This window comes from Necator americanus, chromosome II (assembly GCF_031761385.1).
Source record: "Necator americanus strain Aroian chromosome II, whole genome shotgun sequence".
NCBI classification, from domain to species: domain Eukaryota; kingdom Metazoa; phylum Nematoda; class Chromadorea; order Rhabditida; family Ancylostomatidae; genus Necator; species Necator americanus.
In genome coordinates, this window is record NC_087372.1 from 31,879,052 (window position 1) to 32,094,332 (window position 215,281).

The window sequence follows — 215,281 nt, forward strand, 5'->3', positions numbered from 1 at the left end:
CGCTCCACAGTGTTCACTCGACTTTTTATTATTATTTTTTTCCCTAGTTTCACCTCATTCTACTTATTTTTAATAATATTTCGATTTTCCAAAGAATGAACTGCCGTTACGTTAGAATAACCCAAAAAAGAAAAAGAAAGAACGAGGAAGATGAGAGATTTTTTTTGAAGAAGAAAGCTTAGCAACATTTAGTACTGTTTTAACGCACTATGACATTCACCTTATTTCTAAATAATAACAAAATAATATGAATAATATGATGAGTTATAATATAATATGATAACACTTGCAAAGTTTCATCCAATCCATCTAAGCTGTAATATAAACGTCGAGGAGTGACCGCAAAATACTGAAAATAAGATTTGAGAGAAGAATATTTTTTTTTATTTTTCCTGGTGAATTTCTTTCCACAACTTTCTGGAATGTTTTAAAAGTCCATTCTGGATGTGTTAAAAATAGTAGATATGAGCATGCATCACTAAACAGTTTTTTCGCTGCGTGCATAAGTTTTAGTTCCTTTACTAAAAGGCACGCTAAGGAAAGGAAAGATGGAATTGGAAGCAAAAAAGGAACTAATCGAACGTTTCGATTAGTTCCTTTTTTGTATAGATTTTTGATAGAATTCTATTACGTTGATGGAGGACGGAATGAAGAAAAGATTTTCAGTTCACAGATCGAGATCCCGCTGCCCTTGGTCTTCTTTGGACCGTATCATTTCAATGTTTCAGGAAATTAAATGATAGCGGAAAAATTTAGCTCCTAATATTTCAATGAAAAAGAAGAAGCAGGTCAAATTCCACTTGAAAACATTTTCATGGCTTACGTGGAGAAAATAATAATTAGGCGAAATCTAAACAAGCACGAGGATGAATTCACACAGTTACGAGCCTAAATTCAACCAATTTTCTCTCCCATGCGGAAAAACGCCATTATGGATAACGGTTTTCTTCTTTGATTTTTCATTCGTTACTATTCTTCTGTTCTAATTTTTGAGCGATTTTAAGTTTTTCTTTAGAACCTCCGGAAATTGTGCCTAGATCCTTCTCACGGGTGTCAAGTTTAAATTAGATTCACCATATTTTCTGGTTTTTTTTTTTCTTCTCATGAAATTTTCTGTGTTACAGGAGAATACAGAGGAATATTTCTCATAAATACGTAATTGTCCTCTACTCGTATGCCAAAGCGAAAGATAGCATGCGAGTACTGTGGCCACGACCTGCGTTCAGCTTGGTAGGACCGCGACGCAATCGAAGGAATCCGCGATGCTCGACATACCGTAGCCGCTGCTTTGCTGCGATCCGACTACGTGTGGCAGTCGTTCCAGTGAACAAAAATGCCGTCGACTATACATTTCTACATTTCTCAAATATAACTAGAAATATACTACACATTTAGATGAAAAAGAAAAAAATTTGAAAGAAATAGACTATACATTTAGATTTAAAAACTTATCCTCGTTATTTTAGTTTGCTTCAATCAGTCCTGCTATTTTATCCCGAATGATAATGCTTAAATCGTTGAGCAAAAATTTGCTCAACGATTTAAGCATTATCGTTTGGGATAAAATTATCTCATGTGGCAATAAAAATTCTAATATGAAACCATTTATAGGGAAATTCTTTTAGAATAATGTTTACATCGGTTAATTCCTCTTTCACGCGATAATCTCTATTATACATAATTTATTCTTTTTATTATATGTCAATTTAATTGTTATTGTTATTATATATTTCATGTATTTCGTCGTGTATTCCATTATATAGTTCATGTAATTATTCGAAAATAGAGTAAATTCGGCTTGATTGTGCGATGATATACTACTGTATATGAAAATGTAGGCAAGGAAAATCCTTCCCCACGAAAAAATTATCCAAAACATTTATTTGAGAAGAACCAGTCGGGGAAAAAATTTCAAGGAATTCGCAACAGAAAATTGGTGGCAAAATTGGCAGACGTCCTTGAAGTAACGTGGAAAACAGGGCCAATTTGAATGATTCTGACTCTTACAAGTTAGTATCCTTTGAAAAAAAAATGGATCAGTTTGCATATTTACGAAGAAAAAAGAGAACATAAGATAGAAATATCGTCATTAGAAAAAAAAAAGATTCTTTTGAAGAAAAAACAGTCTAATAAAATAAAATCAATGAAATGAGGAATAAATGTAGAAGAATGAGGAATTTCTACGGTCGGTTTCCAGCAATTCATCAATGTTTCTTATGAATTCATATGAGAAGTTAAAGTGACAGGAACGATAAGACGCACACACACACGGCAGCGAATGCAACCGAGCAGACACATGGCAGACGCAGACCAGATGCCGCCGCCGTCCGACGAATGAAAATGTTCGCAGAAATGCATTTTTGAACGGGGAAAAACGGAAAGGAACCGGGAATGTGATCTGATTGAGTGCGATTCACCTCGAATTTTTAACAAGCACTAACATTATATTTCTAACGATAATATATTATATTAAAATATTTAGAAAATCATGTATTGCCCATAAATATAATTTGAAATGCTTGACTTTATCAGCGAAGTTATGCGATCGTTCGGAGCCCAAAAATTGGCATACTGTTGAAATACTCATCATTTTCTACTCTATTTTCATTTAATAATAATCAATAGCTAGTTAAAATAAAAACAAAAATGATCCTAATAGAATAAACAATGAAAGATAATTAATTTAACAGATAAATCAATTTAACTTAATAGATCTTTCTTTTTAATTCACCAAAATTGGTATCGTAGAAGAGATTAAACACCAAACTAGAACAAACCAGACTTTTGGAAAATATCACTACTTTTATTTGGTGGGTCAACGAAAAAAAGTGCAACCTAAGCATCCTAGATCATTTGGTGAGCAAGTACAAGGAATTTTTCGATTTTCTTTCGGTTCCATGCGGTTCCTTTCACGTTCCGAAAAAGTTAAGGATCTTCAAATAGACCCGAAAGAGGGAGATATCTGGATAATTTTACGTTTATTTTTTTTCAAATTGCAAAAGTTTCAGTCTAGGACTCCTCATGCGTTAGCATCGCATCATTTGTCGACAAGGCTGGAGACAAAAAGAGCGGCAAGAGAACCCTGCAAATTTAAATCTATTTCACTTTATAACTATCATCTACAGTTTCTTATGGCCATTTCCACTCCTCCATTTTGCTACCCACTAAAGAAACTATCACTAATCTCCTTGCTTTAATCATTTAAGCACAACACTGAACTTATGTAACCTACAGTACTTTCTGATAATCTCTAAACTCCCTAAAGTCCACTTTTGCTATTTATTCCAAGCACTGAAGCCAAACAAGCGGATATCCGAATCTAATGAGAATCCGTGAACAATCCTTGGTCAGCGGAAAAAAAGAAATTCACGTATCGGTACACATCGTAAAGATAAAAGTACAATATCGTAGGACGATTTCTTCTCGATCGATCACCCAATTCCAGAATTTATAAATTCTCTCTCATAATGACGCTACTTTTTCATAAAATGGCATCGAACGGAAATATTAGTGGCTCCCTCTCAAGCTGATCGAAGATCAACAGGAAGGAAAGAACATTTTGAATAGTATGACAAAAAAAAAGTGAAAGGGATGAAAAAGTCTGCAGACAAAATTCTGATAAGGGATGCTGGCCGATTTAAGATTACCGCTTTTCGCTGTGCAACCGAAGTCAACACATTCACAGGAACAGGATTTCACGGAAGGTGACATACCAGTTTTATTACAGAATATTTCAGCAAAAGACAGGAACACGAAGGAAAGAGGAAATGATCAAGGTGGGTTTAATCCTTGAATCCTCTATAGCTTACTGTAGGTAAGAACTATCCAGAAGGATTTAAAAAAAAACAATCATTCAGTCCTCCTTGCTTTTCTCTCCTCTGTTTTCTTCACTTTTCCATCCTTTTCATTCGAGAATGTTTTTATCTTCACCCTATTCTGCTGGTGATAATTTCGTCGATTTCCCATAGATTTCCCATAGTCGATTGACTATAGGTTAGAATAATTCAGAGGAGGAAAAGGAAAGATGAGGAAATTAAGAAAGAATTTCTAGTAGAAATATTAGGAAAATGTAGCACTGCTTCTAAAATACTTTAATATACCTCTGGACTTTAATATACCTATGGATAAATAATATGAAAACACTTACGGAGCTCTATCCAACACATCCAGGCGCTATAGTATAGTCGGCTAAGAACGGGTGTGAATTCTTCCTCAATCAGTCATTTTTCTTCTTTTTTTGTTTCTATTTTAAATACGTCATAGTGGAAATGACGGAAATAATACAAAACCAAGCAAATGTTAGCAGTAACATATCAAAAAGTTGAAATAGAATCCACCTAAAAGACGTCAAACGTTGTAAAGTTAAATACGACCGTAACAACAACGTCACGATAGGGGCGCGTGCGTGCGCGCGTAGAGGAGACCCGTTCATAGCTAGTAACGATGAATGAATGCTGTAAACATGTGCAGGTAACCACATTCAGGCGCAAGCACAAGCGTAAATTCAATCCCCAGCAAAAACGCTGCGAATCTTTCGATCCACAGAAGAGAAAACGTGAAAAAATAGGGAAAAATATAGAAAGAAAAAAGCCACCGGAATGAGACAGAATCTCTAAATCCAAAGTCTAAATCCAGAACAAAAATATGCAGTCAAATTTATCTTGAATGTATTATTGCCGCATCGAAACGAAACACATCCTGTTCTTATCGTTACAAAATCTTTACACTAAGGAAAGGGAACAGATGTGAAATAAAACTTACAGTAGTCATGCATGCGATTCGAAAATGTGACGACTCTTGTTACAGTAAATATGTGTCGTCCTTTAAATTTGAGCACAAGAGATATGTCATATGAATTGGTAGGTGCTTGACATGAATAGGTATTTCTACGTGCTCTAAATGTATTCCTGGATTGAATAAGTTGGTGAAGGGGATTTGAAGCGGAGAGCACTTTGGAGAATAGGCAATGAAGGATTTACGCGACGTAAAATAGTCGCCGCTCCTTATTTCTTATTTTCCTCTTTCCGATACAAAGTGGCGGAGAATTCCCTCAAATCGGCAGCAGCGCAGCGCTACGATCGATCGAAGCAGAGCGGAGAGAGAAGACGACGTTGCGCAAGCAGAGAGCAGAGGAGCGCGCGTTGCGGCAGACGCGATGCGGTCACTCAGAAAAACAACTTCGTAGCCGACTGTACTAATCTCTTTTTTTGTGGTGAAGAGCAAAAGTCATGGGTGAAATAATTAAATCGACGGTTGGTAAACAAGGTATGGAAACTGTCAACGAGAATATGTTCCACAAAACTGGAGGCGGAGAAGTTTTGACGTATCGTACAGGTAATTTTCTTGATAATTTCGAAAATTGAAAGGCTCTGATGTCTGATTTTTTAGTTATCTTACAACAAAAGTGTCATTGAATCACATTTTTGTTATTTCCAATGACAATTTGGATCCAAACAGTCCCAAGGATAACTACAAGAAGGGAAAAATATTGTTTATTTTCCGCGATATTTAGTCTGCGTCTAACGTACGCCCTTTCCTAACCGCTACGAACGCGCCGCGAACAGAAAACATTAAAAGATCGAAGCAAGGCGAAAGGTAAATGACTGTGGCTGTTGTTGAACATCTGCTTGCTTATGTTTGCACATTAGGATGAGGTCGAGCACTAAAAAAGCAAACATTCCATGTCAACAACAATTTTACTGTGTGATACGATTGGAAATGGCGTAGGTGGCAAGGTGCATGCAGTAAAAGTTACGGCTGAAATTAGACGAACATTCATACGCCAAATATAAATAACCAGTCTGAACGTCCGGCTAAAGCCGGACTTCAGACTTTCTGTGGAGTTTGCTTCGCTCGCCTTCACTGATGAACGAAAATTAATATTAGTGCCGTTTTCTACGAAATTGGACTTGTGCATCTCCAACAATCTTTCTTCCTTTTTTATATTATAACTAAGGGCGAAACATTTCATAGACATCTTCCTAAACGCGTCAGTTCTACATTTTGAGAACATTCGAACTTCAGCTTCAAACACTCCTTATCAATATATTATAGACAAAATTTAAAAGTATCACGCGAAATATGGGTTTTCCTCCTCTGTTCTATAAACAGTTATCAAAGAATGACGTTTCGGGATAAAATTACGTGAAAGACATCATCCTACTGATAAAGATAACGTTCCACGTCAGATCACATAAACATCTTGCCACTATTTAAGCACCCGTTTGCATGCGGGTTTCCACTTTCTGAGAGCGGCATGCTACCAACTTGAGGCGAACGAAGAAGGAGATGGACACGCGGAGGAGTCATATAGGGTGTAAAGCAAAGCGATACAGTGGCCACGGCTATGAAATGGCTGCAACCATCTATATTTTGCGTCATGCACACGAAGTTATTGCGCACTATTTCGACGCCAGGTGGACCTGTCGCACCCCCTTCTATAGGGATCTGACACCTGTGGACCCGTCGCACCCCCTTCTATAGGAATCTGTCGCCGGTGGACCCGTCGCACCCCCTTCTATTGGTATCTGGCGCCGGTGGACCCGTCGCACCTGCTTCTATAGGTATCTGTCGCCGGTGGACCCGTCGCACCCCCTTCTATAGGAATCTGTCGCCGCTGGACCCGTCGCACCCCCTTCTATTGGTATCTGGCGCCGGTGGACCCGTCGCACCTGCTTCTATAGGTATCTGTCGCCGGTGGACCCGTCGCACCTGCTTCTATAGGTATCTGTCGCCGGTGGACCCGTCGCACTCCTTTTTCTGGACATCTGGCGCCGGCGCAGCAATCTGACGCCGGTGGACCCGTCGCACCTGCTTCTATAGGTATCTGTCGCCGGTGGACCCGTCGCACCCCCTTCTATAGGAATCTGTCGCCGGTGGACCCGTCGTACCCCCTTCTATTGGTATCTGGCGCCGGTGGACCCGTCGCACCTGCTTCTATAGGTATCTGTCGCCGGTGGACCCGTCGCACCCCCTTCTATAGGAATCTGACGCCGGTGGACCCGTCGCACTCCTTTTTCTGGACATCTGGCGCCGGTGGACCCGTTGCACCTGCTTCTATAGGTATCTGTCGCCGGTGGACCCGTCGCACCCCCTTCTATTGGTATCTGACGCCGGTGGACCCGTCGCACTCCTTTTTCTGGACATCTGACGCCGGCGCAGCAATCTGACGCCGGTGGACCCGTCGCACCCCCTTCTATAGGTATCTGACACCTGTGGACCCGTCGCACCCCCTTCTATAGGTATCTGACGCCGGTGGACCCGTCGCACTCCTTTTTCTGGACATCTGGCGCCGGCGCAGCAATCTGACGCCGGTGGACCCGTCGTACCCCCTTCTATTGGTATCTGGCGCCGGTGGACCCGTTGCACCTGCTTCTATAGGTATCTGTCGCCGGTGGACCCGTCGCACCCCCTTCTATTGGTATCTGACGCCGGTGGACCCGTCGCACTCCTTTTTCTGGACATCTGACGCCGGCGCAGCAATCTGACGCCGGTGGACCCGTCGCACCCCCTTCTATAGGTATCTGACACCTGTGGACCCGTCGCACCCCTTCTATAGGTATCTGACGCCGGTGGACCCGTCGCACCCCCTTCTATAGGTATCCGACGTCTTGGACCCGTCGCAGTCCTTTTTCTGGACATCTGGCGCCGGCGCAGCAATCTGACGCCGGTGGACCCGTCGCACCCCCTTCTATAGGTATCTGACGCCGGTGGACCCGTCGCACCCCCTTCTATAGGTATCCGACGTCTTGGACCCGTCGCACTCCTTTTTCTGGACATCTGGCACCGGCGCAGCAATCTGACGCCGGTGGACCCGTCGCACCCCCTTCTATAGGTATCCGACGTCGTGGGACCCGTCGCACCCCCTTCTATAGGTATCCGACGCCGGTGGACCCCTTCACACCTCATTTTATAGCTTCCTAGCTTCGAAGCACTAACTCGACGCCGGTGGACCCGTCGCACCCCTCATTTTGAATTTCGTGACTGACACACACACACACACACACACACACACACACACACACACACACACACACACACACACACACACACACACACACACACACACACACACACACACACACACACACACACACACACACACACACACACACACACACACACACACACACACAGACACACGTGACAGAATAAGCCCGTTATTATATAGTAGATAGTCAAAGAAGAAGAAAATCGCTTTCTCCCTCCAACCAGCGCCGTAATTCTTAAAGCTGTTTTTGAAAAAGGGCACGGATAAAAGAAACTAAATTGTACGTCTGAGCTCAGCTGAATTGTCCAGTTATTATCAAAAAAGTGAAATTCTAGGAAGGAAACGAAAATTAAGCGTAAGCCGAATTCAGGTCCCTTAAGCAGCGTTCTCCTAGTTTTTCACGATAGCAAATTCACAACGAAGTATTTAGATCTGATCTAGAAAACACAAATGTCAGGAGTTAAAATAAGACTCGGAACTTCGAAAAGAAAATCATTTCAAATATCATCGTGCAAGAAACTTCATGCATACATGGATTAAAAACCGTTTTTCCATTTTTTTGAGTAGGTTGAAGGGAGTATCAAAGCATTTCTTCTGAAAGCATATCCGATGTTTGAAGTAGTCCGAAAACAATTATTTTCAACTTGAAGAAAAATTTCTACGGCATAATTTCCTATCCTATTTTAGTATAGCATGACGACTGGAAGGATAAGATTTTAATGCCCAAAATACTGGAAAACTAGGGAAAACCTCACAGATCTTCTGGACTACAGAAAGTGTGTAGCACAAAATAAATATAATCAAGGAGAAATGAAGTCACAATAAAAAGAAATAAATGATGAAACCATAGAGCACAAAAGAAAATCTCAAACACAAATGAATTATGAACAAAAAAAACATTTCAGATAGTGTGAGCACTTATGAGGTAAACATCGACTCGAATCTCGAACTCTTTTACAGTACATCGGCGAGAGAAGTTAATTGGCGAGAAACGTAGAAGTTTCTGGTTTTCAACGTTCATTTTCGAACATTTCATGACTACCGGTGCAACTCAGCGCAAATCAGTACTGAGAAAATTCTAAAACCTTCTAGTCCACATATAAATAAAATATATCTGGATGATTATTATTGAGCATGAGATTGAAATTGAAATTGAATTTTATGATAAAATTGGGATAACGGAATGGAGAAATTCTTTCTGATTTCGCTAACTTTATCCCATTTCTGTATAGAAAACACTATCACTAGTTGTCAAGTAATTCGTAATTGTATTATTATTATTCTAAATTCAAAAAGTAACTATATTATTTATTATAAAATAGTAATGTCAACAATTAAATTCATACAGGATAAATCTGGTGTTTGCGGCTACGTTTTACGCGTCGTGGAGCGTGGGAGCAGAGCTTCTCAGCGTACCACAAACGTAGTCATTACCCAATTTTTATTAATGGGAAAAAAATCGTCTTTTGGAACTTTTTTCTCCAGAAATGATTTCTGATAACCCCATTTTACCATGGTTTGTGCGGTCTTTTTGAAGGTAATTTAACTCTGAGATGAACAATTTAACTCTCTAAGTAAGCGATAAGACCACATTTCTGTAAAAGCGTTTTTTTAGGAAAAATTTGCGGGTAATTCCCTTAAGAGAGGCTAAACTTCGTTTATTTATTTTATTCTATTTATTTTTCTGAAGGTTATTTTAATTCCTATTTGTTTACTTTTTTGTTCCCATACACGAATTATGCATCAAACAAGAAAACCATAGATTTTTCGAGTCAAAACAAAACGGAGAAGTAAAAAAAAAAGAATTCCGCACTTAATTTTTTGATGAACAGTATTTTAATTATTTTTAACGAAATATACATAATCTAATTAAAGCCCTACTTAAGAACATAAGTACTGTAAATTAAAAAAAAGCTATAAAAGTGGAACGAAACATATGGTACAAAAGGAGCACGGGCCATCCGTGCGATGCGATACACGGTCCCATACGTTGCTGCAAGCGTGTCCCATCGTAGCAGGTTACGCTTTCGTCATTGGATTTATATGAAATACGGCTAAAAATTTGTTCGTTTAGTTTTCATCTGATTTTTCCTAAAGAGTAAGTGCAACTGCAGAGAGTAAAAAATTCAGGGTTCTTTAGAATTTCAATCAATTTCATACAACCATCCCAAGTCGATACAATATATCATATGATTCTCCGAAATATCAGCTGTAATTTTCGAAGACCAGGATTTTGTACAAGGGAAGAAATCAATAGCAAGGAATAGGAAGGATAATGTGCCGAAAAGGAGCATCGATCGTCAACGAGTATTTGACAATCGGGCGAAAAAAAGGAACGACCGAGTCGTGCTAAATCGCAGCTGCGCAGAATTTGCGGATGATTCATCCGTCTTTATAGGGGTGCACAGTAGACGATGTAAACAAGCCAGCTATATACAGAGGAACAGAACGGATCTGTGCGTGGTTGGTTGGTCTCAAAACGAAATGTTTGAGGAACGAATTAAAGGATTAGCTGTGAGTGTGAGTTCGATTTATCGAAATCCATCGAGAACTACGTGTTAAAACCGAGAGAATGGCATGTGTGTATAGAGCGGGTGATCGCTTCGAGACAATTATGGATAGCGACATCGATGCCGACCACAGATAACTCCATACAGTCAACACACGTACACACATTTAGGGAAAGAGACGCTCAGTTATGGCGCAGATCAATTAATCGATTTCCCCAAGGATTCACTGGATAATTGATCGTCTTAGCACTTTTCATAGAAGTGCCGAAAGCCCGAATGAAAGATGTAACTGAAGAAGACTCGAAGTGGGAGAAAAAATCCATAAATCCGCGGGAAAAAATAACCTCTAAGTATGTGGGTGCGTGTGTCGCCGCAATAAGTGTGTTCAATGCGTATTGCCTGACGTTACACAGCAAACGTACAATGTAAAACGGAGAAGAGAGAATCAATAATTGAAAGGAATTGGAATTCATTCATTTAAGGAGTATTCGTTCCGTATTTGCACCATTTGCATTATTCGCAAATCGTTACGAATGGATAGGATCGTTTCAGGTAGGAAAATGAATCGAACCCAAAGAAATAATTTAAAATTGTCGACTATATTCGACGTTATATTAATAGAAAACAAAAACAAACATTAGGGATTAGGGAATACTCCTATCACTATTAGGAGAATATTATTAGGGATTAAGAGAACAATTCCAAGCAATAATTAATTTTTTCTTCAATTTCAGCAATTCATTTTGTTTATGCCCTATTACGTTCACTGTACGAGGACGTAATCGAAATTTTCGAACACAGAAAAAAAATACGACCCAAATTTTTTACCTTATCCAAAATCGTAATAAAATGTTAAATTTCCCGGTTTTCAAGATGAATAGGAATGAAACGAATTTGTTAACATATTCATAAATTCTGCGGGAATTGTACTTAGAAAATCATTACGGATGGAGAGGATCGTTTCAGGAAGGAAAACAAATTGAATACTATACTTACAAATACGATCGTTCCATGAGTACATTTGTAATTCGTCGTGGTTGATTGTTTATGCGAATTTATATACTTGATTATTGATTTATTTATACTTCTTTTTCGCTGGAAGTTTACCAATTTAGACTTCAGTGCCGGAAAAAAGTGTCATATTATTCTTCTATGTCAAATTCATTAATTCAAAACATTTAAGGAAAAAACCTCATACTCCTTAATGTATAAAGTGCACGAAAACACCTTGAAAAGACCTTTTTATTGCTGATGTTGAGAAAAATCTCTCTCCGATAATTAATTTAAGTTCCCCTGACGGCAAAAGAACAGATAATTGAAAATAAATGCTTAATTAATGCCTAATGTCTAACTGATCCTTAATGCCAAAAAAAACGAAAAAAATAAAATCGAAAATAAAGTGAAAAAAAATAAAATAAAAAATAATGAGCAGTCGTTCCTAAGAATTTGTTCGTCACACAGGGTTGTTCACGGCTGTGGAAGCGCACCATTGAAAAAAATGGATTCCAGCAGGGAATACGTTAACACTTTAACACGTTTGCAACAACGTAGTCTTCATGTGGACTACAGTTGTATTTTTTTTTTGTTTTTTTTAAAATTTTATTTAGCTATCCCACTTTTTTGCGACTTTTTCTTCTCTATGTATAAATAAATCAAATCTAAGTGAAGCTAGATACTGTGTGGTATCGGAGAATCTTTTGTTTTTTCTTTGAATTTTAATGAAAATAAATAATAACATGTGGGTTGCAGTCGTCGGCAGAAAAAAGGGCCCGCTGCCTCACGGCTAATTGTTCCCAAAAAAAGCCATTGTAGTCAACGTGTTAACTTGTCTAAAAGCATAAATTCCCAGCAAGTTGTTAGAGAGCGAAACAATATACGGCAGAAAGAAATGACTTCTCTAGTGGATTCTATGCTTTTTGTCAAGTATAAACACACTCGCACACCAGGCACAGGTTATATGCGGTGAATGTTGAGACGATTTACATCGTACCGTTGATTTTTGTGCATTTACATCATTAGATCAGGTGCAAATTACAACCTGTTTACAGAACTTCAAAACTTACCGACTTTTGTTTTGGCCACACCCTAAAAATATGCAGTATAGCTGGAGAAATAAACGGAAAAACCGGTTTTCAAGTAGTTAGGATTTTTCGCGCCGACTGTTCCACTATTGGTCACTAGCAGAAGAAAGGATGTGGACCGAGTCATCATCGTCATCGAAAGGATGTACATCCGTAAAGAAGCAATGTTTACACTGTCATCGAAATGTGCATCAGTTCGGAAAAAAAATCTCTACACCACACGAAATTCTGAAGTATTTCAACGTTCGCGTTAGACTCACAGAGGGAGGAGATCACCTTCGCCACAGTACAACGGTTAAGAGACAGATCCGAATTGAACGCGAAAAAAGGAGGGACGTTTCATTTCGACGACTAGATGCTGAGCTCAAAACACCTGCAAATACTTAAAGCGATCGTCTTAAGGATCTGTCGATTGTCCCAGTTTAGAGCTAAGCAACTTTTTTTGAGTTAGGAGACAAAAATTGAGCTGAGCTGCTTGCTACCCAAATTCCTGACAAGTGTGAATGCTTGGTTGGTAGATCTGCGATAATAGAGCACCTATGTTTTCTCAGAAAGCGGCGACGCGAACCCCCCTCCACCCCCTGATCCTCCCTTCGTTCGCCCCCTCCTTTCCCTGATTATCAATCAAACGAGCGTTGCCTCAATTAAGGCAAACATAAGTATCGGCGTACAAGTAGCGGCTGCACCAGAGAGAAATTCCTCTTGAAGTGGCGCTCGAAAAGACCGTTGCAAAAAAAATCCGAGAATCCATGGCTAAGGGCGAGGAGAAATTTAGAAGGTTTAATTTGAAATTTTTAATTTAAAAAAGTCTACAGCATACTAGTCCGCTTGGGATGCGCCAACGTGTCCTTGCGTAGTTCGGTTCGTAGGCGATTTTATTAACCCGTTTTGGCCTATACAAAAACTTCCGGGTGCAAGCCAATGTACAAGTCAGTATTTTTATCTTCGCGGACAAATATGGAACCAATCTGTCGACACCGAAGAGACGAAAAGCTTGGTTGGCACTAGTGCGGTCTCGAACCATCGATCGATCGTACAGTCACACTCGGACCTCTTACCTACTGCGCTACACCTATTCCAGAATAAATTCCCACAAAAATAAATCCATAAGGACATCCGAATAGAAAATATTATAAAATAGATGATAGAAACCAAAGCAAACACTCAAACGCAAATGGACTACCGCGACAGATCTTCTCCGGCATATCCGTTGCAGAATGACGGCGCAAGGGCGTTCAAAATCTGCAAGGAATCTCTTTCTCGTTTTCCTCCCTGAGAAAGTGCATGCAGTAGGTCTCTATACGATTACGTGACATTAGCAACGCAAGCTGCTCTGCAGTATAGGCAATTAAGAATGGAAAAAGCAGGAAAGCTAGCGAATCCATTAAAAAAAGAGACGTATGCCGAGGGATAGCGGGAAAGAAGTTGTCTGGAACGAAATCAGGGAGGCGATGGACAGAATCCAAAATCATGGCATGAATGATCGCACCTAATGTATGGGTTTTTCAACACTCCTCTCATCTTTCCCCGATGATTGCAGCCTGAGAACATTGATCAATCTATCAATATAAAATAGTATAATATATCAATACTATATATAATAGATCATCAATCAGTGAATAAAGATCACCGCATTAAAATACATCACATTTATATCCCTCAATAAATGTTAAAATAACAATTGTATGTGCGAACTAAGGATATGAAAAGAATGAAGACAAAAAAAGAAAAAGAAAAGAGAGAAAAATTAGAATTTCAAGCCGTTCAAGCTGCACAACGCAAATCGCGGAAGAGAATGATCCAGGACATCAGGTTTTCCAGAAACGGTACTACTTTACCGTCTACGAGTTGACTATGAAATTGCATAAGGCTCCTATGTGAGGAGAACAGAAAAGGATTCTTTACTGAGCAAAGCATAACTTTTCCACAACCCCTAAGGGGTAATGATTACGATACTGTAACCATCATAATATTTCCAATTAGGCAATTACTATTTGATCACTAGAAACAAATAAAGTGAGGGGTGTTTCTTTTTGAAAAGCTGGATGTGCATCCTCCATCAGCTGATGGATAACATTCTGGGCTCCATTTCTGAGATTAATGGATATATTACAATATTACAGCTGTATCTATAATATATTAAGGTTATCAGCTAAAGTGGTTCTCGGCTTCGGGCCGCCGCTTCGGCAAAATTATAATCAACGCTAAAATTATGAAGAGAACTAGAGTGAGGTGAAAGATCAACACAATTTCCGTTCCGCTAATCGCCTCAGATGTTTACTGCTGTTCACCTCATTTCCCATGTAATGAATGCTTTGTGTAGGCCTCACACGAATCCGAATAACTTTTCACTGGCACACAATTAAGGCGAGATGATTTATGAATGCGCGAAAAAAGGGTAGATTTAGAAAAAGATAAGATAAGAGTGCGAGATGCGAGAGAACGTCAATTTCCGTTGCATTTCGTGGAAATTTTCCTGGAAGACGTTCTGCATTTGTTGTCGGTAATGTGTACCCGTCTCTGCGTAGTAAAGACAGGATCGATATGCTAATTGCGTGGTGACCCTCGATGGAGCGTGCCCACAGCTGCAAAAGGCCGACGGACGACCTCTGTACGTCTGTTAGGCGCTGGCCCGACGGACGAGCACCCACTCCCACCGCTAGCCTCTCTAGTACCTCACTTGTTCGTCGCATCTCTCCAGCCATGGTTCCCAAAATTGCTGGGGTCTTTCCAGAATATTATTTTAAGCACTACAGTTTGCACTTTTTATTTCTTCACGTGAAAAAGAAGGAGAGATGGCAAGAATTAATAGAATAAATTATTAAATTCAAAAAAAAGCCTTGAAAAAATCAAGTCGTGAGGGCACCCTCTAAAATTTCTAGACGGGACATTTCAGCCGTTTCTGTTCCCTCAAGAAAGTATAAAGCAAAAAATAGCAGAGCGCTTATTTATCCTACTACATTCGCCCATCTTGACCAGAACCAACTTAAAGGACGTGGGAAAAAAAATAAACCGCAGCAAGGAAATAACACGTGGGAGAGGATTATAACTAACTAAGTACTAGGCTCATTTCAAAAATGTGAGAAAAAATCCTAGTTTCTAACGAAAAGCAGAAAAATTAGGGAAAAGCTCCAAATAGGCCTCGAGCGGTGAGTTATATGCCTCATAACTGTGTTTACGTTAACTCCATATAGAGAAGCTGGCCGTGACTGGCCGTTAATTTGGCCATTCTTGTTTTCAGGATAGGGTGAGCGTAGTGCAGTTGTTAAGAGGTGTGACAGTACCCTCGTCGAAATCTTTAAATTTTCCTTCGAATTTGAAAAAAAAAAACCAGCATTTTTCATTAGAAACAGCAGATATGAAGTGTTTCTAGGAGAATCAGCGTGATCAAACTATGAAATATAATACTGTATAATATTGCACAATCGAAGGAAGAGTTTAGTCCAGTTTGTAAGAGGTTTGACTATGAATGTGCACGATTAACGGTTCACAACCGCTCTGGAACCACCTGCGTCTTTCATACTTCCGGGACCAGAATAAATTGGTGGAAAAAGGTGGTAAAACAATAATAATATAATATAATATAATAATATATAATAATAAAATAAAAAGTGGTAAAATAAAACTTTCGGATAAAATTCAAGCGCGTCTGTACATCCCAAGCGGAATGTTACACCAGACACTTCCTCCTTATCGCTTTTACTCTTCAGAATTTTTTCCCCTTTCTTTTTTTCACGAGGAGAAGTTAGTGGGAGGACGCTGAGGACCACCCACTCTCAACAGATTTAGAATTCTTGGTACAAATACCGAAAAATAATCGATCTACACATTTTCGGAATGCTGAGAATTTGTAGATCGATTACTTTTTGCAAATTCTATCATGAATTCGTGGGCGTCTAAATCTATGTATGAACCATGAAAAAATTCTTGCATAATGATTGATTAGTTTTTTAAATGATTATATTTTATACCTTTTATTTTGTTTCATTTTTCTATTTCTTCATTTTTGTTTTTGTTTTGTTTTCATTTCGTTTTTATTTTGTTCTTCTGATAATGATATCTTTAAAATTTTTAAAACTGACTACAGATTTTTTGGAAAAAAGGAGATGTTATGAGGTTTGCGGGAAATTTGGAAAAAGAGAAATCAAAACCAGAGACAGCAATGAACGGAAAACATCAGAATAATGAATCGAATCAAACCCGAACACATGTTGCACGAAAGCTTCAGCGCTTTATTGGAACAGGCCGGTCTAAATCGATCGCAATTTGAATTTTCTGCATTTCTCCGGAGATAATCAACGAGCTATGTAGAGATGTCCGCCTCAAAATGTGCATATAATGGGCAAAAAAATATTGGAAAAAAATAGGCGAAGTGTAATAGAACTTTTTAAAATAATTTCTACTTCAACTATTGACTACATGGTCTCTTTCATATTAATTATTATTATATTTATTGCCATTATTTATTTACATTATTATTTTTCTTATTATTATAGATTATTCTATTCTTATTATATTATTATTCTATTATTATTATTATTATTATTATTATTATTATTATTATTATTATTATTATTATTATTATTACTATTATTATTATTATTATTATTATGGTAAGGTAGAGTACATTCAGAAAATTGAAATCTGTACATTATTATAAATAGTTCTCAAAAAAAGGTCCCATATGGCCAAAAACACAACCTATGGGGTTATCGTATCTACATATATTATTAAATTCTGATAGCAGTAACTTTTGTTTCTAATTATATAGACCACGGATGCAGGTGTGTTTTAAAAAATGCGGCACGAAAGAATAAAGCGAAATGTTTTGAGTGAGGAAAAAAAGAACTCATTTAGTGTTGACGGTTATACTTGGAACAGTTGTGAAGTGCAAACACAAAAGAAGAAAAACAAAGAAAAAATAATTGGTGGCCATTAGAAGTGAAGAATGCTCTTTCTTCCCTCAACAATCCTATTTTTCTTGATTGAATGAAATTAGGAGGAAAGAGATGAAAGGTAAATATACATAGAGGTTGAAATATCGTTGTAAGAAGAGATGGAAATGGTGAAATTGGATGATCATGAGGATTGTATGGCGATTCCCACTCTATTCTATACTTCTTTTATTCTTCGCCTGCATCCGGTTCAATCACACATATCGGATATCAGAGTAATGTTTACCTTTAAGGAGCCAGAAAGCAGCTATTGATTATATTTGGCCACGTACTAACGCCATAAATAAATAAACAAATGTGTATACATACATAGGAGCTCCATTGCTTTCTTCTTCTAAGCACTCGATTTTTGTCGAGACAGAAAAAAAAATTGCAGAAAATCAAGTCATCAATTCTATATATTTAAAATTCGGCTTTATCCTCTCCCTTGCAATTTCTGGATAGAACATGCCTTTTCCAAACATTAATTAACTAATTTAACGATGATTTTCAGTTATCACAAAAAAAAACAACAAAAAATATAGAACTTTTGCTCACTTCCTAATTTTTACTATTTCTTACTAAGTACAATAGCTTGTTAGTTAGATCTGTTGCCAACCGTAAAGCCAAAAATAAAAACAAAAAAAAAATTGGAATTTCTGAGAATTAGAAGTTTGTGGTCATAGACAGGCAATTGTTTTCCACGAAAGCTTCAATGGATTTTAAAACACTATTGATTCGAATAGTGAGAAAGCCATTTTCAGAATTTAAAATTTAAAATTTCTACATACTTGCTCTCCTCAAGATATCCCATATTCCGCTCTTTTAACGCTGAAGGCTGTATTTTACTAATGTCCATGTAATACATCCGTGTTTTTTTAAGACAAAAAAAAAGTCCGCTTTCAAAATTTTGTGAAAAGAAATTATTAGAAAGGTCGAAAAGGTCGTTATGACTTCTTCGCCCGAGTTGCTGCATGCGGGCAATTAAATCGAAGCAAATCCAGAAATCTAGACGAGGCTTCACAAACCACTTTTCTTTTTTTCTGATTTTCAAGATTTCATGCTTTCGTCTGAGAACTGTTTGGACAATCCTAAAAAGCCAAAAAAGCGAAAAGACGTGAAGTTCGATTTTGATAAAAGAACGAATTTATAATTATTAATTTACAAAGCAGGCCCTAATCATTCATTCCTTTTAAATATCATTTTTGTTGTGGATCCAAAAAAAGTTCATAGCAAGTGGTTACAAAGCGGATGGATACAGTGTTTGTGAATCTTTGGGGAAATCATTGGAGCGAAAGAAGATTGGAAAGGAGTTTTTTTTCGTCGCTGATGGGAGAGGTCCCATAAAAACTTGGAGAAAAAAGAGATAAGAAGGATTCCGTTGTGAAATATTGCTAAAGATTGGAAAGGAGCGTCTTTGCACAGACTGACACGAATCGAAAGAAATGGCGAGGCAGGGAGGGAGAAGCGAGGGGAAACGGATGTTTTAGAGGGATCTATTTACAAAATTTTTCCTATTTTTTCCCAGCTTTCACAAATCCTACTCAAATATCCATATGATCAAGTGTGATACTGATAAAATATACAAAAACAATGTAACAATGTAATAATGTTAATAATCGTAATTACTATGAATAAAACCAGTAAATATTAAAATAAAAACGATAAAAAATCAATCATTTACCTTTCAGATGGAACACGTTATACGAAAAAAAAACAAGTAAAATAAATAAAGTTAATAATAAAAATAATTAGAAATAAAGTCAGAAGTGCAGGGTTTTTACCAGTAATGAGATATAAAATTTTAACTGCATAGTCCTTAACAGTCCAAAAAAAGGAAGAAACCGGAAATTGTTCAAGTGGTGCACGTGTTTGTGCAACAATCCTTGTTCGGCTCATTTTCGGACGTTTCAGCGTTTGTGCAGTTAGAGGAAATCGATTCGCGCTCAACACCCAAGGAGTCGTAGTGATTCTCGCCTGGAACATGCTGTACTTTTAGAGGACAAGGAGTCATATATGCATTCGTTGCACGCATACGATGACAAAGGGCAGAGCAGCTTATTTGGCGACGCTTGCAATGAGGGAGAGGAAATTATTGGTGGCGAGGAGGGTTGAGCAAGAAAGTCCAGCAAATGCACGACTGGGAAAGAAACAGTTGGAAAAGAGCAGCTCTGGAGTTTTTGCATGAAAGGAGAAGATATAAGCTCCCAACTATAGAAAACAAATGCATTTAAATGTCTAAGCATTTCCCAAATAACTAACGATGTAACTAATAAACTAATATAATAAAAGTAAATATGCTCCTCATGTTTCGAAGGGCCATGGCTTTGAAGGTCTTGTTGTGTAAAATTCTGTTCCATCCTGTTTTTTTTTGTTTTATGGCACACTTGCGGGTATTTTCAATAAATAAATAAATAAATATAATGATGTAATAAATTAATAACGAACTTTTTATTGATTTCCCTGAGCTGTGGCCAGGACTGGTATTGATGTTAACAAGTTCATCGCGAGAAAAGAAAAAAAGCAATCAGTTGGAATATCCGAAAAAAAAACACAAAGTAATCACATTACAAATATAATCAACAAATACATTTTGTGAGATGAAAAAAAAAATCTGTGGAAATTTATTGAGTCTTGCACCGTAAATATTTGTTGACTACATTAGTAATAGCCATTTATAAAACGCGTCCGATTGCAGCAAGGGGAAGCGGGGGCGTATTGTACAGTGAAAGTTCGTGAGTTCTTCGAAAATTTCTGCATATTATGTGCGAGGAATTTAACAGCGAAAAGGATGGATCTGGTTTGATTTGAGTGCAAGGAAGAAACATTCCTTCCCCCCCCCCCCCCCCCCCCCCCCCCCCAAAAAAAACTTTATTATTAATAAATAAAAGTGAAGTGAAAGTGCTTGTAACTATTCTCATCATACAATATTCTATACCAGAGCTACTCACGATTACGTTAAAGGTATCACCCCACGAATCTGAGGTGGTGCAGATTTTAGGTGAAGTATTCGTATACGGGATGGGAGACTACGGAGAGGGAGGTGATTCCGTCCATTTCTTCCTAATTGGCGTAAAAAAGGGAGATACGGCGCTCGCACAAGGCTGGCGTGCTCCAATCGAACTCGTTGTAGAAAATAATGCGCCAGAACGCCCGAAGCTGTATCTTTCGGGCCGTTTTTTTTTACGAGAATTAGGAAGAAATGGGCGGAATCACCCCTCTTTCCATAATCTACGACCCCGTATACGAATACTCCACCGGATATCAGTACCACCTCAGATTCGTGGGGTGATGCCTTTAAATCACCTCCTCTCCAAATCTCAGGAGGTTAGTACAGCTGTAAGAGACGTAGAAAAAATCTTGTACATGCAGAAGAATATGGTATATGGTGAAGATTTTGTACATGGTGGAGAATATTTTTCACTACTCAGTCTTTTTACATTTCTGCAATTATTATTTTTAAAATAATAGGTGCTTGGTGAAACTAGAAATTTTGAGTCTTTGGATTTTTGTGGAAATGTAACTAACAAAATGCCAAAAGTGAACAGCGAGTGTCATCCGCTATATCCCAGAACAACTTCATTCGCCTCTTAGACATTGGAATTTTAGGATTGATGAGGCGAAAAACGCCCGAAAAATTTTTGTATTCTTTCCAGAAATAACGTAGCAGTAAGTGCTCAACTGTATGTATGCACAAATAGTGGGAACCATTGCATTAAAGAATACAAAGAAAATTTCTGTAAATGATTAACAGGTATAGTAGCTATACAGTAGCTGAACAGTAAGAATTCCAACAAAGGATCTAGAAAAGTGGTACAATAGTTTAGATCACGAGTAATCCCTCAAATTCCACCGTAGCACTAATAAGGAAGGAGTGAAATGACATGCTGTCTCATGAAATTAGGACTAATAAGAAAATCTATGGAAAAAGCTGAAAATCTCTAAAGCGCTCGCAAAATAGAGTTACTATGTACTACCAACAGTGAACGAAAGAACAAATAAAAAGAAAAGGAAAAAAGAAACAGGTGAAAGAGACTTCTATAGACGTTCGTGGATGAAAAATGTCATCTTGTTTACAACGCGAAAAGGAGGAAGAAAAAGAAAAAGAAATTGAATAGAAGAACAGTTGGATGCGATATTCGAAAAGGGTTCACGTGCTTAGCACGCGCGTACGTACGACGTAACAGAAACCGAATTTCACATTCGCCGTGTTTCACGATGATTTCTGCGGTTCCATTACGTCGAAATACGATTTAATCCGGAAGATTGGAGTGTACGAAAGAAATGGAACAACTTATGAACGAAACTACAGGATGGAAATTCGTTATGATCCCTTCGCTGCCAGCGTAACCGCCATGAATAAGGAGAACGAAGGAGAAAATTCTGGATTAGATTTGCCTAATCTCATGTTTGAAATGAAGTTGTCCTCGTATTCTTTGCCAAAGTTGCGTCTAATGTTCTTTAGGGATACAGAGGGCTTCGTCGAATACTCACTCGAACATTCAACCATCAATATTTGCGAGTAATCACATTGCACTTCAAACTCACAACAAACAACAAAATCACACTTCAAAATTAGTTTTTCTTATCTTTTTCTTTTCATAGATAAGGCGCAGATGCTATCGTGGATTTTTTTCCTCGTAAGAAATTCCTAGTGTCGCGCTAAGTAATTTCAGAAAAAAAAATAAAACCAAGGAAAAAAAAACAAACCCTATTATTCAAATCAGCTTTCTTATGCTTAATGAGAACACAATGCTTTATTGTGCCATCGCGTCAATAAATAGATGAATAAATAAATAAATGCATAATAAACAAACAACAAAGTTTCACCCAATCACTCCATAGCAACAAAAATGCATTTCCAAGAAAAAATTCCTCTAGAATAGAATCTTGACTTCATTAACTTATTACTGTTCAACAATCTGCTTCAGAGTGTTTCCAACCAGTCTCCGGCGCTAACTCTACGCTATGCTGGCTCAAAGAAAAAATTCTAGACTTTTTCTTTTACGAATTCCAGGTATTCACAAGAATTTTTTTTTGCCCAGACAACAACCACTCTGTCTGTTCGGAAGTTCTTCAAATGCACGGAGTTTTTGAGATGATGACGCACACATTAAGACTGCCTACTGGCCCCGGTGTAGTTCAAAGCCAGCAAATCCTGAGATTGGCGATGTTGGGATCTCTCCGGGAAAAGATAGGTTTCCAGGTGTAAATTACGAATAAGAGCTTGATGACGCTCAGTTTAAGCTAGCCTCCATGAAAAACGACGTGGGAGACGGCCTTATTGACCTTTTTCCCTACGAAGCACGTTAGAACGTGCCACTCGTGTACACGCATCCGCAAGCGAGCGGACGACAATCACTGAGGTTTCTACGGCCTCTTCAACTAAAAACAACAGATAGAAAGCAACACCTGCAGGTGTTTGAATAAATAAATAAATAAGATAGGCAGCTGAGGAAACCAGCACACGTACAGAGGTTGCGGGTTATAGGATGCCTCGTAGGACTTGGAGAGATGGGCGGGGGAAGTTGAGCGTGGTGTCAGTCACATATCTCGCCTGCCTCGCCGAAAAAATATCCTTGTGCGTGAAAAAAAGGCTGGTGAAAAAAAAAAAGATAAACGGCGAGACAAGTACATTTTTTGCTCAACTTAGCAACGTTCAGGAACGCGGCTTTTCCATATTTTATGCACTACATATATAAGAAACCGAAAATAGGGGTATAATTCTCACAATTACCGACTTAATTTATTGTAAAAAATCAGATAATTACATAATTTCAGCAATCCTTTTTAAAAAAAAAAACAGTAGCCGAACTGTGCGAAATATGTCTCATTTGTTTTTTTTGGTGCACCATTGGTGAATGAATAAATTAACAAATAAATAAATGATTAGTGATAAGAAATTTATTCCATTACAATAGTAATATTTAAGTATATATCTTGTATTCGCAAAGAAGAGCGGAAAAAAATGAATGGAAAAAATAGGTCAAGTGTAGTTTTTGAAACGGGTAGGATGAGAATGCCAAGAAGGATAAAAAGTGCTTTAAATATTTAAGGGCATCACCCCACGAATCTGAGGTGGTGCAGATTTCAGGTGGAGTATTCGTATATGGGATGGGAGACTACGGAGAGGGGGGGGGGGGGGGTGATTCCGTCCATTTCTTCCTAATTGGCGTAAAAAACGGCCCGGAAGATGTGGCGCCGCACAAGTCTGGCTCCCGAACTCGTTGTAGAAAATAATGCGCCAGAACGCCCGAAGCTGTATCTTTCGGGCCGTTTTTTTTTTACGAGAATTAGGAAGAAATGGGCGGAATCACCCCTCTCTCCATAATCTACGATCCGGTATACGAATACTACACCTGAAATCCGTACCACCTCAGATTCCTGGAGTGATGCCTTTAAGTGAGAACGTAAGAGTACAGAACGACCTACATACAGTAACGGCTAGTTCTGTTTTCCGCGGATGATTGTGGTGTGCATACTTTCGATTGAGAAAGGAAAGAAAGGAAAAGAGGTGAGAGAAAGAGGAGAGAAGGAGAAGAGAAAGAGACGAATACTTCACCAAAAAGAAGTAAGTGGATTTTTGACGATGCGTTGTGGTCCCCTGAGGAAACACCAACAGCGGTGACCATTCATGTTCAGTAATTTTTGCGGAAAAAATTGCAGATTAAAAGAAAAGGGACCAAAGGAGAACACAGAAAAAACCAACTTATAAAAGATAAAGGTACGTCATGAATCGATTCATCGATTCTAGGTTTATGGAAATCACTTTATCGAATCACTTCCAGAGTCAAGCCTACGCTTTTAAAAATACCAGGAGCTCTCAAACTTGTATATTTTTCGTGTGGAACTAGTCATGCTCCTTTTTTTTCTCGTTTGTTCAACTGAAGACAAATGAGCTAATCTGTACGAGTTTAATGCTTCCTTCAAGGCAGGGCAATAACAAATCATGGATGTATAAATGAAAGAAACAAGGAACAGGTTTTTCGTCATACGAGGAGACTGCAACCATAAGAGAAAGGTCCCATCTTTATTGGTGCATGTGTGAAATGAATCGACAACCGGAAGGAAAGTCGGTCTATAGATGAGAACTACAAGATCCTACCCCATAATTATTTTACAATGATTTTTGTACTATCGTGAAGAGGGAACATCACATGGCAGTAGTGTCAAAAATTATAAAAATTAGCGCTATAAAATAATTATAAGCTTGAGATACCTATGAAGATTTGGTAAGTAAAAAAATTCTGAACAAATTGGAGCAATGGAAAACTGCAGTTTTCTCCATTATGACTCTTACTGAGCTAGAAAATATATAAAATTGGTTGTATTCTGTAAAAAAGGACAAACTACCAAATATTTCTGGAGTTAAGCGAATCTCATATGATTTAACTCTGACCGCCGATGAAATACTCTCCAGGAAAAGTGCAGCCGGGACGAAGATGTACTGGCGCTGACATCTAGGAATCCAAACGAGCACGGCTTATCTCCGGAACGCATCGGTCGACGGTTACATAGCCAAACATTTAAGCCCTCACTGACTGGCGAACTCGATGGCACATGCTGACACCGACTTGTGGCTCTTTACACTGATCACAGATGCAGAAAAGAAGAACGAGGACAACAAAGGACGCGTTGTTGTAGCAGGATGATTCTGACACGAAATATATATCCAGAAAAAAAAAACATGAAACATTTTCAAGTGATTTATGGGTTGCGGTTCGAATACTAGGAATCAACTAACGAAATTAATCAGTGGAAAGATACGGAACTTCTGTGGCTTCCACCCTGACCGGTAAGTAGGAATTTGAAATGTTTGATAAAATGAACTTATGAAAGAAAAAGGCAATTTAAGTAGAGGTGGAGGATCTACGTCACGGGTCCGGGAGAAATGCGATTATCGCCTAATACCAGTTTGCTCCAGAGAGCTTGACTCTCTGTTTAAGCAGCATCTACGGTATGCGCTCAAGAAAGTAGTATTATTTTAGGAACTTTCAAGTTCCTGAAATTTGCTAGGTGAAAAAATCAAATTAACCAAATAAGTCATCAATGAAATGTGTCACGACCACTTCTTCCAACCGTGCGTTCCATGAATACAAAAACTACTCCATGACAAGCAAAAAAAAAGACTTTTAAAAAAATTCTCATATTCACTGGAAGTACTTGATCGAAGGTTTATTAAAAAAGGATTTTTTTTTCATTGCAGCAAATCAAGAACGAGAACGGGGTGAGCATCAGCTGCGTACAGTGATTGTTGTCAACTTGGGTTATTATTATTCGATCAGTCAAATGAGCTAATTGATTTTGAAAAAATCGAACGGTCGAAAAGTCCAACGTTTTTCTTCAATTTCTAAATGGCAAGTATGGTGGAGCTGCGCCAACTTCTTGGCGTTGGTTTCTTGCTGGATTTACTGCCTACGCATGTGTATGCGAGAAAAATGTGGATCTATTGCAGGACAGTATGCTGCTGCAAAAATTAATTGACATACTACAGTACTGATGAAATTAGAGGAACTATCATTCCTGGCATTTGAATTTTACCTCAGAGGGTAATCCTATATTTACACGGTCTTTTTACAGTATCCTACTTTTAAACCACAAGCGTACTTCATTTTAAAAAAAACCAAGAAAATATGTCTGGAAAAATCTTCTGTAAAAAAAATCCACCAGCAAAATGGTCCCACTAGCAAGATAAGTATCGATTTGGGTAAAAGAAACACTTGCATTGGAAATTTTCCTCGTCCGAAGCAGAAACGGTGATTTTTGAGGTGGTAGGAGGTGATGCGTTCGCTCAGCGGATCAAAGCCTACCGGAAATGCTTGGCGGACTCGGACGCCTCACATTCGGACGAAGACACGGGTTCAGGGCAGTAGATGGAGGTTACGTCTCGTCGAAACACGCATCGCAATGTCTCTATTATTCTCACCAGGAAAAGAATGACAGGATTAAGTCAGTCAATAAATCAATAACATAGAATGCGCATGGAGTTTCAGTGGTATAACCGGCTGCATGGTGCGCAGGCGGTGAGTCGGCGGCCGGCGGCGGGGGCACGTCGTCGCAGTGGACTTCCGGTGGCGTGCGCGCTGTAAAGTCAGCCGGTAACACCACACGATCACAAAATCATCATCCAACGCATCATCTTAAATGCCACAATAGTGTACAGTACACCATCGAGTAGAACAACAAAAATACCGGCATCGATTCTCTATCAGCTATTGATCGATGAGAGAAATCGATAGATTGGAGGCGAAGTTTCTGTCCGTTCAGCCACGATGATTTATTGCGATCGGAAACGCGAACGAGCTATTCGGTTGCGCATCGATTTGCACGTTTCTTGCTACAGTCGAATGTGTTTTGGATAAAATTGAGTATTCGAAGAAATTCTCAGCAAAATATTGCTCTAAAATAATATTAAAATAGATATATTACAAGCTCCGCTCCTAACTTCTTCCCCTAAATCCTTCTCGGGCAGATTAATTCATCGATAATAGTCAGAATCATTGGGAATGAGCTAATAAAATTTCAAAAAAAAACCGAATAATGACGTGAAAGCCATAATAAAACTGAAAATCATTGTCATTTTGATCATTACTCTGATTATTTATTTATTTATTTACTTTCTCCAAAATGTTTAATCGTGTCTCAAAAAAACAGCGTCATTTTAACCATCACTTCATTTCATTTATTTATCTGCTTATTTATTTTGAAAAGCTGTGCGTCAAATTAAGAAGAAACATCTACCAAATAAGCAAAAGTAGGAGTGTAGTACTGAAACCGCGGTACATTTTTTTCGGTTTTTTTCCAGGATGTTCTCTTCTTCCATACATTCTACATTCCATTCTTTCTTCTCTCCTAATTTCTTCTCGAGATCCTTTCCTGACAAATAAATCCATCGGAGGCTGTTAGAATCGTTGGAAGCTAGCAAATGAGTTGTTGGAAATACCAAAATAAAAGAATAAAAGAATAAAATTGCAAAAAAAAAACAGAAAAAAAATGTCAGTACTTCAATGAATCTGAAGTAAACGTCAATATATGATATAGTCACAGAGAAATCTATTAATATTGTGATGACAAATTTCAAAAAATATATAGCTACGGCTGCAGAAACAGAAAAAAAATCCAGTCGGTTTTGTTGCTGCTTTTTTTTGATAGGAGAGAAAGAGTGACCATAATCAAGAGATTTAGATACTTCCAGTGTATTGATTACACTTATTATTGTACTTTACTATGTGAGCAATTAATAAGGCAAAAAAAGGTTGCCGAGTGCAGAAAGGCGTCACATGGGGCAGCTGCAAGTTATTGGAATTAATCAAATTTAGCTATTATCCAAGGGCTTAATTGATTGCGGCTTTTTTTCGCAACTTCCTTCTCTTCAGAAATTGATGCCTGCTTCAGCTTTTGAATAAGAATAATCTTTTCTTTTGAGTTAATGAAAATACATCACTGTTTTGATGTTCTTCTGAATTTCTCCGTTCGCCTCTCACTTTCGCACCTCTTTAGAAAATTCTTTGTCAGATTTTCCACCATGACCTTAGTTTTATTTACTTCTAATTTTTATCAGGTTTGAATTGTTTTACACTTTAAAAGTGTCAAGTAATTATTGGTTGGGGGCATAATTATTGTGGCTTTCACTCGGGATTTTTTCTTTGAAAATTGACGTTCTGCTTATCTTTTTGTATGGAAAAAAATCTCCCTTTTCAGTTAATGAAAATGCATATTGAAAATTGCATCCACATTTGTCATCTAGTTCTCTACCGCTTCAAGAAATGTTGGAACGTAGCATAGTCAGTTCCCGATCTCAATGACGATTCCCTAGAAGATGGATGTTTTCTTTTTCTTTTTCTTTCTTTTTTTCTTTTTCACCACATATTGCCTTCATACAGTACGCTGTCGGTATTCTTTTGCGTGAAACACCTGGCCAAATGCAAACCTTCTTTGTTTGACATTTATGAAAGTGAAACCAGGTTTCATTCCGAACGACGAGATTCTTCAGGAACAGAGTTTGCTCGTTTCTGCCAGCAAATCGGTGAAAATTCCGTTCCTAAACTCTAGTTGTCGCTGAGTTCGTGGGGGACACTTCCACCCAATTTCCATATTTTCACGAGTTTTTTTTTTGAAGCGACTAATGATGGTCGAATGCTCTCCTTTGAAGTCTTCGGCCTACATTCTGGTTGTCAAGCTTTCGTCCTCCTTCACTGCTCCCAATGGGCATGGTCGGTTTGTCTCGTAACGCCCGAATGAAATTTTTTGAAACATCTTTCAACTTGGCTTTTGTTGTGAAATTCGGATGTTGATGGCTTCACCAAAATATTCCTTGAGAAAGCGAAATGATTGTGCTGCATTCCAATATTTCTTGAAGCGGTAGATGACACTACGACAGGTGTGAATGCGATTTCTAATACGCATTTCATTAACTTAAAGAGGAGATTATTTTCATACAAAAAAAAAAAGAAGCAAAACGGCAATTTTCAAAGGAGAAGACGCGAAAAGGGCGTAATATTCGTGCACCGACCGAATAATTACATCACATTTTTCTGTAAAAAAGTATTGGAAACCTAACAAAAATGGAATAAAAAACTGAGATTGTGGCGAAAAAAAAATGTGAAAAAAGAATCTGTTAAAAAGATACAAGAGTGAAAGTCAAATAAACAAATTCAGAAGAACATCAGAATGCTGATGTACTTTTCTCTTAATCCGACAAAATAAAGAAAAATTTGAAATAGGTTAAAGGCATCACCCCACGAATCTGAGGTGGTGCAGATTTAAGGTGGAGTATTCGTATACGGGATGAGAGACTACGAAGAGGGTGGTGATTCCGTCCATTTCTTGTTAATTGCTGTAAAAAAACGGCCCGGAAGATGCGGTGCCGCACAAGACTAGCGCGCTCCAATCGAACCTCTTGTACAAAATGGTGCGCCAAAACGAATGAAGCCGTATCTTCCAGGCCGTTTTTTACGGGAATTAAGGAGAAATGGACGGAATCACCCCCTCTCCGTAGTCTCCCATCCTGTATACGAATATTCCACCTGAAATCTGCACCCCCTCAGATTCGTGGGGTGATGTCTTTAACTCATACACCATCGATTGCCACTGGAACGTCAGCATGGATGATCGGTCAAAAATTATCCGCCGATAAGGGAAAAATGACCTCACGGTCATAAATCTTCGAGCCACTACGGAACGCTCACTTGCGGATTCTTTCGTTCATTTTTTAAAATAATTCTTTAAAACATGATTTTTCTTCTGCAACAATGCAGGAAGTCGGCAAAGTCGGCAAAGGTTCGTTTTTTTCGTTTTGTTGTTATGTTTTAGTGATCTACCTTCCAAGTAAGATTATCCCTAGCCAACTATGCGGATCTAATGGAGGCTTGATCCTTCATTCCAGAAGACGTAGCCTGAACGACTTAAACGTAGTTGAATGCCTACGGCTAGTCACTTCGTTTCAGAGGTGAATTTGGAGTAACTGGAGGATTTGGACCTGTGCAATTTCACCATAATTATTTTGCTCATGCATCACCTTTGAATGTCCAATCGAGAAATTTTCTCTTCTACGGCTTTCGGATGCAACAAAAATCCAAGCGGCCATAAGTAGGTATAAGTGAGGATGTAAGCAGCTATAAGTAGCAATCCGAGATACATTTTGTTGTGACAGCTACGAAATGTTGAAGTAGAAGCTTAAAAACAATCATTAACCATAAGGTAGTTTCCAGGGAGTTTTTTTATATTAAAAGAATGAAGTCACTAGCGTGTCAATCCACTTGGACACGTTTTACTGCAATTCGTAACTGTTGAGAATTTGTAACGCGTGTAGGCCTATACAGTGTCTTGGAGGGATAAGCCAATGATTAAGACAGCGTTTTTATCCTCCCATACAAGTCTGGTGCCAATTTATCCACCCCGGACAGATGAAAATCTTGGTCTGGATTCTTAATTCGAACCTCCGATCAGTCGTGCAGACTGCGGAACCTCTTATCTTGTGGTGACAGTTAGCAAATGCTGTAGTAGTTGAAGCTTTAAAAGAATCACCAACCATAAGGTAGCTTCCAGGGAGTTTCTCCAAAATTCATTTGAAAAATTTCAAGGAACCTCATCACTGAGAGGTCTTTAAACGACAAAAAAAAAATCCCAGGTGCTGGTCTTCCTGATGCGAAGAAATATTCTCCAGTACTGAGAAAGAGATCATCGATCGAAGAAGCGCTACATACTGTCTAATGGCTGAAATTCGATAAAATGAGAGCGAAATGAGCAAAGCAGAAATTTGTCCATTCTACTCCTTGAATCAGGTAAGTGCAGGAGTGCAAACGATGAGAAAACTGGTTCAGCGGAATTTTTGCAATACTACACTCGTACACGTGGAAAAGAGAGTGTGTTGTGACCTGAGGACATGAGATTTTGATTCATAGCGAGAAGCTAGTCTGATTTTCGGTAGAAAATGGAAATATCTCAAAATATAGGGGAAGAACATATTTCAAGTGTAGAAATATGGAAAAAGAAACCTGTTTTTATCTAGTGTAGTAAATTTCAGCAAAGAAAAACTGAATTGTGAAAAACTTTACCCAATAATTCATCTTCTACTTCACTACTACACTTAATTTGTGATCTTGCTACTATCAAGCATTCCAACCTTCACTGTGATTTGCGAAACTTTTCAGATGGTTCAGTTAATGTAACCACAGTTTCACAGGTTTTAAAGTCACAACGAAACTAAAATAGGGTACTATAATTTTCATAGCGTTCCTAATAACTGTACCAGAAAATTTTCAAAGTAAGTGCTTGTTTTGCACAAATTGCTTCTCTTGCTAATGGAATCATTTTGCTGGTAGATTTTTAAAATTTTCTCTAGGCATATTGTTTATTTGTTTATGAAATACATTTGTGGTGCTTCTATTAAATTCTTTCTAGTAATTGGAAAGTTTCACAAACCACAAGAAAAAAAAATAAACATGTTCTAATAATAGTAAAACGACGAATAAACTTTCAAATAAATGTGGGAAAAGGGTGGATTCCTGGTTAAACACAGGTTTGTCACAAGTTTTCAGTGTTTACTGTTTTTCTTTGCTGGTAATTTACTAAACTAGTCGAACAATAGGTCTCTTTTTCCATCATTCTACAAATAAAATGTATTTCTATTCTTCTATATTTCGAGCTACTTCCATTTTCTCCCGAGAATATGATTAGCTTCGAGCTGAGGGTGAAAATCTCTTAAGTCAAGTTCCTCGTAGTTCAGGGTTTTTTCTTCTTGCACAAAGAATCAATAAAAATCAAGAAATCAGATCAAACAAACAATCAGCAAACAAATCAAGGAAGGATCAAGAAAAGATCATTTCGACTGGCCGAAAAAGATTTTGTTAACATCTTGGTGGAGTGAGGACCACCCAGGAGGACGGAGCCCAACGAAAAAAGTGGAACAACACATCAATATCCACTAAGATTTTCCATGGCTTTTTGAAGTAGATCCCACCGATTTACCGTTTGAAGACTTTTTTCTCCGAAGTTGAGTCGATTTCAGTCTTTGTTTGTTGAAAAAACGCCAAATTCGATAGTTCAAGAGTTTTACTTTGAGGTTCAGCCGAAAGTACACATTCGTACTTTGATACTTACTGACAAAAATAAAATCATAAAGTTTTTTTTGCAACTTATGGCAGATCTGGTATGAATAAAAATTCTAGAAAACCTAATTTTCCCGTACATGCTATCAACTGTAGAACTATTGAAAATCACATTTGGGCAACGATGATTCATTTGACGTCATCTCGAATATCGAATCATCGTCGAATATAATCAGGAATTTGAGTGCGTTTCAATAGCAACTGGACAACTGTCGCTGATATCTATCGATTCCACTCCATGCTTCACTCATTGCTACTGCCAGTATCTCAACTGCTCGTCCTCACTAACGCTTATAATCTTGTTATTGATGTAAGTGATCTTACAGAAAAACTTTACAAAGGAGTTATTGATTGGCTCAATTTCACGAATTTACGCTCTAAAATTTCTACCGTATTAAGATGTTTGCACAAATTTTTTGGACGTTGTATTCGTGATCAATATCTCATATAACTATGACTAACCGGGCTAAATTCAATCATTAACACATATTCGTATTGTAAATCCAATACGGATACAATTTTCATAATCTACAGCTCGAATGACTTCATTATTAATAACAATTAATTAATTATTAATAACTCTGTTAACAACAAACAATCAATGACATTTTTGAGATCTTAGAGTGCAAATTGTGAGATGCCGACCTTTGTTCATATCATAGAAATATATATTATATTATATTATATTATATTATATTATATTATATTATATTATATATTTAGAAATATTTCCAGACACAAACCAAGGGAATCAATTCATACCTACAAAACTTCCGGATCGAATATGAAAAAGAGTTGGAAAATCGTGAAATACCAACGATCACTAAGAAACGATGTCTTGGAACGGTAGAGCTGAAGGAGGTCACTGTGACTAATGTTACAGTGATGAAAACAGCGTCTGTAGTGGCCGACATGGATCACTATTTAAGGGTAACCATTATTAATATTATTAATTATTATTGTTTATTATTATTACTTATAGTTATTTATTATCAATTATTATTGCGACTTATTATTATTATTATCATTATTATTATTGTTATTATCATCACTGTTATTATTATTACTATCATTACTATTATTGATACTTCAAATTTCTTGAGTAAGGAAGGACATTACAACGTTGCTCTTTCTAATTCAATTCCTGTTATCTGTCCATTAATTCCAATAATACAAAGAACTAATGACTCATATACATCAGTTCCCTTTTTTTATTTTGTTTCTCCATATCGAAAAGATGTGTAAACAATGAGAACAGCAAACCGGAAGAACTTTAAAAACACTGGAACGTTGCCACTTACACTTGAAGCGGCGGAACGCAATTAAAAATACGTGATCATTTGACAATACAACTTTTTTCAATTATTCTCTATTCTATCAATTTTGTTCGCACGATCCATATCAACTTCCTAAGCTACCGGATCAGTCGCTGAAAACTTTACTCACGGATTGAATAGATTTTGTATCGGTTTTCGGTGATTTTATTCAATTTTTGATTTTATTTTGTTTATTTTTACGCTGCCAGAATGACGTCTCAACTACGTTGCCGTTTTCAGAGTCGCGAAAATGTTTTATGAAATTTCATTTGCGTTTTAAACTGGCAAGCGTCATCAAAATTCTACTGACTCGGTCAAAAAACTCTAGAGCTCGGTGCATTTGCTAAGGCGGCTGCACTCGAAGCGGCACGGTGGTGGAGCTCGAAGTTGGGAACGAGGTGGGAGGATCGAGATCGGACTGCAGCGATGAGTGGGGCTGACGAGGGTCCCACTTCGACTCCAACCGCTACGCTACGCCACACCGCTTCGAACGCAGCCGCTCACGCAGCTGCACCAGGCTTCTTATCGTTTTGAGCCGATTGTATTTTCTCTGATCTTTCACAGGTAGGGCGGCGAAAACGACAGGGGTGAAGGCGCGATGTGTTCGCCGTTTAATTATATTACACATGAATTCATTTAAAGCACTTCATTTTATTTCTCACAGTGATCAATGTATTTTCTTTTTATTTTATCCAAAGAAGGAAATTCCTTCTCGATATTTCCGCCAAAATGAATAATTTTATTCAATTATGATTCTCATTAATAAAACTGCTATGCTTCAGATTGAACACCTTCATGCTCGTCTTCATGGCCTCTACAAACATAATGTGCTATTTATTCATAACACAGGCGATTTTGAAGTGAACATTGAAGACCTCAATGCCACTCTTGGACCTCTTGTACCTATCAATATTGGAGGAATACCCTACCTGAATCAGGAGATATCATGGTTAGCGGTAAAGAAAAGTATTCAACAAGCTAATCGATTGCTAGATATTAGAAAAGATTTTGATTTTTGTTGAAATACGGTGATACCAGTCGTTTGTGCATTTATTGGTTACATATAACTTATTGCCTCTATTTTTTAGCAGTATTTCTCATAAGGAAGATAAAATCTCAGTACGAGGTGGAATTCTACGATGGCTAGCGAAAAAAAGATTAAGGGACACAATGAAGTTAGTGACTAGAAGGAACGGATAAGTTCCTGCATCTATTTTGTGATATTTATTTTTTAAAAAATATTTATAGAAGATCTTGTCCACCTCTTCAAAAAATAAATCGTTAAGGTGGTTTGAAAGCGTGCGTAGTCTGCGCAGCGCATGTTCAACTTGACCAACGCGACGCGTCTGCAGCAAAGGCGCCCATAACAGTTCTGCTTCTCTAACGCATCCATCGACCAATAGCACATTTTCGCTGCGTTGATGAGTTCCTCAAAAAATCTTTGCTCGCACTCATCGCGAACGCGTTGGTCATCTGGTTATCGAACAGCTTCGGGGTCGACTATAGTTGAAAACAGCGTGTAACGAAATTTACGATATTGGGACCTTTCATGGACAAGAATTCGAGGTATAGATTACGAACATGAGCATGTTCACGTTCACTTTTACTAAATCGACCTAAAAAGCGACGTGAGGAATGCAATTTCCTGTACGATTTTTCCTACGGAGCACTTACTAACGCCACCTTTGTACACGCGCCTGTTTCTTCAGCAGCGCATCCGCTGGTTTCACTTGAATTTGCCGCAAGGGAAACCCCGATTGATTATCGCTCGTAAGCTGCGTGTGCATGGGTGGCGCGTCATAAGGTGCTTCGTGGGAAAATCGTACAGGAAAGACATTTCTCGTAGGAAAAGGCATGGAAAACGACTTGCAGACGCGTTGAGTGCACGAAAGTGTCCCAAGTGTCCCGTCATTAGGTATTGTAGAAGTTTCTCACGCCCTTTTCCATGACCACCAAGGGAATTTGAGGGTGAATAAGCTCATATTCGTAATCTACACCTCAAACCCTATATTGTCCAAAAGGAACCCCAAAAACGTCAATTTCCTGATACGCTGCCTTGAAAGAATGCAGGAAGATCACACTTTAATTGTTCAGATCAGACTTGGAAGGAATTCTCTGTGATTCTTTAGTGAATATTCTGGATGGTAAAATACGAAAGTCTCTCGCCAACCTCAATCTGTTATTGCCAATCAATGAAGGTAATTAAATGAAGCTTTTTCAGAGATATTGGTGACTTTTCGTCGTCGGATTTCTGGATAATTGCGCACTAAACTTTCATCAAATGACCAATTTAGGATTAACAGTTAGCTATCTCCTAACTGATCAACCGCTTACACTACCTCACGGGGCTATTCGTACCTACCATCTTGGAGTGACATCTAACAATCATACTGGAGCAAAATACACTCCCACAACGATGGAATCGGATCATGACGTCATCTACCATATTCATGACGCGTTAATGTCGGAAGTGGTGCATTCAGCCTGCAGAGAAGGGTATATGGACGGGTGAGCTGAAGCGTTTTAAAACTGAATTTAGCACTTTTAAGTGACTTTTATTACTATGAATTATGAATTTTGTACTTTTTAATAAGAATGAAACTTTTCTAATGAGCGCTGCACATAAAACACATAACTAGTTATCGAAAACAATAACATAACAACCAGGCTATTTTAGAAATTTTAAACAATAATCGCAATAGACATAATAGAAACACTAGTAGCGGCAGGTCTTTTTCTACTTTCATAAAAATAATACTTTTTAACATGTTCACAAAAAAAAAAAGATATTTTCTGCACTTTCAGAAACTTCACAAATGACGGCAAAGATGTCAATATAGTATGCCAGAGCGCCTCAATATCTGTGAAGAATATGCAAGGTAAGTTAAACGAGTTTGTTATGGAGTTAGGGAGTAAGTAATGATAAAAAAAAGTCGATAAGCTGTGCTCTCGAACGTTTATGGCGCTCCAAATTGACAATTTTTAAAGTGCATAGTCCACGATTTTCGTCCAACTTGTTGTAGAATTAAAGACAGCATACCACAAAGTTGAAGAGATTGGAATCTCTCTAGGAAAAGATGGAGTTAGTGGTGTAAATTACGTGTTCACGCTCAACTCCTAATTGTTTTGAAAGTAGGAAACGGCCTACCGGTACGAATTTTCGTACAAGTCACCTTATAACGCCACCCTTGTAGACATGTCGACTTCTCTCAACAACCTTTCCATTGGTTTTACTTGAATAGGCTGCCGGAGAAACCTTATTGAGTACTGCCAACTCGCTACCCGGCGCGGTGCGTGTGCAAAAGTGGCGCGTTCTAACGTGCGTCGCAGGAAGAAACGGTTTGTAATGCCGTTTCCAACGCCGTTATTCAGGACGACTACGGAGAATTGAGCGTAATCACGTCCATACTCGTAATCTCCATTCCCTACACTTATATATCCTGGGGAGATCCTAACATGGTCAATTTCTTGGTATGCTGCCTTTAAGATCCTTTCGTGGTCGTATTGCATCCTCATGTAATTGTTGTAATATATCAGCCGCAAAACAAAAACTGTGGCAGAAGCTACACATATATCCATAGCATGCACAATAAACTACAAAATTTTTTCTAATCTATAGCTTTAACCGACTTTTAAAGGCATCACCTCACGAATCTGAGGTGGTACGGATTTCAGGTGGAGTATTCGTATACGGGATGGGAGACTATGGATAGGGGGTGATTCCGTCCATTTCTCACTAATTGCCGTAAAAAACGGCCCGGAAGATACGGCTTCAGGCGTTTTGGCGCACTATTTTGTACAGGGAGTTCGACTGGAGCGCGCCAGCCTTGTGCGGCGCCGCATCTTCCTTGCGGTTTTTTTACGGCAATTAGGAAGAATGGAACGGAACCCCCCTCTTCATAGTCTCCCATCCCGTATACGAATACGCCACCTGGAATCCGTACCACCTCAGATTAGTGGGGTGATGCCTTTAAAACTACCCTCGATGTTATATACTCGGGTAATTGCTCGTCGCTGCAGTTCGCTTTGATCCCAGCTGGCAGCTCAACCGCGCCGTTTCGAGCGTAGATGCTTACGCAACTACACCGAGCTTCAGGTTGCTTTGACCAGCACGAAACTGTTTGGGTGGGTGTAGCGCAGTTAGTTAGCAAGAGGTTCTGTTGCGACTGCACGATCGATTGATTGTTCGAAACCGCACTAATGCCAACCAAGCCTTTCATCCCTTCGTGGTCCAAAAATTGGTACCAGACTCGTATGGGAGGATAAAAACACTGATTTGACACATCGGCTGGCCCCCGCACGTCATTTTATAGGGTAGACATGAGTTCATAAGCCTCAAATCGATTCTGAATTGAACGCGGTGGCACATTCCAGTTGATTAACGCCGATACAAGTTGATTAACGCCCGACACTTTATTCTTTATCCTTGATTAGTGCTTACTTCAGCCACAAAAACAGCAACCGTTCTGCTCACACTTCAGTTGAGGTTTCAAGATGGTGAAGATACTCTGGTCAGGAAGAAGTACACAGTTACTGTTCTGCACAAGTAAGTTCTTCCACGAAAAATCCTACGAATTCTACGACAGATGATATAATTTCCAATTGAAAAAAAACTGTCTGTGATCTAAAAATAACTAAGAAAATGAATATTTGAAGCAACCGACTTACAATTTTGTTCCGATTGAAGTCAGAAGTGATCGACTCGAATGATCCTTCACTTCAGCACAGCGATCAGGTAACAGTACAAATTCGTTAGCGTACTTTTGAAGCGTAGATTCAAATAAGTATTGTTTCAGATCTTTTCGATGCTGTCTGAGGTGATGCGCTCTTACGTCCATCTACCTCTACCCGTGCCAGCCGAAGCGCAAACTGATCGATCAATGATCAAACTTCAATCAGATAGAGTTATTTTTGCTACTGATTTTGTGTTTACAAAACGATAAACTTTCCGAGATTAGTAACCGCAAAAACAATGTGGAACACTAAAGACAACAAACAGATTCTAAAAGACTTTGTTTGTTTTAGCTCAATACGAATAAAATCAAAACTAAAAAGAAAATAAAACAATAGAAAATAGGAATAAGAATAAAAAATAACAAATAGTAAGCGGTACTTATCTTTATCCATGCAACCACGACACGGTGCTACAATGCCTGCGCATTGTTTACGTGCACATACTCCTTCCCATACTCTCACGTTGTTCCAATCCACGCACATACGTACGGGCGTACGTGTAAACTTAGGTATCGACGTCTAAATTTACGGGGAAATACACCATACTGATTGAGATTAGCAACTTAGTTGGGACAAGAGTAACTATGGTCAGGTCAAAACGACCTGAAGCTTGGTGCAGTTGCGTAAGCAGCTGCGTTCAAAGCGGTGCGGTGGAGCGTGGCGGTTAGGATCGAGGTGGGACCATCAGGAACTCCGGTGTTGAGTGAGTGAGCTGTTAACAAGGATGCGGTGAAGAGTGCCGGCAAGGATCCAGGTGGGACCATCACGAACTGCAGTGTTGGGTGAGTGTTGCTAGCAAAGGTCTCTCCTCAATCATAACCGCTACTCTCTACCGCACAGCTAAGGCTGTAACCGCATTCGCAATTGTGCCGATCTTCAGGTCGTTTTGACCTATCTGCGTCAAAAATTCAAAAAGACACAAAAACAGTAGACTACGCATGAAACACTGTGCTTCCCGCTACTGAGAAAGAATAACAAAACATTCAGAAAATAGAATAATAATTGATGAGTATTGAAAACAGTACTGTCTACCTACCATATCACCACACGTACACGAAATATTTAGATCCTATTAAAAGTGTGATGCAGATTGAACTTAAATTAAAGGGTAAGGTTGAACTAACTAAAATGTAATTGACAGGACTAAACGGATCCTTGGCATAACCATAGTAGCTCAAAGAATAGCGCGTACAATCGATTTGACCATTGTTCCCATATTTTCATACAGGTCACGCTCACAAGAATAGCGAGTGATTTCATGTGACTTTTTTCTTCCGCAAATAAGTTGTTTTTTCCTTTTCTTCTTTTGAAAAGTGTAATTCATAGTTACATGTGCGCATGAGACATATATTCCTTGTACTTCATAGCAGTAATAAGAAAACTTTCTGATGTCGGTCCATTTCTATGCGCTAATTTTTCTTGTATGTATACTCAAATGACTGACACTTGCTTCTTTGTTGGAGAATGTTATACTGAGAAGATTCCACACATTTCTTTCTTTTTTGGTGCAGTAAGACGTAGTGTGACTCTCTACTAGGAAATTTCCTCTAGTAGACTAAGAGAACTAACATCTTGAAGCAAAAAAAAATCAAAATCAGAAACTCACATTGAATATCATAGAAGTGACGTTTGTATAAGTAGTGGGAAATCATCATTCAACTATGTAGCCACTTATTGTCCGTCTCTCTCCAGCCTCTTCTTTCAAAAGATAAGAAAAGAAGTCATGGTAAGATTAAAACGACATCGAAACACACTGCAATTACATAAGCGGCTGCGCTCGAAGCGGCGCGGTTGAGGTAGCGGTTAGAATAGAGGCGGGACCATCGCGATGTACGGTGAGGAATGGCGTCAACAAGGATCCCACATGCGCGTATCCGATACGCTACGCTGCATCACTTCACTACACCTTACTTCATTTGACGTTCATTTTCACTCGAGTATAGGATTTCCAGAACATTTTCGAAAGGCTAAAATTTAGATGAGGTTATCCCCACACAGTAGACATACCAGAATGTCTAGTCGGATGAAAAACATCTGAAATCTACTCCTGTTGCGTAAGCGTAAGCGGTAGGGTGGGACCTTGATTTGCTGCAATCACGATCAATTGTAGAGATGAGACATCTGCTCTGCGCCACTTCGGGCGTAGCAGCTTAGCCGCAATTGCGCCAAGCTTCAGGTCGTCTCGACACGCTAGCATTCGTCTTTCGTTCCGGTCCTGCGAAGAAGTACCGTACAGGTGCGCGTACGTTATGCGACAACATCGACTGACTCAACGCGTATTTGACACTACGACATCATCGCCGGCGATGTCCACTATCCCTACGTCTCTATCGCTTTGCACTGCAGGTAAGCGGTAAAATTGTTAGTCTTGAAACATGTGGGACCATTCGTATTTGCACTATGGGTCTACGTGTACGATAGCAAAGCGAACTGCTTTTTCTAATGTTGAAGATATTAGTACCTTTAGTGCTCGTGCCGTATATATTCGTTATGGAGTGCATTTTTTTTCACAAGCATACAAGGGCGCGCCACTTAGGAGCTTGAGGCATCTTTGAAAATATTAAGGAGGACAAAAATAGAAGAAAGGGAAAAAAACGGTACGAACAAGTCCAACATGTTGCTACATGTTAGAGCAAAAACGTGGCTGTTTACATGACGTCATCTGCCACGTCATCGAATCAGAAAAGATTTTAAGATGTGCTGAGCGTTAAATAGAAAGCACACTTTTGCGCTGCTGTAAATATCCCACAGTTTCATTCCAGTATCGAATTAATTCCGTCCTCGTTATGTCGCACAATTATAGTACGCTCAAAATGACCTGAAACACCGTGCCATTGCGTAAACGGTTGCGCTCGAAGCGATGCGGCAATGCGTAGCGGTTAGGATCTATTCAGGACCCCTATTGATACCATTCTTAGGTGTAATCCGCGATGGTCCCAACTCGTTTCTAACAGCTACGCCCCGCCGCACTGCTTCGAGCGCAACCGCTTACGCAGTTGCACCATGTTTCATGTTGTTTTGACCCGACTGTACCTCTGTCGTAAAATTTCAACCTAAAAATGCACTCAAATTTTAATCATTTTGTGTGCTTTGTGGGACATCGAGTCAACCGCAAAGATGAATTTAAAGGCAGCCTAGCACGAAGATTTCGATTTTGAGTCTCTCGTGCGCAAGAAAGCATACGAGATGTAGATTATGGGCATGAGCGCGGCAAATTCATAAATTTCCTCTCATCGTCCTGAAAAATGGCGTGGAAAACGTTTTTGGTCCGTGCAAGGCTCGTAGGAACGCACCAATGTTGTTCACCTGCCGAGGGGAGGGCGTTTCTCACGCCGTTTTCAGGACGATTAGGAGGAGCTATTTCAACTTCAACTAGGAGTTCGATGCGTATATTACGAGTATGAGCGGGCTCATACTCGTAATACACGCACCGAACTCTATGTTGTCCACAAGAGACCCAAGCACTGAAAATTTCATGATACTCTGAATTCGGGCGACAGCTTACAGTAAAAGGGTGTACGTTGTATCCATCTTGTAAAAACACAGATTGACGGCAGGCAATGCGGAAGTAGCAAGTCTAGTAGCGGTCGTATGCATCTTAGTCTGAATAATATGAACTAATCTGCGTCTGGAAAGATAGGTTTGACAACTTTTCCCAGTCTTGGTTTTTTGGTCTTTTCCAAAGTTTGTTTTCCATCAGTTATTCCAAGAGATATTTATTTTATTTATTATCTTACAGTTTTTTTTGACATACTTGAGAACAGCTGCCAACTTAAAATAGCCTCAAATAACCTTGTAATACACGTTTCAGAGCAGTCCATATCATACTCGGAGCAACTTCCCAGGAGTACTGTCCTGGTTCGACCACCCGTCGTGCGGGCGTACCGCTTCAAGTGAGTTACGCATTGAAATCTTACGATTGTATAACGTCTAATGTGAACGACCATAAATATCGATGTCGTTCAACTCTAAGCGCAGAGGCATAGGTGGTATCTCTCTCCACTTCACTATCATTATTGTAGCTTGGAGAGCAACATAAAATTGTTGTTTCCGTAATTTTCATTACGCCAGCAGGATTTCAGAAGAGAGGCGTCCATTTGTGGTCTTACATGTTCTTGCTGTATCCATACAATTTTGGGATCAGTAACAAGGAAGAAAAAGAGTGGTGAAGAGGTGATGACTCAAAAAGAAGAGAAGCCAGAGACACTCGTTTCGAGCGAAGGCAATGAGGTCTCGACACAAAACGACAGCGGAAATGAATGCGCGACTAATGGTTTTGACCCAACCCATTCGAGTATGTTATCCGAGAATAACGATCTTCAAGAATATGAAAATCCTACGAAATGCTCTGATGCGAATTTGGTTTTGAAAAGTGCGCAGGATGAAGAAGTTCATGTGGAGCTCCCATCTACTGCCACAGTTCCAAGGACGGAAATAGTCACAGTTAGTCGCAGTTGCCACTACTTTTTCATATTTTTTGTTCTCTCTTCTTATTGTTCTAGATTGTTTTTTTAGAAGCAAAAAGATGGAGAAAAGGTTCATGTTGCAGCAAAGGCGCCTCGTAAAAGATCTTTGTGTACTTCAACTGTGGAAACTAATATTATTTTCCCTGACAGGTAGAACAGCAGTTTTGTAATTCAAAATTCGGCAATTGCAAAGAAGTTATTACAGTATCCCTGGCGAAGTTTCTGCTACCGTTAAAAGAAGCGAAGGTTCAAATGTGTTCCAGAGAATCACTAGGTGGGCGATGAAACACATATATTGAAACAGATAAGACTTCCAGATTGTATACAGTTGCATTATAAGTTAGATTTAACGTAAGGTCGAACAATAGCGCTGAATCTGTTCTTATTTGATTCCATGTACGAAATAAAATGGTTAAAATTAATTCTATTCAGGAGTTAAAAGGATATAATGATAGAATGGGTTGCAGCTGCAGGAAATTCTGAAGTCAATATGTTTTCAGATTTCACTGTGATTCCACAATACTAACACGACGAAGTAAAAACAAATTTTTCTAGACGGAAATATATTTTGTTAATCTATGTTGTTCTAATGAAGCCAGTTTGAATAGTTCTTTTCAGAAGCATGACCTCTGCTTCTACTCCCAAGAAAGAACAAAATAGCTGCTTCGCATATGAAACACGGTGACGTTTCATTTATAGAGATGTTATGTTACGCTAGCTATTAAAATAAAATGTAATAATATGCTAGCAAGAGATCAATTTGAAAAAAATAGCTAGTAAAATGCTAGTTAGCAGGATTTCCTAGCGAGATCTTTATGCTTGTGTTGTCTTCTCTTAAACTGCTGCATTTCTCTTTTCAATCCAACAGAGCACGCTTGAATTTCATTATTCTGTCATCGTTGGTTCGTAGGAAATCTACTTCATGAGCTTCTTAAGTACTAGCACTCCGTTTTTTTTTCTAAGAAATACCAGTGAAAGTCGTATATTCACTTCATCTATATCTTTTCTTTTTTAGAAACCGCTCCGTTAACAAAACGTGTACAGAAATTGCATCAACACCGAGACCACGTCGACGTGTGCTACGTTGCAGAAATCTGAACACAGCTGAACTCAACTTGGAGATGTGCATTTCTTTTTATATGAAAGATACTGTTTTTGGACTAACGGTTCCCCAGAATTTTTACCTTTTTTTAAGGAAATCCACGCGAAGCGGGACTCCTTTGGAGTATGATCAGAATCAGTCAGAACAAGATGATGGTAAAAGGTTGGTCCGTAAAGAGCAATATTAAGAATTTATCTTTTAAGGAATTGTTCAGTAACGTTTTTTCTTTGTTAGATTGATCTACGATATTCTGTGTTTTGTGTATTTGACTTCCTCAGTGATTAACTGTTTACAAACCCACTGTTGCATATTAGGAATGTCAGGTAGTCCCTATCAAATTTGAATTAACTGATTCTAAAGTTCATTTTGAAGAAAATAATGGAAACAATTGTTGCTCAATGGAACGCTGCGGATTTTATTTCAGCACACCAATTTCACTTCAAGAGTATCCTTCTGCGGTCGTGGATGATGAAGTTGATTCGAGTGCAAAAGAGTACAATAGGATCAGCAAGATTAAACAACGTGTCAGCTATTTCTTGTTTTATTGTACCAGCTCGTAAAGAGATGAACATGATCGCAGATGTAAAGATATGATCTGGGTTAAATATGAGAGGAAGTCACCTTTTTAGGTCCCACCCTCATCGCGTCGTCGAAGAAGGAAAATTATTACAATGAAGAAGAATAGAAGAAAGGTTAATATCATCTCAACTATGCTTTTTTTATAACAATTCAGTTTGGATTAACTTGAGATTGAATGAGTGCAAATAGGAGGTCAAAGAAAAACAGTGCTTGTTTATTGGTCACTGCGATTGTTTTCTCACAGCTGCCAGTAGATGGTCTGTTTGGAAGTCCGCTTCGTCAAAAAATTAACGTCGACGATTGGATCCGTGAGGGAGGAGGGAATTACACTAGAGAATCTGTTTTATTGTTTGAAAAAGTCCAGTCTGAAGCCGAGGTAAGAAAATAATCACTCTTTGTTTTCTACAGAATTTGTCACTTTTTTGAGAGACTCCGTCAGCAGAAACTTTCCACGAGTGGTGGTATTGAGATGGTAGACCTGGGTGGCAGGTATGAAATTAGTGCGTCTTATTGGTAAGTTTGCAGTCGTTTTTTTCCTTTACGATGCCTTCGACTCTTGCAGTTTTAAAGGCAGCATAACACAGATCTGACGTGGTGAAGGAATCTATGGGAAAAGTTAGAGATGTGGCTGTGTGGATGGCGTGATCTTGGTGGTTTTCCTCATCTCTCCCTAATCTTCATTTTAAAAAAAACCACGGGGAAGAATCTGTTTTGTTTTAGAACGATTTCAGTTGCAATGCGCCACAACTGTGCACGCATCCACATTCGAGCGGTCGAGGATTAATGAGGTCTCCTCAACAGCCTATTCAAGTAAAACCAATGAATATTCTGTTGACAGGACTGGAACTTGTGCCTAGAGGAACTTTCTAACGTGTCTCGTAGGAATTAAAGCGGTTTTCATCGTTTTTTACGACGATCACGGAGGGTTGAGCGGAACCACCGCGGATCCCGCAACCTACAATACCATCTCTTGCTCTAGCTTTTTCCTCGTATTCCCTCACCAAGTCAGCTTTGTGGTATGCCGCCTGTAAGTGAGTGGATATGTGCTATCAATGTAAAAGTTTTAGTGGCAACTATCCCGCTGAGTATTCCACATTGAAAACTCTCTATGTTTGTGACAGCTGTTTCGCATATTTTAGCCATCAACAGTCTCAGCTACATCATATGGTAGGTAATAACCTATGTTATTGATTACATGGAAAGAATTGAAATAGCACAAGTGCAAGTTCGATTCATTCAAGTGGTAGAGCACTAGAACAACTCATAACGTTTCTAATTCTCTTTACCTGATGAAGTCCCTTTACGTCATACATATAATTCACTGAATGAGAAAATCGCTCTCACCATTGGTACACACGCTGGTCAATAATCGTCAACTGGAAGTTGGTATGTGTGCGGTTCACTCGTGCTTGTGTTTTGTACATAAACCAGAAAGACAAATATCTTTTCTGTTCATCCTTCCAGATAAAATGTTCATACCGTTGGGCTCCACCTGGGAATGAAATATATCGTGATAGAGAACGGGGAATCTCGGTTTTCGAAGTACGAGGCAAAAACGACATTGTAAGCTTGCTTTGTATCCGATAACAGGTTCCAGTCCTACTTTTTCGTCATTTTTCTCTATCACACTATCTTTTCAGATGTACTGTTCCAACCTTTGTCGTTTGACCATGCTTTGGTTGGAGAACAAGGTTTGTTTTTACACCATTTATTTGTAAGTTTGAACAGAATATTTTTAAGGTCATTTTTATGGATGTGGAGCCTTTCGATTTCTATGTTCTTACTATCTTCGATGGCGAAGGATTTCGCGTTCTTGGTTACTTTAGCAAGGTTAATGTCGTCCAAACTTTGTGTTTTTCTTTCTTTTCAGTTTTATTCTATTTGAAATGGTGTTTGCAATGTTCTTGCAGACTATGATTTTTTAAACGTGATGCTCAGAAACAACTCCTATAGTGACTTAGGTGCATCTGCTCAAATATCTTTCTCGTTTTACAGCAATGCACGTACTTAAAACATAATTTATCGTGTTTCTGTGTATTTCCCTGTTACCAAGGAAATGGATATGGTACCTTTCTCGTTGACTTCAGTGAGTTTTCTGTTTCTTTTTTTGCGTAGTCTTTTTCCTCATATTTTGCTACTCTAATCACATTATAAGCAGCTTTTTTTTGGGTCGGTGGGAGTTGTTAGATATTAATAAGGGTGAGCACTAGGTGCAGAGAAGTGGATGTCGTCAAATTGCTCTACGCCAAATTCAGATGAGATTAAAAAGCACACCACTAACATGAACAAGTAGTCTTATAAGTCTCAGCAGAAGTCAAGATTTTCGACTTGGAATTACTTTTGGGTTATGTACACCTTCTTGTGATGTTTGCTTCAATTTTGATTGGTTTTCAAAGGCTCATTCTAAAACCTCTCAATTTTATGTTATCTGCTGTCTCGCATTGACGGAGAACCTAGTGGTCCTGAGCGGCCATTCTCGGCCACTGGATTGTTGGTGTATAGAAAGTACTGGTGCAACGCATTGATTCACTATATCTACAAGCGAGTGTTGGACGTTGGCTGGGAAAATCTCCACTTGAGCCTTGAAGGTTAACAAAAATTAGCTCTTTTGCTACATCCCTCAGTCGAACTTTTCAGAAGTAGCAAATGACACCGGAATTGAGGTACAAGAAATTGTACAAACTTTGGCAAGCTTATGTGAGTGTGAATGGACGAGGTAGTGCCAGTTATTTTGATTTAAGAATATTAGTAGTTTTCATAACAATGAAAGGTTTGGTTGAAGGAACAACAGATCTATTATTGTGAAGATCACTGAACATGCTGTAATGGAAATTGGAGGACGAATCGATGAACAGAATGCAACGAAGCTTTTAGCTAAAGTAGAGCACTTGACACCATTATTTGAGGTATCTCTTGAGTTACTTTATTAACGTGAATACCAAAATACGCTTCTAAATGACCTTTATTTTGAAAATTTCAGCAAAACGTTCGTTGTAACGAGGAGGACGAATATGGATAAAAATGGCACTGGTTCTTTTTAATCTTATAGAGGTGAAATAAGCTCGGTTTGAAAATTACGCTACTCTGATATGGGTAGTCTTCATTTGAACGTGCAGTGCAAGTAGGGTCACCGACTAGCCTATACATCTACCTGATGATTAAGTTAATTCACCGTTATTTTCTTTTCTTCTGTACTTCAAAAGTTCTGAGTTTTTGTTTATCTATCGGTACTTTGAAGCCGTTTAGAAGCGGCTGTTTCACTAAGATTTGCTATATATACATATTTTATATAAGGATATAGATATACATGTCAAATTTGCTGTTGTTCTCGTGAACTTCAAGAGTATAGGCTTATAGTTAAAGCAATTTCAACAATCTTGTGCAATTGTATTAAAATAAATGTGCTAATGATATGTCGAGAACTTGTACAAAAAAAGGCTCTCTTTATTATCATTGTATGGTGTTAAATTCTAAAACAACTGAGTTGCTCTGTAGTTATTGTTCATGAAATACGTCTTAAATTAGGATTGTGAATAGAATGTTGAGAAACAATTATTTGTTCTATTCTCTGTATAGCGACTAATTGATAAGATTCAAACCCCCCTGTATGTAGTGCGATCAAAATGACCTGAAGCCTGGTAGGGTTTTGTAAGCGCCTATGTTCGAAGCGGAGCAGTGGAGTTGCAATCGAAGTGGTATCGCTCATCTTTACAGTCTGAACCCAGCTATCAGTGATCGACTGTAACCGTTGGCTCCGGCCTGCCGCTTCGTGCGCAGCAGTTTACGGAACTGTACAAAGCTTCAAGTTATTCTGATGATTCTGATGCGACCACAGCTGAACCAGTTAGTATCATGTATCACATTAAGCCTGAAACGTTTCTGAAAATTGACCGTTCGGTCCTATAACTCTGTCAAATACGCTATTCACGGAGTGCTGCTACTGTTTTTTGTGTTGTTAATTGAACTCCCTTACCAGCCTTCTAGTATCTCCTTAACTGCTCAATTCATCGGATTTCTTAACAACCCAGTAATGTCTGCTGCACCTTTGCCGCTTGTAAACATCTAGTATTCTTTAAGCCTCTAGATACAGTGCTAAGTGCATCTAGGGTTGAAGAAATGGTTATCGTTTTGGTTTCGAATTGCAACCAGGTAGCTGTCAATCGGTTTGCGTTTTCAACTGGGTCACTACCCAAGACGGTGCGAAGGGAGTGGGCACTCAACCCTGCTCCAGTAAACCGCACTTTTCAGCGCACAACGTCCGTAGGGCACAAAAACAATTCTTAAATAACAAGTGTCTTTCGAACGTCATCTTGGAACCGAAGTCGGGGCCTCGAACCTAAGTATTACTCCGCCTTAAGCGTTGCAACATTAGTATCTCCAGCTCTATCTTCATTTTATTTATCTTAGTAACTCTAGCTTATATGTCATGGATCCCCTACGATTAATGTTTGGGTTTTAGGGCCCAAATGATTCATCTATTCACTTCCAGTAAGGGCTAGTCAATATGTGAACTATAGGCTTTTCAAATTTTTTTCGAATGAGAAAGTCATTTGTAAATTAAAAACGATTGTTGTGCTCCTTGGACGTTTTGTGCTTAAAAGGACAGCTCAGTTAGAGCAATGCGCCTCCCAACTACCTTTGCAGCCCGAAGTCTGTGAGTGATTCTAACCCTGTCATTGTGAAGGCTTCTGATGCTGCGTTGCAATGTTGAACAGTGCTGACAATGTGAGCTATTCGGCTGTATTACTCTGTGCAGCATCATTCTTTCACTTTATTCGTGTTTGAGGGAAAATGAGGACGATTTATATAAGACAAGGTATCCAGACGTTCTTTTCTTCCTTTCTTTCTTAGGGATCGCAAACTGTTTTCGATCTTATCTTTTTGAGTTATAGTAGAGTCAAAAAGACGTGAAGCGCGCTGGAGTCGCGTAAGCGGTTGCGCTCGAAGCAGTACGGTGGAGTGCAGCGGATCGAGTGAGGAGTCCTGTTACCACCGTTCATTGCTGCAGTTCGCGACGATCGCACCTCGATTTCAACCGTTATCTTCACTTGCCGCTTCGAACGCAATCAAAACGCACGGTGCAACAGCTTACGCAACTGCACCGTGCGTTTTGACCCACTATGCATACGTATCATTGCACGTCACTTTGGCATGATGTCAACGGCAAAGCCGTCGCAGAGACACCGAACTTCCAACCGGATGGCAATTTGGTATGGGACATATTCCATATGCTATTCATTCCATGAAAGTCCTAGAATTTCATGGAATTAATAGTATGAAATATGTTTGAGTAAAATGATGGGATTTTAGCAGAGATAAGATCCGACTACTTGACAACGGCTTTTGTTTTCCAGGATTCATCGTAAAGAATTCTTCACACTCAATCTTGGCGTTCTAAATCGACTCTTCCATTTGCTTAGCTGCCAATTTCAATTTGCCTGCCTACGACGCGATCGTCTGCCGTCAGCAATTTGCAGTGGGATCGCGGCCGGTTCCTGCACTTTTTGAGATTCTTTTTTAAATCTTCATGCTATTGCCGCAAAGGTGTTCAATAATGCTGAGATATACAATGGTTTTTGCTAAATTATCAAGTATTAACTGCTTGTAGTAAGTGCATGTGTTATTATTTTTCTTATTTTTTCGTAGGACGAGTTAACTGCAAGGCTGCTCCGGACATGGGTGGCCTCCTAGACCGCCTCCGGGGTCGTCCGCGTATTCAACCGAGTAGAATTCGAACAGTATTTAACTCGCATATCGGATGTCATCAAGACTATTTCTACAAGGTATCTCGACTTTAAGAAGAAAATTCAGAAACTATCACCGAGGGTATTCCTTAAATAGCTTTGGAATAATGTACGTCTTTAACAATTCTCCAATTATGACGATTTTCCCCGAAGTCTCGCCTAGATTTCAATTTACGCAGGAAATGTAGGGACTACAACATCAAAAAGAAATATAAAGCGGATTTCTCGAGTGAAATGAAGGAATTAAGCGCCGAGTATTGATGTAATTTGTCGTCATTTGCCAGGATGTGTAGTCAAGTAATAAACAATAGTGAATATAGTGATTGTCATCTATTATTACCCGGTTAATTGCGGCTCTGTGGCGTCTCGCGCACTTTCTGTGCGTGCAACACACTCGTTCTGTTCTCCTTCTTTCAACTATGGGATCGAAATGACCGCTGTAGCACGGATAAACATAGGTGGTGGTGCTCATGGGTGGTATAGTAGGCTCGAAATACCATGAAGCATGTTGCGCAAGCGGCTGCTCTCGAAGCGACACGATGAAGCTAGCGGTTAGAATCTAGGTGAGACCCTTGCTAACATCAATCTGTAGTTCGCGATGGTCCCAACTCGATTCCAACCGACCGTAGCTTCACCTTCCTTTTTAGAACTAGAATCTCGATGCTAAATTGACCGTGTTAGGCGCGGTGCGTCAATTACTGGATCCGCTTAATAAATGCAGAACGGCTGACTTTAAAGAATAATCGGTAGATTTTTGACAAATTAATTTTGAATTCTTCATTTAGGTCATCGTCAATGTTATGCATCGCGATGACGGGATGGGTGAGATTCTAATGCCAAAACAGCACGCAGAGAACGATGCCGAGAAAGAATTCGTGCTAAGACTACTTGCCGATCGCATCGGTGCATTCTTCCACTCCATTTTAATGGTGGGCATCTTCTTTGTTATAACTGAGGTTTGTCTATGTATGGCCAAGAAAGTGAGTAACCTGGATATTGAAGGAATGTGGACCTTCTTTCTTCGTGGTCTTTCTTATAGATTCTTCAGAAATTCAAAACTTTGGTCTTTTGCCTTCGAAATAGTCAATCACAAATATGTACTTCTTTGCTGCACGACACGCGTCTCAAAAGTACTGACTAAATAAATAAATACTGTGTAAAGTAAAGTCGGTGAATAATCAGATAATCCTCAGATCTTGTTGGATGCACTCATTCCGATTATAGTTCTCTTCTAATTGTAATTCATTTGAACTCTGAACTCGTACGTTTTAGGAAGAAACGCTGGCGAACCCGCACGAAATGAAGAAGTTGTGTTATAACCTCGGTCAACAGCATTCGGCTTACAGTCGGGAAACATTCAAAGTGAGTTGCTGCGTCCTTTCCCGATTTTTAGGAATCATTGTTTATATTTTCTAGGTTTTCATTTACGGTTATCGTTTCCGAATAACGTTCCCTGTCGAACTGTAGATGACTCTCTGTGCAACACCCTTTTTGGCACTGTCGTCGTTTCCGTTACTTAGTCATATGTTTACGTTTGTTTCCTTGCTTCCGCTTTAACCGGAGTAGTGATACCGCCACCCACACGCCTTAAATGACATATTTTCCTATCATATGTTGTATTTTCATTGTAAACAATACCAAAAACTTCTTTAGATGCTTGCAGTACTTTTGAATTCATATTAAGACTGGTTTTTCTTAGTTGCATTCTTATAATCGGTCCATTTTGTCGATAGATAGTGATTAAGATATCTTTCGAAGGTCGCGATCGCCTCTGCAGCAAAGGCGCAAATGTTGTGACGTCGTAAAACCATAGCGACCAACTGTTTCGCGGCGGACTTCCTGATCTGTACGGTTCACGTGAACGGCATCCTTTGTCGGATTGAAGCGAAGAGAAAGACAACTTTTCTGAACATTCACGTGTTTTTTATTTCGTGGTCATCATTTAATGTGAGGAGAAAACTTACCTTCGGCGAAATGCAGTCAACAAAGTAGTTAATACTAGCGGAAGTTCCCTTTGATTTGATTTTAAAAACATGCACTTGGTAGCATCTTTTAGGAACCATTTGTAGCTGTGATCTAAGCTGTAACTGTCCCACTTATTCACATGTCTCCGAATTAATGATCCGCTATACACATTTTATGCTTAACTGTAGTACTAGATGACCTAGATGTTTCCGTTCTTTTTTAAGTCTTTGCTCACTTTTTTAGCAGCTCCTTGGGTCCGCGCTGGTCAGCGTTCAAAGTCTGCCATATAAGTCGTTTGTTTCCCGACGATTGATGGTGTTCGAGTAGATCTAAGGCATCATTCGTGTATGCGCACATTTCGTTGAAATTGGTCAAGATTCCCTTTCGACCAGTTGAAAAAGAAGAGCTCGAGTAGTTCAAATATGTATATAAAATTCTTCATACCCTTCTCGTAGTAGTTTCATTGTGCTGGCTCAACTGAAATTCTTCTTTAATGTTGTAACGGAATGCTTAGCGGTAACATTTTTGATTCGTTATCTTAAAGATTTCGGGAGAAGTCCCATCATTATATAAAACTTTTGGTGAAGTAGTAAGCTGAGAGTCGATATATATATTTTCAGTTAACCTACTGGGATTCTTTCACTCTGGCCTTACTCGAGGAACTGGAAAATCGTGGCGGGATCCCCAGAGAAGATCTACGAGCGTGGCAAGCTCTCCTTCATATCATTAGCGAGAATATGTTGGCCGGATATCTAGACGCTAGAAGCGCAATGAGGCAGTGAACCTTGGTGTCGGATAAGTTTCTTGAGAATACAACAAAAACCTTTAGTTTCGAGTTATACTTTTCTCTGCTCAAGGAAGTGTATTTTAAAGTTTCTTTTCATTTTTCTGTCATTCTGAGAATACTGAGCTATTTCTTCCACTTTTACAAAGTTTTACCTTTTTACCAACTTTTACAAGGTATAAGTACAACAAAACAAATTGGGGCAAGATTACATCTTGGTATTTACTTTAAATAACGACCTCGTTCTCTTCAACGAAGCCCTTCTGTTCTACAATGTTAGAATTTCACCTTTTCTGAAATTTGGCATAAGAAGATGTTCCACCATTTGGAAACAGTCTGCGAAATTTCTGGTAAAAATCCAGCTCAGTGCTTGATCATTCTACATGGTAAACAGATGAGTAGTTCATTGCACGTACTGCTCTGCGACATTGAACCGTGTGAAAATCAATACTGTTCCACACCTTTTCGTTCTTGGTGAGATTACCTACGTTATTGTACGTTCACACGTTCAAATCATGACCCTCCTCCTTAATCGTGCTTTCTTTCCTTATTAGACTTGTATATGCAATGTGCGTGTCTCTTATTTCCGAACTTTGATATGATTTTACCTTGTGAGCATATGTCTCCGAAGGACCATTACAAAAGGGTTTTCCCACATTTTCTAATATTTCTTGTTCAGATCGGTGGATAGTTTATGACTTCCCTTCACAAATCCCTTCAAAATGCACAATCTGCCATAGAACTCTTTAATGTTGTAATGAATCATTGTCAAATTTTTATATCCTTGATTCTGAAGAAATTGTTCGTGTTAGACCAATGCTCTCTGTAAGCTGACATTTTTGGGAGCGAAAGAGCATTTCTTTCAATTGTGATTAACGAATATAGAATTTCATTGTTATCACTGCCGCATATTGCATCTGTTCTTTGTTTTTGTCGTAACAATAGCAGCATCAGGCAGTGTCTGTCGCAAGCTGTTCTCAAGAAATTCTCAAAACTGCTCAACGCGGCGAAAATCGATGAAGAACTGATGAATCAGGAAGTAGCTCTTCTTATACTGCTGCTAATATAAAATAATGACTGATCTTTGACTTTGAATGAATAAAGAAACATATAGTTGTTGCACATGTAGATATTTAGTCAAAATAAAACATCACAATATTGTCTGTTCGATTTAACACTTGATGGTTCCACTTGCAAACCGCTGCAAACTTTTCATTTGGGCTCAGTTATCATTTTCTTCTGCATCACGAAGTCCGATGAACGATTCGCGCGTTTTTTTCTTCGTTTCAGAACACCTACGAATCTGTGGAAGTTAAATGAAAACTTAAACAGATTTATTTCTGTCTTCCATTTTTAGTGGCGTCTACTTCATTCTCTTTGCGGATCACAACATATACGAACAGCACTTCCGCAAACACATACCTAAATAATTTGAGATCATGAGATCGTTACCACTACTTACCTGTGACCAGTTTCCGATGTTCGTAGGTCAGTGAAGCTCTTCATCAACCCGTCCATCAGTGGCATCCTTCAAACCATGCTAATAATACAACAATTTATGGTCCACAGCATTAAACAACATCGACTTTATTAAACATATTCATATCACGTAACGAGACCAGCTCATCATGACATTCTTTAACAATAATAATACAATATAAATGCCGTTTCACATTTTATTTTCGAGCTCCATCGTTTGAATTTACATTTGAAACATCCATGGTGTCAGCAAAACCTATGTAGCAGCAAGGGAATCTGGTCGTTCAGAACGTATATGCGTATATTCGGGAGGAATTTCCCTAAGACGTCGAAAATACTGCGTTGGAGATCCCACACCGGTTACACACTCCATTAAAGGCATCACCCCACGAATCTGGAGTGGTACGGGTTTGCGGTGGAGTATACGTATACGGGATCGTAGATTATGGAGAGAAGGGTGATTCCGTCCATTTCTTCCTAACTAAATCCTTTCTTCCTTCCTAATTGCCATAAGAAACGGCCCGGAAGATACGGCTTCGGACGTTTCGGCGCGCTATTTTCTACAAGGAGTTCGATTGAAGCGCACCAGCCTTGTGCAGGCGCCGAATCTTCCGGGCCGTTTTTTTAGATTAGGCAACTAGGAAGAAATGGACGGAACCACCCCCCTCTCCATAATCTACTATGCCGTATACGAGTACTCCACCTGAAATTCCTACTACCCCAGACTCGTGGGGTGATGCCTTTAATCCTTCGTCATTGGATTCGATTCCTCCTTCCCACGTTCCAAAGTGTTTTGAAGCATTCATATATTGTTATGTATTTATATGAGCATACTTTATCCTAAAGTTATTGCACAGGCCAACACGCATTCCAAAACCTCAACGATTACGAATTCCAGTAAAACGAGTTGGTGCATCCCAGGTGGATTGACACGCGAGTGACTTTATCCCTTTTATCCTTTTATGAGGATACTTTGAAGTGTGTCATTTGCTTTGTGTTAACTTGTCTTAACATGTCTTGTCTTGTCCTGTTGGCTTCACCCAATTAGCTCGTGTGTAGCGCAGTCGATTAGAGGTTCCGCCACTTGCACGATCGATAGGAGGTTCGAATCCTCTCTAGACCAAGCACTTCATCCGTACGGGGTCGATAAATTGGTACTGTCTGGGAGGATAAAAACACTGATTTGGCACATTGGTCAGCCCCCGCAAGTCATTGTGTGGCCAGTTACACGTTCGTAACGTAAACGTAACGTTCAAACGATTCTGGATTGAAGTGAACGTGGTGGCGCATCTCAAGTGGATTGATTAAAGACGGACATTTCCGTTAAAGGCATCACCCCACGAATCTGAGTTGGTACGGATTTCAGGTGGAGTATTAGTATACGGCATAGTAGATTATGGAGAGGGGGTGATTCCGTCCATTTCCTCCCAATTGCCGTAAAAAACGACCCGGAAGATGCGGCTCGTGCACAACGCTGGCGCGCACCAATCGAACTCGTTGTGGAAAGTAGCGCGCCGAAACACTCGAAGCCCCCCTCCCCTCTTAATCTACCATCCCGTATACGAAATCCGTACCAACTCAGACTCATGGATGTCTTTAACGCCAGACACTTTATCCTTTACCTCCTGAGCGTCCCCCCTCCAATTTGATGATCAACAGCACACATAACCAGAAGTTGCAAATGCAGAGCGGCGGTCCACTGCGACCTTAAGCATGAAAATGCGTATTGGTGTCAACGTAATAACGATAAGGAGGAAGGTCACATAAAGGACGAACACAAAGAAAAAAGCTCGGGGACAATGGCAGTGTTTGCGAAAACAAGCTAACTAAATCTTCCTGCTCTTTCTCATTTAGATGATTCGCCGATAATTGACCATCGGCGAATCATCTAAATGAGAAAGACTAGGAATTCGATCATTGAATAATATGCGGCCTTTAATCGAAAGGTCACCCAGCACTGGCCCGTGCAACCTTCAAAGACATAAGTCGAAAGGTCGACCAAAGCTAGCGACTGGTACAGTCGAATAAGTCCATGTGTAGGAAAAAGACCTTTTTGCTCGTTTTCTGAAGAGAACGGGGGAATCTTCTAGAGATGAGAAATTTCTGATCCGAATATAATCACGGTTTTATTATTTCATCCTAATTTAATAATAGAAACCGTACAACCATTCATATATGTTGCAACAAAGAGACAACTATGCGTTGTAGAAACAAAATATAGCGGTTTTAAGGTAAAAGTCGGTAAAGGTGAGCCGTCCTGTCGATTCCAAATGATTATTCTTAAAAGTAAATTGTATGAAGTAGAATTAGTATTCTCATTCAGATAGCTATTTTATCATCTCCAGTGACAATGGTGTCCAGCCAGTCGAATCTGCGACTTCCGGAGAGCAGCTGAGTGCAGATGTCCAGGCGTCTTTGGCGGTTGCCGTCGCTCAATGCATGTGGGAGCCACTGACCGAGCTTTTTCACCATTCCGAGAGGTCGCAGTCCATTGTTCACGGTGGACAGCGAACAGCCAAGACTGGCAGCAAAATACCGCACATCTTCATATGGATGCTGCTCCGCCAGATTCTTCAGTTCGTCGAACGACATTGCAGTCGGTCGACCAGAGCGAGGCTCATCTTCGAGTTTCTTGTTTCCGGTTTTGTAGCGTTGGAACCAGGCGCGCACAGACAGCTCAAAAGGGACTTCAGTGCCGAATACTTGACTTAAGTTTTGATGGGCTTCAGCAGCATGGCCAGATTGGAACTCGTAAAGGAGTACGTGTCGAATATGGGTAGAATGTTCGCCCATTATAAGATGAAATAGGCAAGGAAGAGGGAGCCAGATATGTTATGTGTATACAAGCGGTAGTGTCCTTATATAATATATTTAAAACGGGAATTTCCAGAACATATCAAAAGATCTGCGCTACTGCGAAATTTTCGGCAGATACTTTCCGAACACCCTAATAGTTCTAGTTGCTTAGTAAGGAAAAAAAAACTCTAGTCACCGAGAACAGGTCATCCTATCAACGCTGATTTGAAGGAATTGCAATAAAAAACCAAGTTAGCCTGTCCTCACTTTTTTGCCGTGGACGGTTTCCAAAGGATAGGCTTCTCTTGTTCAACGACAGATGCACGTGATGCAGATACCACAGAAAAAAAACGCAGTTCGATTGGGATAACTGCGTCTGTTTTCTGCTGAACGTGATAAAAAAAACCTAGAAAGACGAAAAGGTAAAAATAGTTGAATAAGCGTAATACAACAATCAGTATCCGAAAGTAACATCACCGAAGATTTACCGATCAATTTCGGAGCATTACGGGAGCCAATAAATGTGAAAGCCAGATAGTGCGCCTATACTTTCCATACTGCAGCTGAACTTACGGTCCAGTGGAGCACAAAGGAATGACACATCTGAAATTTCCGTTCAGTGGCGTCAACCATCGAAAATTGTTGCTAGGGCACCAATGAACAGCGAGAACTTCCTGTGCACCATACGAAGCTTGGGAGGATTCCAGCAGTTTAAAAGCGGAAACAGTTCCATAGTGATAGTTTACGTAGTAACCACCAAAACAGCTTTAGTAGGATTATAGGAAGAAAGATGTCGACTAATGTATTGCTAGGAGGAATCAACTTCGCTACATCGCTGTCCCCGGACCTCCTGGCGAAGATCATCTTCGAATTATGTTATCGATTTCGATCCTCCTGCTTTCAGAACTCTCTTTCTTTTCTAGTCCTTTTCTGGGCAATTTTTGAAGTTTTTGGATTTCCTTATCTTAAATATAGTTCGCACAGGATAAATAATCGAAAAAGGAAAAAAAAAACAGGTAAAAAAAAGATATGAGAATGATTTTTTACCTAAAACTTGCTCGCGATTCCGAGATTTCCTTAGAACTATCGAATTGCTTAAAAATCGGTCGCCGCCACGAAATTTGACATGTTGGCGGGTTATTGTTGATAATCTACCGATGAACCACGGTCTAAAACGTAATTTTTCAAAATACATGCGAAATTTAAAATAATGACGCGAACAACAGCAACGGGTAATACGCATAAGCAAGAAAATATAACTGTTGTTTATTTATAATTGCGTAGGGGGAACAAACAACACACATAAACAAGAACATAAAAGTATGCTGATTCGGCGAGAGTGACCTCAAAAGCGAAAGTCTGCGTTGTTGTCCAAGTGTCGAAGCGGCGTTCGCTTATCACAGTCACAAACGAAAATATTAGTTATAAAAAAATCATTCTTTTTACAAGCTCATATGATTTCTCATCCTTACTGGAGTCACCCCAAAAATGAGTTCATTGCACCTAAAAGATTGACGTGGTTATTTGTCCATTTTTTAAGGCGAATAGTGTAATGTCTGGTACTGATCAGTTAATGACTTTAAAATGTAAAAAAGAATAAGATTAGATCAAAGTTCTGTAAAGTCGTTTCTAAAAATAGTTGTCTGGTCGGCGTTTTTTTCTCGGACTGCCGCAGCTATTAATCTTCCGGCAGGAAATGTGTTTTTTTAGAGTACAGTCACAGAACGATCAACACTCAGTTCATCATGATACTAAAATGATACGGAAACATGACAGTGCAACTTTTTCTTGCCAGAAATGAAAGAAAAATGTAAGAATTTCGCAACGCGCTGTCCTTCAGCGCACGCACGTTCCCGTCAACATAGCGTAGCGTAGCGTTCCAGAGTTGAAAAGAAGTTGTTGAAATGGTGATTGATGACTCCTCTCATTAACTACTCAAAGCAGTTTGTACGACTTCCGTTTTTGAAAGTATCGCTTATGAAGAGAAAAAAAACAGAAGAAAAAAGAAAAAGGAAAGCAAGTTTTATGGAATGAAACCCCCATGGTACATATATAAGTGATGATCACAACATATAGTTACGTAGTAGTATAGCAAAGAGTGGAGAAAAAATAAATGTAATCATTCTATCTTAATAAAAAAAAAGGAAAGCGAAAGAAACAATTTTGAAAACTACAATAACAACAATAACAATGAAAGTTTTTGACTATTAAACCGCAACGAAGCCGCCTTTTTTTACGCGCGCGTTTCTTTTTTTTTTCTCAAGAATTATGATTATTTTAAAAGTGAAATTAATATTACAATTATTATGCACCGATCGACCTAACTGGAACCTAGCGTAATCGTAAGCGTAAATACACTAACTGCTCTAACATTTAGAAAAAAAAAAGATACAACCTGCACAAAACAGCCGTTTTTTTGCTCCAGGCAAGAACTCAGACAATAGAACACATTGACGACTGCGTTGCGCACGTATATGTCACGCACGCGTTTTTGGTCACGAGGAGCTCGCTGTATGACCCACCGGTAGCTAACGCTTTGAAATGTGTGGCTTTTTCTAAAACTATCAACAGAACATCTATCAACAATCTATCAACATACACGTTCCCACGATGCTGAATCATGTGAGGAGAAAAAAATACATTGCATCCGATATGGTGAAGACAAACAAGTAACAAGTAACAAGTAATAATTTAAGATAAAAAGTTAAAATGTCCATTCCCGTCTCAACAACGGGTAAAATGACTTCAACCAAAAATGAAATCCAGTGTTATGATTGTAGCTCTAGCCACCGCCTGGTTTTTTTTTCGCAAACCATATCTTTTCCCAAAGAGAAAAATCGAAGCAGAAGAAAAAAAATGCACTCACATGACCTCAACTTCCGATAGAGCATTGAACGTAAAACATATGGAAAAGTTACCAACAAAACACCAAAACAATTCCTCACCGACGGTTTTGACTCGAAGCGCTTTGCGTGCCCACTTCGTGATGGTCCCACAACGACTTGTTGTTCGTGAGGAGGAAATCATGCCCTCTTATTTCGGCGTTCGGATGCGTTCTAGGATCGAACGAAATTTTACAGGCAGATGAGGGCTTTGTGAAGCCATCTGCGAGGTAACTAAAGAGATTCAAAAAAACAAACAAAATAGAAATTAAACTCGAATTTCACATAGAAGCGTAGGATACAAGCAAAACTAGCAGATAAACATATTTGTGTATGTATATGGAAGTACTTAAAGTACATGAAGTTACGTAAGGCATTGCTTTGTATACTCAAACCGCAGTTTAAGCGTATAAGTTTGTGTTACTGAACTGGTATTTTTTTGTGTCAGACGACCGCAATGGGAGATTTGACAAAAAGAGGACCTGTATGTTAGGGAGAGGAATACTTTAAGGGCATCACCTCACGAATCTGGAGTGGTACGGATTTCTGGTGGAGTATTCGTATACGGGATCGTAGATTAAGGATAGAGGGGTGATTCGGTCCATTTCTTGCTAACTGCCGTAAAAAACGGCCCGGAAGATACGGCTTCGAACGATCCGGCGCGCTATTTTCTACGAGTTCGATTGGAGCGCGCCAGCCTTGTGCACGCGCGCATCTTCCGGGCAGTTTTCTACGGCAATTAGGAAGAAGTGAACGGAATCACCCTCCTCCCCATAATCTATAACCCCGTATACGAATACTCCACCTCAAATCCGTACCACTCCAGATTCGTGAGGTAATGCCTTTGATGGCGTCGAGAACGTCACGGTCATCCCTATAAACATAGTTACAGACTGCTGGAATCTGTTAATGAAGCGCAACTGTTGACTATTCATAAAATATATTTAGAAAGCTAATACAATATAGCTAATACAATACAAATACATAGCTTTTTAAAAAACTAAAAAAACTTACTAGTCGAAATTCTACATTTCTATCTTGTAGTATATATTATCTTAGTGGCATTGTATAAATTCTCTGTAGTGTTAGTTTTACTTTTTTTTCCCCTAAAGAAGTGGTCGACATGCGTTGCAATCCCGCACTGAAACAGATTTAATAAATAGATTTAATAATGCAACAAAACTCTTAATAATAGTGGTATTACTTTTATATAGAGCTCAAAACTCAGTCTTCTTCCGAGTTTAGTTCAGGAAAAATACACAAACAATTTGTTTGTGTTGTTTTGGTCAAGATTTTTTGTTTCACAAGGGTTTTTGTGCAGCAAATCGGAACTATGACGTACTCGAGTCGTTAGTCTTGAGTTAAATCGGTAGGATGGTATTATTTCCTGATGCGGTTGATCTTCGACGAATCGCGTCGTCCTCGAACACGGTTCTGCGCATCCTTCTTGATCCACAGTAACAGCTCGCGCAGAATCCGTCCATTCTTCGTAGGATGTTTCATATCCTTCGAGAATTTGCGTCTCGCATGAACTGCCCTAGTGACACCGAATGACACGAGTACCTCAGGTCGGCAGTGTCCGACAGTTCAGCGTAACGAAACGGAGAGTTGTTACCGAAGATTCCACGCTCCATTGAATTATTTGACCTATTTGTGTTAGACTTTGTGGCGGTGTGCTGGCCAACAGCATTTTTCTGCAATATCTGGGTAACTGGTACATTATTATACAGTACATATTATACATTTCTTATAGGTCAGAACTATATAATATATAATGTATAATATTGTATAATTGTCCCTTGTCATTTCGCTGTTCCCTGCAAATATGCGCTTATCGATCGGTGCAGTCTTCCGTAGGAACTAGATCACCCCCACTGCGATGCAGCTGCGTCGCAGTGGGGGTGATCTAGTTCCTACGGAAATCGACCAAAATTCAAAGTATCTTCTAATTTCCCATGATTGTTTGAAGTAGTGGTCTAAACGTATTTCTCGTTAGCAACTCAAAAGAAGAAAAAAAAAGAACAGCACCTGAGACCCACCTGGTGATCATCACGCGGTGTTGTTCCGGTTTTTGAAATATTCTAGATTCTTCTACATGTAGAATCAATCATGGGTTTTTTTCACATAGAAACTAAAGGAACTTCTCTTCTGGAAAATCACAAGATGACCATGTGGAAATGGATTTTCTGCGAGATTTTCCCTGCGTTTTTCATCCATTCGAATCGGATCCACGTCATCGTTCAAAGTTGTTTGTCAGCAACGAATGACATGCAGCGGTTTGTTTCAGACTAATTCCGATCGTTCAAGTTGACAATGTGTGTGTAGTGCAGTCACATGAATTTGTACATTTGTAACAGGTGAAAGTATCAAAACATCAACTGGTTTCTGTTGTCCATCCGTCATGTTTGCGGTTTCGCAGCCGCATTGAGAAGCGTTCCCTCTTAGCCAAATGAAAATTCATCATTCATCTTCAAATGCACAGACTCATAACTCACATAACCGACGTCATTCGCGGAATCTTTGAGCATCCGTTCAATTAGGCACCATTGAATATTCTGAATACGGCGGCTTTGAGGTCTGGGACCTGCGAAGCGGCTGAATTGATACGTTATCGCCTCTAATTGTATATACTTACGTTGTTTATGAACGTTATGTGTTTTGCATGCGTTCAACGGTGTGAAAATCATATAATGAGCTCGTAGACAAGATGGTCGCTGTAAGAACGTTCGCCGATAAACAAGACGGGATCTCTGGATCTTCACGAGACTGATATGAATAGAAGCTAAATCTTAGGTGGTAATAACAAAATTCTTTTAATAAATTTCTTAAAACACCTCCTAAGATAGCAGTAAATTTGAAATGACCACATAAATCCTTTAGATTAGTATCAGTACTCTTTGGATACCTCACCCATCCTCTTTTATATCTCATATATCTGATAAACGTGAACTTCTAACTTATATCACCACATAATTTCACGCTACTTCAACAAAAAATGTAAATAATTATAAGTTTAAACATAAACATAAATTTAAATAAAAATAATTATAAATATGCACATAAAATACCAGTAAATTAACAATAATCAAAGGCTTTATTCCTTAATTATTTATTTATTTATTATTATTGTTATATTTATTTATTTCTTTATTTCCGTATTATGTCCCTTAGATGAAAAAAAACGGTAAAAAAGCTGAGTTAAAAGCACAGAGCTTCACCTAATACTCGGTAACATTACTATGTATATTACCAATTAACATTACTTTATTTTGCAGCACCGTCTACGTAAAAAGGTCAAGTTTATAGGTTTCAAAGAGAAAAATATGTAAGAAGAAATCACCAGTCCAAAAAAGAAACGATGCGAAAAATAGACTGAAGTGCAAATTCGAGAAGAAAGGCATTTCGCATGAGTAAGCTCTCGAACCTGGATGATTAAGTAGTTTATGATTTATTCCTGCACAATTAGTGCAAATTTTGCTAAGGATTGATTTGTTTTCAACACCATATCACGTTTCGATTTTTCGTATTCTGCGCTTCCACAAAAAAAAGTTCGACATTGAAAATACGAGAAATCTCTAAACAAGGACATCAAAAGGCAGACAACAAAGATGAAACTTTGCAAGATCAAAGCGAAGCTGACCGAGCGCATTCGTTCAAAGCATTATTGCATTATTGCATTTAATAAATAATTTTATACTCTCCTTATTTATTCCTACTTTTTTGTAGTCTTTTTCGTTAACTCATGTATATATCTTCTTATTTAGTTAAAAGGCTCCGTTTATAAAGGGAGAGACAAGTTTTGACCGAAGAATACGACACTAATTTGATCAAGACTCCTTTCTAACGCGGCCTCAGCGCTATTTCTAAAGTGAACTACAACTCTATCCACATTTCCCATCTGTTTTCACAAGCGGAATACCAGGAAGATTTGAATTCCATTCACGTGATAGGAAATTTTTCAAGAAAAAAATGTTTAACTCCTAGAGAATGGAGAAATTGAAACATTTCAGAATGAATGAGAGCGCAAAAGCTCTGAAGTAGGTCGTGAATGGAGGTTTCAAGAAAATTCCAAAAAAAAAAAAAAGAATAAGTATTATGTGCGCCTGGAGCAATAGAAGTGAATCATTATTTTAGTTTGTATAGTTCCCATAAACAATCTAAAGAACATTTATTTATGAATAATAGTATATGAAAAACTTAATTATGCAGATTAAAAAAATTAATTTATGCATACAACAATATGAATAATAATATAATACAGTAATAATGCTAGGGATGAAATTAATTTAAATTAAATAACTGATTAATAAGTTAAAATATAGCACCACTAAGAAAATCGTTTAAAACAAGCAAAAATGCTTCTTATTTCTTATGAGCTCAAACGAGGCTTAATTACGTAAAGATACAGAAATGTAGTTTAAAAAATGCAGCAATTAAGTAATGCACAAATAAACTCCACCCACTTCGAAGGGCTGTCATTTTCTTTGTAGACAAAACGAGAGCAAAAAAGGAAATGATGAACTTAAAAAGTCGAATTGAGCTTTTAAATCTCTACAACTTAGCCGATTAAACTTATTCTAAAGCAAGAACCATCGTCATGTTAGAAGAAAATTTAATAAGCACTCATTAATAAGAAGGATTCTTCTCAAGAAAACTCCAAAGAAACTTGTCTGACTTTGCATTCGATCACCAAAAGCAGCACGGTGAAGTGTGTACGAAAACGCGGAAGCGACGGCACGAATTAGTAGTCCAGCGAATAAATTCAGTTCTTCGGCGAGAGGTTTTAATTGAACTATAAAACTACATCGAATTAAACGCTATTGATGGTGCTAAAGAATAAGAAGGTGAAAATCAAGAATGAAAACTTTTGAACCTTATAATTCATGATCTTGTAGCGCTGGTTTGATTCAAAATGACGGAAGAAATACGCAATGCGGCATGATGTGCGCTTTGAAACGTAGTCACATCGCAATTTTAGGAGAAAAACGACCACCACCGGGAATGTTCAAAGTTTGTGGAGGACAGTGTAAGATTTCCATTTTGCATTGAAAAAGGACCACACGGTAGATACCTTTGACCTCTTTTCACGAATATCCTAATAATAACTATACGGCTTCTTTCTTTTTTTTTCGTCGGGGCGATAACTATGAGAACCATGGATATAACCCTTAGAAATTACTCATTTAACATCAAACCTATTCTGTATAATATGGAAAACTCCAACTATTTTTATATTAGGACTTTATGAACGGTTAGGAAACTGATATCATGGTAATGCTGCTCTAAAAAGAAGGAAGATGTCGAAAATGAAAGGAGATCCGTTAAACGAACGTCATTTCTCCACTAACGTATCGAGAGAATAATTAAAACCACTAAGAGTAACCAATTATGGATAAATTGCAACAAACCCAGTACAACGGACCTAAGAGTTCGTTATGGTTGGTTGCAACGGTAATTATAACGTAGAAAATAGATCTTTATCCATCCATGTGCCGTACGCTCATAGCCTCTCTGCTACAGATGTCACTGCGAACTTATTCTGCTTCAAAATGAACCTCGCACACCACCAACAACCACCTTGACCTCAACCAGCAACTACCCGTTACCGTATACCCCGCAGACACAGCGGACCGGTTACCGTACGCCGCTGTCGCCGCGTATCAACAGTAGTGTGGTGGCGAGGCTGGGCGTGGCTTGGCGCCGGGCCCAGTTGGTCTGTCGCGTCATAGGCCAAGTACGTGCGGGGTTAATGCAGCCGGGCGTCGCGCGCTCGCCCGCCAATGGGCGGAGCCGTCGGTGCGCTCGCCTATAAAAGCGCCGCCGGAGCGGCCGCTGATCTGCTAGAAGACCTTGATATACTGTTATAAATTGTGCACTGCTACTATCAGCTTCATCTAGCCATCCACGATGATCAGCATTATTCACCCGACACGTGATACTCTTGAGTTCGCGTATCGACAACCACCGACTCGATTCGCAAACGCGAATTTGACGCGACCGCGACCACGACCAAGGTGATTATATTCGCTCATTGAGATGTGCTGAGACTTGGGACAGTGCAGCAACCATCCTCATCATTAGAACTCCTCCCTCCAACCGAATTCATTGCGTTTCTGCACTGTCATAGTCACTAGCTTAACTATAAATGTTTCACGATCTCTCACTAAATTACAGTATTTTTCAGCTCTGGGTCGCGAAACTGACTTCTCGTCGCTAGTTGTGAAGGTCTCGACGCGTTCTGCATTCCGGCTCGCCCGTGTCCAGAACAAAATGGACATTCGAATGTCGATGTGCCGCTCATTCGCCAAAAACTCCGCCCATCTCCTCCATTCCATTCCAAACCCCATCGTCAACGATAGAAACCCCATTCAATTTGTCAGCTACAATAATTGTATCCCGAGCTGCATAGCGACGTCGAAATCTAACTTCTCTCAACCTCTATGCTTTCATAAAATATTGGTTCTCAATGATCGAGAAAAGAGCTTTACATTATGACGATTCGACTGACAATATGACTTGAACGTGAGCGCTACGACGCTTTTAATAAAGATGTACAGTTGATTTGATGTGACAATCATGGCGGAACTTCTTACACAAGAAAACACTTTTATTCCGTGCTTCTTCCTTAAAACAGAACAAGAAGAAGGAAGGAAGATCAACAACAAACAATAAACAACAACAACAAGAAATGTCTATATGCGCTAACAATGTAACTGCGCTAAAACTGTATCGATAAGTGTTTTTTTTTTTGGGATCAATTTGTTATGTGTTATTACTACTTCTAACAATTGATCGCTATCCTTAACAACTTTTGGTGAACTAAAACTAGTGCGCACAATAAAAACAATCGCGTTGTGTGGTCAACGGTGCCGCATCGTCGGCTCATCAAACAATTCATTGTTGAGAAATGTTCCATATAAGAAAAAAATAAGCAAATTCACAAACTGAAGAGAATTTTCGGTCCAAAGAGCCATATGTTTTTCAGATTTAATTCTATGCCGAATATTCTGGGGATACTAACAGATCAAAGGCCCCGGTTCCTCCTCTCGATAGGGATCCCATAACAAGACGTGCCGATGGCGAACTCAGCATATCTTCTTCTCCTAAAATAAGACATTGTTCTAAAGCTCATTAACCGTCAGTTCACGAAAACCTACGTATTAAGTACGTAGCATAGGCGGTTACAATATAATACTATAATAATTACATATACGTTATAATTACATTGGTTCCAACCATCCTTGACCGCATGAAAATGATACCGTAATCAAATAACCGTTTTCTTTAACGTACTGAAGACAACAAGAAGGCAGTTCAGCAGAAAATAAAATTTAAAACAGTCATTTACAAGGCACAAAACTTGTAAACAAGGAAAAAAGGATAGACACCTCTGAATTCTGGTCAATTCACTTAAAACTGTTTCTAGAATTCTGGCAGAACATTATCGTTTTTAATAGAAGAAATAACGACCACTTTATCACATTTAAATTGTTCCGCTAGTAAAATCAAAAACATCTTCAACAGCAATAAATCGAACTTTCAACTGTTGCACTGTAAATGAGAAAACGTTCAAAACATTCTCTTCTACGAATGTTCTCTTGTCTTGAAACCTCGACATACTCTGTCTATGTTTTCTCTTCTTCTCATTCTTCTTCGCATTCTCTTCTTCTTCTTCGTTCTCTTTTTCTTTCAAAATTCTTCTTCTTTTCGTTTGTTTTTCTTTCTTTTCTTTTCAATTTTCTTTCAAAACATTCTCTTCTTCGCAAGTGCAACCTGTTCCGTTCACGTTCATTATTCAATTTTAATCATTCCCCGATAAATAAGACTTTCAAAAATGACCATGAAAAACCGGTACATTTGAAAACGAGTGTTGGAAGAGATGATTTTTGATCATTTCAAAATGTTCACCTTAAAGATTATTTCCAAATTATACTGATAAAACTATCAGTTTAAATAGAATGCACTTGAAATGCAGTAGAAGACTATTCACACGAGATAAAAAAATATCTCCAAGGCAAGAAAAAGTAGTTTGTTGGAATTTTTTCCATGAAGAGCTCATAAAACAAAGATCTACTGACCATTTATTTACCACACCCAGTAGGCAGTAACATTAAATTCCCATGTTTGTACTATCAATACATGTTAAGGTAAACAAGGAATTAGATTGGCGAAGCGGTCCTCATCAAAATAGCAGTGCGTTATCTACACGCGTCGTACCTGCCGAACAGCACCGCATTACGGCAAAATTGGAGAACCTCCCCCCACCGCTGTGGTTCACAATATGCACTCAAAAAATTTGAGCCGTCATGTGGAGGTGATTGGTCTCTGATAGTGCAGTTCAGACGAACACTCTGATTTATTTCTTTTTTCCTCGTATCAAAGGTTATCACGTGTTTAGTGAAGGTTGTCACGAAGAAACACACCAAAATTGATAGCTGATGTGTGTAATTAATGAGTTTTGCATGTTGAAAGGAACAAAAAAACTTAATTCAGTTCGATCGTATTCCGAATGCAGTCAATACAGTACCTATTAAATAACAAACACCTGTAACAACACAAGTTGTTTGATTTTGCGCAAAGAACTACAAGAACCCCAAGCCCTGTATGGACATTCATATATAGAGAACCTAAGAAAATCTAATTAAATTAGTCGTTAAACTTAAACTTTAACTCAAAAATTAAGAGAAATACCAAAATAAGTAAATATCAAAATACAATATTAAACAAAATAATTGGTAATAAAATAATTAACACAATACAAATATATAATAGAGTTTAAAAAATGCTATCTATGGTACATAGATTTCTAGAATTCTCCCAGAAGTGTGCAAAAACAATATCTGTGGAAATTCTGCTAAAATTGACCACAATATTTGTGTAGCTGAGCATTCCACCGCAAATTTAAACCTTAAACTAAAGTCAACAGATCACAACGCAGCAGAAAAATATCCAATCACGATATAAAAACTAGAATTCCGTGACATTTAAAGAGATAACTAGAACGAGTACATCATGAATATGTGTTCCGAATTACGGAAGGTCCAAACCTCGAGATTTTCAACCTATATCAGCAATTTTAATTGGCTAACCTATGGGAGTTGAATCTTCAAAGAAAAAGAAACGAAATTCGTACAAATACCACATTTACCTAGAAGCCAACATAGTTTCGTTTAGCGATATTGCGAGCGAGTTTGCAGAAGCCTCTGACTAGAGAGTAAAATTAGTGGGAAGACCAACTAAAAGAACAAATTCCAGAAAAAAAAAACTAGGGAATAAAACTGTGAGAGCGAGTCATCTTGGTCAAACCTGAGCCACCAGCAAAACCCTCACTTAATGTAGAAGTTATAGAAATATTATCCTACTGAATGAGCAATGTCGTGGAAGGAATCTGGATCAGACTTTGCAACACATTTCTACTTCTGTTCTCTCTTTAACACCAGGTAAATCCTGTCGATCTGGGAAAAGTCGTAAATGTTAGATGTGAGAATCAGCGCTTTGAAGTGAATACAACCCGAGTTCCTTTTTCCATGCCAATCGCCTCCTAATAAATTATCTAAGAATTCGTCAAGCTCAGTTTAGCAAATCTTCCAAAACCGTTGGCTATGAGATACCATGACGCTTGCCACAGAGAGCAATCTTAAATGTACTTGAAAGCACACGCTAATCTAGTTTAGTGCCTTTGCACTCGCCGTGATCCTCGATATTTCGAGGATTTCTATCCTCGATAACGAAGGAAAAACCATTTCAACACACTTTTCAACGTGATAATATAATATAATAAAATACACCTAATAAAATTGATGCCTCACTTTCTTCTTTCGCTTTATTTCCACAGTTTTTACGATTCTGATATTCGCTAACACTATCGCATCATTAAAATTCTTGTCTTGTTATATTCTAAACGATATTTCCTTCTCACAGGATGTTACGGGTCCCATTGCGACGAGTGTTATATGAAATAAATAAGAGAAACAATCTTTTCATCTTTTCTAGATTGGACAGAATAACGTGGAAGTCAGATCTTCACTTCTCTCTAAACAGTTAAAACTAGTAAGAAAAACAGATTCGTGGAAAGCAGAGAAAAACTTTCAGGTGAATTTATAACTGACAAATCGTTACTGTACCTCATACAACAGGATAGGTCAAAAAGGGTATCTATTACGTTTACGGCGAAAATTTCTCGACTTCGTAAAGTTTTTTGGCAATTTTATTGCCTATATTTTTCGCACGTAAATGTAATAAAATTAAATTTATTAGTTTCACCAGTATTTTATACGGTTTACCATCTAGAAACGAATATGACCAACATTCTTTTTTTTTCTCTTCTACTGGGTGAATGAACACTTATTTTAAGGGAATGTCCGTAAGGAACGAGATTAGATCGCAGCACCACGGTAATTTCTCAGTAAATTCGTTAGGGATACTAAACAAGTTGTTTTTCAGCAGCAACTAGAACTACAATAGATTTTCGATTACTTGCACCATCAATGTGAAAATGCAAAGAATGCGAGAAGAATCTCTCGATAAATAACCAGGTTCTATCTGCACTCTGATTATTTAAAAGGGTAGAACCACATTCTGCAATGAAGTGCAGAAACAGAAGCAACCATCATGTTTGTTGCGGTTTCTCTCAGAGAAAATCGCAAACAAATCCATGGAGACGGAGAATACTTCAATCATAATTAATAAATCATTGATTGCCGGAAAATAGAAGACGGTATCACAGCAACTGCCCCTGGATTCCGTTTCATAGCGAATAACTCGACTTCAACAAGAAACATGAAGCGTAAAAAAATTTCAACAAATACTCATGACATTCATCTATAAAAATACAAGTATATATAATAGTAAATTGAGGCTACCAAGAGCATTTTATGACAAATATGGCGAGGTTTTTGCATGGATAAAAGCAAAACCATTTTTTAAAAGAAATTTCGCTGAGAATTTTTGTTTCACGTCATTCAATCACCACAGCTGACACTTTTACGCATTTAATCCTTTGCACTCCAGTCCGGGTCAGGCACATGGAACAGCAGCAACTCTATCACTATTTCTTTACAAATGTCCTAAGTCACATAATCATCCTAAGTCATACACAAATCTTAAGTCACATATCTTATAAAGCAGAAAACAACATATTTCAATACTATTTATTTGTTGTAAACAACTAGCTTACTAGCTAATTTTAGAATTTAAAGTAAATATTTTCAAATTTATTCTATTTAAAGTACGTATTTTGTCGTACGTACGTCGACAACGAAGAGCAACGGGTTAGTCGATTAATTTAATGTAATAATATTTACCTAAGGTGTGTGAAGAGGAACAATTCTGGATGGGCACAACATGGCAGATATTTAATCTTGCTAGGTCAGAATTTAGTCGCTGTCGTCGCTGCTCCACTACAACAAAACTGCCTCGTAAAAACGCCCTCACAGAAAAAAATAGCGAACTTATCGTAGTTGTTGCCGACCGTGACGTATCTTCGATAAGAAAATGCGTCACTAGAAGTGGAGCGGATAAGAAGCACCATTTGTGTGGTCACGTACCTACCCTCGATCAACGAATGACAACTAATATTTCAATCACTGCACTGAGGACATCTCGTTAGATGTTGTGGGACGCAAGAAGCACGTAGTGTGATTCAAAAATGGCAGATCAAATCGAAAAAAATTGTCCAAGTCGTGCAAATCCTTTTTCTAACTGCGATAAACGATAGTCATGTATTAACGAATGGGCAAAGGGAGGGGACGGGCACGAAAGAGGGCACCGCGGAACACCAATAAACTAGAAATAAAATAATAATAAAATAAAATAATAATAAAACAAATATATAACTAGAAATAAGGTACAATTTTGGGAAATAAGCGTTTAGGTTATAGCTGCACAAATAAAAGAACAGAAATAAGTCAAATACAAACGTAACATATTATAGAATCCATTTCTCAGAAAGTGAGAAAATTTTCCTAAGTGGTATAGTTATCTTAGGATATGAAATATCTCAGAAGAAATATGTAGAGTCGTTTACTATTATTTTTTCATTTATATATTTTTTAATGGAACGAATACCTTTTGATCGACTTGTCAACAGAAATAGGTCTGTCGTTTTCAGAAGATTTTCAGTCGTACATCGTCAATTCAAAGAAAAATGAAAAAAAATCAGAAATGAAATTTGTTTCTCATTCTTTGCTGTACATGACGTCATCTACACATGAAAGATGTTATGAACATCAATATGGACCTGATTAATAATAATTTGACATTATTATTACACTGTTTATGAAATATGAGAGCAAACATCAAGAACGAGTACGAGCCAACGTTACGGCATGCGGCAAAAATCAAACTCTTATGAATCCAACTCCTCCCAATTGATCTTAAAGATGTCCCAATAAGAGCGCTGAATTTAAATTATGCGCCTCGGTCGTTCCGTAAGAATGGGGACCTTAGCAGTTTTACATTTCTCATCTGCACTCAACACGAGTAATACACATGAATTGCAACATAAAGGAACAACAGGAGCATTGCCACTGTAAAAACTGGCCATAAACATTAAAGAAATTGACATGACAGTTTATACTTTGTCGCAACTTGGTAACAACCTTTTTTTTGGAGAACTAAACCAGGAAGCCATGTGATTCGTGTATGACAGGAACACATTGCAGGTCACAGTGCACCCAAAACACTTGAACTGCTGCTAGAAAAATTTCCTGGTCTCAACATCTCACACAAGGGGATCGGCGACGGCGACGGAGGCGCCGCGCAATTTGTTACCGACTACGTTCGACTTTTTTTGCACCTGTATTCAAATCTTTAGTCTATGTGTCAAGAGAACAAATAAATCTGCTACAAAAATGATGCGAAGACCGGATACGTTACTGAATCGATTATGGAAAAATTTCGCAGAAAATATCGTCTTCCATGAAATTTCTTGGATACAACTGTAATTTATTGCAGAAAAATCATGGAATTTATTTTCGAGCGTTTTTTCCCACGATTAATGCTTTGTAGTGAAACTGAAGTATCAGCGTTTTTTGAACAAATAGTGTTAGATATAATAAAAAATAATGACAATAAAATTGTAAATAATACGACAATAATAAATAATAATAATATAATAGTAAACAAATAAATAATAGTAATAAATAATGTTTTCACTACTGAATCAAACCCCGGCACCTCTATTGGGATATTCGCGTGACTACTTCCACACTTTCTCATCTGCGACCATAGCTTTCACTTCGTAAACCTTTACACACTGTCAATGTCAGCTAATGGGTCATTCCACCATGTTCCCAACAGGACCTACTCCACTTCAAAATGCGTAAATTCATATTTCACATCCTCCATTAGTAGTCATAATACGGTATTTCATTGTTTACGATTCTTTGATATTCATCACTTCAACAATTACTTAGTAATGCGAACTTCTTCCTGCAGACAGTGTGACTAATCCTCACTCAACGTTCCCGCTCTCTTCGTCAAACAATTTGTGGATTACTCAAACCAGTCACTCTAATGATTCACGGTTAGGCCAAAGATCACAATGTGGTTTAACTCCCGCGTTCTTCCTCCTCGCACTACCAGGAAATTCCTATCATTAGGGCGTTTCAGGCGGAACACGGACAGAACTGAACCTTGATCGATGGATGTGTAATAAAATGCCCGAAATAGCAAAAACATCTGATCAACGGATACTTCGATAGTTGAGACAAAATTATAAATTGTGTTGTGGACGTTTTAGTGTCAATTAATAACGAGCACATGTCAGTCAGCGAAAGGCTACTCAATCAGACATCAAAATTACTTTTGTTTTTTTTTAAATGTTACTCCCAAAAAGAAAATCCTAAAAAGATGTAAATTTAGAGCCTCGCTTTTCGAAAATCATTCCTCTTTCAAACTCTTAGGCAAAATGTCAGTTAATGGGTCGTTCTAACATGCTCCAGGATACTCATGGAAATAAACTTGAATTTTTTACGGAACGGTATTTGAGGTACAGATTTAGCTGATATCACCCAGCTTAGAGCAAACCAAGCAGGGACAAACCAAACCTGATACAACCCAACTTAAAGCAAACAAAGGACCAAGCGGAAAATTTACCACCGCTTTCCGAAAAAATTCCTTCTACGCTCGTTACCGAACTGTCACACTTCAAGCGAGAGTCGCAAAATACAAACAAACCCCTGGATCAGCGAAATACAAGAGATAGCCAAATGTAACCTCTTTTTTTTTTTTCTAAATTTCAAATGTGTAGACATTCCAGGATGCAGAAGACGGTGCCGTCAGGATAAAGTAGTGGCACACGATATCTTTAAAGGTTAAAAGTTTCAAAGATTCGATATTTAGATTGAATTGTAGTAGATTGAATTAGAAGTCGCCTATCAAATAATGAGCACGAAAAATGCGCTTGTACGGCGAACTACACAAGGGAGTTCGTTATCAAAGAAGACAGTTAAACAAAGGTCCCACCACGAAATGCTGTCTTCCATTCGTCGAACATATAACGATTCGTCTACAGTAACTTCATCTTCACTAAGATTATTTGGCTAAGTTTGTTGGTCGTTTGCTGAGAAGAAATTAGACAAACTCGTACGTTCGTACATTTTGACAAATATCATTCAAATGAGTTGATTGTGAAAAAAAATCGAAGATCATCACTTCAGATTTTACGCGAAAAATCTCTCATAACTACATTCTAAGGGAAAGAAAACAGATGATTAGAAGTTTTTCTTCAATCCTAGTATCTTTCGAAAAAAAATTGGGAAGAACCGCTCAGAGAACAACTGAAACCTCCCAACTACTTCTGAATCTCGTAAAAAAAAACCAATGGACACCTTACATGTCCTTAAATCCAACAATACGCTCTGTCCTTTATTCCTGAACACAAACCTACCGTGTAACAGCGCTTCCTTCATAAACGCCATAGTTGTTTCGAATGTCATCTTCTGAAGCGGTGACGAAGAAGACGCCATCGCTGTTCGATTGAACGGTGCTATAGCGCCAGTGAATGTCATGTAATCAGCTGTCAACGATAGATGTCGTTTTGACACTTCGATACCATACACCGCAAACACATTATTCATCTCCTAAAAATATTTGTTACGGTTAGAAACGAACAGATTAAGCAATTCTTTTCTATGATTTGTTGTTTCCTTTGTTTCTCTGCCTCCTTCACTCTTTCTCCGCTTCATCTCCTTCATGACGTTTCCGCTCAGCAAACAATAATATTTAAACAATGACGACCCCTTAAGATCCGGCTTTTCGGGAATTGCTCTGATCACAGAAGTTCGACAGCCATTTTTGGGACGCGCATTTTGAGGGAACTATTTTCACAATTATTAAATTAAGAGGATTCTATACGAAATTCCATCGGGCTGAAACAGCGGCGTTCCTCCCTAAGATTATCTTCGTAGTCACTAATCTATTGAATTTTCTACCTAGTCCTGGTAACATCATCCTCCGAGAATAGAGAAGAACGAAATTGACTTAATTTTTTTTTCAAAATAAAATGATATCCACAATAGACAGCTTTGTCAAGCTCTCACTGGGTATTATTTAAAAAAACTTCCTTGTCAAGGAAATTCTTAGAATATCTCCAAGAAATCGCCGTTCTTGAAAATCTAGTGGATGAATGGAGGGATTTGGTGAAGGAGTAGCTTTGATTAGAATTCAATTTTTATGGAATAAAATATAAACAGCTAACTAGACATCTCAGAAATCTGCACATAGTTCTGCAGTTTTTACTTTTTCTTCTTATTTCGCGAAAAATCTCCTCTATGCCATTCATACGATTGTTTGAGTCGGGCAACCTTTACGACAAGGGTTGAGGGAAACTAGCTTCAAGGCATTGGAGTGCTGAGTCTCTAACCGGTCTTGCACGTGGCTGCCATCGCTAAAAGCAGGTCTTTACCACGTGCAGAAAAAACGGAGAACCAACATCGGGGTTAGAGGCACTGTCTGATATTTTTCAAAAACAGGCACGACATCAAACTTGTTAGCGCTTCACTGGAGGTTCCATGGAAAAAGGGGAAAAAACTCGGAATCGAGTGCGATCCGTTAAAAATTCTCGCTTTTTTCGTCTTAAACTTCGTCATACCAACCCAAACCATCCGAAACCAGCCGAAGTTTAAAACACATCCAGCGGGAACAATTCTATGAATTGTTATCATTGCTCTTTCCAGCGAAAATGACATCATACGCCAGTGCCTTTTTCGGTTTGTTTGAGGAAATTCACCCGAAGTTGTTCACCGTGTTGACCACGGTTTCGTTTCAAGTGCCCCGCAGGTTCTAAAAAAAATCTGTCTTTGTGTGCGTTTCCGGACAATCAACGAGAGAAAATATCCAAGATCACATGGATGTCAAGCAGAAAGTTATAAAAAGACGCAGGGAAACTAGATTTAAGATTTGCTGACTAGGTGATCTTAAAGTCACAGAACTCGATGCAAACATAAAATTCTTCGTTTAATTAGACAAAAGTTTTATTCCAAAACAACTCTTGTATCTCAAAAAACCAAGGATTTTTATGTGTCAGTGGATGTGTACCATATTTTTACTGTTTGATTTTTTGGTGTGATACGATTGTTTTTGCCGTGCTTCATGTAAACATGCTCGAGTCTTCCATAAATACACTAAAACAAAAGGCAACAAATAAGGTGAGTATTTTTCTCTTTCATTGGAACGCTGGTTCTCGTTTTTTTTTTGCTGACGTTCAAAACGAGAAATAAAGTGTTCTGGTCATATTTTCGAGCGATATCGAGACATAAATAGATCGTTCTTCGTTTAGAAGTCTTCTGAGATCTTATGTGACACTATTCAACAAATCATCCATCATTGATGGCGAATCAAGAAGTTTTTGGCAATTTTTACTGTATAGCAGCACCGAGGAAAGAATTCTCTTCAAGAAAGGGCAAATGGCTGTCCACACTCTTCGAAAGTGCAAGAATTCAAACATTAACAAACAAACAAAAAAACTGTTGAAGAATAAACAGAGAAAGTTCACAACACTGGCAAAAAATTACATTGCTGGAAATGAAAATTGTCCTTTTCTTACAGTTTCTGGGGAGACTTGATTTTGACAGTTAGGGATTTTGTGAAATTTTGCGTATGGCAATATGCTGAAAGTTGCTGTTTGCAGGTAAAGAATCGTTGTTGTTGGATGGAGCCTTCGTAAGTAACCTCTAATTTTCCCAGTTAAGGATTAGCGATGAAATGTACTTCCGAAGGAGGACATAACCCATTGAAACTAGTCGATATTATAACCGGCTTCAAGTATTCGACGGGCTACCCTTTGAGAACAGCAATGCTAGGACCCTTCGCAACGTCCTCCAGCCAAAACTTTAATTGCGGTGGTGGAGAGGTGGTGAAGTGAGTGTGTTGATGGAATTTCTGTTCTCTAACGGAAACCATCTGCTAGGCCCCTTGAGGTCCCAAAGGTCAACGAATCTGTGGAAGCTCTCCTTTAAATAGATAAAAATCTAACCAATACAAGCCTTTTTCGATTAGTAAGACGAAAAAATCAATAAAATCTTTCAACAAGATCCCCGAACATAGTAAGTCCCCATTCCCTTCTGCAAAAAACGCAGTACCACTTTTCATAAAATGTCACGTATAAAAACTACAGACCACCCCAACCATCAAGTGCAATGGCACTCCGTAACTGGTTCCGATCGTTCCCACCTAGAAAGTCGGACTTCTAAAAATAGCGCGCAGAAGCTTTTGAAGGAGAACCGCGCAGAAGGAGAGAAGACAGAGGCAGCCGCGCGAACGCGGTTTCGTGACGTCGAAAGACCAAGGGGCGGCCGTGCATTGGACGAGTCCATACTAATGCAGCAAAAACTGCGCCGCATTAATGGCAGAGAGCGTTGGGAATGCGGAGACGATCGACACGACCGTAACCGGTGCACACATCTCCGAAGGCGCAGTACGATACAAGGACGCGGATGCCGAAGTTATGGAGGCCGTCGTAGATGCGATGAACGACCCCGGCGAATCGTTAGTGATCGAAACAGATCAAATTGTTCTTCACAGTCCGTGAAAACTAGAAACACATTACGGTGGAGTGGGACAGTGCCCAGCACTTGCCACAAGGAGAACAACAGACATTTCAGCAGAGAACAACAGCTATTATCTGCAACTGTCTGGTACGGTACGCGCAATTGCAGTGAGCGAATAAGTCTGAACAGCTAAAAAGTCAATTAACCAAATTTGCCTATCCGATTATATCATGAAGGGAACTCAGGTGAAACTTAGGTGAACTCATCTCATGAACGACAAAATAGAAACTCCGGGAACTTTTGACTTGACTATTCCAGTGTAAGACTAACACGAATGAGAGAAAATTATCCACTTTAAAATTTCCGCAATAAAAATGACCAGGTCGGAAAATTCAATTTTTTCTTCAAAAAATATATACAGTGAAATAGATCGCGTCGTTTCGAACTGCAACCAAATTGAGGACAAATATCCTCTTCTAGGAATATTTCCTCCAAGCTTTGGAAGGATGCTGGAAAAGAACAGAATATTGTGTTTTTCTTTTAAAATCCACAAAAACATCGATGAAATCTTTCTTAAGGATATTATAGACAACAAAACCAAGAGTCTTCATTTCATATCAAAAATATTTAAGGATTCAGTAATGTTTAAAGCTGTAGTTGTCCCAAAATATTGTTGTGAAGACGCTCTGATGCGAGTCCGGCTACTCCCAACTTAAAGAATTCACCCCGTCAACGCCTCAAGCTGCACGAATTTAATTCTAAGATAAGTAGTGGAGGTGTTTTAAAGGGAAACAATTTTTTTGTCATTTTCTAGCCTTTCCAAGCTACTGCGACCAGCAATGACATTCTTATTCTGAGACATAAACTTCTATTTTTAGTGAAGAAGAATGTTGCCAAAACATTTTCGAAACCAAAGTTCTCATTACAATGACATTACAATGATGAAGTCGTTTGTAGAAAAAAACAGTGAAACGTGACGGTCGTACCACGTTTCAAAGTGCAGCTCTACAGAAAAAGCTCGCCTCGCAAATACCGTACATACTTCCATTTCGACTACAAAAAGAACGGCAACAGTTCACCAAAGAAACTTCAACGTTGAAATGGAATAAAAACAATTCCAACGCAAGGAGTCTTAAACCGGCAGGTTTTGACAGCAATTCTCATTAGAAGCGATGAATAATTTTGCTCGAAATGTAATTTACGACTTTGAAAGCAGTCTAGAAACGGTTTCGGTCGAATGCGACTAGAAGAAATTCCCAACAAAAGTCAAGTGTGACGGGGAAAAAGTTGAGAAAAAGAAAAGCTTGCTACAAGAAGCTCGTTAAAAGGTGCTTATACAGATATGTACCTAGCTAGGCGGCTTAAAAGTAAATCCTTAAAAATCAGCGCAAGTAAAGAGGATATCAATGCCTCGTTTAAAATCCGCATCTGGGAGTGGCAACCGTAACCAGTAAATAGGACCTTCTTCGAAGTTTTACCTTCGCATAAATTTTGTTTTTTTTTCTGTTGTTTTTGTTTATTGTTCCTTCTTCTGAATGAAGGCAAAAATAAAAATTATTTGCGGTCCTCTGAAGTGGCATTACCACAATGGTAGAATTTTCCACGAACGATCGATCAAATCATAATCCCAAAATTTTTTGAAAATTAGTTGTTAACGGTTACTGGTTTGTGATTAACAGCTGAAGATGTTCATTTGAACGATTCCTCTACGGAATAAAGAAGGCATGCACCGGATCTTTGTAGCATCTCACAAGAAGAAAAATTCGTCCCATCACGCATGCAAATTTCCCATCCATCATATCGTGCACTTCTTTCTAGCACAGTAATTAAATCTTCCGCCGCACGTTTCGATAGTTGGTGCGAACGATTTTAAGAGCGGAAATTGACAAAAAGATCTGCGACATACCTTTATGAAGACTTCTGTAAACCACCACTGTGTTTGCTGTATTTCTCTATCTAGGGGAATTTTCCGAACAAGAAAACAAGATACGTTCAAAACGCATGAAAACTTCGAGATTTCGAGGTTTGAAATGTCTGCGATATTCATGGATCGTAGAAGAAGATCCATTCATCAGCTCTCATGAGGAGCACACCGTGACCATTCTGGTGCATTCAGATCACGTCTGCCTTTCCTCCATACAACTACACTATTTCGCATTTTTCTCGCAGGTGTAGAATCCAGTTCCTTCCTGTTTGGGTGGCTGCCATGCGCGTGGGCACGTTCACGTGGTGCGTGCATGAACTCCGATCGGTCGTTACTATATTTATACGCAGCGACACGAACGCGCATCCATTGAATGTAATAATCACATGATGAAAAAGTTCCCCAACTAATTCTACACCTGGAGGATGTTGTCAAAGTTGATGCAGTCAGCGGAAACATCAAAACAACAAAACTTGTCGGTGCTTCCGCACCAGTAGTTGGTCAAATACCAATTTTAGACCGGCGATAAATAATCAGATGACTAAGTATCAGCCTACCACAATGTAAGTAACGGAGAAAAAACCCTAGAAATTCTGGGCAGGGTGAGGGGAGCACATGGTGTGAGGTTCCTATGAGTCTGTGACTGAACGGTCGATGGTTCGAAACCGTCCTAGTGCCAACCAAGCCTTTGATTCTTCTGGGATGGGTAAATTGGTATCAAACTTGTCTGAGAAGATAGGAATGCTGACATTACACATCTGCTCGCCACCACAAGTCATTGTATAGGCCGTTTGAAAGTCCGTAAACCTCAAGCGATTCTGAAGTGAATGCGTTGGCGCATCGCAAGCATATCGATTAACACCAGACATTTTTTAAACTTTATCCTTTAATTCTCGATCTTTTAGACCAGAATGATGAGGATGGATGAGTGGACTACGAGCAAACTGTCAGGAAGCAAACTTGACTCAGATACTATGTAGTGCGTCATCTTCTTCTCCATCACAAAAACAAATCTCGCTCACAACAATTCATGTGACAACTATTGAGCTTACAACTTCTTTCCTGGCGCAATGATTACTGTATAACAATGTGTGGTTGCCTATGTCACTGAAATAAATTTTCGGCAGGATATGGAACTACCGAAACCTGAACCACCGTAGTCGGAAGCCCTATTCGATTATGGATTCACAAAAGTCACTTCATCTGATCACTATGTATGCTTGTGCACACTTATTATTATTTGGGTTGCTGCGTGACTTCTGTCTGAGTCCTCAGTTTTTTTTTGCCATGACTTTTTGTCAAAAATGATGAAAACTTACCGAATAAAATAATAAACTACCAATCACTACTAAAAGATCACACGATATTCATACTTCATAAATACAACCCGAAGGTAGCCCAGAAAACAGATCCATCTTTGACGATGCCTTTGACTAACTCGTTTTCATAAGTAGCGCTTTCTTTTTTTCTAAGTTATTGATGATGAATTTACAACTTTTTGTTGTTTAGAAGATGGATAACAGCCAAATAGGAAGAGTAGAGCCAAAATGGAACATGCGTCCCTCTCTTCCAGCATTTATTCGCCAAATACCTTTCACAACAAAATAACAACAGTTAAGTGATTCATATGTTTCTCTTTTGTTTTCTTTGTGCAAAATTACAAGAGTATTCGACAACGGTTGCAATAATATGAGAGATACGAAGTGATTTTTTTCTCATATATTCTCAAACAATAATTTTCCCAGCATATCAGGACAAATTTGCTTAAGGCTCTAAGCAAAGAAACAGTGTAGAATGAGTTAGGCATGAAATTCTTCTTCTAAAGAGATATTTTCGAATCATATACTATATCAAACTTTTTTTCCATTCTCGAAAAATCCACTGTCAGGAAAAGTCTCAATTTTTAGAGCGATTACGTCAACCAACATATGGTTGGATCGACCTGAAGGTCGGTGCATTCGCGTAAACGGTCGAATGCGAGATGATCCAATGAACCCTTATTTTCTGGATAGGACCCTCGCTAGTTCGAGTTGTCGCTGCAGCTCGAGTCGATCACATACGCCAGTTCAATCGCGACGCTTCGACCGTAGCCGCTAACGTGACTGCTCCGAGCTTAAAACCGTTTTGACCCGACTACACCTATGACATGAAGGAGAATCTCCAAAAGTTCCGCAACCGTCTAACTGCAACTTTCACACTTTCACTTTCCGTTCCCTGTTATTAATAACTGGCACCATAAGCGCTATTTCTTCCAACAATGCTACCCGCAATTTCAAGGAATCACCATCTATCTTGATCAGCATGGTGCCACTTTTGAAGTCGCACTTTTCTTTTGAAAAAAAAGAAAACGTACCTGAACAATCGCTCTCGAACATGCTTCAACTCCATACTGATGGAGAATCAGGTTCAAATCATTCGAGTAGATCGCATTCACATCGAGCACGTCTGCGTGTCGGAAGAAAGCCTAGACAACATTATTTAAATCATATTATTATTATTTAAACCACATGTATGGAGCAAGAAACTTTTCTTGGGTAGAGAAAAATCTACAAAGACAGAGTAGATAAATAATATCGTAATAGAACAAAATAACGTCCAGCTCATCACCGATGGATTCACTTTAAAAACATCACCCGCGAATCTGGGGTGGTGCGGGTTTCAGGTGCGCTATGCCTATTCGGAGGCGTAGATTGTGGAGAGAAGGGAGATCCCGTCTATTTCCGTAAAAAACGGCCCGGAAGATACGGCTTCGAGCGTTCCGGCGCGCTACTTTCCACAACAAGTTCGACTGGAGCGCACCAGCCTTGTGCACGCACGCATCTTCCGGACCGTTTTTTTTTTGCGGCAATTAGGAAGAAATGGACGGAATCACCCACCTCTCCATAATCCACGACCCCGTATAGGAACTTTCCACCTGAACACCGTACCACCCAGATTCGTGGGGTGATGTCTTTAATCACCGTGAACCGAGGAAGACATTCCGATAGGGGCATAGGCAGCAAAACTTAGGGACTTATGAAGAAAATCAGAAAGCAGATCAAAATTTTAAAAGAGAAAAAAAGTACTATTCAAAACTTGAAACTACGTGAACTATAATGAACTAACAACAATTTTATATAAGATTTAACTCCCATAACAACAGAATCACCTAAACTTCCTTTTTTGAGAAAAAAAACCTCTGCACTTCTTTTAGAAAATTCGGGAAAATGTATTCGTTACTATCAAAGTGTGGTCGGCCCAGAGAATCGAACCTTACCGCAAAGAAGAACGGAGGAATTTCTCGAAATAAGTTTTCATTTAGGATTACTTGCCCAGATCGTTATCACTTTCACACTACAGATACCTCAAGATTAATGCCTTGCGTCTGCAAAAATTTCGTTGGCACGTCGTTCACATTTTCTTCACTTTCAATGCATCGTTCAATTCCTGGAGTTTGATGAACAATGAATTTCTCCACTTCTCTGCAAGCAAACAACGTCTTCGAAAAGAAAAAAAGACAGCCGAAGTTATTCGTTTCCCCGATTAATCGCTTATTTTCGAATTTATTTGATATTTTCCTACTTCTCCACGATTGTTGCCAAATCCAGTTTACTCTTGTTTCCAAGTGGCAGCTGGAACACAACCTCACACCATCGCTCGGAAGCCACATCAAATTTGTAGTCGACGATTAGATTTGATTGCGAGATCACAAACTGGAATATGATATCATTGAAAATCTGAAGGTAACGATAGATGACAACGCGAACATTTAAAATCAACAACATTAGTAATTGTACTAGAATTATAGACATCAAACAACTGTGGGAACTTGATTTCATTCGGGCCTGTTTTCTTACAATACACAAGAAGTTATGCAAAGCAAAAAATTTCGGCGCGACTCAAAGACAACTTAAAGCACCTTTTCAAGGAAAGTAACACCATTGATCTTAAACTGATTACAGATCATTTTACACAAAAATGTTCGAATATATCACCAGAACGACAAAAATTGGCGCTAACTAGAACTTCAACAACTATTTCTTGATCTTATTTCTTATTTATCTTATCTTATTTTCTTATTATTTCTTATCGTATTTCTTGAGTATTTTCTTATTGTAAAGCAACGAAATCCATAAAAAGAACAAAGCGAAAGAATATCAACTGAAAATACCCACTAACTCTTACCTACGCATACATTTACGTAGTAGAACTAAAAGAGCTTTAAACTTCGAAATCTGTCCACCCGGAACTTAAGGGAGTTCTTGGGAGGTTCGGCGAAAAATACCTGCTCTTCCACCGTTCTATTTTTCAGGCCAAAGCAGAAAATCCAATCGACTGAATTTTTTGTTTCATATTAAGATTGATTTGCGACTTTACAAACTTTGTCATACTCACCTTTACACGTTCGTCGGCGCTGCGTTTTTTCTCTTGCCGTACACTTTCTTTCTGTTCCTCTTCCATATCTTCGTCATCCTCGAGGTCTTTTTCGCTGTCTTCATTCTCTTCTTGGATTTCGTTCTGCAAAAAAAAAAACTGCACAAAAATTCAAAAATTCTCGGCCAGAGCCGTTGATTTGCTCTTGTTCCGGGAAACATTGTGTATCATATCAAACTCCACACACAAGAATTTACACGACTACCACCCAGGTAAGAGGTGGCTCACTCTTTCACGACGTACACAGCAGACAACAGTCAATCATTATCATTAATTTCGTGCTGACAACTCGCAGTCGACTTGTGTGACAAATTGTTGATCGGCGCAGCTACAGCCAGTCTGCAAGCCGTCCGAACTGCAACATGCACCACCGATTGTGGAATCCGCGCGTACGCACGGTGTACGGAGTTTCTTAGTGAAACAATAGTCCAACGGGTTAGGAAGGGACAATAGGAACATATGGAACCGGTATACGAATAAGGTTTTGATGTTCAACCTATTTTACATCGCTCGATGTGAACTAAGGGCGGCCGTAGCGAAGTCGCAGTCGGTAAGAGGTCTGCTACGGCCGCATTGTCGATAGTTCGGAACAGTCCTAGTGCAAAAAAAAGCCCTTCATTCCTCTGGGTCGGTAAATTGGTGCCAGACTTGTCTGGAAAGATAAAAATGCTGTCCCTACACATCTGTTCGTCTTCGAAAGTCACTGTATATGGTGAAAATTGGTGCCACACCTCTCTATGAGGACAAAAACAGTGACTCGATAGGTCGACTGGGGCTTCACAAGTCAATGCATAGCCCAACACGCGTTCCAAAGACTCAACGATTACGAGTTGAAGCAAAAACGCGTTGGCGCATCCAAAACGGATTAATACGCCAGAGACTTTCTCCTTTCTCCTTCTAATGTGAGCTAGTTGAAAAGTGCAATATAGCACCTCAAAAATTGAACACCTACGAAAATATCAATAAAAGAAATCCCACACAAGCAAGGACATTAACACCAAGTAAACTGCCGTAAGGTTTTGAACTTTTGTGTAATATCACTAGCTGAACAAGTTTCCTAGTAGGAACGAGTCCCGTTCAAATCACATTAACTAAAGTAGGAAAAAGTAGAAAGAAGAAACAGGGAGTAAAAACGAAATTTTATGTACACAAAGAGAGAGCTGAGATCAATGTTTTAAATTTCCCAGCTTAAATTTCTCCTTTCCCAGAACAACAATGAACAAGAGAACTTTCTAGATCTGTCAAGTAATCGTTGAGAGGTTTTCTTTTCGCTTGCAAAAAAAAAATTTTTACTCTACGCACTCTACATGAGAGGGCGAAACAAGGAAAAAAACTGGGCACATCATCCATCACCTTTTTGATGAATCACAAGAATCGTTGAAATTGAGCGCAAAAAGTACAATGCAGGAATAATACTAGGAGAAACCTTCGACATCTGCTCACCTGTCCCTCTTCATCGTCCTTCTCCACGTGGACGCGATCTTCTTCTTCGCCTTCGTATTCTGCAGCATCATCGCTGGAAGTTTTTTTTTAAACATTTTTTCCTCTTTAACTATTCTCACAACTTAAAAGTATCAACTACTTCAGTTTCTTCCTCGTGAAAATAACAGAATGAAATCAGAACAAATGTAAAACCATGTAAGCGTAAAAAATGTTGGTTCGAAAGGGAAACCCAGGAGACAAACTACGACAGCGCTACCCGCGTTTTTAGTTCACAGCCAAATACTTCGCCTACTATGCTATCCAACAAGAATCCCTAGATCCCTTCTGGATAAATGATAATTTACTGCCAAACGCAGCTCTAAATGAGTGATGCTTCAAAATTTGATTCCTGCTGGAAGTGGAGACCAGAAGTGATTCTATGTTTACTGTGTCTGAGCGTGTGTTTTTCTTTCTATATCGTTTGCAGAAAAAGTTTCGAAGAAACAAAGGTTGGCTAACTGGAAAAGAAAATAACAAATTTACAAATTAACAAGCTAATTTTTTCGATGAAGAAACAAGCGAAAAAACAAACAGGAACGTACAGATGTCTGTTATGAAGTTTTTGTTCGGCAGCGTCAGCTTCCCTGCCGCCAGCAGCCTCCTCATCGGATGAATTGCCATCATCTAAGTTGTGAGGTCGCCTAAAAATTGTAACTGATGGTTCTTTTCACACAAAGATTTTTCTTCGAGTTCAAATGACTTGCATAGAAACTCGTTTAAAAAACTTGAATATTTTGTAATGCCAAACACAGTAAGGTTAGGATTAATGTTACCGCTGCTGGTCATTTAAAGGTCAATTGGTGCATGACTTGACATCACTTAATCAGCGGACGGGTGTTACGGTCTAACCCTGCTACCCGCATCTTCGCCGGGCTAAGTCATCCTCCATCATATCCGAGCCCATTCTGTTCGATCTCCAGCTAGAGCTCGCATAGAAACTACCCATCCATCGCTATTCCATGAACGATGGAACTTCACGTCTCGACTAAACTGTCTGCCAATGCCAAGGCCTCGAATCTTCCCTTACTACTTCCGTCCACAACTTTCTTTTACGACCAGAAGGCCTTTTCTAGTGTGAGCCTTAGGAGCATCCTCAGGACAACCTGGAAAACACGATCAGACGATCTGAAAATGTGACCAAAGGAGCAAAGATGGCTTTCTTTAATAACTTCAGAAGACCGAGCAAGATGATTATGTTTTCCGCATGTCATCCGCCAGTACACCACGTCCACTTCCGAGTAAAGGCACATGCAGTCACGCTTCTTCATCACCGCCGACCGCGCTTATCAATTCCCCGATCCATATGTCATGAGAAATCGAACTGCGGATAAGTAGACTCGCAGTGACTTCGTTGGAGATGGGAGTCGAGAACAGGCACCTGGTCAAAGAGTTGAATGCCGAGTTGTGTCTACCGCATCTTTCCTGAACACCACTCTCAAGGTTGCCGTTGTTCTTCAGCTCTTTTGGTAGCAGAACTTATCCAGAACTCGATCTACCATAATCCCTGCTGGAGGACTCGGGGAGATCCACCTCTGCTAGCATTTTTCAAGTGGAAGTGCAGACTGCGGCTAACTTCGATAAAAGGTTAATGACATTGCAACTTCGTGATGCTCGAAGCGAATATCACTACATCGTCTGCGAGATCCACCAAGGTAAGAGACGTGCAGGTGAAGCTAAAACGACATCGGTTGAACACTGCTCAATTGTTATGTCATCGACGGCAAAATTGAACAAAAAGGATTCCGCCACGGCCCCTTGTCTCACCTCAGTTTCCACATCAAACGGTGTGGTACATCCAACTGGTGTTCGAACAACGGCACTGGTCCTTTTACTCATGCCGTTTACTATGTACTCCTGGAACTCCTTCGAAGCGAATCGCGTTGAAAAGACCGCCTTGGTGAGAAGAGTCAAAAGCAGTTTCGAAGTCCAGAAAAGCTAACTGAAAAGGCTTGGAGCACGGTTGGCACACTTTAATCACTCTCCTGACAACGAAAACCTGGTCAATCGTCGATCGACCAGAGCGAAAGCCGACTTGTTCGTTGCGCGTGGTTTCTTAGCGACGCTTGATCAGCCCATATATAGTGATTCACTTCAAAACCTTGTAAATTGCATGATATTCCCCAATAATTCCTGATTTCCGTGACGAATAGCTTCTTGTGGAGAGGAATTATGATGTTATGATGTTTCCACGGGTCAGGTATCCCTTCGTCAATCCATATTAAACGGATGATCTTCGTCATCACACGAATCCCAGAAGAAGGAAGAAATTTCAGCATTTCTGCACTGCTTCCATCGTCTCCTCCAGATATTACAATCTTCAATTTTTGGATAGACACTGGAGCCTTCGACTTCGTCAGTGTTTCTTTAGTGACAGCGGTGTATGCCCGTCTTTGGGCGAGCACGAATTCAGAGACTGACGGTCTTTGCCGATTCAGCAAGGTGTTGAAATGATCTCTCCTTATAGACAAGGTTGCCTCCTCGTCAGCAACTCCGTTGGAAGTGTTGAGGACAAGCGAGCATCTTTTTATTCTGCCGGTAGCCTATCTGCCTTAGCAGAGTATAGGCTTTTCACGGGCTCTTGTCCTCCTACGCCTTTTCGAACTCCTACGTTCTCATGACCACGTTTAAGTTGATGATGCAACCTTCTTCGCAGACACTTTTCCTGGCTGAAGTCACCAGCAATTTGGGATACACATCCAGAATTGCAGGTGGATAATGTCTCCGCAGATGCAAAGGCAAACTTCTCGGTGTTGAAACGGTGTTGAAATGGGGAACGTCTTCTTTGCAGCGTCTTGTATGCAATTAGTGAAACAGCATCATCGACTCTTTTTTCTGGCCTGTGATCCAATATTGATGAACACTCGTTGGCGGAACTTAATTCTGCGTTCATCGCCTTTGAGACCTTCCGGGTCGAGCTTATGATGTTGAACTTCATGACTCCTTTTCTGGAATCGTACCAGCAAGCTGTGGGAAATGGGAGAGCGGAATCGAATACGACGTTCGCGACAGCTCTAAATTTTCGGACTGTGACAAGTGCATGCATTTCGTGAGAACGTAATCGAGCTGTAGCTTAAGAGGCATCATCTTCCGCTCTGGTTGCTCCCCTGGTGTTGAAGAGGTTGTTTCTTGCCACGTAAGCCGACGGCGTTGGTGAGGGGCAAAGCACTTACGATCCAGACATTGAGTCTTCTGCGATCCCGCAATTGTACAAAGGCGCATCTTGACGACGTTGAACCAAACTCTTTCACCAGGTTCTTGTAGTCGTTCCTCAATGCTATTGCGCAACATCCTACTTCCTTTTCAGCATTGCCGTAGTGGATGGTGTAATGGTCGACACCGATAATAGTGCGATCCCTTATGTGTGCTTCCTGCAATGCAGCAAACGGTGCATGCGGATATCGTGAAGGTCTGGACAGAGCGGCTTGGCGGAGTTCACATGATAGCAACCGGCAGTTCAATGTTACGAGCGGATATTTGTTGTCAGAGATTCCATATTTCCCTCAGGCATTCGACCTTTCAGGGTGTGGGCTCTGGAGTAGTGCTGGACGACAGCACCTTCACTTAATGCATAAACATACCTAGGTGAATAGAATGATTTTTTTACTTTTTGTCAGAACCTATGAGCATTTTCAAAAGCTGTTAATTCCCTTGAATTGCGCAGAGTAACTTAACGTAAATACCAATATCAACCAAGGACTCACCGGGTCACTACACCGCCATCGTTGCTACCCAAACCAGCGCTCATATTGCCGGCACGCAATTTTCGATGTTGCACTTGTTGATACTCGAGCACATCACGATATTTCTTCCCTATAGCGGTTGCCAACACCCGCAGAAACCGTTTTTCGAGCTAGAAAAATAAAATCCGGAATTTTTGATTAGTTAATTCAATAGTTAGACTTTACCTCTTGAATAATCATTTTTCGCCTAAGATGTTTGGCATTTTGCTCCCTTTTGGCACTAGACAAAATTTCTATCCGAAGGTGGTAACGCCTCCAGCAATCACTGAAGTAAGGCTAATTTGACTTCAGAGAAAATACGTTCTTGCTAGCAAATAATGAAGAATGAAATACGGACTGATGTTTGGAGGTGAACACACTCATTCAACTAACCAATAAAGATGAGAGATTATGAAAAATATCCTAGAATCAGAAAAAAAATTATGGAAAATATTTTACGATAATCATCGCAACAAATGTGATATTCTGCATCTTCGGTGGACATACTGACCTGCTAGTAAGATTTAGCCGTTCTTCTAGTGTGAAGTTACGTAACACTTGCTTAAGGAACACTCGATCCAGTTCTCGTCGTATTTCGTCTATTCTTTCTCGTGGTGTACCCGGGAGAATAGGAATCTGCAAAATCGACATTTCATTTCCTCGCTTTATGCACTCCGTGAAACAGGCTGCATAGAATGACCTTCAAAAATATTTTTTATTAGAGAGTGCAAGAGGTGTACAAAGACAAACAAAAAGCAAAGAAACTCAAGCGTCATAGAGAAAAAGGAAGCAGTTTTAAGCATGAAAACGTGCAATTATTGGTATAGTCGCGAAGAAATGAAATATACAGCTGGATCTTAAATTTAGGACTGTAATAATATTTCTCCCATAATCTTAGGGCAGTAGCAAAAACAACCCACCTTGGCACTGGGAGTTGCAATGTGCTCTGACGATGTCATTAGAATTTCACGAAGACGAGGAATACCCAGTGTGACGTTCATTTCACCTCTTCCAGCAAAGTGGAATGTGTTCAGAGTCATTTGCGTGGACGGTTCACCAATAGACTGTGCAGCCAGGAGCCCTACATTTTCACCAGGTTCGGCTAATGATCGCATACCTAAAGAAGTTTTCTGATTCATTACCTCAAACACACTAGAAGCTATAATTACGAATCTTTTTGATGTACAAATCAACCAGCAATAGCCAATCCAAGTAGCAGTATAAATTGTAAACTTGACCAAAGTGGGGTCAAAATATATAACAAATTCAATGTCCACATAAGCCACGAAGTCGACAGAACATATCAACAATATCGCAGAACTAACCCGTCAATGAATGGAATCAGAAGATAGATCAGAAGGCAAAACTAACCTTTCCAGAACAACGAACGTCGCAATCGGTCATTTCCAGCGGAAAATTTGTAGATAGCGTCCAGAGTTTTCTCAGGAAGAGCACCGAGCGTAGTGTACGCATTGAATTCCTACGGAAAAGAAGGTTCTTCTCAAGTGGAAAACAAATGCCTAGTAATGCATTTCCTGATGCTTTATTAAGCGAACACTTCACAACTTGTGTTACAACTTACGCTTTTCTAACTCCTGCACTTAAAAGAAGCTTAAAAACGAATGCAATGTAAGGTTCTGTATGACAAAAATTTGAGATTCGAAAAAAGTTGAAAAGCTGATAATACCAGACAAACGCTGGCACTGAACGGAGACGCAGATAATGATGTAAGAGATGAGATTGTAGGGTCAGCAGAAGCGCAGACGACATAAAGGCGAGCTGGTACGCGTTGACGAGAGGTGGTTAAGCTAACGAGTGAGATTGTACCAGAAAAGTGGAAATGAACTGAAAACTCAGAATAAAAACAATTTTCTGTAAAATTTTCAACTCATATCGATAACGAAAACATGTAGAGGAAACTCCTGCAAATTCCTGTTCAAAAAATCAAAAATGTTCCTATTCTAAACTGCGGTAACGCTCTCTTAGTAAGACAAATATCAGGAGCACTGGGAATGTGAAACTTAAATGAACACTACAAATATGGATTTGTCCATAAAACCCGTTCGGAAAATTAGCCAAAAAAAGCAAACTGAGTTAAATAATTTAGTGGGAAAACGAACAGAGCCAGGCTCCACGCTAGCACCATAAGATAAAAAACCAGTTCACGCCTATGGGTGAAAGATGAACACAAAGATGAAAGCATAGCAAGGATTTAAGAATAGATTTGGGAAATTACTGAATCGACAGTAAGGTGTTTTACCTCATCTACAGAATGAGGACATTTTCTCGGCGCTCTTTTCTCGTATACCAGTCGTTCTGCTGCATCCATCTCTGCCCACATACCAACTACCCGTTCTTTGTCTACCCCAATATGGTCTATTGAGAATTCAGTGAATCCAGAAATATAATGCTTCTTTGAACGGCCTCCATCGAAATTCGACGATTTCTTGCGCCATTTCTTGATCTAAAAAATACCGTCCAGTATCAGCCAAAAAAGTGGAATATAAGGAAAAATAGCGTTACCTTCTTGTACTGCTTTTCAGCCGCTTCGACATTAAATTCAGAATCTCGCACTTCGTCAGGTTTCGAGCAATGTATTACAGCGTCCAAGTTGTCTTGTAAGAAAGGGAACGTCCTTGGACTTATGTACGATGCTTTAATTACATCGAGGCCATCTTCTCCGTATCGGAACTAGAAAAGTGGACTACTTTTATGCCCATTTTCTTTAGTGAAAATGAAAACATGAAAATGAAAAGAAAATAATGCTCGTAATATTCAATCACACTAAAAGAAGGAAAACAAATTCTTCTTAAAGGGATTCGTATTGGAATCACTTCAGGAATTGCATTCATTGGAATATCAAGCCCTAAATCTGGAAAGACTAAACCTCAAAAATTTGCTCTAACAAACCTGTAAGAAATAGAAAAGCAAATTAATGTCAGGTCAAGTCACTGGTCAACTTTTCATGCGAAGATACAGACCATTTCGGAAATCCAAATTGTGGGAGGAAAATTCCTACCTGCACAACTGAGCCGTCGTGGTCTCTGACAGTACCGTCATAGTGAATTTTTAATCCTTCCAAATGTTTAATAAGACATCTTTGCAAGTAGCCAGATCGAGAAGTTTTTACAGCTGTATCAATAAGACCCTAAAACAACGATTATCTTTGAGAATGTTGTGGTCAATAAGCCAGCAGCAGACCAGCGAAATGTAACATAGAGAACTTAGTTTTTCCTTATCAGATTTCAGAAAAAAAATGTGATCATCAAAAGTATCAGAGCCGATGGTGTGCCAAACATATCAGGAAAAGTTTGCTTCGTCCAGATAAAAAAAAACTCAGAATTCATCATCTCCTTACACTAGAAAAAAAATCCTGTGAACTGGTATCACTTAAACACAGTTTTATCACTCCAATCAATTCCGAGATTTTTAGATACATAGATAATTCAGGAAACACACACAATAATATATGGATTGAAAAAGTCAAGATTCCCATTCTCTCGAAGAATTACAATTAATTTGCCGATCAAAAGAAAACTCTGAATGTAAACTTCGAGCAATAATGTTTGTTGTACGTAGGAATCTCACTGTCTATCCAGAAGAACGACTCTATATCACTAGGTATACTAGGGTCAAAACGACATGAAACACGTACGCAATTGCGTACACGGCTTCTTTCGAGGCGCTTCGGTGGAACGTGGTGGCTAGGAGCGTGGTGAAATCCTTGCTGGCACCACCCATCGCTGCAATTGGCGACGGGCCCACCTCGGTTCCAACTGCTGCTTCCACAGCGCCGTTTCGAACGCGTACGCAAATGCACATCAACTACACTCGTGTTTCATGTCGTATTGACCTGACTATATTTGAATTTGAAAACACTAAATTAAATTAACCAAAGATTCCAGGGCAACATCTTGTCCATAATAATCACGGTTTTATAAGCAAAGCATGAAAAGACACTCACTTCTCTACCGGCCATTGTATGGAAAAACAACTCCTGAGGATTGATACCAGTTAGAAACCGTTGGTCTATGTAACCTCCAGCGCGCGGTGAAGGATCAAAAGCTCTGAAACTCAGCACGTACGAGATCGTATAACCATACAAACATACTAAAAATTAAAAAAAAAACGCATACTTAAACGATGGCAAAGTCCTGCCTGCCACAGTGACGGCCATACGTTTACCCTCCAATTCAATCTGGCCCAAACAGCAAGAAATCTAAACAGAACATCTAAGAAAAGAAGAAAAATAACTAACAAAAAACAAACTTGTATGGCATTCACAGCCGAACCCTTTGCACCGGACTGAATCATTACTTGTAGCGCATTTTCTGGGAATTGACGGATCAATCCTTCCGGTACGCATGCCCTTAAAGAAAGTTAGGCATTTTGCAAATGTGTGAAGTAATCAAAAGAAGCAAAAAAGGATTCATACTTTGTTATTGCATCATTATACTTCGATATGCTCTGCTTCATAGAATAATCCAGCATTTTCACGTCTTGCCCTTGTCCTCTGGGGTTACAGTACGTTGATGCCAATATCCGTTTGACTTCAGCATGAGAAACGTTCTCGTCAAGACAAAACGCATTCCGTACAACCTAGATGTCACAAGTAAAACCAGGTAAAATAGAACAGACAAATTAATTTTAAAAAAGTACAAATTAAAAGAAAGATACACAGTGATATGGAAGGTTAAATCTTACCTGGTCTCCAATTGTCCTCGACTCTTTGATTGCTTGTTTCCGGGCTTTATCTGCGTCTTTTCTAACAAGAATGTCTGCTACACCAAGAGTGAAACCATGCAGCTAAAAAAGTGCTTTTAGTTACTGTTTACAGACACTTTGAAAGTTTGCAATAAAAAGGAATAGAAACGAAAGAAACGGATGGTAGGCAAAATAGTTCACCTGTAAGTAAGTCGTGAAAAGCCTTGAAAAGCAAGACAGAATTTGGACTCCAACTTTGTGACCATACAACTCGAAACAGCTATGTATCAAACCGTACTGTGTTGCACCATAATGTTGTTTATCCAAAACACCAACCAACAGCTCACCCTGTCTAAACAGTTGCCTTATTACAGAGAAAGAATGTTTTTGTTTCCACTTATGTGTCCTTAAAGTTGATCCGTGTAGAGACTAAGCAAATTAAGCACAAAGCAAGCTCAGAAACTTAAAAAAAGCTGGCAAAAGAGAATGCCTCTACAAAATGTATGACTGTTCAGTTTCTACAGTTCTACGAATTCTTTTGGTGTTCGTAAATAAATCGAAAAGCTACGACGTACCTGAAAACAACCTCCGACTCGCTCATGTTCAGCTGTGGAGTGTCGAATCCTCGAACTTTCCAACATGGTAGTGGTGTTTTTGATTTGGACGTCAGGTTAATTAGTGGCTTATCTTTGGGTACACAATTTTTGATGATGCATGAAATAACCTATAACCATTAGATAGTGAGACGAAACATGCACAAAATTAGACGTCTATGCCATATTATTTTTTTTCACAAGAATTCAGCGTTTCTTTCTTACTTTTGCACTTTTTTGCAAATTTTGTCATGCTTCTAAGTTGATCAGCTTGAGATATTCTAAAAGTGCATGAAGTTGACCGTAAATCCAGATTCTGCTCCAATTTTATATGTGTAATCTCTACCTCTTGCATAGTAAAATTGAAAAAAAAGTCCATAACCTCACCTGTTTTCCACTCCATAATTGATATGGCTTAATCATAGCTGGTAACGGTATCTCAATCCGTTTTGTTCTTTCAGCAAAAGCGGCTAGGACAAGGTGCATGAAGTCCTCCTTTATTATTTCCATATAAACGTAAGGAAGCATTAAAACAAAGCGAAATGCATACCTTCGACAAGAATCTTCCCCGAATCGTTAGCAGAACCCCCGACACAACGTGATCCTGAATCAATCCGAGAAGCGGTGTAGCATCCTTCGGAACCAGAAAATTACTTCCGACGTTAGCTGTAATTAAATATTTAGAATCCCGTAAAAACTCGAAGCAGAGCTACGGAGACTACCTAATTCCGCAACTTCGGACTGCGCAATGTGGCTTTGAACAAGATGTCCATTCATCTCGTCGCCATCAAAATCCGCATTATAAGCCTTGCAGGGTGCGTAGTTCATTCGCAACGCACGCTGACCAACAATCACTCGAGCCCTACAAATACCAAGACCAATTCTTATGAACAACGTTCAGAATGATTATGAAACATGTACTCCACGTAAAGACCAATTCACTCTCCACCTGTTTTTCATTCCCCAGAAATTTCTCAAAAGAAGATGCACGAATCGAAAATAAGATAACAACAAAGCACGGGAATCGTTAGGAAATTTGAAGTTGTATCTAATCACAAATAAGGAATTCACAAAGAATAGAAGTGCCGGCGAATAGATCAGCTAACACTGACTAACCTGTGCCCTTGTATCGATGGTTTGTGGAGTGATGGCTGCCGATTCATCAGCATCATGTCTCCATTGCGAAGATGACGCAGCACCTGCAAAGACGCAGTATTACTAACAGAAAAATCTGAATCTCAGAACATTTACATTTTTTCTCTAAGTTTATCACTATGGGCATCTATCTATATGCACAAAAAAGCTCACAAAATGTGCTGTGTACATTCGTAGCAGAGTGAATGGAAAATAAGAATAAGAAAAACAAAAAAGGAGTCACGGGTGGAAACAAATGGGAAACGAAACAAAGGGACTTCTAGCCAAAAAATAGATCAAAGTTTGCTGTGATAGGAATTTCAAAACACTACCTTTATTGGTTGCCTGAGTTTGTCCGTATTTGCTGGTTCCAAACTTTTGGCAACAGCTATGCGCTTTCGACGATCCTCTTCCTCCGATGACATTCCTGGGAACATGCCTCCGAGCATCTGCTTCTTATTTGAACTGCTCACGACGAAGTTGGCGCTGCAACTCATCCAAATTCCAGTTCAACAACACTTGAACAATAGATTTCACAGAACAAAAACCACGCTTGAGGACATTAACAAGCATGTGATATGGGACCAATATTCTCAACTTGAGGCCACCAACTCAGCTAATTTCCAGGGGGTTTTTAACGAAGACGAAGAAATTCAGCATCAGTAAAAACTTACCCTGGATGGACATTTGGACCATTTCGAACGAGTTTTCTCATCTCCTCCTTATTGAATAGATTGACTGGCTCCGTAAAAGTGAGCTTTTTAGCGAAGATTTCAGGAATTCCTATCTCATCAATGTCCAAGTAAGGATCAGGTGTAATAACAGATCTTAAAATATGTGTATTATGTGTTGCAGAAGTCGAGAAGGTTGTCGAAAAAATATCAATTTGTAAGTGAAACGATGAAAAAGAGGAAGTCATAACCTGCAAGCGAAATTAACGCGTTTTCCCATCATGTTCATTCGAAAAAGGCCTTGTTTCTTCTCAAGAATTTGCTTAATCCCAGGAATCCTGTTCTGATCATTTTTGTCTAGATCCTGAAACCAAAATCAATTATTCAGTTCTATTGACTGAAGAATCCTCTTTAGTCAAACCATCCAGCTTGAACCGGCTTCGATATCACAGAAAAAAAAGAAAAAAGAGACGCGAAAGGAGACGTACTTCATCATAAATAGCATTCACGCGTTGTTGAAGTGCTAGATAGGCGCTATGCATTTTCGCGTTCATCGTTTTTCCTTGGGTTCTATTTGCGATCAGCTCCATTAGTTGTGGGCTCTTATCTCCATTGAGAACAAGTGACACTGCCTAAACAGCGAAGAAAGTTATGTACCAAGAAATTTCACTCCTAAAACACGCAATCAACTCAAGGACGGAAAAACTAAACACTAATAAACTTGCGACAATTAGCTAAAATAACGCTATGAGAGCCAATAGATGACGAATGTTGACCGAGCGGCGATTAAAGGCAAGTAATTATTTTTAGAATGTATACTTAAACAAAGTAAAAACGGAAGAAATTAACACCTTGATAGTTTCCGTTGCTTCCAGCACTCTTCGTAAATTAACAGATTGTGGATTTTCATAACGCTCTCCTTTGAAGAGTCGGATAGGCCGAAACTTCGTGGGTGGAACCATTATCAATTCGCAGAACAGACCGTCGAGTGGGCACAAACCATCAGCCTAGATATTGAAAAGTGTAGACATACATCAGATTGAATGATGTTTCCAAAATAAGGTCTGAGACAGAAACAAGGAGGAAAGAAGACTCACACCTTCATCATTGAGCATAGGAAATAATTTCAGTAGAAGCTTCCCTTCATGTTTGAACAAGAGACGGAAATGTTCGCGAGTCTCTGCGGCACGCCAGGCGAGCTTGAACAGAATTTTTTTTTTTGGATGGAATAAGTAAAGAGAAGAAGATGAAATACAATACACAGCAACACTGAATGACATAACTAGAGCAGTGATAGCTCCTAAATGCAAAAAAACGACTTTCATGACTTATGAAAAGCTGTCTCCCAGTCAATCAAATAAAGGATAAAATAAGAAATCAGCTATTTGTTTTAATTTTTGGCTCAAATCAAAAAGACACGTACTTTTTCACAAGCTCCGCTTTGCACAGCTCTCATCTGCAATTCCAACGCGCCTTCAGTCATTTCGACATTTCCGTAAGCCGTGTCACTTAACCCTATTGTCTTTTTATCTGAAAAATAAACTTACAAAGAAGATGTTTTGAGGAAATAAGCAGACGAAGAAATCACCTTTTTCATCGTCTGACGCATGAACATCCTCTTCTAAATCTTCTCCCTCAAACCCGCTCTTGTAGATGTCCAACTAAATATGCAAAGTATATTTACCCAAAGATAGTTTCTGTAAGCAGAAATTCGATGTCTTGGATTTTTAGAAGAATTGGAAGAGGTTCAGGGAAAGCGAAACGATGAACGAAGCGAACGAAATCCAATAAATGAACAAATAAAATGAAATAAATATAATAAATTAAATGAACAAAAGTAAATGAATTATGTGATAGCAGCAACTGAAACATCTCCATATCTTCCTAACTGAACAGAACTACAACTACAGAGTAATAAGAAATAAAGTGTAAAAAGGATAAAGTGTCTGGTGTTAATCATTCAACTTGAGCTGTGCCACTACACCCACTTCAATTCAGAATCGGTTTACGAACGTGTAACTGGCCTATACAATGATTTGCGGTGGCTAGCCGATGTGTGAAGTCAGTGTTTTTATCCTCCCAAACAAGTCTGGTGCCAATTTATCGACCCCCGTAGGGATGAAAGGCTTGGTGACCACTAGGGCGGATTCGAATCCCCGAATAGATCGTGCAGGAAGCGCAATCTCTAAACGCTACCCTCCCTAATAAGTAATAGTAGTATAATATTAACTCGTCCAATGCAGTAAACTACAGAATAGTAAGTGTTCCAAAAACTATTTCAAACATTCACATTTTAGTCTAATGTTCTAGACAGCGTATCGTGAAAATCCCAGCAATTTAGTGTCCTCAGGTCACTGGTGCGAATTTACTGGTGTCGTAATGGAAGTCTTCAAAAACATCTAAACTAAAAATCATTCACCTTTTTCCTTTTCCTTCCATGCACAGTAAAATCAATCAATACACAACGCGCGCCATCGTTTCGAATCTGCCCGTTGAACCCTTTGCACAAAGGACATCGCGCTTTCCGTTTGAACTGAATGAAAAGGAACTAGATACTCGGTAGGTGCAAACAGTACATGAAAAAGTAAAACAAAGGCTTTACCAAATGGTTTCTCAAATAGTCCTTGATTACGGTTTTCCGGAGATTTACGGTATTTTTTGTGGGAGAATCGGCGGACAAAGCGCTGAGTGGTCGGCCAGCACGATCAGAAATTAGTTTATCCAACTCGGCCAACATCTGCATCTCTTCCTCTTCGGAAACCACTGATGCTGCAAGTGGAAGTTCAAGATATCTCCCAAAAAAAAACAAGAACGAGATAAAGGGGCCATAAGAGAGCCGCAATAATTGTAACAAGATTTTTAAAAACATTTTACACTTAAAGAACTTATAAAACCTACTGTACATTGACGTGCCAACTTTTTCCTTAAACTCATTTTCAATTTCAGGTGCAAGGTGAGGCACACCCAATTCGAAGCATCTGCAAGCAAATTTCCCTTTGAAAAGGAAACTCCCGAAGGTAGAGTAACAATGAAAGAATGGCTTACCTAAGCTGCGCGAGAAGCACTTTTGTAGCTATGCCATCGGTTCCACATGTGAATCTATGGCATTGCACACAAGAACCTTTCAAAAGCTGCAAAAAATGGTAGAATAATTATGAACACGACCACGACGTTAAAGAAAAAATATCTTGCTCTCACTCGAAAGAGAAGATTCTCCTTTACGAAAGAGAAATTTAATTGAATTAGAAATTGAAGTGATGGAAAAAGCTGACCACAAGGTACACGAAACAAAACTCACATTAAAACAGAAACTAAAAAGTATTGGATTAAAAACAGGGACATCCAGACGAATGTGTCCGAAATGACCTGAAGAAAAATGAACTAAAAACTATTGTCGATTAATTAATAAATTTGAAATAAATAATAATAAATTTTTAGAAAAAAAAAACGAAAAAGAAAAAAAAATACATCAACTTGCCAGGGCAATAGACTTCATACTGATTACATGTCTCACATCGATCACGCGGTTCAAAAGGACCCAGCAGGGGATCATAAAGTCCACCGCGAATGGCATGACCAACCTGAAAACTAACTATAACTGGTCGAAACTGAAAATTTTCCTATTCTTGCGCATACTACTCTTAACTCAGAGAAGATGACCTTATTTTGTAAAGAAATGAACCTTCAATATCAATAAACATCAATAAACACAAAAAAGGAAACTTTAATGATAAAGGAGTCTAACTAGAAGCAACGTGGGAGACAAAAGTCGATCAGCAGAAAAATGTGAGTTTTTTGACGATTATGGTTGTATGCTGATGACAGTTCAAAACAGAATAGAAGCGACGATTTTATTCTTCACAGCCTAAAATCATCGTTCCACGAGTTGCGAAACCATGACCAAACCATGTGTTTCATTTTTTCAAAGTAATACCTATCGCAAGGACTCAAATAGAACTTGAAAGTAAAACCCACCTCATCAAAACTCCTCGTTTGTGTTACACGCAATACGCTGAGCCTTTCTATTTCATGCGGGAAATAATTTCGTAATTTCAACCTATCAAACTGCATATAGGGCTCATCGCCCGACCGGACCATTGTCATGCCATCCATGGCACTAAACTACAATAATGGAACTATAAACAGGCAATATATCACCAAAATTATTAAATCTAGCGAAAAATGAATTCCAGGAAATCACCCTGTATTGAAACGTAGCTACGTTTTTTGGATACGGTGGTAGTTCGCTCGTGCAATGCACCTACCGCCAACATGCACGTCTCCATGTGGTCGAGACCCAAAGGTCGTTGTATGGTTGAGTGCAGATGGCTTGACCTAGGAATGAGGAGGTCGTTTGGAGTGAAGGTGTAGTTGCGGGGCGTTTGTGCATTTGGGTGGATCATCCCTTCTTTCCTAACTTCTTCACTGACGAGACGGGTGTGGTGCAGTTGATGGGAGATTCGCTGTGGCTGCGCGACTAATGAGAGGTTCAGATGCGACTTCGTGTCAACCAAACATCATCGCTGTCATCGCTCCGGGGTCGATGACCTTCTACCAGATTCGTGTGGGAGGATAGAAACACTGATTTGACACATCGGATAGCCCACGGTTGTTATTCTACAGGCTAGACACGCGTTTCTAAACTTCAAACGATTCCTCGTTGAAGTCAGTATTGTCACGAAGTGGAAGAACTGTACGTAGCAATGGTCTTCTTTGAGCGATCGCGATGTTTTCGTTGCAGTTTGCGCACTTTTCTCACCTCTTTCCCTCCGTCTCCTTCAGACCTCTCTAATTAAACGAGAGGAGTGCTCGTCCAGGCACAGATACAAGTCGGAGGGGAAATATAGTTGGGGAGACAGTCAGTGGCGTTCTCATTTCTGAACGCTCTATCTTACTCTTTTCTCTTAGCAACTTTAGCTTACATGTCTCAAATCCTCTAAGACTAATGCTTAGGTCTTAGGTCCCCAACAAATTTAGTTATTTACTTCCAGAAATGAGGCCGCCCCCTCCCAACCACACTTTACTCCAAGCCGTATCTTATGGATACTCATCTGTCGCCCTCTCTTCCTGAATTTCAATGTAGGAGGCGAGGAACCTAAAGAGTTATCCTTAGGAGGAAAATTGGGATTGAAAATGTGAAGAAATGTCTCTCTTTATATCACAATAACAATGTTGAGAGCGCATCGCACTGACCCTTCCTCTTATCATCACCCTCCTTATCTCTGCTACTGCATGTGATGTATGTGGGCCGCATCGTATTCACATACAGCTACATTCTAATATTTATTATTCTCCCAGGTAATATTTGTTTTTTATTTTCTTTTTATTTCTTTCTGGAGATCGTATAGCATTTCCCACTGTTTTATTGTATTCTCGTTGTTAGCTCCAGAAATACTCCTTTTTTTTTGTTGTTGCAGTAACAAGCATAGTGGCTCCGTCTCAGGATGTTAATTTCATAGAAGGGATTGCTGAAGACTTCAGCGCATGGGACCGGAAACGAGAGCAGTTCCTAAGATATGCGAAGGGTCAGTCGATTCCCATCGGATCAGTTGTTCACCTATTACGAGTTGATCTTCTTCCAGACTATCCGTACGGTTGGCCTAAGTTTGACTGCATGATTCCATCAAAGTCGCGAAATCCTGAAGATGTACATCATCTAGCACCATGGCATTTCTCGGTAATAGGTGCTATAGGAGACTCATTAACGGTGAGCGTCATTATAGTCAAGGAAAGTACGCGAGTTTTCGCCGATGCGCAGCAGTAGTTAGGATAAACATAAATGGCGGCGCTTGGAATCTGGTCAGTGCCCGTTCCCGAAATGAGGTAGACCCCGCCGAATGTTGAATTCTTCGCCGAAATCGCGATTTTTGGTAAATAAAGAAGTTTCTTTTGACTAGTACTCGTACAGAAAACACGATTCAAAGGCAGTTTATCACGAAATATGTTGGGATCTCCAAGACAACTATACAGTTCGGGGAGTAGATTATGAGTACGTGGTGGTCTCACCCAATTCCTCCCAATCTTTCTGAAAAACGGAGATGGAAGGTCGCTTGTTCTTTCGAGGTGCGCAAGAACGCGTCATCCTTACTCATGCGCCGACAGCGGTCGAAGATCAGTGAGGTCTCCTCAGCAACCTACTCAACTTAAACCAATGAACAGACTGATGAGGGGAACGGAGCGTGTACAAGGGTGACTCGTTCTCTCGTGCCTCGTTAGAGTAAACGTTTCTCACACGGTTTTTCACGATGATCAGGAGGAATTGCGAGGGGCCACATTCATATTCGTATTCTATACATCAAAACTCTATATCGGTCCCCAGAGACCCTAACATCGTTAGTCGTGAGGCGTTGCCTTCCAAGGGGGAGCGGGAGCACCTTATGCGAAACTGCTGAAACGACTTCTGTGGTTGAAGTGAAACCTTGCATACGATTAATTACTAAATTTTAAATAAGTAATAATAAATTTTTAGAAAAAAAAAAAAACGAAAAAGAAAGAAAAAGAACACATCAACTTGCCAGGGCAATAGACTTCATACTGATTACATGTCTCACATCGACCACCATCGAAATCAAATTCATACTAAGATTACAACGAATTAAGGCTGGTCGTGCCGCTGGAGCAGAGTACTTCAGCGATCTCGTTCTGGATTATAGAGGACTGTCATTTGTCACGGGAGGGGAGAAAAATCTCACCCATCAGGCTTCTTTGTTCAGTAAGTCAGTTAGAATGCATGAATGGAATCATCTCGATATCTGAGCAATGAATTTTTCCAAGTATGAATGAATTTAGATATATTTTCCCACTTTTCTCCTCACCTAGCGGGCAAAAGCACCGGCACAGCTCAGGCAAGCAACATTTCTGTGGCGGGATTAAATCTTGCCAAAGCTGGATCTCTTTCGGATGATTTGCTCCGACAAGTACATACTTCTGTTCAGAAAATGATTCTGTCTGAGAATACTCTGAACGTTTAGGCGTATGCATTAGTGCAAAGGATCAAGTCTCACCCCAAAGTCAACTTTCATAATAGTTGGAAATTTATAAATATCTTCATAGGGTCGAACGACTTATGTAAGGGCTGCAGGAACGAGGTATTTAGTTCTTCTTCCTTTTTGTTTCTTTTTTTTTCTGTTTTTCTTAATTTATAGACAAAGTCTGGCGTGGAAGAGTTCGCACAGAATATCCGTAAGACTTTGATCTACCTCCGAAACAATCTACCTAGGACCTACATCAATCTTCTACCACCATTTCATATTGAAATCCTTCTTGAGACACAAGATGACAATCCGTTTTGTGTCGATTTGCAGAGGTATAAGTAGAAGTTCGAAAGATTTCCTGAACTCATTCTAAAAGAATTCGATTTTTCAGAGTCTATTGTCCTTGTCTGTTCCAACTGAGAAAGCAAGACTTAAAAGCGACTAAACGATTGTATGACTCTATTCTGACTGAGTTCTTGACGAATGACTATCAGACTGAAGATTTTGCTGTCGTGATCTCATCAGGGGCAAATGTGGACCAGCTGGCAACCGTTGGTGTACGTTTTTGAGTCATTTTTTCGTTGTGTCCATTTTTGGATGAATTCTTAGTATTTCTTCCCATGGACCTTTCTACCGAGATAAACATGCCGAGAGTAAATATAGGTTAGAGTAAGACTTCCAAATGATCTGTTGGAGCCCCATTAAGTTCTAATTTCTGAACCACTGTGCTGGTTTCTTTTCTTCTTTTTTTTTGTCACTGAGCCAGCCTAGGACAGTGAAGAGATAGCAGTCGCGTTGATCCTTGAATTTTTTTCCAGAATATTGTCAATCTTGCCTTCGTTGGGCTGGACTGCTTCCACTTTTCCCAAATCGCTCACGATATGGTTGCGAAGATCATTTGGCACGATATTTTTAAACCAATTGATGCTCGTTCGGCAGTCGACCTGAATCAGTTCCAGCCTCAACGGTGGTTTTGTCCCTCTGAGGTGAAGCGCTGAGTAGTTTTAGATGATACTTCTTTCTTTATATGAGTAAATGACGTACTACCGTGTGATTTGTTCTTTAAAGGACTGCCCTTACTTGAGGACTTCTCTCAACTCTCGCGCATGCAAAAATGATGCGTCCTTCTCTCAAGCCGAACGGAAACGAGGCGTGAAATATGAGAACACGGTTCAGTATTAGGTTTTCCCTCTAGAACTTGCTCTCGAATCAATACAGTTTCATTTCCTTTTAGGTGTACTTGCCACCAATGTCTGAATTGGAACGAAGAGCCTTCATGGAAGAACATGGCGTTGTTTTCATTCTCAGTTTTTTAGGTTAGTTAGAGACAGTTTTATTTCTGTCTTTATACATATTACAAATAACATCATACTAATATTCTGACAACAATTCTTGAAGTACTTTTTCAACTTGATGCTGCGCGGGCTGCACGCGATACAGCAGGGGTAGCGAATGTGTAGTGCAATATGTCTTACCACAATCTTCTAACGACCCATTTAGTGGAAAAGAACAACATAAAGTTAAATATCATTTTGTTCCTCAGGGTCAGAAAGTGAACCTGATGTCTAGTCACGGATTTTTGGTATGGCCAGGAGGTGGTCTGCGTTTTGAGTGACGCAAAACAAGAAATTTCCATTCTGCTCTGCGGATTTCTCCATTAGTCTCATCGAAATCTGGTTTTCGAGAGACTTCAATAATAGGTTGTAGAGCACAACTGTTGTGAAAATGTTCACTCTCCACAGTTTTTTTTTCTACTGAATTGCGGTATCCGATGGTTTTCTCTGGGTTTTAGAAGTTCTGTTGAGAAGACAAGGTAAAAGAGATAATTCTATAGCAAAGTTCAGCGATGTTGCGTTTTACTATGCTAGGAAGGTTATCACGCTTATTCTTTGTTCAAGAACCAAAAAAGAAGAAAATTTATATCATTTAGGCGTAATCTTTGCGATTGGGATTGCTTGCCTAGCGCTTTCGTCTTGCCGAAGAACTGATCGGTCGGCACAGGAATCGAGCGAACGAACATATCTTCTTAACGATAAACATTTCGTTTAATATTGAATTAATTTGGAGATTGCTAGAGTGCCGGTATGCATGTTTCTCCGGACAGCCGAGATTGAGATACCCGTTCCACAGATAGCGGACGAAGGTAGCGTGTTAGGCAGTGTAATTACGAGTGTAGCGGCGGACGCGTCGCTGTTGTCAGAGCAAACATAAGTACCAAAGTGACGTAGTAGCAAACGAGGAAGCGATTCCATTTATACATGGTTGGCAATGATCCCTGTCTGAATTACTTCTCCAAGCTTAATATTTCGAATGTGACTGTATTTAACTCATTGATTTGCCATGTTAATGGAAAATATGGGCTATCTGTACTTCCTGTTAACGCTGTTCATTCAGATATCATTATTTGCTGGAACATGTACTAAATAAATATTGATTTCGTTACTGAAAGAAATCATGCAAAATCATGCAACATATACGGTATTCATTTCCAATTTATTTTTAGTCGAAGTTTTCAAGGGGTTTGAGACCAAAAGAGGGTGTAGATACCATCCCCTTTGTGACACATGCAGAAGATGGGATTGGGACCACATCAGTGTCAAAAGAGTCCCATTAAGCGACGTAAATGGTTCGCCTCTTCTGTGAACTATTCAATAATCTACACAACAGTTTAAACTGGTTTGAATCTTTAAAATACCACTCGGAGAAGCGAAGATTTCCAACATTTGAGTTATCTGTGATTCACCCTAAAAATAGGTGATGGGACGTATGTTTGCGTTGTAATAAGTGGGAGATGGGACGTAAGTTTACATTGTGATAATGTACTTTCTGGTTCAAAATATACTCATATTTACTACATTTGTAATCATTCATCTTACATGTTCGTTGAACATTTCGAAACGAAGCGGAGTTCACATTTCACAGAACATCGGTTTTCTTTTGAAAAGAATTTGTTTTGCTCGCCGGAAAACATCTTGGAGGCACTATTGTCAGGTATTCGGTTAATACTGAGCTATGTACTTGATTTTCTCCTTAGCTGCGAATCGGTACATAAGTAAGTAACTGGTAAGCAGTTAGAATAATAAGATTTTATTAGACTCTTGCCGAATTTTATTCGGAAATATATATATATATATATATATATATATATATATATGCTCGTATATACACATCTTAAATCTCATAGATTTACGTCCAAGAAGGACACTTTAATTACACATAGAGATCTTAAAGCATTGACTATTCAAATTCGACAGGAGGGCTGTCATTATCATCCTTGAATTTACGTACGTACGTCACGTTAAATACCGGTGCGACCACGTCGTTGCATGACCTAAACAATGACAGATGATTGAAAAAGTTAGAAACTACGAGTACCATGAAAAAATTAGTTCGTTTAGGCTTCTTTTGTTACGTTTTGTGAAGTGAACAATTCAAAAAAGACTACTACTATTTTCGCATTGAAAGGACACCGGAAAACAGAAGGCCTGCTCGTTAGTTTATTCTTTATTGTTCGCTTTTGCGTGTAAGCAAGCAGACCCATCGAGAAAGAAAATCCAGAGTCTTTTCGTGTTTCATATCACGCGAACATAACTTTAAGTTTTTTTTTAGCGTTCATAAGTTATTTTAAAGAAAAAAATCATATGAAGCGCTAGAAAAATCTCGCTCACATCAGACAGGCGCACACGTCGAAACTGTCTGAACACAACGTTGCCGTTTCCGTCTCGAACGAAATTTGCAGACTTGTCGGATTTGAATGTTTCATATCTACAAAAAATACTTTTATATCTATCAAGGTTGGTTGAATCACATATAACTTACTCAGCAATTTTAGGGTTGGGCGGATCAATACCGTAGGGCACAGCCTTGGAGATAAACTGTAGAAGTTGTTGATTCTTAATCTCTGTTTGTTTCTTCATAAGGTTGTTGAACAACTCCGACAGTGGCTTCATTTCAGCAACTTAAATATGGAGTACGTAAGAATCGAAGTGAAATCACGATAACTAGGAATAAATAACAACAATTACCTGCTGCAAGAATCAGCAAGAGAAAAGCAATACGTCTGACACAGAACATAACGTTACGGAGACTGTAGGCGAACAATGTCTGGAGACGACCACAGTGCACTGCCTTTTATATTTTCGCCGATATCATGTGACGGAAATAGTTGGAGGCGGAGAGAGAAAACACCTTGCCAGTCACAACCAGAGAATCGCTGCATCCTAGTGGGATCAGAAGTGAGCGGAGCGCCCGATTCGGCCATCCAACAATCACTGACGTCGACATCGGGTAATTTCGGCGGAAGCGATCGCCATGAGGCGACCGTAAGCTGATTTATGTTAAGGTCATACTATTTTCGGGTGATATCACGCATTTGATACGCTAAAAATAGAAACCCATGACATACGGTGGGACGCTGTAATACGCGACGAAATACAAGCTTCGTGTCGAAACTCGGGGCTACGATGTAGATTCGTGGAGACTGTGGATCTGACGATGACAAGATGCGACCAAACCTAAGTGCATCCGCTGACATTCATCAAGAGTGCATGTTACCGACCGGAAGTGTCTCTGTTTCTCGCAATTTCCACAGCTCAACGTGTCTTACGAGGTCGGAGAAGAAGAAAGAAACCGAAACAAATGCACTAGATTCTAAAAATTCTCAACAATTGACTAATTTCTTGGGAGGATGGTCTCTAAATATGGGCGATCATTATTCCACCCATTCACGGTCTGATCGAATCTTATCTGTATCCCACTGGATGCATTATGAACGCACTCGAGTTTCTTTAATGTGATTTTGCGCAGAAGAGGTTTCGGCTATTTTTCCTTTGTCTTTCTTCTTTTAACTCCTTATTATATAGTTTTATAGTTTGCTGCCCACTGATTTTGTTTCCTCAGCTCTTTTTCTTTGTGTTTTTTCTTACTTAGTTTAATTCGCTAAGGTTTTTGAGAGACATAAGCTTTTGATACTCTAAAAAAGAGTTCATGTCTCCTTTGTTGGGTTCTGTAATATTTCTGTTGCGGCTTACGCGTTGCGACCTATTGGGTCAACATAAACATAAACAGCAACAAAATAAACACTTGCGACCACAGGTGATAGCGGCGACATCATGTTCACAAATCTAAAAGTGCAATGTAAGTCAAAAGGTGTGTCTTGTCTTTCGAAGCGGTTTACGTAACTATGCTCTTGTTAACTTATCACTTATTTTAACTTATTTTTGAAATTTCGCTATTACTGTTTACAAGTACGTCCTAAATTTACGGTTCGCCCACGCAATCATGCTGATGTATGTAGTTGTAGTTGTCCTTATTGTTTTGGTACTGAAACGGTCACACCTCAAATTTCATCCGGTCAGTATGACTTTCACATGTTTTCAAAAACACCAACGATCAGCGATCAGTGATCTGCACTTGCTGAATCTATAAGCTAGCGATAAAGTTTAGAGAACTGGCCTCCATTCTAAAATTATAAAAAAATATGTCGTCGCGTAGTTCGCTTCGATAGAATCATTACTGAAGTGTTTGTCGAAAAAAAAAAACTCTTGGGAATACTTCAATTGCATGTCTGCGTTTTCTTTGTATCAGAAGTAATAGAGGCTAGTGAAAGTGATAGAGAATAAGAGATCCTACAAATCAACAAAAGAAAACGGGGAAAGCAATTAGAAATCTATGCGCCAGACATCTATTTATGTGTTGTTGAGTGGATTTGCTTCACATATGCTACCATTGCTTCTGTTACGGAATGTGAGATATGAAGTGATGGAGCGGAAGGTGTTCTTGCTGGGAGATACTTCAGCTAAGAAAAAAAAAACATACGCTAAATTCCTTTAAGATATGAAGCTACTCCGACATACATACTACGACATAATCCATGGTCATTGTCTATGAACAGCGGATATTGACGACGCTATTTCGTTACGATAGCGATACTGATTGTGATCAGGGAGATAGTTGCAAGGTTAGCCACTATCACTATATCAATATGTCATTTTACCTTTGTTTTGATCGAGTTATCACATAAAAAAGTACAAGTACAAAAAGAAACCGAACAGATCACTGCTTTATTATAGGATCAAATGAACCAAATGACATTCTGTGCCTCAGAGTTATGTACGTTCAGCTATTCCTCAACAGTGTCTACGTGAAATGTTCTAGTTTTAAATTAAGCTTACAAATTGTGCTCAACTGGAAAAGCAAACAACACGCGAACACTAATTCCATGTGACAGACCTATTTTTACCGTTTCCTTCCCGTGAATTTCTTGCGAATTCACGCAAATCACAACATTAGAGCAATGATCATTTCAGCGTCGACATTTCAACCAACATTTACGATGCTGACGTCAATGGTTGTTGAACGACCGAACAAAAGGATCCGCCTGTTCACTACTATTTGTTGTTGACACGTTAGCTCCGCCCATTAGGTGATTGTGATTGGCGTTTTCACTACAATTCCTGGCGTATGATCATGCATAGCTATTTGTCATGACAGCGATGAAGATATAAAGACACACCGTCGCGGCACATTCTGATTACGGTCTGCGGAACATTATGATCTGTGCGCTGAAGGTCGTTGGGATTTCTTTGTTGCTACTCGCCACAGGTCCGATTTCATCTATCTCTTTCTGAATTCCCCTTTATTTTTGACGGTTGTTTCAGTTGTTCAATCGAAGCCCTTAGTTGAATTGTACGACAAACTTGTAAAGAAGCATAACGAAGTCAAGAATCAACAACTCCTGCAGTTCATCTCAAAAGCCGTGCCCTACGGCATTGATCCACCGAACCCAAAAATTGCTGAGTAAGTTACAACTGATTCCTTTATCAGTATTTTTGGAACTACGCATGTTTTTGTGCAGGTATGAAACGTTCAAATCGGACAAATCCGCAAACTTTGTTCGTGACGGGAACGGCAACATCGTCTTCAGGCAGTTCCGTCGTTTACGGCTAGCTGACGTGAGTAATATCTACCTTTTGAAGGCTCGAAATTAAAAAAGAGAAAGCACGAGGTCCTTAATTGAACGATGAACGAAGTTACACATTTCTGCAACGAGAGTGAGACTTCGTGCGATGTTCCATGGTCTCACTTTGTTTATAGTAACAAGGAACTAGTTCCTTTTTCATCTTTCGACGTTCAGGTGCTACAACGACGCGGACGCACCGGGATATAGAACAAAATAAAAAGATGATAAATAGCTCAAGAGAGTAAAAAAACGAAAGACTGCGTTAAAGGTGAGCGCTTTGCGAGATTCTCTATGTTGCATTGGATTGTTCTTTTTCTTTCAGAAAGTGTCGAAAGGAACCGTAAAAATCTGGAAAATTTTTACATGCTGCTTCGTTTTCTCAAACCCTTAGGAGAACTTAACTGAGATGGTGTCATACTTACCCAGTATTGGAAATAGATTCATATTTACATATTTGAATCTGTGCAGTTAGATAATTTATCGATGTTACTGTGTATTACTGGAATAAAGCATATTTATTCTTGTATTCGTATTCTTCGCAGCATTTACTACCGCATTCAGCACTTGCGATGAATTTCTTGAAGAAAAATTCTAGTTTCCAAGGACTGCTTATAGATCAACGAAGATCTTCAGCGCGTTACATTGCTCAGGGCTGGAAGAAGGGTTCATTCCCTGTAGGTGACTGTAACCATTCTTTATCGTTTTGGATTCTTCTGACAAAAAAAAACACGCTCAAGAGGAATCCCAGCAGGGGAATATTGTTGTTAATAATGTTGTACAGTTACACTACAAATTGTAAAGTGGGATGTTTGTTTAGATGTCGATGGTGTAATATACATGCGATATATCCCAAGTAACTCTTTGTATACAAAGTTTGAGATAAAGGATAAAGTTTCTGGCGTTAATCAATCCTCTCGGGATGCGCCCCCACCTTCACTTCAATTCAGAATCGTTTAAGGTTCACGAATGTGGCCCATACAGTCACTTGCGGTGGCTAGCCGCTGTGTCAAGTTAGTTAGTTAGTTTTTATCCTCCCAGACAAGTCTGGTGCCAATTTATCGACCCGGAAGGATGAAAGGCTTGGTGATCACTAGGGCGGATCGATCGTGCAAGAAGCGGAACCCCTAACTGCTACTCGCTGCTCTACACCCGCCGTAACATTGGAGAAGGTTCCAATAAATAATACCATAAAAATACAGTAACCGTGCACGTTTTGATTGGAATAGTTGTGGAAAAGTCTGACGATCTGTAAGAACGCGGTGGCTCACCAGGCTGGTCAATTTGTTCTTCTGTTCGGAGTTCTTGCGTGATGCTCTTGGAACGATATCGAGGCTTGGCAAGGAGAGAGGAAGAGTTTGATGGAGTATGCATAACATCGAATACCTCGAATCATTTTCAGGCCTTCAATAAAGAAGAGGTTGTCGAAACGTTAGGGCAATAATAAAGTTCCAAAGCCTCGTTGGCATAACAAAAACAAACCCCCTGGAGCGATAGCGATGGTTTTCAAAGATATGATTCAGTTAAGTCTACCTCCTCGTATTGATGAACAGTGCAGAGATCCCAAAAATTTTTTGACCACCGCAAAAATACGGTAGGAGATACATACGGTAGTGGTACGGTAACAGTGCCGAAATTCGATGATTTCTCTCCGGAGAAGATCCTAGTTGGATCGTTTTCTTTGAGGCATGTACGATGTCACGTATAATTCCATAAATGTTGTTTGAAAAGCTTCCAAAATCATATTTTGGACGATGGGTTATCAAATATGTAAACGTCTTTATCGCAAGTAAATATAGTATCTGCTAACTGTCACATATATTGTACGTACAGAGTAAAAGTGAATGTTTTCTGTATCAGTGACCTCTGCGTTATTTACGACACACAAAGGAAGTCCGACATTACACAGTCTTCTCTTACATCAACTGTAGGACTGGCGATAAATAAGCGCTAATCACTCTCTTAGGAACCCGAGAGTCATAAATGGGAATGATCGCCATTTCTATCAGTTCACGAAGCCACCTTTGCTGAAATACAGATGAGAATCACACGACAAAGGAACTCGAAGATACCAACGCTTCCGCATTTATTTATTTCCTTATCATGGTAGGAGTGTATCGTGGGAAAAATGTAGTTGCGGGGAGGGGGAGCGGGGCTGAGAGGGCACTCAGTGGGGCCCTTACTTCTTGACGCTCTAAATTTACTTTTTTTCTTAGTAACTTTAGCTTACGTGTCATTGATCCTCTAAGACTAATGCCTAGGTCCTTAGGGCCTCGACTAATTTAGTTATTTACTTAGAGAAATAAGGGCACAATTGAGTGCTCCCCTCCCCTCCTCTCCCCTACTATATTTTACCCCTGTACCGCTGTATGAGTTCACAGACAAAATTGTAAATGGATCGGAGAAGTTTCGCGCTAGGACCTAAAGTCATCGATCAGCCGAGTTGATATTTCTTTGCGCTGGACGAGTTCATCTGACCTCTGTTTGAGAAATCTCCGTTAGGAAAGTTAGAGATAATTTTTTCTATCTCCTCTTCTCCAGCTTTCGTTCCTCTCTCCTTTTTCATACTCCACTTTATGCCCACTCATTAACTTCCTATTAACTGGTAGCTCTCCTGGTTCATGCTTAGTTTTGTTGTCATAATCGAATAAAAATAAACATTAAAAAGCATCAAGTCAAAACCCGTGGGAGATCGTGTAATGCGCCTTTGAATATTCATTCATTCACTTCACGAGTCTGCACTTCAAATTGCGCTCGCAAGTGATGAATTTTGAAAAAGTACGCTGGAACAGGTTGCTCTTGCTCCTCTTATAATTCGGTCAAAACGACCTGAACCTCGGTTCAGCTGGAATTGAAGTGGGACTATCGTGAACTGCTGCGAGGAATCGTGGTAGCAAAAGTCCCCCTCAACCCTACCCGCTACACTTCGCCGCACCGCTTCGAGCGCAGCCGCTTATGCAACTGCACCGAGCTCCTTGTCGTTTTCACTCGACTATTTCTCTCGTGTGGTAATGCTTTTCTTATTTCTTATTTTATGATTCGTTAACCACCTTCATTTGCAGTGTCTTACCTCTATAATATTTGCAGTTAGAGCGGGGTTTGAGCTGGTCTCACCCAGATCGCCGCCGCTGACTACGCCTCGACGCTTCGATCGCAGCCGCCTGCACAATTGCACCAGATATCGAGTCGTTTTGATCCGACCGTATCAGTTACCCTTTAGTTACTAAGACCAAATACAGAAACAAGGAATTTCTTTCCAATTTTTTTCAGAACTTTTCTGCCGATCATTATTGATCCAAACCCGATAGATCGACAGTAGATAAATCTCATCCTCTACACCCAGTTTCTGGCTTCCTTCCAGGAGATAAAGGAACTCTTTTGAATTCGAGTACCACATTTGACATGTCCGCAGACCCCGTAGATCGTAAGGGAACCTACCTGTCATGGTATAATTAACAGTGAAAATCCAGAAGTTTAGGAAAAATGTGGAATGAGGAGTAGTGTGACGTGCGATTGTGGAGATTAATTTCTCGGATGTTCTCAAAAGAGACGACCAAAACTACCTTACTTTTTTTTTCGTCACAATGGAGACTATAACTTGCATCGAATTCTTTGACAGATACGGTGGTCTTAGCGAATTCTTCGCAGCGGTAAGGCACATGTGATATGTCGCCTATCACTTCCGCAGGCAACGTTTTCATCACGAAAACACGTGGACATAGGAGTGATCTTTGCCTGTTAGAGTCGGCTGTTCACGAACTTGACAATGCTAAGATCTCTCCACGATTCGATAGAAGTAGGAATGTAGTTCACGAATAGGATCGTGACTACACTCAATTCCCCCTAGTAACCCAGAAAAAAGTAAATGAAGTAGTCTTTTGTGATCCCAACGATACAACTTACTACGGGTAATAGGAAGAGTTCAATCCGCCTTTCATCTGCTGTCACTGTTCAACAGCTTCTGTCACTAATCTGAGTTGCTCATCAGTTCGATTCCAGACGTTGTAGTGCGACGATGTTGTCCGCGTCCCACCACGTAATAAGTTGCATTGTTGGGGAGACGGGGTCACATAAGGGTGTTTCGCACGCGTTTTTTTGAATTTTCAGAGGTTTGAGCGTGATCACTCGCTATACTCGTAAACTACATTCCCACACTTATCTGTTCGTGGAGCAATCCCAAGATGATCAATTTTGTGATACGCCGCCTTTAACTACTAAGCTATGAATTTGAAAAAAAAAGCCACTTTCCATGCCCTCCCTAGAATTTTCACCGTCGCGGGAAATATTGTACATATCTTTGTGATCTACTATATGATCATAACTTTTTCTGAGAAGAATTCATCACATGGTAACGAATACAGAAACTCTCGAAAGCTGCGTATCACGAAATAGACGTAGTACGGAAACCCTAGGGAGCCCGTAGAGTTTGTGCAAACCAGCATGGCTAACCTCATCTTCCCCCATCGTCTTATATTAAAAAAACGGCGTGGGAACGGCGTTTGTTCCTACGAGGTACGTTAGAACACGTGCCCTTGCACACAATTCGGACTCTTCAGCAGCCTGTTCAATGGTTTTACTTGAATAGGCTGGTGAAGAAGACGGATGCAAGGTGGTGGAGGGGGGGGGGGGGGGGGGTGCGTTCCAACCGATTTCGCAGTAGAGAACGTCGTCTTCCACGCCGTTTCTTACGACGATTAGAAGTTGAGCGGAGTCACGCTGACTTCCGTAATCGTCCGGCCGAACGTTACTGTTTCCTTTAGGTTTCCGTATTAAGTCAATTTCTGTCATTAAGTCTAGCTTTTCAAGTTCAACTCCCGGTATTTGAACAAAAAAGATTAACTCTAAGCAAGAATCCCCTTCACTTTAGGGAACAAAGGAAAAGAATCCAGATCTACAAGACAGACATCAGATATCCAGGACAGATCTCATAGATCTGGTGACGAGAGTTTCCAGACAATGGAACTTCGAACGAGCACATTTGTTTCTATTTCGCATTTTTGGCAAAGTCGACTTTAAATGCCACTTTTATTCACATACGAAGCCTTTAAAGATTTCTGTGATCACCATACAGTAAAAATGTCGAGGAACAGTATGATATCATGAAATATCAGGTAAAATAGTTGACTTGGAAGTTTTTACAAGGACGAATGTGAAAGTCTGCGAATTTCTCCTGTGTATGGATTTCTCACATAACGCATAGGAGGCGATGAACTGAAACATATGAAATTAACCATACCCGATAGAATTCTCAGAAAAATGGAAATATAGAGCTATCCGGTAGACCAACCAGGAGCATGAATATTCGCATCTTGTGTATCCTCTTGGCACCTCTCTCTAAACGATATGTGAAGTAAAATTATGGCGAGTCTATCTACTATCCTTAAACTACTCACATATTCATGGGGACCCTCATGGGACACTTTTCTTATTGGTATTTCCCTGACTCGTCTCTCACGCTCACATGAACAGTAACATGGTTCGTAGCGGGTAGGTCTCTCCAACTCAACTGAATGTCTACGTCTCGAACTTCTGGACCGTTTCCGGCTTTTTTGACTTCTGCAAGAAAATACTGTGATCGAAGGAGGACCGACTAAATAGTTAATGAATAGTTAGTGACTGGGCATAAATAAGTGCCGCAAAAAAACATTGGAATATGAGAAAGGAGAGAGTAACGAAAGCTTGAGAAGAGGAGATAGGAGCATAGAAAATGATATCTAACTTTTCTGACGAAGATTTTTCAACCAGAGTTAAGGAAAACTCGTCCAGCGCAAAGAAATACCAACCCGTCTGATCGATGACTTTAGGTCCTAGCGCGAAACTGCTTCGATCCATGTACAATTTTGTCTGTGAGCTAACTCAAGTCCTCATAGAGCGATACAGTCTCGACTTGAGAAGGAAGTAAATAAGTGCAGGGCGATGGTACCTTCGACTTCGAGTTGATCTTTTTGTACTACTATTAACATCTTCCGACTGTTCTATACGGCAAGTACACGGTAACTCAACTTCACGTCGAACTAAAAATAACTGCTAATTGAAGGCAGCAGGAAATTGACGATGTTGGGATCTCTGTAGCCAAATACCGAGTTCAGAGTGTAGATTATGAGTACGAGCTGGTACCGCTCCTGATTGTCCCGAAAAACGGTGTGGGAGTTGTCTTTTTCGTACAAGGCAGAACATGCCACCCCAGTACACGTCCCTATCCCTTCAGCAGCCTATTCATTGCTTTTAGTTGAATAGGCTACTTAGGAGACCTCATTGATCTTCGGCCGCTCGCTCGTGGAAGCAGCGCGTGCGCAAGGATGGTGCTTTCTAATTTACCTCGTTCGATTAAACGCCGTTTCCCACTGCGTAAGGACGGTTAGGAGGAATTGACCGGATCATGCTCGTAATCTACACCTTGAGCTCTGGATTTACCCACAGAAACGCCAACATCGTAAATTTCACAACCTACTGGTTTTAATTATAAACGAATTTTGAACCAATTAAACACACCTTTCTTGATTGATTTTTTAGCGGCTGGAATAGTATACTGTATGTGGTAGTAGTGCACAAGACATAGTAGTTCAAGAAACTGAAAAAAACTGGTATAATAAATTTTCATCTACGATACAAGGAATCGAATCAATACCTACCCCGATAACAATGGAGACTCCTGCCACTCTTTCAACCGGAACGATACCTTCACCTTCTTTAGTAGTGGATATAATAGCCAAAAGTACCAGTACAATTAGAATAACAGTCGCGTCAACTAATGCACAGAGCCATAAAACTTCTGCAAAAATGCGTATTTCAAGTGAAAAAGTACGTGATTGAAGAAAATCTTCATACTTTTTGTGCGCATTATAAGTAGTTCGACAGTTGCAAATGTTGATCCAATATGTATAACAATAAAACACAACAAATACATTAGAGGAGAATCATAGGAATGGAGCAACTAAAATCAATTTCTTCACTAAATCTGTGAAGCATTATTAAAGGAAGGGGGCGGTGCAGGATTGTCCCAATTGGCTCACTCTAACAGGGTCCGCTACCTAACGCAGTGCTATTTTTTTCGCTGGTTATTTGATTTCAGTCGCATTTACGGATGTAGGTGCTCGGTATGGTTGAACAGGTGCGTATGGTTAAAAACCCACACCTCCTGTTACAAGTTATCCTTAGGGGAAGTGTCTGGTATGGCTAATTGCGGTACGCAGCGGTTAAAGACATCACCTCACGAATCTGAGGTGGTACGGATTTCAGGTGGAGTATTCGTATACGGGATCATAGATTATGGAGAGGTAAGTGATTCCGTCGATTTCTTGCTAATTGGCGTAAAAAACGTACCAGGAGATGCGACGTGCGCACACGGCTGGCACGCCCCAATCGAGCTCGTTGTAGAAAATAGCGCGCCGGAACGCTCGAAGCCGTATCTTCCGGGCCGTTTTTTTTTACGGCAATTAGGAAGAAATGGACGGAATCACTCCCTCTCCTCCTCTCCTTAATCTACGATCCCGTATACGAATACTCCACCTGAACCACCTCAGATTCGTGGGGTGATGCCTTTAATAGTGTCAGCAGACCACTGCTCTGCTCCTACCATATGCTTGCCCATCTCACCGATCCAACTCGGTTACGTAGTAACGCCAGACACTTTATCCTTTATCCTTTATACATACCAAGAAGTTGCTGGCCTGATTGTCCAAACAAAAAGGCTGGGAAGAATAAGGCACTATGAAAACTGAACGTTAAACGATTGCTACTTACTCCTGCATTTACGAAGCTATCTACAGCCACAACAATTATGAAACGTGCTAAATTGTTTGTGCCCCAAAATTCGTTTATGGTTCACATTCTACTTTTACTAACAATATTTGAACATTAAGGAACATTAAGCGCAAAATTACAACTACAAAACTTCCACGAAATGCAAAAGCTCAAAGGTGGCACCGTCACTTGAGTGTTGGTTGCCATTTTCCGTAACCATAAACGTTTCCGAATAACATCGCATTCTTTGTTCCCTTAGTTACACGATCAATCTGCAATTATTTCCTAACACACTAAGGAATATTCCAATGTTTCTTGCTTTCCATGAATTCCACTTTTCAACGCTTGCAATACTGCCGGCTTTATTTTTTCCAATCTTTCCCTGAAGCGCATCCCTTCTGTCGCTGCAGTAGAAACTCGACCTCGGTTGGGTGGACATGTCTTGGCGACCTTGGGCGGGTCCTGGACATGCCTACTCTGGTGCATATTCTGCAGTCACAGATTTTGCCGCACTTAATCGGTCTTCGGCTCCTGACGACCGTCCTGGACGTACGGTACGCGTTTCTATGGCCTCATAACGACCGCTACGGCTGAGCTGCTCGATAGGGCATACAGAGAGTGGGCTTACGGCGTTGGTGGAATAATGTATTTTAAAGGGACTATGGATCCCTGCCACATCGAATTCTTCAAAAAATTCCAAATAACAAGGGCAAACTCACCATACTGAGAATGTAGAGACAAAAAATGATTTTTATAGCACAGCAGAGAAGAACCAACAAAAGTGAAGAGTTTAGAGGTGGTAATGTAAGGAGATATCGGGAAAGCGGTTGTGTCTTCGTATTGCGCCAGAATTGCTGAATTTTTCAGAGATTTATCAATTCATTTGTATGAATTCGACGTGCATTATAAACTAGATATACATAGGACTCCAATTCTTTTGAAAAGAACACATAAGTCCTGTAATTATGTCAAACAAGCACTGTGCGGCAAAGGCGTAGGAACTGCGAAAAGTCAAGAATGAAATGAATAGGATTGGTCGGGTCGAAACGTCGTGAAGTTTGATGCAGTCGTGTAAGCTAGGCAATTAGGAAGAAATGGACGGAATCACCCCCTCTCCATCATCTACGATGCCGTATACGAATATTCCACGTGAAATCCGTACCACCTCAGATTCTTGGGGCGATGCTTTTGACGGTCCATTTGGCGGAAACTGGATTCAGATGCAAACCTTACTATATCATAGTTAGTGTTACATTAGTGATCTTCATCTGAAGTTACCCCGGGTGCGTGTGAGGAGGGTCCCGACGGATTTTCGTCATGTCGGTCGGAGCAATTAGCGGTGGTACGTATCCCAGAGAGAAACAATTTTGTTGCTACCTACATGGCTGAGTCTGCTTACCTGCCGCTAATCATACGCTGCATGCTAGGATATAATTCACGAGCAACAAAATTGTTTGTTTGTTCAAATTTGTAACCTACCAGAAGCTAGGGTAATCCTCACGCGAATTACGTGAGAAAGATGCATCTACTAGCTTCAAGTTACGTATACGAAGATTTTCATTGGAAACAGGGAATATTCCAGCTTTGAAAACCACCAGGAATGAAGATTACAAGCTTTTTTGTAGCTTAATTTATTTCTGGACAGAGGGACCTTCTGTATCTCTGACCTCTTGGAAGAAAAAGAGTTCATTCGATAAGACTTCCTAACGGTAATATGTACGATATATCTATCTAGTATCTACGGTAACGAGTGGAGCGTGGCTTAGTCGAGGTATGCTTGCGTCTCAGACATATTCAAAGGATACGTTATGTCTTGGAGGCATTCGCGGAAAAACCATCTTCGGGACCCTCTTTACCGTCCCCCGAATTCCCCGAAAGAGACCCCATCGACCTCAAAATCGGGCCCCGGCAACGTGCCCTTTCCAACTACTTTAGTAAATCGGAATGGTGCACCCAGCGGTTGTGATCGAGATGGGACCTTCGCTAATTGTGTTCATTTCTGCGGTCCAAATGGAGTTAGTGATGGTCCTAGCTCCGTCGTAACAGATGGCTCAGCTGCGCCACATGGATCACTGTTGCTTACCCAACTGCACCAATTTTTTTGACCCGAATATGTTTATATGGGAATGTGTCGGAGAGAGATAGAATTCTCACTTTGTGAGAGTTCCGCAATATCAGATAATGACTTGCTTGCAGGCTTAAAGGCAGCATACCACGAATCTGAGATGGTGCGGATTTCAGGTGGAGTATCCGTTTACGGGGTCGTAGATTATGGAGACCGGGGTGGTTTCGATCATCTCTAGCTGAATCACTGCAAGCAGCCGGCTCCTAAATGCTGTTCTGTACGATGGCTTCTATTGCAGCGCGCCACCTTTGCACGCGTAGCGTCCCTTACTGCCTATCGGGGCAGTCCGAATTGATTTTCGACGAATCGCAGGGCGGAGGCGGTGCAAGCGGTGGAGCAATAGATGGCGTCGTACAAAACAGCATTCTGGAGGCGGCTGTTTGCAGTGATGCAGGGAGAGATGAGCGGAATTACCCCCGTCTCCGTAAAATACCACCCCGTATAGGGATACTGCACCTCAAATCCGCACCACCTCTGATTCGGGGTATGCTGCCTTTGTGTTCTAACATGTTCTTACTTGTTGAGGGAGACATCAGGTAAAAACGTGACAAATACACGTCACCCTTCCCCCCAGGCGCCAGCCATAGGATACGCTGGAGAGGAAGTCTGATGTATACCTGTAACTTTCTTATGTCTGATGTCTCCCAAACAAGTGAGAACATGTTAGGACATGTAAGCCTGCAAGCAAGTCATTATCTGAGGTTGCGGGACATTTGCAAGGTGCGAATTCCGTACGCTTGTCAATTTGTCGTATTCGCGTAGATTTGAGCACACTTAGTGGACGCACCCAAATCTTTTGCTTCTCCTTGACGATTTCCTGCATTTCCTTCTCGATGTCTCTCTCAGCCGCCTCGATCGCTTCCAATCTCTGCGATACTGTTAAGGAGAGGCTGGATCTTGGCGTTCGTGAAGGTGTTGGTACATCATCGAGTGCAAAAACTAGATTTTTAATCTATTGATTAGTGTAGAACATGATTCTCTTCAAACAAACTTTTGCTGGATGTGACGGATGATCATCGATAACAGATCACGCCTGAGTCCCTTTTGATCACACCGGACATTTCCTGGCCCAATAGTACGTGATCAACATCCCAAGTGGATTTTGATTCCTATTCATAATCACTTCAGCTCGAACACAAATCACATGTTTATTTTTGCAGTAGAAATCCGGTCCTTGCTCTGTGTTTTCACCTCCTTCCATGCTTTCTCTGCAGCGGTAAAAATATTTGCGCTTGTATGACTACCACTGTGATCATATCATGCCAGTGACAACGTCGCTATGTGCCTCCGAGGGGAAATGAGCCAGGGTGGTTTGTCGCCATTTCTTGGAAAATTCAGCTAAATCAATACTCTACAAAGCTTGGAAAGATTACGAAAAAAGCTCAGGGAGATCCTTGCTATCACTATTTGGCAGCCAATTTTGTGTGCAAAATTATTGGTTTATGTATCCCTGATATCCTCCTCCCCCAGGTGCACATAGCGCGGACAGCGACAGCAACACGGCTGCAAAAAGAACTATTTATGATCGACCTAGAAATAATCAATATCGATGAGAGATGGATTCCTCAAAGTCGATAATGGTAGTGATCCCTGCGATATATATAGTCGGGACGACATGAAGAACGGTGCAAATTGCACTGGAAACGGTGAGTGGAGATGACAGTTGGAGTCGAAGTGCGATCATCGCAAACTACAACGATAAGAAGTACTAGCGAGGGTCCTCCATCGATCCTCACCGCTGCGCTCCACCGCACCGCATTAACCGCAGCCGCCTACGCACCTACATCTGGCTTCATATCGTTCTAACCCCACTATATGGCGGTACATCCACAAGTTTTATCAGGTGTTGTCCATTGCTGTTCTATGTTAAAGGACTCGGCGTGATCTTCACGGACTACGGTTACCTGTGACCAAACCTGCCGCATGTCTTGCTATTTCTTCTGATCACAGCAGATGCACATTTTTGAATTAACGATCATTTTCTTCAGAATAAGTCCTGCGAAAGTTTGTCCGACCTCTTAGGAACAATCCACCCACCTTGACACTGATCCTTCAGCGGCTTCCTCTGTCCGTTTTCTTTCTTCCTTTTACATGACAATTTCGATTTTTTACCTCTTGACTTCTTTCGTTTTTTCTGCTTTTCCTCCTTTGGACTTCTCGGAACTTCTGAATTTTTATTCTTCTTATTTTGGGGCTTATTCTGTCAGTGTGTGCCTTTCTGTGTGTTTATCATGAAAGTCCAAAGAGGGAGGGAGCCGGGTCCCAAAGAGTCGATTTGGCGTGCCGACGCCAGAATGCTATAAAATGGGGTGCAACTGGTCCTACGGTGTTGAGTTGGGGAACAATAACTTCGTATGCATGTCGCGAAAGGCGAATGAGACGTTGCAACCATTTGCTAGCTGTGGCCACTGCCCATGTTGCGTTTCACCTCTACAACTACTCTGCGGGTCTGTGTTTCTGCATGTTTGCCTCAGATTGGTAAAATGTCTTCTTCATAAACTGGAAGCACGCATGCAAACAGTGCAAACAAGTGAAAGTCCGGCTTTAGCCGGACGTTCAAATTGGTCTTCAGAAGAAGTCTTGCGAAAGTTTGTCCGACCTCTAAGGAACAATCCACCCACCTTGAGACTGATCCTTCAGCGACTTTCTTCGTCCTTTTACTTTCTTCCTCTTACATGACAATCTCGATTTTTCGCCTCTTGACTTCCTTTCTTCTTTCTCCTCTTCCTCTTTTAGATTGGACAAGACGTCTGGATTTTCATCCTTCTTATTTTGAGATTTTGGAGCTGACAAGATCATGGGGTTTTCATCTTTCTTTATTGCAGCATTTGAAGCAAGCAGATTTTTCGGACTTTCGTCTTTCTTATTCTCAGCTTTTGGGACGGATGAAGTCGGTTGTGGATTTGATGTCATCTGAAACGAATTCTTGGATGTACCGTGTTCAGAAGAGTAAGTGAGAGAATAAAAACCTCAACCGACCTGAACAGACGATCTGGAAAGAATATGGACAAACTTGTTGCCGTTGATGAGTTATCAGGACGATTTATATCATTAGATCACTTTCAAGGACTGCTATTTGAGAAGCTATGCTTTACCCTATGAAGATTTCTGCTTAATCTGGTCTTATCATTTCACTAAGAGAGCGTTTCAATACACCCGGTGCAAAAGTGCTTTATCAAACACTGTTGCTCGTAAGACTTGACGGGAAAATTTGAAGCAAATAGAGTGAAGCCTTCTGTTTCACACTAAGCTAAATATCCATGGGGAGTTCTGTTTTACCGCACAAGACTGAAAGGAGCCAACTGAAAAAAAAAACTGAGTGATGTGTACAGCCTAAGGACACGTCTAAGGCAGACACGAGCCGAAGGAAAGCAGTACGGAGTTGGAAATTTTGAGCTGATCATAGCAGATATCTATCTATTTTTGGACGTTTTCACCATAGAACACTTATTCTGAGATCATTTTGGAAGTGATTAATTAGTCTTCAATTTTATTCGATTTACTTGTTCTCTTATTTTTTCTTATACCCTTTATTGTTCTATTTACTTCTTGCACCTTGTTGATGTTGGTTTAGAATCATCATAGTTCCTACCGTGTCAAGGTTTTTCCTCAATTAGATGTAAGAATTTTGTCTTTATTTTGGTTTTTTTTTTTCAACAGATTTTTAATCCTGATCTTATTATTCTCTTATATCACTATTCACCTATTTATTTACGCAGAACGAAATTGAATGATACAGCTGGAAAAGCAAAACCAAGTGATTTATTACTTGAGTATCGTACGAGAAAATATGAAGGATTAAAGTTATAGATGCTGTAGGATCGGAATAATATGTACATACATGAACGCTGTAATAAATGATGAAACGAAACCGTCAATATTTTCTAGTCATAATTATTAGCTAGCTCATTAAGTTTGCGAAAGATTGAGAAAAACGAGACTTTGCAAAAGAAACAAGACATTTTTCGTTATTTTCACTTCTCTGCACAACAAATTTTGCTGTTTCATTTCAATCACCTCAATCGTAAATCGTTGTGGTTAAAATGGGTTATTCTAGAACTTTTATATTATGGCAAAAGAAAAAAAAGAAGAAGGATGAGGAATATCGTATAAAATAGATTCAACCGTTAAAACCTTCTAACAAATATTTTAGGCAAAATTGAAAAAATTTCCGATAAAGTCCTTCAGCTTTTTCATTGAAACGGTCTTGCAACGCCTCTTTAACCATGTTGAGAAACGGTTCTTCCATATCTTGAAACGCACTATTTTGCATGTCGGATACCTAAAATAAAGGTGCAGTGGATAAAAACTGGGAGGTAGGTGACGTCTTCATGGAAAAGAAACAATTTTAAAAAAATGATGTCAGTAGAATATAGAATAGAATAAGTACAATACAAAATGAACTGGTATTACAATACATGGATAGAAAATTTTAGGGTGAAATATAAATCGATAACAAATAATTTTATGATTTTTAGTGTTGCACGTTTCTGCTTTTGGATATTTTTGCTATGTTGAACAATGTGACCTTAAATGCGAATTATGGATCGTCTCAGTTCTACAAGCATTGAGTATGGACGATGATCCGAAAGTTTTTAACGGGGTTTTGTACTAACCTTTGTTCTGTGCATCTTCCCAACGGCTATTAACCGATCACAAGCCGGTTGTACATCACCAGGTTTCTCCTCCACAGCACTTATTACGTCATCAAATACCTGAAACAGTAGTTTACGAGAGCAATGTGTTTATTTTTCAATAAAAAAGGATAGAGTGAACGGCGCTGATCAATCCTTATGATGATGCCTTGACTTGGGATCCCCTGACAGATCGGCTGACCTCCGCAAGTCATTGTAATTCTGCACGGGCGTTCATGAACTCAAAAGAAGTCTGAGTTGAAGTCGAACGGGTGTAGTGCAGTCGGTAAAAGATACGTTGTGGCCGCACGGTCGATGGTTTGAATGTGCCATCCATCCGGAGCCAAATTTTGGTGCTAGACTTGTCTGAGAGGATAGAGGAAGTGAATTGATCATCGGCTATCCCACTCAAGTCATTTTATTGGCTAACACGCGTTCATAAGTCCTCAACGATCACGAAATACAGTAAAACGCGTTGAAGCATCCCAAATGGATCGACACGCCGGAGACTTAATCCTTTATTTTTCACTTATAGTCGCCAACATTCCTTTTTCGCCGCGCAACACCGACTACAGAATTCCGCTTAAAGACGCACAATGTAAGCCCTTCCACGTCACTCCCGAAGAACCCGCATCGCGGTCGCTTATGCGGCGCTTGTATTTATTTTCTAGCTTATGATAATGTAAAATCCTGAAATTTATAATATATGGAAACGATTGACAACTCCTCCGACATGCAGCACAAACAACTTTGATAAAAGAGAATGTAGTTTGTACTAAATCGATTTTAACATTTCATTTAAGCGTAACTGATTTAAGCACCTTTAGGTAATTAGCAGCAACAGTTTCAAATCCCGGATTATTGCATGAAACATCCACCGTAGCTCCATCGATATTCTTTAACTTCGGGTATAGGCTGGTGCTCTCGGGATGCTGATTTAGATACCTGAAAAAGAGATATTTTCGTATGATACAGGTTCTTTGAAATATTACTCGATAAGATCTACCTAGAATGAAGTAGTTTGGTGTTTTGTTTTAGTAAATAATATCTCATAAAATCAGATCAAATAGTCCCGATTTCAGATGAGTGTTTGTGTACTTCATTACAAGTTCTATTACTATTTTAAGATTGTATTCAAATAATGACAAAAACAATATAATAGCTTGGCTGTAAAACTGTAAAACCTTCGGAAAGATTAACAGAAAAGGTTTCCTTATACCCGTTGCATTGGAATGTTATAACGAGCAGAATTTGGCATAAGTTAAACTTACAACTAATCAATAAAATAAAATTCTGTAAACAGTAGGAATTAGTAAGAGTCAGTACTAGTGAATAGATAACAACAGTTATAATATTAAAATATTATTAACAATGCGACCACGCTCAACTACCTCTAGTTGTCGTAAAGAAGAGGGTGGGAAACGACACCCTCGAACGAATTTTCCTATTTTTTTCCTGTTTTTTCTATATTTTTTTTGCGTATGTTTGCGCTTTGTATACGTAACACGTTGTTAAGTGCCTCGTAAGAAAATCTGGTCGATAAGACCGTTTCCGAAATAATTCAGTGGGATGGAGCGTGATTACAATCACATTCATGATCAGCAATTTTATCTTTTTCTAGGAAACCTTAACTTCCTCAATTTTGTGGTCTGTTACGGAAGAAGCCGATGATAGCGCGGATATGATCAATATCCGACTAAGCTACTTGGTTGAAACGTAGGACAAATCCATATCATACGGGGATCTCGAGAGAAGTGCTGTGATTATGATTGACCAACAAATCATTGTTGGGTCATCGTGTGGATCAGCATCCGGCTAAAGTAAGGATTTCTTTCTCACTTTTTACATACTTTTTTACTTTGCACGATCTAATGGCGTTTTGTCAACTGAAAGTTAGAAATCTGTACGTTTTCGGGAGCTTATACAAAAAGTATAGCATTATCCTCACATTGCTGTATAACTTAGCAAAACCTGGTGAGAGAGAAATCATTCAATGTTCAAAGAAAAATGAACTTCATACGACTGTCCTATTTAGAACCTGCTTTACTATCAACACGCTAAAAATATTAAAATTTTCACCTTGGCAACGTGTTTATTGCTATTGCAATTTCTGATTGCTAGCGTGAACAATCTGTTTCAAATATGGAGTTGTTATTTGCTTATTACCGTATTCGATTTCGCTGATCTAGGTGGTTTATTGTAAGAAGGACAGTTTATGAAAAACGTTTTCCACACTAGCTCAAGAGGAGTTAAAACACGGAAACAAGCTTCTTAGACTATAGATTTCATTACAGAGTATCCACATTCCTGATTGTTTTTCTTAGATAATGCAACAAAACAAAAAATATTGAGTCTGATCTGACCACGTTTCAGCCTCCTATGGAACATTGTGCTTCGCAGCAAACGAGGCCTTGTACATGGATTGACAAATAGTGAGGATGCTTTAAAAGGCCAGTTGGAAGTATAGTACTTTCTTCGGTACTGTGAACAAAGAATAAGTGATTGGCTTGCATTTGCCAATGGGGTGGAGAAATATCCGAAAATGCGAATGAAATAATTCACATAGTAGGATCAAAATGACAAGAAGCACATAAGCAATTGCGTACGCGGGTTCTCTCGAGGCGCTTCGGTGGACCTAGCGGCTAAGAGCGTGCTGAAACCGTTGCTGGCACCACTTATTGCTGCAGTTTGCGACGGTTCCAACTCGGTTCCAAGTGCTGCCTCCACCGTCGTTTTGAGCGCGTACACAAATGTACCGCAACTACACTCGTGTCTCATATCGTTTTGACCCAACCCCATATAGTCGACATGAGGCACGCTGCAGTTGCGTAAGCGATTGGAAGGGGAGAGCGGTTGGAATCGAGGTGGGACCATCTCGAACTGCAGCAATGAACGGTGGTAGCGAGGGTCCCGCGTCGATCGTAACCCCTGCGCTCCACCGCACCTTTTCAAGCGCAACCGCTTACGCAAGTGTACCGTACTTCATGTCGTTTTGGCTCTGTCCTATCTACATATGCAAAACTGGTGATGTTATTGCGCCACGCAATACCTGACGGTGCAATGCTTTTGAGATGTCTGGATGCAGAGTTTGATGTTGCGTCTGAAAGAGGTAACATATCGCGAAATAATTTATTTCCACTTGCCTGCGAAATGCCAGAGGAACTTTCAATCCAATCACAACATCTGTGTTACCCCGGGCTCCAGTAGTTGTGATTCGGCAGTTTAAACATATTATAGGCGTCAAATCAACATTTGAATAGAGTTCAAGAACCACGCTTTCACTGCGATAATCTCGACTTTGCACGTCAGGGTTTGCAGATACCATTGATGGGCACATTTCAAGACACCCTTGTTCGAGCATCAGATTTTGGTGAACAACTGTTCGCAAGCGCGCGGCGCTTTGCCCCCTTGACACTCATTAAAATGATCTAAAACAGAGTCAAGCATGTGATGGAATTTCCCCATCGGGAGTCGTAAAGGGAGAGAGTTTCAAGACAAGGAGGTTGTAAGGAAGTGTGGGAAAGTACGAGCCATATAACCCGCACTGTTATAAGGCGAAAAATTACCATACGTTGCCAAAAAGTAGTGTCGTCCAGCACATCGCCAAAGCCTATAAACGAGAAGGTCAACTGCCTGAAGGGAGCATGGAATCTTTGGCAACAACCATTCGTTTCGTCACGCTGATCAACTGAATGCTATCACTGTAGTGAACTTCAACAGACTGCCCTCTCTAGGCTCCCGCGATGTCTCTGTGTGTCCTTTGCTGCCCTGCAGGAAACACGCATGAGAGATCGGCCCGTCATCAACGTGGAAACTTACACCATATGCTGCGGCGATGGTGATGAGAAGAAAGTAGATGGCTGCACGATAGCTGTGAGGAACGATTACAGCAACCTGGTGGAGGAATTTAACTCAACGTCGTCTAGATACGCCGTCGTACGACTGCGGGATCCCAGAGAACGTAAACTCTGGATCGTAAGTGTCCACGCACCTATGGAAACCGCTGGGGACAACAGTAAGGACGCCTTCTACGATGAAATCAATGCGTGATCAATACCCAGCCAACAGGTGGTCATTGTCGAAATCGATGCAAATGCGAAGATGGGACTCGAATAACAATTCGCTGTGCCAGGAAAATGGTATTTTCCAGTGGAGCGCACGTCGGACAACGGTGACCGTCTGGTCGACTTGTACGAACAGACGGGCCTCACCACCGCTTCAACATTGAAGAGGAATCATCGACGCCATCAGCTCACGTGGCAAGGGTCAACTCTTTTAACGCCTGAAGAGCAGCGCAAGCGGAAGATGAGGACTCTTAAGCTTCAGCTCGACTACGTCCTGACGAGGAACATTCCTTAGTCAGATATGTGAAAATTTAGGGCTTTTTGGAACGTCGCGTTCGACTTTGATCACTGTCAAGTTCTTTTCAGCTTAAAGATAAGGTTCCGCAAAAGAAACCGAGGAGTTCTTCAACCGAAAATCGATGTCGTGGAAGAAGGAGAATGCAGAACGAAATTTCCCCAACGTCTATCCATGTTGATGTATGGATCAGAAAGTAGCGTAGCGATGCGAATTACTTCACAAAGTGCATCCAGGATGCTGCCAGGAAAACGCTCCCACGCTCCCTTTGCATCTGAGGAAACAAAATCCACGTATAATTCTTCATGTGCCGCCCGCAGCACTGGTGATTTCAAACAGAATAAGGATATGGGAGAATAAGGATCTTCGAACAGAATAAGGATCTAACTTGCGTCGTCAGCTGCAAAAGGACAGCAAAAACGAGTGGTCGAGTGGAGAGCGAAGGAGTATAGAAGAAGTGAAGAAGAAAAGGTGTTGGAGGAAAAGAACCAGCGGAAAGCCTATGCTTTTCTAAACCAGTATAGAGGCGAAGTGAAAACAAGTTTTCCTGTCCTTAACACTGCCAATGTAGTGGCTGTCGGTGACGCAACCCTTCCAAATCAAACCCTTACTGAACCGATAAGCGCCGTCAGCTCCTGTCCTCGAGCACGTTCGTAGGCCGACTTATGCAGTAAAAGAGAAGCCACCGACCGAGTCGAAGGTTCTAGTCTGTATTCAAAAAATGAAGAATGGAAAATCTGGTGGAGACGACGGGATCAGCGCAGAAATGCTGAAATATCTTCCTTCTTCTGAAATTCGTGAGATGACGAAGATCATCCGTTTAATATGGATATGCGAAAGGATACCTGATTTGTGGAGACACGCTGTCATAATTCCCCTACACAGAAAGTTATCCGTTTCGGACCCAGGGAATTATTGAGACATCTCTTTGCTGTGTGTTATGTACAAGGTATAGGAGCGGATTATCCTGGACCGACTCATTAAACATCGCAAAGAAACAGAGCGCGACGAGCAAGCTGGCTTTCGTCCCTGCCGATCTGCGATTGACCAAGTGTTCATCTTCAGGAGAGTGATCGAAATCTGGCAGCGGTATTTGAAGCCAATGTAACTAGCGTTTCTGGATTTCGAAGCCGCGTTCGACTCTGCTCACCAAGGCCGTCTTCTGAACGCGTTTTTGCCGATATCATTCTAGCATCATCAGGACGCCCTTTGTCCGATCTCGAGTACGCTGACGATGTTGTTATATTCGCGGAAAACAATGAAAAAACTTCGACATGTTGTCAACCTTTTATCGAAGCTGGCTGCAGCCTATGGACTACGTCTATGCCTTGATAAATGCAAGCAGACGTGGATCACTTTGAGACCTCGAATGGGAATCAGGGTGGACGGACAACCGATACAACTCGTCCATGAGTTCTGTTATCTGGGCTGTACCCTGAAGAACAACGGCAGCTACGAAAGTGATGTTCAGCAACGATGCGCCAAAGCCATTTCCGCGTTTCAGTCTTTAACGAAATGCTTGTGGTCGACCCCCATCACCAACGACGTCAAGCTGCGAGTATACCTATCCGCAATTCGCTGTATCATGTACAGATCGGAGACTTGGGCAGCACCGTCAAGCGGTGATGATGAGGCTTGATTACACGGAAAAGAGGCTGCTTAGACGGCTGCTTGGCTACTTTTGCCCTGTGGTATGTCACAATGAAGATCTTCACGCGGAAATTGGTGTGGTATACCGGCGGATGACACGTGAAAGATATCAACATTTTGCACCGCCATCGAAAGTGCCTAATGTAAATCGTCTTCGTTTCCTTGGTCATATATTAAGGAGGCCGGCAGATCGCCTTGTTCAACGAGTTCTGAGGAGTTTGTCGGGTTCGAGCTGGAAGAGGCTACCTGGCCGCAAACGCAAACACCTTTTAATAACTAAAAGAGCTCAAGTTGTATGCAAGTTGTTAAGTTCTGGACTGAGGTGGTGGAAGAGGAACTGAGGCCTCTCGTCGTGGATTGGCAGCTCAGGCGAGACGTAAGGTTTCGCAGAATATGGAATAGCGATGAATGGATTGATTCTGTGCAAGCATACGCGGAAGATCGAGAAGGTTGGGTCAAGTCAAGGGAGTGTGCGGTAGGAAGTAGCTAAGGCTGGGAAGCATGATAACCACGACCAATATTGCGCAGTATTAGATATTTACATACATTATACTGCAAAATATTATATTTAGTTCCAGACGTATGACTGTGTGGAGCCTCAACATTTTGTTTTGAAGATGTACAACGTGTTGGCAATGTAACTATGAAGATACCAAATTCGAGACCCCACTGAGGTATATTTTTGCAGAAGAGATAGAAACTTGAAACTCCTCCTAGAAATCTCTTGTAAAATGAAGGAATCAATTATAAGTAGTTTTCATCAGTTTAAAAGTGGATTTAATGGAATTTAATAACTAAAAAAGCTCAAGTTGTGAGCACATTGTTAAGTTTGGAAGATCGCAAATAACATCGTGATAAGAGGACCAAAGAAATATTTCAGGTGGTCTTTTAGGGAAGAAGGTCTGCGGTACAAAATAGTCATATCGCTGTGTTTAAGACCTTCTGGCTTTTTTTTGGAAAACAGATGGGACAAAAATTAAAATTTTCCAACTTTTTTTTGGATTTCTCCATCCAAAGTGTTAGAGAACCAGAGGATCCAAAAAGACGAAATTTTGCACTTGGGTGGTTTTTCAAGAAAAGATGAGCGCAACCACGTTATTTTCCGCAGTCTACTCTCCAAACTCTACGCTTTTCCTCTGCGTTCCGCACCACGACAAAATTGTGATACGCTGCCTTTAGATGATGACTTCTGTGTTCATATAGAACAAACTATAAAGGATAAAGGATAAAGTCACTAGCGTATCAATCCACGTAGGATGCGCTAACGCGTTTTACTGGAATTCGTAATCGTTGAGGTTTTGGAACGCGTGTTGGCCTATACAATGACTTGCGGGGCCAGCCGATGGTCAATTCAGCGTTTTTATCCTCCCAGACAAGTTGGTACCAATTCATCGACTCCGGAGGGATGAAAGGCTTGGTTTGCACTAGGGTGGTTTCGAACCCTCGACCGTGTGGCTACAACGGACCTCTAACCGATTGCGCCACACCCTCCCCGAACAAACTATAAGATGTGTTAAATTGTTTTTGCCCCAAATATCGCTTATGTGCTATTATTAACATTATTAGCATCATCTCGAAACTCGAATTGAAACTTTCTGAGATGCCGGAGGGCGAATCTCTCAATTTTAGCGCTTTTTGTTAGATGAACGGATAACATTACACTCTTCGTTCTGCTAAATATGCAACCAAGCCTCGGCTTATTTCCTGATACTCTTGTAATTACTCCAATGTTTCTTCATTTCCACGACTTTCACTCTTCAACATTTGCAGCGTTTATAGCTTTATGTCTTGGGAGCCTAGTCACAAACAGATTTCATCTGTGATTGCATGAGAAAAATGACTTCAATGAGATGGACGGGGCTTAGGAACTACATCGGATCCCAGAAGATGCCAGCTCTTTCTTACAGGGATCCTATCCTCTAGGAACAGAAAGCATAGGCCTGTACAAACCAAAGGATTGGACTGTGATCGATGTCCCTTGTAAGAAATTTTTCTGAGGGATCGTGATTCTTAATAGTGGCAACATGTGGATAGAGTTGATTGCTTTTCTCATGTCATATAACAATAATTATTTATGGTGCGACAGGAGTAATGAAGTCACATCGAGCTAAATTAGAAACACTCTCATGTTCCAGCGTGGAAAAAATATTGTAGTCGTGAGTTTGTGTATTCTCATGTAAATTTCAATTGTGTGAGAAAGTCATAGACGTCACTGGACCAAATCCTAGAGTTTCAGTAGCTCAGAAAAGGAGAAAAGAAATGCAGAATAGAGCACTCTGTTTTTGCAGAAAATTGCAAGCGACTGACGAAAATTAAGGTTTTGCTAATTGAAAAAAGAAGCATTCGAAATTTCTGATGGGAAATCGCAATTGTTGGGCGAGAGTGAGACTGACAGGATCTCGTTAGTACGCAAATTATCGTTAGTGAAAAAAAAAAACACGAATATTAGAGCGTCTTCCATTGCGAACAAACAAATTCAATCGTGATCTGGAGGTGTTTTAGAACTTCTGCCCAAGCTACAGGTTAAGCTTCAATTTTGAGCAACAGTTACATTAACACACACCCCCGCTCTGGTGACGGGGACCTGACTTATGCTGCAATTGCGGTTGCGCTAGTCTCCGCAACTCGAATAGGCCGAACGAAGGTCCTACCACGAATGCAACCGCCTACGCAGTTGCACCTCACATCAGGTTACTTTATAATATTTGCCAGATTTTTGTCGAAAAACTAAAGCTCTTCACTTTTCTGGATTGGTTTTCTCTGCTTAAGCTCAGATTACAATTGATGAGGAACTATGTTCACGCTACAAATCAGGATTGGAACATCACCTCTCTCAAAAAACAGATCGTGATCTGTTCGTAATATAAATTTTGCAAAACGTGGCCTATCTTTTCCAACATTTTTAAGCACTATGTTTGTTTTCCCAACATACATATTTCATATTTGTTTTTGTTGATTTTTTTTTGTTTTTGTTTTGAACGAGAGAGGAAATATGTAATTGAGGGGGAACCAGCAGGAAACGTGAAAAAAAAGTGAAATGTCATTATTTGAGAATGCCAAACGCCTAATCTAAGACATCAAACAATAACAAAGGTTTTTCATCAACAACAGTTCCTGCTTAATGAAGGTAAATGAACGGGGTGAGTTGTTCCTGTAAGCCTATGTGTTATATGAAATATAATTCTGCTATTGTATCACACACTAAATGCGCCTACAACTACCACAGAGATAATATGGTTTGCTCGGAAGAAGTCGGATCAGAGTGAGTGTTTATAATGGTTCAATTTCGGATCTGAAACGACTTTTTTTTAACAAATAATGCGTTGGCCGTTAAGAACGGAAACATTTCCTTATTCTGCTATGTATTCCTCATCCCACCCAAACGGATAACTGATAGAACTAGTCGATGAGTTCTGTTACTTGGGGTGTACGCTGAAGAACAACGGTAGCTACGAGAGAGATGTTCAGCAAAGATGCGCTAAGGCCACTTCTGCATTTAACTCCTTAACGAAATGCCTGTGGTCGACCCCCATCACCAACGAGGTCAAGCTGCGAGTCTACCTATACGCAATTCGCCCCATCATGATGTACGGATCGGAGACGTGGGCAGCGTCATCAACGGTTATGGAGAGGCTTGATTGCACGGAACGAAAGCTGCTTAGACGGCTACTTGGCTACTTTTGGCCTAGGGTATGCCACAATGAAGATCTTTACGCAGAAATTGATGTGGTATACCGGCGGACCGTGGAAGATATCAACATCTTGCACCGTCATCGAAAATGGCTGAAGTAAATCGTCTTCGCTTCTTTGGTCATATATTAAGGAGACCGGCAGATCGCCTTGTTCAACGAGTTCTGAGGAGTTCGTCGGGTTCGAGCTGGAAGAAGCCATCTGGCCGAAAACGGAAGTTATGGATTGAGGTGGTGGTGAAAGAGGACCTGAGGACACTCGGCGTGGATGGCTAGTTCAGGCGAGACGTAAGGTTTCGCAGAATATGGAGCAGCGACGAATGGATTGATTCTGTGCAAGCTCTCGCAGAAGATCGAGAAGGTTGGGCAGAGCTGTGTTCAAGGACGGCACACCTCGGCGAAGATGCGGGTAATCACGTCAAGCGATGATATCAGCCTGCCGATTAAGTCAAGTAAGTCATCCCACTCAAAATCTTTTTTGTTTGCCCTACGGTGCAAGACGATGACTTTCATCGGTTAGGTGCACAAGCGCGTTATCCCTTCGCAAGGCTCGACATCCAACTTACATGGCTAAGGGGGAAATATGGGAATAGAAAGATAAAAATAGGAAAAATAAGAAGTAAAAAGTAGTAGTAGTAAAAAAGTAGTAGCGAAAAGTAAAAGGCGCGCTCGTTCGGTTGATACCATATTTAAATCTTATTTCCATGAAATTTGACGCTGGAATGGTTCTATGGACTTCTTAACTATACTAATTTGACATTTTCCAGCGATTCACCACCTATCGAGGTTGGTTTCACCGAAAAAAGGGAAAAGTCAGAATCAGGATATTTTCTAAGAAAAGAACCTGATTTTCCTTGAGTGTTCACATAAAATTCCATAAGAAAAGAACGACCTGATTTACCACAGTAAACTGCTTAGAACTACCTTTTTTAAATAAAAGAGATAGAATAAGACAGAATTAATGAAGAAACTACTTTGATTTCGACAGTTTTTTCCTTTCCTGGCCCAACTTTGGCGTATTCTACTTTTTCTCTGAAAAGTTGAAGTATTTTTATTCTTGAGAAGTTTATTTTGCTGTGAAGTGTATTAGCCGGATGAAATTAGAGGTATTTTTTCCTGGAATTCGATACAGTATCACAGAACACAAATTTCAAGCTGATCGAATCGAATTTGTGCGAGTGTTTCAAGATTCTCTTTGAGAAAAATCAAAATCGAGAAAGAACAGGATCAACCAATGCATCAAACCGCTGCTCTGAACTAAAAACGGAAAAACTCAACATCTGACTGAGAAAAGAATAGTGAAGATTACAATTTTTCCAGGCTTCCTCATAATACTACTGGTATTTGAGGATTTCTCGGTTAATTAGCTTTACACTGAAAGAGATTCGTAGAATTCTGGAACAACCAAAAAAGCTCAATCCAGTCAGAAACATAACACAAAACGAAAAAATGTAGTCCCTTCACAGCAAAACATTCTTGGAAATAAAACTTCTAGCGATAATTCCCGCTTGTATTCACCTAAGAAACATCCAATAGGCGCCATTGACTCAATCCTATAGGTTATTTGAAGGAAATGCATGAACTACAATACCATTACTACATTTTCTCGGTTTCCGTGGAGATGCTTACGTGAAAGTCTAGGATCCGGTGGAGATCCCACGTAGCGAGAACGTCCGTCGCGATTCACGTCTAATGACGCAAATTGAATGGAATTACAATGGTTTACCGGCTGTATGTTGATCTTTATGCTTTGATTATGAATGATTGCTTAATGAATGAGGTGTGGCAGAGTTCAAAGAGTAGGAGGCACGAAAGAATTTCGACGATAGATGGGGGTGATGTCCTCGAGCTTCAAAAAATACACTAAACAATGACGGTTGTCCTCATGTTGTTGGCAGATCCATTTCTCTTCAAAATTTCCGGAGAAAATTACTTTTTTTCCCTTCAAATTTACTTTATATTTCAAGTTTGAAATTGAATAGTTTGAAGTAGTTTAAAATTGTAGGCGAGTGAAAACTGCCGTACAAAACAGAAATAATCCCAGAGAAACAATTGAAAATTTTTGAAAACAAGGAGGAAAACATCGAAATTAATTTCCGTTGGCATATTACACATTAACGACTATTATTACATGTTTTTCCTCCTGAAATCGATGAAAATGCAACGTAAAATTAAGACTCTATAGGAACATCAACTGAAAATATCCATATAGAAAGCTCAAAATAACGCTTGTATACAATATTTGTAATTCTTGTAAAATAGAAGTTTCAGACAAGATTAGCACAACGCGTACTGATCAGTCTGTCGCACATAGGGTCTAGGGTACGAGTCTGTTCTTATGAACATCAGCTCACGTGATCATCAGCTGAGGATTATCATTATTTAGGACCAGAAGCTGGTGTGAAGGGTGTAGTGCAGTGGAAGAAGGTTCAGCTATGTCTAAATCGGTCGATAATTCGACATCCAGGAATGCTCATGGCCAGGAAAGCTTCGCATGTCTCCTAGGAGGAGAGAAGACAAAATAAGAAAACCATTGACTTTGCGAATTGATTACGTTGGCAAACATTGCTTTTCAAAAAATCAAAAATTATATTAAAGAATTATGGCATCGCCCCATTGTTTATTATTATTATTATTACTATTATTATTATTATTATTATTGTTATTATTTATATTATTGAGCTATCGACCCTACACATTTATTTATTCAAATCCAATGACTGTAAGAATAACATATTGAAAGTGTACTTTTTAATGTATTTTACACTTATATCTTATCTTTATGAGGTATTTTAAGAAAGTGCTAGAGTTATACCTTTATATTTACATCTTCCTATTTGTATTCTATAATACATTTATTCTTTGTATTCGTTTTCTTTAATTACATTTATACTCACATCCATATCCCTCTTTTCCAGGAAGAAGAGAATTTAAAATGTTTTTAAATTCTAGAGAATTCTAGAATTAAATTTTTTAAATTCGTCCAATCCTCGATTGAAAAAGAATTCTTGGAAAGATTCATCTCCATGCGTTAAAAAATTGCAGTCGAAATTTTTTCATTTTCTTTAAAGGCATCACCCTACGAATCTGAGGTGGTACGGATTTCAGGTGGAGTATTCGTATACGGGATCGTAGATTATGGAGAGGGGGGGAGGGGGTGATTACGTCCATTTCTTCCTAATTGCCGTAAAAAACGGCCCGGAAGATACAGCTTCGAGAGCGCCGGTGTGCTATTTTCTACAAGGAGTTCGACTGGAGCGCGCCAGCCCTGTGCGGCGCTGCATCGTCCGGACAGCTTTTTTACGGCAGTTAGGAAGACATGGACGGAATCAAGCCCTCTCCATAATCTACTATCCTGTATAAGAATAGTCCACCTGAAATCCGTACCACCTCAGATTCATGGGTGATGCCTTTAAGCTCATGAGGAAAAAGAATGTGGCGTAGTTACATGCGAATCTGTTACAGGAATTGGGGATTGTAAGGGGTAATGTGACGTTCAGCATTCCACGAATTCACACGCACACCTTAACGACATCCTCTAAGGTGGCATGTTATCAATTTTCAATAACCTTTATTGTATGGTGACACCTGCTTCGAATCCATCCAAAACACCTGCCATGGATGAAAAAGTGTTGTTTACCTATTTCAGAGAAATATATGTATGTGTTGTTCAAACGTTTTTATTTTTAACATATATTTCAACTCTTCTGCTTCGTTGAAAATGAGAGGAGTAGATTTAAATAAATTGATAATTTTCCTCATAAACATGCACTAACTATGAGGCAGGAAGGGAATAGGGGGAAAACGGATCTTGTAATCATCTATAAGGGCATAGGTTGTTGAATTAGAGAGTGTTTAACTCGTTACGTGCTTAAGTGATAATCGTCAGCCGTATAATTTCATTCACGAGCGCTTAGTACTATAGAAATGACGCATTGAGGTTAGAAAACGCTTCTAATGAAATTGAAGAAAAAAGCATAAATAAAACGAGAATTTAGAGGTATTCATAATCGAAGGCACTCGGCTGATCCTAGCTAGAAAAAGAGAGGAAAAGGACAGAAAAAAATTCACTTACTTGGCAAGCAAAATCTTCCCGCAATCCTTATCGTTACGTCGTATCGTTTTCCAATAATTCTTCAACGTGAACAGTTCACGAAAATTCGGATACGGTAGCCTCGAGTCAACAGTAGGCGCTTCAGCCGCCGGCGATTCCCCGTCACCACCACCTTTCGATGGTGCAGGTGGAGGTGATTGCTTAGCACCAGCACTGGATCCCATCAACGATTCCTGGAGTCGCAATGGACACATACAGAAGACATGAGGTGCTGGAGATTACGGGAGCTACGACAAGAAATGGTCGCCGTGTGTGTGCGTGTGTGTCTGTGTGACGTCGTCGTCGTCGCAGCCACGCCTTCCTACCGCCTTCGCGGCTTCACGCACCTAGGAAGGTAATGGCTGGCTGAGGTGGCCTTCAGTGGCAGCCTGAAACGGATTGCTAGGGAACCGAGGCGAATAATTATAATTATTTTTCCCTGCGAAACTGTGCACTTCAAAGCAATGTGTTTTTAGGGTTCAGGATTTAGATCAGGATTATTTTTCAAGGTCGTATTTAGGGTGTGACATTGTAGTGCAACAAGCCTACTAATTATGACGATATTTGTACTCTTGTTTCCTTTTAAAGGTGGTTTTTAGAAATTGGAAAAAAAATTTTAGACCAACAGTAGATTGATTTGAAAACACCCTTCCAATAATGAGAGTTACCAAAGTAACAAGTACAAAAAATAGTAAGGTGTGAACTAGTATTTAATATCGCAGTATAAGAACGTTGAAGATTCATTCGTAAACTTTACTTTTCTCTTCAACGAGAGGAAAAGATCAGAAGTTTTGATAAATAGGAGACCAGCCAATATATGGCTGGCGTGGCTAACGTTTCTGCAATATTAATTAATTAATTTATTTATTGAAAACACCTGCAGGTGTGCCATAAAACAAAAAACAAGATGGAACAGAGCTCACTAGAATTTCGCCTGAATTTTACACAACAAAATTGGCCCTTCAAAACATAAGGGGTGGTCGCCTTCTTCAGAGGCTGAAAGGGAGAACTCGAACGTGATTCATCCGATCAAACGTCCCATCCATCCCACAAAGAATGTTCTAAATTTACTGTTGGGTTTTACAGCTACAAGTAGAAGGGAACATCGTACCTTAAGATCAGATGATTCTGCCACTGGTAGATACCTGTGGTGATGTGGCTAGCGAAATCAAGGCCAAAATAGGGCGAGGTCCCGCGCAAAGAGGCATTCCTCTTTGCGTTTACGCCGCGATACCAGGTTCGTGCGCCAATATCGTGATCTTAATTTCAAAATCTTCTCCGTTATGACGCCACGCCCTATGTCCACCTAATGCAGTGGAGTCCACGTGATTTCGCCATTCGTGTGTTCTTTAAAGGCAGCATACCACGAATCTGGGATGATACGCATTTCGGGTGGAGTATCCGTATACGGAGTCGTAGATTATGGAGACCGGGGTGGTTCCGCTCATCTCCCCATGAATCACTGCAAGCAGCCGGCCCCTGAATGCTGTTTTGTACGATGCTTTCTATTGCAGCGCGCCACCACTGCACGCATACCGTCCCTTAGTGCCTATCGGGGCAGAATTGATTTTCGACGAATCGCAGGGAGGAGGAGGCGCAAAAGGGTGGAGCGTTGCAATAGATGGCATCGTACAAAACAGCATTCTGGAGGCGGCTGTTTGCAGTGATGCAGGGAGAGATGAGCGGAACCACACCTTTCTCCATAATCTACTACTCCGTATACGGATACTCTACCTGAAACCAGGACAACCTCAGATTCGTGGTATGCTGCCTTTAACTGGAACATATAGAGATGTAGCTGTTTCTTCTATGTATTCGTCAGCGCACTGCATGCAGGAAATCAGATAAACAACACATGAACTCACGCAATTCACATAGTTGTTATCCGGACATATTTTGCACTCTGGTGCAGTGCAAATACGATCATATAGGCGATTGCGTATGAGTCTTTGCTTAAGATTGCCAGGGGGAACTCCACGATAGCAATCAAATTTTTTGTCAACTGAGCCGAACAGTATTTTTAGAGAATAAGAGCAAGCGAAATGTTAGTTTGCATTTTGCAGACGGAAAGAAAAACATGTAGTATTTGACGACGAGGATACCTGCCAATTTGATTTCGACTTACCTTGCCGGATATGCCGCCTAGTAGAGGTTTTCTAACTGTTGGAAACTGATCATAAGTATACAGATAGTATCATATCACCTTTTTTCCTTACAGTAATGTACCATCCATAAGTCACATGATAACATCACTCGAAGTTTAATCCCGTCCAGAAAATCGTTTTTGAAACGTGGTCTAAACTGTTCAGAAAACTTTTTATATTTATTAAGTACTCACATTTTCGTGCACTCTTCATGTATTTTAAAACCATAAAACATTTTCTCCACAAATTTTTACGATTTTAAGTTCAACGAGGCCCTTTAGAGAACCTCAATTCCGCTTGTGCTCTGTTTTAAATTTTGAGATTGGACTTTTTTTAAATTGTTTGTTTACAAAGCATTGTTTAAACTATATACCAATGTAATTAATGTCAATTCTTAGGCAGGCATGTACGAATGTTTTGCTCAGCTCAACTTCTTTACATTCTGTGTTTGCGTTGGATTTCAGAATCAGCTTTCGTTTCACACAAAAATAATAAAAAAAAAGGAGAACTATTTTTAGTTACGAAAACAAAAGCTGATTTATGAACATTGGCGAAGAAATTGCGGTAAGGTAAGTCCGATTTTCTCTTCAAGGCTAAGAAGTCTTATTGTCTCCATAAATTATCATGTCAAATGTAAGATATTCCAAATCTAGGTATTATCTAACTAAGAATATGAAAGATAAAAAGTATTCTGAAAAAAAACAATGATTTCTTAATGAATGATCCATCCTACGCGTATTTTAATGATTCATTCGCTTCGCAAACTTTTTCATCTTCAGAAAAAGTAAAAAAAAAAACAAATCGAGATAATCAACCAAATTCAACAAAAACAATCACAGCACATTACATAGTTCGAAATTCAATAAGTTATCAATCAATAATCAACATGATTTGTGTCAAGTGAATGTAATATTAAGTGTTCAATGAAACTGCACAAATGATCTTCACTGAGATTAGAAACCCGATTTAAAAAATATCGCAGCGTTCGATGGTCACAACGATTTGTTTTTAACAGAATTAAAAAGAAAATGGTAAAGTGAGTGAGATGATGTGATGATTTACAGGTAGATGTCTGGTCAGAACCGCATTTCGGAATCATCAACCTTGTCGTCAGGAATGACGATTCGAACATGCGGTGGACTTCGGCGACGTTGCACAGTCTCATCGCTGAAAGTAGAACGAAAATATGAACACTGGGTAAAATTACAGTAATGTTACTGTATTTAGAATAGGAACTCTAAAGTACTAAGACAGAAAAATAGATGAAATGAGAGGATGTCCGCGCCTATTTCCATGATTGGACATAGGCTTATTAAAATGACAAGAAACTTGAATATTCCTTGGAAAAACAATTTCTTAAAACATTTTTATTTTGAAATCTAAGTTTAGAATGTTATGTTAGCAATATTTTCTTTTACAGCTTTTTGAGTGCTATTGGTCACTATAAGGACGGGAAACCATCAGAAAGTTTCAATTTCTAAGTTTCAATTTCCCCGCTGAAAATTTTTTCGCAAAAATTTCATTTCCCTGGAGTCAGCAGGATAAAGAACACTAGAAAAGTGGACATTGCTTCAGCCTTAGCGTTCTCCATATATTCCGACTGGTCCCTCTTTAAATTTGAACACGAAATTCATGTCTTCAGTGATATTTACTACTATAAACACTTATTTTCATTCTTCATAACTTACCACATTTCTTCTTGTTCCTATTCATTCCTCTGTTTCATTCTTTATTTTCGAAAAAGTACTTTTTTCGATTTTTAATGCGAAAGTTCACTTTAGGAGAAGTTTTAAATTAATATAAAAAGAAATAATCCAAAACGAACCTTCTATTAGTCGATATCTCAGCGGAGTCCGCTTCATTGGAAATAACATCCGCGATGGTGGACGGTGGAAGGTCTAGCGTAAACTTGGGCACAGGTTTTGGTAGATTCTCTGAAATAGAAATAAAAGTGTATCCAATGTATTATTCAAACGGATTAACTAGTAATAAACATTAAATCAAGTCAAAGAATTTTTTTTCGAGGGAACCGTTTATTATGAATGAATACTCGTTATCTCTACACGTTTCCTACCACGGAAATTCGTTGAATAACGGTGTTGTTTTGACAACTATACAACTATTTTTTCGCTTCAGTTATAATTGATCTTTTCCTGAAGACTGTGCATTACGAAATTTTTTTAAATCTATTAATTTATTCATTTGCAGTGGTAGTTTACGGAAAAAAGAAGAGAAGAAAAAAGAAAGAAACAGCGAGAAAGTGTTGATGTTTGGATATCTCCACGGATAGATAGAGGTAGGGGGTAATTCAGAAGTATGACCATGATCACGCTGAACTCTGCCTTGTAATCCAGAAAAGTCGTGAAACAGCATTCTTGACTCCGTTTACCCAACGATACAACTTCTTACGTGGCGCTTGTGGAGTGCGAGCAATTCCGACCCTCTCCAACATTCACAATCCAGCAAATATAACTCAAATAGGCAAGAGAAGCTGCTACGCACGCACAATCGTGGACACATTACGGGTTGCCGTTTTTCTAATGCCAGTAATAAGTTGCATCGTTGGGAACACAAAACCACACAAGGCTGCTTCTCATAGATTGGATTATTTTATTTCTAAAAGAAATTGATTGTGATTACGCTCATAGTCGAAACTAACTCAAACTACAGCCGTGAAAAACCGTGAAAAAATCCACTCCGTGAAAAAAATTCCTTCACTGTCGATTTCGGGAAATTCTGCTTTTAAACATTTCACAGAAAGCTCTATGAACACAACTCCTACATTTCCTACTTTTCTTCACCTTTTTCTGCAAATCCCCTTGCATACTAAGGATAGGGCAAGCACAGTTCAAAAAGTGGAACATCCACTCTACTCCACTCTTTTTGTCTCTTTGATCTTTCAAAATTTTCCAAAACTCCCAATTTCAGCGTTCTTTGATCTTGGGTAAATCACAAAGGTCACATTCCATGAAATGTTGGGAAAAAATGTCATAAACCCTTTCTTCAAGTAGGCAAATATAGCTTTTACTTTACGGGCAACAATACTACTTGCTGAGATCCGAAAACTGGGCAATATCGAATACTGGAGGCGTAAAATTCCAATTTTAATTAAACTTTAAAAATCCTTAAACTTCAAATTTCCTCTTGTCTTTGCGTAGCAAACCAACCTTTCTCATTCAAACCCACTAGCCATGGTTCTGATGCGGATGTGGATATTCTACGAGATTTTTCCGTTTCATTCTGTTCGTTGTCAGGAATTGTGGTATCATTTGAATTAACATGCATTGATCGTTCCGATAGATCACATAAATCATCACATGTGTTGGGACGTGTGAGAACTTCGAGTTTAGGCTGAAATGAGGCTTCTTAGAAGCATAGAGAGTTGTAGAAGCAAGTGATCTTAACATACATGAAGATAATCAACATCGTCGGTCGATTCATCTTCCGATTTCTCCAATGATGTTGTCATCGTTTCGCCTTTTCCTGGTATATTACCTGATTGTAAACTTTCGATTGCATGTCTCAACTGAAAAAAATAAACATTAATTAAAGTCTATCTAACCCATGTATGTTTGTTGGTACTTAGATTTGCTGGAGCGACCGCGACGCGACCGCAGAAACTCGCACTGCTCTCTCTCTAACACATACTCTCCCCCTCTCCCTGCACTCTACCTTGCACCTACTCGGGAACGCGTCGCGGTCGGCTGTGCAAACATAAGCAGAGGCGTTTGTGGATTAACAATAGGAATCCAGAAAATAATGGAAAACTTAAATAATCGTAAAAAATCTCACATCGCATAATGAGATCACTCCAACGAGTCGACCAGCCTTCGTCACATAGGCACGTTTTAATCCCAACAGAGAGAAAATGGAATGTACCTTAATTAAACTTGTATTATCAATATAACATTAATGGGATCCTGAAGCTATAGAAAAAGACAGATTACAGAATAATAAAAGTAGAAAAACGATAATAATAAACTATTGAACATTAGTTGGCCAATAGAATGTAAAAATTCCTAATGTGATTCCTAAAGCGAAAATGCAAAATGGGAAAATAGAATGTAGAATGTAAAAAACCCTTACTTTAAATAGGCTGGTGGTTTCCACCATTTGAAAAGGTGACGGATCAATATGAATGTTAGTAAAGTCGATTTTCTGCTGCAAAACTGACTTCTCCCATTCGTCACGCTAAAGTAAATAAATAAACATTTATACGTCGTTCTAAAAATTGCGATTCAGAAAGATAACACTGAGATATTCCAGAAAATAAGTACAATTTCCAGAAAAAGAACTCTTTAAACCTACCTCTTCACCATGTAAATCAAAGTCGGTCTCCTTCTTACTTTTCCCGATTCCCCTCGTTATTGAACGGAAAACATCTCAAAAATTTTGGATAATTTCAAAGAAGAGAAGAAAAGAAGAACTGTAGAAGAGCGGCTCACTTCCGATTGTATGATGGAATTCAGGAGAAAGAGAATCGCTGAGTAGATTCGAGGATTTGCTACGTTTCGTACCCATTGCCAAAATAGTCGGCTGAAAATAGACTACTGCAGTATGAATTCATCGATATTTTGGTGCTACAGGCGCGTGTGATGTGGGACCTTTCTGAATCCAGACAGCTGAACCATTATTCTGTTGGGAAAAGGTGATTTGAGAAAATTTTTTCATGAATGATAAAACAATACATACTGTATTACAATTTAACCACCATATAAGAGACAGAGTCCTTGATTTACAGTTGTACGCATGTATTTCTGTAGGATGTGGTAACAAATCAATGAAAGGTTGAGCACAATCATGAATTCAGTGCTTTCAGGTATAGTCCTCAATCCTCTCAATCCTCTCCCTCCATTCCTCTTTTCTAAGTCCAGATATATGCATAGGTTAGCCTACACATGTCTACTTACACATGTTTGGCTTCTTTCGCGAGAGGATTCCGTTTTTAGCACCGGAAACTTGCTCATCCATTCGGTAGGCCATATTTTGGCATTATGTCTGAAGGAAAAGACATCCTCAAAGGATAGAATAGCTAAGTTTTCTTTGAATAGGATATTTCAAAAAATTTTCTTCACATCTTTCTGACATACACAACACACGGTTCAAATGTTCACAAGCAGGTCATCAGATGTAACAACACATTCCTGGGGATCCGAGTAATATGGAAAAAGATTATTGGAAAATTCTTGGATATCGTTTAGAGAAAACTGAAAGTTACATCCCAAATTAGTTGTTTCGGTTAGGAGAAAAGTTTTGAAACGGAACAGCCGGGAAAGCCGAACAGAAATGGGAAGCACAGGATGAACAGGAGGTGAGGATTTGTTTAATCTTAGAGGATTTCACAGATGGTTTTTGCATGGATTCATAATATCTGAGACATGCTAGTTCAGTGACGGACTGATATGTGTCTGTTCAAAGTAGAAGTATCAGAATTATTTTAGTCGACCTTGACAGAATTTTTTACTGTTAAAATCTTTTCTGAGTAAAATTGAAATGTGGAATAATAACAACGGAATTCAAATAAACAGCAAAAAAATATTTAAATTAATAATCCAGTAACTCTGGAAGTAATTAGTTACAAGTTTGTTCGAGCGACTGCGACTCATCGAAAGCAATTCCGCATTTCATGTGCATAGTATTTCTGAGTCTGGATTTTGGTTCATTTCAATGAAAAATCACAAGAAGAAGAGGAACTACACTAAAAGCTGGCGCCTGCTTGTCGTGGATGTGCATTGTCGCAGGATTTCCATGAAAATTCTATCTGATCCTTTGTTGTTGCATACTTGGATCAAAAATACTTAGCAATGATAAACAAGATCCGTTTCAAAGAGCAAATTTAACAGGAACAAAATGACTATTAACTTTGTGCGATTGCGTATGCGGGTGCGATCGGGGCGGGACCCTCACTTGCTGCAATCGAACTGTAGGAATGATGGAGGTCACAATTCGTTTGTAGCCGCTAACTCCATTGTTCCACTTCATGCACAATACGTGATCCTCTGCGTAATTCTACGTAATCATAGCTTAATCGCAAAGGCCAAAGGCCTTCAGGGCATTTTGAAAAAAACTATACTACTATCCGCAAAAGCAAAGTTGATCTAGCAAAACATGACAGTAAAATTGGATGCCCACCGTCACCCTATAAATTCCCCACAAATGATTTTTGCGTAGTAGCACTAAATCTTGCCAAATCCAGGACTAATTCGCCTTATCCCATCCAAGCAAAGTGCAAAACAATTGCAAAAATGAAGAGCTATGCAAACAGAGGAACTACATCTACAAAACACTGAATCCGAAATTTTCTCACCACTAAGAGGGACCACTAAGTTAATAAGCAATTATAATAGACACGTACCATTGTGTCATTTGAAGCCTTTGGAAAAGAGGAATGATCGGGAACAGATAGCAAGTTGTTGTCAAAAGCTACAGAGGATTTGGAGATTTCACCAGACGATCCCGGACTGTTTTCGACAGACACAACAGTAAATCTGAAGATATTTACGGATACACATTTCTATAATTGAACGACAGTATGGATTGTCTGATTAAAAATGCAAAAATAATCGCGCACCGTTGAGGAGACCGTTTCATGCCCATTGACATCATATTGTTTGATTTGTTGTATGTTATGTTGTTTGTTAGTCTCGCGTTTGATGGGACGTGATATCGTTCGCTGACTTCTCGAATTGCTCGACGTATACGTTCGGCAGCTTCCGCTTGTCTTGCCTTCACACCGACATTCGCCTGGAGTAGTTTGAAGAGGTGGGATCGACTGATCGATCCAGTCAAAACCATCGACGCTGTAACGTGTGGTACTAGCGTGAGAATGATATCATTTGAAAAATACGAGAAATTAACAACAACTCACTTTTGTTTTCCACAAGTGGGAAAGCTCGTACATGAGTCATTGCATAAATGAGAGTCTGTAGCTCAGCATACGTTGAATCCTTTGCAATGTATGCAGCTGGAGATGTCATAAATTGTTCAGCAGTAAGGGAATGGTACCTGAAATACAGTAATAATAGATATTAACTTTAGGACGAGACTTGTTACGATTCGTGATCCTAAAGGTTTCGAAACCAACGCTCCATCGCTACTATTCGTGTTTCGACCTGCAGCCGTTGCTGATCAATCTCTTCAACGCTTTTTCCGGTAAAAGTTTTGACACATAGACCAATGCCAGTTCCAATACCATGGGAACGATAGTTACAGTTTTGCGTTAGTTCATGTTTCGCGTAATGTGGATGTAGATCCACTATCACAACATAGGCAGATTAACAAGAGAGTTCTTTTTCGAATTTCTCGTTAATGCCTTCACTTATATTGCACTATATAGTTAACAGTACTGTTGTAAAATTCACTGATGTTCCTTCCTTACTTAGTCGGTTAAAGGCAGCTTACCCATGGAAAACATAGGGTTTGAGGTGTTCATTACGAATAGTGAGTGTGACCGTGCTCAATTCACCCCTATCGTCCTGTAAAACGGCGTGAGAGTCCCCTTATTCCCTACGAGGTACGTTAGAACGCGCCACTATCGAACACGCTTCGGTTCGGCAGCCTATTCACGCGCTTTTACATGAATAGGCTGCTGAGGAGATCTTATTTATTCTCGACAGCTCGCACGTGGATGCGATGCGTGCACAAAAATTGCGCGTTCTAACGTACCTCGCGAGAACAAATGCCATTTTTCAGGATAATTAATGGTAATTAACTGTGGACACACTCATAATCCACTGTCATAATCTACACTCCAACCTCTGAATTTACCCAGAGAGACGCCAACATCGTCAGTTTCGTGACATACGCTGCCTTCAAATTATACCAGTTGACAGTTCCAGCAACACAGTAATTGATTGTAATTTTCAAAATTTTTGTTATTCAGAGTTAAACTACTTTTTTTTCAGCAGAGCAGCCAGGGAGAGATGAAATATTTAGTGGGCCTAATTGCGAATAAATTGGGATTTTAAGGATTTTGAAGAAAATGTAAGTGTCAAAACGTCAGGCCGAAAAGCGTAACAGATGTTCCATTTGATAAAACCACGGTGAGGCGGGGGTTATTTCAATTCTATTCTCGATTTCATTTCTTCTTTTGTCAATTGATCTTAGCGACTAGTTCTAATGATGTTTACGCGCTAACAAGATGACTGATTCAGATGTGCAAGTGGTGAGAAGCCTGGAATAGAAAAGTGACGCTAGCTTTTCAGCCCATGTTATGGATATAGTGGGGAAACATTGGAAGCAGATGTTTAGTATAATTTCTCCTCTTTGGTTATGCATTTCTGTCGATTGCTCCCTGACAGTTGATGGCTTCTCAAAGCTATGGCTAGTAATAAAGACCCACTGAGTTTTTAACCCTGCACGTGCATGTACGTACTGCTGCTGGTTTAATGTCCATGAATAGTCCCCAATCGCACTAATTATAAGAAAAGTTCGTTCTCACTAAAATTTGAATAAAATAAAATGAATAAAACTAAATAAATACATAATAAGCAAAATAAATAAGGTAGGTAAAATAAAGTAAAAGAAGAGTTTCCGGAGTATTTCTTATGGATAAGATGCATTTTGTTAATGAAGGCAATTAGTGAAACGTACATCGAAGAGCTTTGCGAGATATCCGGCAAATATGGAAGATGTTTTATTTTGATGACACTGTCGTAGAACGATGGTTGTAAATAAGAGCACACTGCATTCGATATAAGAACAGCAATCTGAATGGAGAATTGAGTTTTGATATAGGAATGATTCGCATAGAACTACTGCTCTTACCATAACAGGTATCAAAAGTACGAGTTGTCCTGTTAACTCAAATACTATCACCGCCACAGATACCGTATGTGTGACTGAGCCACAGAATGCTGCAGCACCTGGAACCTTACAGAAATTCTTGAGGCAGCTTAGCTATGAATGACATAGAAGTTTATATTAGAGGTGCAAACAAGAGTTCAGAAGTTTCTCTCAAAGATGACATATTTTGTAAAGAAAAAAGTGAGGAAAAGGGGCAAATAAAGGGTCGTGGCATTCCGACCTTCGGTAACTACGGTCAAAAAAATTCAAGAGGATATGAATCCTAAAAACATTGCTAGAACGGAAAAAAATGAAATTTCTTCTAGCTTAGATGGTCTTTACCGTGTACAAATCTTAAAGAGCTCATTGAAAACTTACCAACAACAGCATAGATGCCAGGATCTACACGAGTTGCTAGCACACCATCTATGACTCCATTGGGATACCATAATCGCAACAGTTCGCCTAATATACGTGCATTAAGATGAGGAACAAATTGTGAGTGTTTTTTTTTCAAAGTGAAGAACGCACATAGATATAAGATGTATTTTCAGGAAAGTCAGGATAAAGTCACTGACGTATCAATCCAATTGAGATGCGCCAGCACGTTGGACTGCAATTCGTGAATCGTTGAGGTTTTTCGAAGCCGTGTTGGTCTATACAATAACTGGGGCGGTTTCGAACCACCGACTGTGTGGCTACAGCGGACCTCTAAAGGACTGCGTCACACCCGCCCGTCATACGTTATCCAAAAGAGAATTTCTCACATTACGAGACCTCAGAGCCTCGTATACAAGTATGACTGCTACCTCCACGTGGTGGCTCTGCTTTCACTAAATACAATCAGGCAATACGCATTTGGTACGTACGAGCTACTCCTGCACAACTATGCAAGATTTCCATATATTGCGAAAAGGTGCTGTCGTCCAGCAAATCGCCAACAACCACAACCCGAAAGGTCATCTTCCTGGAGGGAGTGTGCAATCCTTGGTATCACGAACGTGATACTACTTAATTAGCTCAACAGCTGCTTTTCGTATCTTATAGCAATGCATAGCTGGCGATGATTCATAACTTGAGTTAATGCAGTCTAGCGGCCGAATTTGTAGTCCTTAGGTTCGCAGTAGCAAACAATGATTCATTGGACAAAGATGTTTACAGGCCAACCGAGTACTTCTTTGTGTTAGCTTCTACAGGACATCATAACAGTCTACTCCGCCCTCAATGTACCATATAAATAGCCGTAGAAAGTTCATTGTGCCATTTTTCTTGCTTTCCATGTTGTTTATAATTTTGCTAGCTCTTCTTGCCTTCATGTATTGCTTGCCTTTATTACTGTTAATCATTTGCTAGCTTTGTTTGCCTTAGTTACTGTTAATGTTATGCGTTTAATTACCCAAGTTTGAGGTGGTGCTGAATAAAGTTGCTAAGTAATATCCCGCGTGGCACATAATACGAGACCGTCAACTACCGAAGCCCAAAACAAGTCCTCCAACAATACACTTGGCAACAACTATCCGTTTTGTCACGCTGAACTACCTTACGTTGCCGAGAGAGCTCTAACAAGCTGCCCTGTTTAATATTCTAAGGTATCTCTGTGTGCCGTTTGGTGCGTTGAAGGAAACACTCATCAAAGATAGGCCTTTCACCTGTAACGAAGACTACATTATCTGCTGCGGTGGCGGTGATGAAATGAAAATAGGTGGATGCACGATAACTGTGAGGAAGTACTATAACGACCTGGTGAGAGGAATTTGTCTCAGCGTCACCTAGATGCGCCTTCGTTCATCTGCGGGATAGAAAAAAAAAATGCAAACTCTGGATCATAAGTGCCACGCACTTGCGGAAACCGCTGAAGAGAACAGCAACGACGCTTGATATGATGAAGTCAATGGGTTGATGTCTACGATGCCCCACCGGCACGTGGTCATTGTGGCAATCGAAGCGGATTGGGACTGGGACTTGAACAAGAATCCGATGTGCTAGGTAGATGGTACTACCGTGTAAGCACGTCAGATAATGGATACCCTCTGGTTGACCTCTGCGAGCAGACGGGTATTGCATTACTTCCACATTCAGGAAAAATCATCGTCGCCATCAGCTTATGTGGCAAAAGTCAACTTTTTTTTCTGAAGAGGCAAGCAAGCGCAAGATGAGAACTCTCAAACTTCAGCTCGACTAAGTTATAACGAAGAAAATTCTTCAGCCGATTATTCGGAAATCTAGAGATGTTTGGAACGTCGCTTCTGACTCTGACCACCGTCCAGTTGTTGTCAGTTCCAGAATACGGTTTCACAAGAGCAACCGAAGAATTTCCCCCAAAAACTTGACCGAAGTTCGACTTGGCAGGTCTGAAAGGCGAAGAAAGCAGAAGGAAACTCCGCCAACGAGTATCTGTTCATGTTGGAGTACAAAGCAGGAAAAAGCTTTGCGATGCAGATGCCTTCACAAAGTTTGTTCAGACGCGGCAAAATAACGCTTTTGGTTCTAGAGCCAAGAAAAAACTTTACTTTGTATGTGCGGAGACTAGATAAACATATAATTATGTATGTGCGCCCGCAGTAGTGGTGATTTCAACCAGGAGGAGTGTCTGAGAAGGAAGTTGCGTCGTCAGCTGCAACAAATTTGCGAAAACAATTGAAGTGGATTTAAAGAACGAAGGGGTTTGAAAAGGGATGAGAAGACAAGAGCCCAAAAAAGCCTACGATTTACTAAGAAAGACTGACTGAAACGACTGCAAAATGAAAAGATGTTTTCTAGTCCTCAACACGTAACAGAGCCGCTGTTGATGAAGCAGCTCTACCAATTCGGAGGCATCACATCAACACCTTGCTGAACCGGCAAAACAGCCCCTGAGCTTAAGCACGTCCAGCGACTGACGTAAAAGGTCAACGAGGAACCAACGAAAACGTCGGAGGTTCTGGTCTGTATTCAAAAATGATTCTGCTCCACAGTAAGTTATCCATCACGGATCCAAGATAAATAAAACTAGATAAATAAAAATAGACAAATAAAAACTGAATCTCATTGCGGCGTGTTATGTTTAAGGTCTTGGAGCGGATTATCCAAGACCGACCTACTAAATATCGCGAAGAAACAATGCAGGATGAAGACTTTCGCTCTGATCAGGCGTTCATCATCAGAAGAGTGATGGAAATGTGCAAGCGGTTTCCGAAGCTGATGCAGTTAGCGTTTTGAGCCTTTCACTTTCGATTCTCTTCATCGGGTTCGTTTTCTCATTGCGCTTCGTGCCGATATAATACTAGGAGGTTTGTTCGCATATTTGATAAAGTGAACCAGGGAACAGCTGTTGAAGTTCGAACACCAGCCAGACGTACAATGTCGTTTGAAGTGGTATCTGTAGTAAGATAAGGGGAAGTGGCATGACCATTTCACCATCTACGACATCCTGCGAAGACCAGCAGATCAGTGTCCTGCTGATATCATTCTAGCCTCATCATGGCGCCCTTTCAACGAGTACGCTGAAGATATTGAAACATTCGCGGAAAAGCAGTTCAGACGAGACGTAAGGTTTTACAGGATATGGATTGATTCTGTGCAAGCTCCGATTAAAGGCATACCATTTGTGGTGGTACGAACAGTATCCGTATACGGGGTCGAAGATTATGGAGACGGGGGTAGTTCCGCTCATCTCTCCCAGCATCACTGCAAACATCCGCCCCCAGAATGCTGTTTTGCACAATACCTTCTATTGCAGCGCGCCACTCTTGCACGCGTAGCGTTCCTTATTGCCTATCGGGGCAGACCGAATTGATCTTCGACGAATCGCAGGGCGGAGGCGGCGCAAAAGGTGGAGCATTGCAATAGATGGCGTCGTACAAAACAGCATTCTGGAGGCGGCTGTTTGCAGTGATGCATTGAGAGATGTGCGGAACTACCCCCGTCTCCATAATCTACGACCCCGTATACGGATACTCTAGCTGGAATCCGCACCACCTCAGATTCGTGGTATGCTGCCTTTAAGTCAAGTAAGTCGATGAGACATTGCCAGTTTTCATTAACTCTTGTTTTTTCAGATATTTTAAAATAGGCAAAATGAAGCATTTCGACACCACTTTTTTGCATTTTTGCACGCATATCTCTTTTATCATTTCTGTTCTTTTTACATGTTTTTTCATGGTTTTACTCGTTTTCTTAGTATTTTCTCAAATTCTTCACGACTTTTAATTAATTTTTCTCTGTTTCATGCACAACTCAAATCTTCCAAACAGCTTCAGTAGTCTCATCATTTGGATTAATAGCAAAAAAAGTCGCGGAAATCGTCCGTTTTGTCAATGTGGCACTCTGCCTCAATAATCTTTAAAATGATCTTCTTCTAGAACGAAAATTTCTCTATAGCATAGTATACGACATTTTTAAAATACTTCTTATTTCAATGCACATTTTCCACTTAACAAGAAAAGTAGCTTATTCCTCAGAACAGTAGATTAAAGTTCTCAATATTTTTGAAATGATTCACTCACCTACAAAGCGTCCGAATGCGCCTCCTATTACAAAGACCGGCATAAATATTCCAGCTGCAATCGGAAGTGTTGAGGCGGCGATAGAAAGAAAGAACTATAATGTTATGTGAAGTAGGCATGATACGCTACGTTGCTAAGTTTCAGAAAAACTTACAAACGCAACTTGAAAAGCAATAAGAGAATGGAAAATGTTGATTTCATTGTTAGGACCAGCCCAATTTGCTCGTGAGAAATTCACTCCAGGACCACAACCGTAAGAATTGTTCGTATCTTCTAGCCATGAACAGTTAACGAAGAAATCGTTCAGTGTGTGACTGAATGCTTGCTGAAACTCAAAATGCTTAATAAGAATTTAAAAGGAATATTAGTAGTAATTAGTTAGTAATTAGCAATTTGCTAGTAATAGTGATAAACAATACTCTTTCACTTTTTTATTATTATCTATAAGTAATTGTTCTGGAGGCAGATATTGTTACAAAGCATTTCATAAAGGCAAAATAATGGAATTGATTTGGGCAGATTATACAATCGAATCGGGGACCTTTGCAAGTCAATTTTATAAGGTTAGTCCGAGAGTTTTAACCACATTTGAAACAATTATAACTGTATTTTTCATAGATGTCAACCAGCAAAATGATGACCATCATGATCCAATACGTATGTCCAACGCTCCACTATCAATTCCAGAAGTCCAGAAGTTTCTGACTGCTGTGAGTCGATATCTTACTTTCCAGCTCTTTTTGGTAATCGCATTTTTTCACTCCTAGGTACAGCATGAGTGCCCGAAAAAACATGGTAGTCAGACGGGCCCAAGTCAGCAGAATTAGCCGAGTGCGGTAGAACTTCACAGCCAGGTTCGGCAACTTTGCAGCTACTTCATGAGAATGCCCGACCGCACGTGGCAAAGCTTACTCGCCATAAAATTGGTGAACTTGGTTGGAAAGTTTTACCGCATCCTGCTTATCCTCATTATTTGGCCTCGTCTGACTACCATTTGTTTCGGACACTGAAGCTGTGCCTACGAGAGAAAAAAAATGGATGATCAAAAGACTTTTGGATCAAACTATAGATAGAATATGCATGATTTTTGTGCGAGATAAAAATATGCACTTATTCTGTGTAGCTGATGCATATCCAATTCAAAAATGAGATAAAAGATAATCAGAGTGCAGATAAAATCGATTCTAGAGGTGTTCGCATAGGTTCTGGCCAGATCCCGAAGTCAGTACAGTCCTCGAAAGTAAAAATTACGAATGAAATAAAGCAATAGGCGGCCTTTCTTTTTCAAGCGTGTTATCTAAGATTATTTGGTTGGTTTCAACAAAAATGAAAACTCAGTAGAATTGTACATAGTTGAATTACTCAGGCGTTTATTGCATAAACATTTGCAATTTACAATGACGTGCAAAACATAAGAAAGAAGTAGGTAAAGTAACGTGAGATACCAACAACACGGTGGAAATGAATGAAAGTGCGGAAGTGTGTTCCCAGAAATGAGCGAAAATAAGCAAACGAGAAGATAATTCAAAAACTGATAACAATTACCTCCCCGCCTAAATACCTTCCAGCTCCAAGTGGATACATACATGCTGAGATAAGAAACGAGACCACAGCAGGATAAACGAGCCAGCTGAAAATATCAGCTTATGTAATCACTGGCTTATAGTTCCAGAAAGTCAAACGAAATTCTAGAGAAGCAGAGAGACAGATCCTGTGGCGTGGCAGTGGTGCTTCCCCACCAGAAATGTATAAAATGGTGTGGGACAGGTCCAATGACGTCGGATTGGTGCGCCGGGGCGTAAAATATAGTTGGGCGGGGGGATGCATTCTGAAGCGACAGAATCGAACTGTTTTCCTACTATATTTAGTGTCATCGAAGGGGGTACTTCGACTGTGCCAGTACTGTAACAGCGTGTACTGCCCTGCACTCAGAGCACGAAAAAGGTCATGGAGCACAACACGCTCAAAGACGTCCATAGAGCACGTTAACGGTTCTCGTCGTTAAACCATTTCATTTGCATACTGGCCGTCTCCAACTTGCTACTTGCTGACTTTTCGTGACTTCAACTTGATCACTGCTTGGCCGAAGCTTGCATGGAAGTCCAGGGAGGCTCGCGAATCTTGGATTGCTATGAAACGAGCGACTTTGCCCCAACTGTGGAAGTCCACTTAAAGGCATCACCCCACTAATCTGAGGTGGTACGGATTTCAGGTGGAGTATTCTTATATATCCTTATCGTAGATTAAGGAGAGGGTAATTCCGTCCATTTCTTCCTAATTGCCGTAAAAAACGCTATTTTCTACAACGAGTTCGATTGGAGCGCGCCAGCCGTGTGTTCATACGCCAGTTAGCAAGAAATGGACGGAATCACCCACCTCTTCATAATCTACGATCCCGTTACGAATACTCCACCTGAAATCCGTACCACCTCAGATTCGTGGGGTGATGCCTTTCACGAAGCAGGCGAACTCACTGATCAGCCTTCATAAAGGCTAACCCGAAAACCCTCCGTAAGGATACCAACATGCGAATGTAAATAGAAAATGTGTGAATAAAAACTGTTACATGCATGCTTGGTGATCGTGTCATGGTGCCGATAAGAACAACAAGACACCAAAATTTTATCAACTACCAAAAAAAAAAACACTCACAGAGGGCATGTCTCAAAAGTGATGGAACTTTTTCCAATAAAAATCAACTTATTAAACATTTTTGCAAATACACTTACTAATCTTAAAAGTAGACCCTTTCCGCATGAGCAGACTGCTTCCAGCGGTTGTGCCATTACCCGAACCACTTTTTAAAGTCCTTCTCTGATGTCTTCTAAGACTCGTGTCACAGCTACTTGAATCTCAGGAAATCCGATTCTCTTCTCTTCTTAGAAGGGAATCGTACGCCAAGAGTTTGTGGCGGCCGCGAAGAAGAATGTGGCAACGCTGCCACTGCACCCTAATTTGTAACCGCCGGATCTCTTTTGCTTTCCAAGGATTAAGACCGTTCTGAGAAGACAACGTTTCCAGCCATTCCTTGGATTCAAGTGATTGTGGCACGAGCTTTGAATAATTTTAGAAAGAAAGGATTCCTGATAAGGACTTCGAAAAAAAAAGTCTCGAACAGTGGTAGAATTCTTGGAACAAGTGTGTTGATGTTCAAAGGGCCTACTTCGAAAACTTTTAAGAGTATCTGCAAAAATATTCGATAAATCGATTTTTATCGGACCAACATATGTAATTACTTTCGGGACAATCCTTGTAGGTATTAAACTCACTATTTTTGCAGGACAATCTTGATGTATTTGTTCTTTCTGAGAAATAAAACAACAGTACGATGAATAAAGACGAATAAAGCACCAGTTATGCCACATATTAACCTGAATCAGTGTCACTTCAGCAGGAGGTCAAATCCTAGTGATAAAAAAATAGAATTCAGTTGAAGTGGGCCAAAATTAAGAGAAGAGCTTGACCTATATTTCTATCGTGAGCAAGAAGACAAACACAAGACAACACAACATCTTCACATCACCCTAATAGTAAAAACTTACCTTTTCTAGGATACAATGGAAATTCTGGAAACTAGATTTGACTATTTAGAAATAATTTTCATATTCAATCATTAACATACCCTATTGCAGCAACAAAAATTAGTTCGGATGAGGTGAAAGCGTTGGTCAGTGAAAATGTGGTCTGATAATGAGCTCCAACAGACAGGGCAACTGAAAAAAAAGTACACAATAATTGGATCATAATCTCTTTATTTCATAAATTTGCTGCAATTAATTTATATTATTGTGATCCTCGTCGCACCACGGAGGGCAGAGATCGAGGAAAAAAACTTCGTTTATTAGAAGAAAAAACACTGAGCAAAGTGAGAATTGAATCGTAGCTATTTAAAGTGGGTTATAAAAAAAGTAAAGCAAAGTGAGTAGATCAAAAAGTGGATCAAACCTAAATTTTCACTAACTTTAACATAACCTAACTGCGACATTATTCCTTAATCTTTCAGAACATATTTAACTGTTCATTTTTTTTGTGTAAACACCTCTAAATTTAATAGAAAAAACTTACGCAAATCGCTCCATGCTGATGGGGTTCCCTTTCGCAAACCTCGTAAAACACTGAACAATGTGGCACTGCAGGTGGCGGCAAAAAAACCACGCCAATAACTTCTCACAGCAAAATAAACGGCAGTTACTTCTATCGAAAACAACACTCCTAAACTGTGAATGTCCAGAAATTTCAAGGAAAAAAATGCCACTATGAAATTGGCGGATAATATTACCTCCTACTGGTGCACTAAATGTGCAAGCGACACCGACAGCACAACCAGCGGCCAACATTTCGTTTGCTCTTGATTCATTTTCAAATAAACTCTCAGATCCATGAACAAAACGACTAAGTTGACTGGCCACTACGGATGCAATATGTACAAAAGGCCCCTAAAAATAAGCTAAACACAAATTGTAGATGTTTCTTTGAAGAAAAAAAAACAAACAAACAAATTGCTTACTTCCTTTCCGACCGGAAGACCACTTCCGATTGCTAAAGAAAGAGCGATCATTTTCGAAACAAGGGTTCGTATAGTCAGATATTCTTTTAGAATTACTCCTCGTAACACGGTCTTCATTTCTGGTATTCCGGAACCTTTAAAATTATGGTTATTCCGGAAAGGTTTGCTGGAAAAGTGCTCTAAATTAAAAACGACGTTAATGATAAACACTGAGCTTTCGAAACTGAGAGGAAATGTAGACGATTTCGTTGCACTTGATGTTGAGGTGCATACACAAAACTTATTACCGTCATTTTTTTTTCAAACTATAATTCGTGAGGCAAACAGTCTCTTTTGTAGTCGTAAATCTTTACGACAACAGCGAATTTCCATCCACCTCTATAACTTGCCCCCTTTTGTCCGCAAATCGATCAATAGTTAAAGGAATCACACGAGTCTGTGGTAGTACGGATTTCAAGTGAAGAGTTCCTATACGGGATCGTAGATTACGAAGAGGAAGGTGTCCATTTCTTTTTAATTGCCGTAAAAAACGACCCGGAAGATGCGGCACGTGCACAAGGCTGGCGCGCTCCAATCGAACTCGTTGTGGAAAACAGAGCGCCGAAACGCTCGGAGTCGTATCTTCCGCGCCGTTTTTTACGGCAATTAGGATGAAATGGATGGAATCGCCGTCCTCCCCATAATCCACGACTCCGTATAGGCATAGCCCACCTGAAACCCGCATCACCCAAGATTCGTGGGGTGATGACTTTAAGAATGTTTACAGAGTGGATAGCACTCACCTATAGCTTGTGGAGCTATAAAATGTGCAGCTAAAGCGGATGCGATTACCACTACCATACCATAAAATGACCATACCATAAATGGAACCACCCATGTTTCATCGTCTCGGAAATGTCGATACAGTGTCATTTGTCCTGTAGAACTGATACACCTCTTTTTTTGGAAAAAAAAAATATTAAGCACTACATCTATGGTCGTTTTTCCAATACCAAATGAAAAAACTATCGCCATAGCCCTGCTTATGATATTTTACCGCCTACTTAGGATACAATCTCGTGAATAACATAATGAAATGATTTATTTTATGCTCTATCCCTTGCTTTTTGCATTTAACCTTTAATTCCAAGTTATTATTACTGCAAAAGCCAAGAAAAATAAAATTCAATTCAATTATGTAGTTGTGGGACACCGTATACAAATTTGATTGTTACCTGTTTGTAGAGCCCTTGTTTTCACTGAACGCAATCAAGCATTTAAATATACGCTTTGGGAGCGTACGAGCCTTATAACTTGCACTGTTATATGGCGTTAGTTTCCCAAACGTTGCAAAAAGGTGCTGCCGTCCTGCAGCAAGCCCGAGCCCATACCCCGAGAGGTCAAATTCCTGAGGAAAATATGGAATCTTTAATATATGCCTTGTAACTTTCAACTGCCAGTCGCTATCAAGTTAATCCGGCAAGTCACTCTGTCCAGGCTGCTGCACTGTTTGCTGCACTTCAAGAAGTGTGCATCGGGGAACGTACGTACCATCTACTGCGGCGATGTTGATGAAAGTAAAATAGGAGGCTGTGCAGTAGCTGAGGAACATCTACAATAACCTGGTTGAGAAATTTGGGTCAATGTTGTCAAGATGCGCTTTTGTACAATGGCGGAATCGCATATGAGGACTACAACAAGGATAAGCTCAATGCGTTAATATATAAAATACCAAGTCAGCGAGCGGTTAATGTCGGAATTGATACGAATGCAAAGAGTGGACTTGAACAAAAATTTGACGTGCATGTTAAATGGTTCTATCCCACCGAGTAAACATCGGGTAATGCAAGTCGTCTGATAGACCTTTGTGAGCAGATCAACCTCATCGTTCCATCCACGCTTAAAGGCATCACCCCACGAATCTGAGGTGGTACGGATTTCAGGTGGAGTATTCGTATACGGGATGGGAGACTATGGAGGGAGGGGTGATTCCGTCCATTTCTTCCTAACTGCCGTAAAAAACGGACGGAATTCGTTTTGGCGCACCGTTTTGTACAAGAGGTTCGATTGGAGCGCGCCAGTCTTGTGCGGCGCCGCATCTTCCGGGCCGTTTTTTACGGCAATTAGCAAGAAATGGACGGAATCACCTCCTTCTCCGTAGTCTCCCATCCCGTATACGAATACTCCACCTAAAATCTGCACCACCTCAGATTCGTGGTATGCTGCCTTTAAGAGGAATCGTTGATGTCATCTGCTTGCGTGACAAGGGACAACCCCTTTAACGCCAGAAGAGCAGCAAAAGCGGAAGAAAGAGACCCTTAAGCTTCAGCTCGATTTTTGTTCTGAAAAGCGCATTATGTTCGACATCCGAAAATCCAGAGCTGTCTAGGGCGTCGCATTCTATTCCGACCACTAACCAGTTCTATTCAGCTTGATGGTACGGTTTCACAAAAGCAGACGCGAACTTCAACATCAAGCGAAGCTCGACTTGGCAACGGTCTGGAAGCAGAAGGAAGTTCCACCAACTAGCGTCGATCAATATTTGATCACAGACCAAGAAGAGAGTGGCTGATACTGTCTCTTCCACTAAATCCATTCAGGACCCTGCAAAGAAGGCGCTTCCGTCTTCAAAACCAAGGAAGTAACTCTACTCTTCATCACTACTGGTGGTCTCCACCAGCAGAAAGATCTGAGAAGGGTCGTCAGTTGCAACAAGATCGCGAAAACAAATAGACATCAAGAGTTGAAAAGGTGTAGAGAAAACGAGAACCCAATAAAAAACCTTTATTATGCTAAGGCAGTATAGTATTAAGATGAAGATTTATTCGTCTGTCCTCAACCCTGCCAACGGATACGTTGTCGGCGAGGCAACCTTGCTCATCTGGAGGCAGCATTTGAGCACCTTGCTAAACCGGCAAGCGCTGTCAGTCCCTGAACCCGTGCACGTCCAAATGCTGACATACATTGCGGTCAGCGAAGAACCACCGATGGATTCGGAGGTTCTGGTTCAGTATCCAAAATATGAAGAATGGAAAACCTGGCAGAGTCGATTGAAACAGCTCAGACTTGCTGAAATCTCTTCCTCCTTCTGCGATTTGTGCGATGACAAAGAAAATCTGTCCATATGGATCGACGAAAGGATACCTGACTTGTAGAGACACGCTATCGCCATTCCTCTCCAGAAGGAGCTATCCGTCACGGATCCCGGGTGTTGCCGGGAAATATCACTGCTGCGTGTTACGTACAAGGTTTGTCCCCAATCGGCTAATCAAACATCGCGAAAGAATCACAAGCTGGCTTTCGCCCTAGTCGATCAACGACAGACCAGATGTTTATTGTAACTAGAGTGATTGAAATACGGCACTTGAAGCCTGAATAATGCAATTGGCTTTTCTGGACATTAAAGCTACTTTCAACTTTCCTCATCAAGGCCGCCTTCTCGATACGCTTCGTTCCACGGAAATTTGTGCGCCTTATTAACAACATCAACAGAGGAGCAACTGCGGCGGTCCGAGCACCAGTTGGATGTACTACACCGTTCCATTGGAAAGTGGACCGAAACAAGGAGACGTAGCGAGACTTTCTATTCAACTTTGCCGTCGATGACATCATGCGAAGGACAGTTGAGCAGCTTCCATCCGATGTCGTTTTAGCACCATCTGCACGTCCCTTGGTGGATCTTGAGTGCGCCTAGGATGAAGCAATAAGCAATTGCCTTCTATCAGCGCGAAGTCAGGACATGCAAAATAAATTTGGTTCTATTGTCATATCCGAATCTGCAGTCTACAACAAATTTTTTCGTCCCCGTTCCCTGATTCTGTTGAATATTATGCAATTCTCGTTCAAAATGTGCTACTGATAGTGATTATCTGGCAAATTCTACGTCGATGCAAGTTAGGATTATGTTAAAATCTGAGACTAATACCGTGCGACCGGAACAGTTGACGTAGTAGCGCATAGAGATCAAAAAACGCTATGATGTACCTTCTTGTAATGCAGAAATTGCCATGTCCATTAATAGTGAAAATACAGCCATAATTAGACCAAGTAAAGCAAGAAATACCCATTCTTGAATAGCAAACTTAAATACTTTAAATACACGTGCTGAAAATGGAAAAATTCTCAAAGATATCAAAAATTTTTCATTTGAATGAAAATCTTACACGGACTACAACAACATCCAAAGTATCGGCTTGTTGTTTTCACTGAAGGTGGCGCAGGGACAATGAAGTCTTCTGATGGAGTACCCTGGAAAAAAACGACATATGTACATATATACGTTCATTAAAAAAGCTCATATAAATCTTTACTACTATTCTACACTAAGGTAATGTCGTTTGATGTTTACGAACATGTTACTGAAGTATACAACGACTTCCGGGGCTGGGCGATGAGTCAAGTCAGTATTTTTATCCTCCCAGAAGTCTGGTACTAATTTATCGATCCCTAAGGGATGAAAGGCTTGGTGAGCACTAGGGCGGATTCGAACCTCCGATTGATCGCGCAGGAAGCCGAACCTCTAACCGCCACACCACAGCCGCCCCGTCTTCTTTTAATCCTTTTCTATATTATTTCAGTAATTTATCCTTTTTTTTAATTTTGATATGGATGGATGCTTGGAATTTATCATAAAGACCGTCACCGAACAACAGTTCTTCCGTATAAGTTACAACTAAAGTTGATTTTTCAGTACATTCAGAATAAATTGAATAATAATTGATTAACTAGGACTCAGAAAGAAGCGGAATCAGAATAAGGAAAAACTTGCTCAGAAGTTTCCTCTTTATTCCAGAATTCCTACATTTTGCATGGTGTGCAGAGCACAATTTTCGTCATTTAATGTCACGATGTTTTATTAAGGATGAAGACAAAAAGCCGCTGATTCAGTGTCCAAAATCGGCGAACAACTTTTGCGAGTGCGATTCGCAGCAATTTCGTCAGTCTTGTCATAAAAAGTTATTTACAACTTCCTGTCCTGTTTTTGAAAGAATTCGCCAACAGAGAAAAAGAGGAAACATCTATCTTCTCGGGGAGAATGTAAAAATTCGTTTTTCAAAGAAGGATTTTTTAAAATGATGTCACAGAGACAGGTGATTCTTCCAGTTATACGGTGGCCGCGATTTATGATTGTTGACTACCTAGGACAAAGAAAAAAGAAAAAAGGTCCTTTTTTAGAATTCTTGGATTTAACAATTTAAAAACTATTGTCAACCATAAATGAAACATTCCAACCTTTTTTCCACTTAGTAGATGCACCATTTCTGAATCTCCTCTGTGATGTAGACCGAGATGCTGAAAAGAATTAAACAAATAAAGTAAGTATTAAAAATAAAAAAAAAATAAAGAGGGAGAGGAATGAAATCCACGTTACAAAGATTACTACACGTTCCTAAAAAAATTAAAAAAAAACAAAAAAAAAAACAAAACCCAGTCGTTGTCCAAATCAAAAACCATTTTCTAATCATTCCAAAAAACCTTCGGGATATTATTACATTATGAAAGCGTTTGTGCTTCAAGGAGAAGATGAGAGTAAAAAAATCATAAAATTGGGCCGCGGAAGAGAAAAAGAAAAGGAATCGGTTGCCCAGTTCAGGATTGTTTTTAATTCGTCCTTAAAATCTTGCGAAAGGAGGGGAATAATATTTCTAAAGTTTAAGTGTCCAGAATACTTACTAGATCTCCATTGAAAAATATATGAGTTCAGGTATAAAATGTTCAAATCTACATACCTACATTTGCTTGTACTTCATTATACCTCTCCCTCTTTCCTACTTTCCTCACGAAAGCGAAACGGGTAGGAATAGGGAGAGGACACGATACATTTCTTGAAAAATGATGTAACAAAAAATTTTGCTAGATTTTAACAAAAAAAAGTCTATTCTAGTATGTTCTTCTAGTAAATAGCGGAGGGAAAGGAGGGAAGAGGATTGAGAGGGAGAAACAAAAGGTACGGCAAGTTTCTTTTGAAAAAAAACCAGCCGATATTTGCTCCACATCGCGGTGTCCCAGATAGCTAGCAGTGTTTTGTTCTAAGCAAAGATTCAAAGTAGTGTAGGTAAATAAAATAAACTAAAAAATTTATCCGTACTTTAAAGGTAAAAACGTTACGTTTACGTTAAAAATGGGATACTCTCAAAATATTCGGGCAACAATCCGTAAAACTAAACAGCGTCGTTTAACAATGTTACGATAATCCATGCACGCATGAGGAATGGGCAATATCATAGCGAACGGGACAGTAGCGTGAATATTCCAGAACAGCCGTTAGCATAATGGGATGTGTGAAAAACAATTACGGTACTGTTAATGCAAAGATCTTTAAAAAAAAGACATTTGGAAACCTGAGACTGTATTATTGGACCTAAAATAGACGTTTCTGCAAATTAAATAAATTGATCTTCATGGATTTATTTGTTTTTTTATTTATTTATTAAGCATGCTCAACGACTCGCTATGGAACTGGATAGAATTAACTCTAGAACTGTAAAGTAGATGTAAATGTACATATAACCCATCGGACTAACTAACATGAGAAGGTGCCACCCTCAGTACATCGTATATAAAACTGGAGAAGTACTGTCTATAGGAATATACGGTAGTAGAAAACTTGCAAGAGTCGGCGTCCTCGTCAACACCAGAGTGACAGCGATCATCACGGGAGTGACATTAGAAGATGTGAGTCACTGCCAACTTTGATAGTATTCGTCAATTACTTCAAATCAAAAACATGAGAACAACAAATCGACTACTTCATCGTCAATAAAAGATTTTTTTGGGACGGAAGTCGCTGATGTACTCAAGATCTTCACTGAATCAAACCATTGTTGCATTCAGGGAAAACATTATCTCTCACAAAATCCAGAAGTTGACAAAGCGAAGTCAATGAGATGATCACCTACTGGGATTTATGAGGTGATACATCAGCGTGAAGGCGCGCGTACAACCGTGAACTCGGATCCATCCTCACGAGACTAGGTAGCGATACTATAAAAAAAGGCCTCAAAGAGAGAAGAAAAACAGTGCTGGCTGAAGCCGCGAGGCTACGGAAAAACTGCTCCGACTTGAACAGAATTAAATATGATCACCCTTTGGGACCCAAATGGAACTATGTTTGTGACAAGAAAGGGAAGGAGAAGGTCATCTACATCCTCTACTGTGATCCTGTTGACATCTGGATCCTCCCTCCTCCTCACCGCAAGGGGAAAACGGATACGTTATACCAACGATCCTTCGTTTTGAGGTCCGATAATCCACCGTGCTGGTGAAGAACCACAAGGCATCCAAATTCGGAATGATCGAATCAAATTACGTGATGAACCTAACGCCAGTCTTCATCAACACTGGGAAAGCCCTCCACACATTAACTGTTGTTTTACGAGGTTTTCAATCAAAAAAGGCCGTAGCGATGCATAAGAAAGGGGATTGATCGAAAAACTTTTCAGGAGAGTGGTCCTATACAGAATTGTAGAAACTGTAGACGGAAGAGAAAGCAGGAAAGCAGGGTTTCGAAAAGGATTCGTCATAACTGATCATACACATTGTTTGCATCTATCGCGAGAGTATAAGCTGCTGTTATATCTCAGTTTTCCTGATCCAAAGAAGACCTTCGACTCAGTTGAGACAGAAGCGGTCTTAGAATCTTTAGACAGGCAAGGCGTCCGAACTCAGCATGCAAAGGTGTTTCGTGCAAATCGAAAACAAACGAGTGTACAGGTGACTTGTAAGTGCGAATAATTAATTAACGTTGTTCCTGTGGTCTAATAAATACGATGTGTTACCCGCAAGTTGATAAACAGTATGTAAGAAGAAGTAAGAGTAGTAGTAAGATTGATCAGCTCAGTGAGAGAGAGGGAGTGAGGGAGAAAGAAAGAAAGAAAGAGATTATGGAAACTACTTTTTCAACAATATAATTTCGTTTGAGGAATCTTTCCAATTCAAATGAGTTTTAAATTATTTTCTTGCTAAGGACAAGGAAATTGTATATGGAAAGTGTTATGGAAATATCCAGAAAAACGTATAGAAGGTAAACTCAAACGAAAGCATAGGGAATGGAGGTCACAGAAATGCGGCGGAACATAGAGTTGAATATTCTAAGGACATCCGGATAATGCAATACATGACATTTAAAATATGCAATTCATAATTTAAATTAGATTTTTGAACATTGGAGAAGAACTATATAACATTACATTTCATGGCATTTTTTCAGACTTTTTCTTTCTTCGAACATTTTTTCTTCCTAATAATATAACAACTGATATTGTGTCTTCCCATTTAATAGTTAAATAGAATAAATAATATTGTGCATTTAAACTTTTGTTTTATTTTGGATTTTTTTTTACTGTTGTACAGACAACGCAACTCAAAATAATTTTGCATTGTAAATATTTCACCATTTTTCAATTTTTTTCTTTTTTTTTATTTTCAAATAATTTTGAACCATTCCTAAACTATGTTAGTTCAATCAATCTGACGGAGTGGTTTTATTGTGAGATGCGGTGTTACATTTTGGGATTTCTGGAAGTAGCAGTAGGTGAAATGAAATATTCCAATGGTATAGAAAAGTATCGTAAAATGCATCTTGGTGAAGCTTTAGAGATATGAACAAATAATGACGACGACGCTTGCATTTATTAGCTGAATTCTAATTACGAATAATCTAGCCAAACACAGTTTTTGCCGACTGTTAATAGCGTATTTATATTCTCTTCGATGGAACAGGGAATAAAAAAGGTAGAAATCGTTGAATATGAATAATAGTCAGCTTTGAATACCTCACGGCTGACTATTTGGAAGCAAGAGGAACAAAATAAGATGAATAAATGAATAAATGAACGACGATGAATCAGTGGCAAACCGTTATGCACAATTCGTCGAGCAGAAAGTGAAATCGCATGTGAGAAATTGAAATGCTCCCTAAAAACACACCTAACATTGCACAAGAAGTAGAGAGAGAAATTAGAAGGGAAAAAAGTTTTGGATTACGAAATACTGTATGAAAGATTCCAGGATTCTCAGTTCTTAAAGGCATCACCCCACGAATCTCGGGTGATACGGATTTTTGGTGGAGTATTCGTATACGGGACAGTAGATTATGAAGAGGGGGATGATTCCGTCCATTTCTTCCTAATTGCCGTAAAAAACGGCCCGGAAGATGCGGCTCCGCACAAGGCTGGCGCGCTCCAGTCGAACTCTTTGTAGAAAATAGCGCGCCAGAACGCCCGAAGCCGTATCTTCCGGGCCGTTTTTTTTACGGCAATTAGGAAGAAATGGACAGAATCAGCACCCTCTCCTTAATCTACGATCCCGTACACGAATACTCCATCTGAAATCCGCACCACCTCAGATTCGTGGAATGATGCCTTAAAGGGATGGAAGAAGTAGTGATTACTGGATCAGAAAAAAATTATATGGTAATTATGGCACCACTTAATTTTCGTCTAATCCTAGTGCACGGAACGAAAATTCAAGGAGTTCCCCAGAATTTCTTTGAATAATTAGTTTTTGGTACGATACACGATTATTATCGCGAATGGTACATGACTCCTGAATGTACCATTTGCGATAATAAAGTGTACGTTGGGTACTTTAACGGAATCACTTCCATCCATTGCCCCTTACCAAAAAAAGTCAATTTTTAAGAAATATCTAGAAGAAAGATTTTTCAAGAATTTTTTTTAAAGCAAGACTTCTGATGGAATAAAGCAAGAAAAGGCATATGTACAAAACCGTCACTAACTCTCCCAAAATCCGTCGGCAACTGACTGAAACGTCGGAAACCGATGGAAAACTTGGGACTGTTTCAGGGAGTGGAGTAAATTTTCGAAGAAAGTGGAAATTTCTAACCCGTATATGATGTGGAGTACCAAAATGCTCTAAATAACCTCGAGATTACAAATATAGTAAATATTTCGTCTCATTTTGAGAAATTAACGCAAATCCTATGAACAACTCTTTCTGCTAAGGAGATTTGTCGGCGGTATATGCTATGGGATTGGGGAGATGTGAAAGTAATTAACGAAGGTTGCGGAAAATTTTGCTTGTTTTCAGGTCACTTAATTGTCAAACTAAATTTTTGACGTATATTTGAAATCAGCAGCTCATTTCCTTATGAATGGTAGTTTCAAATCGTAACTCTGCCTACTCCCAAGGATACCGACAGTTTGCGACGGATTAATCCGCGGCATATGCTAGGATTCAGCGCCAGATTTTGGGACAGAATTTAGTAGCGATGTTGTAGTCGACTGATCGCCTTGTTCTCCCGACGACCCATGATCGAAAGAAAACTTGAAAAGCTCCTCAGGTCTCCTGTATGTTTTCCAGCAATTACACATGCTATTCCACAAAACCCATAATCCTCCAATAATTACACATTGTATGTATGTTTGGGTTGATGTCATTTTTGCAGTCATGTACAAGTTTCTAGTAGAGTAGAACTAAAAGTAACTCTTTTTCGTGCCGCTCAGATAAGAGGGAAATTTCTGGAAGCGAACAGTTAAAGCAATATGTATAGGCACATCAAACATCATTCCTCAAACACTATTCCACTACGAGCAACAAACTTTCAGGACAATAGAATTTTAAACAGAGATGAGAAGAATAAAAGAAACAAACAAACAAGAGAGGTGATTTATTTTACCTGTGAAAATGTTACAAAGGAAATCGATCGATATAGTATTTTCAGAAAAAATACGTAGCATTAATGTATTAATATGTATTTAACAAAAAATATGTTGTAAGACGACAGTTCTAATAATATGATTGCAAGATAGTGCAGAAAAATAGTACTATAACAGTGTTAGAGAGCCTATCGTTAAAAAATCATTTTTCTGGACATGGTATCAGGTTTATCTTTTTTTCTCCAATTTTCTCGGGAATATCCAGAAAAAATAACGTGCGCGGTGAGGCCAAGAAGGAAGGAAAACATGTCGCCTCTGAGATTGTTAATGTATGACCGTACTCCCAACTAAATAATATTATATTTAAAAGGTGCACAACACGTGAGGAATTTTCTCATCACGTGTGGAGCATCTTTTAAATATCTATCTATTTAAATATGATCTCTATCTCAAACCTGTTCAACGCAAAAAGTCAATAATTACGTAGAAAACAAGAAAGTTGATAAGAGAAAGTATTGAAAATAAACAGAAAAACTGATTGGACCATAGAAATTCCTGGGAAATATAAAATGAATAAATTTCTCATCGACATATACTATGCTATTACCTGCATATACTCAACATATTTTAAGTTAGCCAACAATAAAACAATAACATTAAATTCTATTATTCACACAGTTCTATTAGAAACTGCTTTATTTTCTAGTTCAAACAAAACTGAAGTCAAAATAAATGGAAGCATTCAATTTTTCTCTGATCTCTGCTTTCATTTTCGGGGATAGTCAGCAACTCTGCCAAGGGATCTTTTTCTTGTTGAGGATTTTTTAGTTCCATTAATGGCCGCCCACGGATATCTCGGGATCATATCTAGAAGGATATTGAGTGACTTGAATTCCCAAATTCCATCAAATATTTGAAGTGCAGCAGAAATTATTATTATTTTGCTTCATTTTTGCGACTCTTATGTGCAAGAATATGAAAATTATGGAATAGTCATCAAAGGCTTCACCCCACAAATCTGAGGTGGTACGGGTTTCGGATGGAGTATTCGTAAACGGGATAGCCGATTAAGGAGAGAGGGGTGATCCTGTCCATTTCTTCGTAATTGCCGTAAAAAACGGTCGGAAAGACGTGGCGCGTGCACAAGGCTGGCGCGCTCCAGTCGAACTCCTTGTAGAAAATAGCGTCCCGGAATGCTCGAAGCAGCATCTTCGGGGCCGTTTTTTATGACAATTAGGAAGAAATTGACGGAATCATCCCCCAATCCATAATCTACTACTCCGTATAGGCATAACCAACCTGAAACCTGCACCATGCCAGATTCGTGGTGGTGATGCCTTTAAATTCCCCAATACATAGAATAATTATATTTGGACTCTGTAAAGCTTTTGTTAAGTGTAAATTCTAATACTTTGTCCCACACTAAAACTGACGTGGATAGGAAGGATCAGGGAGGACAGTTAATTTTTTCCAGCTCATTAAAATAACCCAAAATTTGAAAACGCACATTATCCTGAATCATTTTGTTTTGCAATCTTATGATCTCCGTCTCCGTGGTTATCCCCGTTTTGCAGAGGCTTCGAATACCACTGCTACACTTCGATCGTAGAAGAGTATAAATTTAAAAGAAAATCAAGAATAGGTTCTAATCTGGATAAGATCACAGTTTTGATGATGGCAACGAGCGTTGTGATATAACAAAAACTGATTGGCACGAATTTTCTGGAATTGGCTGCATTTTTACGAGAAATGAGGCGATTGATCTTGAATTTTCAATTGAATTTTGTTCAATTTCGTTCACATAGTATAGTTTTTACTTGTACCCTAAGTCATCAGTGTTTGTCTTTGATCACTGATATTTCAGCAGAAAATCGGCTTGATCGAGATTGAAACAATAAATAACGAACATTATATTTACATTACATTATATTTGTTATTATTACAACATTACATTTGTTTAATATTTCTACCTCGATTTTTTTTCTAAAATAGCAAATTTGAGGAGTAAACGACAGTCAAATAAGGTGATCATATCATGTACTTATGTTTATCCAAGAAAAAGCGACGCAAGTTAGGATAGAGCGCTGAAAGTGTGCACATTTTAACCCCTGCATCGGGGTCAGCATTCCAATCACAAACTCCAGGAACTACATCTGTTTTCTTTTTTTTTTGAAACTGAGCTCTCAAAACTCATGTTTTCTGGAAAAGTAGAGTGATGTTTTTGTGAGCTAGGTACGGATGATTAATTTACACTAGATTTTGAAAAGAAAACTTTTAAAAAAAATCGTAATTTATTTCGTAGTGCAACTCTGAATTGAGTTGATCACAATGAACTGCAGCAACACCGCTATTGCGCATTCATACAAGAACAAAACGAATACATTGAGATTTGTGGATGGAGAAGAGAATTTTCTGGATCTTTGCAGCTGACTTGCGCAGCGCATTGCAGCAACAATAGAATGGACAACAATCCACGATTTCGTCCGCTATTATAGTACTAGTCTTTGAGTGTACTTTTGATTTACTCTTTATACTCCTCCTTGGTATCCTAACCACTTCTACGCCTACGCTATTGAGATTTGAAAACATTTGCGAATGGATGCACTTTTTTCTGTTTGAGATCCCAAAAATTCTATATTGAATTATTTATCCTGAAATGCTCAACAAAAAATGTGAGAGGAAGAAAAAGACAAGAACGACCGTTGATCAACTGAATTTAAAGCAAAATTCAATTCAGGATTATTCAAGGGGGACCGCAACTTGAACCGGTTTCCCGAAAATTGTCAAATGAGGCAGAAAATATGCAGATGAGATCAGCACACAAACGAAGCGGTTAAAGGGGGTTAGAAAAGAAAGGAAATTAAGACGATAAGGATATAAGGCATGAGGGGAAGAGGTACCAAAGCTCATTAAAGCACATCGTTTCTGAGGAGATTAGTCGAAAGAAGTCAATTTCCGTTGGTCGATGCGATTGAAATGTGATTTTCAGGAGAAAAAAGTCGTAGACAATGGGTATTTGGCAAGAAATTTACAACCATGGAGACAATAAAATAAATATGGTTACCAGTAGAATTTTTAAACTTTCTATTTGACTTAAGTAATTTTTTTTTCGTTGAATCATTGTTCGTAAAAGTTGATTTAAAAAAACATATGACAATGAGATAAGAGTGAGAAGAACTTGAGTTGAATCGTCGGGAAACCATTTTTTAAAAATTTTTTCACAACTTGAAAACCATACACGTCTTCAATTCAATGTATAATTAAAGAGGAATTGTAAAAGCTAGGAAAACCCATGAAAACACCATCTTAGTTAAATTTTAGATTCGCAAAGAAAAAAGAATGGAACTTTTATCGGTTTAAGCTCAGCACAGATTCCACATGTTCCAGAGAAGCACTTAACTTTTCCTTGACCAAATTCGAGACAAAAATGAAGTGACATCAAGAGAAAAAATCGCCGTGGACCCCTTAGGATGTAAATATAATGGTTGTAATAAAAAAAAATGACTGGAAATCGTTCCAAACTTTTCGAAACTGCCACAACGAAAAATCGGACGAGGGATTGTAATCCAGAAAATATGCAAACGAATGTACATCTACATACGTAAGTACGTGTATATGGTAATAGATGGTATTCGTACCTAATCGGATAAAAAGAACATATAAGAACTAATATCCATCAAATAATATGGTTTATAAGACAAGAACTACGAAAAGATTATCAGTAGCATAAAAAAACAATTGATAAGTTCTTTCGAAAGGCTCATATGACTATTTCTGACCGGTCAATTGATTATTCATAGAAAAACCTCAGAGATCTTTAGAAACTAGAAAAAAGTGTTCGTTGCGATCATTTTTTTCCTTCGCAAATGCAAAAAAAAGTCCTAAAAAACAACAGAGCTGGTTTAAGATTAAGAGTAGGAGGCGATTTCAGACATTTTTGCTCTCAGAGATCAGAACGTCGGTGGGTGTGGCTAGACTGAATACTTTTCCAGTGAACGATACTGATGATAATATTGTCTTCAAGTTTGGTTACTAAAAATGCCTGATTAGAAAAATTGACGAATTTAGAGCAAGTAAAAAAAAGATACGTAAAAATTCTAAATTGTTTGCTTGCGCGACCGCTATTCGCGTTCGATTGGAGCACGGCAGGAAGCAACGTAGCAGAGTAAAAGAGCCCCAGGCAAAAAAAGGTAAGTCGTTGATGTCGTTCGTTTAAACTTGAGTGCTACAGCTAATAGAATATCTCCAGCTAGCAATAATTACATAATCCATAAACTGTCGATTCTCCGAATTTGTGTACTGCATCCTGAATTGTCCGAGAACGGTATCCTCGTAGTGCTAGCAACACTTAATAGCCTGAATTATAACAACTATGAGAATTTGCAAGCTATTTATTCCATGTTCACAGCGAACGTCGTCGGAAAAGGTTTGTTAAATGATTTTATTGCTTCGGAAAAACAGCCTCCTTCTGGATCGACAGTCGTTTCAATGTTCCTCTATCGGAATAGCGCATTAATGGCCACCTATTCTCGTTCTATACGGAAATGTACGGAAATGCAGAACGAAAAAAAAAAACGTTCTTTGATTCGTTATGGGTATATCTTGCAGGTGTTTACACTGACATTGCGTCTAAGAAAAATAGGAGACTTTTCTTTAAATGTTTACAGATTCCATTTGTACATACATTGTAGGTGTTGTATTTGCTTAGTGATATATGTCGTTTAATGGAGCAAATAATGTCTATTATATAATAATACCGTAAAAAGAGTAAATATGAGTAAATTGACTGTACTTTTTCCTAACATCACTGTTATATTTCGCCTGAAAGTATAACTCAAACATATTCTTATATCTACTAAGGGTCCTAAGGAATTTTGTACATACATACACAATCAAAGGATGAATCAAAATTTTGTGTAGAGAAAAATGAGGAGGTACAAAACTCAAAATCTACTAGTTAATCTCTCAAAAATCAGAAAAAAATTAATGAATTTCGATTCTTTTTTCTCGCCAAAATTTTATACATAAATAAACTCGAACTTTATAATAAATAAACTAAATAAACTGTAAATTCCACAAAATCACGTTGGTCATAGTCCAATTCATATTTGTAGGTACATTGAAATAAAAGGAAAGAGAAAATTTTAAAATTATAGAGAATTTATGCTTCGAAAAATCACTAAAGTCGCATACAACGAAATAAATAGTAAAAAAAAGAATAATTGTGAACATAATAGTTTTTTTGGCAAACAATAAACAATGACAGTTTTTTTTTATGAAGGAGAAAAAAAATCTTTGGCATCAGAAAATTTTGGGAAGAATCAGAAACGAATCACTACTGGTCACTTTACAGCTGTATTCTAACTTTCTAAATCATTAAACTAGGAACTATCCTGACATTCTTTGAATTTGAACATCCATTACACTACATCATTTGATATTTATTATTAAATAAATATGACGTAAGGAATGGTAGCATAAAAGTAGAAAATCAGTACAAAATAATGAAGACGTTCCACATTGTGGTGTTTGCACTTCTCTCGACGATTCACATGAAGAATGAATGAAGTGTGGAAGGTCGTGAACAAAAACACGGATTCATTCGTTAGAAATGACTGATAGAGTAACGTTTTTGTAGAATATTATCGTACAACAGGATCGATAATCACTAGAATGATCAAAAGAGTTTCATTGATCATTGAGAAATCGAAGATCAATGAATGGCAGATGAAAACTATCAGCCTGGGGATGCTTTAACTTATCCCAAAACAATGCTTTTGAGATGGGATTAAATTTAATATTAGTTATTATGACTGCGATTGTTACTGGATTTAATTATGCATTAATTATATTATTACAATTTAATGTAATGGTAATGAACCATCAGATGATAGCCGGAAAATCTAAAGTTGTCCACGAAAAATTAAGATTCAAACGATTTCTTTCCAATAAATTCGAACAATGCAATCAATTTTAGAAATTTATGGATAGTTCTAGTCAAACGAGAAATGTGAATGTATGAAGAATTTCTTCTGGCAAATAGATGGGACAACCTGCAACTTGGGACATGGGAGGAAAAAAAGAAAAAAAGGAGTATCATAGAAGATGACGAGGATGTAGTTGTTTTCTCACAAACTCACTCAATCAATATCCTGCAAAAATTCTCGTAAATTCAAAATTAAGAATAGGATAAACTTGAAAAAACACTGAGAACAAAGCACCAGGAAAGAATCCAGAGAGGAGAGAAAAACAGATTAAATCATCTATGTATTTGATTCCGAAATTAAAAAAAGGATAGATGTGAACACCGCCGCATTTTTCCAGAGGTCTATACGGATGTCCTTACAAATATGGGCGAGTTTCACTTTCCTTTGATGGTAGGTCAAACGGTTACCCAAGGATCAAAACAGATCAGTGCAAGATTTCAACGAAAAATCAATAGATGAAGTAGGTAAATAAAGATTTTGAAGCTATTTATCTCGAGTTCTGGAATAATGTATAAATGAATGAATGAATGAATGAATGAATGAATGAATGAATGAATGAATGAATGAGTGAATGAATGAATGAATGAATGAATGAATGAATGAATGAATGAATGAATGAACGGATGGGAAAGTTAGAGTGTGCATGAAAGAAGCTAAGAATTCAGAGAATGAACTGCAAAAAAAATAAACAGAATGACGACAACAAAACTTTCAAACAAGTATAAATATACTTATGTTCACCTAGCCAACCGCGACGTCTCCACAGGCAATCTACTCATTTCATCTAGCTTACACATAGTTGATGAAAACATAAGTTAAGTAAAGAATTTAAGTACATATTACAAAATATGTCCTTTTTTCTTTTTCTATACATGAACAAAATAAATAAGTATTTTCATGTCTACATCAAATAAATTCAAGTAAGAAATCTTAGAACATATCTTTTTCCGCAGAAATTATCGATTTTATAATCTGTGATGGAGGATACTGCTTTACAAAAGAGAGTGTCCCATATTTTCTGGAACAAAGAAACGCGCTGACAGAAAAAAGAATGCAAGGAACTGCTCCGTCGTTCCATTGATCAGTGTTAAATAAACAATACTATTAAGTGTTTTTTTTTTCTGAAAAATGCGAAAAATATTAAAAGTCCTGCTCCTCTCTATCGGAGAAGTTCTCATATATTTTGTGCAAATCATATATTTAAATTATTTTATATGACAACTACAGGGCAGAGAGATGTTCTGTCTGATCTGAAAATGAAGAAAAAATAGTCTTTTTGGCAATTTTTTATAAGTGGTTTTCTTATTGACTTATTCTTAACTTTGATTGCTAGCCATAAATTTCAGAAAATGTTAAGAATCTGAAAAATTTCGAGGAAAGTGGAGGAGAGAGTGGCGACGAGAAGAAATTTCTCTCTTATGAGGCACCGATGAGTCATTCTTGCTAATTTTCGCGACATGAAAACACTTGAACTTTGAAATGTGCTAAATATTGAAGTGAATGCGACATTTCACATATGATTTTGTGATTTCGAGCACATTGTGAAACGACTATAGAAGCGACAGCTAGTTTTTTTGTTTATTTATTTTTCATTATTTGTCAAGATTCGAATCCATATTGTTAACGACCATACTGAATGAGAATAATGAAAAAATAAATAGATAAAATAATAATAATTAAATATGAGAGGGCCACCGGATGATCATCTGCAGTCTTCTTTTCTTGTATTAATCTTTTTCTAAGTATTTTACAACAGAATTTGATTTTAGAATTAGATTTTATTTGTAAAAATGGAATAAAAATATGTACATGGTGGAAAAAAGTGAGCTGCACCTATGATGATGCAACTTAAAAATTCAAAGATATAAATATAACACATACATATTATAAAAAGAGCAGTAAATAAAAACAAATTTGTTGAAACAAACATATACTAAGAATAAATATATTATAAAAGTATTGATTCAAACAAGAGAAAATATCCATTTTTTCATTTTCTAAAAAAAACGGTATTTCTCGTAATCTCGGATACGCACATGTATATCAATTATTGAATTATGAATCAAATACTATCAATCAATTATTATTAATCAATTTGTATACATCAATTTTAAAGAGTTGATTGAGACGCTTATTCAAAATCTTAGTCACTCATTAGTCTGAACGTGTTATGTTCTTCACTTGAAAAAAAAATTTATAAATAATTTTATAAATTATTGAAATATGATAGGAATAAATTGTCAATGAAACGAGTACTAACTAGTTTTGAGAACATTGTACCTATTTCAGATATTGATTCATGTAGTGATTGATTTTAAAAAAATGCGATTTAAACGATGTTACAGAATGTTCGCGTGCTACGTTCGTTGAGTTCGTCATTCACTCAGATTCCCTCTCCCTCTGCCTCACACATACCGTCGTAATCTCGTGTACTTTGAAAATTTACATGAAATAACACTGCACTTTACTTGTTAATCTACAATTTGAAGTTTTTATTCCCTAGTCCTTACTATTGCTACTACAACTTTTGTTTTCAAGTATTTGTTGAACAGAGTTTAAATGTTATTAATTTTTTTTAATTACTAGGATGATTTAAACAGAGTTCATCTACTAGGATTTTAGTTTCTAGTAATTATTCTGTTAAACTGTAATTTTTTGTTTAGCATTTTGTTATATTAAAGAATCTAAATACATAGGAGCGGACAAATAAACAAACGAACACTTGAAGCGTATACATTGGGTTCTTTCTTTATTTCCCTAATAATAATAATAATAATAATAATAATAATAATAATAATAATAATAATAATAATAATAATAATAATAATAATAATAATAATAATAACAATAATAATAATAATAATAATAATAATAATAATAATAACAATAATAATAATAATAATAATAATAATAATAATAATAATAATAATAATAATAATAATAATAATAATAATAACAACAATAATAATAATAATAATAATAATAATAATAATAATAATAATAATAATAATAATAATAATAATAATAATAATAATAATAATAATAATAATAATAATAATAATAATAATAATAATAATAATAATAATAATAATAATAATAATAATAATAATAATGATAATAATAATAATAATAATAATAATAGTAATAATAACAACAATAATAATAATAGTAATAATAATAAGTAATAAGCAATAATAATAATAATAATAATAATAATAATAATAATAATAATAATAATAATAATAATAATAACAATAATAATAATAATAATAATAATAATAATAATAACAATAATAATAATAATAACAATAATAATAATAATAATAATAATAGTAACAATAATAATCTACATCTGTGCATTATGGTAATTAGAAACCAAGTATTAAGGGCTATTATTGATTTTTAGTTTCTTTTAAAGTTTCCTCAAGTGCTGGTCTGATGGTCCACTTGTTTACTTTTGTTATAGATACATAATCTTAATCATATTATAGATATGGTCATCTTAATCATATATTATAGATAAATAATCATATATTCTAAAAAAAACTGTCATTCATATGAACATATCGAATCGCTCCCCCCAACAATACAACCAAGAAAAAAGAATTATTCAAGGTTACCGTAACCCAATGAGAACATTCTGTCTTAAAGGCATCACCCCACGAATCTGAGGTGATACGGATTACAGGTGGAGTATTCGTATACGGGATCGTAGATTAAGGAGAGGACGGCGATTCCGACCACTTCCTCCTAATCGCCGTAAAAAACGCCCTGGAAGATCCTTTAAGATGCGGCGCGTGCGCAAGGCTGGCGCGCTCCAATTGAACTCGTAATGGGGAGTAGCGCGCCGGAACGCTCGAAGGCGTATCTTCTGGGTCGTTTTTTACGGCAATTAGGGAGAAATGGACGGAATCACTCTGCTCTCCATAATCTACGATGCTGTATACGAATACTCCACTTGAAATCCGTAAAACCTCAGGTTCGTGAGGTGATGTCTTTAATTGTGGTATCTGTCCTACATGTCCTAATTTGTACATCGGATTATATTTTTATTCTCTGTGTAGTCGAGACTTATGTAAATAATGCAGCAGAGCTAAAAGGAAAAACGCTGAGAGATACTCGAATGAAAAATACAGTGTATTTAAAGCGTTGAGGGACTTGCACAAAAATACTAATCAGACTTAAAATATTTGAAAATGCAAAGAGTAAGAAAACTCATTGAGAGTTTACAGCTTATTAGTTTGATGAACAAGTTTTTTTTTCATTTTTTTTTTTTACCCGAGATAACACTGAAACGAAGATTTTCACATGGAAAGTAATATATCGTCATAAGTTTTGGATCTATTATAGCACTATAAAATGTGCTTTTGTTTCATGAAAAAGAATCTTTCTTTGAAAAAATTTTAAAAAAAAGTTAACAAAATTTAGTCGAAATACCGCTGCTACAAATCGAAAGAACTGAAGAACTCCGTTACGTGAGTTTCTATTGGGATAAGGATAAGGGATAAAGCCTCAGATGTACCAATTCGCTTCGGATGCGCCAACGTGTTTGAGTTCAATTCGGAATCATTGAAGTTCTGGACGCAGTGTTAGCCTGTACAATGACTTCCGGGACTAGCCAATGTATGAACACATGGTTTTTATTTCTCTGACACCAATTTATCGCCCCCGATGGGATGAAAGGCTCGGTTAGCACTGGGGCGGGTTCGAGCCATCGACCGCGCGGCCTCACTGGCCACAGTTTTTCCGACCGCGCTTCACTCGCCCTCGCTAGTAAAGTACTGCTTCAAACCTAGTAGTGAATGGACGAATGAATGAACGAATGAATGAAGTGAAGTAAAAGGTGGATGAATCAGTGAACGAATGAACGAACGAATGAATGAAAGGACGGGTGAATGGATTAATGAGTATGTGAATGGAAACATGAATGACTGAATGAAAAGATGAATGAATGAATCAGTGAGTGAATGAATAGATGAATGAATGACTGAATGAAGTGACTAATATGAATATGAATACGAATATGAATATGACCTTAATAAAAGGACATAGTAGGTCTGAGAAGAGTAAATAATGTCAATTCATCAGGCTATAACCTGTTTTCTTACTTTTTATATTTTCCAATGTTTCAAGCATCATAGGTATCTTTTCATATATAAAATATCGTTCTGAGCAAACACTGTGCTGTTCATTTGAGTATCTCTTCGCGTTTTGATTAACATACGTTTCGATTAAAAAAAATAAGAGGACAATTTAATGTGAAAATTAAAAGTTAATACAATGTTTTCGTAGGATTACGGTAGGCTTAAGCTTATTTTAAATTTTTTAAATTTGAAGTATTTTACTCCAGGGTTGAATCGGAAGCAAAGAAAAGGAAAGGAAAAGAAACAAACGGAAGTAGAAAAGAAAGAACATATTTATAACTGTAATATTACTTCACAGAATTTCAAAAACTGTTATTGATCGCTGAAAACGGTCTCGGTTGTGTTCTACGCCAATATTAATTCGTAAAGAATTTCTACTCGAAGGAAGAATTATAAAAATTGCAATGAGAAATAAATTTTTTTTGAAAAATCGATGGAATTTCGCAGAAGGATAGCCTTCATCGATTGGACTTATGTTCAACCTGTGAACCGCGTTGCAGCACCACTCGCCGATACGGTCGTAATTCATTGGCGAACGGGACAAAACGGATAGTATAGAGCGTATATTTGAAAGAAGAACTAGTAGAAATAAATGTCATTTGATGAAATGTCAAGATCTTATCACCAGACGCATTCTGTGCTCTACTATCAGACGACATAAACGAATAAACGTAAATAAACGATTAATAAAGAACATAGGATCATTACGTCAATAAGAAAATCTATTTCTTTTTATTCCAAGAAATCTTTACTTGATATCGATTAGTTTTTTGTTGACTGCAACGGCGTTTTGTTCGATGCATTCCTTACAACTTTTCTTGTCATCGTTAATAGGTTCCAGCACTTAAGAATATATATGTATATATAAATAAATATAATATATAAATAATAATATAATATAATATGTAAATCCAAACAAGAAATTTTTTTTTAATTTTAATTTTAATAGCCACAAAATTCTGCGTAAGTTCTCACACATTACATACAAAATGATCACTTTTTGCTTTAATACAAACATCCTATCTCTATTGGAAATTTTTCAGGATGCATGTGATCATTTCTCCTGCCCCATGCCTTCTCCAACTTAACTTTTCAGCGAATTCAATGACTCGTGCTTGAAGGAGCAGGTTTTTTGCGATAGAATCGACCAGACAGCAAAATTCAAAGAATTGAGATCGGGCGAGTTCGACGGGCGAACACCAAGTGGAAATATTTGTAAAATTTACTTGTATTGATTATGGCATGATATAACTATATAACATAAATTTGTATTTTTTTTGTATTTGTAATTTAGAAAGAAGGAAAACCAGCGTCACTATTAGAAGGTACAAATTATCAAGAGTATAAGTTAAATAACCTACTCGATCATCCAGTTGCTGCTCTACGATTTGTTTCTGGCTTTGCATCGCGACGAGCGCACGACAACAGCACGACAAGCGATGGTAGTAGGCGAGAGCGCATGCCTCAGAGATATCATGGGAGCCATTAGCGAATACTGCGTCACGTCAAATTTTATCCAGTTTTGTCAGGATAGACGTGTTAAGGCTGGTTTTTGTAATATGAAAACATGAGACATGAAAAAAGTGGAATTTGTTTACACAGGTTTGGGAGAAAAATCCGTACGTGTTAGGACATGTTCGCATCAAAAATCGATTTTTGTCTTTCCTTTATCAGGCGTGCCAGTTTCAAATCTTAAGTTTTTTTAAAAGTTTTTTTTAACAATTCCGTAATCTTCTTGTCCGTATTCGTGTGAATTTATACACACTCATTTTTCTTTATTTATTTCATTATTTATTGTTTATATTTGACAAATTTATCACTTAAAAACCTTTTTTGATCGCACACGAGCACAAATACAGGTGTTTAAACAGAAATTACGATTATGGACCGTTCTGATTCTTTTTTGATCTCTATCGCTAAATTGCTACACTTAAATTTTATTCGTTTTTTTTTCCTAGCAATGGATTTCTCTTCTCTGAGTAAGGATCTCTGCAGGCAACTTAAAATACGGATAAATGTTCTTAAGTACCTGTTCGACTTTAGGGTGAAAGGGTCATTAGGGTCCCATTTTAGAAAAATTCAAGAAATTATGCGTGCGCGGTTAGTTAACCTTCTTGAATCCCTCTTTTCCTTCCTTTTTCATTTCTCTGCCCCCCAGTTGTTAGTTTTTTTTTTTTTATTTGTAATCACAAATTTCCGTCATACGCTTAAGGTATTCAGCGCTAATCAAGTAGTTTTTTTTCTTTTTTTGACAGGAGCAAGTTTTCACGGATAGTTCCGTGAAAGTCTAACGCGTATAAATGAAACATTATCTCGGAAAAAGTTCTCCTAATTTAATGATGGATCTCAAGGCGGAATTCTTATCCTTAATCTTATTTATCATATCTCCAAAGGTTCACAAACTCCTTTGACCGATTGTTACATGTATTATATATCCTCTGAGTAGATCAGAAGAATAGTTGGGAAAAATCAATAGCACGAATTGTATGTCATGTGCGGAAATGTAGGTGAACATAGTCAAATATAAATAGCTATACATGCGTTGCTTTTTTTAATTTTTTTTTACGTTGCACCCCTATTACTTTTTTGTTATTGTCATTAATATTCTTATTTATTTTTGTCTGTACATTTTTATGAATACTTTAGATAACGACCGCGATGCGTCTGCCACAAGTCACACACATGTTCCATCTAACAAGATCCTGTTTGGATCAGACTCGCGTTGCGGTTGTCTGAGTCAACATAGGCGCAACAGCCTTATATATAAGACGGTGAGAGCACTTTCCTACTTTGGTAGCATTTTTTAAAATAAAATATAGGACTTGTTAAGTTTCTAGGCGATTTAAAGAAAAAGAGGTATAAAAAGGAAAGAAGAAAAGAATGAAAAAGCAAAGTGGAGTGCAATCTATGGAAATGACAGAGCAAATCGTCCGTGCTCTGCTATTGTCCTATTGTCGAAAGCAGATGACAAATTATCCAGGTGATCTAATAATGAGTTAATCATGTACACAATAAAAATGTACTTTTTTCAACATATAAGCGATAATCTATAACTTCCTATTTCAAAAAATTGCTATGTTATTTTGTTATTTAAAATATGTTGTTTAAAAATATTTTATAGGTGATTTTTCAATGTTTGGATTTTTTTACATATGTGCAGAGACTTAGGAAAAAAAGCAAATATTTCATGTATTTAAAGTGTACACTATTTCTGTCAACAACACATAGAATCCTATTCTATCAACGGCTAAATCGAGCAATGGATGGAATGGATTTTAACAGCAACCATTGGTGGTGAACGATGAATTATGACGAATATTCAAAGCGTTAAAGAAAAGAAGTATAGAACGGGAAGAAAAGCAATAAATGAACAAAAGGTGATTGTAGCTACCGTATCGAATAACATGCGGAAATCACCTTTCACATTAAAGGCATCGTTCAAGGAATTTCTGTTTTCCGTTCAAGGAATGGTGAGGAGCATTTAACCAGTATGTGGGGAACTGTGGAGTTTTTCTTAAAACAAATATCCCCGAGAAGGAATTATACTACTCATTTGTAATGCAACTAGAAATTTCTCATTAACCGTGTGAAAAATTATTGGTGAAAGTGTGTTGCAATTGTGTTCTATCAAATTTTGCAATCCGAAAGAACTAAGAAAAATGTTTTTAGAAATGCAGGAATTCATTTTCTGCATTGTGTCAGAAACTAAGAAAAAAGGATAACAAATGGAGAGAGATTATACGAACAAACAACAACAAGATTGACTCCAAAAAGGTTTTTTTTCACAAATAACCACGATACCGTGATGCACCGGTGACGCATCCATATGCAATCACATCATGCTGTATGAGTTCACTAATCCTGTTTAAACATTTGCTTTGTTAAGAATAAACATTTGTCCTAATGAAATCCTATTTGAAAGTGGATCTGAGTTTAAGAGCCTCATGAAATAATTCGCCAAACGTTTTATTGGTTCCTAAAAACCGATCCTTGCCGATAGTTAGCTCATTTGATCTACTGGTAGCGATGATAAAGGGCTGTGATTATCGATTAGGCGCTGTGAAAGAAGAAATTGAGGTAGTAAATGTGAAAAGACATGCTTTAAGATTTTATTCTTGAACCCATTGAACCTCATTGGATGCAACTCAGAACAGCAGGAAAATTTATTTGATTAAGGTTTATTTTAATTAGAATCAATGATTCATTATTAAAGGGATAAAATAAAGAGGATAGTTTACTATTCCTTAGTAAACTATCCTCTTTATTTTATCCTGAAATACCTCAGTTTACTAAGGAATAATGAGCTATCCTCTTTATTTATATGTGCTAAAACTGCCAACAGAGTTGATAGAAGTGATGGCGACACTCGTAACTATTAAGTAGTGATTATCGATTGGGCGCTGTGATTTGGCACCTCCCGATCAATAACTATCAGTTGTTAGAAGCGCGTAACGCAACCATTTCTGCGAACTCTGTTGGGAATCTAAGAAATCCACTTCTTTTTTTAACTTGAAAATAGCATTAACTCACGAGAAAAAAAAACAATCGTGAATAATAAATAACAATAGGGTGTATTCCGACCTCTTTGAATTTTAATCATTGCAAAATAAAAAATTTTCGTGAATCCTGGGTGCAAGCTGTGAAAAAAACCTTGGACCACAATGAGAACTTTGAAGAGATAGAGACTTAAAAGAGCCTTATATGGTCCAAGATTTTTTTTTCAGCTATTTGAGGATTACGGTATTTTTGAATAAAGGTATTTTGTAAAAAAAAAAGTTTACTGCCAATGTATTAGAGATAATAAAACGTACTCATTCAACAGATCACAATAATGTATTTTAGTTAATTGATTGGAAAAAATAGAGTTCTGCACATTTAGAGGAAAATTTACATTTTTAGGATTTACCAAACAATGAGAGGCACTCGTTCAATTTTTGCTGATCAAAAATGAGTGAGCCACCGTTGTGCCAGTAATTGTCTCAACGTGTTAAAATAATTAATTAATTACTACGATACACATGTTATAGTTATTATTGGTTATGGTATTACTGGTTCTAGCAGTTCTAGGTTTTCTAGGTTGTTCTGTTCTTTTTAAAAAAGCAACAAACAAACTGTTTCACAATTATTCGCCATTCTTCGTTCTAAAGTATGCACGCCACGGAAACGCGAAGTTAGAAACTACGTTTAGAAAAAAATTCCAAATGTTTACATTAGAAAAGAAGATTGCTTCCTATATTGTCCTGACATTTAATTTAACTCTTAAAGGCCGTATATCACGAATCTAACGTGGTGAGGGAATCTACGGGAAAAGCTGGAGGTGGAATTGTAGATTGCGGAATGCAAGGTGGTTCCGTTCATACTTCCGTAATCGTCATAAAACTGACGTGGGAACCGCTTTAGTTCCTACGAGGTTCGTTAGAACGCTCCTCTGTGTACACGTTCCCTTAGCAGCCTATTTTTATAAGAATAGGTTGGTGAGAAGACCTGATTAATCTTCGATCGCTCGCACTTGAAGGAACTATTCATGCTCCGCAGTATAAAAACGTATAAGAACTGTCAATTAAAAATTGAAAAATTCGAATATAAAAAATTATCCACTCACATTTGTCTCCATATAGAAAAATTTGTGACCATCGTCATCGCTTTCGTCTGTACCACGTCTGAATCGTATCTCTTTTTTCAACGAATTTGGACGTCGCCAAAAACGTCGTGACATATTTGAGATCTGGAATTATTTTATAGAAGTTCAACTGAAATTCCAGTAAACAATCATAATATCCATGAAAGACGGAAAATACTTCGACGAGAACTTGATTTTAATCACAAATAAACTAAACAACCCTAAATAAAAAAAAGTTATCTGATCTATGATCGTATCAAAGAACAGGAGTTCAATTTTCTCTTTTTCAAGAGAGTTTTACGCATAGATTTCAAATTGTAATAACCAAATATACACAGTAAGAATAAGAAGAAGAGTCTCACAATGGAAGTTCAGAGGTTAACGAGAAGAATATTCCTGAATGCTTCCAATTTTTGTGCATGTTTATACTCATCCAACTAGTTCAGAGAAATGATGTTCTTATGATTCAGTGCCCAAAAAAAAATCCACTTATGTTCAACTTCCTCTTCAAATGAGTTCCAACGGAGAACAGGAACAAATAAAGAGATGAATAACTCCGCTTAGGGAGGCTGTAGCCTAGTCAAGAAAAGGTTTCGCTGTGACTGTTTGATCGGTCGACTTTGATGAGTTATTTTGATTTTGAGCTTGATCGATAAATAAGTAAATAATTTAATTAGACTATTGTTCTCTTTTCTTATTTTCTTTCAACATACTTAAAAATTAAATTTAAAATTACCCCTAATAAACAATTGGACTTTTACTAGTTTTCTCTGCTATTTCAAATTCTTACATTACTTTCTTCCTTGAAATTTTGTTTTATGGCTTTTCTTCACTGTTTCTACATTGTTTCCTCTTTAGCTTTTTTTCTCCTATTTTCATGGATAGCTAGTTCGGAGGTGTCGGCTAACTGGATATAGAGGATTTCTCTTCATTAAATGAATACAAGTAAAAAATAAAATGTAAGTAAAAATATGTCTCGAATAGTTCTAAAAGGACTGGACGATCAATAATAATTACCGTCAAAAATAATTGTTAGATTATTTACGCTAGAAATACTTCCGCTGAATCCCAAAGAGTTTACTAAGTGATAGTAGAGAATTAAATCTGGGGGAAAAATTAAATGCTTCCATTTTGAAATAATTTTTAGAGTTTTTAGAAGTAAACCTTGATTGTAGTTTGCTTTTTACCACTGCTTTTCCAAGGAAATGTGAAAAGGACTTGCTTTAAAATATTTCCAGTAGTCCTTAATAGAAGAAGTTGGCGACTAGTAAATAGAAACCCACAGAAAATCAGCAGAAATATTCAAAAATGCGCCTCAGGCCAAAAATTCGACTCTTTTTCTCTGAATGAGGGGAATGTCCCATCTAACACAAGAAGAAAATCACATCTGCTAGGAATAGGCCATCGTCCAGTGAGGATAACCTACAATGTGATGATGGCAATAACTTCTTTGAATATAATGCTAGCCTAAAATCTAATTCTTTCGTTAAATATGATAAACAAAGTAATCATATACTCTCCAGAAATCATTCCGACATTTTTAACCTTCATTGTGAGGAATTCCGAATAGTTGGACTCCGAAAAAATGCGACAGTCTGAAGTTTTGAAATAAGCTTCAAAATAAAACAAGAAAGACAAAATATTCATAGAAAGGTCGTCACATTTTATGAAGCATGAAAATTCAGAGGTCATTCATGAAAAGTCAAAGGTAGAGGAAGAAGAAAGGAGAAAGGAAAGGCCATGTAAAATTTTGGGATTCATTTTCAAAATTTCTTCAGAAGTGTTCGTCACTTAATTTAACCTTTATCTTCCGATTCTAACATGTAAAGTTCGGTGTGGAAAGGCTACTCAAGGTCGTAATAATAAAAATAATATCCATAATTAATGACATATGCATGGTTTTGAAGGATTCGCAACACATATGTTGATAATTGAACGAATACAAGCAGAATACCATATAAATACTACTATTTATGAGACTTTTATCAAAATGGAATCCTTAGGAGATCCTTAACGCAGCGATGTCCTAGAAGAAACCTGGAAAAACTGAAAAATTACCTTTCAAATGTTTTGAATCACGAAAAACATTAGATTCTGTCATGTCAAATAGATAAGATATCAGTGGATGGCAGAACAAAGGCAGCAATGTAGGTGTTGCTGAAAAATTTGTACGTACACCATTCCAAGGAAAAGGGCTATACAAGGGTCTTCGCGATATTTCTCGCGTCTTTATGGAGCCGGAGCACCGTAAAAATTCGTAATGTGCTAAAATTTCAAACACGATCACAGAATAAGATTCTTTCATCAAACGATATACTTGTTTTTTGCTTTTGTTTATGTTCGGAAGGCAAATTTTTCTTGTTTCTTCTTTTTTTTCGCTAAACAAAGAAAAAGTCATTGTTTTTCGGGGATCATATATGTGAGATGATTCGATCCAGACCCAGATCACTTGTTAAAGGTGAAGATTTCTGTTTTTACATAGCTTGGAGATATGAGAGATGAGTTCAGAACTAGTATTAAGCTATTAAGCTCGTACTCGTATTAAGCTAAAATTTTAAGATATTTTTGTGATATGAGGATGTACAAGATGCATGATCAGGATGTACATATGTATGTTATTTTGTCAAAAAAATCATAATTTCGCAGATAGGTATATTTTCCTTGTCACTCAAAAATCTCTCTAAAAGCAGTTATTGTCACATCGTTTTAATTTAGGTGGTTAACGTCACTCACAAATGCGGTGGAATTTTTTTTTTTAATAAAATTGCGATTTTTTCTTGCGTGTCGTTTGTTTATTCAAAAATATTTGGAGATTAAAAACTTTGATAAGGAAACTCGGTGGTGAAATGAATAGATATAATATATAATTAATAATAATAATAATAATAATAATAATAATAATAATAATAATAATAAATAATAAATAATAATAATATAATGATATAATTTTGAGTGATGTCAGCTATCAGCTGTTACTGTTTCGTGCCTGAGCAAAAAATAACTAATGAAACGTTAGGAAAAAATTAATAATTCGGGACCTACTGTGAAAAACTTAAGGAAATAAAAGAGTAGAAAGAATCCGTAAGATGTAGCAACAGAGTTTCTTGCGTGAAGCACTGGTTATGAGTTTGAATTTCATACGCGATCAAGATTATCTTTGATTTGAGTGCTTACCTCTGCGAAGAACCCGCATACGATCAGATAGTAACCGCAAATAACCCGGCACCAATTGACAGCCCCCTCACTAAAAAGAAAAACTGGGAACATACCTGACGAATGCTACGGTCAAGGAATGTGTTTTAAGTTAGAAAACAATTCCTCCGCATTACGAGCTTTACGAGTGACGTTAACCACCCTAAATCTCTTTAAAATAGTATTAAATATTATTGGTTTAAATTAAAATGAATTATTATTACAGATTATTAGAATTATCATAGATGGTTGGAATAAAATGCTCCAAAGCTTTCCTTTACGACGCATAAGACTATTTGAATTTAACTTTCATTTAAATTCACACCTGTCAATAATAACAGTGATTTATAGTGGGAAATCAATCGTATACGATCGTACGATCGATTATACGGTCATATACTATAAGTTAAGGCAATATCTCTGTTGAATTGCTGTTCCCACAATGAATTGTTGTTATTTCTGTCCGTTTCACTTTTAACAAGTCAGACAAAAGCTCTACTTCGATTTTAGCAGCGTTTTTTTTCATCTTTTCTAGGTACCTTTGACGAGTAAGAATAGATAAATAAACAATTAAACAATAACGTTAAATAAATAAAGAAAGAAAGAAAAATAATAAAAAGTAAACAAATGAGAATCAATAAATATAGATAATAAGTAGAGAATATAGCTTTAGATCTCTAGAAGTTTCTTAAAATCTGAACTCCCAAATAAACCTCAGTAATTAGGTAGTAGAAGAGAGTAAAAGTGTGAATTCTATGAAAAACAAGACGATAAATGAGATCTATGATAACAAAAAGAGCAAAACAACCTCTTCACTGTGGTGGAGGAGAACAAGCAAGAACAGTAAAAAATACAAGGGCCACAAGTCAATAATCAATTAATTATCGTTTACTGTTTATCTCAGATAAAAACATTCGAAGGAGAATTTGGTTAAGATCTTTGCCTTCATTAAATGATGTATGACCTTACTATACTACTACTCAATTTTTTACAACATACATTTGTGTTATTTGTTTGTTTGATCCCTTCATACACACTTAAATAACAACGTAATGAATGAATAAATAAATCCTGTTCCTTATCTGGAAATGTTTCGATGCTAACAATGTGTAATATGAACATTAGATTTGGGCATAGGATTCAAAAAGGCTCCTTAATCCCCCACTGCCCTTTACTTTTGAAAAAAATAGGAATGGAATTTTTAAGGGTACACTGTGTGGAAACGATTTTGAAAGAAGCTTCCCTTCTTCATAGATCAAAAACTAAGAATTTTTCTGCCATTAATATTAACTTATACGAAAAAGTAAAGCAATCACGAGAGACCATTTCTTTAAGAAGAAGTGCTTTTCCTGAGAAGAAAAAAATATTTGCATTTTTAGGTGAGAAAAAAAGGACAAGTAGCAGGTGAGGATCATTGACCTGGTCCAAGAAGCGATTGAATCGGGCGCTAACGTATTTTGGCACCGAAGCGAGCAAATAGAGAACAGAGATTTGAAGTGGGCGAAGCTACCGGAAACCACTCAGCAGCATTTACCTCTCGAATGGGCATTTGCATATAGTACAATAGCCATTCACACCTACAATCCATGTGAAACGTACTTTCAGTGGAAATAAACAAAAATAGCGAGCAAGAATAAGCAAATGTTGGTGAGAGATGTGCAAAACATCTTGGGAGAGGGATTTTTTTAAATTAGTACGAATATTAAGTTATGAAATAAGACAATTAGTACCGGTGTGCAGGGTTTGTCTTTGTTTGCATAAATGTTTATTTCTTTATTTATCTGTGTGTCACAAAATCCCAGGATGCAGCGAGATGGGTCCAACGTCGAATTGTTGCGACGGCGTATAAAATGGGATGGGACGGGTCCCATGACACTGAAGCGCCAGATAGCGATGAAATGGGGTGAGACGTAAGTCCATGGCGTCCGAAAACGGTAAAATAGAGTAATACGTGTTCTATGATGTCGAATTGGTGTGCCAACGCCGGAAAGCAGTAACCTGGAAACGCATTCCATGGCGTCGAATTGTCCAGTCAGCACCAGAAAGCGTGGAAGGAGATTCCACGGCATGATGGTGGTGCGACGACGTCACAAATTGGAATCAGCGGAATTGTTGTGCACTTAGCATCGCTTAAGCGGTTTTGTTGTGGTGTAAATGAGACATTGTTAACCGTTTTATGGCCGTGACACTGCATGTACACAAGTGTACGTCACCGTATACCTACTTGCTTGTGGTTACCCTCACCATGTTTGCCGGAGCCATTCTTCAAAGACTGGATACTTGCATGAAGACAGCTGCTTAAATAGTAGTTAGCAGCTTACGCGATTTGTCGTACCACCTTTATTTTAGTCGTACCAGTTCACGTGTGCATTCTATGTTAAAGCCATCACCCCACGAATCTGAGGTGGTACGGATTTCAGGTGGAGTATTCGTATACGGGATCGTAGATTATGAAGAGAAGGGTGATTCCGTCCATTTCTTCCTAATTGCCGTAAAAAAAACAGCCCGGAAGATACGGCTTCGAGCGTTCCGGTGCGCTATTTTCTACAACGAGTTCGATTGGAGCAGACCAGCCTTGTGCGAGCGCCGTATCTTCCGGGCCGTTTTTTATGGCAATTAGGAAGGAACGCACGAATCACCCCCTCTCCATAATCCACGATCCCGTGTACGAATACTCCACGTGAAATCCGTGCCACCTCAGATTCCTGGGGTGATGCCTTTAATTGTTGAGTAGAAAGATTTTGCCTAATACTTCGATGTATGTTTTTAAATTGCTGCGGTATCGAAGCATAGATGTGAAATCAGATCTGAATATCCTCTAAATGTAGATTTTTCAGGCAGTTATAGGAAAATGATTACAAGGAAATTTCCATATGCTCCTTTAAGAAAAGCAAAATAATTTTTCGTTCGAAAAAAAAAGTATTTTTCTTTCACTGAAAGAAATTCACGAGAAGTGCTCCTACTTCAAATTTGTATTCGTAACAGAAGGGAAGCGAAGCGGACCGAACACCAAAACATTAAAGATTCAGACTGATAATATTGCAAGTATGTATGAGAGTGGCTGCTCTTCCAGGAATTTCTTTGATCTACTAGTCAATCATTAACGCTGGCAACACAGCAAGAACTCATTTAAAAATTAATCCCAGTAGTAATCGTTGATAGTCTGAGAGTACAAGGAAAGTTTGAGAAAGAATTCAGTGACCAAGTCGTGTAGCTTAAGTTTGACGGGGAATCTAACTAGGAAAATTTCAGAATTCCACTGGCTTTTTTCATTTCGTTTAATTTTCCTCATTTTTGATACGAACTCAGACTGACCTAGTTCTCTTGATACCAACTTATTACTTCAAAATACTAGTGGTTCAAAACTCAAAAATTCCTCAAACCAATTCGCCATCCCTTACCACTGAGTCTAATTAGAGCCATTTTCAGGATTCTCTAAAGAACGAAGCAGCGTAAATGTGTATGGATGCTCACAGATAGTCCATAATGTCGTGGCTTTCAAAGGCAGCATAGCGGGAATTGAATGTTTTGGGATCACTCAAGAGCAAATGAGGTCACGAATGTGGTATGGGTGCTCAATCCTCCCTAATTATCCGGGAAGATGGCGTGAGTGACGGTCTTGTCGCACCGAGTCTTCTACGAGACACCTAATAACGTGCTACGTCCGCGAGCGCACGCGTACGCAACAGTTCTGCAGATGGACGTGCGAGGAATAGCTGCTGGCAGTGCCGTTCGCTGGCCAACGCAGCGCTTATGGCTTTTCTCACAGTCGTTGCATGTTGTTAGGTGCCTCGTAGAAGGATTCGGTGCGACACGGCTTTCTCCCACGCCCTACTCCTAGACAATTAAGGAGAACTGGGCGTGATTACAGACTTTTTTGATGGTGTACTGTCTTTAAAAACATATGAAGGGTTCTCCATTATTTTCGGTTAGAAGAAGCGGTCAAAATAAGTTATCGAAGGAAAACGAAGTGGAATGTCCATCTATTCTTGTATTATGGATGCTTGTATTGCTCTACCTCCATGAAATAATCATTCGACATTTATTCAGGATACACCATCACTGTTTGGGACGGAAAAGAAACAACAGAAAACAAAATATATTGAAAACCATGAATTTTATAAACATAAAATAAAGTTGAATCATTCTCGTGTGCAAAAAGTGACCTTGTTCTATTGATATATGTATGTATGTAAATATTGCGTGGTCTTCACTGATTCTATGCCACATTTACATCTGTTGGTATTTTCCTGATTTTCCTTGCTTCACTTGATGATGTACCAGTATCTGATACTTCTTCCTCACTCTGTAAATAAGAATGAGGAAAACAAAGAAGGTAGATATGGCGTGAATTTCATTTGTTAAGCAGGGGTAGCGTTTAGCCACAATAGTCATTCCACTAAAAAAAAAGTGTCGCAGTTTCACTTTTCCCTCTTTCCCTAACAATTGAAGTTGAGTCCAATTTGACATGACAGAATCTGATGTTCAAGTCAGTCGAATTAGGTCACACTACACAACTATGAATCAAAATATCATTCCCCAAAAGTTATGAAAATTTCTTTTCCCTCCCTTTTTTTCTTCTTTCTCCTTTTTTTCGTCTAAAAACAGGCTTGACAAAAAGATCCATAAATTAAACATTTAAAAAAAGGAAAAAAATTCTTCCTCTCGACCATGAAAATTCTATACTATGATACTGTTCTTTTGTGACACGAAAATAATGGAAGAAATTCTATGAAGATGATCAAGGCATTACCCTATAATGTTTAAAGAAAAACACGGAACTGAAAATATTACGGTAAGCCATGAATAACTTCTGCCCACGTACATGAGGCCTATTATTATTGTTCATGCATGCATAAGTTACCCAAACAAGGGATTTTCGCTATCGGTACGCAGGCAGAACTTCGGTTAGACATCACTCTAGTGTTGTGCACGTTACGTACCACGAAGAGGCAGCATACCACGAATCTGAGGTGGTGCGTATTTCAGGTGGAGTATCCGTATACGGGGTCGTAGAATGTGGAGACGAGGGTAGTTCCGCTCATCTCTCCCTGCATCACTGCAAACAGCCGCCTCCAGAATGCTGTATTGCACGACGCCATCCATTGCAACGGTCCACCCCTTGCGCCGCCTCCGCCCTGCGATTCGCCGGAAATCAATCCGGACTGCCCCGATAGGCAGTAAGGGACGCTACTCGTGCAAGGGTGGCGCGCTGCAATAGAAGGCATCGTACAAAACAGCATTCAGGGAGAGATGAGCGGAACCACCCCGGTCTCCATAATCTACGACCCCGTATACAGACTCCACCTGAAATCCGCACCACCCCAGATTCGTGGTATGCTGCCTTTAAATTTTCTGGTTTACCTCGAAGGATCAAAAAACACATCATGTGATACTTCGGACATTTAAATTAGGTAATAGTGCTGCGGTAAGGGTTCAAAAAATATGCAATGTGTATGGTGAACGAGTGATAACCGATTGGCCGGTTAGAAATTTGCTTGTCCTTGTGACTTTGAAGGACGAACCAAAGGAGGTGGTTGCTATTCAGAGGTCGATGACTATATTTTAACAAACAGTTGATAGTTCGAAACGCATCTGGAGTCAACCAGCCCCATCTGGAGTCGATAACCCGGTGCCAGACTTTTCCGGAGAGATAAAAACTCTGAGTTTATACATCGACTAGTGCCCGCCAGTCATTGTATGGGCTAAACACGAAATCGTTTCGCTTTTTTTCGTAAATTCGTACACAGGATAGTAGATTATGGAGAGGCGGGAGGGGGAAGGGGGAGGGGGAGGGGGAGGGGGGTGATTTCGTCCAATTCTTCCTAATTGCCGTAGAAAAAACGGCCCGGAAGATACGGCTGCAGGCGTTCTGGCGCACTATTATCTACGAGGAGTTCGACTGGAGCGCGCCAGCCTTGTGCACGCGCCGCATCTTCTGGGCCGTTTTTTACGGCAACTAGGAAGAAATGGACGGAACCACCCCCTCTCCATAATCTACTATGCCGTATACGAATACTCCACCTGAAATCCGTACCACCTCAGATTCGTGGGGTGATGCCTTTAACGCTTTTGCGCTTCCCAAGTAGATTGATTAACACAAGACACTTTATTCTTCATCCTTTACAGAGCTGAAAACGGTCGGATGTGGATGTTTAGTTAAAAAATAAAGTCACAGGTGTATTAAGTCAATTAAGATGCGCCTACGCGTTTTACTACAATTTGTGATCGTTGAGCCTTTGGAACGCGTATTGTCCTGTACAATGACTTGCAGGGGTTAGTTGATAATTGAGTCAGTGTTTTATCCTCCCAGACAAGTCTGCTACCAATTTTTCGACCCGGGAGGGATGAAAGCCTTGTTTTCCACTAGGGTGGTTTCGAACCATCGAACGTGTAGACCCCCTACCGCCTCCATTAATACCTGAACATATATTAAAATTGGTTATTTAGTTCTTTTATTTTCACTGTAATATTTGAAAGATACGATAGAACGCCCAAAGTTCTACCCAAATTGAAATTAAACGATTTTATTGCCGCTCCCAGTTACCAGCAAGACGCAGCGCATCCGCATTAACTCAACCTCTTTCAGCGCCTAACACCTTTCATCTAACGTTCGCCCTGTTCGACGTGCTTCAATCCAACGCACGCTGCGGTCTACTGGGTAGACATAAGTGTTGCTGCTCAAGTATCTGGTAAAGATATTTTTAACCTCTAACCTCTATCTTTGCAATATCGGGTTCAACAATAATGACTTCAGGGACGTCGACAGGTGGCGGCAGAACGTTTGCCAGTGCTCTTCTGCTTGACAAACTTCTTGTAGATGAAGTCTAAAATGCTCTAAGACTGAAACTCTGTCTTCTATGCAAAAGACAGAAATAACTTCAGAATTTTACCGAGGATGTCTTTCTTCTTCCTTCTCTGATTTCTTTTTTCTCTTCTTTAAAATCATGGTTACAGCCGGATGCAGTAAAGTATCCTTTAACTCAAAATTACACACTCACCCTCGATTTGCCGTCCTCTCCTTGTCACATACATGTAGTATGTTGCTGATGATGCAATAGCAATAGTCACTATTAGAAGAACAATCCACAGAATCTTTCTTAAACGAGTTCACACCAAATGATTCCCCATAAAAAATCAAACGAGAGACGATTTCTTGAAGCTTACTGTGCAAAAGCTGCTTCTGAAGGGTACAATGGGATTTCTGCTGAAGTTGTTACACCTTTATACCTTATACGAAGATACTCATCTGGTATGAGCGGATGTTCACCTTAATGTTTTTGAATTAAATTGCCATATTATTATAAATTTAAAGAGCGAAGATCACAAACAAGTTTTAGTTTCGACTTTGAATATCTCAATATTCTTCTCAATTCGATAGTCCTCAAATGTATGGCTCGAGTTAAGGAAAAATCCTAAAGTACTAGAAGGATTATTTCACAATCAACACCACATTACGACAGCGTTGTTTGAAAGTTTTGTACCAGAAATGAAAAAAAATTCCCAACTACACAGTAATTGAAAAACTTTAAATCCATGATCTGATATGGAATAGTATTTTCTTCCTTTTAATTTTTTTAAATGGATTTTCTTTAAATATCTGCGTACTACATACAATATGAATTCTATTCTCTTGCGTTAAAGAAATCATTATTTACCTTCGTAAGTCAAACAACTAAATCGAGTATTTCTTTCTTTCAGCATTTCATACAGAATTACTAGTTTTTCCTTTGTGTACACTGTCACGATGAGGACAATCTTGTTTTTCGCGTCCAGCAAATGGATACTTATGGCTGAATTTCTGAGAAATTTCTTTTGCTTGATTTTTTTTTGTTTTAGGAAAAAAGCATACCGTCTCCTTGCGTCTGCACACACTCTATGAGGAATAGCACCTACAATCTCATAAGTTATGAGGTGAAAAAGGTAAGAAAGCTACAAAACGGAAAATTCTTGTCACCTACCGTACAGCAAAGCAAACAGAATGAGCTTCTATCGGGCCACCAACATGCTAGATAGAACATTAATGAATGACACTCGACGATCAGTGCTCGATAACATAGGTAATACAGCGGAGGTAAAAACAACAAATAGGAAACAACATGTTGAACTGCCGACACTTTTTTTGCTAAAGTCAAGATAAACCACCTCCGTTTCCATTATTTATTTTAAAAAACCACAGCAATGTCATAAAACAGAAACACGGAGGAATAGAGCTTGCTAGAATCTCGTCTAAGCTTTATAAAGCAGGAGTGACCCTTTATAGCCTAGTGTATGGTAGGTTCACAGGTCATTTCCTGGCGTCCCTTCTCACGCTTGATCCTTTTCCTCAACCCAAAACGCTGCACTAGGACAACGGTTACCAGGATTTGGATACCAGGTCACCAGGACAGACGAGTGCGTCAGGAGTAGGGTCAAGCGTATATGTAGTTGGGAAAAATCCCTTCTAAAAACGACCCCTCTTCTCGTTCCTACCAATATAGCCCACAAAGCAATCAAAATTTGGATATAATAAAAAATTTAAAAAACGGATAAACACCTAATAAAAAAATTAAAATAATACGATATAATAAACAAATAATAAATTATTTTAAAAAATAGTAATGCTACATGTAAAACAAAATCATGATATATAATAACGATATGTGTGTGTGTGAAAATAACGATAATATGTATGTGTGTGTATGTATGTATGTATGTATGTATGTATGTATGTATGTATGTATGTATGTATGTATGTATGTATGTATGTATGCATGTATGTATGTATGTATGTATGTATGTATGTATGTATGTATGTATGTATGTATGTATGTATGTATGTATGTATGTATGTATGTATGTATGTATGTATGTATGTATGTATGTATGTATGTATGTATGTATGTATGTATGTATGTATGTATGTATGTATGTATGTATGTATGTATGTATGTATGTATGTATGTATGTATGTATGTATGTATGTATGTATGTATGTATGTATGTATGTATGTATGTATGTATGTATGTATGTATGTATGTATGTATGTATGTATGTATGTATGTATGTATGTATGTATGTATGTATGTATGTATGTATGTATGTATGTATGTATGTATGTATGTATGTATGTATGTATGTATGTATGTATGTATGTATGTATGTATGTATGTATGTATGTATGTATGTATGTATGTATGTATGTATGTATGTATGTATGTATGTATGTATGTATGTATGTATGTATGTATGTATGTATGTATGTATGTATGTATGTATGTATGTATGTATGTATGTATGTATGTATGTATGTATGTATGTATGTATGTATGTATGTATGTATGTATGTATGTATGTATGTATGTATGTATGTATGTATGTATGTATGTATGTATGTATGTATGTATGTATGTATGTATGTATGTATGTATGTATGTATGTATGTATGTATGTATGTATGTATGTATGTATGTATGTATGTATGTATGTATGTATGTATGTATGTATGTATGTATGTATGTATGTATGTATGTATGTATGTATGTATGTATGTATGTATGTATGTATGTATGTATGTATGTATGTATGTATGTATGTATGTATGTATGTATGTATGTATGTATGTATGTATGTATGTATGTATGTATGTATGTATGTATGTATGTATGTATGTATGTATGTATGTATGTATGTATGTATGTATGTATGTATGTATGTATGTATGTATGTATGTATGTATGTATGTATGTATGTATGTATGTATGTATGTATGTATGTATGTATGTATGTATGTATGTATGTATGTATGTATGTATGTATGTATGTATGTATGTATGTATGTATGTATGTATGTATGTATGTATGTATGTATGTATGTATGTATGTATGTATGTATGTATGTATGTATGTATGTATGTATGTATGTATGTATGTATGTATGTATGTATGTATGTATGTATGTATGTATGTATGTATGTATGTATGTATGTATGTATGTATGTATGTATGTATGTATGTATGTATGTATGTATGTATGTATGTATGTATGTATGTATGTATGTATGTATGTATGTATGTATGTATGTATGTATGTATGTATGTATGCATGTATGTATGTGTGTGTGTGTGTGCGTGTGTGTGTGTGTTTTTGTCTGTGTGTCACGAAATTCGAAAAAGGCGTGCGACGGGTCCACCCGGCGTCGGATTGGTGCGCTATGGTCATATAGCTATAAAATGGATTGCGACGGGTCCTGCGGTGTCGGATTGGTGCGGCGGCGCCAGATACCCATAGAAGGGGTGCGACGGGTCCACCGGCGGCAGATACCTATGGAAGGGGGTGCGACGGGTCCACCGCGCCAGATACCTGTAGAAGGGAGCGCGACGGGTCCACCGGCGCCAGATATCCATAATATGGGGTGCGACGGGTCCACCGGCGCCAGATACCTGTAGAAGGGATGCGTCGGGTGCACCGGCGCCAGATAGCCATAATATGGGGTGCGACGGGTCCACCGGCGCCAGATTGGTGCGCTGGCGTCAGATACCTGTAGAAGGAGGTGGGACGAGTCCATCGGCGTTGCATCAGCGTGCCGGCGCCAGATACCTGTAGAAGGGGGCGCGACGGGTCCATCGGCGCCAGATACCCGTAGAAGGGATGCGTCGGGTCCACCGGCGGCAGATACCTATGGAAGGGGGTGCGACGGGTCCACCGCGCCAGATACCTGTAGAAGGGAGCGCGACGGGTCCACCGGCGCCAGATATCCATAATATGGGGTGCGACGGGTCCACCGGCGCCAGATACCTGTAGAAGGGATGCGTCGGGTGCACCGGCGCCAGATAGCCATAATATGGGGTGCGACGGGTCCACCGGCGCCAGATTGGTGCGCTGGCGTCAGATACCTGTAGAAGGAGGTGGGACGAGTCCATCGGCGTTGCATCAGCGTGCCGGCGCCAGATACCTGTAGAAGGGGGCGCGACGGGTCCATCGGCGCCAGATACCCGTAGAAGGGATGCGTCGGGTCCACTGGCGGCAGATACCTATGGAAGGGGATGCGACGGAACCACAGCGTCGGTGGACCCGGTCATTGGAACGCAATAAATTAGTGTGCATGACGCAAAAGGTAAATGGTTGCAGCCGTTTCATAGCCGTAACCACTTGGCGCTTTGCTCTTCACCTTTATGACTACTCCGTGTGCCTATTTTCTTCTTCTTTCGCCTCAGGTTTGTAGCATGCCGTTCTCAGAAACTGGCTGCTTAAATAGTAGCAAAACGTTTATGTGATTTGACGTGGAACGTTATCTTTATCAGAAGGATGATGTCTTTCACGTTATTTTATGTTAAAACATCATTCTGTGATAACTATTGGGGGAAAACAGGAGGAACACCCATAGTTCGAGTAATGCTTTCAAATTGTATCTATATTATTCTGGCATCGAAGAAGTGTTTGTAGCTGATGATCGAATATTCTCCAAATGTAGAATTGACGCGTTTGGAAGGAAAACTCCGTAACCTTTCGCCTTAATTTATAATATAATGAAGAGAAGGAAAGCGTTGTTAAAAAAACACAAATATAATTTTACATAAAACACCACTACCATTAACTTTCATTGATCAGTGAAGGAGCGAAGCTAAAACCACCAAAAGACTGAAGTCCGGCTTTAGCCGGACATTCAGCCGGAATCTACATTTTTGTAAAACCAGAAAAAATCACTGAGGAAAACATTTCACCGGCAGTTTTTTTGAAATTGTATTCAGAGAACTGTTTGCCACATGCAAGTGTTTAAAAATCATTTTGTGGTTTGTGTACCTTCTTTTTATCCTAACTTTTTATGCTACAATAGTCTTCCCCAACCGCAACCGCGAGTCTTCTTCAATCGTTTATTCGAATATTAAACAAATTTATTTATTCTATATCATTTATTTTTATATTGAACAGAACTCAAGTACTGAATATGCATCATTGACGTTTTTTCTTCTTTGAGACAACTCTTCCATTTTTTAGTCGCAGATATCGGGACCTGAAAAAAAGCCTTAGAATACGTTTCAGTTGTGAATATCTTCTGATATGCGATAAAAACATGCCATTCAGTGCTGATCATCCTTCAAGTTTTAGCGCTACGTCTGAAAGGAAGCAGTTTTCACTTCTGTTTTACTGCTGAATCCGCATACCTAAATTACACTACATTTTGTACGCCTTAATATGTGTTTATTTAAAAACGACAACCCCATCTTCCTTTTCTGTTTCCTCCTTTCATTTTTTTCTAATTTTCCGACTCCTACTAATTTTTTTTTAAATTTTCCGACCTCTCTTACGACCCACTGCTGAGAACTTCTCAACACACGCTTGACCTTGGTCAGGGGTCTTGGGCAAGCGGGTGCAGGAAACTCAAGCAGCAGAGCTCACTAACTCTGCCATTCTTGAACGGTCAAACACAACCAGAAGACGATAAGGACCAATATATAGGGAAGAACTTGGAAAAGAGCATATTAAGGCAAAGGTCCAGTTAGCTAGTGTCATAAAGGAACAACAAAAAGAAAAAAAAAACTGCATTTGTGAGCTAGGAATGCGGATCAACCCGAAGATTTTTATGGTCGTTGCTAGAGGAGGTTGGGAGGTTGGTCGTGGAACAATGAAACTTTAATCTTCGCTCATACCTAGAATGTCAAGCACTTCACTTTCACTTTGGATATTGATTTTGTAAAGCCTGTTTTTGAATATATTCAAGTTTGGATTAGATATAATTAAACAGGAAGTAAATTAATCCAAGGTGCAAAAAAAGCAAAAAAAAAAGAAGTTTAACATACTTGAGAAGAGTTTTTGTCTGAGTTCCGAATAGCGCAAATTGAAGCCACTTTTTTTCCGCTGTTTCGGTCAGAAAATTCAACACCTGCTTGCCTTCAGCTCAACTCCATTCGTAAGATATGAGAACACAAAAGGATATCGTTTGCCACTCGTCTGTACTTCAAACATTTAAAATTCAGAACGTTAAGTCAAATTAAATGGGAAGGAAGTGTTTCAAGGTAACCCTGCGTGAAAAAGTATCTGTAATAAACCAGCTTAGTGATGTTTCCAGAGAAATCGGGTTGCGAGCGGAAGTTTTCTCATTAGGTCGATACGAAAAGTGGTGCATACTAGAAAAAGAAGAAGAAGTGGAAGAACATATGTTTTGTAAAGAAGAATTAGTCGGCCAGGGTCCGTGCACTCCTCAATACTGTAAAAAGGGACGACAGCGTTTTTTTGGTGGATACATCAGAATGAAGAAGGTGAACAATTTACCAATTATTACTCCAAAATCTCCAACGTGCTCTTGATTTTGAGTTGTTGAATGGAAGGGTAGGAGGAAAAGGAGAATCCTCTCCGAAACTCTTTCTAGACTCTTTCTTGGCCATGAAACCGATCTCTGAATCGCTAGAGAAACCGTAGCGGAATTTTGCTTATTAGGACGATGCGAAAAGTACATTTTGTTGTCGTCTGCAAACTGTTGAACTTTCAGCTGTGAAGGTCAGTAGTGCATGCCACAGAAGTAAGGGTTCAGAATGCACTTCACTCCAGAACTCCGATTTCCAATGCAGAACGCTTGGAATAACTGTTATGGACCCTTTCTTCTTTAAAATACGATTTATTTTTGTCCACAAACTTGATGGTTTTCAAGTTTGAAGAACAGCTTTTTGTGATCTACCGTGACAATCGCTTTAAATAAGTCGAACAAATTTATATCAACTGACTTCCCTCTGTTTGCTTCGGTCCTCCAATCATACAACGAATCAGGCAATGGAAAGGTAGTGGAAGACGCAGACTTGATAGTATAAGTGCTAAGAGGTACGGTCTGCATCATTTGCTAACTTAATTATAGAGGACAAAATCTTAAAAATATAGACGGCGAAAATTACCACTAATGATTCACTAATTCATCGCAGGGATGCGTTCATTTTGCAAGAATCAATTGCAGCAATCCAGATCCCTCGTTAGAAGCGCATAGAAAAAAGTAAGAAGTGAAACGTAACAAGCCGACCGCAAACTACGAGCAATCAATGAGTATGATCATACAGGAAGAAGAGTAAATGAAGAACGCAGCAAACTGAAAATTTTCATCCACTAACCAATCATATAAAATAAAATTAAAAATCACCAAACATTTATTTTTGGAGGTGATTCAGTTTAGAAATTCGATAAAAGATCCAGAAAGGATGTACTAACCGCATGTGCACAATCGAAGGTATTGAAACCAAAGACGTGTAATCCAGGATTACAGTCCTTATTATTTGAACTAATTCTGAAATTTGAATGATTTGCTCGTCTTTTCCCTGACTTCAGAGTTTACCAAAAGGAAAAAAATTGGCCCAGAGAACCCACAAAAGTACTGAGGATATAGCGAGGAATACCAAAGACAAACAGTTCCCCACAACCTCTTCAATAGCCGAGCTCCATTTGATTCTGTTTTGACCTGCACTTCAGAAATCTGGGCACTTTGGAAACAGAAAGAAAGTATTCTGTTTGTTTCTACGCTGTCGAAGGCTTCCTCATAATCGACGATAGACTGAAACCCTGACGGATCCCGATGTGTTCTTGTGGTTGAGTTTTATCCAGGGTTCTTGATATGCGCACGAGAACGATCTCTGTGAGCAGTTCGCATACGGCGTTCGTACGTTCGGCAAGCATATCAAAGGGTATTTTCACGTCCTCTAAAATATATTTCATAAGGATAAGAGCATGTCGTTCACTGATCTATGATTTTTCAAAAATGGGACAACATGTGCAAGAATTACACGAAGAGAATGGCCATAGACCCAACGAACGTTAGGTGATGTAAAATAAGGGAGTTGGGCTCAATTTCATTCTGTTGATAGCAATTCGTACTTCCAAAGGAATAATTCTAGAGTGCTACTAGGTGATAAGTTGATGAATGACCAAAACGTGCTGTCCCAAAGGAATAGGAAGGGGAAACACCCAAAGGAATATGCTTAAGCGTTGCTCTAGGAAAATCCCTGCGATTAACCTCTGTAAAAAAAAACAAAAAAAAAGAAATAAAATTGCAGGTCTATTACAGGCAAGCGACAGCATATCGAAACACGAATAGAGCTTTTCTCTGGATTATGTGTAAGCTCTCATTGAGTTGATGATACAAAGAAGTGTTGGATTCCGCATTCATGATTTGGTTATTCGAGCAGCTTCCAGGATTAGAACACGGCAGAACACACCTTTCAAAGTCGGAATTTTTCGTTTCTTTGTAACAAACGGAACACTTTAAAAAACAAGGATTTTATCGATTTAAAACTAGGTTCAATTTTTTTTATGTGCAAATTTGATGCTGAGTTATCGATATATGTGCTTTAAATTTGTTCGGGTTCAAGCCACCTTGACTCCTCTTGGTGTTTACTTGACTTCTCTTACTTCAGTTGTTGATGCACTTGTGTTTTGTACTTCCTCTTCGCCCTATAATTAGAGTGAAAAATGAGAACCGCACCAAATAAAAACAAAAAGAAGATAGATGGCGCAAGTTCACTATTTTAGCAGTGAGCAAAGTGCTGAAGGTTGCCTTATACCACCTGTCCAAACGTTAAAATAAGGTCACAAACCTTATTGTGCAGCCAGTACGAAAAAATTTTAAAAGTTAGAATTAGAGTTGGGGACTTTTTGATTTTTAGTGTATAAAAGTAATATTTATTTGCAATAATTAATTTAACCGAGTATACAATTTTGATTTTTACCTTCTGGTGGTGGCCCTTCTTTCAAAGTACGAAGGTATTATACGTATACGCCTTGGGAACGTACGGGCAATATAACTCGAATTGTTACATGGCAAAAACTTCTAATATATTGCAAAGAGTGCTGTCATCCAGCACCATGCCAGAGCCCATGCCCTGAGAGGTCAAATTCTTGAGGGAAACATGGAATATTCGACAACATACGTCTCGTAACTTTGAAATGCTGAACACTGTCGAGTGAACTCTAGCAATCCGCCGCGTTCGGATTACGATATCTCTGTGTCCCATTTCTACTGCGGCGATGTTGGTGGAAGGAAAGTAGAAGGCTGCGCAGTTGGAACTACTACAACCTACTTTAGCAAAGTGGATCAACGTCGTTAAGATGCGCCTTCGTACAATGGCGGGATCGCAGAAGATTTAAACTCTAGATCTAATGTGCTCATGGAACTACGGGAACTACCGAGGACTACAAAAAGGACGCGTTTTCTGATGACCTCAATACGTTGATATCCAAGGTACCAAGCCAACGGGCGGTAATCATCGAATTTGATCCGAATGCAAAGGAAGGGCTGGAACAACAATCCGATTGTTTTGAAAATGGTACTATCCCAGATGAAGACATTGGATAGCGGAAGTCGTCTGATAGACCTTTGCGAGCAGACTTATCATTGCATACACGTTTAAGATGGATCACGGACGACATCAGCTTACGTGGCAAGAAACAACCCCTTCAACACCAGAAGAGCAACGAGAGCGTAAGATGATGACCTTAACTTAACCTTTAACTCAACTACTTTCTCACAAAGTACATATATTTGTCACAGATCCAAAAATCTAGGCTGCCGGGAAAATCGCATTCGTTTCCGACCACCGCCCAAATTTCCAGAGCTTGCTGGTACGATTCTCACGATCCGGTACGAGCGGGCTTAAAACTGAGGAAGACGATTTTCTCTGTATCTGCGAGGTCAAGATCCACGTACAATCCTGTATATATTGCTCGCAATACTGGCGAAAAAGAAGAGGCATCACAAGCGAGGTTATTGACAAGGTGTGAGAACTCCGCGAGTATCTTTCATGTTTGAGAACGCACACTGAGAAAGCGTTAGGATGCAGATTCCTTCATAGAGTGCATCCAGGGCGCGGTAAAAAACGAGCTCTTGGTTGTAGTGCCTCGAGAGAAGTTTGCATTTGCGAAACAAAATCGCATAATTTCGCATGTGCCGTCGGCAGCACTGGCAATTTTAGCCAGAAAAAGCGCCCGAGAAAGAAGTTGCATCGTTAACTATAAAATGACGTGAGAACGGATGGACATCAAAAGCGAAGGAGTTTGAAAAGATCCCCCAAAGGCCTGTGTTTTACCCATAATCGAGCTGAAAAGACGTTCTCCAGCGCTCGACACCACTAATGGAGTCGCTGCTGGTGGTGAGGCAAACAATGTGGATTGACAAAAGTATATCTGCTTCCTTTAGACACGATAATATTCTACTCTACATGAAGCTATTCGTCACGGAAGGAACTGCCGAGGATTCTCATTACTGCGTGTTACGTAAAGAATAGATATCGCGAAGAAACAACGCGCAACGGATATGCCGGCTTTCGGCTTCCGCCCTGGTTGATCGACGATTAACCAAGTGCTCATTCTGCGGAGAGTGATTAAAGTGTGGGAGCTGTATTCGAAGCCTCTGCAGTTAACTTCTCCAGACTTCGAAGCAGCTTTCAACCCTCTTCATGCAAAAAAAAAGAGTTGAGCAGTGTCCCCCAGCTATGTTGTTTCATCTGCACGCTTCTTGGTCAATTCCTAGTAACATTGGTCACGGGATGGACCAAGAGATGTGAATGGTGATGGTGCACTCGAGTAATTTTCTATGATTTGGTAATGTTAGCTTCACACAGCGCTGAGTTGCAATATATCGTTGACCGTCCACCGCAAATAGCCGAATATGGACTCCGACTCTCCCTGACAAAGGAAAGAAAATGTGGATCTTAGGAGTCGTTAATGGAAATCATGGTAGGCGGGCAGCCGACCGAGTAAATGAGTTCTAGCCGTATACTAGAGAGCAACAGCAGCTGTGAGAGTGATAATCGGGAATGATGAGCTAAAGCCTATTACGGATCAGACGGGGTCGACCACAGATGTCTGACCATTGATCAGACTTCTGTGGCGTAGACGGATGGAAAGACTCACGTTCTTTCTATGCTTAACGATTAACGTACGCTTCGTGAGTTGCTCCAGTCTAACGCACGCTGTGGTCTATCACTGGATATAAATGTCCCCTCACCAATATACTATGAGATTATATGTCAAAATTTTAACCTCTATCCTGGGAATCTCAGGGTTTACAATAATGACATCAGTGACCTTAGGAGATGACGGTGCAACGTTTCCCGCTGTTCGAGTAGTTGAAACCTGAGATGTTCTTTTATTAAAATCCTCCCTACTGCGGAAAAACAAGAAATAACAACAAAATCGTACAGTCGATGTCACAGTTTTTCCTTTTCTGAGATCCTTTTTCTCTTCTATGGAAAAAAATTCTGTTTTATTAATAATAAATAATCAAAAAAAAAATAAAATGAACCCAAACTGGAATACTAACTCTGGATTTGGCGTCTTCTTTTTGTCAGATATAAGTAGTAGGTTACTAACAATGCGATGGCAATTGCCAATATTACAAGAACTATCCAGAAAACTATTCTGAAATTGCTTATGTTCGACTGCCTTGAGTTTTGGGATGTTGAACACGTAGGTTTTGTTGATTTGCTTAAGCTGTAGCCAAAATTTCTCTTTTCTCCTCTTTTTCGAAGTTTCGCTGAAGTATTCTTCGATGTACTCTGAGGGAGGTGGAGAGTTTAGATTTTGCGAATCTTGATGCTCCTTGAAACGAATATACAGTTGGCGTCCCTTTTCCCCTATGTAATCGTCACCGCACGATACGCCACCCTTGATACCATGCAATCACCCTCTCTGCCATATGGGCAAACCACGAAGTTCGATCATGCGTGCAATTACATACCAGTAGACCCTTGAGGTTCGTTGGTGGTATTTCCACAACCCTCACATCATTATCTAAACCCTCTTTCCGCAGACAACTTCTCACCGCCCTGCTCATATCATGAAATATATAAGATAGACAGAACGGAATCTTTCCTCGGCAATCATCTACTTTGGATCTTCGAGACTGATGTCATAGTAGTCGAGTAACATACTTTTCAAACGGGTACCCACCCACTGGATATAAATTTTAAGAGCCGCATTTACAGACCATACCTTTCCCCGGCTACTTGAACTTCAAAATAGAGGTTGAAGTCACCATACTATCTTTCGAGTCTGAAATCATAGCACGCAGATTACTAGAGGCAGTTTGAACCACCGTCCAAAAATGAACAGGAAGGATGAGTACATTTTGATCACAAACGATTTAGCTCCATATCAAGATCTATGCGGGTTTTGGTCTACGGTGAGGTAAGCACTAGCTGATGCGTTGTTATTTGAGTTTAGATACCTGAATGAATGCTTTCTGTAGGGTGTTGCTGTGCTTGAGAGGATTGACTGATAGGTTTGATTTTTCCAGGCTTTGACGAAGACAGTAACGCCGATAGGTTAGCTGATAATAAGAAAGATCGATTCCAATCTTGGCTACAGCTGAAGCCAGTCAATAAAGCTACGTATCCTGAGATTTTTCTCCATCTAAAAATGCATTTGAAATCCAGAGTAAGTACGATTCCGAAACATTACTGTGCAAAATATGCTTCTGAAGTATCTTCCGAGCCACTCGGTAGATTCGTTGTCCCCTCAACTTTGTACTTTTCATGTATATATTCTAGTGGTGTCCATGGCCAACCACCTTAATGTTATCTCTTGAACAGAAACAAATGTTCTATCACTATCAACTGTTGCACTAAGAATTGTTCCCTACAAGAATCAGTGATTTTGAATTTTGCGACCTTCGTTTTAATTTTATAGTCTTCGAATGAATAATCACCGTCTAAATTAAATCCTGAAACAATAGAAATTCAATCCTTTGATTAACACATGTACTCTACTGACAAAGCATTCGATGGAAAATTTTCTTGTGGCAACGATTGAGCTAAATTTCTCCTGTGCTAATATACACAGTTTGGTATAAAGGAAAGACACTGATTCTCTTTGCAGAGAAGGTACAGCAAGTGAGAGTCCCATCACCAAGAGTGCAACAACAAATATGTTTCCTTCCTACTATTTCGTACATTAATGTGCGCTTACGAACACACGCCATCTCGTAGGATCCAGCGATCCCGTTGTTTTTTTTTAATCTTCCATAGTGCGGTCTAGAGAATCGCGTCGAAAGCACTTGATCTTGCAGCCACATTCTGCGTTTGCCGGATCTTATTGGAAGAAAACCAATTGCACCGTTGCTCCTGCAGCACTGACTAAGTGGCGCTACCAAGGCGATGCGCAGCTTAAAGGCAGCATACCACGAATCTGAGGTGGTGCGGATTTCAGGTGGAGTATCCGTATACGGGGTCGTAGAATGTGGAGACGAGGGTAGTTCCGCTCATCTCTCCCTGCATCACTGCAAACAGCCGCCTTCAGAATGCTGTTTTGTACGACGTCATCTATTGCGACGCTCCACCCCTTGCGCCACCTCCGCCATGCGATTCGTCGAAAATCAATCCGGACTGCCCCGAGAGGGTATAAGGGACGCTAGGCGTGCAAGGGTGGCGCGCTGCAATAGAAGGCAACGTACAAGACAGCATTCAGGGGCCGATTGCTGCTGTGATTCAAAGAGAGATGAGCGGAACCACCCCAGTCTCCATAATCTACGACCTCGTATACGGATACTCCACCTGAAATCCGTACCACCCCAGATTCGTGAAATGCTGCCTTTAAATAGAATAATTCTGCCCGTACTGTAAGTTTCTGTTGGTGCTGCTCAAGCACCAACAGAATACTTTGGCACTGTGTCACCCCGTCAGCTGTGCGAAAGCACTACTTCTTTTTTTTTACAAGAATTATGAGTAGCGTAGCGGCAGAGCATGCATAGACAACTCATAATTCCGCTCACATTATTTGCATACCTTTACAATGCTATTGCTTAGATACGGCAGAAGCCGTGAATGAGACTCATTGTTGACCTGCATTCGCTGAATTGGAACTGCATGGCTTACACCGTTTTCTGCACGTAATACAAAAATTATGACTTTGTTGCTCTGAAACTTATAATTCGATTCATAGTTCATAAATCATAGCCCAAAATACCCGGCCCTGCTCAGCAATAAGCCAAATCCTGTTTGCAAATATTTAAAATTAACTGTAAAGAAGTCGGAGAATTATAAAGCACGAACCCTCCAAAGTCAGACAACGTAATTAACGAGCAATAGACGTGAGACATATTGTTGCGTTTGTGCAATTCGGAATTGTTTGGGGTTTACAAACGTGTTGCTGGCCTATACAATGACTTGCAGTGGCTAGCCGGTGTGTCAGGTCAGTGTTTTTATTCTTCCAGACAAGTCTGGTACTAATGCATCGACCCCGGAGGAATGAAAGGCTTGGTGAGCACTAGGGCGGTTTCGAATCTCGTGCAGGAAGCGGAACCTCTAACCGCTACACTACACCCGTCAACTCACGATATCGAAATAATATTTCTGATTCTAATTTTCACCTCTTGAAATGAAATGACTGAGCCTAGTTGTTCTCAGTTATTCTGTGTGGGACAGCGTATACGAGACTGATCCATACCTCAGTGCCGTGCCGCTGGCCGTGCTTATACTCAATGCAATCGAGCAAATGAAAGTGCGCTTTGGGGACATGAGTAGAAACAAAGCCTGCACACAGCTGTATGGCGCAAGATTTCCACATGTTGTAAAATGATGCTGTCGTCCATTGCCGACCCCCACAACCTGAAAGGTCAGGTGCTTGGAAAAAGCATAGAATCTTTGCCAACAACTATCCACTTTTTCACGCTGAACTGCCGTGTATTGTCGAACGAACTCCAACAAGCCGTCCTCTTTAAACTTCTGGAATATCTCTGTGTGCCGTTTGCTGCAGTGCATAAAAGAGACTACACCATATATTGTGGTAATGTCTATAAAAAGAAGGTAGGAGGCTGTTAGGCTCTGGGAAACGACTACAAAATCTGTTGGAGAAAGTTGGGTCAACACACCATCAAAATCCTCCGGGATCCCAGAGAATGCAAACTCTGGGTCCACTACCTACGAAAACTGCTTAAAACAACAAGAAGGGTACCTCCCATGATGAAGTTGATTTGGATTTCGGAGCCGATTTCGACTCTCCTCATTCGGGCGTCTTCTTAACGCAGAGTAATACCAAATTCTCTTGACATGAATCAAAAAACCACTACTGCAAAAAGCCTGTTCTGCATTCAGTGCCGTGACAAAGTGTTTGTGGCTCCCATCGCTCATGAAGTCATCCTACGAGCCTACCTAACCGCAGTTCGCTGTATCATGAAGCGTGGATAGAAGACTTGCGTGCGTCTTCTTTTCTTCTCTTCTTCCCCAAAATTTAGTTGGACGTCATTTGCAGCAACTTCTGTCATTCTCTGTTGCTGCATATACATAATAGTGTGAACCCTTCCTGGGCACACATCGTTTCTCACTATTATGTACATGTAGCGTCCTCACTTGACAGCAACATAATTCAGCATTAGTCTAAAGAACTTTCTTATTTTGAAATCTTTGACGCAATCAGTGAGTGTATGAATTGAATAATATGTATGAGCCAAAAAGGGTGTCCACGCGAACGGCTCCTTCCCCGGAAATTCGCAAAGATACGTGCCTATTTGTGTTATGAAAAGAAACTCGACAGATAGATGGGACGCAACCCATTAATAGGGTGGATTACTACACACTATGATTTGTTGTGAGAAGAAATATCGCTTTCAAACCTCTGGAACACTTTCAATTCTGAAAAAGTGATGACTGACCCTCATAGGTCGCACAAATAAACATTACGGTTCTCACCAGAATCGTATAAAGAGTAGATAGTTTCTCATTTGTGTACATATTCAATTTGAGGACGAGCTTGTTCTGTTCATCTAGTACTTGAACTTCTATCGCTGAATCACTAAGATTTTGATGACATATCTCCAAATATTTTCTAGAAGAAAAGACGTACGTTTCCATTGCGTTTGCACACCTCTTATGAAGGACAACACCTACAAACCTATGAATTATAGTGGGAAAAATGACAGAAAAGTGTGAAGTCAGAAGTTTTAATCACGTACCGCCCAACAAACGAAGCAGAATGCCCTCTTATCGACCAACCACCATGCTGGATAGAACATTAATGACTGAGGATCTATAGGCGGTGCTTGAGAACATGAACAATGTAGTCTCGTTCCAGCAAAAATAAAACATGTTGAGCAGCCAGTGCAGTTCCGTAAGCGGCTGTGCTCGAAGCGATGCGGTGGAGCAAGAAACTGGGATCGAGGTGGGACCGTCCCGAACTGCAGCGATGTGTGGTGCTAGAAAGGGCGCCCACTCCATCTTAATCGCTGCGGTCCACCGCACCATTTCAAGCACAGCCATTGTTTTGATCCGACCATGTCTCCGAAAATGATTGGGGTGCAGTAAGGATGAACGAAGTAGTTCCTTTCGCTGGAAGCGAGTATCACCTACGCCACTCATAGTGTTTCGATTCGTTTTTTGTTGATTTGTTCGAGCAGGTTCAAGTAATACTTCCATTTGTCCCGATCGCGGTTGCTCAGCAGCTTCCCTTCTCGCGAGGGACTCCAAGAGCATCATATCTTTCTTTTGAGGAATTCGTAAAGAGGGTATTCGGTCGGACCATTTGGTTGGCGGTCTTTTTGCGGTACGTTTAACGTTCCGTGGTATCTGGTCACTCACAGCTGTTTTCCAACGATTGCCGTTAAAACATAAAAAAAAACCGAAAACAAGTAGCCAAAATAATAGTTTTAACACAACAGAGGTAAGATAGATGTTTCCTCTAGGGGATAAAGTTCTAGAGATAATAAATCAGTGGTGATTTTTGATTGTTGCAAGTCTAATGAACGCGGTTACTTCAAAACCATAGGTATTAACAAATATCAATACCTGTTTACAGATCAAATAAATAAATAAAAATAAAGAATAATCATGATATATAATAACGGGCTTATTCTGCCACGTGTGTGTATGTGTGTATGTGTGTGTATGTGTGTATGTGTGTGTGTGTGTGTGTGTGTGTGTGTGTGTGTGTGTGTGTGTGTGTGTGTGTGTGTGTGTGTGTGTGTGTGTGTGTGTGTGTGTGTGTGTGTGTGTGTGTGTGTGTGTGTGTGTGTGTGTGTGTGTGTGTGAGTCACGAAATTCAAAAAAGGGGGTGTGACGGGTCCACCGGCGTCGAGTTGGTGTCTCGACGCTGGAAAGCTATAAAATGGGGAGCGACGGGTCCACAGGCGTAGGATCGGTGCGCCGCCACCAGGTAGCTACAAAATGGGCTGTGACGGGTACACCGGCGTCAGATTTGTGCGCAATAACTTCGTGTGCATGACGCAAAAGATAGATGGTTTCAGCCGTTTCATAGCCGCAGTCATTGGGCGCTTTGCTTTTCATCTTTATGACTCTTCCGCGTTCCTATTTCCTTCTTCGTTCGCCTCAAATTTGGAGCATGCCGTTCTCAGAAAGTGGAAACACGCATGCAAATGGCTGCTTAAATAGTAGCAAGATGTTTATGTGATCTGACGTGGAACGTTATCTTTATCAGTAGGATGATGTCTTTCACGTCATTTCATGCCAAAACATCATTCTTTGGTGACTGTTTATAGAAGTCAGGAGGAAAACCCATATTTCGCGTGATACTTTTAAATTTTGCCTATAATATTTTGATAAGGAGTGTTTGGAGTTGAAGTTCGAATGTTCTCCAAAAGTAGAACTGACGCGTTTAGAAGGAAGACCATGAAATCTATTGCTTTTAGTTATAATATAAAAAAGGAAGAAAGACTGTTAGAGATACAATCTTTCTTCAAGTCCAATTTCACAGAACTAATAACACTAATATTAATTTTCGTTGATCAGTGAAGGTGAGTGAAGCAAACACCACAGAAAGTCTGAAGTCTGGTTTTAGCCGGACGCTCAGACTGGTAAATAAAGAAAGAAATAAATAAAGACACCAAAATTGGAGACAGTTCCTTCCTCTACATATAGACGAATGGGTTCAACAGAAGTTAAAATTAAATCCACACAGTGGTCCTACAGTAAGTGAAATGTGTGACCAGGATTTTAAAAAACCGATATACTATGCATGCCAGCGCTGGAGAAAACGTCGCAGAAGAAAATGGATGGCCGAAGACTAATTTGGTCAAGTGAGAATATAAAAAAGCATCCTTTCAATCTGGGGATGCTGCAAAGCAGGTGTGGCAGGTGGAAGGAGCTCCGCTTAAAGCACGGAAGAAATTTACAGTAGTAGATTTCAACTGCAAGGAGTAGCGTGGAAAAAAAGGATCAAAGTAGCCTATAAAAGTATTAGAAAAATAGAACTAACGAATAAAGAAGGTATTGATATGATGAAAATTTCTATCATCTGCATCACTTGTGCCCTCATTCAGCGATCTGCCCGAGTAGTAGAGAGTGGAATACTTCCATTTGTCCCTATCTCACGCCAGGACTTCCCAGCGGCACCTCTTCTCGTGAGAAAAACATTACATCATTCTTTAAAGGCATCACTCCACGAATCTGAGGTGATACGGATTTCAGGTGGAGTATTCTTATGAGGGATAGTAGATTACAGAGAGGAGAGTGATTCCGTCATTTTCTTCCTAATTGCCGTAAAAAAGGGCTAGGAAGATACGGCGTCAGGTGTTCTGGCTCACTATTTTCTACAGGGACGGCGGTCTTTTTGCGGTGCGCCTATTATCCTTTGGAATCTTGAAACGGCATGAGGTAACATTTCATGAGAATTGAGTAATCCCTGCAAATAGCAGCTCTTTAAGTAGACAGTTGGTTTTTTTCGATGTTACTCGGGAATACTCTGGTTGATTGTCAATGTCTTCATCCGTCTTTTGAGTTGAATTCGACAAGAATTCCTAGCTATTTCCCAACGATTAACGGAAATTACAAATAACCATAATACTAGAATACGGTAGGATAGATTGTATTCTTTTCACGAACATAAAAACACAGAATTTGTTCTGTTCTTGGAAATCTGTTCTTAACACACCTTTGCTAACGGTTCTCTCCTCTCTATTACAGTGGAGAAGTTTTTATCGACTGTCTATAAATGTTTGGACACAGCGGTCTTTGGATTCGGTGTGTTCATGCAATCTTAGGCGGCAAAGACATCAGCAAAATGTTTCAACTGAGAAAAGGAGAAAGATGAATGG

General features: G+C 39.2%; 20 protein-coding genes across 30 annotated transcripts; 8 read left to right on the plus strand and 12 right to left on the minus strand.

Moving 5' to 3' along the window:
* Positions 1 to 5,662: 5,662 nt before the first annotated feature.
* On the minus strand, positions 5,663 to 6,013 carry RB195_020115 (uncharacterized protein; the record flags this gene model as incomplete). Its single annotated transcript, XM_064188276.1, has 1 exon — positions 5,663 to 6,013. The coding sequence occupies one exon, from the start codon at positions 6,011 to 6,013 to the stop codon at positions 5,663 to 5,665; it is 351 nt and encodes a 116-aa protein (XP_064044157.1).
* Positions 6,014 to 32,362: 26,349 nt separating this feature from the next.
* On the plus strand, positions 32,363 to 38,383 carry RB195_020116 (uncharacterized protein; the record flags this gene model as incomplete). The annotated part of the gene is made up of 10 exons (XM_013443618.2): positions 32,363 to 32,434; positions 32,860 to 33,054; positions 34,223 to 34,389; positions 34,529 to 34,615; positions 35,535 to 35,638; positions 35,735 to 35,948; positions 36,246 to 36,319; positions 37,887 to 37,986; positions 38,097 to 38,175; positions 38,237 to 38,383. 10 exons carry the CDS (start codon positions 32,363 to 32,365, stop codon positions 38,381 to 38,383), a joined length of 1,239 nt encoding a protein of 412 aa, XP_013299072.2.
* Positions 38,384 to 40,423: 2,040 nt separating this feature from the next.
* Positions 40,424 to 47,340, plus strand: RB195_020117 (uncharacterized protein; the record flags this gene model as incomplete). 2 transcript variants are annotated; one of them, XM_064188277.1, is made up of 21 exons in its annotated part: positions 40,424 to 40,520; positions 41,986 to 42,067; positions 42,257 to 42,617; positions 42,690 to 42,790; positions 42,846 to 42,914; positions 43,259 to 43,321; positions 43,656 to 43,763; positions 43,836 to 43,904; positions 44,167 to 44,266; positions 44,372 to 44,434; positions 44,566 to 44,697; positions 44,749 to 44,834; positions 45,389 to 45,488; positions 45,786 to 45,884; positions 45,962 to 46,012; positions 46,062 to 46,151; positions 46,317 to 46,407; positions 46,772 to 46,909; positions 46,959 to 47,037; positions 47,104 to 47,227; positions 47,302 to 47,340. In XM_064188277.1, the coding sequence occupies 21 exons, from the start codon at positions 40,424 to 40,426 to the stop codon at positions 47,338 to 47,340; spliced, it is 2,142 nt and encodes a 713-aa protein (XP_064044158.1). The 2 variants fall into 2 exon arrangements, with proteins under 2 accessions (XP_064044158.1, XP_064044159.1); XM_064188278.1 differs by having other exon boundaries at positions 44,764 to 44,834.
* Positions 47,341 to 49,441: 2,101 nt separating this feature from the next.
* RB195_020118 (uncharacterized protein) lies at positions 49,442 to 52,812 on the plus strand (the record flags this gene model as incomplete). Of its 3 annotated transcripts, none has more annotated exons than XM_064188279.1 (4): positions 49,442 to 49,531; positions 50,851 to 50,994; positions 51,338 to 51,427; positions 52,651 to 52,812. In XM_064188279.1, the coding sequence occupies 4 exons, from the start codon at positions 49,442 to 49,444 to the stop codon at positions 52,810 to 52,812; spliced, it is 486 nt and encodes a 161-aa protein (XP_064044160.1). The 3 variants fall into 3 exon arrangements, with proteins under 3 accessions (XP_064044160.1, XP_064044161.1, XP_064044162.1); XM_064188281.1 differs by lacking the exon at positions 49,442 to 49,531 and adding an exon at positions 49,997 to 50,104; XM_064188280.1 differs by lacking the exons at positions 49,442 to 49,531; positions 52,651 to 52,812 and adding exons at positions 49,997 to 50,104; positions 51,482 to 51,532.
* A 3,800-nt stretch (positions 52,813 to 56,612) lies between these two features.
* On the minus strand, positions 56,613 to 57,086 carry RB195_020119 (uncharacterized protein; the record flags this gene model as incomplete). The annotated part of the gene is made up of 1 exon (XM_013443615.2): positions 56,613 to 57,086. One exon carries the CDS (start codon positions 57,084 to 57,086, stop codon positions 56,613 to 56,615), a length of 474 nt encoding a protein of 157 aa, XP_013299069.2.
* Positions 57,087 to 57,594: 508 nt separating this feature from the next.
* Positions 57,595 to 61,605, minus strand: RB195_020120 (uncharacterized protein; the record flags this gene model as incomplete). The annotated part of the gene is made up of 4 exons (XM_064188282.1): positions 57,595 to 57,692; positions 58,137 to 58,258; positions 60,035 to 60,205; positions 61,535 to 61,605. The coding sequence occupies 4 exons, from the start codon at positions 61,603 to 61,605 to the stop codon at positions 57,595 to 57,597; spliced, it is 462 nt and encodes a 153-aa protein (XP_064044163.1).
* Positions 61,606 to 66,048: 4,443 nt separating this feature from the next.
* RB195_020121 (uncharacterized protein) lies at positions 66,049 to 66,339 on the minus strand (the record flags this gene model as incomplete). Its single annotated transcript, XM_064188283.1, has 1 exon — positions 66,049 to 66,339. The coding sequence occupies one exon, from the start codon at positions 66,337 to 66,339 to the stop codon at positions 66,049 to 66,051; it is 291 nt and encodes a 96-aa protein (XP_064044164.1).
* A 625-nt stretch (positions 66,340 to 66,964) lies between these two features.
* Positions 66,965 to 100,714, minus strand: RB195_020122 (uncharacterized protein; the record flags this gene model as incomplete). The annotated part of the gene is made up of 42 exons (XM_064188284.1): positions 66,965 to 67,074; positions 74,862 to 75,054; positions 82,239 to 82,349; positions 83,229 to 83,346; positions 83,447 to 83,577; positions 84,260 to 84,382; positions 85,742 to 85,814; positions 86,323 to 86,421; positions 89,482 to 89,630; positions 89,686 to 89,785; positions 90,011 to 90,135; positions 90,420 to 90,616; positions 90,871 to 90,979; positions 91,760 to 91,963; positions 92,023 to 92,190; positions 92,519 to 92,647; positions 93,464 to 93,566; positions 93,636 to 93,718; positions 93,769 to 93,868; positions 93,935 to 94,098; positions 94,204 to 94,305; positions 94,405 to 94,555; positions 94,779 to 94,927; positions 95,184 to 95,291; positions 95,347 to 95,462; positions 95,519 to 95,658; positions 95,913 to 95,995; positions 96,263 to 96,416; positions 96,605 to 96,757; positions 96,853 to 96,965; positions 97,090 to 97,233; positions 97,453 to 97,608; positions 97,699 to 97,800; positions 98,025 to 98,131; positions 98,190 to 98,262; positions 99,021 to 99,134; positions 99,204 to 99,370; positions 99,500 to 99,579; positions 99,647 to 99,732; positions 99,900 to 99,967; positions 100,080 to 100,182; positions 100,577 to 100,714. 42 exons carry the CDS (start codon positions 100,712 to 100,714, stop codon positions 66,965 to 66,967), a joined length of 5,196 nt encoding a protein of 1,731 aa, XP_064044165.1.
* A 1,124-nt stretch (positions 100,715 to 101,838) lies between these two features.
* On the plus strand, positions 101,839 to 105,624 carry RB195_020123 (uncharacterized protein; the record flags this gene model as incomplete). Its single annotated transcript, XM_013443612.2, has 12 exons — positions 101,839 to 101,899; positions 102,019 to 102,126; positions 102,184 to 102,308; positions 103,202 to 103,313; positions 103,391 to 103,518; positions 103,573 to 103,689; positions 103,747 to 103,907; positions 103,967 to 104,132; positions 104,394 to 104,561; positions 104,644 to 104,745; positions 104,810 to 104,891; positions 105,506 to 105,624. The coding sequence occupies 12 exons, from the start codon at positions 101,839 to 101,841 to the stop codon at positions 105,622 to 105,624; spliced, it is 1,449 nt and encodes a 482-aa protein (XP_013299066.2).
* Positions 105,625 to 106,873: 1,249 nt separating this feature from the next.
* On the minus strand, positions 106,874 to 107,859 carry RB195_020124 (uncharacterized protein; the record flags this gene model as incomplete). The annotated part of the gene is made up of 5 exons (XM_013443611.2): positions 106,874 to 106,906; positions 107,244 to 107,340; positions 107,395 to 107,533; positions 107,601 to 107,679; positions 107,764 to 107,859. 5 exons carry the CDS (start codon positions 107,857 to 107,859, stop codon positions 106,874 to 106,876), a joined length of 444 nt encoding a protein of 147 aa, XP_013299065.2.
* Positions 107,860 to 110,126: 2,267 nt separating this feature from the next.
* Positions 110,127 to 110,743, plus strand: RB195_020125 (uncharacterized protein; the record flags this gene model as incomplete). Its single annotated transcript, XM_013443610.1, has 4 exons — positions 110,127 to 110,178; positions 110,235 to 110,373; positions 110,432 to 110,528; positions 110,711 to 110,743. The coding sequence occupies 4 exons, from the start codon at positions 110,127 to 110,129 to the stop codon at positions 110,741 to 110,743; spliced, it is 321 nt and encodes a 106-aa protein (XP_013299064.1).
* A 4,925-nt stretch (positions 110,744 to 115,668) lies between these two features.
* Positions 115,669 to 139,041, minus strand: RB195_020126 (uncharacterized protein; the record flags this gene model as incomplete). Of its 3 annotated transcripts, XM_064188286.1 has the most annotated exons (16): positions 115,669 to 115,744; positions 115,821 to 115,867; positions 115,927 to 116,089; positions 116,457 to 116,547; positions 117,026 to 117,104; positions 117,166 to 117,305; positions 117,362 to 117,467; positions 118,996 to 119,130; positions 121,189 to 121,340; positions 122,439 to 122,567; positions 123,023 to 123,314; positions 123,381 to 123,393; positions 124,544 to 124,683; positions 125,018 to 125,116; positions 125,857 to 125,980; positions 138,809 to 139,011. In XM_064188286.1, 16 exons carry the CDS (start codon positions 139,009 to 139,011, stop codon positions 115,669 to 115,671), a joined length of 1,989 nt encoding a protein of 662 aa, XP_064044166.1. The 3 variants fall into 3 exon arrangements, with proteins under 3 accessions (XP_064044166.1, XP_064044167.1, XP_013299063.2); XM_064188285.1 differs by lacking the exons at positions 123,381 to 123,393; positions 124,544 to 124,683; positions 125,018 to 125,116; positions 125,857 to 125,980; positions 138,809 to 139,011; XM_013443609.2 differs by lacking the exons at positions 115,669 to 115,744; positions 115,821 to 115,867; positions 115,927 to 116,089; ... (7 more) ...; positions 123,023 to 123,314; positions 123,381 to 123,393 and having other exon boundaries at positions 124,522 to 124,683; positions 138,809 to 139,041.
* On the plus strand, positions 128,819 to 129,394 carry RB195_020127 (uncharacterized protein; the record flags this gene model as incomplete). Its single annotated transcript, XM_064188287.1, has 2 exons — positions 128,819 to 129,050; positions 129,186 to 129,394. 2 exons carry the CDS (start codon positions 128,819 to 128,821, stop codon positions 129,392 to 129,394), a joined length of 441 nt encoding a protein of 146 aa, XP_064044168.1.
* On the plus strand, positions 130,629 to 131,033 carry RB195_020128 (uncharacterized protein; the record flags this gene model as incomplete). Its single annotated transcript, XM_064188288.1, has 1 exon — positions 130,629 to 131,033. One exon carries the CDS (start codon positions 130,629 to 130,631, stop codon positions 131,031 to 131,033), a length of 405 nt encoding a protein of 134 aa, XP_064044169.1.
* On the plus strand, positions 134,627 to 134,963 carry RB195_020129 (uncharacterized protein; the record flags this gene model as incomplete). The annotated part of the gene is made up of 2 exons (XM_064188289.1): positions 134,627 to 134,734; positions 134,868 to 134,963. 2 exons carry the CDS (start codon positions 134,627 to 134,629, stop codon positions 134,961 to 134,963), a joined length of 204 nt encoding a protein of 67 aa, XP_064044170.1.
* Positions 139,042 to 139,815: 774 nt separating the features above from the next.
* Positions 139,816 to 181,880, minus strand: RB195_020130 (uncharacterized protein; the record flags this gene model as incomplete). 4 transcript variants are annotated; one of them, XM_064188293.1, is made up of 29 exons in its annotated part: positions 139,816 to 139,887; positions 139,938 to 139,971; positions 142,054 to 142,137; positions 142,796 to 142,904; positions 144,138 to 144,321; positions 144,380 to 144,496; positions 144,763 to 144,849; positions 145,057 to 145,161; positions 145,279 to 145,352; positions 145,416 to 145,506; positions 145,881 to 145,985; positions 147,326 to 147,458; positions 147,542 to 147,770; positions 147,839 to 147,975; positions 149,563 to 149,678; positions 149,737 to 149,834; positions 150,133 to 150,219; positions 154,239 to 154,332; positions 154,393 to 154,563; positions 155,784 to 155,868; positions 157,508 to 157,609; positions 157,861 to 157,951; positions 158,304 to 158,450; positions 158,518 to 158,674; positions 158,746 to 158,879; positions 159,528 to 159,662; positions 162,709 to 162,828; positions 162,888 to 162,972; positions 163,957 to 163,983. In XM_064188293.1, the coding sequence occupies 29 exons, from the start codon at positions 163,981 to 163,983 to the stop codon at positions 139,816 to 139,818; spliced, it is 3,210 nt and encodes a 1,069-aa protein (XP_064044173.1). The 4 variants fall into 4 exon arrangements, with proteins under 4 accessions (XP_064044173.1, XP_064044171.1, XP_064044172.1 ...); XM_064188290.1 differs by lacking the exons at positions 139,816 to 139,887; positions 139,938 to 139,971 and adding exons at positions 147,109 to 147,146; positions 181,836 to 181,880 and having other exon boundaries at positions 142,047 to 142,137; positions 145,881 to 145,968; positions 163,957 to 164,016; XM_064188292.1 differs by lacking the exon at positions 147,326 to 147,458 and having other exon boundaries at positions 145,881 to 145,968.
* On the minus strand, positions 139,848 to 141,586 carry RB195_020131 (uncharacterized protein; the record flags this gene model as incomplete). Its single annotated transcript, XM_064188294.1, has 3 exons — positions 139,848 to 139,887; positions 139,938 to 140,085; positions 141,517 to 141,586. 3 exons carry the CDS (start codon positions 141,584 to 141,586, stop codon positions 139,848 to 139,850), a joined length of 258 nt encoding a protein of 85 aa, XP_064044174.1.
* Positions 178,080 to 186,190, minus strand: RB195_020132 (uncharacterized protein; the record flags this gene model as incomplete). Its single annotated transcript, XM_064188295.1, has 2 exons — positions 178,080 to 178,676; positions 186,077 to 186,190. The coding sequence occupies 2 exons, from the start codon at positions 186,188 to 186,190 to the stop codon at positions 178,080 to 178,082; spliced, it is 711 nt and encodes a 236-aa protein (XP_064044176.1).
* A 7,315-nt stretch (positions 186,191 to 193,505) lies between these two features.
* RB195_020133 (uncharacterized protein) lies at positions 193,506 to 197,307 on the minus strand (the record flags this gene model as incomplete). Its single annotated transcript, XM_064188296.1, has 9 exons — positions 193,506 to 193,592; positions 196,003 to 196,113; positions 196,180 to 196,223; positions 196,288 to 196,385; positions 196,454 to 196,556; positions 196,618 to 196,701; positions 196,945 to 197,079; positions 197,139 to 197,178; positions 197,248 to 197,307. 9 exons carry the CDS (start codon positions 197,305 to 197,307, stop codon positions 193,506 to 193,508), a joined length of 762 nt encoding a protein of 253 aa, XP_064044177.1.
* Positions 197,308 to 202,165: 4,858 nt separating this feature from the next.
* On the minus strand, positions 202,166 to 212,708 carry RB195_020134 (uncharacterized protein; the record flags this gene model as incomplete). Of its 3 annotated transcripts, XM_064188299.1 has the most annotated exons (12): positions 202,166 to 202,218; positions 202,540 to 202,663; positions 202,722 to 202,868; positions 204,655 to 204,696; positions 207,283 to 207,375; positions 207,442 to 207,485; positions 207,563 to 207,660; positions 208,702 to 208,810; positions 208,883 to 208,963; positions 211,889 to 212,020; positions 212,080 to 212,119; positions 212,189 to 212,248. In XM_064188299.1, 12 exons carry the CDS (start codon positions 212,246 to 212,248, stop codon positions 202,166 to 202,168), a joined length of 1,023 nt encoding a protein of 340 aa, XP_064044178.1. The 3 variants fall into 3 exon arrangements, with proteins under 3 accessions (XP_064044178.1, XP_064044179.1, XP_064044180.1); XM_064188298.1 differs by lacking the exons at positions 202,166 to 202,218; positions 202,540 to 202,663; positions 202,722 to 202,868 and adding an exon at positions 212,579 to 212,708 and having other exon boundaries at positions 204,637 to 204,696; positions 212,189 to 212,262; XM_064188297.1 differs by lacking the exons at positions 204,655 to 204,696; positions 207,283 to 207,375; positions 207,442 to 207,485; ... (4 more) ...; positions 212,080 to 212,119; positions 212,189 to 212,248 and having other exon boundaries at positions 202,540 to 202,723.
* Between the last annotated feature and the right edge of the window lie 2,573 nt (positions 212,709 to 215,281).